General features: G+C 39.1%; 1 protein-coding gene and 3 pseudogenes across 3 annotated transcripts; 2 read left to right on the top strand and 2 right to left on the bottom strand.

Annotated features, from left to right (window-relative positions):
- Window positions 1-29,372: 29,372 nt before the first annotated feature.
- On the top strand, window positions 29,373-32,810 carry LOC118837233 (annotated as a pseudogene).
- Window positions 32,811-49,304: 16,494 nt separating this feature from the next.
- On the bottom strand, window positions 49,305-191,454 carry CRACDL (CRACD like). Of its 3 annotated transcripts, none has more exons than XM_036747950.1 (10): window positions 191,349-191,454; window positions 108,367-108,446; window positions 97,315-97,486; window positions 91,682-91,817; window positions 90,662-90,823; window positions 81,394-81,621; window positions 75,108-76,755; window positions 52,429-52,622; window positions 50,396-50,543; window positions 49,305-50,074 (listed from the first exon to the last, which is right to left on the bottom strand). In XM_036747950.1, the coding sequence occupies exons 2-10, from the start codon at window positions 108,434-108,436 to the stop codon at window positions 49,932-49,934; spliced, it is 2,901 nt and encodes a 966-aa protein (XP_036603845.1). In that variant the 5' UTR covers window positions 108,437-108,446; window positions 191,349-191,454; the 3' UTR covers window positions 49,305-49,931. The 3 variants fall into 3 exon arrangements, with proteins under 3 accessions (XP_036603845.1, XP_036603847.1, XP_036603848.1); XM_036747952.1 differs by having other exon boundaries at window positions 191,357-191,454; XM_036747953.1 differs by lacking the exon at window positions 191,349-191,454 and adding an exon at window positions 132,391-132,440.
- Window positions 148,084-148,675, top strand: LOC118840442 (annotated as a pseudogene).
- A 6,132-nt stretch (window positions 191,455-197,586) lies between the features above and the next one.
- Window positions 197,587-198,886, bottom strand: LOC118838107 (annotated as a pseudogene).
- Between the last annotated feature and the right edge of the window lie 6,929 nt (window positions 198,887-205,815).

Below are 205,815 nucleotides of genomic sequence, written 5' to 3'. Positions count from 1 at the left end.
TTGTATAAATTGTTCTCTTAGTTGCACTGACTTCACTCCACATCAATTCAGACCAGTCTTTCTAGAAGTCTGAATCCATCACTTTCATTTTTTATCACATCATAATTGTATTCCATTAATTCATATAGGATTGAGTGATCATGAAGATGAATCTATATGTGTGTGCATGTGTATGGAAGAACCTCCAATCTTGTGTGTGTGTGTGTGTGTGTGTGTGTGTATGTGTGTGAGTGTGGAGCCACTGCCCAGACCCCTACTTGGGGTGCTCAAAAATCATCATTTTGTGATGACCCTCATTTAACTGAGGTAAGTAGGTGGCTCAGTAAATAGAGCCCAAGGCCTGGAGTCAGGAACACCCACATTCAAATTTGACCTCAGACACTTACAAGCTGTAGCAAATGGCTTAACCCCCTTTTGCCTTAATTCACTGGAGAAGTAAATGGCAAGCCACTCCACTAACCTTGCCAAGAAAACCCCACAGACAGGATTGGTATGCTACAGTACACAGGGTTGCAAAGAGGCAGACACGACTGAACAACAAGGGATGGCTGATGAGCAAATAAATATTGGTCCTATTCTGTCCCCTTACACAGTATTCCCCCATCACTGCTTAATTTAAATTAATTTTTTTTAAAAAAGTTTTACTCATGTCTTTAGTTTTTAATATCACGGCAATTTCTCAATCGTATGAAATAAGCAGGTCCTCCTCTAGTGAGTCCTCTCTTATAAGAAAAAATTAAGCAAACTAATAGTTTGGGGGAGGAGTGGAGTCAAGAAAGACTTAATGCAGAAGATAGCAATTTTTCTGTGCTCAAAGGAAACAACAAATTCCAAGATGCTGACACATAATAGCACCCACTTCCCAGGGTTGTTGTGAGAATAAATGAGATAATACTTTTAAACTGCTTTGTAAGCCTTAAAACACTATAAAGGCTAGCTATGATGATGATGACGATGCTGTCATTAGACTTGTGCTTTAGGAAAATCCCTTTGATATTTGTATGGAGAACGGATTGAAGTGGGAGAGATGAGTCAGGGTAACAAAATAAGAAGTTCATTTTATAGATGAGTGAAGTGAGATTGTAAATCAGATTGGAGAATTCCAACCTGGAAGAATCCTAAGAGAACATCTAGCTTGAACACCTCATTTTAGAGATGATAAAAGTAAAGCTAGAGCAGCTAGGTAGTGCAGTGGATAGAGCCCTGGCCAGGCCCTGGAGTCAGGAGTACCCGAGTTGAAATCTGACCTCAGCCATTTACTAGCTGTGTGACCCTGAGCAAGTCACTTAATCCCAATTGCCTTAAAAAAATTAATTAAAAAAAAAAAACCAAAGCTGTAAAAAAAAAAAATACCCCAAGGGAGAAAGCAGATAGCACTCCTCATTCCTGTTGTAAAGTATTTTCTTTATAGAGGCTAACGGATGTGCCCAAGGGTACAGAGCTGTTTAGTTGCAATATCTAGTCTATAACCTAGTTCTGTGATGCTAAGATGGAATTTTTTCCATATTTGTCGAAATAGTTCCATAAAAGGTCAACTTTCTTAAATTCAGGCTTGCCAATTGTATTATCTACTTTAGGAAAAGAAAATGTCAATTTTGAAAAATAGATTGAAGGAAAATCTGGTTATGTTGAAGTTTTTATAAATGCCTTTTCCCTTTAAATATAAAGGACTGCATTCTCCTTTCTTACAATAGTGCTGAGGGGTAAAGAGAATTACTTATCTTCAAAAAGGGGAACAAATGTTGTCTACAACTATGGAGTATAGCCAGAGGCAAAAGATGACTGGGTATGACCTGCAGCACCCATTTTATGACCTCAAAGCTTATACTTAAAGTCAATATTTTATGGCTGGGGACACACCTATGAACTCCTACATTTTCTGATTTGTGTGTTTTACTCATCTTTATTTCATGCAAGAATTTCCATGTTTTCCTAAAATCAACCTGTTTGTCATTTCTTTTTTTTGTATTTTATTTTTTTTTAATAAATTTCTTTATTTATTTTTAGTTTACCACGCACGGTTCTACATAGTTTTGAGTTCCAGTTTTTCTCCCCTCCCTCCCCCCTCCCTCGCCAAGACGGCATGAAGTCTCATATAACTGTCATGTATAACTTCACATTGAATTAATTTATGCACTAGTCAAGTCGTGGAGAAGAATTTTGACCAATGGAATGAATCATGAGAAAGAAGAAACAGAACCAAAAAAAAAAAAAACAAAAAAAAAACCCCAAAAACAAAAACAAAAGAGAAGCAGAAAAGGCGAGCATGTAGTGTGCCTCAGTCTGTATTCAAACTTCGCAGTTCTTTGTCTCGATGAAGATAGCATTCTCCATCGTGAGTCCCCTGGAGTTGTCCTTGCCCCTTAGGTTGCTGAGAAAAGCACAGTTTGTCAGGGTTGGTCCTCACGGAATCCATATATCTGTGGCTGTGCACAACGTTCTCCTGGCTCTGCTCCGCTCACTCAGCATTATGTCGTGTAGGTTTTTCCAGGTTGTTATGAAGTCTGCATCATCCCCATTTCTTATGGCACAATAGTATTCCATTACCTTCATGTACCACAGTTTGTTCAGCCATTCCCCAATTGATGGGCATCCCTTTGCTTTCCAATTCTTGGCTACCACAAAGAGAGCCGCTATAAATATTCTTGTAAATAATTAAAAATTATTTAATTTTTCCCCAGTTACATGTAAAAACAATTTTTAACATTCATTTTAAAAACTTTGAGTTCCAAATTCTCTCCCTTCCTCCCTCCCCACCTTCCACTCACTGAGAAGGTAAGCAATTAGATATAGGTTATACATGTGTAGTCAGGTAAAACATTTCCACAATAGTCATGTTGTGAAAGAAAACATAGACAAAAAAAAACAAAGAAAAATAAAGTAAACAAAAGTATGTTTCAATCTGTATTCAGACATTATCAGTTCTTGGTCTGGGAATGGAGATATCTTTCATCATAGGTCCTTCAGAGTTGTCTTGGATTGTTGTATGGATAAGAATAGCTAAGTCATTCACAGCTGATCGTCCTACAGTATTGCTGTTACTTTGTACATAGTACATTTCACTTTATATGCCCTCATATAAGTCTTTCCAGGATTTTCTAAGATCTCATCATCTGCTCATCACCTCTTATAGCACAACAGCATCCCATCATAATCACATACCACATACCAGACATTCCCCAGTTGATGGGCATCCCCTCAATTTCTAACTCTTTGACCCCAGGAAAAAGCTGTTATACATATCCTTGTACATATAGATCCCTTTCCTCTTCATTTTTTATCTCTTTTGGGATACACACCTAGCAGTGGTACAGTTTTATAGCCCTTTGGGCATAGTTCCAAATTACTCTACTGAATGGTTGAATCAGTTTACAACTCCACCAGCAGTGCATTACTGTCTCATTTTTCCCACATCCCCTCCAACATTTGTCATTTACCCTTGCTGTCCTATTAGCCAATCTAATAGGTATCAGGTAATACCTTAGAATTATTTTAATTTGCATTTCCCCAATCAATATTGAGTTAGAATACTTTTTCATATGGCTATAGATGGCTTTGATTACCTCATCTGAAAACTGATCATAGCTATTGATCATTTATCAATTGGGGAATGGCTCTTATTTTTATAAATTTGACTCGGTTCTCTATATGTTCAAGAAATGAGGCCTTTATCAGAGAAACTTGCTTCAAAATTTTTTCACAGTAATTATTGCTAACTATATTTCCCTCTATCCTATTCCACCCCTTGTTTATTCTGTTCTCTCTCTCCTTTCACTCTGTCCCTCCTCAGAAATGTTTTGCTTCTGACTATTCCCTCTCCCAATCTGCTCTCCCTTTTATCAACCCTCCCCTCTTATCCCCTGTCCCTCCTACTTTCTTTTAGGGTAAGATAGATTTCTATGCCCAATTGAGTGTGTATGTTGAGCCAATTCTGATGAGAGTAAGATTTACTCACTCTCCCTCACCTTCCCACTCTTCCCCTCCACTATAAAAGCTTCTTCTTGCCTATTTTATGTGAGATAATTTACCCCATTCTACCACTCCCTTTCTCTTTCATCCAGAACATTCCTCTCTCACCCCTTAATTTTATTTTTCAGATAACATCCCTTTATATTCAACTCACACCTGTGTCCTTTTTCTATATATATTACTTCAAACTACCCTAATAATGAGAAATGTCTTATGAATTATAGATACCATCTTCCCATGTAGGAATGTAAACAATTTAACTTTAATAAGTCCCTTTTGATTTCTCTTTCCTGTTTATCTTTTTATGCTTCTCTTGAGTCTTGTACTTGAAAGTCAAATTTACTATTCAGCTCTGGACTTTTCTTTGGGAATGCTTGAAAGTTCTCTATCTCATTGAATATCCATTTTTTCCCCTGAAGGATTATAGTCAGTTTTGCTGGGTAGGTGATTATTGGCTGTAATCCTAGTTCCTTGGCCTTCTCGAATATCATATTCCATGCCCTCTAATCCTTTAACACAGAAGCTGCTAAATCTTGTGTTATCTTGACTGTGACTCCATGATACTTGAATTATTTCTTTCTGGCTATTTGCAATATTTTCCCCTTGACCTGGGAACTCTGGAATTTGGCTATAATATTCCTGGCAGTTTTGATTTTGGAATCTCTTTCAGGGAGTGATCAGTGATCTCTCCTGGATCTATTTTCCAGGTCAGTTTTTTTTTCCAATGAGATATTTCATATTGTCTTCTATTTTTTCATGCTTTTGGTTTTGTTTTATTGCTTCTTGATTTTTCACAAAATCATCAGCTTCCATTTGCTCCATTCTAATTTTTAAGGAATTATTTTCTTCAGTGAGCTTTTGGACCTCCTTTTCAATTTACCCAATTCTTCTTTTTAAGGCATTCTTCTCCTCATTGGCTTTTTGAATGTCTTTTACCATTTTGAATACTCTGTTTTGTAAGGTGTTATTTTCTTCAGTATTTTTTTGTGTCTCCTTTACCAAGCTGTTGACTCATTTTTCATGATTTTCTTGCATCATTCTCATTTCTCTTCCCAATTTTTATTCTACCTCTCTTACTTGATTTTCAAAATCCTTTTTGAGCTCTCCCATGGCCTGAGACCAATTCATATTTTTCTTGGAGGCTTTGGATGTAGGAGCTTTGACTTTGTTGTCTTCTTCTGAGTGTGTGTTTTGATCTTCCTTATCACCATAGTAACTTTCTATAGTCAGAGTTTTTTCTGTTATTTGCTCATTTTCTTAGCCTATTACTTGACTTCCAACTCTTTGTTAAAGTAGGGCTCTGCTTCCTGTGTTGAGGGTGCACTGTCCCAAGCTTCAGGGGTTTTGTGTAGCTGTTTTCAGAAATACTTCCAGAGACCTGTAAGTTTTCAGTTCTTCCAGGGTGGTATGATCTAAGGAGATCTCCTGACCTGTGCTTTGGTTAGTGAGTGACAACAAGTACTCTTTTCTGCCCTGGAACTGTGAGGTGGGTCCCCCCTCCACTGCGGCTGCAAGATCTGCTATGCTAGTGCTTCTCGTCTCCCTAGGACTGCCATACTAGACTATGACCTGGATCCAAGTATGGGCAAAGCCATGGCATCTGGCCTCAGTGCTAGCAAAAAGACCCCCGTAATCTCCTTCTGACCAGTTGTTCAACTCCCTTACTGTCTGTGGGCTGAGAGTTCCAGAAGCAGCCACTGCCACTACTGCTGATTCAGTTACCCCTAAGGCCTGCTCCTGGTTTCCTGGGCCTGGGTCTGTGCTGGTACAGCCTGTGCTAGACTGTGCTCTACTCTCATCCAGGTATGACAGACCCTTCCTGCTGACCTTCGAAGTTATCTTTGGCATCTGTGGGCTGAGATGTCTGGAAACTGCCACTGTTGCCAGTGATTCAGTTGCCATGAGACCTGCTCTGGGTTTGCTTGCCCAGACTGTGCTGGCGTGGCTTGTGCTGAACTGGGCTCCTCTCTCACCCTGGTGCAACAGACTTTTCCTGCTGACATTCCAAATTGTTTTGGGCTGGAAATTTGTTTCACTCCATCATGTTGTGGGTTCTGCTCCTCTAGAATTTGTTTAGAGTCATTTTTAAAAGTATTTGGAGGGATTTGGGGGTGAGCTGAAGCAAGTCCCAGCCTTTATGCCACCATCTTGGCTCCACCCCCAGAACCTCAATCCTGCTCATCATTTCTTACAGCACAGTGGTGATCCATCACAGTCATATACCATAACTTATTCAGCCATTCCTCAATTGATTGGCTTCCCCTCGATTTCCAGTTCTTTGATACCACAAAGAGAGCTGCTATAAATATCTTAGAACATATAGGCTCTTTTCCTTTTCCCCTGATCACCATGGGAAACAGACCTAATAGTATTGCTGGATCAAAGGGTATACACAGTTTTATAACTCTTTGGGCATAATTCCAGATTGCTCTCCAAAGTAATTGGATCAATTCATAGTTACACCAACAGTGTATGTGTGCCAATTTTTCCACATTACATCAGGTACTTCAAAACATACATTTCACTCTAACTCCACTATCAACAGGGAAAAATGCTAAAAGGAGCATTGTATTCCAGGATATATTGTAAGATTGTGCTGTTTAAAATAGCTAACTAGAATCGCACAATATATGTACCCCTTATGTACCATGTTGTATCCCTAAACATAAAGGATTAATAGGAGTGTACTCTCATAGCATACTTATGGAATACAAAGGTGAACCCCCAAGTATATTATATGAGGCATGTAATATACCCTAAAATAATTCACCAGAGAGGACTGGATAAATTAGAAATTACAAACTATGAGGGTACCATGGTATGCTGTAAAACAAAATCTGTGTAATATAGGATGAATTTCCAAAATACGAAATATGTTCACTGAAAATGTCAAACGTAAGACTGAAAGACTATATAATCTCTAATACGAAATGTGAGAAACAAAGGAAGGCTCCAACCAACAAAACACTGAGTATCTAAGTACATCCCCAAAATATGTAAGCCAAAGGTATGACGTATTTAAATTTTGAGCCTTATTAAGTGTCTTTGCATTACTAAATGTGGAATAACCAGGGCAGATTCATGTCAGCTTTCAATCATTCCGAAGAAAAGGGTGGGTGGGTGGTCTTACTCTGTATTACTATGTACTTAGTAGATGCTGTGAAGCTGATGAGCCTTCCACAGCAATAATCCACAAGGGAGATCATTTTCTTTTGCTTCCAGCAATGGAAGAAAAGCAGAGTCAAGAGTGCAACAAAGAGAGATTCATCTTTTCAAAATAAAACAACCTTTCCCGAATGCTTGGGCCAGAGGCGACTAGACACTTAAGACTACAAATCCAATAAATGTGGCTGGATATCTCAAAAACACTAATTAAAAAAAATCCACTTTTCATCTTAGGGCTTTGAAGCATTTTATAGGAATTATATTCTCTTTATATTGTTTCTAGTGAAGTAGATCATTGTAATTGTGGCAGAAAATTGTCTAGCTCTAGTCAACTACAATGATAAATCTTTTGCCCTGCCGGAGTAAGAAGGCAAACAAGCTTGACTTTCTGCCGTGATTGTGGAGGAAAGTTGTTGTTGTTTAGTCATTTCAGACTCTTTCATGATCCCTTTTTTGGGTGTCCTTGTCAGAGATACTGGATTGATTTGCCATTTCCTTCTCCAGCTCATTTTACAGATGATGAAACTGAGATAAACAGGGTTAAGTGCCTTGCCCAGGGTCACACAGCTAGTAAGTGTCTGAGGCTGGAATTGAACTCAAATCCTGCTGCCTCCAGGCCTGGTACCCTACCTACTGCATCACCTAGCTGCCCAGAAAAGTTAGATAAAAGTAATGCAGCTTCACCCCTGTTTCTCAATCTGTTTTCATGAGAATGCAGAACTTTCAATTTGTGGGAGGGTAAAATTTTCTGCAAGAGCATCAACAGGAAAGGGGTTTGGTTCTCTTTCCTGACTACAGTAACCAACCTATGGCTGCAATACACCACTAAACAAAGATAAATGTGGGTGGATAAAAAAAAATGTCTAACAGGCTATTTGGAAAGAAGAGAGGCAGAAGATGGTGAGTCTCTGAGGTATCAACCTCACATCTATTGGACTGGTTAACATTACAAAAAACGGAAAATGATAAATGTTGAAGGGGATGTGGGAAAACTGGGACACTAATACACTAGTGGTGGAGCTTGAACTGATCCAACCATTCTGGAGAGCAACTTGGAGCTATGCCCAAAGGGCTATAAAACTGTGTGTACCCTCTGGTCTAGCAATACCACTGCTAGGTTTATATCCCAAAGACATAAAAAAAGAAAGACCTACTTGTACAAAAATATTTATAGCAGCTCTTTTTTTGGTAGCTAAGAACTGGAAATCAAAAAGATGTCCATTAAATGGGGAATGACCAAATAAGCTGTCATCTATGATGGTGATGGAATATTATTGTGCCATAAGAAATGTCAAGTAGGATGATTTCAGAAAAACCTGGAAAGACTTACATGAACTGATGCAAAGTGAAGTGAGCTGAACCAGGAGAACATTGTACACCATAACAGCAATATTTTTCAATGAAGAACTGTGAATGACTAAGCTATTCTCAGCAATGCAATGATTCAAGACTATCTCGAAGGACTAATGATGAAGCATACTATCCCCTTCTAGAGAAACAACTGATATTGTCTGAATGCTATTTTTCACTTTCATTCTTTTTTTATCTGTCTTCTTGTACAAAATGACTAATATGGAAATGTTTTACACGATTGCATATGTATAACCTCTATCTGATTGCTTATCATCTCAAGGAGGGCTGAAGCAAGGGAGAGAGGGATAGAATTTGGAATTCAAAACTTCTTTTAAAATGCTAAAAAACATTTTAACATGTAATTGGGAAAAAACATTATGTATATAATGATGATGAATCTGAGCCCTCGCTCCAACTAAGATTAGTTAAGTCATTAGCTAATTAATTAAGTCATTACCATCTCTGAGCCTGCTTCTTCATCTTTAAAATGTTGATAATAATACCTACACTGTCTACTCCCATAGGATTAAGTGGAAAGTAATTGGCACTCATAAAAATGGGAGCTAAAATTTAAATCAAAAATAACCACTTACTTAACTGAATTCAACTGTATTTAACACTGATTACCATTCTGTAACATATAAAAATCAAAACATATAAGATAAATGCAGTGTAGATGCTTCAAAGGTAACCTTAGATAGATTAGCACCAGCAGCTGGGGAGATGAGGAAAGGCCTCCGGGATGGTACTTGATGCGAGTCTTAGGAAAGTCAAGGATTCTAAGAGTCAGAATTTGGAAGAGAGAATAGTCCAAGCCTGGGGAACATTGCCAATGCAAAGGCACAAAGATGGGAAATAAGTGTTTTGTGAAAGGAGCTTAGAAAATAAGTCAATATATAGCTGGATCTTATAGTATAGACAGTAGAATGTAAGAAGATTGGAAAGGTAAGAAGGAGCTATGTTATTAAGAGCTTTAAATGACAATGAAGTTTGTATTTTATTCTCTATTTAATAGGAAGCCAATGGAGTTTATTGAGTAGGAAAGTCCCCTTCACTTTGGCAACCCAGTGGAGGAGGCTTAAGGAAGGAGGAACGATTAGATTGTGCTTACAATAGCCTAGGTGAGAAATGATGGAGGGGCCAGAACTAGGGTGGTGACTCTGTGTATGGAGAGGAGGGGATGCATGCAAAAAATGTTGCAGGGAAATAAATTACAGGATTGGCAAAAACTGATTAGATATGTGCTGTGAGTGAGAGAGAGGAATCCAAGATGACAGAATAATAGAGAAGTTCAAAAAGGGGGGGATTTGGGGGGAAAAGATAATGACAGGTTTTTTGGGACAAGTTGAGTTTGAATTGCTATATTTGTTGAACTGAAAATTTGGTTAAAAGAGGCAAACAGGCTAGGTGATATATAAATTCATATTGTTTATTCCCTTAAAGCTAGCCAAAGCTAGCTAACATGTACAGACAAGGATCCAGAATGTGAATTCTGATGGTCTGATAAAAGAATGACCAGCCTTAAATATGTTTTAGAACAATCCCAACTCAGGGTTTCTATGACACTCGAATTTATTATGTCCATATGTGTTTAACCGTATTATGAGCAAGAAATTTTCTTAATTGAATAGGTGGTAAATACAATAAGATAAGAGAGTTGACAAAGTGTCAATTGAAATTATGACCCAGGATACCTGAGTTTTCTTTACCATTAACATGCCATAACATAGTATATATCCATAAAATATTAAGATAAGAAAAAGTCCCATTATTCAAGGTAGTGTCTGCTTAAGGCACCTTGTCTTTGGTAGTTCTCAACAGAAGAATGCTCTGGTCAGCTCATTCTGGCCTTGTTGAGACAGGAGGTATTCTCTGAGTTTACTCAGAGAAGTAAGTATTTGTTAGGCTGAGGATCTGATTAGTTCAGGCTCTGGCCCTTACTGAGGTTCAAATGTTCTGAAACGATAATCACATTCATCCACATTCAGTTTGAAATGTCCAATAAGAAGGAAGTTTGGATAATGACTGGTCTCAGGAGAAAGACAAATAGAAAGATAAATACATCTGAGACTCATCTACATAGAGATGACACAATAACTCATGGGACCTGGTGAGATCGCCAAGTAAGATAGTATGGAGAAAGAATCTTAGAGACTGTAAGAGAGAATATTACTCTGACCCTATCCCCATATCCAGGCCAACTATATCTTTACTCTGAGGTTCTAGGGTGGTTTGGAGTATTTCTTTTTTCTACTGCCATCATATTGAGCCCGCTAAAACCCAATTCACCCTCACCATTGTTAAATGCAAATAATTAGCACCTCAGTTCCATTTAACCAGTTGACATCTTAACACTGAGAAAATCAAATTGATTCAGATTCCATTTTGTAATTGATTCTATTCTATATCTCACCTCCAATATGTTGTAAAATTGCCTAAGCCATGTTTCTTTGTCTCTGACTTAAGTTCGGAAGTTCAACTTCCTTCTCTGAGTTAAGTTGTCTCATAAATCACCTTAATTCAAAGAAACACATTGTCTCGACACATTTTACTACCCATGTACAATTAAGAGAGGACTGTTATCTCACTAACAAGCCTTGTAAGATGCAGGTGGGTGCCAGGAAGTCTGTTATTTCTGCAACCCTGGCTGTCCTTCAAGAACATCAAGATATCACTGTGACTCTAGCTAACCATGCAGGTAGATACCACCTATGAGCTTTCCCTAGCAACAGGATGAAAGGAGGGGTTGCTGCTGGCTCTGCATTCCTGAATTCCATCCAATCATATTGTTTTCTATCATCTATGTTACTCAGACTTTATAACTAATTATTTTGTTCTTCCGTCTGTGATTGTTCCTATGTGTTCTCTTATACTTCCCTAAATCATATGAAGGCTAAGAAGCCATACCTTATGGTCTTTTGACTGACTGAGTCCTCTAGAGTCCCCTTTTATTAGCAATTGCCAGCCTTACCAATAAATTGAATGTACTTGGAACTTTGTGCCTCAGTTTACCTTAATTTCAATCATGATAACACAACATCAATTCTACTTATCAGCTTTTAGAAAGGGATATTTATTTCAAAACTATAGGAATAACAAAATTGTAAACATTTTCCCCCCCCAATACCTTGGGGACATACTCCTCTATACCATTTTGGTCTCTGGAGAAAGTGGGCTCAAAATTAGCTCAGTTTCTACATAGAGAGCACGAGTCCTATCAAGTTTATGTATAAATGCTGCATTACCACTAACACAGAATTCTTGTTTCAGCTGTCAAATGAGATTATCTGTAAAACCACTTAGCACAGTGCAGGCACACTCAATAAATAAATTCCTTTTCTGCCTCCCATCCCTGGTCTGGGTCCTGAAAATGACTCCAAAAGATCACCCCTAGGTCTCCATGGGATATCAATACTGAGTATCTTGCAAAATCCGGTTCTTAGGATGCTGGGACACTTGTCTTCCTTTCATTTAAAAATGAAAGAGCAAATGCCCAGACAGGAAACAAACTCAGACCTATTCACATAGGTTGTGCAGTATATAGAGCACTTGACCTAGAGTCAGGAAGACTCATCTTCTGTGAGTTCAAATCTGGCCTCAGACACTTACTAGCTGGGTGACCCTGGGTAAGTCACTTAACCCTGTTTGCCATAGTTCCTCAACTGTAAAATGAGCTGGAGAAGGAAGTGGTAAACCACTCTGGTATCTCTGCCAAGAAAACCCCAAATGAGGTCACAGAGAGTAGGACACAACTGAATGACTTAACAACAACACATCTGGGCGTCCACCAGTCCCTCTTATGGGAGAAAAGAGAGCAGAGCCCCAGGACAGAGCTGTGGGGGATACTCACAGTTAGTGGGTATGATGTGGGCAAAGATTCAGCAAGAGATTGATGAAGGAAGAGTCAGACAAGAAAGAGGAGATCTAAAGCAGATATGCAAACCCAGGGAAAAGAGGATATTAAGGAAAGGTGACCAACGGAAACACACAGTACCAGATATTTCGGAGAGGTCAAGAGAAGAGGCCGTTAAATTTGGCAAATAAAAGATTGTTAACTTTTGGAGAGAGCTGTTTTCAGTGGAATAATGGGATCAGAAGCCAGACTGCAAAGGCTTAGATGAGAGTGAGAGGAAGTGGAGGAGGTGATGCAGGTGCTTCCTTGAAGTCAGGGACTATACTGTCTTTGATTTCCACCTTTGAAGTCAGAGACCGTTGTTTGACTTTCATCTTTGTAGCACCATTACCTAGCCCAAGGTGTCTTTCACAGAGAATGGGATTTTTAAGGGTGTGTAGACAATTAGCTTCCATTTATATAACAACTTATAGGTTACAAAACCACTCTCTCCTTAACAACAATTCTGATAAAGTGGGATTATTTCTGAGTAGTAACTATTTACCCCATTTTATAGGTAATACAAAATACCCAGAGACTTTAATGACACTTGTCAAGTTAGTAAGCATTTATTAATGGAACATGGGGGCAGCGAGGTGGCGCAGTGAGTAGAGCACCGGCCCTGGAGTCAGGAGGACCTGAATTCAAATCTGCCCTCAGACACTTGACACACTTACCAGCTGTGTGACTTTGGGCAAGTCACTTAACCCCAATTGCCCTGCTTTCCTCCCCTCCAAAAAAAATTAAGACATGTATTAATGGAACATGTGTATCAAACACTGTGCCTGAAGTACTAGAGTTACAAAGAAGGGTAAAAGATACTCCTTGTCCTCACTGGTCACACCACTGATGGGATCTGTTACTAGAACCCAAATCTTCTTGGCTATTTCAATGTTTGTTCCATACATTACTAAAGTAGCTGCACCAGGTGGAGTTTGGGGGCATACCCCCTCTGGTCTTTATCTGGTGTTTAACTGTGTGGAAAGAGCACTGAACTTTTTTTAAAAAATTTTTTAACCTTTTTATTTAGAGTTTTGAGTTCCAAATTCTTTCCCTCTCTCCCTCCCTCTCTCCTTTCCCCCCTCCCTGAGACAGTAAGCAATCAAACATAGGTTATACATGTGCAATTATGTAAAACATTTCCATATTAGACATTTTGTACAAGAAGACTCAAATCAAAGAAAAAAATGAAAGAATGGAAGTGAAAAATAGCATGATTCAGTCTGTATTCAATGAATATCAGTTCTTTCTCTGGAGGTAGATAGCATGCTTCATCATTAGTCCTTTGGGATTGCCTTGGATCATTGTATTGTTGAGAATAGCTAAGTCATTCACAGTTCTTTGTTGAACAATGTTGCCGTTGCTTTGTACAATGTTCTCCTGGTTCTGCTCACTTCACTATATATCAGTTCATGTAAATCTTTTCAGGTTTTTCTGAAATCACCCTGCATGTCATTTTTTATAGCACAAGAATATTCCATTACAATCATATGCCACAGCTTGTTTAGTCATGCCTCAATTGATGGGCAGCCCTTTGATTTCCAGTTCTTAGCCACCACAAAAAGAGCTACTATAAATATTTTTGTACAAATAGGTTCTTTTCCCTTATACCAAGATAAAGTCAAAATGGGTACATGATTTAGATATAAAGATTGATACTGTAAGTAAACTAGGAGGGCAAGCAATAGTTTATCTGTCAGATCTATGGAGAATGGAAGAATTTATGACCAAACAAGAAATAGAAAACATTCTGAAATGCAAAATGGATGATTTTGATTACATTAAATTGAAAAGGTTTTGCACAAACAAAGGCAATACACCAAAATTAGAAGGGAAGCAGAAAGCTGGGAAACAATCTTTACGGCCTGTGTCTCTGATAAAGGCCTCATTTCTAAAATATATAGAGAACTGAGTCGAATTTATAAAAATACTAGTCGTTCCTCAATTGATAAATGGTCAAAGGATATGAACAGTCATTTTTGGAAATTAAAGCCATCTATAGTCATATAAAAATGCTCTAAATCACTATTGATTAGAGAAATGAAAGTCAAAACAACAACACATCACACCTATCAGATTGGCTAATGTGAAAAAACAGAAAAATGATAAAATGTTGGAGAAAATGTGGGAAAGTTGGGACACTAATGCATTGACAATGAAGCTGTTGAGCTGATCTAATCATTCTGGAGAGCAATTTGGAACTATGCCCAAAGGGCTATAAAATTGTGCATACCCTTTGACCCAGCAATATCACTTCTAGGGCTATATCCCAAAGAGATCATAAAAATGGGAAAAGGACCCACATGTACAAAAATATTTATAGTAGCTCTCTTTGTGGTGGCCAAGAACTGGAAATTGAGGGGATATCCATCAATTGGGAATGGCTGAACAAGTTGTGGCATATGACTGTAATGGAATACTATTGTGCTATAAGAAATGATAAGCAGGCAGACCCCAGAAAAACCTGGACTTATATGAACTGATGCTGAGTGAAATGAGCAGAACCAGGAGAACATTGTACACAGTAACAGCCACATTATGCTATGGCTGACTTTGATAGACTTAGCTCTTCTCAGCAATGCAAAGATCAAAGGCAACTCTAAAAGACTCATAATGGAACACGCTATCCAAATCCAGAGAAAGAACTTTGGAGTCTGAATGCAGATGGAAGCATACGATTTGCTTTCCTTTTCTTTTGTTGTTTTGTTTCTTTTTTCTCATGGTCCCTTCTGTTAGTTCTAATTCTTCTTTATGCCATGAGTGATGTGAAAATACATTTAATATGAATGTATAAGCAGAGCCTATATCAGATTGTGTGCCATCTTGGGGAGGGGGGAAGTGAAGGAGGGGAAAAATATAAACTCAAAATTTTATAAAAGTGAATGTTGAAAACTAAAAATTAATTAATTAATTATTAAAAAAACATGTCTTTGGGATATAGACCTAGCAGTGGTATTAAGAGCATTAGAACTTTTAAAGTCACAGGCCCAGTTGACAATAACTACATGTGAGACACTTTCCAAAGTTCCTCTTCTTTCCTCTCCTCTCCTTTTCTTTCCTTTCCTGCATCTCAGTTTCCTCATGTTAATGGAGGGGGGTTTGACTAAATAGCCTCTGAAATCCCTTTTCAGCTTTCTATTTCAATGATATTCCATGAACAAATACTCCAATGTTCCCAAATTTATCTGTTAGCCATTGCTAGAGTTTATGTGTTTCTGGGGTATGGTTAATACAGGGATATAGATCCTGGGATCATGCTTTTAAGAGGTGAAAGAGCCCTTTTATAAAGATCATCTAGTTGCCTTATTTGATAGATGAGAAAACTGAGGCACAGAGAGGTATGTATTTATTAAACACACAGGTTGAAATGCTGCAAATCCAGGATCTGAACCCAGTTCCTATTATCCTAGGTCATAATAATGGCTTTTTATATAGGGGGGTTTAGCATTGGCAAGACATACATTTATTTCGTTATTGTAGAATCCCCTCCACCATATGCACCAACTTGTATTGCTGTCTCCCTGCCTCTCTCTCTTAATATGATGAAGATTTCTTAGATACACATCAACAAAAACTATTTAGGTCAGGCATTAATATTTGATTTTTAATTTGATTTTAATTGTTTACTCTAGCAAGTAAATGTCCTTACAAGGCATTTATTTTCAAATATAATGGAATCCTTTTAAAAAGAATGAAATCTTGTCAGAGTACACAATTGTTAAATGTTTCACTGAAATAGGAAAAACTCCTTGTGTTTGCATGTTAGGAATATATCACAATTGGAGCCGCATTGATGGGAGTGTATTTGATCCTTATTAAGTTCAATCATGCCCCCGCCAAATAGCTAGCTATTTGGTGAAGACAGATAATAATGCCAGAGGGGTCTGTTCTTCTTCTGTGCAATCTAGATAGAATTAGATGTGTCTGCTAAAATATCAAAAGGCACTGGAGGGTCCACCCAAATAGATATTTGGCAAGAATTATTGAACTTAAAGATATTCACATAAGATTTCCATAAAAAATATATCCCTAATCATGCATGATGATGCTATAACAACTCACATTTTTCTTTAAGGTTCATTACAACAGACTTTCCTCACAATGGCCCTTGTAAGAAATAGTGTAAATATATTTATCTCCATTTTAATTCAAAAATTTTCCCATATGTTCAAACACATCCTATTTCCATGCAATCTTGTCCTAAGTTTTTTATATGTACATATATAGCTTGAAGATTTTGGAAAACTCTTATGCCATTATTTTGAATATATAACATCTCTGCTCCATCTGTGCCCAGTTTGTATGTATGGGGAGCTGGTTCTTTGGGAGGAATCCAGGTCCCTACTGGAAGCTGTAAAGAAAAGGAATGAACCAAGTCCTACTAAGAGAGGAGATGGGATGGTGTAATGTTAATGGAATAGGAAGATCTTCCACTTCCATTAATAGGCCTATGTGACCACATGTATTCAATCAGGGATGTCTTGCTGCTTTGAATTCCAGCCCAGCTGTAAAACATTCTGAGTCATGCAGAGCCCATTGGGGGAGGAACTTGCCTAAGGAGGAACTTGCTTAAGGGGAGGCTTGCTTGTAGGAAGGCTTTCACACATTTTGATACTAAGCTAATTAGGCAGAGTCAAGGGGGTTGTGATGCCTTCTGGCTCTGAACCTATTAGCTGAAAGTATGTGTGTATGTGTGTGTGTGTGTATGTGTATGTATATATGTATATATATGTATATACACACATATACATACATACACACACACATATACACACATGTATATTCTGAGGTGAGATTTTGCTTTGGGGCTTCACTCATGAGAAGGACCTTTTGATTCCCTGGACAGGACTCGGAGTAGCCATTTATTAAGAGCCCGCCGATGACTCAGATATTGGTGCTCTCCCGATTTGGTGGTCTATGTAGGTGGTTGCATTACTTTGTTCAGACAGTTGATACTGTGTCTGTTGAATCTCTGTGCTAATTTCTCTGCTTGTATTTTCTAATTATCTGTAAGATTGTTGATCCCTTTAAAAGCTGTCTTTCCTTTAGAAAAGCAGATCAAAGAACATGTGCTAGCAGCCCTCCTGTGTCCTGGTGTTATTGGTCTTACACCTCCACAGTAGCTGCAAGTAGCATTAATGCTACAGATGGTGGCAGGGTCCACAGGTCAGGTGGCAGTGATGATGATCAGACATTGATGGGATACTTCTGGGAGGCAAGGGACTTGAGTTGTAAAAGGCCAAAAAATAGCATAGATGTGACAAAAAAGGGAGATAAGGAAGAGAGGAACAAAAAAAGATAGCTTCAGCTCAAGAAAAGAATAGTACTGCCAAAGGGGAAGACCCTGAAAGAGTTTTTGTTGGAGTTGTGTCCAACTCTTTGTAACTTCATTTGGGGTTTTCTTGGCAAGGATATTGAAATTGTTTACCATGTACTTCTCCAGCTCATTTTACAGATGAGGAACTGGGGCAAACAGGGTTAAATGACTTGCCCAAGGTCACACAGCTACTAAGTGTCTGAGGCTGAATTCGAATTCAGGTCTTCCTGACTCTGGGGCTGGTGCTTTATCCACTGCCTCACTTAGCTGCCTCAAGTCTGAAAGAGGATAGTTTCCAAACATGAAATTTCTTCTCCTCCTTGCACCATCCTATCTTTTAGATTTAAAAAAAGACATGATTTTTAAAATTAAATATTTCAGGAATTATATTGCTGGAACAGATTAACTCTCTCTAAAAAGTTTTTTTTCCTTTAAAGAATTCAAGAGAGTTGAGTTGAGAGAAGCTTGGAAGTGCTGATGAACAAGAAAAGGAGCTTCTTCCTAGACTCCTCCAAGGACCTAGAGAGCTAGATGTGTCCTCAAAGGTTCTCTTCTCGCTCATGATGATCCCATTAAGGGTGAAGGCAATATTTTCATTCTCTGCTTACATGAAAAACAGTGGAGATAGGGAATCAAATAACTTTGGAAACAACCAAGAAAGTATGAGGGAATCATAGAACCCAAAATTTGGGGGAAGCTCAAAAATGTTTTTTAAAATTTAGTTTAATTTAACTTTTTTTGGTTACATTTTAAATTCCAAAATGTCTCTCTCCCTACCCTGCAAGTAGAGAAAGCCACCTTTGACACAGATATGTGTATGTATATGTGTGAGTGTGTGTATAAAACCATACTTTGCAGACTTCTATTTATCAGTTCTTCTCTGAAGGTGTAATAGCATCTTTTTTCATAGGTTCTTTGTAGTTGATCTGAATATTTATAATACTCAGAAAAACTTAGTTATCCACAGTTATTCTTCAAATAATATTGCTGTTACTAAATACAACATTCTCTTGGTTCTGCTCACTTCGCTCTTCATCAAAGTCTTTTTTCCATATTTTTCTAAATCAGCCTGCTCATCACTTCTTGCAGCATCATAATAACATACCACAACTTGTTTAGATGCACATCCCCTCAATTTCCAGTTCTTTATTACTATACATGGACTCTCTTGCTGAATAATTGTCTCCACTCAGTTTTTCTTCCCTGTTGACTTATTGATGCAACTCTTCTCTTATATTGACTGACCACCAAGTGCCACCTTAGATATTTGGTAGGTGCCTCTTGCCTTGATCTCCATTTTGCCCACGTGCTAGTCCTGTTGATTCTGGGCTTCCCCTTCAAAGAAACCCCTCTCTGATTCTCTATCTGTCTCTGGCTGTCTGTCTCTGTCTCTCTCTCTCTCTGTCTCTCCTTTTTCTCTCTCTCTGTCTTTCTCTTTCTCTCTCTCATCTCTCTCTGTCTCTGTCTCTTTCTCTGTCTCATCTCTGTTCTTCTGTTTCATTTGCTCCATTTCTACATTTGAAAATTCAAGATAGACACATATCCATTGATCTCGGTAAGGTCAAATAGAGAGAGCTGATATGTTCCCAGAGAGACTTCTCTATAATATAGTTTTTCCTTTAATATTATATCAAGGCTAATTATTCCTATCAAAAATATTTTAAAAGGATAGCCTAGTTTGGGGGAAAGGGAGAATTGTAGATTACCAATAAAATGATAGAGATTCGTCTGGTTTGAAGGAATATCTTTATTTAGTAATTTCATTTACAATTTCTCTTGAGAGCAAAGATTACAGTACTGTATATATGCGAGATCCCACCCACTTAGAAAACAGGGAGATGTGGCCCACCATCCCCCTTCATCCTGAATTATGTCTTCACTCAAAGCTGAAGATAGAGACCGAGGGGCAGATACTTAGTTGTCTCCTTTTTTCCTGCTTCTTATTCTTCTGTCTTTCAATGAACCCCTATACTCTTGCCTGAGGGTGACTTAAACACATTTCTTTCCCACATATGGCACTGGCTGAGGTCATAGTGCCAGCTACGATTGACTTAGTAATGCAACTCTGCCCTCCCTGGTGGGGGGGGTCTCAGGACCAGCCAGTTTCTTACCATATGTGTGGCTGAAGTCATAGATCCTGCTAGGATTGTCGTGGTAATGAAGCCCTCCCCTGTCAGCATAGGATCTAATCAAATTCAGTGATGCTACCTTCCCTATATTCCCTTCCAAGGGATCACTAAAATCTTGTAGTTCTCAGTGAGGATATTTTCAATGCTATTATTTCCTTTCCTAGGGTTTGGAGGGGCAGGTAGGTGGCACAGTGAGTAGAGCACCAGCCCTGGAGTTAGGAGGACCTGAGATCAAATCCAGCCTCAGACACTTGACACACTTACTAGCTGTGTGACCTTGGGCAAGTCACTTAACCCCAATTGCCCTGCCTTCCCCCCTGCAAAAAAATTAAAAAAAAAAAGAATAGAGTTTGGTGGAGGTAGAGACATGGATTGTTAGAATCCTGGGGCTTCTATTTTTCTAAACAAAAAGGGGCAGCCACTAAAGGCAAAAAAAATAATGCAGACACATGGATTAGTCATAAGACCAGGTCAAAGATTTAACGAGAGATGACCCTGCAATCAAGTAAAGATATATAAATGTCCCCTCCCCCATCCCCTTCCCTCCTTTATTGCCTTTCTTCTTTAACTGCAAAAAAAAAAAGAAATTATTTTCTTATTAATATGATAGGGGTTCAGATTCCTTAAGAATCTGGCCAATAGCAAGGATTCTTAAAATCTTGCCCACTCCAACCAGTGTTTTAATAAACCTTATCTCTGACAGGGAAAAAATATGATAGAAATTACCTAGTATGTTTTCAGTGACCCAAAGTTTCTACCTAAAACAAAAGTTCATCTTTTAAATATCAAATGTTTCTAGGGATATTATATGCTCTAGAATAGATCATGGAATACCATAGCCTTTGAAGAATTAATGTTGAAGGTCGTCCAAAGGGCAATGGAGAATACATGGTGGGGATAATTAGGTTATAACATTTTGCCAACAAAGATTACAAAGAAGTAGCATTAAAGATATCATCAAAGAGATGAGCCTGTTATATAGCAAAAGTGATGAATAATGTGATGAATGATAAATCCACAGCATGTTTGATAGATCTCCTGGGTATGGGAAGACATGAAACAGAACTGCACAGGAACAAAAGTCATTAATGAGTTGAAACTGGCACCATCACAGGGAGCACCCATATTGACATGGGATCATAGATCCACTGACATATTAAAGTAATATTATTAGACTGAGTGAACAAAAAAGGTATATTCTCTACGGTCTGTTTAATAAGGCAGGAAAGTATATGATTTTAAAAGTATTTTATTACCATAAAATTTTTTAAGTAAAAAAGAGGCTCTGACATTTAAAGTGTTAAGTTTCTAGAACATTCACTTAGATGGAAACACTCATTCATTAAGACATGATAGCTATATTCAAATATATGAATGACTGTTATAAAGTATTCTGTTTGGTATTAGTGGACAAAAGAAGGGTGAGGGGAAGTTGTCAGGGGAGATTTTTAGTTAGATGTAAGGAAAAATTTCCTAACCAATGAGAACTGTCCAAAAGTGAAATGGGATGTCTCAGAGGCGGTGGGAGTATCTGACAGATGCTTCATCGTAGACTGGAAGTCTTTAGAACATTTTTATCAAATATTGTAAGAGGGGATCCTTCTTCAGGTATAGATTGGCTAAAGTTTTTTCTAACTGAAATTCTCTGATTCCTTTTCTGAACTTCAGTTTTCTCCTTTATAACATGGAGATAATGCTTTGTAGGGTTATTGTGGGGGAAAACTCTTCATAGATGTCAAAGTGCTGTGCAATTGTGGGTTATTACTGGACTTTATTTAGTCAAAAAGATTTGCTGTTCTGTAATCAGGAACACCCTATAAATGGAGTAAAATTTGGAAAGTAGGAAGATATAATTACATAAGAAAAACTGATGGTATTCAAAATGGATTCAGACTGTTGTGCTTTTAGAGTTGTGTCTGATTTTATTCTTGCTCTCTTGTGCTGTGTGATTATGAAGAGATTTGAAGAAGGAAATGTTCCAATTCTCTTGAAATCATGTCCTGTAGGTTATAAAACTGCATGTCCTGTGACCCAGCAATGCTACCATTAGGTCTGCTTCCCAAGGTAATCAAAGAAAACAGAAAATGACCTGTATGCACAAAAATATTAACATTTCTTTTTGTGGCAGCAAAGAATTGGAAATTGCGGGGATCTCCATCAACTGGGGAATGGCTGAACAAGCTGCAGTACATGATTGTGATGGAATATTATTGTATTATAAGAAATAATAGGGGCAACTAGGTGGCGCAGTGAGTAGAGCACCAGCCCTGGAGTCAGCAGTACCTAGGTTCAAATCCGGCCTCAGACACTTGACACACTTACCAGCTGTGTGACCTTGGGCAAGTCACTTAACCCCAATTGCCCTGACTTCCCCTCTGCAAAAAAAAAAAAGAAAGAATAAGAAATAATAAGCAGTATTCTTTCAGAAAAATCTGGGAAGTCTTATATGAACTGATGCAAAGTGAAATGAGCAGAACCAGAACAGTGTACACAAGAACAGCAATATTGTTTGAAGAATAACTGTGAATGACTTAGCTATTTCCAGCAATACAATGATTCAAGACAATTTTCAAAGGACTTATAATGAAAATGCTGTTCACTTTCAGAGAAAGAACTGAATATAGATCGATGCATACTTTTTAAACTTTATTATTATTATTATTTGGTCTGCAATTTCTTTTGAACATGGCTGACATGGAAATGTTTTGCATGACGGCATATGTATAATCTATATCAAATTGTTTGCTTTCTTAAGGAAGGGGAGGGGAGGAAGGAAGGGAGAGAATATGGAACTCAAAATTTTTTTAAAATGAATGTTAAAAATTTTTGTTTACATGTAATTGAGAAAAATAAAATTAAAAATTAAATGTAAAAAATGTTAATCATTATGTATTTTTAAAAATCACACTCTGTAGTTAATTACTCCATTTAATTGTAAAACAAACCTTGAATATAGCAGGCTAATGATAGATTACCTTGCCATTTCTATATTTTACACAATCTTATTTCACCCCAGCATCAACAGTCACTGCCTCAGTCTATATCTTCTTTATTACTCTGCTGACTCTTAGTGTGGGTCATTTTGCGCCTGAGTGCTTTGTCTTTTTTTTCAGTGTTTTCAGGACTAAGCTACTTGATAATCTCTCCTATATGAAGGAGAGGTGTAGTGGTTAGAGACCTGACTTCAGAACCAAGAAGACCAAGGTTCAAGTTTTGTACTGGCTTCTGCTTGGGGTAGCACTTCCTCTACACTACTCTCCCAACTCCAGTTTGTTCTAGAAAAAGGGTCTCCTCTTTCACAACATGAGTATTGTGGAAGGGTTATACATAATGATACACATGTGGCCTATGTTGAATTGCTTGACTTCTTAGGGAGGGTGGGGGGGGGAAGGGAAGAGGGGAGAGAATTTGGAACTCAAAGTTTTAAAAACAGATGTTCAAAAACAAAAAAAAAAGTTTTTGCATGCAACTAGAAAATAAGATACACAGGCAATGGGGTGTAGAAATTTATCTTGCCCTACAAGAAAGGAAGGGAAAAGGGGATGGGAGGGGAATGGGGTGATGGAGGGGAGGGCTGACTGGGGAACAGGGCAACCAGAATGTACGCCATCTTGGAGTGGGGGGGAGGGTAGAAATGGGGAGAAAATTTGTAATTAAAACTCTTGTGAAAATCAATGCTGAAAACTAAAAATGTTAAATAAATAAATTTTAAAAAAAAAGAAAAGAAAAAGGGTCTCCACAGTGAGCCTGACAGTAAACTGCTCTCTTCAGAGTTCTAGAATAATAATATCACTTATAATGATAATTGCTAGCATTTATAAAGAGTTTTAAGGTTTGTAATGCAATTTTTCATGTGTTACCCTGACAACAGTCCTGCGAATAGATCCTATCATCATCCCCACTTTACAGATGAGGAAACTGAGCCATATGGCTGTTAAGTGACTTGCCCAGTTTAATAAGCATGTAAGGCAGGATCTGAACTCAGGTGTTCTTGACTCCAACTCTAGCACTTTATCTACTTTGCAACCTAGAACAAAATGAATGGCCTCCATAAGCTACAGCAGAAGGAATTTATTCTTGATAGTAAAACATTTTGGGCTCCTTTCAGATGTTGTAAGCATTCCCTTTGAGGCTCTTTTCTCTTCCTTCCTTGTTGTCTGGATTCCATGATATTGCCTACATCACTCAAAAATGATCATTTTTCTTTCTAAGCAGTTTTAGGTGGGTTCATTTTTTTTTAAAATGTGTAAACCATATATGGTTTTTATGCTATGTAATTATAGAGATTATGTAGCGTAACAGATGTCTTCAGAGAAATTTGCAAAAAGAAAACAAAGATGGACGTAGCAAAATCAAGGATTAATCAATGGTCAGCCCATTGGTAACCACTGCAGTGTCAAGAAAATTACAGGTCTTAAGGCCTCCAGCATATTAGGCACCCTAACCCCACCTCCAGGACTGATGTACAGGACTGATGGATAAGTGTTGTAATAGGGTGGGCAGTAATTGTGATTTGCATTATTAGAGGGAGTTTTCCTATAACACTGCAAACTGGGACCATACATTCAAAAAAGTATTAAAACAAAATAAAGAGGTACTTTTTGGCTTTCTTTTGGATGTTTTTATTTTTTCCACCAGTATGGGTGTTGCCAACTTCCTCCAGGGGAAGTGTAAATCAGGGGTGTTGATCTATAACAGACACCCTGCTGGCCACATATTGACTTAGAAAACCACAAATTAGCATTATCTATGTTGTATTGTGCTTTTATTTTTAAAAATGTTTCCCAATTACATTGTAATCTAGTTAAGTGCACTCAGGAGTCTTGCTGCCCACAGGGGCATAAAGTATTCAGAACTGCCTTGAAGGTAGGAAGATCTGGGTTCCTCTTGGCAACTGTGTCTATCATCCTAGCAAGCCACTTAACCTCCCAAGGTTGACCTCTACTTGTGGGAGGAGTTTCCTCAATGCAGGACTTTATGCCCATTTTTCCAACTTGTGTTCATAGGTCCAGTTTGCCTCCCTCTGACTATTATACACAGATATGGGCAAATTACAGTCTGCTAACCAAATCCAGTCAGTCATCTCTTTTTGTAGGGCCATGAATTAAGAATGAGTTTTACTTTTTTTTAAACATGAAAGCATCTATTTTGATTTTTAACAGAGGCAAGGGAGGTGCAACTTGGGTTATCATGTAGTAGCAAGTGCTGGGATACCCTTGTTTTAAAATTTTTAAATAAAGTTTTATTGTATTTGAAAATATAAAATTCATTCTTAGCTCCACTAGATTTGACTGCTGTTGCAGGGGTCAGTAAACTTCAGTAGGGGAAGGGATTCTCCACCATCCGTCTCCTGGGGGCCCCTGTCTATGCTCCAGGCAAGCATATACACATAACGGTAACATCATTACCCAAATTCCTCCCCTGAAGCCTCACTGTGGTATAGGGGTTCTCCAAGGCTCTGCCAATGGTAGCTGGGTGGTGTAGTAGATAAGAGCACTGGGCCTGGAGTCAGGAAGACCTGAGTTCAAATCCTTCCTTAGACACTTTCCAGCTGTGTTACCTCTAATTTGCCTCAACTGGAAAAAACTGGAAAGTGGGGATAACAACAGCACTTACTTTACAGGATTGTTGTAAGGATCAAATGGGATAATATTTGTAAAGTGCTTAGCACACAGTAAGCGTTATATAAATGCTTTCCAGTGGAGCACAAGGTCAAGCCAGTCACCTGCCTCATTGAAAAGGCTTCGAGTACAGTACCTGTGATAGAAATAACACCCATTTGTGACCAATGGTTGATCTTATAGATTAAACTCAGAGTGACCAATCCCCAGAGGACTTGCCTGATTCTTGTGGTTAATGTTGTCGGCCACAGAAACTCATTAAGCCTGTCTTCTGACAGCTATGAAGGCACAGAAGGGTGGTGATCTCTGAAGAGGTGCAAGGTCACCCAACTGTTGGGGTGCAAATTGCATATGTGTCATTTTGTCATCTCGAAAGAATTTGCTTAGTTTGTCTCCAAATCAAGTAAAGGCCTTTATTCCAAATGGCACACCAAGAAGACACCTCCTTAAGGGAGATAGCATCCCAGCCAGGATAAGCTAGGGATTTTATGGAAGAAAACCTACGGTGGGCAGATGAGGTAATCAGGGACACATAGACAAGGGGGTGGTAGGTCAGAGTCTTGCACATATCTAGGCACATCACGATTCCATCATTCAGCTCAACTGCCCACGGCAGAGGGGCCCCTGTTAGTTTTGATATTTCATTGACCAGCCTATTTGAATCTCATTATCTCACTGACCAGTTCATGTACCTAGGGCAGAAAGGCACCTGTTTTTCTCATCAATCTCTGTCAGTGAAACTTAAGGCCTTTTCGTGGTGTATGGGGATCATCTATGGGGAAGGATCCTGGATTTGGAGACTGAAGACCTGGGTTCAGATCTCCTTACTAGCTGTGTGGTAAGTCACTTAAATCTTCCCAAATTTCTAAATTTTCTAGTCTATATTATTATTACAATAAATGAAGGAAGGGTTTTTAGTAGGGTATTAATGGTAAGTGTTTTCTGGTCTCTTCTAGCTCTAGATTCTATAGTAAGTTAATGAAAATAATAATTCATGTTATTAATAATAGAATCTTCCACTTTTATAGCATTTTTAAAGTTTCCCAGAGTCCTTTCATCACAACCACAGAATCATATGCTTAGAGCTGGAAAGGAATCTTCAAAATTACCTAACCCAACCCCCACTCTGTTAATTTTACAAAGGAGGAAATTAAGATCCAGGGAAGCTAAATGACTTAGTGCTCAAGATCAAAGTCACATAATTTAAGTGGAAGAACAAAGATCTGAACCCAATTCCTCTGATATAAAAACCAGTGTTCTTCTTTCCACTACAAATCAAGGTATCAGTCACCAGAGTGGAAAAGACAACCAGGCTTCAAGTATGATGACAAGGAGGAAGAAATGAGTTCACAATGGTCCTAAATGAGTCCACCCTCAGGATTCTTTTCATTCCTCCTAACTGGATTCAATGAAGCTCATATTCCATTTGCCGCCCCCTGCCCCCCACCTTCCTCCACCATTCAGCAACAAGAGTGGGAGCTATCAGCTTTCTATAGAAGGGTAGATTCTCATAGGCACATCTGATTGGTTTCTCGTCTCTGATATCACAGGCAGGAAGCTAGTAGTGAGGGTGGGTTGAGTAATTATGAGGCATTATGAGCATGAAAGATTTCAGTAGAAATCTTTTCAGAAAAGGCATAGGATATGGGAGGGCAGGTGCCAGGCGGGAGGAGCATACCTGGAACAGAAGCATCCTCTCCAACATGAACTGTGGATCTCAAAGTCCACCTCCACCAAATCTAGACTTTTTGGGGGGGATAGCACAGAGGACTATGTGTACCTTCCCAAGAATTTTCTAGGAAAATGGAACAGTGGAGTTCTCACTGTTTCATACATCCTGTCTCTGAGTACTTTTTGAAAATACCCAGGAGTACTAGAAGCCAGAAGCACTTGCAGCCAAGAACCACAAATTGAGCCACTGGCTCCAATCAATGATTCTCTCTGTCTTGCATCAAGTTTACGCTCCGTCTTAGCAAAGAGAAATGTAGCATCAGAGAATTTTTTCTCTGTAGCTGAGGAATAGGCTTGGGGTGGGGGTGGTGGGCATGGGAAGTAAAGGAAGTCTAATTCAATCTGTTCATTTAATGATTGTTGTCAATTATTCATCATTGGTAATACAAAAACCACGAGGGTTGTGGCTTTCATGGTGCTTAGAGGCTCAAGAACAAAGAACAACACTGGAATGTGAAGTGGTGAAACTTGTTTATGAGTTTCTCTGCCTCTACTGAACATCTTCCTGGGCATAACATTAATCTAAAGCTGCAAAATGCAAAAAAGTCCCACATAATAGTCTCCCTTGTGTAACTTTAAAATCTAATATAAGAATAAACCATGGAGAAATATTAATGAATTAAATTATAACTAATTTAATCTATGATGAATAAATAATTATATTAATAAACAGGGACAAACCAAGACTATCCTTGTGTCAAAGGGAAACTGGAGAAAGAAAAAACATGTCCAATGTACTCTGACATCCATTGCATTTATTAATAAAATAATCTATGCTAGTGCAAGCAAAGGGAATATATAGACACTGGAAGGAGGTAGGGGTAAGACTACTGACACTGAGAATTAATCAATCAATCAATTAACATTTATCAAGTACTTACTGTGTTTTAGACACTGCTGAGAATGGAGCAGAAAAAACACTAGCCTAGGAGTTAGGAATCTTGGGATCTAGTTGTTTGGCTCTGCTGATAACTAGCTGTGTGATGCTGGTCAAGTCATTTAACTTTCTTTATGGACCCTGTTGAATATAGTCATCAGATGGAGCTACCTGACCCTCACACTATGGTTAGTGCAGGTTCAAACCAGTTGGAGCCAGTCTGGTGATATCTATGGAAATTCCCTGTTGCTACACCTGGAGCCTCCTGTTATGACCCAAGTTGGACTTTTGGTTGTTAGGCAAAACAACTTATGTAACAGATTCACCAAGCTGGGCCTCCTGAGAGATTCCCTCCCTGTTGAAGTATATTTAAACCCTGCCCCTTCTGCCGCTCCTAAGCCCTCCAGCACTTTGGTGCTGCATGGTGTCTACAATTGCAATTCCTTTTCCTTGATTAGACTCTCTTGTTGTTGCTCCTTTGGAAGTCCTCTTCGCTTCAGATTGACATTTCTGGTGTCATAAATGGTATTTGAAGACTCCTGCCTGTCCAGCCACCATTTTAGGCCTTAGATGTGCAATACCAGCACGGACTCAGCAGTTCAGCCTGGATAAGTGATCTCTCGAATCTCTGAACTCCCTCTCTTTCGGATAGGTTCCTGGTTCACTGAGAGTTTGTTAAAAGATCTATGGATGCTTTTGGGGTCCACTCTGACAAGTCCCTTTAAGGGTACATGTTCTCAAAGTGTGGAACATGTACTTGCTGGATAATTGGCAACATTTAATGAGAGGGGACTGGAGACAGTGAAGTGAAGGGCGTGAGGGGTGAGAGTAAGGCATGGGAGGATGAACATGGAAGTGTGAGTGGCTGCTTCTTTCTCAGTGCTGTTTCTTTGGGTGTCTCACCAGGTTTGTGCAGCTTGGTATATGTGTGTGTGTGTGTGTGTGTGTGTGTGTATGTGTGTGTGTGTGTGTGCGTGTGCGAGTGTGTGTGTGTACACATGTTTCCCCTCACCTACCTCTTTCCTTCTCATCCCTGGGGCAATGCTGAGCCCCCATTGAGGACCTGCCAAGTCTAAGAAGACCCATTCCATCTCCCACAACTGCCTGGGGCTGCTGCTTCCCACCAATGGGCTGAAAGGGATTGGTTTGAAGAAAAATGCATGAAAGTCTTACATCATGACAACTGTTAGGTAAAGGACAGAAGGAAAAGTCACAGAAGTTTAAGATGATAATTTATCACAAGGGGAAGAGGAGGAATTTGGAAAGACTATTGTTAACTGTTTACAGCAGGAGAGGGTTATGGAAAATTCTGTCATATATGGTTAGTGGAACCATTGGATTTCTTACTTCTATCTACTTCCCTATGTTACATGAAAATGATTTATGGTTTTCTAACATTAAGGAAATGGAGTGAGAAATATCATTCAGAACAAGGTATGGATTATATTACTCTTATTACAAACAAATGCTATAGGCTCCAACTATCAGGAAAGGTTTCCATGGATTGATACATGATAATAAAACTGAGTCAATGAGAACGATTAACATCCTTGAATGAATGAATATTTACCAAGAGGTTTTTCTCAGCATTTTATATAAAGTTCCACCAATACAGATATATTTAGAGTCTGTTTATTTTTATATTTACACTTTATTTGGACCCCAAGCAATGAATGTCACAGTGCTTTATGTAACTAGCTGGTTTCTGCAGAGGTTCCCAAAGTGGGTAATACCACCCCCTGGGGGGCACTGGGACAATCCAGGGGAACAGTAGTAGCCTTAAGTGTAATTATGGGGCATTGAATAAAAATAAGGAGGAGGTGGAAGCATAAAGAAAGAAGAGAAGAAAATTTTGAAAAATCATTTGAATATGTTTCATCTATTGTGTAACAGAGTTAAAGTCATAGTGATTACATTATTTTCCAAATAAACACACAAAATGCATGTTACAACTGATTGGTGGTCAAGTTCACTGACAGGTCTTAACAAACAAGTGTTGGCAGGTGAATGTGTCATGCATTGTAGGGAAGTCCAGCATGTATTGGCAGGAATATGTGCATGCAATGACTTGTTTGCAATATGCTACTATATGGTTACATGAAACAATATCATGTCATCAAAATTTCAATGCAGGAAAACCCCACAAATTTACAGTAAATTATTAAATTTAATATGTGTCAATTTTTAAAAATATATTTTTGAAATATATATATGTATATATATATTTGAAAATATATTTTTGAAATGATGCAAATTTCAAATTTTGAGGGTTAAAGTAGATTTCCAGGGGGGCACTGAGTAATTTTTTTTGAAAAGAGGTAGGTAGGCCAAATAAGTTTGGGAACGTCTGCCTTAGTGGAGCATGGTTGTCAGGGATGTTAGCAGTTTTTTGGTATGTTATTAAATAGAACAGCCACCACAAGAGTAGAGTTCACTATTTCTTTGAGAGAGAACTGGATGCTGCCATTCTTTGTAAGTCAGATAGCAGCAATTACATATCTACTCAGAACACACTTGTTGATTGGTTGGTTGTTGTCCTTCACTCTTGAAGGGAACCAAAATGACATCCCTATGCTTGAGTAAAGATTCAATGTGTCTGACTGTGACTGGTCAGGCCAATAAGAGCTTGGAATGCTCTATGACAGGTTGTGCACAAACAGGCCATGTGAACATTTGGTGTGAATATTCCAAACTTGCACATCCTGCATTTCCTTTGAGCTGTTTCAATTCTGCTTTGCTCATAGAGCACAGCACCTTCTCTGATGCAGGAACGCCATGCTGAGCAGTCCTGTGCCAATATCTCCCACGTCACACAATCAATTCCAAAGTTCTTGAGAGAGACCTTGATAGTGTCCTTGTGTTCCTTCTTCTGACCACCATGTAAACGCTTGCCCTGTGTGAGTTCTCCATAAAACAGTCTTTTTGGCAAGTGCATTTGAACAATGCGGCCAGCCCATTGGAGTTGTGCTCTCTGAAGCAGAGTTTGAATGCTTGGCAGTTTAGTTCAAGTAATAGTGTCTGGCACCTTATCTTGCCAGGTGATCTTCAGAATCTTCCTAAGACAATGGAAGAGATTCAGTTTCCTGGCATGGTGCTGGTAGACTGTCCAGGTTTCACAGGCATCTAACAATGAGGTCAACACAGTGGCTCTATGGACCTTCAGTTTGATAGTCAGTCTCATACCTCTTCTCTCCCATACTTTCCTTTGGAGCCTCCCAAACACTGAGCTAGCTCTGGTAATGCATGCTTCAGCCTCATTATCAATGTGTACATCCCTGGAAAGTACACTACCAAGGTAAATGAACTTATCCACAGCATTCGAAACTTCTCCATTTGCTGTAAACTGATGGTTCCATGTATGGATGGTGTGGTGGTGGCTGATGGAGCACCTGTGTTTTCTTGGTGTTAATTGTTGGGCCAAAATTATGCTTCCATTCTTTGCGAGTCAGATAGTAGCAATTATCTATTTAGTCTGAGTAGACCACATTTGTAATCTCTTTGTGAAAGTCTGACTCTTTGCAGTGTTCTGACATGGCGATTTAATCGATTTATGATGCTGATGCAAGCATTAGTTTTTATATTCATACTGTCTGAACATGTTTCCTACAACAAAGGTTACATAGCCATATGCTATATAGGTGGCAAGTTTATTCTTGGTCTATATTCTTCAGTTCTTTAATTGCATGATCTTTGTGTCATTGCTTATAAGTTTTAACCTCTCAGTGTTAATAGCAAGAAAATTTCAGAAAATCTGAAAACTGGAGGCTTCCTTAATGGGCCTGGGAACTTTCGTTTCACTTAGCCCAATGCTATGTTTGACAGTTTTTCTCAATAGCTTTATTAAGCAATTTCTTAAAATCAGATGGACACATATTTAAATTTCTGTAGGCAAAATTTGAGTTTGGAGCAACAGGGGATTTTGTTGCAAATTTGTATCTATGTGAAGAAGCTTTTAGTCTCCTACCCTTTAATACACTTGAAAAAGTGTCACAAACTTTACTCTTTTTTGCGCATACATGTTTGTTGTTTCCATTATGGTGATAGTGGCTGTTGCTGCTCTTTGGAACTCATTGATTCTACTAATGCGCAGTCCATGGATAATAAGGGAAAATGCACAGTTGTACTGAAGCCCGGAACAGCCTACAACTTGACGCACTCTATTATATAATATATGACATAATATACAAATTATATAATATATAAATTAATATCACATATAATGCATTGTATATAATTATTGTATATCATATAACATAAATATTATATATAATATACACTATATATTGGGTCTTTGGCATCTGGTACCACAAGAATGGAGTATCTTTGAACATCACTTATGTGTGTGTTTGCATCATTTGACTTATGCAGCAGTAACATTTGGGAGTTTGCTTTTAAAATTGGTACATCTCTACACACCAACGAGGAGGAAAATGAGGAGGTATTCAATGCCAATATTAATACTCATCTATCTTTGCTTTGGCAATTCCTGGCATTCTGGCCAGGAATGATGGCGGAGCTACCAGAGTTAAGAGAATTCTATAACCCAGACATAGTGGAGCTGATTAACCAGATTAAGTCAAATACTCCCTGTATTTGCTGGAAGCATGCAGCTGTTAACCAGTCAAACTGTACAGGGAGTACCTTTACCAATCACCCATGCCATGAAGATAAGGGACTGAGAGTGGAAACAAAAGAGCTTTATCAAATATATACAAAGAGATTACCTAAAGAAATCAACAAACTGGGTTCACAGTAAAAGAATTTCACTTACAGTTGATTGCTGCGAGGTTAATAAATATTCCAGAAGTTTCCATGAGTGCTGACATTTTCGAAGGTGTTTTACATAAACTTTTTCTTTTTCTCTAACTTTTCCCACTGGTGTTCATCATCTGAAGTGTAAACAACTTTCTAATAATCCTCTGGAACTTTGCTGTTTGAGCTGTTTTCAATTGAGTGGGAATACTGAGTTGGTTTAGGATTGGAAACATTTTAAAGCATACTCTGAATTTTATTGAACTGAATCAAGTGCCTTTTTAACAAAATTAGTGAATAATATCTTTTCAACTTAATTATTACATGCTGTTGAAGTATTACACACACTAATAATGGTGTGGTAGTTAAAAACAAAGTTTACTGCTGTCCTCTTTTTTGGTAAACTTTACAAACATTTCAAGTTTTCATACTCTTAGCTTTCAAATATTATCATGGCTGTATTTGACACTTTTTATTGATACCAATTTGATCAAGCACTTTGGTTAAATATAATATCTTTTATTAAAAACACATCTCTGAAGTAATAGACACAGGAATATTACAAATTAAGTATCCTGGGTTCTTAGAATGGTAGAAAAGTGTGTGTAGGAAGACTGCTTTGTTTCATAATAGGATACTCAACTAGAATTTGTTTTGTTTCTATCTGACGTTTTTGTTTTAAAGCATGTTTATACTATTTTAACCTTTTCCCCTTTCGTTAATATTATTTTGTTTTATTTCTAGGTCTACAGACTGGTAATCTGTGCTCTGTTTTTAGCTTTAGCTTTTTTTTTTTTTTTACAAATTAATATCTATCTATCTTTTTAAATGTTGTCTCAACTATGTCGCTATTATTGTATTTTTAGGCAAATTGCATTTTCTCACCAAGTGTGACATGTCAGCTCCAACCTTATTTGGGTGTTGTTTTAGGTTATCCTCTGCCTTCAGGACCAAAGGTCAGCAGCACAATGCTTCCCCTGGTCAGTGGTTTTTTACCAAAAGGGGGGAATGTTGAATGCAATCATCAGAAGGGTCTACTTGACCCAGACCCCACTGACACCATGGTTGGAGCAGATTTAAACCAGTTGGAGCCAGGCTGGTGATAGATATCTCTGGAAACTTCTTGTTACTACACCTGGAGCATGATGTTCTGACCAGATGTCCCAACTCCCCAAATCACCCCCCCCCTTTTGACTTTTGGTTGTTATGCAAAATAACTCATGTAACAGATTTACCAAGAGGTGCCTTCCATGAGATTCCCTCCCTGTTGAAGAACCTTTAAACCCTGCCTCTTCTGCCCCATCTGGGTCCTCCAGTACTTTGGTGCTCTGTGGTATCTTTTCCTTGATTAAAGACCTTTGTTGGGGGCAGCTAGGTGACACAGTGAGTAGAGCACTGGTCCTGGAGTCAGGAGTCTCTGAGTTCAAATCTGACCTCAGACACTTGACATACTTACTAGCTGTGTGACTTTGGACAAGTCACTTAACCCCAATTGCCCTGCTTCCCTCTCTCTGAAAAAAAAAAAAGATTATAAAGACCTTTGTTTATTGCTCCTTCAGTAGTCCTCTTTATTTCAGGTTGACAACCCAAATTTCCTTGTCTATAAAATGAGGGGTTTGAATTAGAAGATCCCTAAGTTTTCTTCCTACTGTAGCATACTAAAATTCTATTCTAACACTCCTTTCATTTTTCTCTTAAAAAAATTATTCTACAGAAGCCAGAAAATCCCTTCTCATAAGGGAGGAAGACTGCAAAATTGTAAAGATCTTTTTGTTTTGCTATATTTTTAAACCACTGAAAGCTTTCCTCATTCTTAATGACTGGTAATCATTGACAGCTGCTGTATGTCCTAAGCCATTCAACAGTCAGGTCATATACCTTGATATACTTCAAAAGGACATAATTTCTTCAAAAGATCCATGATTTTGTATGTGTGCGTACTCTCTCCCCCACAGAGATTTCAGTCCTTCCATTTGTAAGCTCACCTATTTCATTTTTGTCTGTGTTTCTAGTACCTAGGACAATACAAGGCACGTAGAAAATTCTTGATTTATTGATTCAGTAGTGAGTGGTCTTCATGATTTGTGATTTTAAAAAAATCATTTGGTGGTCGGCATTCTAAAGGTTGTGACTCTGCTAAGCTGTCCACCCCATTCCCCTCTAACACCCTACGGCCATCTGTTCCTTTCCATCTACCCTGCAGCAGAATTTTCTTTTACTTATTATCTCCCCAACTTTAAGTTCTGCTTGGGTAGGGATTGTATTGCCTTTTCAACTTGTATCCTCAGAGCATTCTGCTCCAAAGTAAATGTTTTAAAAAAATGCTCCCTTCCTTCCTCAGCAGCCACAACCATCAGTCCCATATTCAAAAGCTTTCCAGTTTAGTAGGAGCTATGGTTTTCAGAGTTTGCAGTCTGTGGGCATGCACTTTGAGAACATATGGGCATCAGAGTAAGATTTTAATGAAGGGGACTTGAAATAAAATAAGAAAATGAGATTTTGCTGAAAAACCAACCAACCAGAAGGCATGATTTTAAAGCATGGGCTAGCATCTGGGCCAGTTCATTTGCATATCCCTGTCTGATTGGCTGCAGGGTTTAAATAGTGACAAGATTTAAATGTTTCAGTGTCAATTGAAGATTTCATATCAAAAAATGTTGATCTGTCTAGAACATTAGTTTTTGTTTTTTTTTGATTTGTAGTTCTTTTGGGGTCCCAGAACCATGAGGATTTCTCTGGCATGGGGTTTTCTTTATCTGACATTGAGACCAAAGATTGTACTCATTTAAACAAAGACTGACTTCGGTGGCAGGTAAATCTCGGAGCCAGTTTGACCTCTAGAAAAAGAAAAGGGCCACTTGATTGCCATGGCCAATCTAAAAGTCACCCCCTCATTTTTCTCCCCACTTTGACTCTGCTACCTCAAAGATGCATTTTTTCAAATTGCTGTTTTCTGAAGTCTACAATCTCATTGACACTGTATCACAGAATTTCAGATTTGGGAAAATCTCAGAGGTTATATGGCCCAGATCAAATCCCTGTACCCTTAATATCTCCAACAAACGGCTTTATGTACAGAGGCTAAAAATAGATTATATTGGATCCTTTGTCCTACCTAGCTAAATTTCTCCCTTATTACTCCTGGATAGTATGAACTTAGGTGCTCAGAGAGGCACAATAAGGCTTTCAAGGGCTTGCCAGGGTATCATTCATGCCTGGAACAGTCTCTGCTGCCTACAGCTGTCCAACCTCCTTTCCTGCCATCACTCAAGCAGCCCGTGAAATCCTATCACCTTCCAACTCCACCTTGTGTAAACACGCAGCTCCCAGTTTCCTTTTCTATTCCCACCATGCTAAATACATTTTCCTCTTGTGCATTTCAGTATTTTTTTAATGCTTATTTGTTCAGGATTTGGTGACTTCCCTATGTACGTTTAATACATCTATCTGTCCATTGTCAGCACTGTCAATTTTTGATTATGTCTTCTAAAGACATAACAGGACAGGAACAGTGATTGGATCACTTTGCACTATACATAGTACATGAAAAAGACGCAATAAATGAACCTGATGATTATAACAGTAAAAGGCCTGGTTCTCCAGGGGCAAGAAAGAGCCTCCTTTTATCCCTAATTTACTACCAAGGCTTAAATTAAATTGGGAGGACAACAGAAACTTTCAGTTTGAGGATCAATAGCAATAAGATTTATTGGAAACAGACATCCTCAGAGAAGTCCTGTTTGATGAAAATAACTCATTTTCCTCTTTTATTTCTGCTTCACTCCAAGACAATCATATACCATCTCCAACAAGGAGGTAAGAAAAACTTTTTGCCCCTCTCCTAAATTCATTCCTTGAGACAAGCAGCTCCTGTAGCTATGACAAACTGATCTCAGGACCCCATTGCAACGGTCACACAAGGACAGTCAAACCTGAATGGAAGGATTTCTGGTTATATGCATTATCCTTTCCACTATCCTCTGATGTTGGGAGACTGCAGGGTTGGGAAGAGGCTAGTGCACAGCTGGGAAGTGGACCAGCTTAAACACCACGTTGCCTCTTCCTGTTCAGGCCTGCAAGGAAGGATACAATTATTTTCTTCTCATTTCTATGTAAACAGCTGACTCCCTCCAGCTTCCCTGTGTATTTTTGGCCTGCTTTTAATGAAAGCACTATTAAAATACAGGCATATCTCGTTAGAAACCTGGCTCATTGTTTTATGGATTTGTGTATGGTGTGGGTTAAATCAGACCCCTGGAAACATAATTCAATATAGCTTTATCCAGATATAATATGCATGACCTAAAATGTAGGTATTAGTCCTATCCCCCAATACCAGCATTGCAAAAAGTGCCCCACAGGATGTACTGCAATGTTTCCCTCCGATAGGCAAATGGGAGCTTTTATCATCTTTCTTCACTTCAAGGCTCTCCTTGAACAAATGGAAATTATTTCTAGGTCAAAACATGAAGACAAGTTTGTCTGTGCAACTGCTTTATAAAGTGGAAGTCATTGCATCAGACCCCCAGAGTCTGTCCGGTTTGCACACCCAACCATAGCACCTGCCCTGAGAACATTTGTTATTGTCACCTGCATTTCATAAACCTGACTCTGAAATGGTGGGAAAGGATCACCCAATGGAACACTCAACACAGCGTCATTTCTGAATAAAACTTGTGAACAAGGTGCAGGAAACATTTATTATGTTCTTCTGTACAACAGTAAAAATCATTGAGTTGTGGGCTTGTTCTTTTCAGAGAATCCAAAGTAGAGATGAAGGAGCTATTTTACAATCTTACAAATATGTATGCAAAATAGTGAATACTGCATCTCAACCACTCACACGCTTTAGCACCCTAAAAACATATTTCACAATCTGCCACTTACATAAGTTAGCACTAAAGAGTGAGCTCAGTTTCAGAACTTTAACTTTGTCATTAAACAGAAAGCAAAGGAGAGGCAATTTAGCCAAGACATAGAAGCTATGCTTTGTAGAAAAAGAATGAAATGCCCCATTACCTATTTATTTTCTCCTCTCCTATAATTTAAGTAACATTCTCAGTGACATCTTTATGCTGTATGTACAGAGGCCACAAATAAACACTGGGGTGAAATATCCATCTTTACAACAATAACTGCTGCAGCCAGATGAGACTGAAAGGGGCCATTTAATGAATTATGTTGCTTGAGAAATGGCATAATAAATCTACAGTCAGGCTTCTCCTACAGGAAATGTGAAATGCAAATCAAAGGCCTTAGGTGATTCATATCTTTAATTTACCTCTGGATTTATGAAGGAATTCAATTAATCGAAGGAAGCTTTCCATTAGACTGCATTAAGGTGTTCATAGGGAATGTGATTTCGAATGGAAGTCTTGGAACAGAGGGATCGTAGCTTGTGTATTTTTGCAGAGAGGAGACTTTGCCAAACTAATTTAGCCATTGGAAACTTTTGAATGCCTTATTTCAAGGTGTTCTGTTGCCAGAAGCTGTGTTAAGCACTGGGGATACAAAGACAAGAAAGAGAAAGAAAAGGAAAGAATGAATGGAAGAAAGGAGGGAGAGAGGGAAGAGGGAGAGAAGGAAGAATGGAGGGAAGGAAGAAAGAAAAAGGAAGGAGGGAAGGAGGAGAGAAGGAAGGAAGGAAAGAAGAGAGAAAGGAAGAACTCTTTGCTCTCAATTTGAAATATATTGCAAGACATCAAGGACCTAGGAACCTAGGAGCAAAGAAGACCTACCCTGAGGGGAACGTGTGCGCGCGCCAAAGAAACTGGGAGAAAATTAGAATTGATTCCATTTTCATAAAATAAATGCTGTTCAGTCACATCTGACTTTCTTGGCAAAGATACTAGAGTAGTTTGCCATTTCCTTCTCCAGTTCATTTTATAAAAGAGGAGACTTAGGCAAAGTTAAGTGACTTGCCCAGGGTCACACAGCTATTACGTATCTGAGGCAGGATTTGAACTCAAGAGGAGTCTTCCTGACTCCAGGTCCACCTAGCTGTTCAGAGCCTTGTCTCAGGTAACAGGTAACAAGTAAATACAGCAAATACAGCAAACATGCAGTATTTTGGATACATTTTCATATTTTAGAAGGGAAACATTGTTAACATAGGAATTTTCTCACAGTACCCACCATGAAGACACCAAAGATGCTCAGAGCACAGTTTGAGAAGTGTTGGCATAGAGCCTAAAGGAAGGGTTAGGAGCCTTCATCATTAGGGCGGTTTTTGTATTCTCTTCTAAGCAAACACAAACAGGAATGGGGTTTTGGAGAACAATGAACAAACACAGGCAGATGATGGAGGGAGATAGCTCCAATTTATTCATCTTTTTCTTCTGAGATTTTATAAATTCACTCATGTGGTTTCTCTACCACCACAGTAGTGCTACAATGTAAATTACAAAAAATTTCAACAAAACTCCATGGCTTAAAGTGAGACTCACGGGGCACTGGGAATCAGACCAAAAACACGGCGATGACCACAAAATTTGGAACACTAAGAGAAGCTGCAGGTGCCAAGAGAGAAATTCTTAGCACACAAAGAATACAAAAAAGACAAAATTTTGCTGTTTTTTTTTCACAATTAAAAAATTGTTAGTGGAAAGAAACTTTGTTGCTTCCGCCTTTATCTAAGCATGGGTGATCGTTGGAGGCTGTAAAATCATCTTTTGCGTCATGCATACAATTTCTACTTCTGGGTCTTCTAATGATTTGGATTTAGAAAGGCCTGGGTTCTCAGAACTCAAAATTTTAGAAACAAATGTTAAAAATTGTTTTTACATGTAATTGGGGAAAAATAAAATACTAAAAAATTTTTTTTACGAAGACCTGGGTTCAAATCTTATTGCGGTCACTTACTGTCTATATGACCTTGGGGATATCATTAAACCTCCCCGGGGCAAAATATAGAGAGACCTCTATAGTCAGGAAGACTAGAACTCAAATTTGATCTCAGACCCGTACTAGCTGCGTAACCCTGGGCAAGTCATTTAAACCCTGTTTGCTTCAGTTTCCTCAGCTGTAAAATGGGGGACAACAATAGCACCTACCCCTCAGGATTAGTGTGAGGCTCATCAAAGGAGATAATATTTATAAAGTGCTTAGCACAGTGCCTAGCACACAGAAGGCACTTAAAAATGCTTATTTCCTTCATTCCTTTCCCCCTGGGTCTCAGTTTCGTCATCCATAAAATGAAAAAGTTGGATTAAATGGATTCTAAGGTTTCTTTGAGTACTAAATCAATACCTTTATGAGCATATTATATTTAGCTTAGCCCCCTGTGACAGTCAGCCAGATTTTCCCAGTTCAGCAAGTACACCGCTAACTCCTTCATGTACTAAATGGACAGCTAGTAAAAGATAAAAGGATTTTTCAAACTTTGCCTTGCTCCCAAGAGAGGAAGTCAGGAAAATCTGGCTCAGAAAATGCCCAATCAAGCAATCAAAATCTGTTGTCTCGAAACTGGAGACTGTTCTATCAGCTTGGTCTAAACTATAGAGCTTAAAATTAGATACGAGGTAATGTGACCTAATAGTGTCTTTGAACACAAAGGCACTCTCTAGAGTGATTACACTTATTCCTTATAGAGTGAAACATTATATTTTCATGTCTCCTTTTTTTGCTTCCTTAGCATAAAAAGTAATCTATTATACAAATTCACAAAGAAGGAGAAAAAATCCATTGAGACTAAGTTAACAATATTCCTTTGAATCTAGGGTATGAACAATTAAGTTTAAGAACCAAGTGGGGAAACTCTCTAAAGCTGTAAGTTGTAGAAAGGATGCCAATCTGTATTGAAAGAGGTAATTTCCTCACCAAGGGTCCTTGACACCGTTGAAACACAGGTAGAACTTTAAAAAAAAAAAGCAACCAAAAATACCTGTAAGCGAATGGGAAGGTGTAGTTGAGAAGAGACCCAATTTTTAAAAGTCATAGTCCTTTGTTGACTCTACTTTCTTTGACTGTCTTAAAAAGATGAGCTCTCTTTAAAAACAAAAGGAAACAAAATAACATACAATACACTGCTTGCATGCACGAGTGCGCACGTGCACACACGCACAGGGGCGCGCACACACACACACACACACACACACACCCCTGCTATGGAGAACAGTTCTAAAGCTAGAACAGCACTTAGAGGCCGTCTACTCCAACCTTTCCACTTTATAAGTGAACAAAATGCCTTGTCTCAGGTAACACAGGTAATGTCAGTGAAGAGATTTCCACACAAGACTCCAAATGCAGCATTCTTTCCATTGCATCAATATAGAAGTAAGGAGTGGGATTAGGTAGCATTTGGGTTTTTCTCTGCCCTTTTTCTACTTCTGCTCCATCCATTTTATGGGCTACAGGAGAGTTTATGTGTGCAAACCAGAGCTAGTGCTCACATGTTAACATCCTAGGTTATTTGTTCTAGGTTTGAGTGGAAGCATTTGTTTTGGCTTAGGGCTACATTACAGTCAAAATCAGCTTCTGGATCTACAGCAATGGGCAAAAATACACTTACCCTGAAGCTTAGGGAATCTGATTGTGTCAACTATTGATCATTAGTTCAATATGCACAGAAAAAGAAACAAAAACAAGTCCAGACTTTTGTACACCTCAATATGTACTCCAAATGGCTTTAACCTTGAACTCTGGGCTAAGGACATATCTACATACCAGAGACCTTTCATTCTTGTAAATCTCAGCTCACATTGTTTTTTTTTTTTTTTGCTACTAAAGTGATTTTCTCTCATATTTCCACATGAGAGTTAGAGAAAGAGGATCTCCTGGTTTGTCTTTTGGATCATAGTGTCTCCAAAGTGATTTTTTTCAACCTAAAGCCCAGTCTTCCTTGACATGAAAGAATGATAATCAAGTTTTTATTTTATATCTTGCACGATAAATATCAGAAAAATATCTTAAAATAAAAGAACTGAGACGGGCCTGAGAAAATAGAAATTGTAAATAACAGTTCTACAATCAAATAATAAAATAGTGACTATGAGAAATGGTAGAATTTAAAGACCAAAACACTCCAAACTGGGAATGAGGGAAAGTATGGAATATAAATAATGTTTATTGACTGGAGTTTAAATTTACTATGAAAAAATGACCCTAGTGGTTGAGATAAGAATGCTTAAGGGTACGGTCATGAGGCATTAATATACCTTGGAGAAGGACCTTTTAATTGTCAAAGCCATTTTTGAAGTTTTTAAGCTGAAAGATTTTGTAAAAGCTATGGAGCGTACTGTGTTCCTGGCTACACGTTAGGGAGGACAGAATCACCTCATCAACTCTGAGGTCTGAATTTTGTTTTAGTCCTTTCTGGTTGAAAGGCATTTTGGTGTAGTAAAGAGAGTTGGTCTCAAATTCAAGAAGACCTAATTTCAAATCCTGCCTTGAACACATACTGGCTGTGTGACCCTGGCAAGTCACTTAGTATCTCAGTGTCCAAGACAATTTTTCATTGAAAGAGGAACCTTCCCCTATACCAGCAAAATCATGGGTTTGAACCATTGCAGGTGCTTAAACATTAAGCAATAAATGGCTCAATTTCCTCTACTATAAGGTAGAAGACTTGAACTAGATGACTTTTAAACCTTCAAACTCTAAATCTATTATCTTCTTTAGTAATAGAAATACAACATTCCAGGTACCAGAAAGTTGCTGCGACTTTAAACAAGTCTGTACACAACGTGCCATTTGACTTATGTCCTAGGTGAATATCAATCAATCAATAAACATTTATTAAGCGCCTACTATGTGCCAGGCACTGTGCTAAGCGCAGAGGACACAAAAAGAGGCAAAAAACAGTCCCTGCCCTCAAGGACCTTATAGTTTAATGGGAGTGACAACATGCAGTGGAATATATGTGAAGAAAGCTATAGACAGGATAAACAGGAAATAATTTAAAAATAATTAAAAGAGGGAAAGCACTGGAATTAAGAGGGGTTAAGAGGAATTAAGAGGGGTTAATTCCTATAGGAATTAAGGCTTCCTGTAGGAGAAGTGGGAATGTTATATGGGACCTAAAGGAAGCCAGGATGCTCAGTAGTCAAATCAGAGGAGGGAGAGTGTTCCAGGGATGGGGGACAGCCAGAGAAAATGCCCAGGGTAGAGAGATAGAGTATCGTTTGTGGAACAGCCAGGAGATCAGTGTCACAGGATCAAAGAGCACATATTTGGAAGTGAGGTGTAAAAAGATTAGAAAAGTAGAAGGGGGCTAGATTATGAAGGGCTTTGAATGCCAAACAGAGAATTCTGTATTTTCTTGTGGAGGCAATAGAGAGCCACTGGAAATTATTGAGTAAACGACGTGACATGATTAGACCTGCATTTTAGAAAAATCACGTTAGTGGCTGAATGGAAGATGGATTGGATCAGGGAGAGACTTGTAGCAGGCAGACCCACCAGCAGGCTATGGCGATAATTCTCTCTATTCATTCCTCCCTAGCTATCTCTCTGAATAATAGATCTTAGTCCTTCTGTACAATAAAAGCCTGGGAGGAAAAAAATACCAAGGTAGGACCACAGCAAATAGGCAAAGGGTGGGAGTGTAAGGGGGTTATGATTTAACTGGAAAGACTGCTTTTTTTTTTCTTTTAAAGCTCTGTTTGAAGACTTATGCACAGAATGTGCCCAGTCCTGAAGAATTCTCAAAGCAACCAATAAAAGAAGACTGCATCAATGCTGGTAGAAGTCTTCATGGCTACAAGTCTGCTGACCCCCATGGATTTAAATCATGCAATATCACCAGAACAAGATACCAAGTAATTACCCGGGAGGTAAACAAGCTATTTGAAACCAAAGAGGAAAAGTAGAAATGCTCAGGGAATCAGCAATTTGGGAATTTTTTTAAACAATCCCCCAAATTGCAAAAGCCAAAGCTTAGAAAGGCCAAATCCAAGCAGTCCATTCCACTTCTGAAGAAGTCTCATTGCTAGCAAATGTTTCCTTACATTAAGTCAACATTTCCCTTTCAACACCTTTGACCCACATTGCTCCTAGTTCTGCTCAAGGAGAGTTAGTCTAAAAATACACTGGAACTTTTTAACATGAAAGCCCTTTTATATATTTGAAGGCAGCTCTCTTCCTTCCCCCAATTTCCTGTGTCACATCTTCTTTTCTCAGGCTAGACATCTCCAGTTCTTCCAGTTGCTTCATCTAGTTCATGATGTTAAATCTCATTGTTATTCTGATTGGTCTCCATTGGATGAGGGATTCCAGTTTGTGAATTTCCCTCCAAAAATGTGATACCTAGAACCGACCAGGGCAGACATCATCCCCAAAAGGCAGACTCTAGAGAGGTTACCATCTGCCTCACTGGACAGGATACTTTTTGGGACATCACGTCATACTGTGATGACTCATATTGAACTTATGGCCCGTTGGCGTATTTCGTGTGAACTGCTTTCCAGTTACATTTAAAAAAAAATTGACCTTTGATTTTGTTGCAACAGGGAAGTCCCCAGTGAGAAAACTCCCTCTACTCATGCAGATTACTACCTTTTTGTCTCAAGAAATAAAAAAAATGTCTAAGGATAGTATCTGCCTGGGACAGTAAGAGATTAGGGGGCTTCCCCAGGGTCAGGCTGCCAGTATGTGTGAGAAGCAGGACTTGAACCCACATCTTGCTGACTTTGGTTCCGATTAGCTATCAATTATGCCACACCAACTCTTCTAAACTTTTGTACTATTCTTTTTTTTTTTACATCCAGGTAAAGAAAATGAAATCTATTTTTCTTCAATTTCATTTTATTAGCTTCAGCCTACTATTTCTTTCAAGTTTAGTGTTCTTTCAAGATCTCTTTGGATGATAATCATGCCATTGGACATATTAGCAAGCCCTTCTAGCTTTAATCAGCAAAGCTGAAACATGTGCTATCACAAAAAGGACTTTATCTAGGTCACACCACAGAAAAAAAATTGTTGAACTCACCAGATCCCACTCTACCAGTCTCCACAAGGTCTCCACTGACAACCCTATTCCTGAGCAATGTGCTAATTATAAAGCTCTTCGAATCATGTTGTTCAACTAGTTCAGAAAGCATTTTCCAAGCTCATTTTAGAATGATTTGCTTAAGTCCACACCGCATCCATGCTGTCCTTGTTCTTTTATTGTTGTTCAGTTGTTTTAGTGGTGTCCAACTCTTCCTGACCCCATTTAGGGTTTTCTTGGCAGAGATGGTCTAGTGGTTTGCCATATCCACAACGATCCCACAAGTTAGATGCTATTATTATCTCCATTTTACAGATGAGGAAACTGAGGCAAACAGAGTTAAGTGACTTGCTCATGGTCACACAGCTAGTGCTTCTGACTGGTTTGGAACTCAGGTCTTCCTGACTCCAGGGCTATCCTCTATCCACTGAGTCACCTAGTTGCCTGTTCCCTGTTCTACCTATCCATTAACACACTCAAGAATGTAAACTCCTTGAGGGCAGAGAGGCTTTCATTTTTGCCCTTGTATCACCAGCACAGTTCCTTGAACACAGCTGCTCCTTAATGAAATGCTTGTTGCTTAATTGAGAATGAAATGAGGCTAGACATAAATTGTTACTGAAAAACCCACTGGCTCTTGGTGTTTACTGCTTTCCTTTCTAGGTGGCACAATGAATAGTGCTAGATCTGGAGTCAGGAAAACCTGAGTTCAAATCTAACCTCAGACACTTACTAGAGGAGTGACCCTGGGCAAGTCATTCGACCTATCTCAGCCTCAGTTTCCTCACCTGTAAAGTGGGGATAATAATAGCATCTAACTTGTGGGAGAGTTGTGAGGACCAAACATCTGCAGGACATTTTGCAAACCTCCAAGTGCTATATAAATGCTAGCTATCGCCATGAACAGACATTGAATGAAATTACCTACAGTTCAATATTCTCCATCCTTTGCTCTTTTGATGCTTTAGTCTACATAGCATAGCCATCGCACATTCAAACTTGGAATGTGATTGGTTTGGGATTGATGGCTCAAACTGATACAATTCAAAATTCTCTTACTATCTCTTCATTTATCTGGATTTTCAATTCCCTCTTAACTTTTTTTCCCCCTCCCATTCTCTAGTTTGAGAATCATTCTTCCTTATGGAGGGCAGGATGGTGGTGCAATTGATAGAATGCTGAGCCTAGAGTCAGGGCCATCTTTCTGAGTTTAAATCTGGCCTCAGACACTCACTAGCTGTGTGACCCTGGGTGAGTCACTTAACCCTGTTTGCCTATGTTTCTTTATCTGGAAACTGAGCTAGAGGAGGAAATGGCAAACCACTTCAGTATCCTTGTCAAGAAAACCCTAAATGGCGTTACAAAGAGTCAGAAATGACTAAACAACAACTTCTTTATAAAGAAAGAAGCAGAAGTTTAATTTTTTTTTCTTTATCTGTTTCAATCTTCCTCTTTACCTTAGATCACTGGCCTATCTTTCTCGTTTCTTTTTTCCCCTGTCTCCAACTTACACATTTTTTCAAAGCCCTTTTTGTTAGCCTATAGCATTTTTGGATAGCCACAGTTCACAAATGGGCTTTAGTTTTCTGGACACTATTTCTGCAGGCAAGCCTATGATGCTTTCATATTCATCCTTGGCTACGTGCCCTCTGTACCATCCTTTGAACATGACCCTTTAAAATCTGGCCTCAGCTGAGAGCTCCCTGAACATCCACATCAATGAGACCTCCTCTTTCTGAAAGCATAAAGCACTTATGAAGTACTTTACAATCATCCTGATTACTCAGCTCCTCTCATGAAGTAGGTCACCAATATGAGACAGATGAGGAAAGTGAAAGCCCTCAGGGTCACTATCCAGCAAAATTATGGCTAAGGAGAAGTACAGGCCGGAGCCTGGATCCAATGCCAGCTGCTTTTTCCGATATTCAAGTGCTAGTAAAAGGGGGTGGGGAGAGAGGGAAAGAACAGTTGAATAGTTATTCCAATTTCCATTTTCATTAATAGAATCCCTTGGAAAAAGTTCTTCAATGAGGTGAGATACTGTGACTGCTTGGTGCAGTTAAGATGGGGAGCCACGGGCCATGCTGGCAAGAGCTGCAGATGTAAATTAAAGGAGATGCTAGACACTTACTTGATGTCATGCAGACTGCATTGGTATTTTGAGAGAGATCTGGACTGCCACAAAATAATACCACATATAGTGTCACCTCCTAATACAAAACAACAATAATAATATACAAACCAAGCTAAAGAAAAACCATGTACAGCATTCACACTTGACTAAGGCATGCATGAGAAGGTAAAACCACTTAGCAGTGATTCAGATGTGATGTGACCTTAGCAACTGCAGCCCAAGTCCACGACGTTAGGTCTTTGAATCAATGGGTCCTCTACACAGGGGTGAGCATTTCAAGTGAGAGTGGGCAGGATCATCAAAACCACATGCAATACTCCAGGTGCTCAGAAGTCTGACATCAGCTCTCTACACACTACTGAATGTTTCTAAGAAGTCCCGATGCAGGCAAAACTGGCCAAAGCAAACATTATTAAGCAACTAATTTCTCCAAGTTACTCACATATGCTCGTGGTCAGTAGGGTATCATCCTGGCCAATGGCTGGGGACCACAGTAGTGCACTGAGGCAGTCATGTTATAAAATAGGCATTTCGGCCACTCTGTGACTTCATATTCAGGATTTAGTTCACTAAATTCCCAGGACTTTTTTCTTTCTTTTCACATAAACTGCTGCTTCCTAGCCATATCCCCCCTCACACTGAACTTATACAACTGATTTCTTCAACCCAAGTATTGGACTTTATCTTCGTCCCTGTTAAATTTTATCTTATGAGCGATCTTTGGTTTACTAACTGTTCCAGCCTGTTAAGACTCTGTTAAGACTCAGCTCTGTCATTTAATGTACTACCTGTCATCTTCCAGTTGGAGGAACATAACTTTTGTGTCATTCATAAGTGTCACACTCAGGTGGCTGCTACTACCTTAGATCTTCTACTACTCTCTCCAAATACTAGGCAAGATCCTAGGCTTCTCACAAGTAGGCAGAAGGGCTTTTGAAGCTGGAAGGGACTTTAGTGAACCTCTAATTTAACTCACTTATTTATAGATAATGAAACAGACACAGAGATGCCCTGGTTAAATGATTTTTCTAAGATCTTACAGGTAGTAAAAGAAACAGAGCCATGATTTGAACCCAGGAGCTCTGTCTCCACATTCTGGCCTCTATCCATTATGTAACACTGTCATCTCACTATATACCTTGCAACCACTGACATACTGCTACAATAGCAGGGGCCACCACGCCACAGTGACTCTTGCCCAAACTTAGCCTGGTATATTAACTAAAATGAAAAGGTACCAGCATTTAATTCTTCCAGTAGCCTGAAGGGTTAATGCACCTTCCCTAACCTCCCAATTCAGGCTCAGGAAAGGATTTAGACAACAGGGAGAATGAAGTTCAGTACTGATACCCAGAGATTATTAGCAACCGCAGAATAAGGCATGTTCTACCTTTTACATTGCCAATAACTTGATGTTCTGCTGATAGGAGGAATCCTGGATGCAAGTGTTAATGGACAATGGTTTTCTCAGCTCAAAAAAAAAAAAGTGTGTATCTTAGGGCTTTGCATAATCATTTGTGAAGCATTCCCAAAAGAGTCACACCTCATTACAATATCAGGTATTTCTTATTTTGAGCTTATTTAAGGCAGACCTGCTTAATTTTACTTTGTAATCTCAGGGGCTGGGGGAGAAAAAAGAATTATTCATGAGGATTCAAATACAATAAATGTAGTCAGCCTTAGGGCACAAATAAATTCAAACTGTAATACATGAAGAGATTGTTCTGATCCCAATGGCAGGGTGTCCCTGGCTGGCTATATACACATATCCCCATGAAGATCTTCCTGTTCAAAGGAAAGGCTTTGGAAATGTTCCTTGAAAAACTGACATATATGCATTTAGATCATAATACATAGACACAATTCTGAGACTAATGCTATTTGTCCTCTCTTTCTTTGGCTCATGATGTATTCTATTAACCAAATGAAGTAGCAATAGCTATAGCTCATCCTGGGCATTGTATTTATGACCTGGGTTTTGATGGGAATGTTTACGTATAATGATGAATTAGAGGAGCGCACTCTCGCGCGCTCTCGCTATCGCTGTCTTAGAAAAAGCATCTCTTTTCAATATGTCAACCTAAACTGATTAGGTTACTTTTCTGATTGTCCCTGCCCCTCCAAAAAAAAAAATCAGGATCTGTTTTGTAGATTAAATTGACCTGTATTTATAGTTATCCCAGCCATTACTGAAAACCAGAACATTTACCATTTAACAGAGGCTATGTTTTTATTCGTTTATTAAACAGACTGCTTTTTAGTCCTGCAGTAGCTAAGGACACTGATGTCAGGTGAAAAACATCTTTAAAAATTCTTTTTTCTGAATAGATGACATTATCTGGGTGGCTCACTCGCTTTCTCTCTCTCTCTCTCTCTCTGTCTTTCTCTCTCTCTCTCTCTCTCTCTCTGTCTCTCTCTCTCTGTCTTTCTGTCTCTCTCTCACTCTCCCTCTCCCCCTTTAATCTCCATATGGATTTATCTTCATGAAAATAAATTAGTTCACATCCTTTGCTTTTGAAAAGAACACTCTTGGTTCCAAAGTCAATGTCAGTCTTGGTCATAAACATGAATAGAGAAAATATGACCCATGGATCAGGGGGTATCCAAAGGCAATGGCTTGTTCTCAGATGGAAGGACATATTCATGATATTCATGAAACTATTTCTATTCTAGCCTTGCAAAGAAGTCTAATTTCCTAGCCCACATTTCACTTGAGACAGCCTGCCCTCCCCTCAAGCAGCAGCATCTATATTACAAAAGGAATTTAAGGGGAAAAAAATCCACATTTGTTCCTACTGGCCCATAAGAAATGGAATCTGGATGACTTCCCAGGTGTCCTATTCCAAGCATTTATCACTTCAAAGTTTTTGGTAAACTCTGGCCCAAGAATAGAGTCGTTTCATTGACCATCCTTTTACTGCACATTTCCCCCACTCCTAACTTGATGATAAAATCACTCTCAAGTTTCACAGATCCTGTGCCATGGCTAACTAGCAGTTTCATTAAGTGGGTTATTAACTTGTCAAAGAGGTGATTTTTTTTTTTAAAATCAGCTATGAGTCACCCTATTTTATAATCTGGGGCATGTCACTCCAGGCTTGAGACTTCTTTTTGGCAAGTTCCATCCAGGATGGCTGATCTGCGCTGGAATAACTGGCCCTCTTTAGCTGGTTCAGTTCTTTCTCAGTCATCACCTGAGATTGAGCTGCTGGGAAAGAAAAAAAAAATACTTGAATGGGGAGCTTGCCAATCCACTGCAAACCACTTCTATTACTTTAACAATGGCCAGTGAGGTCCTTGATAGGACACGTATTCCTTCCGAGAAATTTTATTTTTATCGAGCAATAATTGTGAAGAGCATCAAACAGGATCACATAAACAATTTATTTTGTTTGGGGGTGGGGGAGGGGGAAGCATGTGTGAATGCCTGAATGCACATCAGTGTGCTAAGATGACAGAACTGCTTGAAATAAAATTGCCAGAACTAGACCACAGCCCTTTCTCATAATGTTAGAGAGATTTTTCATACCCAGGTTCTGATGGGAAAGTGAAATGCCTCGATGAAGTCCTTCTTTGAGGTTCAGCTTTGCTCTTGGCTTCTGTTCTTCAGCAGTTTTAGTTGGCTGCACCAGGAAAGATTTGCTACGGACAAAGTCAGCTTGTTGCTTAATGCGCTCCTATGGAGAGATTTAAAAAGGGCGAATATTAATAATGTCACTTGTGATCCAGAGATGGGGCAACTAAACATACACGCAAATATGGCCCAATATACAAGGACCCTGTGATTTCCTCTTCGTGGAGGACTCCTATTTTTAGGAACCCTTTCTACTTTACATGAATGGCAACCTGTCTATTTCTTCAGAGATAAATTTCAGGGCTCTGCCTTAGGCACAGAGAGGTTAAATAATTCTCCTGTCTGTCTCTTCCTCTTTTCCACCCTCCCCCATACCACCGAAGCAAATCTGACAGGATCATTGTAGGAAACATGCTGTTCCTCTCCTCAGAATAAAATAAGCCATCTATAGCTTTCCTTAGATAGCTGGTACTTTAAAGTCAGCTCTTCAGACCTTAGAGATCACTTACCTAATTCAATCCCTTCATTTTAGAGGTGAAGTGACTTTCCCAAGGTCACACAGCCAGTGAGGGGTGACAAAGTCTTGTTTGTTCTGACTTTTCTTCCATTTCACTGACCTTCAGAACTTAATGCCTAGGTTAATGTCTTACACCTTTTTCATGACATTCTATCATTATTCATTGACTTTTTGCCACATCATGCCCTACTCGGGTGGCAGATACTTCATTTTAAAGTCAGAATTATTGGAAGAAATACATGATACTTAGTATCATAGATTTAAAGCAGGAAGGGATTTTAGAGGTCATGTAATCAATCTCTCTCATTTTAAAGATGGGAAACTAAAGCCCCAAGAAGGTAAGTGATTTGTCTAAGGTAACACAGATGATAAGGAACAGAATCTAGGAGATTCTGATCTCAAATCCTGTACTTCTTCTACCACACTCTACTGAATGGACTACTGGCTACAACCCCAGGTATTACAAAAGTAGGCTAAGAAATCACAGATGTATGTCTATATAGTCTACATGTTTATTTTTGAAACACCCTTATAACTGTGCCCCTGGTTTACATGCAACTTCTCAATCTGAGATTTTAAGTGGAAATATAAAACTAGGTCCTCCTCAATCTGTCAACCTCATCATTAATACACAATTTCAAATGCTTCTTATCTTAACATGTCAGCCCAGAAATGAATTTGAGACTATTAGGGGAAAATCTGCCCTTACCAACCCAGCTGCTTGGGTTGGAAAGAACAGCTTCCATTCCGGAATGCAAAGATGAACCTCTAATTCCCAACCCAGGAGCCGAGTGTGAGGAATAATCAGCAGCCAATCAGAAGCTCTTCTCAGCGGAGGCCCCAGCATGAAGCCCGTGCCACCAGGAGCATTCGGGTCTCATTTATCACCGTGCAAGGAGCCAGAATGGAGCTGTTGACATTGTCACCAGGCGTCAAACTGAGAAGTTATTTTTAACCTTGTTTCATTTCTCCAGATGCCAAGCGTCGTTGCCTAGGCAACAGGGAGGCAGTGAGAGATTTGACTCCTCTTTGCCTAAGTGAATCACTCTCAGATCTCTGACTCATTGAGAGAAAGGGGGCAGGTTTGTGGGTTTTCCCCCCAAATGAATGCAAATCATGCATTCAGTGAACACTTTACCACACAGGCACTGAGTTGGTTTTGGTTTTGTGTTATTTTTTTTTAATCAATATGGTTGCTACAATTCAGTAACTTGGTGGCCAAATTAGTTTCCGTGTCCATCTCCCACAGAACCAGGGAGTTGAGGTTTTTTTTTTTAATCATAATGGGTGCTATAATTTGGTAACTCAGTTACCACATTATGCTTTGAGTGCCCACAGAGTCACGGGACACCTGTCATTTCAGGCACCAGAAGTGATCACACCTTATATGCCTTTACTACGGTGCTGCTGGTGTATACATTGCTTTTCTATAGTACTGAAAGAAAAGGATAACAGTTATAGCTATAAGCACCTCTTTTCTGTCCAGGTCTTCACTTGGCTTTTCTGTGTCTGACTTTGTGGCTGGTGTTGCAGGCTTTTCCTCCTTGCTCGGCTGCTGTTGTTCCCGGGACCCCCGACGCCTCTGCCTGGCTAGAGTAATCCAGGGTGGCAGTGAATGGCCCTCTGAGACACCAGTGGCTGATGCTGGGGGTGGCATATTTTTCTCTGTGGGCAGATTCATAAGGTTATTTGATAAAGTCCTCTACCCTTTTCGATGTGACTTTTTGTAGTGAGCTGCATTGTTCCATCTATACCCTCTATATCATTATACATATTGCTTTGGGAAGATTTGAGAGACTTTGGAGTGAGACCCTTATGAATTTATTTTAGGTAGCTTTTAGTTTTATTGTAAGATGCAAAGGTATCAAAGACATAAAGTACAATGAAGATATCAAGCTAGCCTATTTGGAATGGCCAGAAATGGGGGGGGGGGAAGGGGAGAGAGACAGAGAGACAGAGACAGAGAGAGCAGAGGGGAGAGAGAGAGAGAGCAGAGGGGAGAGAGGTAGGAGAGAGAGAGACAGAGGAGAGAGAGAGAGAGAGAGAGAGAGAGAGAGAGAGAGAGAGAAGATGATTACCTCTATGATCAGCACAAAAATTTAAATCTGTCTGGCTTTTTTGGGGAGGGTATTTTTTTCTTGGCTTGGATCTGTGATTTTGTTAGGAAGGGAGGGAGAGAGGAAGGAAAAAAAGAAAGGACAAAAAGGCAGGAGGGAGGGAAGGAAGGAGGAAACAAACATTTTCTTTACAAATATATTATGTCATTTGAGCCTCATGACAACCCTTGGAAGTAAGCACTATTGTCTTCATTTTACAGTTGAGGAAACTGAGGCATAATGATCATGTGACTTTCTCAGGGTCACACAGCTAGCAAATTTCTGGGACTGGATTTGAACTTAGGTCTCCTGATTCTTTCCATCATGCCATGGTTTGTAAACTTCCTCTACTGACACAGACTGTCAACCTCTCAGTAATTTACAGTCTTAGAGGATTGTCTAGGGTTTGAGAGTTTAGTGACTTGTCCATGGTCACACAGTAAATCTCAGAGGCAGATTCTGAACCTAGATCTTCTTGACTTCAAAGTGCCTTTTGATCCACTACACCAGGGGTGGGGAACCTGCATTATTGAGGTCACATATGGCCTTCTAGGTCCTCAAGTGCAGCCCTCTGACTGAATCCAAATTTCACAGACCAAGTCCCCTTAATAAAAGGATTTGTTCTGTAAAACTTTGACTCAGTCAAAAGGCCTCACCTGAGGACTTGGAAGGCCATAGGTTCCCTACCCCTGCTGACTATGCCATACTGTTTCTCTGGAGATGGTAAATCTTTATTGCACACTCAACATTTTTTTGCTCAGAACATACCACTTGGTTCCTGGTTTGCTTTTTAGCATTTAACAGACCATTCATTCATTAAATAAGTATTTTAAGTACCTACTACCTTTCCCTTCTAAAATTAATAGGCAGGCATACCTTTTAAGAAAAGTGTTTCTTAATGACAATGTTTACATATCTAGTTTCCTTAACTAAGTAGCAAGGAAATAATAGCTTGAAAAAATAACCTGTGACTTGAAATATGGCTTTGTGGACCATACATTTGCTTCAACATGTTATTGTTCAGTGGTTTTCCTTTGTGACCCCATTTGGGGTTTCCTTGCCAGAGATAGTGGAGAGGTTTGCCATTTCCTTCTCCAGCTCATTTCACAGATGAGGAAACTGAGACAGAGGTTAAGCGACCTGCCCAGGTCACACAGCTAGTAAATGTCTGAGGCCAGATTTGAACTCATATCTTGCTGATTCCAGGCCTAGTGCTCTAACCACTGTTCACCTAGCTGACCTGTCCAATCAGGATTTAAGAAAAATCACTTCGGCAGCACCACGGAGGATGAATCAGAATGGGGAAAGACTTGAGGCAGGGAGATCAATTAAGCCTTTGAAATAATCTAGGAGACAGGTGATGAAGGTCAGGATGAAGGTAGTACTTGACAGCTTGTGTTATTCCTTCTTTACAACATTCACATTTTGATTATTCCATAGAGAAGGCAACACAGAAACCATAGGAGAAGAGGCATTGGTTTCAGGAAGTAAGAAAAGAAGAAAACCATGCCAGTATCTTTGCCAAGGAAACCCCAAAATGTGGTCACAAAGAGTTGAACACAATTGAAAAAATGAGTTGATAACAACAACATATAGAGACATATAGGTATCCTAGTGAAAGAAGATCTTTGGATAGATTTTGGATATAATATTGTAAAGTACTTAGCACAGTACCTGACACATAGCTGTTGTTGTTTGGTCATTTCAGTCGTGTACAACTCTTCATGACCCTACTTGGGGTTTTCTTGGCAAAGATACTGGAGTGGTTTGCCATTTCCTTCTCCAGCTCATTTTACAGATGAGAACGCTGAGGCAAACAAGATTAAGGGACTTGCCCAAGGTCATATAGCTATTAAGTGTCTGAGGCCAGATTTGAACTCAGGCAGATGAGTCTTTCTGATTTCAGGCCTAGTACCCTATCCACTGCCAAAACAGATTCATGAACCGTAGGTTAAGAGCTCTTGTTGTGGTTGTTCAGTTGTTTCAATTGTGTCCAACTCTTTATGACCCCGTTTGGGGTTTTCTTGGCAAAGATACTGGAGTGATTTGTCATTTCCTCCTCCAGTTGATTTTACAGATGAGGAACTGGGTTCAAATTCTATTTGTGGCACTTACTACCTATGAAACCTAAGGCAAGCAATTTAAACTCCTCGGGCCTTGGTTTTGTCATTTGTAAAATGAAGGAGTTGGACTACATGACCTTTAAGAGGTCCCTTCCAGTTCCAAATCTGCAATCCTATCATTTATTTAAGCTTTTTGGATCTGTCTCCTCATCTGTAAAACAAAGGGGTTACAGTAAATGACCTTTAAGGTTTCTTCCATCTGTGACATCTATAGTACAGGGGACAGAAAATGAGGAAAAGGTGCAAATTGGTAGCTGCCCTACAACTTGTAGTGTCTAGGAGTTCAACACGTAAGGCATTGAAAAGTTCAGTTATAGGGGCAGCTAGGTGGTGCAGTGAGTAGAGCACTGGCCCTGGAGTCAGGAGAACCAGAGTTAAAATCCGGCTTCAGACACTTGACACATTTCCTAGCTGTGTGACCTTGGGCAAGTCACTTAACCCCAATTGCCCTGTCAAAAAGAAAAAAAAGAAAAAAGTTCAGTGATTTACTTGTATATGGTGGCACAGCATATGTCAGAAATGGGATTTGAACTCAGATCTTCTTGACATAAAGGCAATACTGCCTCTCATCAACATGAATAAGTTTATAAGAATCTCTCCTGAGAGCAGAGGAAAGGAGGGAAGAGCATTAGGAGTGTGGTGGGTGAAAGAGAGGAGAAGGGAGCAGAAACAGGAGTCTGAGAGAACCAGGGATCAACCATTCATGTTGTAATATTTTTCTAGGTTTAGCTCAGATAGTTTTTCCTTGGATCATGTCCTCCTCTAGGGATAGAAAAGTAGAAGGGGAAAAGTACTGGATTTGGGGGTTATAAGACCCAGGTTTCCTACTCAGCTGTGGGATTTGTAGGAAGAAGTTGGTATAGGGTGGGATGTGCTCTAGAAACCTAAAAACATCAATGAGTTTTCTGAAGAAAACAAGGGAGAACGGTCTAAAGAAATCAGAACAGGTACACAGAATTTGTTCAATTTCCCCAGAGGTAGTTTTGTTTGTCCTTTGTTTTCAAAGAGTTCCAATGACATCACGGGCGATGTCTTGATTTGCCCGTGAACTGGATTTAAGAGAAGCAGAACTGCACAAAGTTGTCCACCTTACTCTTTCTTCCAGAGTTATTGAAGTCCAGGACAAACTGGAGGTGGGGCCTACTGAATAGAGCACTGGGCCTAGAATAAAGAAGATATGAGTTCAAATTCAGCCTCAGACATTTGCTAGCTGTATGTGACTACCTGAGTTTCCTCACCTATAAGATGGGGAAAATAACAGTATCTACCAACCAGAGTTGTTGTGTGGATCAAATGAGATTATACTTGCATGGTGCTCAGTGCATAGTAGTCATGTAATAAATGCTTGTTTCCTCCCCTCAGATTAAGGAGAGACATGTATAGAAGATGGAAGCAAGAGCAGATCACTGAAGACAGATACAAAAACCTGGCATGGTTCTATGAGAATGTCAAGAGGTCTATAGCCCAGAATGAGCTAGGCAAAATGAGCTGAGGATGGCAGTCAGTGAGAACAAGGACAACAAGAAGGTCTTAGCTATATTGGACTGAGAGAAAGATAATACAAAGGATAAGATCAATGCTGGAGAGAAAAGGCAAACATTGCCTTGATTTTCCAACCATGGGAAGAGAAGCTTGATCCTGATTCCTGGTAAAATTTTAAAATGCATAATTATGGGGGATGACTTGTAAGTCCTTAAAAAAAAAAGGAAGTACTAATCACTAGGAACTAGCATGGGCTTATCAAGAACAAATTATGGTAGTGGTAGACTAACCTCCTTTGGGGGGGCAGGGTGCGGTATGTCTACTAGACTGGTAAATCAGAGGAATTTCAAAGACAAAGTATACCTGAATTTCATCAAGGAATTTGAGAAAAGCCTCTTTGATATTCTTTTAGACAGAATGGAGAATTGTTTGTTGCATGTACAACTAAGTGAATTCTGCACTGATTGACCAACCAGACCCAAAGAGTATCAATTAATGGCTCAAGGTCAATCTGGGGGAAAGTTGCTAGCAGAATACAGTGTTTGCTCTCTCCTTGGCCTTGTGATGTTTTAACATTTTTATTGATGACTGGATGAAGGATTAGATGGCTTATTTACTGCATTTGCAGATGATGTGAAGCTGGGACAGATAGACAGCTAATATATTAGATGGAAGGGTTGGCATCTAAAAAGATCAGTAAGGCAGAACAACAGGTCAGATCTAATATAATTAAGAAGAAATAAATTGAAAGTCCTATTTGTTGTTGTTCGGTCATTTCTGACTCTTTGTGACCCCATGGGCCATTCTGCCCAGGGAGTTTTCTTGGCAAAGACACTAGAGTGGTTTGTCATTTTCTTCTCTGGTTCATTTTACAAATGAGGAAAGTGAGGCAAACAGAGGTTAAGTGGCTTGCCCGGGGTCACACAGCTAGTAGGTGCCTGAGACCAAATTTGAACTCAGGTCTTCCTGACTCCAGGCCTAGCACTCTAACCACTGAGCCACTTAGCTGCCTCCTTGAAACTCCTATATTTAGGTTAGAAATAATCAGCTGTGGAAGTACAGAATAAGGAAGATATGGCAGTACACCATATGAAGCGAAGAAAATCTGGGGGTTTTAATTAGATTGCTATCTTAGTATAAGTCAACAAGTGTGATATAGCAGACAAGAGAGGCAATGCAATCTTTGGCTCCATTAGTTGAGGCACAGTGTATAGAAGGGAAAAAGTGATACTGTCCTGCCCTCATCTGCCCTAGGTGGGTCATATCTGAAATATGTTCTTATTGCCACATTTTTGGGAAAACATTGATGAACTTGTCCAGAAAAGGTGTTTAGAAGGGTCAGAGGTCTTGAAATACATGAAGATTAATTGAAGAAAGTGGCAGTTTTAAGCCTAGCTTGGATAGGTTTCAGGGGAATGCATTAATTTATACAATGCCATTTTTTTTACAGGTAGAAAATATTTTATTTTCTACCTATTGTTGCCTAGAAACCCTCACTAAAACTACCTTCAGTTTCCTGTGGATTTATGTGATGACATATATTTCTCAAACTTAAAAAAAACCAAACAAACAGATTGACACAAGGTGTCAGATGTAGCTGTACAAGGCAAGAGAGTTTATTCCTGAATGGGAAACTGACAGTGTATTTGCTACATTTGAACAAATGCCTTCACTGGAAGAAAATTCTAACAGAGCAGTGAAGATTCATATAGCCTAAAATAGTCCTGCTGAAACGAAAAGAAGTATCTGGATACGTGTATGTGTGTTACTTTCTCTTATTCTGTGTGTGTGTCTAAAAATGAAGATACACACATATGTATTAGCATCTATCTCAGAGGGCTGTGGGGAACCAATGAGAAAACATATGTTCAGTGCTTTGCAACTTTAAAGATCTAATTGTGCACATGTACTCTTTCAGCCCATATATCTATATGTGCATATGTGTATATGCACCTATATATATGTGTATAGAAATATATAGATAGAAATGTCTATATATGTCTACATTTCGCTCTCCACATATAATATATATTCTATAATACACATATGTAATATAGATTTCTTTCTTCATATATGTTTATATATGGAGAGAGAAAGCAAGCATACTTACCAAAGTGTTTTTAAAGTTGCCCCTGTGACATAGATGCTATCATCTGTTTTATAGATGAGGAAACTGAGGCCGAAAGATATTAAGTGACTTGTTCAGGGTCTATGGTTAGTAAAGTTTCTGAGGTAGGATTTGAAAACAGATCTTGCTGACTCCAAGTCCAGTGTTCTTACCCACTGTACCACCTAGCTGGTATGTACACATGTAAAGTGATATACATACATATATGTGCGTATATACATATTATTACATATTAATACATTTATTACAACAGTGTTGTCAAACTCAGATAGAAATTGATTCCTGCAGACATGTAGAAAACCACAAATTAATATGATCTATATTGTATTGTACTTTTATTTATTTTGGGAAACATTTCCTAATTATTCTTTAATTTGGTTTGGGCCTTCAGGCTGTAAGTTTGTCACTTCTGGTGTACAATATGCATTCTGTATAGATACACTATATATTCTTATGTATTGTTGCTTCATTGATATGAGGATGATTTTATGTGTATTGGTGGTGCTGTGGAGAGAGTGCCAGGCCTGGAGTCAGGAAGACTTCTTGAATTCAAATCAGGCTGTGTGACCCTGGGCAAATCACTTAGTCCTGTTTGTCTCAGTTTCCTCATCTGTAAAATGAGCTGGAAAAGGAAATGACAAACCACTCTAGGATCTTTGCCAAGAAAACCTCAAATGGGGTCACAAAGAGTCACACCCAACTGAACAACAACAGCATTTAGCAAGTGTTCCAGGCTGAAATGCGTATTTTGGGTTAGATGAGTCTCCCTTCTATCCTGCTGCCTCACAGACCCATGGAACTAGGTACAAGGTAGGTCAAAATCTCACCTCTCCTCAATTTGGCCCTGAATACATTTATAGAAGGTCTTTTCCTTTTTCTGCCTTTCCAAACTGATGCCTATTTTGGAAGATATGCCAAAGCTGTTAACAAGCACAGACATTTTGTACCTCACAAGTATGTAAAAACTGCAGAGCTTTAGGTACACATTTTTTTTTCAAGAAGCAGCTTCCATCTAATCCATTTTGCATGTAATTAAAAAAACACACAAGTAAAACTTTGTCTACAGACACAAAGTCCAACATTAAGTCTACAGACTCAGATTCTCAATGGCACCATTTTCATTCTGACCAAGCTAGTTTCCTCACAAGAGCTAAAGATAATCAGTGCGGGCAGTCCTCAGGGAGAAATATTTTTAAAGACATTCAGTTGTCTTCCTGCAGTCTGAATCCAGCTAACTGTGCAGTTTCGACCTTTTGGTAGATGACAGTTATTTCAGATTTCAATCTTCTTGGCACCCCTACGAATTCATTCTCAAGCTGTGGCTTCTTCTTTCACAATGAATAACTGAGAAAACTAGGTTTCATTACTTTGTAAGACAAAGATCTTTCAGTGGAAAATACCCATTACTCGGTAAGCAAGACAGTGCTATGATTCTGATTGAATGGTAATCTACTTTCCCTTATAAATCACTATTGTTTCCTTTGCCGTAGCTAAGAAAATAGGGCTTTTAAGAAGCGCTCTTTTCTCTAAGTTGGTACAGGAGAGAAATCCATTAATAATGTGGTGACTATTGCCACTGTCACCAATTAGGAGCACATTCTTAATATGTCAACATTTTTGGGGGGAGAAGATAACTTTTTATCTAACTTCAATTAACGGTATCTCAAAATTCATTTTTCAGATAACTTCCATTGGTAGAGAGAGTTTTCTCATCCAGAAATTAACTATATCATTGAAAACACAGATCTAGTGACTATCCTTATTCCTTGTGGGGTAAACTTGGTCACATGACAAGTTGATGGTTAAAAATGGATAAATGATAACAGACTTTTTTGTTTCAGTTTTCATAAATGGAATTACATAAAACACAGTTTGTGAAGTTATTACAGACTAGACTGTAATTTTAAAATCTAGGCTGTATTTAGGAAAAATATCTTTAAATTTCTTGTGTAAGTTTTTTTAAACCATCTTTGGATTAATTCAAGGACGGTTCTCTTAATGCTGTAAAGTACTATGATGAAGTATAAAGTATTTGTGATTTCTCTTGTGTGATGCATCTCTTAAAAGGATGAAAAAGCTATGTCCTAGGTCTTTGGGTAGTTCAGTTCCTAAGTTGTTATTTAGTCATTTTGAATCGTGTCCAACTCTTCATGATGCCATTTGGGTTTTCTTGGCAAAGATACTGGCATAGTTTGCCATTTCCTTCTCCAGCTCATTTTACAGATGAGGAAACTGAGGCAAACTGAGTGAAGGGATTTGCCCAGGGTCACACAGCTAGAAAGTGTCTGAGGCCAAATTTGAACTCAGGAAATCTTCCTGACTTGAGGCCCAGCACTCTAGCACTGTGCCAACTAGCCACCCCTTTATTAGGAATACTTTTATACAATAAAGCCATAGTGCTTTGGTGCTGTAGTTTGCCAGTAGAAAATTCAGTCTAGCTACATGTCAATCACAAAAGTCCACTATGATAACATTGTATTAGTATACCACACCTAAGTCATACAGGTTTTAAAATATTGCTGAAGACCCAGAGATTTGGATTTGCCTTGATTTTAAGTCCCTTATCCTTTTGAAATTTAGGTCTAATTTAGTGTTCTGCCTCCTGGTAAGTCCTAGTATGATGTCTCATTGTGGTGTTCAGTTGATTTTAAGCTCTTGAAGGCTACGTTAAAGGCATATGAATTTTGCTGTCCTACTATGTTGGAAAGGCTTTGAGAATAGACCTGGTAGCAATCTGTGTGTGTGTCTGTTATCTAAAGACCAGGCCATCATTTATTTCAGCTAGGTGGCACAGTGAATAGAGTGCCAGGTCTAGAGTCAGGAAAACTCATCTTCCTGAGTTCAAATTTGGCCTCAGACACTTGCTAGCTGTGTGACCCTGGGCAAGTCATCTAACCCTGTTTGACTCAGTTTTTTCACATCTAAAATGAGCTAGAGAAGTAAATGGTAAACCACTCCAATATCTTTGCCAAGAAAACCCAAAATAAAGTCATGAAGAGTATGACATGACTGAAAAGGACTGAACAATAATTTATTTCAAAAGAAATAAAAAGGAGTTGAGGTCTGTGCCCATGAAAACTGCCCCCAAAGATGAAACCATGGATCATTCAGAATATCAAGTTAGAACTTTGATGCCAGTGAAGAAGATCCTTTCTGTTCCATTTAGAAATGACAGGTTATGTTTCAAGGAACCACATTTTCCACATTATATTTTTGAACAAGGTTGTTGCCAGTGGGGGAGTGAACACCAACGGAAGGGAGTCCATTTCTTTGATTATCAGCCTCTCTTTCTCATCTGTTTCACTTCCCCCTCAGTAATGGAATAAGCTCTAGTATCCCTTGACCTACTTGTCTTTTCTAATTACTGTTCTCCCTCCCATGTCTCAACCCAATTTATCTTCTCACTCGTACCTCTGAAGCTCTACAACTTCCTGTGTTCCCCTGCTGTGTCTATTTCCCATCTTAAAGAGTTCCTCAAACCAGTATGGACAGTGATTGCCTTACTCGACAATGAGCCATTTTAATAAGCTCTATTACCAAGCTGTGCTGCGGATTGTAATTAATCTTTCTTTTTTTAATAAGGGATACATATAAAATGATTTCTTTTTCTAATCATAAACCAGAAATAATTTATACCTGTTTTCTTCATACTTCTTTCTCTACCCCAACTCAGACTCCTAAGATTATAGTATTGGAAGGGACCTAAGAGGCCATCTAACTGCATCCTTTGTTTTCCAGATGGGGAAACTGAGACCCAGAGAGTTTAGGTGATATTTCCTAGGTCCCACAGGTGGCACAGGCAGGATTGATTCCTGGTCTGTAGGATAGTTTGAGATTTAGTACTTCTAGATTTCCTTCTTTCTCACTCTCATTTCCCCTGAGATTCTTGACTGTTAGTTTCTCCAGATAAATTTTAATAATTTTTCCCCTGCTCTATAATGTTTTGGTAGTAAGTTAATTTAGGCAGTATTATGATTAGTATTATATTTACTTGTATTACACATGAGCAATTAATATTTCTCCAATTTAAGTCTAATTCTTTAAAGAGTGCTTTGTACTTGTACTTATTTAACTTCCATGTGGGGTGGATACGGGGTGCAGCAAGTAGAGTATCGGGCATGGAATCAGGAAGATTCATCTTCTTGAGTTCAAATCTGACCTCCAACACTTACTAGCTATGTGACCCTGGACAAGTCATTTCACACACTTCACAGGAAAAAATGCTTTGTGATCAAACAAAATTAAAAGCCATCCACATGAATAGGTGGGTTATACTCAGAAGCTGAAGGGCAACTAGGTGGTACAGTGGATAGAGTGCCAGGCCTGTAGTCAGGAAGATCTGAGTTCAAATCTAGCCGCAGACATTTAGTAGCTATGTGACTCTGGGCAAGTCACTTCATCCTGTTTGCCTCAGTTTCCTTATCTGTAAAATGATCTGGAGGAAAAAATGGCAAATCATTCCAGTATCTTTGCCAAGAAAACCCCAAATGGGGTCAGGAAGAGTTGGACAAGACTGAAAAACAACTGAACTGAAGGTCCATGTGTATCTTGGTAGACTAAATTCCTTTAGAATTTGTCATTATGTGTTTTTGTGTGTATTTATCTGGTGTTTTTTTATTCAATTGAAAATCTAAAATGAACCAGAAGAAAAAGATATTTTAATCAATTTCTCATTTAGAAAAATTATCACAAAATATGACTCATTATGGCATAATTTATGAAAAGTCAAAGTTTTTTTTTAATTTTTAGAGGAGATGAAATTTAATTATTTTTTTGTTGTTGATTAAAGTCTAAAAATGTATGTTTTACTTTGATGAATATGTAAAGTAAAGGAGAATGCTTTAAGCTTATCAAAGCTGATTAGCTCAACTTCTGCCAGTAATGGTTTCCACCAGTGAAAGTAATTTAGTGTAGAAATGTCAAAGAAATGCTATGAGAAAGGTTGATATAATGTGTATGTATGAATAGGTATGCATATATACATACACATATAAACACACATATACACATATTATGTACATATCATATAATATTTTATATATATACATGTATATATATTAAAAATGTGTGTATGCATGTGAAGATAGGTGGCTCACTGGATAGCATGCTAGGTCTGGACTCAGGAAGCCTCATCTTCCTGAGTTCAAATCCAGCTTTGGACACGTCCTACCTGTGTGACCCTAGGCAAGTCACTTAACCCTGTTTCCCTCAGTTTCCTCATCCATAAAATGAGCTGGACAAGGAAAGGGCAAACCACTCTAGTATCTTTGCCATGAAGACCCCAAATGGGGTCAGGAAGTGTCAGACATGACTGAAACAACAGAACACCACCAAAAACGACAATAACAATCAAGTATCACCTAGGCTTCATGCTAGACCGCCCCACCCCCAACCCAGACCCATGAAAAAGCACTAGGGTGCTTTCTCCAGGTGTCTAAAGACCCTGGGACCTTGGGCAAGTCACATGGAAAAAAGAAGAAACAGTGGAACATTTTCAAATGGAAGGATTTATCTGTGTGCTTCTGGGCAAGTCACTTAACCTCTGTTTCCACATCTGTAAAATGAAGTTAATAATAGCTCCTATTGTTATGAGGACCAAGAGAGATAATATTTTAAAATTGCTTAGCATAGTGCCTAGCACACAGAAGGTGCTTAATCAATGCTTATTTCCTTCTGATTTTGTTCTTTCCCTACTATGTCTACACTATTCTGGTTGTTCCACCTCCTCCAGTACCTCTTGGCAATTTAATCCATTTTCAGAGTCAGAAGATCATGGGATCATGAATCTAGAACTCAAAGGTACCTCAGAGACCATTCTGTTCAATATCTTTATTTTACGTATCACTATACTTAGACCCCTGAACGTAAAGCGAGTCACCCAAGCTCATAGGGGTAGTGTCAGAGGTGGGAGCCAGTGCTTTTCCCACAGTACCATGTTACCCACCATGTTGCCATCTGGATCTTGTCATGCCTACCACTGAAATACATAAAAAAAGTCCTAGCATTATTCCTTCCTTTCCCTTTTTGTCCCTATCTACTTTGCCCTCTTCTTGCTCCCTTATCCTTCCTAGAGGGAGGAGGCTGAGAGAGTGAAGGGTGCTATTTAGTGTAAACTATGGGACTACTAGTTAACGGTCCTAAAGCAAAGCAGCTTGGGAAGGTGTTTCCTGTCGAAGGCTCTCCCAGAACATGAGATTTCAAGAGATAGCCGCTGTCTTCAAATCTAGACAACTGAACTGGTCACCCTGGTCTTTAAATTAGCGCTGGCACGTTGACCTTTTTATTAGCCAGCTCTGTCCTCTATTTCACATTCATTTCTGCAAGACTCCCATCTGGCCAGGCTTTCCCAGAACTGACGGCTGCATACTCTATCCCCCATTGCTCAGCCCCTGATAAAATCTCCAGCTTGTTGCCAGTTCTAGAATTAGAATTAGGACTGGGGCAAGTGGGGTCTTGTCCCAATTACTGAAATTTATAGGAGCCCGTTATCACTATTACTAACTAGCTAGTAATCAGAGATAATTTAGATACTGGCATCAGATGCAAAAAACAGCAAGATCTCAAAGGGGATAATCGTTTTGTTTCTCAAATACTATGGCTGGAGTTTCTCCCTGCCAGGCCCTAAGGTTTACTCTTAAATAGTATTAAAGTTGCTTTTCTCCATTTCTCTTCAAGCTGCACGATTCAAAGAATATTCCCTTTTTTACACACATATCTCACCAGGTGCAGTTTTTTTGGAGCCAAAATCTCAGTAAAGTTTATTTTCTGGTAATAGTAATTCACAACAGTAATTCGTTTTTATATTGCAGGTAATTCACTGCCCTAAAGTTTACAGTCTATTAAACCTTATCAGCTAGGTTTCTGCAAGTGAATGGGACTGTTAAGGCACCAAAGAAAGGTGTAAGAACCGTTATCATCATAAAGTAGTCTCTGCTTTAGCTCCCAGCATGCCCTAGGCAAAGGCACTGGCTTCTGCAGCAAAATCCGTTCCTTCTAGTTACCCACCTCCCAGCATTGAAGTCAAGTGGAAGAGAGGTCCAGAATTGTTTCAAGAGCTTCAGTAACATCTATCTGCCTAAGATACCTCAGCAAGAGAGGGGTTGCCATAGCAACCAGAGGGAGGTCAGAAGAGTCTGAAAAAAGGAAAGGGGGTGGTGATGGTGGTCAGGATTTAGAGAACAAACAGGGAAGAAGCTATCTTCCTAGCTGCAGGAACAACACACTCATTCATGGCAACTACCCCAGTAACTCCAGTCTCTTCTTCAGGCTTGGCCCCCATCCCTAAAGTTTGGACACTTCCTGGTTCCTCAGGTCTATGGCTTGTAGTACACCTGCATATCCAGATGCAGACTGGGAATGGGGCAGCTAGGCAGCACAGTGGACAGAACACTGAGCTTGAAATTGGGAAGATGCATCTTCATGAATTTACATCTGGCTGTGTGACCTTGGGCAAGTCACTTAACCCTATTTGCCTCAATTTCTTCATTTGTAAAATGAACTGAAGAAGAAAATGGCAACCTCCTCCAGTATCTTTGCCAAGAAAACCCCAAATGGAGTCACAAATAGTAGGACAAAACTGAAAAGAACTAACAACAGGAGTGGGAACAGATGAAATAGCTTGTGACATTACCAACTTCCCTATCTGAGGCACTCTGGCTGAGCTTAGACATCTATCTAACTTTAAAATGCAGAGCCATCTTGCTTCCAACCCCCCCAAGAGTGCAGAACCCACTCCCCCACCAGAGGAGGGATAAGGGGACTGAGACCATTGTGTCTTGTGTAACACCTGCAAGGGATCAACACTATACAGTATAATAAACACCAATAATTAGAACTTTCTGGAAAACAAACAAAAATGAATAATGCAGTTATTAAACTTTTACTATCTGAATTGTCCCCAGCTACCATGACTAATCCTGTCTCTAGGGAAGGTGCTATGTATGAATTACCATCACTTTAAGGGGAGGGGGAGGAGAATGACTGCTGGGTCCCTTATGTTGAACTGAGTTACCCAGAGTTCAACTGGTCCAAATCCATTTGCTCAGGTTTGTGGGCAGTGGGTTGCAAGAGGGCCAGAAACAGCAGATACCACACAGGGAGTGACCATCTGTCCTAGCTCCTAAGTTGGTATGCCTGGGCAGTAAGAACAACAGGGAAAGAAGGGAGATTTCCTATATGCAGGTTTAGTGATTTTCATATCAAAATGAAAATCACCCTGAATGTCCAAAGCTCTGGATTTAGCCAAGAGCTTTATCTTGCGATTCTTCTTAATCCTCTTCTTTTCTCTGGTCTCACTGCTACCAATGAACTGATAGAAAAGGTGCCTTTTTTCTGTGTTTCTTAGCTAAGCTGTTCATTATCCACAGTTCTTCCATCAATATTTAAATATAGCTGTTGGTCTATCACACAACAAGGGGTATTTGGTCCACAAATCGACCACTCTAGTTATCATAATGATTGGAGCCTTATAAAGAGAAGGTCATGGATAAAGAAATAAAGGTCAAATATCTTAGGGTTCTGCAAAATCTCTTTCTTGGTGTCGCAGTCAAAGCAAGGATATCCTCATATGGGTACATTCCAGATGTCTAAGAGGCCGCTTTCAATTTTAGTTCATGCAGAGATGAATGCCAATGCTAAGATTATATTCATACTGAGTGATCACCCTTTCCCCACCCCATCCTGCTCTTAGAATTACTCACTATAACCGCTATGAAATGCTGCAGAGAATTTCATTAGCTACTGCTTATGCATCCCTAAAAGCAAAGCTTATTAATTTCAGTCTAGCCACACACAAAAAGGCATCATGGCACTGAACGGACAGTGGTTTTGAGCCTAGCTTGCGGTGTGCCGTTGTCTTTAGAAAACCTCAGGTGTTTGTGCTTATGAAAAGAAGACTGTCCTCTAGGCAGCATCTCAGAAGCTCACAATGTTTTAAAAATGTTAACTCATTCATTCCCACAACCACCCTGTGGGATGAAAAAAGACAAGACTCTTTAGGTAGAGATGAAAACAGCCAGTACAGGATATTTGGTCTGGGCATTGAGAAAATCTGTAATGGAAACCTTCTACATAGGATTTAGAAGTAGAGAGAGCCTAGCAAATCTTGTCCAACTCCTTCATTTTATACATGAAGAAACTGAGCTCCAGAGGACTGAGGGAGGTCATTTGCCAAAGGTCACCTAGGTACTAAGCAGCAAAGCAAGGACTTGAACCCCAGAGGTAGCGAGCTGGCGAAGCTGATACAAGGCTAGACCCGAAGTCAAGAACTGATACTGGACAAGAAGACATTTACCATCTGTCTGCCTCAGTTTCCTCAATGGTAAAATGAGAATAATATTAACACCTACCTTCCAGGGTTGATGTGAAGATCAAATGAAATACCATTTGTAAAGTGCTTAGCACAGTGCCTAGCGCATAATAGGTGCTTAATAAATGCTCATTTCCTTCCTTCTTTCTTAATTCAAATCAAGTGTTCTTCATTACTCTAAGCTGCTGTCCCTACATTGTGCCAAGTAATGACAGATGCAAATGAGTGATCAGTTAATCAGACTTAGGGTGAAATTGCTTTGCCCAAGTACAGTCAGTGCCCTATTAAGAGCAGATTCCAATGGCAATGGACAAGCCCAAGGAGAAATAAGATAATTCAGTGATCAGCAATGCTTTGTGGGAGCTTGGGGGAGGGGGGAGAGTTAGGATTAGAGTAAGGAACAGAATAACAGGGAAGGGAGCCTTACTGAACTCTGCCTCTACTCTAAACCAGAGTCACAACAGAATGTCACAGGATGGAAAGGAACATGAAGATCATTTATCTAACCCCTTTCAGAGATAATAATAATAATAATAGCTAACACTTATATAGCATTTACTATGAGCCAGGCACTGTGCTAAATGCTTTACATATGTCAAGACATCTCATCTTCATAAAAACCCTGGGAGATAGGTACTATTATTAACCCCACTTTACAGAGGAGGAAACTGAGGGCCAGAGAGATGAAATGTCTTGCCCATGTCAGTGGCAGACCTGGGACACCTATCTCAGACCCCCATAGCTCCTTCTATTATGCTAAATTGTTATCTCTAGGGGCAGGGTAGCTAGGTGGGCCAGTGAGTAGAGAACCCACCCTGGAGTCAGGAGGACCTGAGTTCAAATCCAGCCTCAGACACTTGACACACTTCTTCATAGCTGTGTGACCTTGGGCAGGTCACTTAACCCCAATTGCCCTGCCTTCCTCCCTCCAAAAAAAAAAATTGTTATCCCTAGCTGCACAATCATACGGATGAAACATCTCTATTTCCAGAAATTTTCCCCTATGAGTAAGGAATTAACAGGCAAATATCTACTGGGGGTCTACTACAAACCAAGAACTCTATCACTAGAAGTTCCCACCTAATGACCTATCATAAGGGGTATTTCTAGAAGTGCCCAGGGGAGCCCTAAGTCAGACATCAGGCTCACAAGGTTATACTGCCTGCCTTCATGTACTATGTAAGGTTCAGTCAATTCAGCCATGTCCTACTCTTTGGGACCCCATGGACCATACTGTTCTTGGGGTTTTCTTGCCGAAGATACTGGAGTGGTTTGCCACTTCCTTCTCCAGCTCATTTTATAGCTTAGGAAACCAAGGCAAGCAGGGTTAAGTGACTCGCCCAGGGTCGCACAGCTAGTAAGTGTCTGAGGCCAGACTTCAACTTGAGAAGATGAATCTTCCTGATTCCAAGCCCAGTGCTCTATCCACTGAACCACTTAGTTGCCCCACTATTTAAAGTACTACCCCTGTAAAGTACTGTTCTTTTATATGAATAAGTTTGGCTCTGAAGGGGTCAGGAAAATTAATTTTTTGCAAAAACAAAGTTATGTCAACTGAGGTATATAACTGAAAGACCAAAGGGTCTTTTTATGCCTCTTACTACCATATAGATAAGGGCAAATATGATTATGATGTGCCTCCACCTCAAGCTTGACATCAGTGGGTTCCACTGGGTAAGCTGCACAGATGCACTGCCATTTTTCCTGCACCCAGGTCCAATCTTAGGCCCCTAGGTTTTGGCCTATGCTTAGTGTTCTCTCTCTCTGTCTCTCTCTGAATCTCTCAGAAAAGTTTACCACAGGTCTGCAGGCTCCCATTTATGGACTCCATGCAAAAGGTCAGCTGTGACACACAAGTCTTCATGAAATGCAAATGGGCTAACAAATAAATACCCTGCAGGTGTCCTCCAATCCCTTTAGCGAAGCTGTCAAAGGGCACCCTCTAGAGAAAGATACAAAGTCCCTAACAAAAACTCACTTCCCTGTAAACCATCATGTTGTTCAGGTTCCCTCTGATCAACTCCCAATTCTCTTTTCCTAGGATAGGGAGACTATTTCAGGCAAAGACAACAGCCAGTGGAAATTCAGAGCTGGGAGATGGATTGTCTTGTGTGAGGAATGACAGGGAGGCCAGTGTCACTAAACCATACAATATGTGAAGGGGATAAAAGTGTGAGAAGACTTGGAATGGAAGAAGGAGCTAAGTTACAAGGGGCTTTAAAAGCCAAACAGAGGATTTTATATTTCATCTTGGATAGAAGAGAGTTTGTGGAACGGGGAAATGATGATGATCAGATCTACACTTCAGGGAGATCACTTTGACAGCTGAGTGGACTGGAGAATGGAGCAGAGACCAACCAGAAGACTTTTCAAATAGGTCAGGCATGGGGGCAGCTAGGTGGCACAGTGAGTAGAGCACTGGCCCTGGAGTCAGGAGGACCTGAGTTCAAATCTGGCCTCAGACACTTGACATACTTCCTAGCTGTGTGACCTTGGGCAAGTCATGTAACCCTAATTGCCTGGCCTTCCCCCACTAAAATTTTTTTTAATTAAAAAAAAAGTAGGCCAGGCACAGAGAGATGAAAATCTGACCCTGGGTGGTACCAGCGTCAGAAGAAGATGGCATCTACAAGAGATGTTGCAGAGGTGGAATGTGCAGTTTTTGGCAATAGATCGGATTGGGGGGGTGGGATAAAAGAGTTTGAGGAGTCAAGGCTGACACCTAAGCTTTGACCTGGAGTGACTAGGAGGATAGTGGTGCCATCAATAATATTAGGGAAGTTAGGCAGAGGAGAGGTTTAGGGGGAAAAGATGATGTGTTCAGTTTTGGACATGCCTGAAAGGTAGTTGGAGATACAAGACTGGAGATCAGGAGAGAGACTGTTCTTGTTACTGCTCTTCGGTCATGTCTGACTCCCCATGACACCATTTGGGGTTTTCTTGGCAAAGATCCTAGAGTGGTTTGCCACTTCCTTTTCCAACTCGTTTTATAGACGAGGAAACTGAGCCAAACAGAGTTAAATGACTTGCCCAGGGTCATACAGCTAGCAAGTGTCTGAGGCCAGATTGAACTCAGGGAGATGAGTCTTCCTGATTCCAAGCCCAGTGCTTTACCCACTGCACCACCTAGCTGCCCCTCAGGAGAGAGGTTAGGACTAAATAAATCAATCTGAGAATCATTTGCCTACAGATGATAACTAAATTCACCAAGTGAATAGTATGGACGGCTTAGGGCAGGACCTGGGGAATATCTAAGGTTGGTGGGCATGATCTAAGATAAAAAACCAAGAAAGGAGACTGAGAAGGCACAGTCAACATAAGTAGGAGGAGAATCAGGATAGAATATTATCACGGAAAGAAAGAAGCATTTGATCAGCAGTGTCACAGGCTCCATAGAGGTTGAGGAGGATAAGGATTGAGGATCAATGGAGAGGTCACTGGTAAATTTCCAGAGGCAGTTTCAGCTGGAGGAAAGATAGACTACAGAGAGAAGAGAGTGAGAGGAGAGGAAGTGGAGATAGTAGAAGTCTTTCTCCAAGGAGTTTAGCCAATAGTTACCTGCCTTCCTGGTTGCCTTCCCCAGTGCAGTGCCCATGATGCACAATTCTGAGATGCTCATCAATTTTATGTGTCCGGACCTTCCGTAGCTGCACGGGCCTAACCTTATCCTTATTCCCAACATATAAAGTTCCTCTAGGCTCTCATCTGCCTTGCTGCTTTTAAAAGTCTACCCCAAGCCCCCAAAAACAAATGGAACAAAAAAGTTTAAAAACAAAACAAAAAACTACCTACAACAATAAAAACAAAAGAAAAAGAAAACAAATCAAGCTTCCCTCATCCCCAGTGGGAAAGCATACAGGTTTGCTAGGTAATGAAGCATCATCTATACATATATACACACACGTATATGTGTGTGTGTGTGTGTGTGTGTATATGTTACACATACACACATATATTGTTCTGCAGTCTGTAGTCATCTCTAAGATGTAACCTGGCCCACGAAATTCACAGGTTGCAATTATAGGTCATACATTATATCTTGGGAATTCAGAGATATTGGAGATTTGCTTTTTTTAGAAATCTCATGTTCGTTTCCTTCCAAGGGGAGTCTACACCACAAAATGGTACCATGAGCCTGGAGAACTATGTGGGTCCTTGGGAGAAAAGTAGGAATCATTAGAGAAGAAATGTATATATGTATATATAATATTTATATATGTATTTGTTGTTTATGTTTATGTTTGCTGTATTGAGGCAGTTAGGTGATACGATAGATAGCCTGCTGGGCCTGAAGTCATGAAGATCTCAGTTCAAATCTGGCATTGGACGCTATCTGTGTGACCCTGGGCAAGTCACTTAACTGCTGCCTGCCTCAGTTTCCTCCACTATAAAATGGGAATCTACAATAGCACCTACCTCCCAGGTTTGTTGTGAGGATCTAATGAGATATTTATAAAACTTCTTAGCACAGTGTCTGTTACACAGTAAGTGTGTAAAACGCTTATTCCCCTTCCCTGTATTGTGTGTGGGAATACAAGAAGGCTGTCTTATACATACTCACATCCATGGAGATCTGGACATGAGCTACATTTTGAAGTTGAGAGGAGGAATTCTTTTTGAGGGCAAAACCAGACAAAGAGAAAAGATTTGGGGCAAAAGCCCCTCCCCAAATGAACCTGGTTTTTGAAACCCAGAGCTTTGGGGTATTAGTCTGAGAGTTACATATTAGCAACTCCTCTGGGATGCTGGGGCATTGTCTCTCTAGCAACCCTAAGTTCATTTCCTTTGATGGGGGTATTCAAGCCCTTTGAGTAGTTATTATAAAGCTAGAAGCTTATGAGGATCCTGGGGTTAAGGATGCAGTGCTCTGTGTGTGTGTGTGTTGGGGAGGGTTGTTTCATTAGTAATACCACATGGTAGGCACTTAATAAATTTTTATTGATTGTTTCTGTCTCTCTGTTACACCACAGACATCATCTCATCTCTTACACAAAAACACACAAACACCATTCACACAGTCCTTTGGCAATGATGAACTGAAAAGACTATAATTTTACTCTCTGGCATCTTTGCTCCTAATAAGAAGCTAGCAGTGGCAGAATCAAACGCACATATCCAACAGAATACTTTGTTCATCTGGATCACTGCAAATAAAACTTAATCAGCCTTGTCAAACACATACAATCCAATTTGAGAAATACTTATTCAGCACCTCCTTTGAAGCAACATGTTGTGCTAGGCACAAAGATAAAGAAAACACAGACCTCAAGAAGCTTATAATTGAGGAGAGGAAAGAAAGTAAAAAAGAATGCAAATAACTATAAAGTGAGGCAGAAAAAGAATAAATTCCATGAGAGAGGTTGAACAGAACACTCCTCGAATTCAGAGATGGAGTAGATCACATCTGATTGAGTATAATCAGGGAAGGCTAGATGATAGAATTGGCATTTGAGTTTGGCCTAGAAGGATGGGTAGGGTTTCAACAGGTGTGTGTCAGTGAGATCATGAACCCCAAGGCAGGATATCATGTGGTATATTTAGGAAACATCAAAGAATTCAGTATTTGAAATGGAATGGTAGGTATAGTGGAAGATGGGGCTGGAAAGATAGTTGGGACCAGAACATGGAAGACCTTGAAAATGCTTAGTTAAGTAGTTCTGGTTTAATCCCATAGACAATAAGGAAGCCTTTGAAGGGCTTTGAGTAGGAGAATGGCACAAGAAGAGTTATGAAAAAGGCAAGAAGGTAGGTACAGCATCATGAGAAATTTGAAGAGAGAAAAACTTTTTATTTGGGAGAGATCTTCGTGAAGGATATAACACCTGAATTGGACCCTGAAGGCAGAGAAAGTTTTTAATAAGCAGAGGTATGGGGAAGGGAAGCAGGAGGAAGTCCCTTCCAGGTATGGATTATAAAATCAGAACCATAACTAGGAATCTTTTGCTGAGTGATGGTATGTGTGTGTGTGCATGTACACACATGTGTGTGCATGTGCATACTCAGAGAAAGAGAGAGGCAAGCAGAGAGAAAGAAAGAGAGAAAGAGAAGTGTAAACTACTTCCCAGAGAATCCTCTGATGCCTCTGAAATGGTTTTGGTGGGGAGAAGTGCCACAACTATGGGACCTCTAGGATTAGTGGCCCTGACACCAGTAAAGTAAAAGGGCTTGCATCAATGCAAGGATGATGAAGAGGATGTGAGGGGTAAATGGCACGCCTTTGGGGGAGGAAGCACCCAAGGGAAAAGTCTCAATTGCAGATCCCTAAATTTGGTTTTAGACAGAATGAACCAAGGTATGGAAACCAGACAAGTCACGATTAGAATAGTAACTTGTGAGTAGTACCATTTGGATGAAATGAGGGGCAATAGTATTGGGTAAGACTGAAAGGTAAGTCTCAGAGAAGCTGTGAAAGACTTTGGATGGGGATCAGATTATACTTCATTAGAAAAGGCGATGGAGAGCTATTGAAGTTTTTTGAGGAGAAAGGTATGATGTGAAAAGATATACAACAAGAAGATGAATCTGGATCATTGAGTGTAAATAATTTTACAGGAAATCATTTATCTAGGGAACCTAGACCTTGCTGACATCTTAAAAGGTGCTAAACTGGAAGTTGTGGACTGACACATAGCAGAAAATTCACTTACTAGTGCCCTGTCTCCTGTCAAGGAATTCGTTTTTTTCCTAAGTTTTTACATTTTCATTGCCGTCTTCTTTCTATATACCTGAATCTTCTATACTTGGGACAAATACAGTATGAATTTTTTTTCTACTTTTACTTCCTTGACCTTTTTCTTTCCCTACTTCCCCGTCTCCCAGCTCCCTTAAGCCAACAAACATTTCTCTGTGAAGTTGAAAAGAATTTTTTTATTTACTCTTCAAATATTCCTGAAATGTTCCTGTTTGCACACGTGTATGCTCTAACTCAAAGAAGAAATTTCAAAGGGCTCACACTGGAAGACTTCAGAATCACCTCCATCCTAAAGCAGACTCACACATGATCAGCATCCTTACCAGCTACTTTGTGAAGAGACAACTTTTTCTCCAAGGCCTTAGTTTCATTTCTGGATTCTGGAGACTTGCTTAATTTGTCCAGTTTTTCAAGGTTTCCAGGAGGGAGTGTATGAGAGTGGGGAGTAGTTATAGTTTGCAAAACAGGTTTCTTGGGTAATGGAGGCTTGTGACTAAGCTGTTCTGAGGACTTGGCTTTACCCTTCACTTTATCATTTAAAGGACTACTCGCACTTATATCCGATAGTCTTTTGATTTGAGTTTTTTCATCTTTTGAAAGCAAAGTCAACCCTCCCTTCTCCACCCTGATCTCTGCACTGTATCGCTTCATTCCTTTTGATTCTGGGAAAGATCCATCTCTATATTTGAAAGACAGCGAGGTGGACCGGAGTTTGACTTGAAAGGGGTTTTTGTCTTCAATGACAGGCTGACTCGGTAACTGTGGACAAGGATCTGCCTTTGCCGGTACGGCACTAGATGCCGGGGATACACAGCTCAGCCCAGTGTGGTCACCCTCTCTGCCTACAGAGTTCTGAGAGTCACTCTCGACTGGGAGTGCCTGTTTCATAATGCCCAATTTCCCTTCCTGGTGTTCAGCGTTCATCTGAAGATTATCCCTGGTCACCTCATTTCTTGAGGCCAGGTTCATCTTCAGCAAGGACAATTTTGTGTTTGATGGAGTTTCGCTGCCTGAATGTTCTTTCAGATAGAGGCTGCTAGCCTTTGGTCTCTCCCAGGAGGAAGACACAGAGAATTTTCTCGAGCTCCTCACTTCACTGGCTCCCCTTTCCAGTTTACCTTCTGACAGCCCTCCCTTGGGAGTTGTGGGAGGAGAGCCTTGCTGCTCAGACTTGGGGACCTCTTCAGGGGTGGTCTTTTTCTCCAGGTGCCAGGCGGCAGGTCCCAGCTGTGGTGACATGGGACCTGGAGGAATGGGAGAAACACTGGGACTTGAGGTGATTGAAGAGCTTTTGTTTTTCAAACAACTCTTTGGTAACTGGGTGCCCAGGCCAGGCGTTATTGTGGATTCTTTCATTGATTCCCCACCATCGGCCATGTCCAGGCTGTCTTTTGATCCCTGTATATTCTCTTCTGAACAATCTAAACTGGATGAAATTGCAGTAGTGTTGGAAATAGCCTTTGGAGAGGGCATATCTAGAGGGCTGGCAGAAGACTGATTTTGGACTTCACTAAGTGTACAAACCAACTCCTCACAAATGCTCCTTGTAGGAGAAGACACCGGTGTGGGAGATGCTACTTTGCTTTGTTCTTCATCTAGAGCAGGAGGTGTGGAGTTTTCTGGAAGAGAAGGGGGATCTAAAGAAAGTAAATGGTCTGACTCTGAGCCACTGACTTCCATTGTGGTCTCAGGGTTATTTACTAGTGATGACAACTCCTGTGTGCTGGCAGATAAATCAGGAGCCTGGAGTACCGCAGGCTTTTCATCTTGGTTCTCTTGGCTCTGAGAAGGCTCCTCAGGCTTCTCTGGTCTCAAAATCTCTGGGCTATTTGCTACAGTCTCCTTGTCCATCATCTCCTCCTGGCTGTAACTGGAATTCTCATCTTTATGGTCTCTGGTCATTTGTTTCCCATCTTCCTCCTCTTCCTCTGGGGTACAAGTCAGATCGCTTAGAGACTCTGACTGTGCACGCTGCAAGAAATACAGGATATGTTAGATTTTATCACTACTTTAAACATTTATGGAGTTATTTTTTTTTAATTTGGATTTCCTCCTCTAGTTCTGAGATCTCTTCAAAAAACCCTCCTCTCACTACTCATGATATTTTAGAAAATAGTACCCTCATGCAGACATAATTGTAAATGAAAATGCTAAACAAAGAAATTAAAGCATCTTTTTTCAATCTCCTATACAATTTACCTATTTGGAGTCTCAAACAAGTGCAACTGTATAACTGCACCCTAGAAACCTCTGTGAATTTTTTTTTAAAGGTGAATCACAGGACTGGCTCCTAACTGTTCTCCCTATCTCTAGTGATCTCTCTCCCTACTATGATCTCTTCCTATAAGTCAGGCCATGCTCTTTGCTACCTTACACATTTTTGTGCCCAGAATACCCATCTCTTGATCTATCCAAGTCCTACAAATCTCAGTTTAAGTTCTATCTACTTGGTGAAAGATTCCTAGTTGAGGATCATGACCCTTTTCTCTTCTGAATTCACTTGTTCATTCATTTGTTCAACAATCATTGATTAGGCACCTAATATGCGCAAAGCACTGGGCTAGGTAATGGGGGAGATAGGAAAATAGTTAACACATGGTCCCTGTTCTCAAGGACTTTACATTCTGGAAGTAATTACATATGTAAAACCATGTAATATAAAGTAATTGTAATAAATACTGTAAGAATATAAATGTTTATTTATATTACATTATATAGCTCCAAAATGCTACTCAATGGTTGAGGAAAGAAAGATAATTCAATAATCTCTTTAGGAGATCTTCTTGTTTGATTCAAGATAATTCCAAAGGACTCCTGATGGAAAATACTATCCACATCCAGAGGAAAAAACTGATGGAGTCTGAATGTAAATTGAAGAATATTATTTTCACTTTCTTTTTTTATGTTTTTTTTCTTTTAGTTTGTTTCTTCTTTTACAACATGACTAATATGGAGATATGCTTTACATGATTGCACATATATAAATAACCTATATCAAATTGCTTAGTCTCTTAGGGAGAGGAAAGGGAGGAAGGGAGGGAGAAAATCTGGAACTCAAAATTTTTTGAAAAATGAATGTTAAAGATTGTCTATACATGTGTTAGAAAAAATAAAATTCTATTAAAAAAGAGATCTTATTGTTTATGCCACTCACTAGATACACCAACTCCTGCCTTATATTGTTAGTATTATTTTTATATCATGGAATCAGAGAATATAATAAAAATAGAGGACTTCAGTGAACATCTAGTCTGACTTTTTCTACTTCTACTGATGAGGAAACTGAGGCTCAAGAAGGTTGAAAAAAAACACACCTTCTCCAAGATCACATGGCTAAAAGAATTCGAACCAAATGTGATCAAAAGCTTGAAAATTTCTGCTTGAGCAGCTTTCATTCTAATAATTTTCTGGTACTTAAAAGATAATGCTTTTCTTCTGTAGTAGCATCAAGAGTGTCCTTTTTTCTTTTCTTCCCTCCTTTCTCTTTCTTTTTTTAAGTCTTTTTAAAAGACTGGGTCTCCCTATCTTGCCCGGGCTGAAGGTGCAGGGGCTATTTATAAGACTGATGCCACTAATGAGCTTTTGATCTGCTCTGTTTCTAACTTGGGCTAAATGGTCCCTATTTAGGCAACTTAGTGAATTCCCTCTCCGCAGGGGAAGGGGTTGGTCCCATATTGATGCTGAACCTAGTGTGGATGCCTAGTTGGCGCAGTGCGCAGCAGCTCACAATTCCTGAACTCATGAGAAGTGCCAGCTTCAGCCTCACTGATATCTGAGATTAAAGGAGTGCATCACCATGCCCGGCTAGTACAGTCTTTTCTCTAAGACATTCAGACTACTTCTTATGTTCTGGCCTTAGTTTTTTCCTCTTCTCATGCATTTAGACTTTTCATTTCATTACTTCTGGATTTTTCACCTCATTATTCAATAGATACATCATGATTAAGAAACAAATCACGAAATAGAATAAAGTATATAAGCAAAAACTAATTCATAAGGGTCTTCTCCTTTGGGTCAGACAATGTTATCCTGCTAAAATCATACTACAAGGATATGTAATTTTGTTGATGTGGATACTCCCTCTGCCAACACAGATCACAATCATTCTACATTTTAGGAAACAGTCTCTGAGATTTGCCATGGCCCAAACCCCCAAATCGCTCAGCTGTCAACATGGGGATGAATCTCTCTGAATTAAGCAAGGCTTGTTTGCAGATAACAGGCACACGGTCCATTGCCTGGTCTGTATTTGAAATCTTTTCTAAGTTGCCAAGTTCTGGCATAGCTTGTATTCCGCTGGCATAGTCTTTGAAAATTCAGGATCACCTTGAAACCATGAGACATCACTTACATCGTGATTACTTTAGTGGAAGGCTGAAATAATATTAGAGGGATCTATATTAGCTCACTATTCATTTGTCCTCTCTAGAGCTACACTATAAACTCCCTGAAGGCAGGAACGATATCTTATATGTTTTGCTATTCTCTATACTACCTTGCACAGAGCTGGCACTTACTACATATTTGTAGATTGGCATTGATTGCTATGAGACAGTTCCCATATTTTCTGGTCTCCTAGAACATCTCAGATCCAGAGGTCTAAATCATAGTATTGTGAAAATCCCAGCCCTGCTGCTTACTACCTTCTGTGACCCTGTGATGAATCATTTCTTTTTGGGCATCTGTTTTCTCATCTGTAAAATGAGAGTATTGGATAAAATGATCCTAAGGTTTCTTTCAGCTCTGAAGCTATATTAGTAATATCCTAAGAGGAGAAGCTGGCAGAAGAAGCAAGAATGTAGACTTTTCAAAACAGTCCCATATTCTTAATTACTTGGATAGAAATATCAAATAATAAACGCATTTTGACCTGAGTCTGGTTTTATCGGATAAGTAGCTATCTAATGCACAAGAATATGTATACAGTGCTTCAGGGTTACATCCAGAAATCTCCAAACTCAAGAAATCTGTAGTCAAAAGTGACAAAATACATTTAAGGAGAGAAATAAATATTCTACTAACAGTTTTTGCCTACCACAAAAATGACCCAGCATTTGATTCAAGACAGTACAGGAATTCAGTTGTACAAAGGCTGCCCAGTGTCTGAGCAGTGGAGGGGCTGGGATGAACATTTCCAAAGATGGCTTCTAAAGCTGAATACCAGCCTTCAAAGTGGCAAAAGAAGGGAAAATTAGCCACGGTCCTCCACCATATACTAGAGAAAGGAACTCAGTTCTTGGAAACTCCAGGGTCCCTGCCTCCACTCCTTAAGGGGGCAGTTGATGGTACAAGGGATAATAGCGCTGGGTGTAGAGTCAGGAAGATATGAGTTCAAATCTGGCCTCAAGACACTAGCTGTGACCCTGGGCTAGTCATTTAACTTGTTTGCCTCAACTGTAAAATGGGGATAATAACAGTACTTACCGCTCAGATTTATTTTGAGGATCAAATGAGATAATGATTGTTAAAAAAAGGTACTTAGCGCTGTGTGTAGCACACAGTAGGCAGTACATAAAGCCTTATTCCTTTCCTTTCCTTTTCCTTCCCCTACTCCACCCCAAAGCATTCTTATTTGCTACTAGCCTCTCCAGCCCTTGACAATGCCACATCTGGAAGAGCTATTCTGTCCCTAGTTACTAAGTCAAATCCTTTTCATCCTTGGAGGTATACTTCCAAGTGACACAAAAACTTCCCAGATAAAGAACGGGGAGGAAAGAGCTGACACTTTCTATCTTCCTCCTCTACCCCTAACCACCCCAAGAGAGGTACATATGCTGCCCTCTTCATCAATCCAATCTTGCTTTTTTTTCTAAGATTGTAAACTATTCAAGAGTAAGGGAACAGGAGCAACAGTATCAACTGGATGCTTTGTAAAGTCCTTAAAACGTCTCATGTTTGCTCAGTAAACATATGTCTGTGGCAATGAATAAGAAGTGTGAATAAATTTTTTTCTTGTCTCCACGTTGCACAGGGCTACATTTACTAGAAGAAGACTTAGGTTGACATTAGTCCATGAAAAAGCATACTACCTCATAGGTAGTTTATCACACTTTTAAGGGGGGAAAAAAACTACTTTGTCCTTTAAAAAGAATGCCTACAGCACTGAAACGTCTTGGCCCCCCAACTCTCCTGAAAGTTGACATTGCTGGACCTAAAGCACTGTGGGAGTTTAATCTATATCCAACAACAGTGACATGAAATTGATGTAAAGAAAGGAGTCTGTTTTCCCTTAAGTTAGGGAAAAACAAACAACTTTCCACCCAGGAGAACTAAACTGGCTAGAAACTCACTAACCAAAGGTCAGCTCAGTCAAAGCATCATAAAGCACCCTCATTGTTTTCTGCCAACATCCATTCTTTTTCCTGGCACCATCATCTCCACAGCCAGAAAGGACTAGGTTCCTCCTTCAAGGGAGACAATCACTCTAACATCAGCACCTCAGCTCTTCTTAAGGCCAATCAAGTCACCCAGGCAATGTGGTCACATCCAGTAGTAGGCATGCTGAAAACGAGCAGAGACATCTGACCCTGCTCCAGTGATCAAAGAACCAGCCCTGGAAGCATACGGAGAGTACCAAGCCCCACTTCTATTTGGTGAGACATGACTTACCGAACACAACCTTCTCATTTTGCTGGACCGCTGGTTTCGAGGTTTAACCAGGAGTTTGTGCTTTGCTGCAGAGTTATCAAGGCAGGAAGAGAACTCAGGAGGATAATCAAAATCTGCTAGAGGCGACAGGCTACTGTCAGATGTCCGTGGAGAGGTCATGGTATCACTGGCATGTCTGGAGAAAAACTGGTCTGGAGAGAGGGGTCTGGAAGAAGAACTTAAAGGGACCTTTGAAAAACAAAGGAAAGACATTCAGGGCATTAGCCTAAAAAAGCAAAAGAATCAGATTCCAAATATTTAATTCTCTTCTCTTAATGTGCTTAGTTTTCATACTGTCCCATGGTCTTTTTTATAAGGAATTCTAAATTTTCTAAATATTTATTTATTCTATTTGTTTATCACATCCAAAAAGTCTTTACGTTATTATTTTTATTTCCTATATCTAAATATTAATTCTAAATATTCTAAATTTGGCATTTGATGGGGAGAATTCTGTGATACCTTAATAGAAAATAATAACAAATAAGGGATGAAATTCATATCATTCTTTAGTGTTTACCAACTGCTTTACCTAAATTCTCTTTTTTGAGTCTCTCAACAGGGCCAGGAGGTAAGTAGGTCAGATCTTACCCTATTTTATAGATGAGAATTATCTATAATAGATATATCTATAAAAATAACTAATAAGTAAGACAATAATTTTGTTTCTGCACAGCAAAGCCTGGGTGACAATATTCTCCTGAATGTGAGACCTGAGAGACTGGCTTGGGGCCTGCTGTTCCCTGCAGGCAAATTACTTCATTCATTTTTCATATTAGTAATAATAGCTAATGGGCAATATTTAGTGTAGAACGCTTCACATATTTTATTTCACTTTATCTTTGCAGATAACTGCTGCTATTATTCTCATTTTTACAAAGGAGGGAATGGAGGCTGAAAGAATTTAAGTAACTTGCCCAGACTAACGCTGTTGGCAAGCGTCTGAGGCAAGATTAGAACTCAGGTCCTCCTGACTCCAAGTACAGCATTCAATACACTATGCCACCTAGCTGCCTAAAGGAGATAAAGCAACTTGTCCAAAGTCAAACAATTTGGCCTGGGAATGGAACCCACATCTCTTGGCTTCAAATCTTGTGACTATGTTAAATGGAAGTCAAAATGCTGGATAAAACACATGAAAATAGGTCATGTATTTCTAAGAAAATCTCAAGTGATAAATTAAGGAGACCACTTCTATCCTGGCTTCCAGTGAACTGGAAAGGCTTTAGGGCCAGGAATTGTGCCAACTCTTTGTTCCAAAACCCTTGCATGAGGGGGCTTGCCTACTTGTAATAATTAGAGGTGATAGATAAAGCTTCTCCTTGTATATGGAGCAATAAGGCTGGACCAGTGCTTGACAGTCCAAGTGGTTCCTCTATGTAGTGTACCAGTCAAAGAACATCTATGTCATCACATATGATTCCATGTCAATGGCTTCATTCTCTCAGCTTTTGAAGGCCAAAATCTTCTTGTGCTCACTTAAGTTCTTATTAAGGTCTTAATTATTCTTTAATTCTTTACCAGGGACAAATACCTTACCAGGGTACGGAAGGTTTAAAGTCACCAAAGACAAATTCTGGGCACTAATTTCTTAAGTTTGTCTAGGTATGACTCTGGCTAAGCACAGTAAATTCAAATGATAACTACTCAGTTTCTCAGCTTTAAACCTGTTGATGGTTTTGATGGTACCAGGCTTGGTTGACGTGTTTTCTAAACAAATATTTTGATTCAAACATTCCCTGACTTGGGTGTGTCTATCTGACAGAGGACACTTTGTTCAGAGAAGGGATGTTATTTCAGTTTTGAACTTCCTTTGGAAGTTTTTTTCTTTCTCAACCTTATGAAATATCTTATTTCGCAGGGCTCCTTAATTGAATGACGTCTAGATGGTTTCTCTAGCAGAGATATTCATCAATATAAAGTAATGTGGGCAAAGAGAAAGACAGTAATTTTTACCAAAATTCAGACCACAGTGTATTTAGTGGAAAATTGTGGTATAGAGAAAAAAATCTGTTTACTGACAGCCCTGGATCCAAAACCCCCTCAAAAAATCCCAGCACCAAATTTTAGTCTGTGCAATGTTGAAAATCAACAAAGTTCAAATTTGTGATTGACCTAATAAGAAAATAATTTCATTTCTGCACAGCAAAGCCTGGGTGACAATATTCTCCTGAATGTAAGACCTGAGAGACTGGCTTGGGGCCTGCTGTCCCCTGCAGGCAAATTACTTCATTCATTTATCATATTAGTCTATGAGATGCTGCTCTTGTCTAATGAAAACAAATTTTAGTTGCATCAGCTAGAGAGAGAAAATGATTAAAAATTGCAGAAAAGAGGACTCAAACGCATCTAGGTCCTGTTTTTTGCTTTCTCATCTACGAGCTTATGGGGGAATAAAATAAAAAAATGAAACTCTGAAAACAAAACCAAAATAAGGGCAAAAAATCTCAATAACTGCTGGCTAGTCTCACGAGTACCTATGATCTAGATTCAGGAAATTGATGATGTGGTTAATCGTACACAGAGGCAAAATCAGCCTTTCTGGAACAAGGCTGCTATCTGACTTGAAATAATAAAAATGGTTTAAAAAAAAAAATTCTGTCTTGACTATCAGTCAGTCAATAAGCATTTTACTGTATTACAGACAGAATGCAGGCACCTCACAATGAGACTATCAAGTATATACTTATTTAAAAAAAAAAAAAAAAGGAAAAAAGGACTGTTGCTCACTAAAGGGAGTAGCATCTTTTTCTCATTGATTAGAAACTGAGAATTGTGTGATACAAACAACCCAAACACGATGGATCCTCAGAAGGGCCTGGTAAGCCTGCATGAGCTCACTGAGACATTTCAATCTTTTTTTTTTCCCTTCTTAAAAAAAAGAAACATGGAAGCACAATACCAAGAGGTCTCGGGAAGCATGAATAGTTCCTGCTCCCCACCCCTTTTCTCTGCTTAACTCCTCTGGGAAAGTATATAAAGAAATTGGAAGGAAACCAATTTCTCTTTTCACCTAAATCTCAGTCTTGGCTTTGTTTTCTAACTAAGTTATTATGACAGTTTTTGAGGCCTGAGGCAATCAAGATACCCATCTGTGTACAGTTTTAGGCAGGACTGGGCAGCCCCAGAGGGCAATTCCCCATATTAATCCTGTAGTTTTTTTTTGAGAAGTGAGCTGTAGGTAGACAGAGAGAGAGGAAGCTTTTTTCCGGATATCTCTAAAACTCCACCTTCTGGCCTCGGTTTGGTTATTGTGACTCAAAAGGGTCTCAGTGGAGTCAAGGGTAAAGCAACCCACACCCCCAGCATAGAGTTCTGAAGTCCTACCTTTGTAAATTCAAGTGGGGTCATCTGGATTTAAAAGGGCGTGGGGAGGGCCAGATTAGGGGGCACTAAACATAACCCAATTAGTCACTAGAATGAAGAAGTAGGCCTATATCGGATTGCATGCTGTCTTTTGGGGAGGGGGAACATTTAGAACTCAAAATCCTATAAAAGGGAATACTGAAAACTAAAAATAAATAAATTAAATAATAATTAATTAAAATTTTTTTTGAAAACATACCAATTTATTGCTTGACACCTCCCCCCCCCAAAAAAAGGAATGAAGAAATAGTAAGCAGCTATAGTTTAGGGACCTTCCTCATTTCCTCCATATCTAGGGAGGATCTCTAAACAGGGATTTTTTAAGCTTTTGCGTCCTGGAAGAAAGAAAGCCTCCACTTTTTAGCTACAAAGGTTGCTGCTTACTGTGAATACTCTGGTAAGCACAGCAGGCTGTAGCTGCTAGTGAACACAGGTGTGTTAACACTGTCTGAAATCTCTAATTGTTATCAGGGCCCAGGCGCTATTTTTCAATATTCCTCTAGGGGGTCTCTCTTTCTCACAGTGCTGCAAAAAATGCAGTCGATGGTACAGCAGCCCATTACAGATATCTCTTCCACATTGAGGGAGAGGGGTGTGGAAGGGTGGGGGCAGGGATATTAGGGGCACAGTCGAACACCCCTTTCCCCCTCCCCCCCCATGACCTAGAAGATCCAAGTAAAATTGTGTATATGCTATTAAAAGATAAAATATGTTGATATTATACAATACATATATTTTATGCATTTCTGAGTTTCTAAACATTTTCTGCTGAGTATGATCTGTGGCTTCTGCAAAACCCAAAATTTCCATTTAATTTCTTATCCCCTCTTTTCACTCTTTTTGGTGGTTTTTTTTTCTACTTTTTTCCCCCTTTTGCTCTGTTTCTTCTTTCACAACGTGACTAGTACAGAATTGTATTTGGTATAATTGCACATGCATGAATCATATTGGAAGCCTTGCTTGTCTTGGGGAAGGAGGAGGAAGGAAGAAAAAAATCTGGAACTCAAAATGTTATAAAAAAAATGAATGTTGAAAATTATCTTTACATGTAATTGGAAGAAATAAAATACTACTTACAAAAAATAAAATTCAAAGGCTGACTTCAGTGTTGAGCTTTGCGCATATTTGTTATTTCATAAATGCTTGTTGAACTGAATCAAATTGTCATCTGGCTTCATGTCCTAAGATCTAAAACCAGATGAGGCCTCAGATGCCATCTAGTCCAACCTTCTCACTTTACAGATGAGGAGGAGACTAAGGCCTAGGGATGTTCAGCAATTTACCCAAGGGCACACAAGTAGTAAGCTATCAATCAGAAGTTGGATTTGAACCCAGATCCTCTGACTCCACAGCCAGGATTCTATCCACTGTACCAAATTGTTGTTCTTTAGTCATTTTGCAGTTGAATCTGATTCTTCATGATACCTTTGTGGCTTTCTTGGCAAAGATACTGAAATGGTTTGCCATTTCCTTCTCCAGCTCATTTTACAGATGAGGAAACTGAGGCAAACAGAGTTAAGTGACTTGCCCAGGGCCACACAGCTAGTGAGCGTCTGAGATTCGATTTGAACTCAGGTCTTCCTGACTCTAAGCTTAGCATGCTATCCACTGCACCACCTACCGGCCCTTGTCCTGAATAACCTCCTTTGAAAATTCCATAAATAATCATCTCCTAAACATTGGTCATTGCATGTAGTAATTAATAACATTTTAAAATAAAATTTGTTTACAAAATAACCTATTCAATGTTTTACATGATGACACATATATAACCTGTATTAATTGTTTACCATCTTAGGGAGGGAGAAAATTTGGAACTCAAAATTAAAAAAAAAAATGAACGTTAAAATTGTCTTTACATGTAATTGGGAAAAAATAAAATATTATTTAAAAAAAGAAAAAAACAAAATAATCTATTCAAGCAGGAAATGACACCGTGGAATTATCTTCAGATAATGGATTTTTTAAAAAAAATCACAACACCCCTTTGATAACATGATACCATAATAGTCACACTTTGAAGTACTCACAGTGTCATATAGCATAAACTAAGAATACAACCCCATCCCTCTGGGATTTAAAGCACAATTAAATCAACTAGAGTCTGTTTTTATCACATGTTTGAACAGCTGAATTGATTTTGTTCTTCGAGCTTAGTTCTGTATGTAGAGAATCCTTTCAGTGACCAGAATTTGGTCCTCATAACTAAAGGGAAAAGAGGATGCTGTCCCCTCCCCTTCATTACCCTGAACGACACTATCGTTTATTGTTACTTTATAATATTTATTTTATATATTTTTATTTATTCTATCTAATGCCATAAAGTTTGGCATTGTGCCTTGCCGTGTGGATTGTCAAATAACTCTAGGAGTGTTTTTTAAAACGTGGCATTTAAATACAGACGTCTGTACCATATTGTTAAAGTTCAACCACACATCCTTCCTTTCTGTTATCTGCGGGCAAACTACAGAAGTGAAAGGTGAAGTACACGATCAGGTGGTTTTGCTGAACTGTTTCAGGGAAATATAATTGGGGGGGGGGGGGTAGGGGACGTTGCTCAGGTGTTTCTGGGAAGTTTCTATAATGTTGAAAAGAGATATATTTACAAAAACAAAAGAACTGACAAGAGAGGACTGTGAATACAGGGAGAAGGGTACGAATTATAAATCAATGCAGTCTATGGAAAGGTTAATTCTGGCATAAATCTTGCTGCTGCTTGGCAAAATCCTGATTTTGCTCATCGTGATATTTATGTCTAAAGCTTTTGTGGGTCTAGATTTTTGTATTCCTCTTAATGAATAGAGTTAGAAATTACCTGTTCTTCTTCTTCACTGCCTGTTCCAGCTAAACTCAAAGAGCTAAGATGCCTGTGAGGGTCAGAGAACTGTGGAATGGAATGAGGGAGAGATTCAGTCAAAGATGAACAATGAGGTGGATTACAGACAGATAACACACCTAGGGACAATACAAAAATAACATGAAATACTCACAGCATTTGATATTAAGAAGCCAAACTTGAACATAGAAAAAAAATAAAAGGTACAGAAAAGGAATGAAGGTTTAATCTAAATACTATGCTATTCAAGTAACATGCTGTTATTATTTTGATATTATTCAGATTACAATTGAAGTACTAACAGTATTCCTTCTGTATCATAAAGAATCATGGCATTTAAGAAGGAAGGTTTGCTATGGATATGGGAACCAGGAAAAATTAGACCAACTCTATGCAAATCACAGGATGGGAAAGCTGGAAAGGAGAGTTCAGAAGTTATCTAATTCAATTACTACAGTTCACAGATGAGGTAATTGAGGACCATAGAGGTTAAGTGATTTTCAAAAAGTCACCAAACCTAGTTAGTGCCAGAGCTGGGACTTGAACCTGGGTCTCCCAGGCCAGAATTTTCTCAACACTCTGTTGTTTGTTTTCTTTCTCTTTCCCTTTTCCCTTAAAAGAAGAGAAATGAGATGATGGGACTTAAACTAAAAAGAGAACTGAAACAATAAACTAGAAATCGATATCCTGGACCTAGTTTCAGTGCAATATAGTCTTCTGTCTCCTCTTGCTTAGTCACAACAAAAGCCCAAAGATACAGTGGGGAATGCCACCATTAGTCATTACTAGGACTTCCTTCCCCCTCTTTACTTCACCGTACGGGAGTGTTCTAAATTTCAGTTTCTGTTGCATACATTATCCAGCACAACATGGAAGTTGGATTTTTTCCCCCTTAACTTGTAGTCACATCATTTTGTCTGTGTCACAAAGTGAGAGGAGAAATTTTTTTTTATTCCTTTTACCAAAGCAGATCTGCAGCTTTCTGTAATTTATTACTGTAGAGATTTGTCTGGGGCACTATCGTTAGCATGTATAGGAAGTCTGGCTTCAAGACTGGCCCTCAAGCCATTATACTTGGCTGCTTTTCTGTAAGCAAACTGTAGGACAATAAATAGCAGACTGAGTTGAAACCAACTCCCTCCCTAAAACTACATTTACCTAATGCTGTATGGATGCAAATAACATCCACTCAATGTATAACAGTAAAAGAAAGACTTACCAGATTATATATTCCAGTATCTTAAAAAAAAACCTTTAACATATCATTCATGTTTATATCTTTAACTACAAGGCTTTTCTGACTTACATATAGTTTTAAGTAATAATCCTACCCATACCAATCATGTGAGCACTGGAAAACTTGCATATACAAAAAGCTGTAGGAATAAATTTGAATGTTATCTTGGAAAGCTGGGCTATTAAGTGAATGAACTGTATCATTTGGACCTAGGAATTTAGTTACTTATCGAGATTATTTCATCTAGCTCCAATGGACAACACTAAAGGTAAATTCTCCCATCCGCATATCAAAATATAGTTGTCTATCATGAAAGGAAGGAAGCAGCATTTATTAAGCACCTACTATGGAGCAGGAATTGTACTAAGTGCTTTACAAATATCATCACATTAAATTCATTTAACAGCCCTGAGAGACAGGTGCTATTATTACCCCTGAGAAAGATAAGTTAACACAGCTGGTATCTGAGGTCTTCTTAACTTCAGATCCTTTTTTCTACCTGATGAGCCTCCTAGCTGCCTCTAGAAACATATATTGTTTGTTCAGTGCTGTCCGACTCTTCATGACCCCATGGACTTGTCCATGGAATTTTTTTGGCAAAGATACTGGAGTGGTTTGCCATTTCCTTCTTCAGTGTGTCTCCGTTTTACAGATGAGGAAGTGGGGCAAATAGGGGTTAAGTAAGTGTCTGAGGCCAGATTTGAAGTCAGATCTTTCTGACTCCAGGCCTGGTGCTCTGTCTACTACACCACCTAGCTGTCCCATAAACATATATAGGTACTAGTGTATGTGTGGGTACATAATGAGCCCATAAAAACTCTTAAAAATCTGTTGTTAGATGTTAAATGGTCCTATCCATTTTTATCTACGCCAGTTTTTGACCTTCTGGCATCCTGACCTTATCATATTTCTATTCCAGAACCCTAAAACTCTCTTGTCCTAAACAGGAACTTACAGCCATGTACATACAATGCTTACCCAGAAACACAAATTATTCACAAACCTCACAGACACATACTAGAAAAAAGAGGCAGAATTTGTTTCATTTCACTGAAACTAGCCACCTAGTCTGACCGATTTATGACAAGATCGATCACATAATCATAGATTTAGAGCTGGAAGATTTCAGAGGCCATCTAGATTAAACCCCCTTCTTTTACAGTTGAGTCAATCCAGGCTGCTTAAAGTGATTTGCCCATTGTCACAGAAGAACTAATTAATAGAGACAGAAACTGATGCAAAATGAAGAAAGAACCAAGAAAAAAATACACAATGGCTACAACAAAGCCAAATAAAAGAACAACAGGACAAAGCTGAAAGCTATGTAATTATAATGACCAGAGTTAGCCCTAGGGTAGAGATGAGGAAAAGTGCTTCCCTCTCTTCACTGGAGAGTGGGAGGACTAGGAAGATGGATTGTTGCATACACTGGCCAAGGAGGTGGCTGCTGTCAGGGTGTTTTTCTTAAATGTGCTTCAAGGAATATTGTGACACCCAACCCCTACATGTTAACACCATCCTATATCATGGTTTCTGAGTCATATCTCTAAAAAAAGGACCAACTTTCAGCTCAAAGGATAAACATCAAGTATAGTCAATGGCCCCCCTACCTCCAATCCATCGAAGGATTGATCTAATCAATGAAATCTGCTGGTACTTCCCTACCGTAGATACATATACCCTATGAAATTTATCTGAAAAGGAAGAAGAGCAGGTGTCCCAAGAAACATCTAGCTGCCCTTTGTGACAGAAATGGGTCAAAAGCACAGGATGTTGATGGTAATACTTGCCTTTGCTGTTGTGCTGGCATTTATATCATGTAACAAAGATATTTCTGGAGGACTCCTGGGTAACCCATCATCTTCAGAACTCATGCCAGCATCATCTCCCCGTTTAGTGGGAATCCCAGATGGAGGAGGGGGTCCCAGTTTCACATTATACTGGATTTTCATCTGAATTTTTTTAAAAAAAGAGATATTCTTTTAAGTTGATACATGACATTTATTAACAGGAATTTGGGGGGGGGGGCTGATATAACTGATTTTCAAAAAATAACCTATCCAATCAATAATGTTACTAAATGTATTCTCTGTGCTAAGGCACCATGCTAAGCACTAAAGACTGAACTAAGAAACCCATTCTGCAAAGTCTATGCCCTTTCATCATAGTGTCTCAGAAATGAATAATTCTGTAACTGTAATTTAGAATGGACAAGGATACAATTTTTTGAGAATGAATTATTTTACTAACAATGAATGGAAAGGCATTCATAGTAGAGAAACTTCCAATGAAGTCCTGCTCTGTTGTATTGGCTTGGCATGGGTCCTCAAAGACTATGGCAGTGGTATCCCGATTACTCATGAGTCCAACCCCAGGTGGAAAGGCTTCAGGTATGAGCTGGGCAATGGATAACACTTGTAAACTAGGCACCAGATGACCTAAATTTGGAGAGTCCAGTAGAATGTAAACCCCTTGAAGCAGGGACCATTTTTCACTTTTTTCTTTATAGCCCTTGAACTTTACACAGAGCAGAGAATCAACAAACATCGATTAGATTGAACTGAATTCCTAGAGTATCAGCCACCCAACAAAAGAAAAATTTTAGGGGGCTACGACAACTCTTGAAATCATATACTAAGAAGTGGAGAGGCTCTGATCTGTGCTGATAAAAAAGCAGACCAGCCCCCGAGATGAAATCATGATCTTCTTACTGATAGCGTAGCATCCAAATGGTGACCCGAATCATCATAGTAAAATATAAAGAAATACCTCAAATTCCACATTTCATATGTCACTGTTTGGAGTATTACCTGTAAGGCTCTGATCCTCTCAGATACATTTTCCTGAGAAAACACCCGAGCTGGTCTGGGGGGGTCTTGACCTGTCTCGGGAATGAAAATGCTGTCGTGTGAAAGGGCTCGGCTCCCCAGGGTACCTTTGTGATCTCTAGGACAGAAGAGATAGGGTCACATTAAACATGCTTTCATTCTTTCTCAATCACTCTATGCCTTAGTGATAAGAACCACAGAAAATGTAATTGTGGCCTGACAACATAAAAAGAACAATATTGGGACTGTTGTTCCCAACACCATCTTTGTACTGTCAAAGACCAATCCTCGGGACCACTAGGAGCACGGCAGTCAGTCAAACAGTCTTTAAGAAACACTTTCTACATGTCAGGTACTTCAGAGACTCGAATTCTCATAGTAGAGATGAGATATGTGATGGGAAAAATGTAACTTTTATTTTATTAAAAAAATAAAAAAGTAGGACAGAAATGATGACCCCAAGGAAGCAGAGTGAATAAGAACAGTTCATAACCAAGCTCAGTTCTGACCCTTCACTCTGTAAGTTATATGGAAAATCTGGAGAGAATGAAGTCATTTCTTGTGTGTAAGCAAGCAGACGCTCTGGCTCCCAAGTAAAGAGGCTATTCTGGAGACTGTGTTTGCACAGCAGGCTGGGCGAACTGGCTGGCTGATAGTCTGGTCACAAGATTATACAAAATATCCACCCATGTCTTGGCTTATTTGAACGGAAATTTCAAATTTGTAAATCCATGGCCCCTTTTTATAATTTTATGTAATACAGGAACATGAGGTACACTCTGAAATGCATTATGGGAATATTACCAATTTTTTTAGATCATTCTTTCCTTGCTATCCTGGCATCTAATCTATACTCCCCTTCCCCGCCAACTAGATAATCAAGGCATTAGTTTGGAACAGGATTTCATGAGGAATAAATGGGGTATGTATTTTCAATAAAGGATGTAGAAATTAATAGTCATATTTTCCTAGCAATGATGGCCAGTCAAACAATAGGTGGAAAAGGGTCTATTTTAGACACCTGACAATGAAGAAAGGAAAGCTTGTCTCATTACACTGAACTGAAGATGTTGCCAATTTGTTGTATTTGTGCATGTGAAAATTTGACCTTAGTAACCAGCCAACAGCCTCGAAGGCTATTTTGTGAAGTACTGCTTGCAAAATGAATACCACCCTGAGGAAGTCCGTGCAGTTCTATGAATTCACATTCTCCCAGACTTCAAGTAGCACTCAAATGGTAAACAACCCCTAGGCACGGAGTCACAGAATCTCCAAATCAGAAGGAAGCTTGGAGGTTATCTAATCCAACCTTTACCCTAAGTGTGAATTCCCTCTACAACATCTTCAATAGATGGTCTGTATATGTGAGTGTATGTATATACAAGGGTATGGGTGTATATATATGTGTGTGTGTATATATATATATACATCTATATACAGACACATATACCATATATACAGACACACATACATATATACATACATGTATATATGAAATATGTAGCACATAGAAGGTTCAGCTTTAGTGTGAGGTTCTTTAGTGTTGGAAGCCACATGATCCACTGACGTGGTCTGTTACTTTTGCCCAGCTCCAATTGTTAGGCAATATTTCCTCATTTGAACTAATATCTGCCTCCCTGCATTTGTCCTAGTTTTGCTTGTTAGGGCCATACAGAACAAACCTTAATTAAATCACTTCCTCACATCAAGCTTCAGATACTTGAATCTTATTATGGCCTAATGTGGCCATCCTTACTACGGCAGGAAGGCTGAGGCTGGTGGATTACTTGAGCTCAGGAGTTCTGAGCTACAGTACACTATGCTGATTGGTTTTTTGCCCTGACTGGAGCACCAATAAGGTGAGACCCTGGGAGCAGAGGGCCACCAGACTGCCTAAGGATGGGTGAACAGGCTTAAGTAAGAATCAGAGTAGGTCAAAGCTTCCATGTCTGTCAGCAGTGGGATCTGGTTTGTGAATGGCTATTGAACTTTCAGCCTGGGTGAGATAGGAAGACCAAATCTCAAAAAAAAAAAAATTAGAAAAAAAAGAAAAGAAAAAAATGAATATAGAGATCATATTCCTTTTGAAGTCTTCTCTTCTTCCTGGTAAACATATACAGCTTGTTCAGTGAATCCTCACAAGGCATGGTTTAGTTATTAGGGCTCTTAACTTTCTTTGTGTGTGTTGAGGACCCTTTAGAAGGATGGGATAGAATAGATAAAATAGGATAGGAAAGGAAACCAATTATATTGAAATACAGTCATCAACATTTTTTCCTTAAAAAACAAACTCATAGATTCCCCTCTTTAGAATATCCTCAGCATCTTAGTTGCCTTCTTCTGGACATGATCTTATTCCTCAGGCATTTTATCCTTAACTGAACATGACATTCCAGATGTGACTCAACTAGAGCAGAGCACAGTGGGACCAATACCTTTTTTGTGTTAGACACTATGCTTCTATTCATGCAGCCCAAGGTAAAGCAGAGGGGAAACTTGAACCCATATCTTGGGTTGGAGTTGGAGGTCTGCTGTCTGCTGTCTATCTGCTATGTAGGACTAGCTCTTTGGTACTGCGGAAAGAACCAGACTTTGGAGTGTGAGGACCAAGATTCAAATCCCACCTCTGATTGCCTACTACCTGTGTGACTGACCTCCCTGGGCCTCATTTCCTAATTTGTAAAATTAGGAGACTTTTCCAGTTCTAAATTTATGATTCTACATAAATATATGTAACATATTTATATATATATATATATATATATTTATAATATATTATATTATAATATAATATAAATTATATTTATAATGGAACTACATTTAGTTTTATTGCTAGGGTTTGCTAGATAAATAATGAAATAAGAAAGTTTATATTCCCCGACAATCTAAAATAAGCATAACAAGAATTGGTATTAGTCAAATACGATACTTTTGATCAAACTGGATGCACATTATTGCATTGTTTGGGCAACAACTTCAGGTTTGTTTTTTTTTACTTATATACCAGTTGCCCTAATATCCAGTAGGCACAGCCTCAGCCAGCTTCTTTGAGGTGGGACAGCAATATCCTTATGGGTTTCTCCAATAAGGAAGTGCACAATTAATAGCATTCTATTTCCAAAATGCTGACAGAAGGCAAAAGGTTTGAATGCTAATTGTGGATTCTAGATCTCAAAATACTGGATGATGGTGCTACTCGATAAAACACACATAAAAGAAAGAATGAGAAGGAAGGAAATAAAGGAAGGAAGGAAGGAAAGGAGGAAGAGAAGAAGGGAGGAAGGGAAGAAGGAAGGAAGGAATGGAGGGAGGGAGGAAGGAAAGGAGGAAGGGAGGGGAAAAGGAGGGAATGAGGGAAGAAGGAAGGAAATAAGGAAGGAAGGAAAGAAGGAAGGAAGGAAAGAATTAAAGAAGGAAGAATGGAAGGAAGGGAGGGAGAAAGGAAGGAAGGAATGAAAGAAGGAAGAACAGAAGGCAGGGAGGGAGGAAGGAAGAGAGAAGGGAAGAAAGGAAGGAAGGAAGGGGAGGAAGGGAGGGAGGGAGGGAGGGAGGGAGGAAGGGAGGGAAGAAATAAAAAAAATGAAAAAAAAAATTCAAATTCCCACAAAGATATTTTAGTTGTTTGCTGCCACCAAGTGGTCATTCTTAGGTAAGTGAAACAGATTTTGGTAAACAGTTCTATTGGGCATTTATTGGAGTGTCAATTCATCCAGCATTGGCAAAATTAACATGAATGGGGAACAATGAAGTTTACTTGGCTTCCATTAACTTTCAAATCCTGGGAAACTGCTATCCTTCTTGAAAATTGTTGGCTAAATTTAAGAATATTTTTTTTAAAGCCATTTTAAAAGTTGTTTCAGGTCATAGTTATTTGGGGGAATGTTATTTTGGTGGGTTTTTTTTTTTTAACAGCAAGAGAATCAGCATGGTATAGTGGATAAAGAGCTGACCCTGGATCTGGGAAGACACAATATCAATCCCAGCTCTGACACATATTGTCTATGTGACTCTGGACAATTCCTTTAACTTCTGAGTGCTCTGGTCAACACTTTAAGACTATGTAAGTAGCTCACTTTCATTGACAGAGAAAGTTTCCTGATCTGGGAGTTCCCTACACCAATGAAATCATAGGACTACTACCTATCTCTATCTTATTCTAAGAGCTATACACATAGTAATTACTTAATAAATGCTTTTAATTTATTCAAGAACTCTCTTTTAAATAAATTGCTTCCCCCAATTGGCTTCTATCTTTCTAAGAGTTCAAAGTTTGACAAGATCTAAGAAGACTTTCAGGTAAAAATTCTCACCACGGGAGAATTCATAAAGACAGAAACACGATTCTATGGAAGAACAGAATTATTCAGGAGACTCTTCAGACCATAAAAAGGTTAGCAGTGGAAGGGATCTTAGAAACAAACTAGTAAAACAATAAGAAAAAAAAGACTTAAAAAAGTAAGAAAAAAGAAAGCAGCTAATCTAAAAAAATAAAAGAAAGCAATTAACCCAACTCTAACTTACAGGGGGAGATTCTGAATTCCAGAGGGAGAAGTGAGTAACTTCACCAAAGTCACACAAATAGTAAATAAAGTATTCCCTCCTAGGCTTCTTGATTCCCAAATCAGGAAAGGTCAGGGAGACAAAGTAAGAGGAAAACTTGGGTTACATGTCTAGAAATTCCCTCCAGATCATGGGGTCCCAATAATAACAATTACAACTCTAACAGAATTTATATAGTCCTTTAAGGTTTGCAAAGCATTTTCAACTGACCCTCACAAAAACCCTAACTCCTAGGTATAGGCTGTTACTATCCTCATTTTATAGATGAGAAAATTGAGGCAGACAGGTTAAATGACTTGCCTATGGTCACACAGCTAATCAGTATCAGATCGTCTTGATTACGGGTGCAGTGATCTTGAGTAAGTTATAGGGACTTTTGTTCTTCAGGCATTTTAGTCATTCCTGACTCTTTGTGACCCCATGTGATTTTCTTGGCAAAGATACTGGAGTGGTTTTGCCATTTCCTTCTCCAGCTCATTTTCCAGATGAGGAAACTGAGGCAAACAGGGTTAAGTGACTTGCCCAGGGTCATTCTGCTAGTAAGTGTCTAAGGTCGCATTTGAACTCAGGTCCTCATGACTCCAGAGCTGGTTCTCTATCCACTGTGTCACCTAAATGCCCACCTTGTATTTTTAATAGCTTTATAGTTATTCTATATAGACATATACATGTACATGCATAAAAATATACTATACACAAATAATGCATGCATGTATATATATTATGGACATAAATACCAAAGACTTTTACAGGACCCTACATATAATAGGTATTATGTGCATATAGGCATATACACATATGTGACTTACCCAGGGTCACATAGCTAGTAAATGTCTGAGACCAGATTTGAACTCAGGAAGATGAGTCTTCCTGATCCCAGGCCCAGGGCTCTAGACACTATGGAGCCACCTAGCAGCCGACTGTACTATCTAGCTGCCTAACGTACAATAATCCATGCCCAGCCTTAGCACAGTCCCTGACATATAGTAAATGCTTAATAAATATTTATGAGCCGACTCTCCAATTAGAGGCAGAATCTAGTCCCAATAACTTACTCAAGTTCATCCTCTGAGTCATAGCCAACAGGCAAAGATACTGGAGCAATGACATCATCCTCTGATGGGCTCGGCTTCCAGCTGCTGCTACTTGCAGATGTTGAGGTGTCTTTTCTCTTCTTCTTCCCCCCAAAGAATTTTTTTAGAGTTTTGAACTTGGACTTCTTCTTTCCTAAATAAATGAGAAAGACCAACAGATAAATGTGTGCGTGTAGAAAAAGTGAGCATCCCTTTGCTGCAATATGCTCCAATACAGAGGCAGCTAGGTGGCGCAGTGAGTAGAGCACTGGCGCTGGAGTCAGGAGGACCTGAGTTCAAAATTGGCTTTAGACGCTTGACACATTTAGTAGCTATGTGACCCCGGGCAAGTCATTTTACCCTAATTTCCTTGCCTTCCCCCCTCCAAAAAAAAAATTTGTTTCAGCACACCTAAGGGACAACTGAAAAACAGAAAACAAGCACAGCATGAACAGAATTTTGGGGCCACCTTTCTTATTTTCCTTTTGTCTACCACTAAATTATATTTTGGTACTCTAAATGTGGGCTCTTTATCCAATGACTAAAAAGAAGGACTACTAGATGAACTGAACCATTTCCAATAAACAAACATTCTCATTATAAATGAAATCAGAAAGAAGACAAAACAAGGTGCAGGCAGAATGGTTCATAATTTTTTTTTTCAGAGAAACAAATAAAGGAACCGGTAGAGTGGATTTCATCCTGCTCGCAAGGGTCACTTCTAAGAAATATGATTTCATGTAACACTTGATCATATGATCTGGAGATGATCTTTATGAGTGTAAACAAATAGATTACCATAATTTCAGTCTATGTCCTCTATATGTACCATATGCTGGCAGAGGAGGACGGAGAGAAATTATATGAAGAACTTGACAAAATTATCCAAACCAGGTCAACATATACTTGGTGACTTCAATGGGAAGATGATTAAAGGGCGAAAAGTATATTGGACAATATGATTCTAGATTATGAAATGAAAGAGTCTAAAGGTTTATAGATTATTTGGAAATCTCATGATTTCACATTATGAGATATTCTTACTTTAAGTAGAAAGTGGTAAGGTACTAATATAACAAGTGGCAAACATCTACCCTCAAAATGAAATAAATTCTATCGTAACAGGCAAGAAATTACTCATTACCAATGTGGGATTCATTTCTGAATCTGCTGTCTGTAGATCATTAGCTGTTTAGAAGTTAAAACTAACTGTTGTTGTTGAGTTGTTTTTTTAGTCATGTCTAACTCTTTGTGACCCCATTTAGGTTTTTCTTGACAAAGATACTGAAGTGGTTTGTCATTTCCTTCTCTAGCTCATTTTCCAGATGAAGAAACTGAGGCAAACAGGGTTAAGTGACTTGCCCAGGGTCACACAGGTAGTAAGTATTTGAGGCAAGATTTGAACTCAGGGAGATGAGTCTTTCTGGCTTCAGGGCTGCCACTCTATCCACTGTGCCACCTAGATAGCAAATTAGAAATTAGTTAAGACAATAAGTATTTCTTAGGCATATATCAAGTTGAAGGCACTGGTGCTAGGCACTGGCGATACAAAGAGAGAAAAAAATGACAAAACAAAACACAACAAAAAAAAATCTCTGCTCTCAAAGAGCTCACAGAAAGATTGAGAAGACAGAGCAAATTACCTAATGTAGCTCCAACCTAACCTGTGCAAATCAGCTGTTGTTTCCAATAAATGGAAAAAAGACTTCAAAGTCAAAGAAAAAAAAGTAAAGAAACAACTTTAAAGACATCAGCTCTAATAACTGCCATTTCTTAAAGAGTTTGACAATTACTACAAAGAAGAGACAAAGAGACTAGAAATTGTTTCAGCCAACAAACGTAATCTCTTTGCCAAGAAAAAAGATGTGACTGCTAAGGATAATACCAACTCAGAATATGGGCTCATTTGCAAAACAACAGGGAAGATGAATATGCATTAAGGGCAGTGTTGTTTTTTAGAACATGGAAAAGCAGTGGTAGAAATTAAGTTATACCATCATAAAAACGCTAAGTTGGAACTGGAAGGAGGAGAGCAAATATATGTGAAATGGAACAGTTCTGCCATCATTCCCATAATGGTCTGTTTTCATCATCAGTGTCAGTGGAATTGTCACATTTGGATTCTAACACCTGTAATACCCGATATGTTAGAATACTAAGAAAAAATGGAATTGAAGAAAATGAAGTCAGGAAGAATAATCAGACCTAACTACATACCTTACATACATACAAAGGAAACTATAACAGAAGTGATACAATTAAAGGTACCTGGGGGTCAATTTTCAATATAACCCAAAGAGAAGATTCTAATAGAATACACAAAATTATGGATAACATCTCTTCTGTTCTGCTTTGCACATGGAAACGTTTGTTTGTTGATGCTTGTCAACTTTATAATATAAAACCAAAATTTGGAAGTTAAAGATTATGTGGCATAACTATACCAAAAAGTGACCACTGAGAAGACCAGCAATTACCAGCCCATATGCTTCCTTTTTCATCTCTCTAAAAACTTTAAGAGAATAGTCCACATACATATGTATCAAGGGTTTCCTTGATGAAAGTATCAAAAGGGGGTAGGTAGCCTTTCCCAAGTGACTCACTATAGCAGACCACACAACTGACTCAGATGTATAGAGAATATAAGATCCCACTATTTCTATAATTTGCTCAGTAGAGTAAAACAACCCCAGAGGTGAGACAAGGAGGCTCCCATGTTATGTTAAGTTCACACAAGGTTTCTTGATAAATAGAGCCACAGAAATTTAGTTCAAATTTGGGAGACATATACTTGCTAAAGGTATTTGATACTGTTATAAAAGATATTTAAAATTCAAATTAAAAAGGAATTCCCTACAGGTTCTTAACCTGGGGTCCATGAACTTATTTCTTTAAAAAGCATTTTGCTAGGTGTATTTCAAAATGATGGAGTTCTTTTGTAATCCAATGAATTTTATGTATTTAAAAACATTATTCTGGAGGCAGCTAGGTGGCACAATGGATTGAATATGAGGCCTACAGTCAGGAAGACCCAAGTTCAAATCCAGCATCAGACACTTACTAGCTATGTGACTGTGGACAAATCATTTAACCTCTGTTTGCTTCCGCCTCCTTAACTGTAAAATGGGTTCAATTACAGAACCTATCTCCCAGGGTTGTTGTAAGGATCATATGAGATAATATTCGTAAAGTAGAACCAGTGCCTGGAACAGAGTAAATGCTATATAAATGCTAGCCATTAAAACATTATCCTGAGAAAGGGTCCATAGGCTTCCCCAGACTGCCATGTGTGTGCCATGACACAGGAAAGAGGTTAAGAACTGCAGCTACAAAAGGTGAGATGCTTACACTTGCAGGCAATATTGTGCTGTTTGCATCAAGCTCAGAACGTAGTCACTCAATAATAATCATCCACACAGGATGTAACTCAAGGGGATGAAGAACCTGCCCAGATTGTGACATGATAGGATGGGCAGCCCACATTTATCTGGCAGCTGTAGTACAGCTAGAATAGCACCTATTAGAAGTATCCAAGTACTTTCTGATAAAACCTTCTTTTCCTTTATTTTTTTGTTATTTTTATCATTGGCACTACCATTCACACAGCTTTTCCTGCTCAAAAACTTTGTATTCTTCTGCCTCGCTAATCTCTCATACCAAAGTGGATAACAATTTCTGTACATTCTACCTTCACAGTATGTCTGACATCTAATCCTATCCTCACTTCCATTTCCATGACTCCTCCTAATACGACACTCATTACAACCCACTTAGACTGCTACAATAACTTGCTAACAAGTTTTCCCACCTCCTCTCTTCACCTTCCAGTCCATCCTTCACACTTCTGCCACATTTGTCTTTCTTCTACAAAGATCTGGTCTCCTCCTCTACTTACGCTCTTTAGTGACTTCCCAGTCCCCTGGCTTTAAAATAAAATTGATATGATTTAAGGCCCCCCAATTGTGGTAACAGAGAGTTTTAGAAAGTCTAGAAGCTTTATCTCAGACTAAGCCAACTTCATGTTCCAGCCAAATGGAATTATTCCCATATTCCTATACTTCTCTGCTTTTGCTTATGTCGTTTCCCATGACATCCCCCCCCCCCCCACAACTCCAAATTCCTGCTCATCTTTTAAAGCTCAATTCATGTGTTAGCTTCCAAAGGGAGCCTTCTCTGGTTAAGTTAAAACTTTCCTCAAACCTCACATGGCAGTTTGCTTAACATATGTCTTTTGCACTTAATTGTATATCATTCTGTAATATAAATTTAGCCGGGTACTTGTCAAAACTACTTAACGGATTGTAAGTGCCATAGGGCAAGAGAACTTGTCTTATTTGAACCTACTTAAACTATTTATCTTCAATAGTGCTGAGGGCTGGGCTCTGCATGTGCCAGTTAAACGCTGAATTGAAGCAGGCTACATTAAAATACTGTTAATTGGTGTTATATGAATTATTTACTAAAGGATGAAAATTTTTTAAGTTCAAAGGCTCCAGTAATATAGGATGATTTTTTTCCTACCTTATTCATTCTGTAACTTTTAAATTCTTTAAAATCAATTCCCTATTATTGTGCTATAAGAAATGATGAGCAGGTGGATTTCAGAAAAACCTGGAAAGGTTTACATGAATTGATGCAAAATGAAGTGGGCAGAACCAGGAGAACATTGTACACAATAACAGCAACACTGTGTGATGATCAACTACAACAGACTTAGCTCTTCTTAGCAACACAATGATGCAAGATATTCCAAAAGACTCACGATGGAAAATGCTATCCATGTCCAGAGAAAGAACTGATGGTGTCTGAATGCAGATCAAGGCACACTATTTTCACTTTTTTTTGGGCACTTTCTTTCTTTTGTTCTGTTTTTTCACAACATGACTAATATGGAAATGTTTTACATGATTGCACATATATAACCTACATCAGATTGCTTAACATCTTGGGGAGGAAGGAGGGAGAAAATTTGGAATTCAAAATTTTATTAAAAAATGAATGTTAAAAATTGTCTTTACATGTAATTGGAAAAAAAATACTACTGAAAAAATAAAATTAATTCCCTCAGTTAATTAAGGGAATCCTTCTCTCTATAAAACAAAGGCTACCTACAATTATATGGGAAATATCATCCTGCCCATTGAAGGACATTCAAAACTATTGAGGTTATTTTTACCTTAAACAAAACTCTGCCAACCACAGGAAAACCACTTCGTTTACCTTTTACTGATATTCAAAGTTATCAAATAAGGTTTTCAAAACCAAGCCATCTTGTCTCACAAATATCCAATTGATTGCTTTACCTACTTTCCTGATCATACTTTTCTGATCATAAAGTAATAACTCAGTATTTCTACTACTGATAGCCCCTTCTCACCTCTTTCTTGGAGCACATAAAATAGATTTTGGCTCATAACCCTTCAATAAGGCAGCATATCCTAATAATGAGAGATGTCCAAAAATGAAAATACGGCCTTACGGGGTAAAGGATGCATCCTAAGGGGTACTCAAGTGACTGTTGGATAACACTATGTCTAGGATACTAAAGAAGGGTTTCATGTTTCAAGTAGGGATTGGTCTGGATGAGTTGAGGTTCTTTCCAACTCCGAGATTCTAGGATTTGAAAAAGGTGTCAGCTATTTTAAAATTATTTTTAGTTTGATTATAGAATTAGGCTCCCTTCTTTAGGAAGAGCTAGCCCTAAGTTAAGCCAGAATATAGATGGTCTCTTAAGTCTAAGTTAACTGTAGATTTAGTGAACAGATAGATTAGAAGACATTATCATCAACTAGCAGATAATTTAGAAGAATAAAATAATTACAAGTTTATAAGGTTTTTCAAAAGGCTAAATTTCCCTTTCTAGCAGAAAGGAGGGTTGACCAAAGGCTAAGTTTCCCTTTCTGGCAGCTGGAAAAAGGTTATCCAGAGATTAAATTAAGCCCCTTTTTTTCTTGAGCTAGAGTAAAGCTGAGTAATAGACTACTCTAAGGAAGTTGGGAGGTGGGGGGGACTGCTAACCATCGACCACAAGTTCTTTCCCAGTATACTTCCTGGTTACAAAAGGTTCCACGTGGAGGAAAGGGTTTCTGCCAAAGAGTTAAGAAAGCATGGGAGAAGCTAACTAGTCAGATGACTTGCTTTGTCCAATTGAATTCTGTTCAACACAAGTTTCAGTCATTTTTCCAACTTTTCTTTTTTGTTACAAAAACCATCTCTGTAAACTATCTCTTTGTCTCTGACCTCTGAGGAGTTTGGTGACCTAGTTTGATATGCAAATGTTAGTTTTGCAGATTAAGTCATAGATGGCTGGGTAACGTTGTCCTCAGTTTCCTTTTTACTTCAGATAATCAATTTGAACAGTTTCTACTTTATATGGCTTTGAATGGCCCTAAGTGGATCCACTTTTGAATAGGGCCATATCTAGTTACACTTTATGGATTGAATATGTTTCCATTTCAAAGATGTCACTCCTGACTAGCTTATCTTGTTATCTATGCTGGTCAGAGATGACCCCAGAGATTAATGCAGCTCAACTCTTTCAACATTTAGCCATTCCTTTTGGGGCATGTTGATGTTTATACAACATCCTCTCTTTGGCCTTCAAAATCCTTTATAACCCAGGTGCCCCTTTCCAGGCCTTTTTACACCTCATTTCCTGCCATGTTATCTTCATTCCAGTGATACAGGCCTCCTAGCTATTCTGAGAACAAGGCAACGCTCCTGGCTCTGAACATTTTCTCTGGCTGTTCTTCATGTCTGGAATGCCCTCTCTCCTTATATCTGCATCCTCGCTTCCCTCGGTTCCTTTGTTGTTGTTCAGCCATTTTTTGTTTTTTATTCCCCCAAATCTTCATAACCCCATTTGGGGTTTTCTTGGCAAAGAAACTTGCCATTGCTACTCCAGCTTATTTTATAGATGAGGAACAGAGGCCAACAGGGTTAAGTGACTTGACCATGGTCACACAGCTAGTAAGTGTCTGGGGCCAGATTTGAATTTAGGAAGGCTCCAGGTGGAGCACACTATCACCTGCACCACCTAGCTGCACTACATTTTTCCTTGAAGTCACAACTAAAATGTCACTTTCTATATGAAGTCTTTCCCAACCCCTCTTAATCCTAGTGTCTTCCCTCTGTTAATTACTGCCTATTTATCTGGTATATAGCTTGTGTGTTCACATCTGCTTGTTGTCTCTCCCACTAGATTGTAGTTGCCTTGAGGGAAGGGGCTATTTTTTGCTTCTTTTTGTATTCCTAGCCCTTAGCACAGTGCCTGGCCAGCGGGATGGAAAATAAGCCACGGCAATGACCCAGAGGATAAACTTAGCAAACAACACGGCAAAATGGACAGAGCCGGCTTCGAAGCCAAAAAGACCCGGGTACAGCTCCCACCTCTGACACACAGCGGCTGTGGGAAGTCACCACGCAAGTCACTGAAACTCCCAGAGCTCTCAGTCTTAAAGTGAGGCAATACCTTAAGACTCTTCGGTGGTAGAGAAGGTGCCATCCTACATTGATAGAGGTAGCTTCCTCACCTGAGAGTTCCTTATACCGATGAAATCAGGGGCCTAAGCCTCTATCTCTATGCCCTGTGAGCCAGACACTGCACAGGCAATGGGGATACAAAACACAAAAATGAGGCGATGCCTGTCTTCAGAGAGCTCACGTAGAAGGCGACATGGATCGTATAACTCCAGAATTGGAAGGGAGCTTAGAGGTCATCTGGTTCACATCCCTCATTTTACAGGCAAGTTAAGTAAGTGACTTTACTTTTCTCCCTATTTGACCTGTTTTTATTGTTGTCGTTGAGTCATTTCAGTTGTGTCTGACTCTTCCTCACGGCATTTGGGGTTTTCTTCATGGAGATACTAAAGTGGTTTGCCATTTTCTTCTTCAGCTCATTTTACAGATGAAGAAACTGAAGCAAACAGGGTTAAGTGACTTGCCCAGGGTCATTCTGCTAGTAAGTGTCTAAGGTCGCATTTGAACTCAGGTCCTCATGACTCCAGAGCTGGTTCTCTATCCACTGTGTCACCTAAATGCCCACCTTGTATTTTTAATTATTCTATATAGACATATACATGTACATGCATAAAAATATACTATACACAAATAATGCATGCATGCATATATGTATTATGGACATAAATACCAAAGACTTTTACAGGACCCTACATATAACAGGTATTATGTGCATATAGGCATATACACATATGTATATGCAACCATGAAATTAAAAGATGCTTGCTCCTTGGAAGGAAAGCTATGGCAAATCTGAGCAGCATACTAAAAAGTAGAGATGTCACCTTGTCAACAAAGGTTCATACTGTCAAAGCTACAGTTTTTCCAATAGTAGTAATGTGAGTCTGTAAGAGTTGGATTGTAAGGAAAGCTGAGCATTGCAGAATCGATGTTTTCGAATTATGGCACTAGAAAAGACTTCTGAGAGTTGGACAGGAAGGAGATCAAATCAGTCAATGCTTAAAGAAATTAATTCAGGCTATTCACTAGAAGTTCTATTCGCTAAAGCTGAAGTTTAAATACTTTGGCCATGTAACGAGAAGACTGGACTCGTTGGAAAAAGACCCTGATGTTGGGAAAGATTGAAGGCAAAAGGAAAAGAGGATGGTAAAGGATGAGATGGATAGACAGTGACATGGAAGAATGAAATGAGCTTGGACAGATCTCAGCAGATAGAGGATAGAAGGGCCTGGTGTGTTATGGTTCACAGGATCATGACAGTCGGACACGACTGAATGCTGAACAACAGCAATATATACACGTGCATGTGTATGTCCACACAATTATGCAGAAGACTTTTATATCATCCTATTATATAATATGCACATGCGTATACACTCAGCGCACGTATGTAACAAACACATGTATACATGCATATATACACATGGTGTTATAAAACTCGTAGTGTAGTTTTAAGCCATTAAAGATTGAAACCTCACCAAGGCTTTTGGATTACCACAGATATACACATATGCATGCATATATGTGTGTATGTGTGTGTGTGTGTGTATGTATCATGATATAGGCATGGAGTCATGACCTACAGCTTAAGAAGTGCTAAAGGGATCACGAGTAGGAAAAGTTTAAGAAACCCTGATATAGTATATAGAGAAAAATAAGGAGGTTGAGCTACTAGGTCTATAGATACTCCAAAGAGATCACAGAAAGAGGAAAAGGCCTCATATGTACAAACGTATTTATATAAGGTCTTTTTTTTTTTAGTAATAAAGAACTGAAAACTAAGGGGATGACCATCAATTGGGGAATTTCTGAACAAATTATGGTATATAAACATAAGGGAATGCTGTTATCATGTAAAAAGGATGAAGGTGATGGATTCAGAGAAGCTTTGGAGGAACTGTATGAACTGATGTAGAGTGGAGGCCAACAGAAGCAGTAGAACAATTTATTTAGTTATAACAATAGTATAAAAACAAATAACTCTGAAACACTTAAGAGTTCTGATCAATATAGTGACCAACAATGATTCCAGAAGACTAATGATGAAGCCTGCTATTCACCCCGAGAAGGTAATCTATTTGGGATGTAGAACAAGACATTTTTCAGATGTGGCTGATGTGAGAATTTATTTTGCTTGACTATATACGGGAAGGAGAAAAAAAGATAGATTTTTGTTCACTGAAAAAAATAAAATTTAAGGAATAAAATGAAGGGGTTGTACTGGATGACTTTCTATTTTCAAATCTATAAACCCACACTGCCCTATGCTCTAAAGTTGACTGTGTCATTGAGTAGGCAGTTCAAAAGAATTCTGGCCAGTACAGTGGCAAGAAATGTCTCCTAAATGATTGTAGCAGTCTTTTTCAATGTAAGGAAGTATCCTATGTGGTCATGGACATTTTTCTAATTGTGAATAAGTATAATCTTTCAAACAATAAAAAAAGCAATGAGTAAATCTTTCTGCTGCTTTCCTTCCAACTTTTCCCTTATAACTCTTGCTTTATAAACCTTTCTTCACCACAGAAATACTTCCATCAAGGAAAACACTGAAAGTAAATCTCAGAAACATATCCTGTAGTAATATTCCCAAACCATTATTATATCATTTACCGATTATGATCTAGTAATGTTTGCCAGAGGAAGCAGCAGTCGTGTTAATGATGTATCAAGGAGGAAAATGCCTATAATCTATGAAATGCAATCCCTACTGAAATGAGTATCTGAACTTTAAGCTCAGGCTTAATGCAATTAGTGATTTTTCTTCCTGAATGGAAAATGCATTTGATGCAGAGGCTGTATTTGGGAAACTCACCTTCTGTGCCCAACACATTAAACGCTAAAGATAAGAACAGCTTTGTTACCAAATGTAAGGCAAGTTTCCTTGGAGAAAAGGCTAATTGGGTCACAAGGTATGTTGTAGGGAAAGGAACTGCTTTCTAATGTCAAGTTTATAACTTAATTACAGAAAACCAAGATACAGATATCTGGATAAAGCACAAAGCAATCATATTCACTGAAAATTTTTGAATAGTGAGATAAAAATTTTGTTAACTTTGAGTTCCATTTAACAAATAAAAAGTATGACAAAAGGTTCCTGAAAAGGAAAGAGCAATGAAAAGAGAAGTGAGAAGCTCTTGCTAAGAAAGAATGATTTCTTCTGAGGAATTCTGACTTTCTTAGACAAGGACCAGTTACTATAACCCGTGGTTAATCTGGGATGCTAAATGCACCTATGTGTCCTTCTCTCCCTTTTCAGGCCACTTAAAGACAGAGGAATGTTTATACAAAAGAACATGAAAAAACTCTCTCAAAAAATGCTACCTGTTTTACAATGAAGTAAAAAGATGTTGCTAAGAGCAACAGAAATTACCTGAAATCCTCTCCCCTCCCCCCATCAAATCACCTGTGTGAGGTATACCCATTTACTTGAAGCAGGTCTGAGCTATAACTCTGGGCAGCTGACTGCTTTCTCTTCACATACAGAAATGACCCTGTGACCCACGGCCTGCCTGCCAACAAAGTGCCTTTATGAGGCAGGAGGAGCAAAGACTTTACCTGAACTATCTTCACCAAGCCCTTCTGCCGCTTCCCGCATTTTAATATCCATTATTCTTGTAGAGCTCATGTCTGGTTCCCTAGAAACCAAAGAGAAACAAATTTTAGTTAAGGGAACATCTTCGGTTAAAGATACAAGTCAATCAGGTTGCTGCTTTTTGCTGGTAACCCTAGTTGCCGGTACACACCTACCTAGGCATAGATAAGATCACAGGGCAAAGTTCTAAAGAAGAAAATGTGCCTACACCCCTAATCTTGGCAACCATTTAAAAATTCATCTGATCACTGACCACAAACAATAGCAGTAGCCGAGGTGAAAAATAGTCAGCCATACCACCAACGATACAAGTCGGATCTGGTCCCCCCCACCCCTTTTTTTTAATGAAAGAATCCTTTGTACCTTCATGGAAGTCATTTACATGGTTACTGGTTGACATTTATGATGCAAACACACCCTAAAGTAGGTAGTGTGCCAACCTGGCAGCAGCTTATATCCTTCAGTACTAAACTTTAAATAACTCTCTCTCTCTCTCTGTCTCTCTCTCTCTCTCCCTCTCTCAAAAACAGTTCCTCAATGAGAGCTGCTTTAAATGGAGTACTTCCTCCATAAAGGATAGATTAAAAAGAGTTGAGACAAATTAACAGATTGATCAATAATATTCATCTGGTGGCCACTTGTAGAAAACACTTAAGTGTTATGGGGAGATGGATAGATAAGAAATAGGACTCTTGCTCTGAAGAAGCTTCTAAGTTAATTTAATCAATTCTATGAAGTAAGTTTGCAGGAAACATCATTCCCATCTCACAGGGGCAGGTCAGATGGGAATAAAATGATACAGCTAGTGACAGAGGTCGGTTTGATGTGCAGGTCTTCTAGATATTTTTCAAATAACAATTTCAAATAATATGTCCTGACCACCAGTTATCTTATTTCCTCTAAGAGAAACTTTCATTCATCAGCCTTAGTAATCACCTTTTCCTCTTTCTTTCCTTCTTTCTTCCCTTCCTTTCTTCATTTCCTCTTTCCCTCCCTCTCTCCCTTTCTTTTTTTTTAATTATAAATTTATTTTTTATTTTTAATTTACAACACTGAGTTCCACAATTTTGGGGGTTCCAATTTTTTCTCTCCCTCCTTCCCCTCCCCCCTCCCTCCCAAGATGGCATGTAATCCAATGTAGGTTCCATATATACCTTTGCATTGAACTTATTTACATAATAGTCCAGTTGTAAAGAAGAATTATAACCAATGGAATGAATCACGAGAAAGAAGAAACGAACCCAAAAAAGAAGGAAAAAAAGAGAGCAAATAGTTTGCCTCAATCTGCATTCAGACTCCACAATTCTTTCTCTGGATGTGTGTAGCTTTTTCCATCATGAGTCTTTTGGAGCTGTCTTTGAACCTTGCATTGATGAGAGGAGCCAAGTTTATCAAAGTTAGTCCTTACAGATACTGTGTGTCTGTAATCGTGTATAATGACCTCCTGGTTCTGTTCCCCTCACTCAGGATCAGTTCATATATTCTTTCCAGGTTATAATGAAGTCCATATCTTCCCCATTTCTTATAGCACAATACTATTACATTACATTCATATACTACAATTTGTTTAGCCATTCCGCAATTGATGGGCATCCCCTTGATTTCTAATTCTTTGCCACCACAAAAAGAGCTGCTATAGATAAGTTCTGTACATACTGGTCCTCTCTCCCTTTCTTCCTCCCTTTATCCTCTCCCTCCTTTCCTTCTTTTCTCTTCCTCTCAAAAAACAAAGTTTTACTGATGCCTTTTCATCACAGTCATTTCCATGTATAATCTTTCCCAGCCATCTTAAGACTGAACTTTAAAGGACAGGGAGGAATCTGCAGGAGAAAGGACACACAGAAATCTATAATATCTTGAAGACTGTTAAGTGAAGAACAGCTTAACTGCTCTCTTCCATTCATTCATTCTAATGATTCTATTCATTCCCAAAATGGAAAGACTTCATACAGGTTATAACATAAAATCTTGTTTGCTTAGTTACATAAGCTTTCCTGTTCTTCATCCAGACCCTTCCCAATTCTACCAATTGAAATCAATGATCAGTCAGAAAGGACGATAGATTACAAACACCTCAGAAAGCACCCCAACTTTTTTCTAGCACCCTCCTACCATAATTTCTTTCACACTGGCATGGGATATATTTAAACGAGGGCAGATATTAGATGTTTTCCATCTTTGTATGTCTCATTTTGGGGACAGCTTCAGCTCCTCAGCACTATGGCATTCCAGTCCTATTCTTTGTACCTAAACAGATCCCTGATCTGGCATGTGAGTATACATGTAAGCATTTCTCTCCAGGGCTTCAAGGGGAATAGCAAGCAGGGCGGTGGACCTGGGAGTCAAGAGACCTGGGTTTGAATCTCTCCTTAGATGCTTAGTAGCTATGTGAAACCTGAGCAAGTGCCTTAACTTCACTCAGTATCAGTTTCCTTTTCCGTAAAATGGGCATTAATATAGTTAATTCTAGTTAGTACATAAAGGCTAAAATTGGATGGGGGTGGCATTGACCTCTCCCCCGAAGTATAGTTTTCTCAATTATACTTACAAATGCATATACAAAATAAATAAAAGGTAGTTTGGGAATACTGGACACTAGTCACTGGGGAGTCTCAGGAAGGACGTCATGTAGAAGAAGGCATTGGAGCCAAGTTTTGAAGGAAATCAAGTATTCAAAAAGAAAGAAATTAAATGGAAGACTGAGTGCCATGTTCACAGGATTGGTATGAGGATCAAATGAGATAATGTATTTTTTCAAACCTTAAAATGTTATATAAATGTCTGTTTATTTTTACTATTGTTATTAGTCCAAGTAGCTTTTTAGGGTCCTGAACCTCTCAAACATTCTGGAAGATAAAAGTGTGGTGGCTAAATACCTACAACAGTCTAAAGCTATCTGAGGTCCTGAGAATACCTGGGGGTGCCTGTATGGTAAGGCATTCTCAGGGACAGATGAACCCACAATTTCTTCTAGCCTTAATGTCATTTTTCCAGCACTGCTTTTTTTTTTTAAATTTGTTTTTCTTTTAAAAATGGCCTGCCAAACAAACCTCTACTTATGGGTTCTTTCACAGTAATTCACACTGAATCTCTCCCTTTAAGTGCTGATTCCTTTCTACATATAGATCTATAACAAATTTACTCACAAAAAATGCAAAATTGATTCTAGGTATTTGTTTTATGGTATGGGTTACTTTAAGGGCCAAGATGATATTTGTTCCTACACATTTGGAAATTTCTGATTTTATTTTATGCATATAATATAGCATAGTGAGACCCTGCAAAGTTCACCCCTGCTGGTGAGTAGCAATTAGTCGCAGGGGGAGGCTAGAACAGGGATCTATAATGGAAAAGACTGATGTGGTATCTGTTTTCTCAAGATGACTTCACACCCTACAGCTACTATCCAACCAACTTTCCTCAAAAGACTGTGAACACATGATCTTGTTTCTATATTTTTCTAAACGAAATCATGTATAAGTCATTACATCCTGCTTCCTTTTGTTTCTCTCAATTCCAGGACAATTAACCACACCCCCAAAATTCAGTTCCTGGACTTCTTGCCAAGATGATTCCTTGAAGCATATGTGTGGATGGGTGGGGATGAGGGGAAGAGGTCACTCAGCTCCTACATACCTACTCCACTGAAATTCAGTTCCTAATTATCCAGTCATAGGAAAGGGCTGGAAAAATGAAGTCGAGATGACGGAATCCCGGCAGTCACACAATTAAACTCTCCTAACAACTTTAAAATAACTCCCCAAATAAAATTTTGAGTGGCAAAGCCAACAAAAGGTTGAGGTGACATATTTTTCCAGCCTATGACAACTTACGAGGTCTACAGGAGAGGTCTGTGTCACTGGAGGGGGAGCCAGCCTGGAGTTCAGTAGCATTATCAGCAGTGGGCCTTGGTGGTGGCTATGGCGGCAGCAGCATCGGGAGTCCTCAGCCCAGAGACAGTAAAAGGGTTGGATACCTGGTCAGAAAGAGATTACAGGGGACCTTTTGCTTGTAGCTGGCACTGACTGACAACTCCACTGCCCGTAAGCAGTTCTGGGTCACAGTTCCAAGGCACAGAAGAGCATTTATGATCAGTCACAAGGGAGCAGAGGCCCTGGTGGCAGTCAAAGCAGAACTAGCACTTGTGGCTTCAGGAGAGAAGGGGACCTGGTCCCAGTTCCAGGGCCAAGAGGAGTGCTAATGTGCAGAGGCCTTTCCTGAGCAAAGACCAGAGGGCAGACATAGAGAGCAGTAACTTCACACCTCTTCCAAGATCATGCCACCTTGGAAGCACTGACCTCTGAACTAGTTCTGAAAATCATAGCAGGAAAAAGCCTGAAGCTTGGGACAGTGCATCCCTACCTCCAGGTAGGCAAAATACAACTTTAACAAGGTTCAAAGGAAAAAAAAAAAGATAGGCAGGAAAAATGAGCAAATAACAACAAGAAGAACTTGACCATAAAAACCTACTACAGTGGCTGGGAAGACAAAGAAGCAAACTCAGAAGAAGATAACAATGTGAAAACAGCCACAAGCAAAGCCTCAAGCAAAAGAAAAATACTCATTGGACCCAAGCTCAACAAAAATTTCTGGAATGTTAAAGAAAGAAATAAGAGTGGTAGAGAAATTGAGAAAAAAAATGAGTTGATATAAGGGAATTAACTTGGTGGAGGGGGAGGAAGCACAAAAAATACTTAAGAAAAAATACCTTAAAAAAAGAGAATCAGCTTAATGTTAAAAGTGCCACAAAAATTCACTGAGTTTCTTCCAACTCCTTAAAAAGTGGAATTGGCCAAATGGAAAAAGAAGTACAAAAGCTCACTAAAGAAAATAATTCCTTGAAAATTATTTTTGGGCAAGTGGAAGCTAATGACTCCATGAGACATCAAGAAACAATAAAACAAAGTCAAAAGAATGAAAAAATAGAAGAACATGTAAAATATCTTATTGGAAAAACTGACCTGAAAAACAGATCAAGGAGAGATAATTTTAGAGTTATTGGACTATCTGAAAGCCATGATCAAAAAAAAAACCCCCAGACATCACATTTCAAGAAATCGTAAAGGGAAACTGCCCCCATAATTCAGCTTGAGGGTAAAACAGAAATCCACTGGTTACCTCCAGAAAAAGATCTCAAAATGAAAACTGCCCAAAAACATTATAGACAAATTCTAGAGCTCCTAGGTCAAGGAAAAAATATTGCAAACAACCAGAAAGAAACAATTCGAATAAAGTGTAGCCATAGTCAGGATCCCACAAGATTTAGCAACTTTCCACATTAGAGTAGTGGAGAACCTGGAATATGATATTTTGGAAGGCAAGAGTTAAGATAAAAATCAAGAATCAATTACCTACCCAGCAAAATTAAGTATAATCCTTTGGTGGGGAAATGGATATTTAATAAAATAGAGGACTTTCAAGCATTCCTGATGAAAAGACCAGAGCTGAATGGAAAAGTTGACATTCAAACACAATACTCAAGAGATACATAAAAAGGTAAATATGAAAGAGACTCAATAAAGTTAAATGTTTACACTCTTCTACAGGAAGATGATACATGTAACTCCTAAGGACTTTATCATTATTGGGATGGTTAGAAGAAGTCTACATAGACAAAGGGCATGAATATGATGCGATGATCTCCAAAAAAAAAAAAATGAAAGGGTAAGAAAGGGGGATGCACTGGGAGAAGAAGAAAGGGAGATACTGTATTATGGGAGAAAATTTTCACCATACAAGAGGTGTGCAAAAAAGAGAGCAGAGAGGGAAATGTGGGTGGTGGTACAGGCAATGCTTTAACCCTACTCTCACTGGAATTGGTTCAAAGAGGGGAGAAATAAATAAATGAATGAATAAATAAATAAATGTGGGGGCAGGGGGGGTATAGAAATCTATCTTACCCAATAGGGTAATAGGAGGGGAAAGGGATAAGAGACATTGGAGTAGGGGAGGATGATAAAAGGGAAGACAGATTAAGAAAGGCAGTGGTCAGAAGTAAAAAAACTTGAGGAACAGGAGACAGACAGAGACAGAGACAGAGAGAAGAAGCGGAAGATAATGGGATGGAAGAAAATACAGTTAGTAATCACAACTGTGAATGGGAATGAGATGAACTCACCCATAAAACAGAAGCTTATAGCAGAATGGATTAGAAACTAGACCCCAACAATATGTTGTTTATGAGAGACGCACTTGAAACAGAAACACACACACAAAGTTAAAATAAAGAGTTAAAGTAAACTGTATTATGCTTCAGCTGAAGTAAATCATTATCTCAAACAAAGCAGAAGCAGAAAGAGATCTAATTAAAACAGATAATCTAGATTACCAAAATAATTTAGGACAGCTAGATGGCGCAGTGGATAGAGTGTTGGGCCTAGAGTCAGGAAGACTCAGCTTCCTGAGTTCAAATTTGGCCTCACTAGTGGTGTGACCCTGGGCAAATCACTTAATCCTATTTGCCTCAGTTCCCTCATTTGTAAAAATAAGCTGGAGAAGGAAATGGCAAAGCACTCCAGTATCTGTGCCAAGAAAATCCCAAATGGAATCACAAAGAATCAGACACAACTGAACAACTAACCCAAAACAATGAAGTAATATTGAAAAATTATACAGCAAATTTCTCTGATAAAGGCCTCATTTCTCATATAGGGTACTGACTCAAATTTATAAAAATAAGAGCCATTCCCTAATTAACAAATGGTCTAAGGATACAAATAGGCAGTTTTATTTTTATTAATATTTATTTTATTTTTTGGTTATATTTTTAGTACTAAGCTGTTTCCCTTGCTCCCTCCCAACCCCACACTAGAGAAGGCCAAGCTTTAACACGGACATTATATATGTACTTCTGTATATCAGTTTGTTCTGTGGAGGTGGATAGCATCCTCCTTCATAAGTCCTTGGTAGTTGATTTGAATATTCATATAACTCAAAGTAGCCTGATGATTCACATGCAAATTAATATTGCTGTTATTGTATACAATATTCTCTCAGTTCTATTCATTTCACTCTTCATTATTTCATGCAAGTCTTTCCACATTTTCCTAACATCAACCTGATTATCATTTCTTATAGCACAATAGTATTCCATGACAATCATATGCCAACACTTATTCAGCCATTCCCCAATTGATGGGCATCCCCTCAATTTCCAGTTCTTTGCCACCACAAAGAGACCTGCTATATATATTTTAAAATACATAGGTTCTTTTCCTTTTTCCCTAATCACCTTGGGAGACAGACCTAATAGTGGTATTGCTGGATCAAAGGGTATACAGTTTTTCCTCATGCCCTCCAAGATTTGTCATTTTCCCCTTATATCATTTTAGTTAATCTGACAGGTGTGAGATGGCACCTCAGAGTTGTTTTAATTTGTGTTCCTCTAATCAAGTGATTTAGAACATTTTTTTCCTACAGCTATATATAACTTTGATTTCTTCTTCCAAAAATTGGTAGTTTAAATTAAACTGCAAAACTCTGAGATACCACCTCACATCTACAGAAATGACAAATGCTGGGGGGAGAGAATGAGGAAAAATAAGTATACTAACAAACTTTTGGCGGAGTTGTGAACTGGCCCAACCACTCTGGAGAACAATTTGCAAGTGTGTCCAAAGGGCTATCAAACGGTACATACCTTTTGATCCAGAAATACTATGACTAGGTCAGTAGCCCAGAGAGATCAAAGAAAAAGGAAAAAGACCTATCTGTACAAAACTGTTTGTAGAAGCTCTTTTGTGGTGGCAAAGAATTGGAAATTAAGGGGATGCTCATCAATTGGAAATGGCCAAACAATTTGCGGTAGATGAGTGTGGCGGAGTACTACTGTGCTGTAAGAAATATGGGCGATGGATTCAGAAAAGAGATCACAACATCTAGATGAACTGATGCAAAGTGAAGTGAGAACTGAGAGATCACTATACATAGTAACAGCAATGTTGTAATGGTGATCAATACAATGATCTAAGACAACTCTAAAGGATTCACGATGGAAATGCTATCCCCAGAGAGAGAGCTGGTGAACTCTGAGTGCAAATTAAAGTATCACTTTCTTTCCTTCCTCCCTTCCTTCCTTCCACTATGTGGCTATGGAAATATGTTTTGCATGATTTCACATGTATAATTGATGTAATTTTGTTTGCCTCCTCAGTGAGTAGATGGGAGAAGAGGTAAGAGGGGAAGAGAGAATTTGCAACTCAAAATCCAAAAAGAAAGTTTAAAATAAATAAATAATATTTTTCAAAAAAAAGAAAAAGGCTACATTATCTGTCAAAATGCTAATAAGCTCCTCCCACAACCTGGCATCCAGTCTTGAGCCCAGCTCACTTTTTGCAGTCACTGCTCCCACTCAAGCCAGAAGTAACTAAGGTAGCTGCCAAGATGCCATGTTTGGGCCATTTATCTTATTAGTCTCGTTGGCTTCATGTGTCTGGAGGCTTGTGCTGTCTACATACATTTTGAAACCAGGTCTCTGTTCTATTCTCTGCTGCCTTTTAGGAAGAAGGAAAACTCAATTAGCACCCAGGACCAGCTTTCTAACCCTTCTGACATTATACCCTATAGCCACAAGGAAAGCTTATTAACCATGTTCCCCTAGGAGCAGCTTTTGGGACTTCTAACAGTATACTCATAGAACTTAGGCCACATTTGCTCTCTAATGTGCCCTTATGTTTTTAATTTATTTTCATGACAGGCCATTTAAAGTATGAATTGTTATATCAAGCGTAAGTATTATGCTCAAGTTTTAGTTTCTATTAGTTTCTTTAGCTTGATGAATAAAAACAGTGTCCTAAATAAATGATCTCCTTTTAAAAAAACTGTTTGGATGAATACTCTGACAAATGAGCTGCCTGCCTTTATGAGTATACCATTTGGTTGCTGCACTCCAGGTCCAGCTCATAGGCACATTAACTTATAGATTTAGAGTGGAGAGAGAGGGACCCTGGAGGTCCTAAAACTCAAACCCTTAGGAAACTAGAGCTCACAGAGGTTAGGTGACTTGACCAAGGTCATACTAAGTAGTAGATAGTATAGTCAGGATTTGAACCCAGGTCCTCTGTCTCCAGACCAAGGATATTTTCCACAGTACCTTGCCATCCCCCCCACCCCATAATAATGCCTTATAGCTAGAAAGTTTATAAGCCCTGTACTGCTAGGGCTAGCTTGTGAGCTCTCCACCCCATGAACCATTATCCCTCTGCTTTCCTCCCCTCCCACACGTTTTCCAGATTTCCACACTACCCATGCACTAAGTTGAGTTTCGGTAGGAGATACTTGAGACAAGGGTCTCCCTTCCTTGCTTACAAGTACCGTTTCAAAACTATGTCTGAGACTAGGAGAAAAGATTCTGAGACTGCCACGTTTGGCACTTCCACTGGAAAAAAGCCTAGCCCTGGTCACTTTGAAGGAACTTTATGTATTGAGGACTTTCTCCCACAAGTACCATGGGGGTGTATGTCGCTTGAAGGGAGGTAAAACAGACATGTCTAGCCTCTGCTACCCTCACCCTTCTCCAAGTGACACTATATTTCTTGCCAGCAGGGGAAGCAGAAGGTTAGGGCCAGGAGCTTGGCCACTCTGCTCTCCTTGTATAAAGGGGGTGACAGCCTAGAATTATATCTATCTGCTCCCTTAAATTATGGTTAGTCTAAGGCATGTGAGGGATATAGTTTTCAGGTTCAAGCTAAACTTCCAACTATTTCTTTAATGGGGGAAGCAGGATCCCAAACTTTATATCCAAGGCTTGATTCCCCACCAAATACCAGTTCTACAATGAACATACATAACGGGTCGCAAAGAAACCCATTTATCCAAGTCAATAGTAGAACAGAAATCAGAGAAAGAAGAAATGCTTGCCCACTATTTGCCAGGCACATGAGAGTCCCTGTCCTCAAGAAGCTTACAATCTAATGTTGGAAGACAACACAAAAAGAAGTTGAAAAGGGTTGGGGAAGGTACCTGACAGGACGGGAAATGGTGGAGAAGTCAAATATCCCAGAGCAGAGCAGCCAGGTGACAAATAAAATTCTGAGCTGAGTTCCCACCTTAAATGGAGGTTTTAGAGTTAATGGCTCCACCCTCCAATCAGAGAGGCCCCAGGTTAGTGATGGAGTAGGTGGAGTAGCACTAAGGCAGATGAGATCTTACAGGATAATGAGTTTTTCCCAATAACGAGCTGGGGGAGGGGGTGGGGAGAGAGAGAGAGAGAGAGAAGGAATGGTGATAAAGTGAAGCACCAAGACTGACTATTGTCAATGAAGACAATTGTATTAGTTTTGCTCTGGCTCCGTGATGATGGTAAGGACAGCTAAGTGGTTTTGCCAAGCCTGGAGTTGAAATCTGAACTCAGGTATTTACTAGCTGCGTGACCCTGGGTATTTAACTCTGTTTGCCTCAATTTCCTCATCTGTAAAATGAGTTGGAGAAGGAAATGGCAAATCACTCCAGTATCTTTGCCAAGAAAATCTCAAATGGGGTCTTGAAGAGTCAGACGTGACCTAAATGACTGAATAACAACAAAAAAGCCACATATAGAGGGAGGAGTTTCTTGCTCCAACCCTCCAGCCCTCCAAACAAAAGGGGAGAGGCAACTGAGGAAGTAGAGAAGTGGCTAAGTATCAAAAGCTGACTCAATCTGCATGGTTGATGAGATTTCAGGTGATCAGCTTATCCTGGGAGAGAAGTGATGTTTCTTGGAGACCAAGCAGAGCAGCTGAGGAAAAACGCAAATTTCTGAGCCCTCTATAAAGGAAGGGATAGAAGGCTCAAAGGAAAAATGCATTTGCATATTCAATTACATACAAATTGAACTAAGGTTTTGTTTTTGCATCTCCATTGCTTAGTTCAATGCCTAGAACAGACCAAGTGCTTAATAAATGCTTGTTGATTGTTGGCTGATAGATAATTACAAACTGATATGTTATAATTCCAACCAATTGATCAATAGGTATTCAGTAAGCCAAACCCCTGGGGTTTGTCAAGAGGAAATGACCAAGAGAAATAAAGAATACCTTTAGCTCCTATGTCTGTCTGGGTAATATTTGTCACTCATCCACAGCAGAAATAGTTTTTAGAAAACCTGTAATTGACCCAAGCATTTTAGATAAGTGGAGGGCAAACAGTACAGCAACACCTACATATGATTAAGGAAGGGAGACTTAGAGGAAGAAACTTGGCATTACCATGACTCATATGGCTAGGCAGATTATTGAAGAACATTTCCTCACCTTTTATTATATACACTGTACTGATGAAAGCAATCTGAAGAGAGCTGAATAGAAAAGTTAAAACTGCAAAGGTAAATGGAATTTCTTGGAAGCTATGATCCACAGAAACAACTTATTATTTAAGATTTATATTAGAGAAACAACTCCAATTTTGAGCAATGTATTAGCTACTGCAAAGCATTTTTGGAAAATCTCATTAAGGCTCACATCCATTTGCTGCTAAAGGCCAACAAAGACTGACATCAATTTAAAAACTATATATGTGTATCAGTTGATGGAAAAACCAAGCAGAGTTATTAAAGTGTAATAATGTACTGCCAAAAAAAAAAAGAACACCTATAATCAAATTTTCCAAATGTAGCCAAGAAAGCTAACAAAAACACTTTAAAAAAATAGAGAACAACATGATTTATGAAAAGGTCAAAATCAGAGGCAATATTCTGTTTTAGTTATGAGGTCTCAGTGTAGTCAAATATAAATGTACTTCTTTCACTGAAACATAGTTTTTCATTAACCATGTGAATCATAGGAGACTGGATGGAAAGGACACCTTGTACCCCTCCTTTACTTTATAGATGAGGAAACTGAGTCCCCCCAAAATGAAGTGATTGGTAAAGGTCACAGAGTCAGGTAAAAGCAAAACTAGAAATAAGATGAAGGCAGCTAGGTGGCTCTGTGGATAGAGCAGTGGGCTTAGAGTTAGGAAGACCTGAGTTCAAATGTGGTTTCAGATGCTTGCTAACTGCATGACCCTGGGCAAGTCACTTAACCTCTGTTTGCCTTAATCCACTGGAGGAGGAAAAGCCACTCTGGGATCTTTGCCAAGAAAACCCCAAATGGGGTCATGGAGAGTTGGACATGACTGAGAAATAACTCAACAACAACAGAAATAAGATATGGGTCTCCTGACTACTAAATCCAATGTCCTATCCATTCTACTAGCTTGACCTGTGTTGCTCTGCCTGAAATTATATTATTTCAGGATGACAATTAAGTATCTTAGTATAGAAGCACTATGGCAGAGTGGGTGGAAGGCTGGCCTCCAAGCCAAGAAGATGGGTTCAAGTTCCACTTCTGATAAGTAGCGGCTGTGTGACCCTGGACAAGTCACCTCCCTTCTCAGTGGAAGAAACAAATTTCTAAGTCTAAAAATTTCAGAATGGTTAGCCATCTTCACCAGTAGTGGGAGCTTCATCATGTAGTCCCTACACCAATGAAGCCACAGTTTTGAACCAGAAAAAAAAAATCATAACATTCAGCAATATCTATACGAAGTTTTCTTCACTTGAAAAAAAAATCATCTACCATATCAGTAGAATATAGAAGAGGGTTATTGTCTGTATCGTTAATGTATTTTTTGCTTGATAGGAAGATCTTTCCTATCCATTAATAGGCCCATGTGACCTGATTAAGTCACATGGAAGCCTAAGTCACAGAGCCTGGATCACAAGAGCCTTCTGACCCTGAAGAAGTATATATATAAACCCAGATGTTGGTGTTTCTCTCTCTGGTAACTATGTACGTATTACTATGGTCAGACAGTTAGAAGCCCTGTCTGTTGATTTGTGTTATTTGCCCTTATATGAATTTCTGCTTGTAATTTCTGTTTCTATTTGCTCTGAAGTTCAGGGTGGTAACATTTCCCCTGAACTAAATGAATCATACATATATATATTATATGTGTGTGTGTGTATATATATATATATATATATATATATATATATATATATATATATATATATATAAAATATGTGTGTGTATGTATATATATATATGTATACATACTCACACACACACACACATATTTGATTAAAGTAAGATTGCTGACCCTTTAAAGTTGCTTTCCTCTAGAAAAGCAAATCAAAGAATCTGTGCAAGCAACCCACCTGTGAGCTAGTGTTATTGGTCTTACACCCCCACAGCAGCTGCAAGTAACACTGTTGTTACATTGTCTCCTATAGAACAGCAGAAAACATTAACCTACTGTATTGCTTAATCTCTAGGCTGTCTGCCTCTTTCTGAGCCCAAGTCTCAGGAATAAGTGGTGGAGAAAAGAGAAGAAATTTAAATTGTCAAATAAAAGGATCTCAGAGCTAGTCTCTCTTCTTTGGTAAAGGGGCCACAGTCTTTGATCGATCGTTTGGGCTTATAATCACATCTTTGAGTTCAAGGAAGCATCTCAGAGACTTTGACTAACTTGTCACAATAAGTAAGACTGGTTATCTGCATTCTGTAGATTTCTGAAAATAACATATATGAATACCTTTCACTTCAAAAACCCCTAAGTTTATTGGTGGGTGGAGTCTTCACATTTTATTGCTGGCAAAGTTTAATTATTAACCCGTACTAAACCTACCACAGCCTTGCGCACAGTTCACACCCAATAAAACTTTGTCGAGCAACATAATTTGCCAGAGGGAGCATTAATGCCAACTGTGTCTTCCAAGAGTCCAGATCACATCTTTTTAGAAGAAATGAAGGCTGTACTTCACAGCCTAAGTCAGAGAAAATGGCAGAAACTACCCAAAAAGGCAGAAGAATGAAGGCGCCAAGTGGGAAAAGAAAAAAAATGCAATAATTCGATTACTTTTCCAAATAGACACAGACTGAACTAAAGTCGCTTTAGGTCAATGTTCTCCTTTCCACTCAAAAGGGTATCCCACTGCTCCTAGCTCTGATGTCCGTGTGACAAGTCACAGAGGAGTCCACCTCTACCACAAGTACTTCAGCAAAGATTAAAAAAGCAGCATCAGACCAAGAAATCCAAAGTGAAATTACACTAAGTACCTTCCTCTGTCCAGGACTTCCAAAACTGGGGCAGCTAGGTGGTGCAGTGGATAGAGTGCCGGGCCTAGAGTCAAGAAGACTCATCCTCCTGAGTTCAAATCTGTGTGATGCTCGGCAAGGTCACTTAAGCCTGTTTGCCTCAGTTTCCTCACCTGTAAAATGAGCTGCAGTAGGAAACGGCAAACCACTGCAGTGTCTTTGCCAAGAAAACCCTGAATGGGGTCAACAAAGAGTTAGACATGACTGAAATGACTAAACAACAAGCTTATAGGAGTCCTCTACCCGGGGAAGCCAGTGTGAGCACATGTAAATAAATTGGAAACCTGCCAGAGATATTTCAGGGTTACCTGAGCCCTGGCATGCTCTGCACCTGGTGAATAGGAGGCCCAAAATTAGCAGACAGAGGAATTTTAGGAGGTTCAGAAACCTATAGCACTCTGACCACAGACATTTGGGAAGCAGCTGGCAGTGCTCTTGAGTGTGAGGCTCCAGGAAGCATCAAGGCTGCAGCACTCTGAGCTGAGATGTTCCAGGTGGCCTGGAAGCCTGTAGGACCCTGTGCCAAGAGGCAGGAAGCCCAGGGTTCTTAAACAGGGAGGGGGAGGGTTAGAAACCCCTATGGTCTAAAAAAGGATTTGGTTCCATCAGTGCTGTGATCAGGAAATCCCAGGGCAGCCAAAGTCCACGACAATCTGACCTGAAATGCTCCAGAGGTCCCTCGACACTTAAGTACTTTGAACCCAGACAATCCAGGAGGCCTGACACCTGGAGCAAAGAGCACCAGAGGAGGAAGTTAATGGCAATAGTCGAAGTAATTGAGGGAAGGACCAAAAAGGGCTTTGTTATTCCATCTCCTTTAGTCCTGCCTCCTGTGAAGAGGTGACCTTACTCCTTGCCAAGGTAAACCCATCCACCCGTACAAGTGGTCTCAATCTGTCTTATCTCTTCTAATAGTCTGCAACTCCTGTCATTCTCAATCTCTAACTTATCTTCAATACTTACCTACTAATTTCTTTTCTATTTCCTACAAACATGTTCATATCTCCCCATTCTCAAAAAAAACCCTCAATTGATTCTTCCATCTCTAACTCTTTCTTTCCTCCCTCCCTTCCTTCTTTCCTTTCTTCCGTCCTCCCCCGCTGCCTTCCTTCACTTCCTCTCCCTCCCTCCTCTCCCTCTGTCCACATAAGGTATCACACCCTTACCTGTGGGTGCTGTGCCCAAAGGAAAATAAATTTTGATCGCTGAAAACTTGCAAGATATCTTGGGGTTTACCAGCTAGATTTTTTTCTTAAGGACCATGCCTTAAACCCAAATCACTCTGGCTTTCATTGATTAGTCAACCATCGGTCCCAGGCCAAGCTCTGCTTGGTCATTGTTTGAGCCCTCTATCACATCTCCAACTGCCTTTCAGACATCTCCAAATGGATGTCCAAGAAGACATCTTAAATTCAACGTGTACGAAACTGAACTAATTATCTTTCCTCCTAAATTCTCCCCACTTCCAAACTTCCCTATTACTGTCCTCTCAATCACCAGGACTTGCTAACTGGGCAACATCCTGAACTCCTCACTATCTCTCCCCCTTCCCATATCCAATCTGTTGCCAAGGCCTGTTGATTCCATCTCAGCAATATTTCTATTCCCACCACTTTGGTGTGGGCTCTCATCACCTCACATCTGTACTATTTAAATAACTTGGTGGTTGGTATGCTTGCTACAACTCTTTGCCTGCTCCAGTCTATCCTCTATTCAGCTTCCAAAGTAATTTGCCTAAAATGCAAGTGTGAACATGTTACCCCTCTACTCAATAAACTCCAGTGGTGCCCTATCACTCTCAGGATCAAATACACAATCCTCTGTTGGGTATTCAAAACCCTTTATAACCTAACGCCACTACTCTATCTTTCTACTCTTCTTAACCTTACACTAATAGAAGAAGATAACTAAACACTATGAAGAAATATTATGGATCAAGAGGTGCCCAAGGGGCACACTCAGGAGAATAAAAAAACTCTACAACAAGTACAAGCAGAGCCACAAAGAAAAAATGTCTTAAACACAAGGACTCCAAGATTCTCTGGAAGAAATGAGGCAAGAGATTAATAAATGAAATAAGAGCTTTGGAGGATTAAGTTTGGCTTTGGACATGTTGAGTTTAACGTATCTTCTTGGACATCCAGTTGGAGATGTCTGAAAGGCAACTGGAAGGAGAGTAAGTTTACAACAGAAGGGAGAAAATCTTACCCAAGTAACAGACTCCCTGAATATTCGAATGGAGCAAACAGATCCCAATGACTTCAGGAGACAAAAAGACATTTTAGAGTGAAATAAAAGGATTTTTTAAAAATATCAAAATCAATTATCTATTGAGTCTTAAATTATCCCTCCTTGACTTGTCAAAAACCTGTAAAGCATGTTAAGGAGAGAAAATTGTGGACTCCATGAAAACCATGTCTTCCCTCTATCCATGAAGAGGAGTAGCACTTGGTATAGTAGAGTACTGTAATGGACAGATAGCCAGCATCAATGTAAGAAAGATCTACCTGGGTTCAAGTAGTCATTCTAACACATACTAGTTTTATATCCCTGGGAAAATCAATTAACTTCTCAGTGCCCCAGGCAACTGTCTAAGGCAGTAAGGTGTAGAGGGGTTATCAATCTGCATTAGTAGAGAGAGTTTCTTCATAAGGAGTTTCTTACAAGAAAAGAAACATTTTCTCCCTACACTTTTACCTGCATACAAGTGCATGTACAGAACTCCAAAAAACCTGGGCTACTCAGCTCAAGACAACCTGAGTGCCAGCAGTTATTCTTTGAATACATTCTTTAATTATACTCATCCCATTCCACTCACTTGGAATACCATGGAATCATTCATTTAGATCTAATAGTGATCTCAGAGGATAGAAGAAACAGATGGGTGATGACATGGTGTCTGGGCCTGGAGACAAGAAGGTCTGAATTCAAATCTAGCCTCACACATTTACTAGCTGTGTGACTGTGGGCAAGTCATGTAACTTGCCTGCCTTAGTTCCGTCAATGATAAAATAGGGATGACAACAGCCCCTACCTCCCAGGGTTGTTGTAAGGATCAAATGAGATAATGTTTGTAAAGCCCAGTGTCTGGCATTTAGTTGGGCACTATATAAGCAAGGGAAGTGGAGTCACGAAGACCTGAGTTCAAATCTGGCCTCAGACATACACTATCTGTGTGACCCTGGGCAAGTCACTTAACTTCTGCTTGCCTTTATCCATTGGAGAAGGAAATGGCAAACCATTCAAATATCTTTGCCAAGACAACCCCACATCGGGTCAAGAAGAGCTAAACAGGACTAAATGACTGAACCACAAGCTAATACTCGAAGGCACTGGGCTAAGACCTGCAGATACAAATATAAGAAAGCGTATATAAGTCCTTGCCCTCAAGGAGCTTACATTCTAATGGGAGAAGACAACAAAAGGAAACTGGAAAGAATAGGGGGGAAAAGAATATCCTCTCAGTGGCACTCCAATAGTGGTTGGGGCAATGATTAATCATGTAATCTTTCTACCATACAACATCGCTTCTCTGTTAGTTTTGTTCTGTCTAGCTTATTGGGTTCTTTCTGAACCTTGATCCTACCTATTTTTTGTAGATTTTTTTTTAATCTAACCTTGCCATTTTTCCCCTAGCCTACGTCATCTGCATATTTGGTAATTATGCCTTTTATGGCTTTAAGTCATTGATAAAAATTTTTGAACAGAATAGGGGTGAGGACAGAGTTCTGGACTATGGCACTATAAATCTTCCCCTGAACTGCCTTTGATCCATTAATCATAAAGTTATGAGAGGCTATGTTTGCAGCCTTATTTAATTACAAATATCTGTAGCATTCTGCTGTTACACCAGTATAACTGAAATTAGTTTGCACTGATTTATTCTTAATGAACCCACATGGTCTTCTAGTGATCAATGATTATCTTTCTGTAATTGCCAGAATTTAGGGAGTATGCCTCCATGACACCACACTTTTTAACAGCCTCAGCTGGATGAATAGCTGTTTACATATACCTAATTAACAGATTTTAAAGGGTTTTATTCACTATTTATTTATTGAGCACTTGTTACACACTTAACACTGCTTTAATTTTTTTTTTTTAGAGAAACAAAGAAGTATAAAATGTGAACTCAAAAGTTTATAATCTAGCTTGGCAGACAAGGTCTGAACATATGAAAAGTCAACAATTAACTCTTTTTACATATTCCCTTTCACACACTCTGTGTTCCAGCCAAATTGGACTCTCCCCCCCAAATTCAGCATTCCATGTCCCTTTTTTGTGGCTTATATTTTGGCATAGCTCTAATTGCCAGGAAGTTCTTTCTTGCATCAAACTAACACACTGGTCTCTTTGCAACCTTTACATATTGCTCTTGACAAAACTGAGATTGTATGACTCAATTCCCACAAGCCATGTGCCCTGCCTGGAAAACACTCCTTACTCATCTCTGCCTTTCTGAGTCCCTAGGCTCAGCACAGGTGCCACTGCTTCTGACTTCTTCCCAGCAGTTACTATTCTTACTCTCTTAACTCATTCCTAGGGGCTTGGATCTCTCTGTTATCTCTTCACTCCCTCTCTGTGTATGTACCATATTTCTCACCTTGTCAAATCTGCCTATCTAAGTAGAATTATGAACTTTTTGACAACTTGTTTTCAGAAAAAAATTTTTTTTGCCTACATTTTTACAAACCTCCAGGTAAATGTCCCCTTTCTTCTCTGTTCTTAGACCATGACCACACTGATTATACCTTTAACAAGGTGTGGCCATCCATGCCAATGCCCCATCTTGATTAAATATCAGGCCACATTGAAGACTCAGTGAAAAGCTTCCTTTTGCCTCTATGGAGAAGGCAGTTTTGTTTCATGTAGAAAAAAACCTTCCTAGTTAGTGCTCAGTCCTTACCATTTCTGACCCACCTGACCTGAAAAACAAACAGGTAAAATCTGTTTTTTCTTTCAGAGATGATCCTGGCCTGTACTCAAGAGAGCAGAGCTGATCTTTGTGTAGAAAAAGAGTCCTGTAGATGTTTCTGTATTGTTACCTGTAGTTGGTAGCTAGAATAATGGCAAATATTCAAAGCTTGCACCAGCCTTCTCTGCCAGCAGTGAACTTACTTTGTATCTGAGACTCAAAGACTGCCATAATATTATTACTTCTCCAGAAGATGACAGAGACACACACACACACACACACACACACACACACACACACACACACACACACAAATAATACAGTGGACTAGATTTCTATAAAGTTCTGTAGAAATTATATATTGTCCTTTTTAAGTGAAGCAGAAAGAAGATGTTAGATGATGGTGAAAACAAAAATAAAATTCTTTTCAAATAATTTCAGCTGCCCATAAAATAAACTTTAAAGGCAGGCAGTGCTGTGGAATTATTGCTGGCTTTCTTTTAATTAGAAGGCCTGGATTCGAATTCCAGCTCTGCCACATATTCTCTTTGTGACCTTCATTGGGTAACACACCTTCTCTAGGTCTCCATTGTTCCCCATCTTTCAAATGAGACAGTTGAACTCTAGAGATGACTTCGAGGTCTCTTCCAATTCCAAATCTATTGATCCTATAATTTCCTTAAAATTACTCTGAAGAGGTCACACCCAAATTCAATTCAATTCACTGATTAAACAGTCTTTTATGTGCGGGAGAGATGGAATGACTGGAAAGTTTAGATGAGACCTTGTGCCTTGAGCTCCTAGAATTTATCATCCTGGGGAGGATCTCATGTGCACAGAAATAACCATAATATATAGATTACATGATAAGCGTTTGATAGAAAATCTGAGCAAAGTGCTATGGAAAACCTGAAGGAGGAAAAGGTCATTGCTGACAGTGGTGGGAAGGAAGAAAGAAAGAGAAGGGGAAAGTTTCTTGGAGAAGTAGCTTTTGAGTTTTACTTTAAAGGATGGGCAGGAATTGCAAAGGCAGGAAGAGGGGGCCTTCAAAGCAGCGGGAACCAAATGAGAAAGGTACAAATTTGGGGAAGTGGAGGGTGTGAGCTTGTAATGGTGAAGAGTTCAGTTTTCCAAGACCATAGCTGTGTCCCTAAAGAAATTTCTTTGAAAAGAAAAACAAATATGTTAGTATTTAGTTTAAAAATATTATAAAAACCACGTGTGGTTTGTCTACATTTGGAATGAAAACATGCAGCCTCTCCTTGGACCAATTTAGTCCAAACGAAAGCCAGCTTGGCACAGTGCATAGACAGCTGGCTTTAGAATACAGACTAGGGTTCAGATCTAGACTGACACATACCACATGTGTAGCTTAAGCTCTTAGAGCTCTAAGACTATAAATTACAGGTAAATTTGAAAGCTGTGTCAGTGGAGAGATTTTCCATAATAGGGGTTTCCTATAAGTCAAATGACAGGTTTGTCCCCTTTTTCCTTCATCCCTAAGATATTTACTCAAGAACCACATTAACATGTTTTGTGGATCATATACATAAACAAGGGTGTGCAAATTAGTATGATATGAACAAATACACTGATAATTTCATAGCCACCTCACATTAAGGTTGAAATACAACCTTTTTTAAAAATTTGCACATCAAATTTTACTCACTCAAGGATTGTTTATTTTATCTTTAAGTTTTTGCTTTGGTTTTACAGTGTATCTGACATTTGAGAAGCATTGATTCAGACATTTGCAAATTACTGGAGTGGGGAAAGATTAGTGAAGAAATCTGTTATAGACATATAGAATTATTAAGTCAAAATAAACACAAAAGCCTGAAACATTGGAGAACTAATTTGGGAGTAGAATTTACATAATCATTTTTTTTAAATGAGCTTCATTATAATTCTTTCATGGGGTAACAAAGATAACAAACACTTTAGAGCCAATCTCACTATAAGACTATGTGTTTATTTAAATTATTATGTACATGAGGGTACTGTATGATGTGTAGTGCAACTGAATTTGTGTACTGGTGGCGCTTTTAACAATTTTTTTCTCCTGATATAAATGATAAGGTAATAAACTATCATTAAAAATAGGTTCTGTATGCATGTCCTAAAAATGACTTCAAATCCTGGAGGCTTAATTTATCTGGATGCTACACAATTTGACATTTCCACATCACACCAGATGCAAATTTTGTTCTCTTCAGTAGGTTGATGGCATACTCCAAAATCTATTAATAAAAATACATAACATGGCCAGTCTGTACACTCAGATTCAAAATATATCTGAGATTTAGACAACGAACTCTTCTTTTTGCGCCCCCCACCCCAAATTCCTCTCTTAGATGATTGAGATTCTATTCAACCAGGTAGAATAGTCCAATCCATGTACACCCATGTAGTCCTTCTGCGATCCTCTTCAAGGATTTTCTCCCAGCACCTGTCACCATCAGCATAAGGTTGGTAGCATAAGTAATATTGTCCCCATTGTACAGACAGGGAAACTGAGACTCAGAGGGGTGAAATGGCTTTCCCAGAGGCACACAGCTAGCAAATAACAGAGCCAGGAATTGAACACAGGTTTCCTGATTACACAGTTCATAGCCTTCTACTTCACTATACATCATTCCATTGCTAGAATATATTTTAAAACTCTATAAGGACAGGAGCTCTTTCTTATTTGTATTTTCCTCAGCTCTACACACAGTACATTCTTAGAAAATGTCCATTCTTACGGGGTAGCTGGGTGGCACCGTGTATAGACTATTAGCACGGGAATCTGGAGGACCTGAGTTCGAATGTGGCCTTGGACACTTACTAGCTGTAGTGACCTTGGTAATTCACTTAATCCCAACTGCCTCCAGAGAAAAAAAAAATGGAAAATGCGCATCCTCTGAGAAGAGTAATATTTTGTATGACTTGAAATAGATTTTTTCTACTTTGATTTTTTGCATGTGTCTATACTCCCATAGCAAAAGAACCTCTAAGACCAGGTCTACCAAACATAAACTCTCCTCATTTGTTAAATAAAGAGGTTAGATTAGATAATCTCTAATGGTTAATTGTATCTCTAAATCTACATATGATATTATGATCCTAAGAAACTGACATGGGCCATGGTACAGTAGGAAGAGTAATGAACTTGGAGCCCTGGGGTCAAGTCCTGATTCTATGTGACTTCGGGCAAATTGCTTGACCTCCCTGTACCTCGGTTTTCTCATCTGCACAATGCACTTACACTTCTGACCTTGCAATGACGTCTTAAGGAAAGGTCTTTGTAAAGCAATTAGAGCTACAGAAATAAGATAAACTTTTACATTAACAAATAATTAAACAAAAAATTGTTGTTAATACATAGAAAAAATCATTCATCTTATCTTATTTGATAGAGTTCAGATAGAAAAGATCCTGGACAAATCCTGCTCTTATTCTTTTATATCTGATGTTCTGCGGACTCTTGCCCAGATGAATAAAATAACTACTTTTATAGCTGAATTAAAGAATTGAGATTATAAGCTCATCTCTTATGAGTTCACTAAAAGCATTCCTGGTACAACTCTAGTAGCAGACAGTAGGATGAGGATGATACACACCTTGTCTTATTAACCAGGTGATTTTGATTTCTTCTGCTTGGCATCTGATTTTTAAAGTTTTTCATTCCACCCAACTTGCAGATGGTGAGTATCTGATGCAGTAACATCAATTAAAATCTATTACCATAGATACTAGAGCAGCTAGGCAGAGCCATGAATAGAATGCTGAGCCTGTAATAAGGAAGACTCATCTTTGTGAGTTCAAATCTGCCCTCAGACACTTACTAGCTGTGTGACCCTAGGGGGCAAAGTCACTTAATCTTGCTCACTTCAGTTTCCTCGTTCATAAAATGAGCTGGAGAAGGAAATGGCTAGGTTAATGTTCAAAGTGGACAGCTAGGTGGCACAGTGGATAGAGTGCCAGGGCTGGAGACAGGAAGACTCATCTTCCTGAGTTCAAACACTAGCTCTGTGACCTTAGGCATTGGCTTAATTCTATTTACCTCAGTTTCCTCACCAGTGAAACATGCTGGAGAAGGACATGGCAAATCACTTCAGTATCTTTGCCAAGAAAACCCCAAATGGAGTCATGAAGAGTTGGACACAACTGAAAAGGATTGAACAACAAAACATAGCTACTGTATTTAATACTATAATTCATTATCACCACAATAATGACTATATAATCATCTTGCCAAGCTAAATATCTTCCACTTTGGGGGCTGAAATGCTTTTTGGCTGTCTGCATTAATCAAGTTCGCTGAAGATCTGCATTTCACTTTATGTTGGGTACACACAGCCAAAGTGAACAAAGGTAAAGAACTCACATCAGGTTGAAATAGCCCTACATTGGGACACGTGACCTTGTGTGCGTTACACATAACCTTTCATTCTAAAGATTATAAGCTCATGTACTTCAAACAAACAGAACATATTAGAGCTATGAATCATTATGTGCAGAAAAGATCTTTGTATCCAAGCTACTGTAAAACAGATTCCATTCTGGAAACAGCTGAATGATCAGCCAACATATCTGTCCTATAAAAAAAAGGTAACAAAGTGAAAAAAAAAGGTAAAAAGGTAAAAATTTCACTACTTTTTGTCCAGAATTTCACCACAGCAAGGGATTAAATCCACAGAGGGTATATGTAAGGGAATGCACCTAGAGACCACCAAGGCTTAGATTGGGCTTCTGTAGTGTGGTCAGCCATACCTGAAACACAAACAGCAGGGAATGCCTGAAGCTAGTTACTTAACAAATCACTGGGTCTGCTTGTGTGACAAGGCAAACCTTCTATAGCTACTTGCTCAGAGTCCTGAGGTATCTCTCTTTCTTTCAGTCTGGCTCTCCCTCTTCCCCCTTCTCTGTCTCTGTCTCTCCTATACCACCTCTTCAGCCCTTCCCTCTCCACAAACTCTTTTTTTTTTTTGACAAGGTCACCCCAGAGGCTCCCAAGTGCCAGCTCAAGCTCTAACCTGGAATCAGCCCGGATGCACTGGTAAAAAGTAGCCATCTTTCTGACTGCAGACCAACTTCAACTCTTTCATCCTTCTAGAGACCAGCAGCAGGGAGAAGAGGGTACCTCTTTATGTCTTTCCCCAGAGCAGTCAAGGAAGGCTCCTGGTGTAACGCAGGCCATGCTTACTGACAGCCCTCCTTCCGTGTTGCTCCTCCAGAAAGCTCAGCAGCCAGGCCCAGCATCGCCCACAGGTTGCAAGCACTATCGAGGAAGTGTGGACTCTGCCAAACCCAGCCAAGCCCAGCCCATGGGGCTTTTGACCAGCCCAGTGAGATCTCCTGGGGAAGGAGTGTTGGCAACAGTATCTACCTAGTAAACATACTCCCTACTTCCTGATTTCACTCAAAGCCCCAAAGAGAGGCCAAAGAGAAAAAGGCTCTCCAGGCAGCTGGTTCCTTGCTTTAAGCATCGGGCTCGTCTGATTGGCATTCATGAAATATAACAAACGTGGGCTTTGTTTTATTGTACTCACTGCAGGTAAGGGTAAAAGGTAGTGATGGGTGAGGTCACATTCCAGGTCTGATCTAGGGCTAATCCCAATAAGAAATAAGAACTAGTGTCTATGGAGATCAAAAGAGAAAAAAGGCACACACCCCAAAGCCTATTCTACTCACTCCTTCTGCCTCCTCATTCATATTTATTGGAAAGAACACAGATTCCCACCTCTCTTCACTATAAACTTCAATCTTGGTCTAATTAGGTGGGTGAAAATATGGAATAAAAAAAATATTTTTTTCCCCAATTCTGTTACAGCAATTTCCCTCTCTAACTTTGATTTGTTAGTCATTTTGATTGTGTCCGACTCTTCGTGATCCCATTTGGGGTGTTCTTGGTAAAGATACTGGAGTGCTGCCATTTCCTTCTCCAGCTCATTTTACATAAGAAGAAACACAGGCAAACAGGGTGAAGTGACTTGCCCAGGATCACACAGCTACTAAGTGTCTGAGGTCAGATTTGAACTCAGGAAGATGAGTCTTCCTGACCCCAGGCCTGGCATGCTATTCACTCTATGTCATTACTTAGCTGCCCCCATATCCTATCCCTAGCCTTCCATAATAATCCCATGAACATTATCAGGCTTTCTGTCAATGCTTCCTAAAACCTTCCAATTACTCCTCTTAGTTGGACACCAGTTTATTCCAGTCATTGGGCAGTAGTTTCATCTCACACTCTTACTCCTAGAGACAGGGCTTTGCTCCAACAAGCTAATTACTCCCACCTTAGCCTGACGTTTCATATAGTAGATAGAGAATTCCAGTTCAAAGCAGAGATAACCATTTTTAGTCTGATTCACTTATGTATCCCACATTCTCCATAACAGCAGGATTAGTTCAAATTTAAGAGGCTCCTATGGTGAGAAGCCTCTATGTGTTAACTGCATCTGTCATTTCAAAAGAATAAAACTTCTATGGCCATCATCCTGAATGCCACATCACTCCAGCCCCAAAGTCTAGTGTCTGTCGGTAGGGTACAGTCATTGAGTTTCTAGGGAACATGTGTAGTGCTGAAAGGAAGCTTCAGGCAATCAGTTTTTAACAATTATTACAATCAAGGAGTGAAGCAGTAAGGTTTTTCTTTTTTTAATTTAGGGTTAGAAAACAAGTTTTGATTTTCTATTTCCATGCCAAATGTTTTCATTTTTATGGATAAATGTGCGGTTTTAATTAAATAGGTAATTACTAATATCGTAAAAACATAATGGTGACTCACTCTCTACTGGACTTTTTCAGCTATAAGGTGCTTCAGATACATCTTATCACATGGGTTCCTTTCCAATGTTTCCATTTTAATTTTACAGGTGAGAAAACTGAGGAAAAGGACAATCATAATTAGAACTTGGGTCTTTTTGACTCAAGTGAAGTGTTTTGTTGTTTTTTTTTTGTTTGTTTCTGATTATCCTGGGAAGAGACAGAAAAACAAAAATAGGATGAAAAGTTAGACCAGACCAAGTATTCACAGAGGAGATAGATCTATACAAGAGTTAACACAGATGAATTAATTCTCATGGCATTTGAAAGAGGGAAAAATATAAAAGATTTTTGGGGGGTGGACTAGGAAAATCTTTAAACTTATTAGTATCAAAAACAAAAAAGGTGACCGATTAAATATTAATAACTACTAGCCTCAAGATATTTTAATAAGAAAAGGAAACAGGTCAGATGTGTACATTAGGAAGGTTATTTTGGCAATTAGTTGAAGGAAGAGAGAGAAAGCAGTGAGATGTGCTACAAGGCTGACAGCGGGCTACAACAGTCCAAGAATAAATCAGGAAGGGCTTGAACCAGAGTAGCAGCAGTGAGCAGATAAAAGCAGAGAGATGTAACAGCTATTGTATGGGCTTGACAAGTGATAAGATACAGGGCTGCTGAAGAGGGAGAAAGAGTCAAAGATAATTTTAATATTTTAAACCTGCTTCTGTCCAGTCATTTCAGTCGTGTCTGACTCTTCATGACTCCATTTGGTGTTTTCTTTGCAAAGATACTGGAGTGGATTGCCATTTCCATCTCCAGATTAGTTTAAAGATGAGGAACCGAGGCAAACAGGGTTAAGTGACTTCAATTTCACAACTAGTAAGTGTCTGAGGCCAGATTTGAACTCAGGAAGATGAGTCTTTCTGACTTCAGGTCCAGCTGTGCTACCTAGCTGTACTGACTAGTACAAAATTATATTTTAATGGGAGTAATTTTATCCTTTCATAGGGGGAATAAGTTATAAATTGTCGTCGTTCAGGCGTTCTCAGTCATGTTCAACTCTTCGTTAGCCGAGTTAAGCAGGACACTCCCTCCCAGTGGACATGTTGAGCACAAAGTTGGTGATATAGAAGAACTGAGAGGAGGAATCCTGATAGATATAGAGAGGGAAAGTCATGTATACAGAGGTGCTAAGTGGACTACCAGCAACAGATGAAGTCACCAAGAGAAAGTATACAGAAAGAAAGAAGCAAAGAAGGCCGTGGACAGTCTTAGGCAAATCCAACCTGTCTGTGCCTCAAGGGTCCCATCTGTAGACTGCAGATAGCAATCACTGGTTCCACCTCACAGGGACAGGATATTTTAAGGATAAAAGATGATGTTGGCCATTTGCCCTGGAACTTATAGAGTAGATTACACTTTTTAAGAGGCCAGGAAGGAAGAGAGCACTATTTAGATGAGCTGTCACCTTGTTTATAATTACACACCCTTAGTGATTCCATGTCAGGCAGATAGATGATATAATGGATAGAATACTGAAGGAGGGCAGCTACCAGGTAGTGCACTGAATAGAGCGCCAGGGCTCGAGTCAGGAAGAACTGAGTTCAAAACCTGCCTCAGACACTTACTAGTGTATTACTTACTAGTGTATGACTAGAGTCATAATACCCATTGACCCCATTGGTTAAAGGATCAACATATGTGATCAGAGAAATTTTCAAGGAGGAAGGTGATATCACCGAAAAATTATTTATTTGGACCAAATATCAGAGAAACATAAATAATAATTTTGAGGTACCTCATGAAATCCATTAAATTGGCAAAAAAGAGCTTAAAATGAAAGAATTAATTTTCTGGTATTGGGATACAAGCATACTATTATTACATTATTGGTGGAACTATAAATTGGTGCAATCTTTCTGTAGAACAACCCTGAAAAATAAAATGGGAGTTATACAACTGATCATTCTCTTTGACTCTGAGATCCACTACTATAACTATATCCTAAGAAAGTTTCTAAAAGGATAATGAGGTTTATCTCTTTCACATGAAAGTATGCATTGTTGCCTTACTTGTAATGATATGAAACTGGAAAAAGTGGAAAAAGTCATTTAAGACTGAATGGTTGAGGGGGCAGCTAACTGGCACAGTGAGTAGAGCACCAGCCCTGAAGTCAGGAGGACCTGAGTTCAAATCTGGCCTCAGACACTTGACACACTTACTAGCTGTGTGACCTTGGGCAAGTCACTTAACCCCAATTGAACAGCCTTCCCCCCTCCAAAAAAAAAAACAAGAATGAATGGCTGAAAAACAAACCCAGGAACTATATGAACACAATTATAAAACATTTTTCACACAAATAAAATCAGATCGAAATAACTAGAAAAACATCAATTGCTCATAGGTAGGCTGAGCTAATATAATAAAAATGGCAAGTCTACCTAAATTAATTCACTTATTCAGTGAAAATTATTTTATAGAGCTAGAAAAAAATAATAACAAAATTCATCTGGAAGAACAAGAGGTCCAGAGTATCAAGGGAATTAATGAAAAGAAATGTTAGGGAAGGTGGCCTAGCCATAACAGATATTAAACTGCATTACAAAGCAGCAATCATCGAAACTACTTGGTACTGGCTAAGAAATAGAGGGGTAGATCAGTGGAATAGGTTAGGTACATAAGACAAAGTAGTCAATGACTACAGTAATCTACTGTTTGATAAACCCAAAGACCCCAGCTTCTAGGACAAGAACTCACTATTTGACAAAAACTTCTGGGAAAACTGGAAAGTAGTATGGCAGAAACTGGACACAGACCAATGTTTGACACCATATACTAAAATAAAGTCCAAATGAGTACACAATTTAGATATAAAGGCTGATACTATAAACAAATTAGGGGAGAAAGGAATAGTTTATCTGTCAGATTTATGGAGAATGGAGAAATTTATGACCAAACAAAAGAAAGAGAACATTATGAAATGCAAAATGGATAATTTTGATTACATTGAATTGAAAAGTTTTCCACAAACAAAGCCAATGCAACCAAGATTAGGAGGGAAGCAGAAAACTGGGAAAGAATTTTTACAACTAGTGTCTCTGATAAAGGCTTCATTTCTAAAATATATAGAAAACTGAGTCAAATTTACAAGATTACAAGTCATTCCCCAATTGACAAACGATCGATGAACAGGCAGTTTTCAGAGGAAGAAATTAAAGATATCTATAGGTATATTAAAAAATGCTCTAAATAACTATTAAAACCTATCAGATTGGCTAACATGACAAAACAGGAAAATGATAAATGTTGGAGAAGATGTGGGAAAACTAGAATGCTAATTCATTATTGGTGGAGTTGTGAACTGACACAACCATTCTGGAGAGCAATTTGGAGCTATGCCCAAAGGCATACCCTTTGACCCAGCAATACTGCTTCTAGGGCTGTATCCCAAAGAGATCATAAAAATGGGAAAAGGACCCACAAGTACAAAAATATTTATAGCAGCTCTTTTTGTAGTGGCCAAGAACTGGAAATTGAGGGGATGCCCATCAATTGGGGAATGGCTGAACAAGTTGCGGTATATGAATGTAATGAAATACTATTGTGCTATAAGAAATGATGAACAACAGGTGGACTTCAGAAAAACCTGGAAAGACTTATATGAACTGATGCTGAATGAAGTGAGCAGAACCAAGAGAACATTGTACACTGTAACCCGACTTTGATAGACTTAGCTCTTCTCAGCAATGCAAAGATCAAAGACAACTGCAAAAGACTCATGATGGAAAATGCCATCCATATAAGGAAATATGGAGTCTGAATGCAGAGGGAAGCGGACTATTTTCTTTGTTTTGTTTTGTTTTATGTTTTTCTTTCTCATGGTACTCCCATTTGTTCTAATTCTTCTATACAACATGACTAATCTGAAAATATGTTTAACAGGAATGTATATGTAGAGCCAGTATTGGATTGCATGCTGTCTTGGTGAGGGGGAAGGGTGGGAGAGAAAATTTAAAACTTATGGAAGTGAATGTTGAAAACTGTGAGAAACATGGTTTTAGGAATCACTGGACTTCCCCAAATTGTGAGAAAACGCGGCTTTGGGGATCACTGGACTTCCTAGGCAGGGCCAAAGTCCTGAGGAAGAACCCTGTGATAATCCCTAGGGAAGGCTGTACAGACCACAGGACTCCCAGAGGAGGACCAAGTGGTAGCCACCCCTTAATCTGTGGGGATTACAGGGTCTCCTAGGGGTCAGTTCTAAGGAGGACCTAAGTGACGGCCCCTTAGGATGGCGGTAAGATCACAAGGCTCCCGACACAGGGCCGGAAGTCCCAAGTGATGTCCCTTTAAGAAGGCTGTGCAGAACACAGAGTTCCCCAAGGGAATCAGGAGTGGTAGTCTTCTTAACACCACAGTGGGGATCACAGGACACCTCAAGCAAGATCCGGGAGTAAGCCCGAGACGGGTTTCCGCTGCTCATTGCTTCCCTTCATTTGACCTTAGGAAGATCCATGTGCTTTGCCCATTCTCACCCAAAGAACTCAGGACCAGAGTGGGCAGAGGAAGGCATTTTTTTACGCTCCTCAAGAGAGTGGGTGTAGTGCTCACTGCAACACTCACACTGATACAGCTGCAGGAGCAGGGGTAACCATTCCCTCCACTCCTGCTAGAATTACAGTTAGTTTACAATCTTTATATTTTACATAATTTTCCTAGGTTATACAGTTTATACAGGCAGGATAATAAGGATACAGAAGCAAAAGTGAAGTTAATTAGATTTTCCTTGTCTTAGTTTAGGATTAAACTACATTCTTTTACTTCCCCTACTTTCCCTCTTTAACATATGCAAATTATACAAATCAGTAGGCCTGGATTCTTGACCAAGACCAGACCCTGAACTGGTTCAACCTGGTTTGACCTCTCTAATTCCCCAGACTGCCTTCTCAAAAAGCATGCACATGGGTACAAGCCTCTGACCTCTCACCTGACCCACCTTGAGGCCTGGTCTCTGCTAAAGCTGGGGTGGGGAAGCAGGAAGTACACCTTTAGTTCTGTGGAAACAAAACTCCTCCTCCCATTTCTTACAAAAACTAAAAATAAATTAACTTATTAAAAAATAATAGCAACAAAATCTTCTAAGTGTACTGATGCAACTGAGATCAGAGGGGATGTCTCAGTAAATAAAATGGTATTGATAGGTAGACTGATAAATATTGTTGTTGTTCGTCCTTTGTTTTTGAAGAGGATCAATGGAGCCACAGGTGAGAGTTGGGTAACAGGTGGACACCAAAAAGATAAGCAACTCTGAAAACTGGTGCTAGTTTTCCCTTTAATCCCATATACCCCAGATGATAGATAGAGCATTTATTAAGCTCTTATCTACAGAGCCAGTGCTAAGTGCTGGGCATACAAATACATGCAAAAAAAAAAAAAATAAAGACAGTCCCTGCCCTCCAGGAGCTTATATTCTATTGGAGGAGGACAACAAATAAAAGGAAGCTGCAAAGTGGGGAGTTGGAAGATGGAAGGGAGGAGAGAAGTTACCAAAAAAGATCTGAAACAAAAAACCTACCCATTCACAGAGGCTGAACTACTATTTAGCACATCTTCCCGTAATGTTTAGTAGCTAAGCAACTAACAGTCTTTAGAGCATTTCATTAGCATTGGCTAAAAAAGGCCTCAGAGTTCACATTTATCACTCATCATAGTTTTAAAATTGAATAGGAGCTTAGTAGGGGTTTGCTGGTGAATGCTTAACAACCAACTCCCTGGGGAAAACATACATGACACATTTTTAAACTTCATTATTAATATTTTCTCCATCCCTTTCTTAAGTCTAAACAGTCTTAAGCCCTATCTGTAACATCTGAAGATTTTTAACTTGTAAATACTCACACTGAGATTGTTTAGTTCTATCCCCTTACTTTTCACATAAATCTTAGTGAAATAAAGCGAACACTGTACGTTTGGGTATTTTAAGGTTAATACTCAAAATTTTCCAGTCCATGCCTCTTGGTTAATCCTGGTCTCAAAAGCCAATTGAATTCAACAAACATTTGCTTATGTCTAGAGGTCTTAGGAACCCCGAAATGCAAGGGTAACAGGTGCAGGTCTGCCTTGAAAGAATTCGACCATTCAAGCCTTCTTTCAATCCGAGTAGTTGATTAAAACACTGGTTGGGGTGGGAGAGATTCCTAGTGAGTCTTCACTATTTGTGGCGCCAAGACAAGAGGTCCAGATTTTAAGAATCTGAGCAACTTAATGGGGGCAAGATTGATACTTTATACAGAAAGACTGTGGTAAGACCTGGATGGCATTTAAGAGTGGCAAGTAGCCTGGGGTAGGGCAGACTATGGAAGGAGTTAAGTGGCAGAAGAGCCCTAGTGAAAGTGAAAGGGCAGTTGAAAAGATTATTGACTGGGAGGTGCCTCAGGCAAAGGCCGGAGATCTGGTTTCAGAGGCTTTGGGATCCAGGTCCCAAAGACACCATTTTTTCTATTTTGGGGGTCCGGTGTGAATCCCATCCCCCTTCACATTTATTATGTGGGCCATGTACAAATCATTGACAATAATCTCCTCTGGATTCTGAGCTCTGTGAAAGGAGTAGAACCTGCCATTACTAGTCTTTTAAAAGGTATGATCACACCAATAAGGAAAACAGTACAAGCCCCATGTCACAGATAGAGTGCTGGATTTGAAGTCAGAGTGGGTTCAAATCTTCATCCTGACCCTACCTGTGTGAAGCTGGACAAGTTACTTAGGCTTTCTGGGAGCTGAAATGTTTAGAGCAGGAAAGGAACAACAAAGAACAAGTATTAAATATGTTTAAAAATAAACAGCACAAACCAGTCACTAGGGAGTAATCCACTTTGGTAAGAAAGAAGTCTGATTACATGAGGAAGTACAAGTAGCCAATCATCTGCCTTTTGAAAGGGGGTAGAAAGGGTGTGTGCCCAGGGATGCCTTTTGTTTCTTCTACACAAATTCCATTGTGGAACAAAGCTGCCTTACACCACCTTTGCTTAAGGGCAGCTCGGTGGTACAGTAGATAGAGTGCCAAGCCTGAAATCAGGAAGACAAGTTCAAATCTAACCACAGATAATTGCTAGCTGTGTGACCCTGGGCAAATCATTTAACCTTGTTTGCCTCAGTTTCCTCATCAATAAAATGAGCTGGAAGAAGAAAATGGCAAACCATTCCAGTATCTCTGCCAAGAAAGCCCCAAATGGGGTCATGAAAAGTCAGACACAGCTTAACAACAATAACACCTTTGCTCACCAGCTTTCCCAAGAAATGTATAAATTTCTCATTAGTTGTTTTTTTACAACAGATTAACCTGTAGGGAAGAAAGGATTTTTATAAATGCAAGGAGTAAAAAGAAACTGTTTCTTACAATTTTTCACCTCATTTTTAGATACCTCCCCTTTATAGCACCCTTATCTTCAAATCAGGGAAACCTGAGTGATTTTAACAGGACCCATTGAATAATTCAGGATATGGCCTTGCACAGACAGGGAAACCCTGGACAGGTCAAAGAGAACCTTTCAGCTTGTTGATCTATGGGCAGATCTGGCAAAACAAGCACCAACCTAGCAGAGAGTTCCAGTGGTTTTCAAAGGTTCATCCCATACCTACAGGGAAAGTCCACCAGAGGAAACACCATGTCAAATAAATGAAATTCTTTCAGGTCAGTTTTAAGTCTCTCAGAAAGAACCGTGTAACAGCTCTGACCTCACTCTTACAACAACCCTCCACCACCACCATCATTCCAGGATCAGTCTCTTCAAATGAAAGTTATTAACATTCCCCTGATTCTGATACCAAATGATCCTGGATCTTTCACTGAACAATTCAATAGGAGGAGAAAGCACCACTATCCTTGAGTTGCTAGGAAACAAGGAGGGAGATCCTGACCTGAATTCTTATCTCAGTTTGATGTTACTGGAAAAGCCTAGGTTCTCCACAGGGATATAAGAGGCAGAGAGGTATGCAAAGCACCTTAAGAACACAGACTTGCAGTCAGTTTGAAGAGGAAAACATCAATACAAGTATAATTCACTTTATCATGCCGGGTAGGCTCCCGCAAAAAAAAAAAAAACAAACTGTACACTAAATTGAAGATTTTCAATACACTAGAGGAATTGAGGGAAAGAAATCTGTAGTGGAAAATTCAGGAGACTCAAAATCATTTTATAATATGACTATTTCCTAATTTATATTATTTTTCCAACTAGAATTTTTCTAAAGCGGTATAGTGGAACGAGTACTAGCTCTGGAGACTGAAGTTCTGGGTTCAGATCCTACTTCTGATGTTTACTGCTTGTATAACTTTGAGCAAGTCACTTAACTTCCCTGGGCCTCAGCTTTCTCATCTATAAAATGGGAAGATTAACTAGTTGGCCTCTGAGATTCCTATGCTCTTCTGCTTCCATGAAATGAGGTACACATGTATATGTGTATGTGTGTAGTATAAAGAAGCACAAATAACCCTGTTAACACAAGTATTAACAAATATTTGTTGACTATCTACTGTGTGTGTTTAACACTGTTTAATAAGGGTATTGCAGCCTCTTTAATAAAGCAGTTAAAATGTGGCTGGGGTGATTTAAAAATGTTTTATTTCCAGAAAACCTAAGGTAATGGAATGGGTGTGGTAGTGGAATATGGATGCTTGTGTATTCTTTTAAAAATGGAAAATGTTGGAAAATTTGAACTATAACCCAATGAATGAAACTAACAAGATGCTCTATGTCTTAATGATGGGGTACAGTCTCTGGGAACCCCCTTGAACCCACCTTGAATCTTCCCACTTGATGAGGAGTTTGCCTGAGCCATAAGGCTTCCATTATCACTAGGCCCAAATCTCTAGGTTGCTCTTAACATAGCCTAGCCCTCCATGGTCTGGCTACTTCCCACCCTAGATCCTATCAAAATATCTATGCCCAAATCTGTTACCCTAGCCCTCCATTGTCTGTCATCTCCAGGTAGCCTTCAACTATTTCCCACCCTTAATCCCATTCCTGGAGTCTGACCTCTAGTCACACCAGTCCCATTAAGATCCTCCTTAGACTCCTCCTCAAGACCCTCCCTAAGTCCCTCCTCCCATCTCCCCAGAACCACCCCTAGATCCCTCCCATAGTCTTTCTGTATATAAGATCCATTTTGCCTCCAGGAAGGGGCCCTGCTTGTTAAAACAAGTGTCACAAATGGTGAGATTTCTTAATACTCTACCCAATTTGTTTTTCTTTGGCTGAGAAAGCTTGAGTCAAATTCATTTGAGCAGGTCCTGGCGTGTCAGTATTTGGGGTCTGGAGCACCCCTAAATCTCATCATATGGTTATCAGGAAGGAATGCCTCTTTGATGGATTCCATTTGAATCAAAGGTTTAAACCAGGTGTAAATTAGCCATCTCAATTTAATTCAATTAATCAGTCAAAAGTATGAGCTAGGTGTGAACAAATCCTTAGTTTGGGAGGAAAGAAGTTTACAGAGACAATGGATAAAAACAGATGATGATACAAAGGAAATATGTTGGGATTTTGGGGAAAGATTTGGACAACTCTTGGCCTACAGTGTATCAGACAAGGGATTCCAGGGGACGTCCAGTTGAGCTTAGGGGAAACTTTTAAGAAGTAGATACTTGTGAGTATAATGAGAGGGCATGAAGTTGAGGGGAGGGGAATGAGAAATTTGAGTATTCTTCCTCCTCAGCCCCTCCACTATGACCAGTGTGTTATCAGGAAGACCTGATGAATTTGTGAGCTGTGAAAGTTCAGGAGACTTGGACTTTCCCTCAGTATTGACAACGGCACCCCTAGAGAAGCACTGTCTGAGGAGGAACACAGCATGTACAAACTAGATATACTGAAGAGAGGCAGTTTCAGGCCTTCCCAAGGTCACCAACTTTGAGAGCTCAGTAGGAAGCTACCCTTAAAGAGAACTTGACGAGGGAAAGAGAGAAATGGATTTCCATCCAATCAGGAGCTATCAGTTACCTTTTGCCACATGATCTTTTAAAGCTTGAGCCTACTTTCCCCTGGACTCTACAAGTACTTGGAAGAGTGCATCCCACACTTATTTGGCAGGGGGGTGGGGAGGAATGTGTCTATAACAATTGTCTTTGCTGTATTTCTTCAGTAAATACCCCTTTCTAAAACCCAATTTATCCTGGCTAGTTATTTTATAACAAGGAGCATATCAGATAGAAATTCATGAACAATAGTACTAGGAAATCCCTGTCTCAGAGTTACTCCTAGAAATCTGAGGTAAGAAGTAATCAGGATCCAAGCTTCCAGTCTGAATGGTAACTGGAAAGAAGCCCCAGAGGAGATGGTACATATACAATACTTTTTCTTTCAGGGCCTTTTACAAACATAAAACCACTACTATTTCAGGAAGATAAAAAGAGCATATACGGTTAACCATGTTTTTAAAAAAAACTATGTTTTTAGTATATTACATTTGAAAGCACAGTTTATCTAGGCAATGATTATAAATATATTAACTTTCATAATTTAACAAATAGCTAATAATTTAAGTATCATATGCTATACTTAATTAATAATTTATTAATTAATAGGTTCGTATTTTTAAAAAATTTGTTCCAAATGGAGTTACAAGTTATTGCATTTTAAAAAACCTCAGAGCTCCTTCTCTGAGCCCACTTGTGAGTAGGCAAAAACTTGAGAACTGAAAAAACCCTCAAAATTGTAGTGGAGTTTCTCTACACTTAGTTTACTTCAGGGAATCATGGAAATGGAGAAAGCAGAGGTTTTCAGAAAAAGGGATAAGGTTAAAAAAAAAAAAAGATTGAGAAACTCCCAAAGCCTTAGCCACATGGCATTTTATCTAATCAGTTTTATTTTCTGGGTTGTCACTGTTAGCAACTTCTGTTCTCCCTGGTGGTTCACTTTTACTGTGCTCAGTAAACAGAAACTTTGCCTCATTTGAGAGTAGTTTCCCCTGTGTATTTTTTTTAATTCTTGATTTGGCCACATTGGACACTGTTTCTAAACACCCACCAAAGTCTTTCAAAAGATGTAGATGGAGGAATCCAATACAGTCAGAAAGCACAAAGAGTCAAAATCATTCCGTACCAAACACCTAAAGATGTTGTATATTTTATATCCTAAAGTACCTTTCCAACATTAAGTCCTAAACATGCCATTCATTTGGGGAGCCAGTAAAATGTAGTAGTATTGCTATTAGTGCTATGTCCCTACCTTTTAAACTTGTAGCTAAGGGATTTGTAAAAATATTGGCAGGAGATAAAGTGCCTTCTGTTTCTTAAAAAAAGAAAAAAAAAGCCTTTCACAAGACTTCATTTTGTACACATAAGCAAAACAACACTTAGATTCTCCAAAGTCAGCTGATTTTTATCTAGGTAACTTGGTAAGGAATTTTTGACAAATCACTAATTCAGATTTACTCATTGTGGGAGGTTAACATAGAACATCTTCCTAATGCATAATCTTTAGAAGTTATTTTGCAAGAACAAAGACTGAATAGCAACAGAGGAACACCTCACCTCAAACATTTTATTCAGCATTTTAAAACAAATATAAAGTACTGTAGCGAATAGAGAGTTGGCTTTGGGGCTGGGAAGACCTGGGTTCAAGTCCCACTTTTTCCTGGACAACAGTGGCTCATTCCAATTCACAATCAAGTCAAGAAGACATCACCATGTGATGTCACTGGTCATCTTTGAAAATGATGAACCACAACCTAATTTCTCAGTGCCCTGGGTAAACTCTCTAAGATTTTAAGTTGCAGAGAAAGTGCTGACTTTCATTGGTAGGAGGATCTGGGAGTTCCCTAAATCAATGAAATCATATGTTCACTCCGTAAGTTATTCTAAAATTAGTATCATAATCTAAAGGTTTCCAAACTTCTAATAATATTAATTTTTGGCAGGAGGGTAATGTAAAAATGTCCCCTACACCTTTTTAATTTCTTGGAAACTCAGTTTCCTAAACTTAAAATAGATATAGATATATAAGATCTGGAGTAACTATTTTGAAGGATTCTTAGAAGGCGCAAATGAGATGTTAGGCTATTTGCAAATTTTTACTAACTCAACTACGTAACATAGCACTTAAATATACACTGTCTTGCAACTGGCATTGTTTAATGTACTTGTTTCTCTTCTTCCTAGCTAAACTGTAAACTTCTTGATGCAGAGCCTATATTTTGTTTCCCAAAAGAATTTACCATAGCAATGAGTAAAGACCAAGTGTTACATAAATACTTGCTGGCCGACACTATAGGAGAACAACTGGGATCAGAGGCTCTAAGATTTAGATCTTATTGCCATTTTATAAGTCAGGAAACTGAGGATCAGAGAGGAGAAAGAACTTTGCTACTCTGGTGACACTCAAAGTACCATATCAACCACCTACTGTATTTTCTTTTCAGGAAAAGACACTGTCCCTGTTCTACTTCTGTCAGAGGCTTAAGTCCCAAAGAACTGGTAATACACAAGCCAGAGAATAGCTAAACAAGCCACGGGCTGGGTGGAAGCCAGTGCCATCAGGCAATCATAAAGACTAAATGTTTTTGTCAAATACAAAGAGACATAAACAACACAAGCCAAGGAAGCAAGTACTCAGGTAGAACAGTTGGAACATCTTCTCCCTGGTCTCTCTTTATGGAAGCCATTCACAAGCTGTCTATAAAAGTCATCAAGGATGCTTTAGCGTGGGTGAACTGAACTGACTGATCTGTTTGTATGTGTCTCAGTATAGCTAGGGAAAATGACTGAAATATGAAAGTTACATAATTTTACAGGCACGAAGCTCCAGTAAAGCCATGGGAATTTTTTTTTTTTTTACGGGCTGATCAAGGATCTGGCCCTTTGTTAGGTAGCTGTATGAATCTGTTTGCTTCTCTCAGGTTCTAGTCAGGTCTAATGAGTGTGCTGTGTGTTTCTGGAAGATCAGACATCCCCTGGGTAGGGGCTCCACTCTGCTCCTTTGCCAGTCTATAAGCAGTGGGAAAGCACCAAGAACTATACTAAGTAGGTCATATTGCTTGAGGAGGTAAATTCTGATGAGTTTGTCTCAGATATAATTAAATGACCTAGAAAAGTTTATGAGGTTCAAATGTGAAAATATATGTAAAATGTTTTGCAAACCTCCAAGTGTTAATTCATTATTATGTTACAGAGTACATTTCTGAAGCTCTCTGTGTCCATTCTCAAGAAACATTTTGGGAATAGTGTTATAACAACTGTTAAGTGGTTTTGCGTACCGGAGGTAGAGTCTAGCAAGGTACTAGACAAATAGAAAACTTTTTTTTTAAAAAGCTATTCATTTATTTACAAGAAAAGGAAAATAAGTTTAAGTAATTTGGTTTGACAATAATCAAGAAGTCATGTTTGATCACAATTTCTTTTCCTAATAAAGTATTTTACAGTTAGAAAAGTCCATTTATAACACAAAATATCCACTAAACCAACTCTAAAGCATTAAATTATGACAAATTATAAGGCTGATAAATAAAATTATATTGTATTATAAAGATTATTTTTTCCTTTTGTTTCTATACTTTACATATATGTTATAAGCCTAGGAAGAGCTGAACCACTTGGCTCTTCACTTCCTGGACTCATGTGTCTTCACCTACAGCTGAATAAAGTGTACCACTAGCTGCCATGCCTAGGACAAGTTAAACCTCCTGAGTCAGCACTCCATGGGCCCATGCCTCTTTAGCCTCTTCATCCACCCTTACATCATTTATCTCTTTGCCCATACCCTCTTTTTTTTCCTCACGCTCATAGAGTCAACATTATCATTGCCTCCAGAAAGGTAAAAAAGAACTGCCCTATTGTTCTATTCAAGAATATACAGAAGAACTATACAAGAAAGATTTTGGGCCCATGGCCACCAGGGTTCTGGGTTCCATGAAGACTTGAGGAAGCAGGGCTGGCCAGGCAGAGCCCGAGCTCCACGGCCACCATGGGCAACCTGTTCAGCCACAAGAAGCAAAGCTGGATCACGGAGCAGGACAAGGCCATCCTGCGACTGAAACAACAGGATAAGTTGACGTAGTACCACCCAGCAACTGGAGAGGGAAAGGGAATTTGCCAGACAACTTCTTCGTGATGGAAAGAAAGAAAGAGCAAAGTTACTGCTTAAGAAGAAGAGCTACCAGGAATAGCTCTTGGATAAAACAGAAAACCAAATCACGAATCTGGAAGCTATGGTTCAGAATACTGAGTTTACCCAGATTGAAATGAAAGTGATTGGAGGCCTGAAGTTTGGAAATGAGTGTCTGACTAAAATGCATCAGGTCATGTCCACAGAAGAAATGGAAAGGATAATGGATGAAACCCAGGATGCTGTGGAGTACCAGAAGCAAATTGATGATCTCTTGGCTGGCAGTTTTACTCAAGAAGATGAAGATGCTATCTTAGAGGAACTGGAAGCAATCACTCAGGAACAAGCAGAGTTTCCAGAAGTTCCTTCAGAACCCCCATCAGAGAAGATTCCAGAGAAAGAACCCATCAAGACAAGGCCAAAACAGCCAGGACTGGGGGCAGCATCTTAACCTTCTTTCCTCCCCCACTGGGGTCTTGGAGGGACTTCCTAACTATGACCCTCGGAGGGTTTGGGTTCTCAGGCCAAGAATGGGCATGCCCTGGAACTATCCTGGACTGGACAGGGCAGAGCAAAGCCAAGTGGACAGGGGAATGCTGACTGATCAGCAGCACGTTTATTGATCTTGTATTAAGATTTTTTTTCTAGAGCATTTTTTCCCTGGTACTTTAAAGTCTGAATGCGCTTTAGTAGTGCTGTCTTTCTCTCACCTCTGGATTAAATGGTGACCTGCAAACTTTTCAAGCCAAATGCTGTTGCTAAAGGTTGTGACTTCCATAATGGTTAAGTCCCAATCACAACACTCTTAGTGCTGTATTTACACTACCTACCCCAGGCCCTGTGATGTTCTTGAAGGACTCCCTTCTCCATAGACTGTTTCTGGGGGTTTGGCTACATTGGGAAGGAGCAGAGGACTCTTCCTTTAGTTGTCCCACCACCGAGAGGAGAGGCCATTTGATCTGGGTTCCTGTTGGATTCTGTGTGGGATGAGAGGAAGGAAGGACAGAGGAAGTCCCTGTAAACAGAGCCTTTCTGTGCTGCTCTTCTTCGGCACTCCATCCCCTCCCTACCTGCTGGCATAGGACAACAGCATGTTCAAATCTGGGTCAGCTTATCCACACTGAACCAAAAGGTAAAGAAGCTCTAGGAGGGAGAACATAGACTTTAGCTTCATTCCTCTCATCATTTTCATTATGTTGTTAAAACTGGGAGTGCCCTGGGGAAACGATCACTGGTCTTTCTATAGGATTTCCGATAATGTTTCTGAAAGGTTCAAAAGTGTGGTTGAAAGGACTGTTCTTGCAGGGAAGTTCTTACTCATGAAAACCCAGGACGTTGTGTCTGTGCTGGCCATTTTTAAGTCCTAAGATTCCCCTGAAACTTTCATTTCCTTAAATTTGGCTGCTACATTCTCTTTGCCATAGCACTCATCGGCTTCTGAAGCAGGATGGGAATTCCTTCATACTATTTACTTAGTTTCTGTGGAGCTGACATTTGACTTTATTCTCCATTTGAAATAAGCAGGAAAAGAGATTCTAGCAGAGGAACCTTCTAACAATGGTTCTCAACAGATTTCCCCTATAGTCTCTCCTCCCTCCAAAAAAAAATAGAAAATAATATCTGGCATTGTTCTAGTTCAGTCTCTACAGTCAGTTCTGACAAGGGTAGGATGAGGTTGGACTTTTGCCTCTATAGAATTGGGGCAGAATGTGCCTTGTGGCCCGAAGTTTCGTTTTAGGCAGCTATGTGGATAAGACAGGTGGGGCCTGGCAGCAGATATTTGGAGGTGGATTCTAATAAAAATATTATTCTTATTTTGGCTATAATCACCTTGGTACAATCATGAATTTGAGTGTTTTTCTCCATGAGTACATTGCCCTGTGATCCCCAGAACTAGTGATCCTTGAGACACCACCTTGTTGAAATAAGGGAGGCAGTTCATATCATCCCATGGATGCTTGATTTTGAACCAAGGATGTCTTGTCATGTGTAAAGTAGCCAGTAGGGGGAGGCTCGTTCTGTACTCTGCAAAGTTAATCTTTGCAGGAAGCATCAGGCCTCCTCTAACTTTAAACTGACTACTTCTACCTCCCCACCTCCTGCTTAGGAACAAAACCACAGATCTAGAGCTGGAAAGGACCTCAGAGGCTAGCTAGTCCAACTCCTTCATTTCACAGGTGAGGAAACCGAGGCCTAATGATGTTAAGTGATGTGCCCAAGGTCACGGAACTTAGTATCAGACAAGATTTGAACCTAGGATCTCTGACTGCAGAGAGCAGTTGTGACCGCTGTACCACAGAATTGTAATAAAGTCCTTGAGAAAGCCATGGTTTTCTTTGAGCTGAGGGATCAGATGACTGGTTGGATTTTATAGAACAGAAAGGCAGAGAATCACAGAATTTTAGAGTCGCAAGGGACCTTTGGTGATCATCTAATTCATCCCTTACCTGAAAAACAATCTCTATTTCAACATATCCAGTTAAGTAGCCAGCCAGCCTGCCTCTGCTTGGAGACCTTCAGCGAAGGCTAACTCGCTACCGTCTAGGGCAACTCATTCTATTTATGGTCAGCTCTAATTGTTAAACAGTTTTTCCTGATGTGGAGCCTAAATTGGTCTCCTTGCAACCTTGTGCTCCTGGTTCTACCCTCTGGGGCCAAGACCAAGTCTAATCACTGTTCCACATGATAGTCCTCAAGGCATCTATCATGCTACCGTCTCCCAAACCCTAAGGCTTTTCCTCTTCAGGCTAAACATGGCTGACTGCTTTAACTAATCCATATATGTCACAGATTAAAGTCCTTCAACAACCTGGTGGTCCTCTAGATACTCTCCAGATTATTTGTGTCCTTAAACTGTGTTTTTCCTATAGTAAGTATCCTTATGGTGGTAGAATGGGGCTATGTTTTGGTCTTTTGGTTCAGGAAAATGAATTCTTGGGGATTATCATCTCACCCCCTGGGGCCCCAGTTCCCTCACATGTAAAATGACCTTGGGTGTCTCTCCAGCTCTATGATCAAACCTCAGTTATTAATTCAATTAGCCAGAGTTGTTGGGAAGAGTGTCCCTGGATCATGAGATCCATATGTGATCATAACCAAATTCCTAACAGAACTTTTAATGGGTGCACATAGAATGGAACAGAACAGACATGAATTATCTTTTCCCTCTCTGTCCTGTCACCTGAACAAACAGGGGATCACAGGATACTAGAACTAGAGCTGGAGGAACGCTAGGAGTCATCTCATCCAACCAAACCCCCTTGTTTCACAAAAGAGGAAACTGAATTGCAGAGGTTTAAGTGAGTTCTATGGTTCCACAACTATTAAGTGGCAGGGTCAGGATTTGAACCCAGGTCCTGCACTCTTTCCACTCCACTGCACAATGTTGCTTCAGGGAGACTTCAGAGGGGTAGGGAAAGGAACTAAAAGATGACAAGCCAGGAGTCTGAATAATCCATATACTAGATAACAGCCAGTCCCTGAACTATTGAAAACTGCCTGCATCTCTCCAAGAGAGCAGTAGATCATTTGGACTTCAGGCTTGGAGATTTGATCATTAGGGATCATCTCCTACTGTTGAGAAGGGAATGGTGTAAGGAAGTGGTTAATGGAGCCATCCACCACATCCTACCTGCTGTCGCTGAAACACTAACAAATCCCATTTGCCTGAGACTCCCAGCAGCCAGTTTTCAAGGGCTTGCCTACAGTTTCCTGTTCTAACCTCTGTACCAAACATCGTACTGTGTATATCCTTGAGAGAAAAAGCCAAATGTGTTGTGATCTTCATTATATGCTGTAACAATACAGCATTTTTAATGGTTTCATCACCAAAAAAAAAAGAAAGAAAAGAAAGATTTTAACATCGCCAATAACCACACTGATCTAGAGCCAGATATCCTGGAGAATGAAGTCAAGTGGCCTTAAGAAGCATTACTTACAAGTAAATTAGTGGAAGTGATGGAATTCCAGCTGAGCTCAAATAGAAAGTTCTTAACAAATTTTTCTTTAGTTGTTGAATGGCACAGTATAGAACAAATTGAATATGTAAGTATTGAGGACAGAAGCATTCTGAATGGGATTTAATCTGAAATTTAATGCTGAAATGGATGTCCTAAAATAAAGAGAATGTACGTTCACAATCATTTTCAGTTATGTCCAACTCTTCATGACCCTATTTGAGGTTTTCTGGGAAAAGAGTGATTTGCCATTTGCTTCTCCAGGTCATTTCACAGATGAGGAAACTGAGGCAAACAAGGTTAAGTGACTTGTTCAGGGTCACATAGTTAGTAAGTGTCTGAGGCTAGATTTGAACTCAGGTCCTCCTGACTCCAGGGCTAGCACTGACATCTTAAACACCTTGAAAGCAAGGATTGTTTCATCATTGTATTCCTAACCTAGCACAAAACCTCACACCTAGTACTCATTTAATAAATGTTTGTTAAACTGAACTGAATTACAACAAGCCAAATGAAGACACAAGAAAGGATATCTAGAAACTTCAGCATCCTTAGCACCTAACTGTATATTTTATTAATCCAGGCACCACAGAATTTGTTCCAACTTTGCCTCCCCTAACAATCTTTGCCTTTTTTTTTTGAGTTTGCTACCTAAAGCAGACCATAATGATGCAAATATAAAGGATGTCAATATGATAATATACTGGTTAATACATGTTTAAAAAAGAACTGTATGCCCCCAAAATCATTATTCATACTCTTTGACACAGCAATACCACTACTACATCTATACCCCAAAGTTATTAAAAAAAGAAAAAGAGAGGGGGAGCGAAAGGACCCATATATATTAAAATGTTTATAGCAGTTCTTTTCCAAGTAGAAAAAAATTGGAAAATGAGGGGATATGCAGCTATTTGGGAGGAGCTAACCAAATTAAGGCATACTAATAAAATGGAATATATTATTGTGCTGTAAGAAATAACCAAATAGAAACTTTCAGAGTAAACTAGGAAGACCTTTGAATTGATACAGAATAAAGTCAGCAGAATTAGGAGAACAATTTATACAATGGCAACATTGTTATAAGAAAAACAACTTTGAGAGACTTTAGAACTGATTAATGCAATGAGGAAACACAACTCAGAGGGCCAAAGATGAAACACTCTATTCACCTCCTTCTAGAGGGGTGATAGGCTCAAGGTGCAGAATGAGACATACATTTTATACATGGTCAGTGTAGGAATTTGCTTTCCTGGGCTATGCATATTTGTTATGAAGGTATTCTTTTTTACTGTTTATTTGGGCAGGGGAAGAGAAATTGGGAAGGAGAGCTAAAGGCTGATCTTTAAAAAATAAATTTTCATATGAAATGATATACTAAAATTAAAATTTAAGAATAGTATTAATTTTTTATAATAGCAAGAATTCTTAGTAGAAAGGTTGAAAACAAGAAGTAGCTTATTGGTATTTCATAAAATGCAATAAGCAATCCATCCATATGCCTCAATTATTAGTGAAGCCTGATCCCCTGGGTGATAAAGCAATCTCCAGTCCTCTAGGATGCGAGACAGGTGGCAGTATTACACAGCACAGATCAACATGACAAGCCTGCAAGGGAGTAGGAGTTTCTTTTCCATATCTCTGTTCCAGTCTAATTTCTGTCTGGGTGCCAAGGGACTGCAGAGAAAGACGACACAGAATTGCCAGGATAAATGATTGATAGACACCAAGTCACTCTATCTTCTGAAAGAAGACAGATAGGTTGGAGAGAGTCTTCCAAGTACCAAAGTCTTTCTGACTGTTGTGACAGTTAACCATTTAAGCAAGCTGAACTCAATAAATAGTAATACAATTCAAAAGGAATGCAGTGTATTCCTGATTTTGCGGCTGTCAGTATTCTCGCTTGAAAGGAGACATCCTGAGTAGAGTTCTTATTGACAACAGACTGATCCAAGTATTGAGCAGAGTTCACACTGCTATCTATGTACTATGAGAAGAGGCTAGACCCAAAGCAGCTGACTGATTGTTTTAGCCGAATGGTAAAGAGGACTGACAAAGTAGAATGTGGTCATTATGCTGGGCAAATCAAATAAAAAGTGAGAGTCTAGATACTAAAAAATTCAGTCTCTAGTTATGGAGGTGGCTATGAAGTCTACCAACAAGGAAGCTGTCTATCAATATTTTGTACAAGTCAAAAAGCAATCAATCCATAAGCCTTGGTTATCAGTGCAGCTCAATCACCTGAGCGATAAAGCAATTTCCAGTATTCTAGTATGTGTCAGGTGGCAATATCATAATAGAGAGAATACAAATTCTACCTTCAGTCAATCAACAAGCATTTATGAAGTGCTTACTGTGTTCCAGACACTGATAAGTACACCAAGAAAAAGCAACAACAGTTCCTACCCTAAAGGAGCTTACATTCTAATGGGTGAGCCAACATATACATCAATGGGCACAGACCAGATAAATACAGAGCAGATGGAAGCCAGCTTTAGTGATGAAAGCACTAGCACCTTGGGTGATCACAAAAGGCTTCTTTGCCAGGGATGGCCATTTATCTGAGTCTTAAAGGAAGCCTACATTTATTAATCACCTACTATATGACAGGCACTGTGGTAGACCCTAGGGCTATAATTACGCAAGTGAGCCAGAACTCAAGTAGCTCATAATTCCACTAGCAGTAAGCCCCTATTGGGATATCCAACACCCTAAATCACGACCAGGCCACTTATATCAGGGCCACTTAAAATGTGCCAAATTATTCCAAATCCCTTGAAGTTGTCTGATCATGGGTGTCTCTTGAGAGAAATGATTATTAATAACCAATGATTTGGAGAGATCCAGAGGTCCCCTCTTTTTCTAAAGTTATGATTTTGAAAGTTTAGAAGGACAGTATTGATAATGAGACTGGACTAACTTTCTTAACATTCTTGTTCACACCCCACCCCATTGGGGAAGGCATTGTACTCTACTCAGATTTGAGTAGGAATAAATTCTTTGCATAGATTACCCAAAGCTGGGGGGTAACTCGAAAGTAAATGACATAATCATAAATGACATAATCAAAGTTCATCCTCTCATTGTAATATTCATCCTTTCATTAATTGTTAACCAACCAGAATTGATCGCCTCTCGGGAACACCCCTCTTCCAACGGGCATATAAGCCATGAGCTTGCCACCATGATTATCTTTGGTCTAAGAGACAGATAGCCAAATGATCATCCTTTTATTGAAATGCTGGCATTATTAATAAAATTATTCAATTACCTAGAAATTATGTCTCTCAAACTTTTAAAATGTCATACTCTATGGCAAAAGAGTTTGTTGTATAAACGTACATGTATAATTATACCCAGAGTGAGCAGGAGTCAAAATCATGGAGGTCACTCGTCTGTGTAATAGAAGAGGGAGTTGTGGGGAGGAAGGCAGGGGACAACCATTTACTCAAACCTACTGTGTGCTGGGTACTGTGCTAAGTGTCTTACAAATATTGTCTCATTTGATCTCACTATCACATTAGAAAACTAGCCATGGAAGTTCAGACAGGGTAGGGAGACCGATCCCCTACAGCACCAATCTAAATTCAAGAACAGTGCAATATTCCACTTCATCCTCCACCCCTTTTGCTTTCTTGGCATTACTTTGATGTCATTGCCCCCAGGCAACAAACCTGGCAGTGCAAGGCTCTAGAGCTACCCTTAGAGCTACTGCCTCTGAGAAGCTCCTGCCTCCCCCACCTTGGGAGAAGACGTACCAGTTACAGAACAAACTTAACATACCTAGGATTGCAAAGGAGGCTCCGGTCAGGAGGAGAGGGAGGGTTGCTAAGTTACTGTGGAAAGGGGGAGCTCACAAGGTGGAAAATTAAAGATTTATATTGACAACTGGGGAGATAAAGGAGAAGCTGAGTAAAAGTCAGGAGGAGGAACTCAGTCCAAGGCCAGCTCTGTGCCTAAGAGGGGAGGAGGGACACTTTCCTGTGACCAACAGGGAACCACAAAGCCTCTGTGCTTGCTCTATCAGCAAAGGAGCACAGGGAGAATTGAGGTGTGGGTAGGAAGAGATATGGGCAAAAGTCTGGCCATGCTGGAGGCATAACTGATAAGAAGGCAGTGTGATGTAGTGAATCTGAGTACTTGCTACTTCTGTGACGTTTGGCAAATTACTTAAACTTTCTTGGCCTGTTGCCTCATCTGTAAAATGAGGAGGTTGGACTAGCTAACCTCTGAGTGTCTTCAAGTTCTAAATCCATGATCTATGATCTCTTTTTCTATTTCTGCATATTATGTGAATCAAATGTTAATTGCATAAAAAGCAATTCATTCACCATTTGATTAGTGTTTCTTAGCACAGAGAAATAAGGATAGGAAAAAACCAAATATGAAAACTATATGATCCCTGCTCTTCTGGATTGTATAGAAGAAGAGAGAACAATGATATAAAACAGAATATTGTGTATAGTAGAAGTACAAAGTTCTATATGTAAAAGACGGAATGTTGTTTTCTGACTAGGTGTAGGGAAAGACAACCAAAAGAGATTTGTGACAGAAGTAGTGTGTTGTTGTTGGTCCTCTGTTCTCAAAGAGGACCAATGACATCAGGAAGGCGATGTCTTGGCTTGCGTCAATTGGATTTAAGTGAGGCAGGGCTGTGCCAAGTCATTAGCCTTACTCTCTCCTCCAGAGTCATCTGAATCCAGTGGCAAGACATAGGTCAGGATGACTCCTGATGGCAGTGGGAGACCGTGGCCCTTTTGAGCTAAGGTCTTTCCCAGGTCCCAGTTTGACTGAGGCAACACCCATTCAGTGATTTAAGGCTAGATAAGAAATGACAGAAAATGGCCTAGTTTACCTTCGCTAAAGAATCAACTTGGAAGGGGAAGACCCTCAGAGTTTCTGGTCAGAGACAATGGTAGTAGTGTTTTGAGCTGGGTCTTGAAAGATCAGTAAATTTTAAAAGGCAGAAAAAAGGTCAGAGGAGGGTATTCTAGCCATGGGGAATTGTGGTAGTAACAGTGTGGAGGTAAGAAAGTGACTATAGGGTAATATTTACAAGCTAAAGTGAGCACCTCTGTATGGCTCTAGAGAAGGGGAACTACCTCATCTGATGCCTTGGACCACAACCTTTTTCATCTAGGTATATTCCCTCTTGTTTTTTAATAGCCTATTAATTACCATTAGAAAGGGATTTTATTGTTTTACTCACACCAGAAAAGTGAAACGAATCTCCCAACTCTGGCTTAGATGATGTTGTAGCTACGTGATGCATTACCAACTCACTAGCAACAGTCAGACCAGACTTTCACAAAAGGTCTGACTGACTATATTCTAGGAGTTTTCCGGCTTTGTGGAAAGCAAAGAAGCAATTAGTTTTGGAAGCAGGTGTAGTCAGCTTCTCCATCTCCCAGCAACAGTGTTTTTTTTCATTTCTTTTTTCAAAAGGCAGCTGTAGTGTAATGGACAGAGGGCTGAAGAGAGGAATTAGGAGATATGGGTTCAAATCCTTGCTCTAATGCTGTGTGACCTACAGAAAGACACCCCTCTGACCTTTAGCTTCTTTATAAAATGTAGTTAATAATACCTTATAGAGGTCACTTGCCTGTGCTACTTATTTTTTTAAGTGACTGTAATCAAGTCACTGTCTTTTCTTTGGGTCTCCTAGAATCATACATCTAGACCTGGAAGGGACCATAGAAGCCACAAGCCAGTCCCTTCATATTACAGACAAGGAAACTCAAGCCAAGAGATGTTAGGTATCTTGTTGAAGGTCACACAAGTATGAAGGTGAAAAGCTGTTTCTGATTTAAAAATCCAGTGTTCTTTCCAAGAGATCACACTGCCTCCTTCCATTTCTTTACCTATAAAATGATTAAGTTGTACAACATGAACTCTGGGCTTCCTTTCAGTTCTGAATCCTGAGATCCCATGGCACTGTGATAAGGAAGGTGCATTAGATAAACATTTTAAAGATTAAATCTTATTTTTTTCATCAGCAAAATGGCCTTTGCTTCCTTCCAGCTTTCCCTCCTGCTTTATATACATTACAGTGCTTTATTAAATTGTGTTATTACTACTTCATTAGGTGCAGAGATCTCAACGAAAACTGTTTACAGAGAAGGACTCAATTGGCCTAGACGGTGGGCTGTGTTTGGCGTGAAAGACTTACCACTGGAAAGACATGGGAAACAGCCCCATAATAGATAACAGAAGTGGTGGCATCAGGAGCTTCTCCTTCGATCTAAAATTGCCAGCCTCTGGATCTCCCATTTCAGATAGCAAAAAAAAAGGAGGGGGGGGGGTTATTAAATTCACTCCAGCAAATATATATCTTAAACACCTGCTAAAGGCTAGGTACTACACTGTGTACTGGAGAATTCCAAGATAAAAATGAAACAGCCCCCACCTTTAAGGAGCATGCATTCTCATGTACATGCCACGTATGCAAATATGTATAATTGAGGAGAGAGCCTCTAATAACTGGGTGGATCAAGGAACGCTTAGAGGAGGTGACATCTGAGTGGAGTTCCGAAGAATTTATTAGAACAGACCTACCATCAAAGTATTATTAGAGTGATTTATATAGGAATCCTCCCATTGTCAACACTCCAGTTCTGTCTAAAGAGCTACATGTAATGGCCTGATTCTGGTCTAAAATGGTCTGAAAGATCTGAGTTCTAAAGCAAAAATGTCCTAAGTCATCCAGCAGGGGGCTCTCTTCCATTATAATGATCAAAACCATTTACATTTGTACAATGCTTTACAATTTATAGAGAGCTTTCCTCAAAATTCTATCAAGTAGATACTGTACAACCTACAGTGATAGCCAGCCATGGGGCTTTCCTCCAACACAACCATACCTAACCCTATCATCCTTCCTGAATTTACTCTACCCTGTCCCTCCAGCTATGTAAACTTCCAACCATCTGGCTTCTGACCCAAGCATAAATCCCTCAGGATGGTTATAATCTAACCATTACTGGAGACAAGGACTCATTGGAAAAGACCGTGAGGTGGGGAAAGATTGAAGGCAAAAGGAGAAGAGGATGGCATGGCAGAGGATGAGATGGATAGTGTCATATGAACATGAACTTGGACAGATTTCAAGAGAGAGCAGGATCTGGTATGCTACAATCCATAGGGTTGTGAAGAGTTGGACATGACTAAATGACTGAACAACAACAATATTTGTATATGTTTGTCTAAATATATGTGTATGTATAAATTTATATGTATAAATATGTATTTGTGAATAAACATGTTTGTGTGTGCGTAAATATATATGTTTATATAAATACGTATGTATGCATGGGTGTGTATAAATATATGTGTCTGTATGTATACACTATATAGAGCACTTGACCTAGAGTCAGGAAGACTTTTGTGAGTTCAAATCTGGCCTTAGACATTTACTAGCTGTGTGACCCTGGGCAAGTTACTTAACCTTGTTTGCCTCAGTTTCTTCATCTGTAAAATGAGCTGGAGAAGGAAATGGCAAACCACTCCAGTATCTTTGCCCAGAAGAACTCAAATAGGGTCACAAAGAGTCACATACAACTGAAACAACTGAACAACAACAAAAAGAAATGACAGTTTTGTGCTGAGAGAAAAATTAAGTGGTGCAACTCCACTTCCAACCAAGGTGGAGAAAGTGGAGGACTGGAAAGATGATGGTGCTCGTGACAGTAACAGGGAAGTTTAGAAGAGGACTTTGGAGGAAGAGGGAATGTAATGAGATCTACAAGGCAGACCATAACCCATTCATGCTGCTCATTCTGTGTGAACTACTTACTGTTCCACCAAAACAAAAAAAGTGGGGCATTGGTTTGATCAGCCATCATACCAGAGCATAGAACCTGCTGTAAGGGCACTTACAGCAACCATAAAGTGATTCCTTTCAGTTATTCCTTTCACATAGTGACTTTCTCCTTTGTGATTTCACTATATTATGGGATGGCATGAGAGATTAAATGGAAATTTGGGGGGAGTTTTGATGAAGTTGCAGAGGACACACAAAGGCCACCAGATGACACAAAAAGAGTATTTTTACTTAACACTCACCTGCATATAGCCTATGACCGATAACTTAATCCAAATTTTACAGTAAGGTACTATAAACACCCCATAAAAGAAAAAAAAAAACTTAGACTTCTTCTCTGGTACGAAGGAAGGGCCAAAAATTTTCACATGGATTTTCCAGATTGTGGGGGCACTGTGCCCCTAAACCATGCAATATGGAAGGGATAACTGTATATGCTACAGGGAGTGGGTAATTTTTCCTGCAGTACTTGTGAGCACTGTTCTGGTTCAATCCTCTAGATTAGGGAACAGACTCAAGAGAGATTAAATTAAACTATGTTAACCACAGTTACATAGCTGGTTAAGTGTTGGAGAGGACTCTTAGATCTAAGCCCAGTTCTCTTTCAGCTACATCATGCTGCCTCTGATTATTCAAAGAAGAGACCACCTCAATATGTGGGATATAACCAGAGAAACTTCTAACTGGCTGTGGCTCTCTATGGAGATTTCCTGATTTTTCATTGGGGCTAGTCCCAAAAAGGGAATTACAGGGACTGTAATCAATTGGGAATAGGCAAGACTTTGTTGGTTGCTGTAAGCAGAACCCTGAAGGGTCTATCAAGTAGGTACAAGGTATTTTTAGAGTTTTGCACCATACTGAGAAACTCGTCCAGTGGGAAAGGCAGATGTGGGGGATGGGTACGTTCAATGGGGATAATCTAAAAGGCAGGGAATGGAAATCTACATGTTATCCTACAGTAAGAAAGAATACTGGAATAAGAGTTAGAAATTGGTTTTAAACCCTAATTGTGATTCTTTCTACCTACATGGATGAGTTCAGATAAACACAACCTTGTTGGGCCTCATCTTTTCATCTATAAAATTAGAATGCTGGACTAAACGATCTTAAAGGTGCCGCTCGGCTTGAAATCTTATGAGCCTCTGAGTTGTAACTAAGGAACACAGGATTGGTGGAGGGAGTAACAGTGAGTAACAGTGGAAGATGGGCTGATGTCTGATAATGGAGAACCAGAGAACAGCAAACCAGAGTTGACAGATCAAAACCCAGGCCCTGACAGAAGGGGTTCCGAATGTATGGGGTCAGTAGAGTAACTGGCATGTCCAGCACTTTGCAGCCTGTGGGTCATTCTTCTGCCCTCATGCTTCCTTTGCTGATGCCTCTGCCAACCTCTGGAAAAGCTGGCTAAGTGGCCTGCAGAGAGGAATAATGAACAGAGGGGACACACTACACCTGCACCTGCAAGCACTGGGTTATGAAGTAAGCAATATTGATTTCATAAGCATTTATTGAGTACTAACTATGGGCAAACAACTGTGCTAAGTACTGGGGAAACAAAGAGGAAAGCAAGACACTCCCAGCCCTCCAAGAGTTTAAAAGAAGAAAGAAGGCTAAAGGGGAATAAAGATGCTTTGGACAAGAGCTAACCTCCATCTCCAATATAATTATCCTGACCCCCATCTATTCATCCTCCATCCCTAGCACTTAACCGAGTCCCTTAAAGTGACTTGCAGATCAGAGAACATGGGGGAAGAATGAGAAAAGAAATCCCTTTTCCTCCTGTTTCAACAACAGAAAGCACTTTCTTTGTAAATCTTAAAAGACTCTTCAGGATATTCCAAAAACCTTTGTGTAGTTTTAGGCTTTAATTGCTGCACTAAGACTTTTGGGACACATTGAATAAATATGAGCTCTTATTAGCACACTAACATAAGGTAGGATAATTTTAGGTTTCAAAAAAATAAGTGGCATCCAACTTCATCCTCCATTCTTCCTAATTTGGATCTTAGAAACAAGTGAGAGATTGTTGCTTCTGCTTCATCTCACCAGAAAACAAAGCAAAGGTTACATATAGAAAAGGTTAGGAAAGTTGGGAAAGCTGCGGCTTCTACTTATGATACAGGAAGTAAACAAACTATGACTCAATCAATAAGCATTTATTAGTTGACTATATGTCAACTACTGACACAGTAATTGCTTGTAATTCATAGTAAATGACAGTAATGCTGACTGTGTCAGTCACTCCTCTAGGTGATGGGGATACAAATGCAATGAATGAAAACATCTTGACTTGTAAGTAGGCTAATCAGCACAGATACTTATTATTAAATCCTTTTCTCACTTTTGCTGTGTATTTCAAGTCTATTCTTCAAAAATACACTCTCAATTTGTTGTTCCATCAGCAATGAATGAATGTACTTGGTTCTCCATAATCCTATAAGCATGAAATTTTGTGATTTTAAATTATTTCTGTCAATATCGTGGGGGTGAGGCGGTTCCTCAAAGTTGTGTTAATTGTCCTTCTTAATTATCCATGCAGTTAGCTTTTTTTTCCCTTCAAGTAATTAACCCCCACTTATGTCAAAGAAACTAAGGCTCAGAGAGATAAAGTTATTTGGCAAAGGTCACACAGGGTGTTAGTGGCAGAATCATTATTGGAAATCTAGGTTTTCTGATTCAGTCTACTGCCATTTTCAGTATATTGACTATTTCTAATATATGACAAAGTAAGTGATTGTCATTATAAAACAACAAAAATTTATAAAACCTTCTACGTGCCAGGCACTGTTGCTGTTTAATTGTTCACTTGTGTCTGACTTTTTGAGACCCCATGGACCATAGCACACCAGGCCCTTCTATCCTCCATTATCTCTTGAAGTCTGTCCATGTTCATGTTCATTGCTTTCATGACACTATCTATCCCATCCTCTGATGTCTTCTTTTCCTTTTGCCTTCAATCTTTCCCAACATTAGGAACTTTTCTAATGAGTCCTATCTTCTTATCATGTGGACGAAGAATTTAAGCTTCAACACCTGACCTTCCAGTGAATACTGTGAACTAATTCCTTTAAGTATTGACTGACTTGATCTCCTTGCTGTTGAAAGGACTCTCAAAAGTCTTCTCCAGCACCACAATTCATAAACATTAATTCTGCAGAGCTCAGCTTTCCTTATAGTCCAACTCTCACAGCCATACATTGCTACTGGAATAACTATAGCTATGATTGTCAGGCAAGGTGACATCTCTGCTTTTTAGTATGATGTCCCTATTTGCCCTAGCTTTCCTTCCAAGGAGCAAGGGTCTTGCCATCTGAAAGATCTTTGAGCCCAAGGATAATATAAAGGTGCTTAAGATATAAAGACAAAAAGGAAACACTGCCTGCCCTCAAAGACTGTACATTCTATTGAGAGAAATAACAGGTAGCACCGAAAATTAAGCACAGAGTATTTACTTAGGGAAAGCCACCGACAATATGTGTGGTGGATGAGGCATCAGAACAGGCTTCTCATAGGAAGTATCACTTTAGCATGGCCGGATATGGGGTGAAACCTTAAAGTTGCTTTAATTTGTATTTCTTCTACTTGGAACTTGGAACATATTTTTATATAATTGTTAATGGTTTATAATGATTGTTTTGAAAACTGCTTATATCCTTTGAGCATTTATCTACTGGAGAATAGGTCTTGGTTCAATATATTTTTTTCAATTCTTTCTATATCTTATAAATCAGATTTGTTTTTCCTATTCTTTACTATTATGAACTTAATCCTCAACAAATGCAGATATTTCAATATAAAATGACCAAAAAAAGGATTGTATGTGAAATTATCAACTTTTGTTATATAGTTGTTCTTTTAAAAAGTATATGCTAATCTGAACAAAAGTTGTAACAAAATCGCTACTTTTTGTTATGTGGGCTGTTACACATAATCTGTTATTTTAAGTACATATTAAATGCAACAATGCAGTTACCAAATCACTATGTTTTTATTACATATGGTTTGTGCTATTTTAAGTGGATGATAAATTTAACAAGGTATTAATGAAATCGTCCTGTTTATGTCCCCACTATTCTGAAGAAGTAGATGGAAGCAAAGGAAGTAGAAAGGACAGTAGAGATGTAGAACCGGGCAGTCTTTTCTACCACGCAGAAAAGGTTTCTCATGCAGGCTCAGGTGAAGCATGCTCTTGCCATACAATGACCAACATGCCTAAGTGTAGAGAGATGTTTAATACCAGACTAGTCCATCAGATGATAGATTTTTTTTTTGGCCATGGCAACCTAAGAAACTGTCTAGGCTAAAGCTGGGAGAGGTGGCTCTCTGAATCAGGTGAAAAAAATGTTGCTGCATTGACAAAATCTCAGATGTTTTGAAACACTGAATAACTTTCTTTGCAGAAACCAAGGGTTTTTAAAGTGGGAATCAGAGAATGTCAAGGAGTCCATATACATACATATACACACACACACATATGTCTATATATACATAAATACACATATGTATAGATGTACACATATGTATGTGTTTCTATGTACACATATACATATATGCACATGTATATATACACATATATATATGTAATATATATACATATGCTAGAGACAGAGAGAGAGAGAGAGAGAGAGAGAGAGAGAGAGAGAGACAGAATTAGTTAGTTAGTTCATGGGTCCCGGGTTAAAAATCTCTGACCTAATCCAATCCTCTTATTTTGCCAGTGAGGAAACTGAGACCTATGGAAAGTGACTTGACTGATGTAACACACATAGTGAGCATCTGAGGTAGTATTTGTATCACCTATGTGGCACAGTGGGTAGATTTCTGGGCCTTAGAGTCAGGAAGACTCATCTTTCTGAGTGCTAATCCAGCCATAGAGAGCCTTATTAGCTGTGTGACCCTGGGCTAGTCACTTAACTCTGCCTGCCTCAGTTTCTTCATCTGTAAAATGAGCTGGAGAAGGAAATGGCAAACCGCTCTGGTATCTTTGCCAAGAAAACCCCAAACTGGGTCATGAAGAGTCAGACATGACTGAAAAGACTGAACAACAACAACCTATACATGAGTCAGGCCTTTTTCCACTATACCATAATTCCTCACCTAGTTCATCCCCATAGCTGAATAATAATCCTTCCAGGAACATCCCAGACCAGTGGTCCTTAAGATTCCATTGGAACACCTCCAGTGACAAACTATCTCCTAATGAATTTCATTCTACTTTTCAATAGCTCTTTGTTAGGAAGATTTTCTTTACAGCAAAGCTAAATCTGAAATTTCTACCATTGTTACTAGTTTATCCTCTAAGGACAAGCTGAACAAGGTATTCTTTCATGTGACACTGTTTAAGATCATAAGGCTAGAGTTAGAAGGGAGATCATGTCTTCTATCCCCCTCATCCAGCCCCTTATGTGACTTGCCCATAGACAAACAGTTTGGGGCAGGGCCAAGATCAGAGTTCAAGTCCAGTGCTTTCCGTTAATCTAGTATTATACTGAGACCAAAACTTCCAATGAGATTATAAACTTCAAAGCAAATTTTACTGCAAAAACATAAGCCAAAACTAATCCAGGAGATGTAGCAGCTCCTAGTTATTCCTAGGCTATTTTTAATTATGAGCTGTAAGGAGGTCTTATGTTTTATTACGTATTATATGCTGCCACAATCACTGTCTCTCAATTTTTAGAAAAACAAACTTAAAAAAATAAAGACAGACACCGTAAAAATAGAGTTTACGTACCAAGCAACAGAACACCAGACCCATTGTTCAGGGGTTGTAAGTATCACAAATGGTTCTAATGTCTAGTGGCTTAATTAAAAACTTTCTCATTTATTCATTATATTTATTCATTCATTAATGTGACAAACATTTACATGTGTCTACTGTGTTCAGAGCAATGTATTAGATGCTAAGGAGATTAAAGTTTATCTAAAACATGCCATCTACCTCAGGAGTCAATAAATAAGCTAGAGAAGCAATGGTTAGAATGGTTAAAGGAGGAAGGGAAGGGTGTGTGTACTATGAAGTCAAGGGTCAACTATGTCAAACAACAAAGATCAATGATGATGAGGACTAGAAAAAAAAGCACACAATGGATCTGTTGAATGAAAGGTCATTGGTGTGACCCTTGATAGACCAGTTTATCAGAAATCATTCTTTACATTACTTCTCATGGCACAATAATATTCCATTATATCCATATACCATAATTTGTTCAGCCATTCCCCAAATAATGAGCACACTTAGTTTCCAGGGTTTTGCTACTATGGAAAGAGTTGCTTCAATATTTGGTAGAAATGAGTCTTTTTCCTCTTTCTTTTATTTCCTCGGGGAAAAGGCCTAGTAGTGATACTTTATGTCTTTTGGGCATAGTAAGAAATTGCTTTCCTGGGTGTTTCAGGAAAGGTCTAGAAATGGTGGTTGAGCTAAGTTCTAAAAGAAGCCAGGAGTTTTAAGAGTTGGAGGTGAGGAGGAAGTACAATCCAAATATGGAGGGACAGCTTGTGCAAACACACAGAGATAAGAGATGGGATGTTGTCTCTGAGGAACAATGAGGCTAGGTTGGCCGGACCATGGAGTACATCAAAGACAGTAATGTATCATAAGCCTGGAAAAGTATATTGATACTTAAAATACTTTTAAGTAGCGAGATAGTACGAAAATTTAACAATAGTGTTATTCGAGTTGCATTCAAAGGGGCACAAGTTAGAGAGAGAGGATGGGCTTTCCTAGAGGGACCAGAAGGAGTAATGCTTTCAGTATGAGAAGGAAGGTAAAAAGAGAAAGCAGGGAGAGGAGTTTAATATATTCTAGGCAACGTGTTAGCTAACTGGAGGAGAGACAACTTTCAAGTATTTCAATTAGATGGAAAAAAATTAATTGGTGGAAGAAAGAATTAGCTGGAAAAGCTTTCTGTGAAAAATGCCTTAAAGATCATTATTAATGTAATTTAGCATTTGAGTTCCTTTACATAGTTAACATGCCCTAAAATTACTTTCATTTGTTAAAGTCACAATCTGTTATATAACTTCACTGCCTCCTACCTAGCCATCCTCAAACTAGGCATCTCAAATGAGGAAACATGAAGTAATATGGTGAAACAGTAAGAACGCTGAATTTGAAGTCTGAAAACCTGGGTTCAAATCCTAGTTCTTTGCCCTTGCAACACTGGATAATTCACTTCATCACTTCAATAACAAGTTTCCTTATCTTTAAGACGAGAATGTTAAACTAGAGTTCCTTTCAGCTCTAGATTATGTGATACTATCATCCCTCATCTTGGTTCGTAAAATACCAAAAGGGAAAAAGAAAAAGGAAGTTTGCTTCTCTGTCATCTTCTATATACCAGCTGTCATCACCTTTCCAAATACCTCTAAGATTTGCTTCTCCTGAGCAATTTCTCCTGCTGTAGTCTATATTCATGACTCAATTAAAGCAGAAGCCTCCTAGCTATTATCCCCGGATATTTTAATCTATCCTACATACCACTGCCAGACTAATCTTCCCCAAACACCATCTTTGTCTGTAATATATAACAGGGTTATGGGGGTGAATTTATGTACTGATCCCAAGGGGTAAGTGATCAACCAATCAGGAGGTGGGAGGATAGGTTACATTCCACTCTTGCTGAGACAGTCATTTGTGGGCTTGTCTCTAACACAACCACACTTACTCTTATCCCTCAATCCTACTCCCCAGATCTGCAACCTCCCTCTCCTGTGAGAGCTCCCAACCTACCGTCTTATGAGCCAGGTGTCAGCTCAACGCTCTCAGGCACCCACAACAGCTGCTCAGGTGTGAAAATTCTGCCTCTACCCTTTTCTCAGTCCCCCCAGATCACCTCAAGGGCACTGAGGGCACCACTAGTTTTATCTGTAACGTAGATTCTCACAATGCAATCAATGTGACCTTTGACTCTTCATTCTACCTAATTCACATATCCAATTAGTTGCCAAACTTCTAATTTATCCTTATCTCACTTTTGTCTGCCTTTCCCTATATAGCTTCCACCCAAATTCTGGTCCTCATCACTTCTCATCTAGACTACTGCAATAGCCCCACAACTGGTCTTCTTGTCTCAGGTCTCTCCCCTTTTCAATTTATCCTCCAGTTACACAACAAAGTATTTTTCGTAAAGCACAGGTCTGACCATATCAGTTCCCTACTCCATAAACTCCAGTGGTTCTCTATTGCTTCTCAATGAAATATTATCCAACCTTTATCTCATCCTTTTTCATTTATTATTGTATAAGTTTCATAATGTACATAATTAATAGCATAGCAATACATGTATATAATTTATAACTAAGTAAAACTACATATGCTGGGGGTACTTGTTCAAAAAATTTCTTTTAACTGACAGAGGTAATAAAGATAAAAAAAATCACTAATGCAAAGGATGATGTACCAGATTTGGATTCAGAAAAAAAAAATTTGTGTTCAAATCCTGCCTTAGACATTCATTCCCAGTGTGATTCTGGAAAAATCATTAGCCTCTCTGATCTATTTCTTCATCTATAAAACCAGAGAAAATAACAGCATCTACCCGACCAGGCTTCTGTAAGGATTAAATCTAATAGCATATGTAAAGTAAATTTTACAATGCTATATAAATGCCAATTCTTCTTCTCCTGATCAAGAACCCACAGCACCTCCATAATGTCATCAATGAGTGGAATGTAGCATGGACCTTCTGGCTCTCTTTCCCAGAGCCAAACAGGCTACACATCCCCCCCTCAGTGTTCCAGCGTACCCCAAAGGATCTGGTACTAGCCATGTTCCCTCCTCCCCCATGTTAGGGGGCCATAGACTAGCACCTCAGCTCAATTTAACCACTTGCCATTGACTAGCTCTTACAAAGGAATATTTACTTAAAAATCACAGAAAGAACAAACATCCAAACATTTCCCCCTCCTTTATCAACACTAGGTTCATAACTCTGCCCTTTAGTCTCTGGGGGAGTATGCTCAAAATGTAGCTCAGTTCCTTTATAGTACTGGTCCATTTCCACCCAGAGGCATCACTGTGAATAAGCTCTTGTCTCAGCCACCCCTGGGCTAGAGATCCAAAGGTCACTCCTGGGGGCTGATCCTTGTCCCTCAAGGTACAGAGGCTGAGATGGCTGTGGAACTCTGGAAGTCTGGAATGATGACACATCATGGAAGCCTCTGGACCTTTCACGTTCACAAGGTAAAAGGCTCTACGCCTTTTACCTATTTTCAAGCTTTCCCAAGAAGACAGACAAAAATAGGAAGCTGCAGCAGATGGGCCTTTTGAATGCCTGCAGAGCTGTTCAATAAGTCTCCTTTTTACATGGTCAGATAACTAAGACTAGTTACAAAATGTCTAAGCATGCCCCAGTCTTTCCAAGATACTTTCCTCACATATCATCTCACTTCTCCCAGAAGTAGTTACGTAGTATCCTCCATGTGGAAAAAAGCCATCTCAGACAGTTTGGGCATGCACCAGACTCTCATTACAGAGTGAATGAATTAAAAAGCATTTATTGTTTGCTGTGAAAAATAAAAAACACCATGTTAAGTACTAGAGACACAAATATAAAAGCAGACATGGTCCCTGTCCTCTAAGATCTTGCATCTTAATGGGAGAGACACACATATAGGAGAATGGTGGCCAAGGAGTTTTATTTTGAAAGTTTACAAAGAATTATAAAATTGTAGATCGACATGTTTTCTAGTAGCCCTGGTGGTATTGATTAGATTTTGGTTCCAGAACTGGAAAATGGGGGTTACAGGATGAGATATTAGGGGATATATGCAGTATCAATGGGTAAATTAAAACAAAGCTGGGGCCACCTAGATATAGTTCCCACAGAAAGCATTCACCAGAGAGGGCAGGATTTCTAGAAACGAAAGGGTTAAGTCTTCCTGAGCATGGTCTTTGATCTGTTGACATAAAGGAAGATGAGTAGAAAGCTCTTTGATGCAGTGCATATACTTGGGAGGAGCCATCATTTGATTGGGAGATTTCTGAGCCCTTCTGTTTAAGGGATTTCAGAGACCTGGGCATTGAGGGGAGAAGAAAAGAGGCATAAACTTTTTTGCCCTGGGTAATTAATCATTTTATTAATAATGCTAGCATATTATTTTTCCCACTTAATAGTGCTTTTATTTTTTCCAATTACATGTAAAATAGTTTTCAACATTCACTTTTATAAAATTTTTGAGTACCAAATTTTTTCTCCCTCCCTCCATTCCCCCTCCCCAAGACAGGAAGCAATCTGGTAAGTTATACATGTACAATCATATCAAACATATTTCTATATTAGTCATGTAGTGAAAGGAGAATCAGAACAAAAGAGAAAAACAAGAAGAAACAAAAAACAAAAAGAAGTGAAAACAGCATGCTTTGACCTGCATTCAGACTCCATAGTTCTTTCTCTGGATATAGTAAGCATTTTCCATCATGAGTGTTTTGGAATCTTCTTAGATCACTGTATTGCTGAAAAGAGCCAAGTCTACCAAAGCGGATCATCATACAATGTTGCTCTTACTGTGTACGGTGTTGTCCTGGTTTTGCTCACTTCACTCAGCATCTGTTCATGTAAGTCTTTCCAAGATTTCCTGAAATCTACCTGATTATCATTTCTTACAGCACAATAGTATTATACTATATTCATATTCCACAACTTGTTCAGCCATTCCCCAATTGATGGGCATCTTCTCAGTTTCCAATTTTTGGCCACCATAAAAAGAGGTGCTACAAATATTTTTGTACATGTAGATCCTTCTTCCTTTTTATGATCTCTTTGGGATACAGACCTAGTAGTGGTATTGCTGGGACAAAAGGTATGTACAGTTTTATAGCCCTTTGGCATAGTTCCAAATTGCTCTCCAGAATGGTTGGATCAGTTTACAACTTCACCAATAAAAGGTATAAACTTTTGAATAGTGGATGGGAGATCTTCCCTAAGCTTCATTCATGTGCCTAAGTTGTCCATCTAATAAGTTTTTTGATTTATAGAGACTACTCAGAGCAGATTTTCCAGATGAGATGGTTCCCTCTTTGATTGAGATGAGAGTTTATCTAGCTCCTGATACTAAAAGCTCATTTACTTCTGTGAATTCTATTATCTACTCTAATCTGTATAACTTTTCTGGGGGTGTAGTGGGAGGGAATTAAGCTGGCAAATTAACTGTTACTCTCTCTTTCAGAGTAATCAGGGAAAAATGACTTTTATTCCAGAACCCTTAAAGAGAGTAATATATCACTGGATTACAAATATTTAAAGTGTGGTAAATAGGAGAGAGTTAGTGTTCACCAAAACTGTCCTGTCTCTTACCTGCCCACCTTCCATAGGCTACTTTGGTACAACCAAGACCTCTTTCTACTCTCTACAATGGTGGAAATTAGAGTCCTCAGTGACAGTGACAGACTTCATATCTATCCATGATACAGTATGGCCAATTACTCTATATTGGGTATATAATCCACATCTATATTATATACTCTTTCAAGGCCACGTTCAAACCCTACTTTCTCAACGAAGCCTTCTCCAAGTAGACTAAGCCTAACTATTCTTTTGTGAATGTTTACTGCATTTGCAATCAGTATCAAAATTTAACTTTTTTTTTTCCTGTGTGTCAGTTTGATCTCCCCACCTAGACTATAAAGTCCATGAGGGCAGGGACCATTCTATCTCTGCATCTCCTGTGCAAAGGACATGGGAGATAAGAGTCTCCTTGAATGATCTGGAGCTTTTCAGGGATGCATGTCATATATCCTTAGGGATATAAATATTTTAGAGACATAAGTCTAAATTATTAAAAATATATGAATGTTCTAAATTTGTCATTTATGGACAAAATGTTTTCTTTAAGCACTGAGCATATAAACAGTGGAAAAGGCAAAAAAAGATTCAGACTCACTAAAAACCATTGCCCTACTTTTCAAGGGTCAATACATTCAGACATTCAACTTAGGGGATATATTTAAAACAATCAAGCAAATCAATCATAGTCCTACATACACCATAAAAATAGTAATTCCTCCCTCCCTGCCCCTCCAGTGGGCACACTCTGCTCACACTGACTCCCAATGCCAGCCTCCTCCGCCCCCAGTCTGCTCAGACCTAGAAGGAACTAAGTAAAACACTGATTCACAGTGATGAATCACAGTAACTAAGCAACCCTGCCATTTTCATTTCAGTCAATTGTTATTCAGATTTCACAAAAATAACTTCTCAAAGGCACCAGAAGAACAGTTCAGAAAGACTGTCAGAGGTGGTGGAACCTAATTAAAGAATTCCACCACTCTGGTGCTACAAAAAGACTACCACCGAACCCCAAATTTAGCCATATTTGATGACTGTCCACTTTAAAAAAAAGAATCCTAAATTTGGTTGGCAGGAAATACTTTCTTTTGCTTGTTGAAAAATGTTCTGCAAAACTAAATTGGTTAATATCTTAACTTAAACTGTCCCACAATAAATTATTCATTTGACCAATGGAAAGGGAAGGCAAAGGAAAATAGAATTACTAGTGTTGGTTAGTCCAATTCCTGCATGGTAAGAACAACTAAGACTCACGTATTCGGAGTGCCCTGAAAATTACCAGCTATTCCATGACTTTGAAAGAAATTAAGCTCAAGACAAAACAGGATATTCCTGGGCTTTGGCATATAAAGTTAGCTGCTTCCAATGTATAAGGTCCTCAGCCCATTTTCCAGTGATTACCTAATTTAGTCCTTAAGTCGGCCACCTTCCTGGTATCAATCATCACAAAACAACAGACAATATTAATTAAATTTATATTTTCCTTGCTCTTTCAAAATCTGAATTTCTCCTTGCATAGCAGCCAAAGCTGTCCCTCTGTGTCACAAATAATGAATGCATGGGTCCTGCATTCCAGATCATTAAGTACAGAGGGCAACAAGTCCCTCATATCTAGAATGTGCTTCCTTCTTACTTTAGCCGCACAGAAACACCAGCTTCCTGTAAAGCACAGCTCCGATGCCACTTCCTAAGAGAGACCTATCCTGAGACCCCCTAATTATTGGATCTCTCTATCTCTCAATTACTTTGCTAAAGTAAATATGAATATACAAAAAATTACTTCCATTTCACAAGTTTTTGAGTTCCAAATTTTCTCCCCTTCCTTCTCCTCCAAGATGGCACGGAATCCGATATAGGTTCTACATATACATTAAACTTATTTACACAATAGTCAAGTTGTAAAGAAGAATTATAAACAATAGAATGAATCATGAGAAAGAAGAAAAAAGAAAAAAGAGAGAGCAAATAGTTTGCCTCAATCTGCATTCAGACTCCATAATTCTTTCTCTGGATGTGGATAGCTTTTTCTATCATGAGTCTTTTGGAGCTGTCTTTTAACTTTGTATTGCTGAGAAAAGCCAAGTCCATCAATGTTGGGACTATTTCATTTTTGCCTCTGTAATTCTAGCATCCAACAAGGATCTACAAGTGTGGGGAGGTGACTACATCTCTCTCAGCCCCAAACACTTCTGTAATATAAGAAGGCTGAACAAGGGAATTTCTCAGGGCTCTTTCGGCTATGTAATTTGGGGTCACCACCATGTCCTCCTCTCCCTCTTCAGCTCCCTTTTAAGAGTTACCTTCCCCTGTAGAATATAAGCTCCCTGAAAACAGGGGCTATCTTTCTTTTAGCTAGTATTCGTATCCATAGCATTTAGCACATGTATGGCATGTAATAAATATTTTTAAAATGCTTATTAACTGATTATGAAAATTATTTACTCTAAAAGTGCTGCTCATTCACAAAGGTGTAGAATTATTAATTAATAAGAGAAGGAAGCATTAACTCTTGGATTAATTATCTGGAAATTAGGGGATATAACCAAGCTTCAGTTATTTCTACTTTATTTTCCATCCAAATCTGACCAAGCAGAACCAGGGTACAAATTCATTTATTAAAACAATCATGGACCATTAGAGCCAAAAGAACATATTACAGAAGCTGGGTAATAGAAGGCATCTCAGGGGTCACCTAGCCTAACTCATACTCATATGAAGAATTCTCACTATGGCACATGCAGCAGGTAGTTATACAGGCTTGGTCTGAAGATCTCCAATGAAAGTCTTCTACCTCAGAGGCAGACCATTCTAGTTTTGTTGTTGTTCAGTCATGTCTGGTTCTTCGTGACCTTATTTGGGGTTTTCTTGGCAAAGATACTGGAATGGTTTGCTATTTCCTTCTCCAGTTCATTTTACAGATGAGAAAACTAAGGCAAACAGGGTTAAGTGACTTTCCCAGGATCACACAGATAAGTAAGTGTCTGAGAACGGATTTGAACTCAGGAAGATGAGCCCCTGTTGCCTCAGATTCTAGTTTTGGACCCCTTTAATTATAAGGAAAGTTTACCTTATAGCTAGCCTATTTAAAAGGAAAGTTTTCCTTATAGCTAGCCTAAATTTACTTCTTTGAAACTTCTGCCCACTGATCCTAGTTCTCACCTCCAGGGCTGTTGGGCCAGTGCTTGCTTAGTTCAGTTTCCACGTTGGGACAAAACAAGGCACTCACAAGTCACTTAATAGTTAACAAAACCAGTTTACTTTCTGTTTATGCAATAAGGATATGTAACAGGGGTTGAGGGAATTGTGGGAACTGAGTGAACCACTCTGATCCATCTTGTGACTCAATTCAGTTCCCTTTCTATTCAATTATGGGTCTAATCCAATTTCTGTCTTGTGAGAAATTTTTAGTCAATTATGGAAATTGTGAGAAAACTTTATTGCATTGTTTAAACCTAGCCCTGCTTGGCTAGGAAGCTGGACTACCTCCACCTGTTGCTTAGAGATCTTTACTAAGGACCTAGGTTATGCTGACCAGAAACGCGGTCAGAGGCAAAGACTGATGGAAGCAGTTTCCTCACAATTATACATCTCAAGCAACCCTTATTGTCTTCTCTGAAAACTGGCCCCGTAGTGGTCATTTAGTTACTATTTCTTTGTTCCTTTGATTTGAATACAGACACTTGTGGGGAGTAGGACACCTCTTTCTTTTTGGAGTGGAGAAGGCTGGACAATTGAGGTTAACAGTGACTTGCCCAAGGTCACACAGCTAGTAAGTATGTCAAGTGTCTGAGGCTGGATTTGAACTTGGGTCCTCCTGACTCCAGAGCTGGTGCTTTCTACTCATTGCCCCAACTAGCTGCCCCTGACACCTCATTTTTTTATTTCAGGAACTGTACTTGTTTGCTCTTCCCCTCCCAACTTGCAAAGTCCCTAATCTTTCCTCCAATTACTTGTATCCCAGTTTATATCCTGTTAATTGTTTTCTTTTAATATATAAAAATCTTTCTCCTCCTGTATTCAGGGTCCAATGCCAACCTGAAGAGATCTGGTCCCGATTTGTTATGTAATTGGCATAATCAGGTGTTAAACTTTATTTAAATTTATTAAATTGCTTAATAAGTCAATTTGCTTAGAAGCTCGAGCCTTTGTTTCCTCAGTCATTTCAATCAATCCATCTGCCACAGAACACAGTGACACTTAGCTCTTCTAGATTTGGCCCAGCCATGAAATCTCAGAAGCCCTGAAGCTCATAGCTAGGACTTTTTATGATTTGGGATCACCAAGAAGTTGCATAAGGGAAGTCACAGACAATCAATTAATTGATATAGTAAATACAGTACTGAATCTCAGGTCAAGAAGACCTGAGTTCAAATATACCGTATTTCCCCATGTACAAGACACACTCTTTTCTGAAAAATTTGGGGTCTAAAAACTGGGTGCATCTTATACAGTGGTTGTAGATTTGTTTTATTTGAATTTCCTGCTTTTTTGCGCTTGTTGTCTTTGCGCTCATTGTTTCACATTGGTTACCGGTATATTAGGTTACGTTTTGTCACATTCTGTCCAGAAATGGCTCAGAAAAGATTTTCATAGAGTGCTGAATTCAGGTTAAAAGTGATCCAGTTTGCAAAAGTGAATGGAAATTGTGCTGCTGAATGTAAGTTTGGTCCTTCTCCAACTGAGAAAACAATATGAGACTGGCTAAGGGAAGAAGAAACCCTACTGAAAACGCCATGGCAGAAGAAGGCCATGAAAGGCAAGTCAGCAAAATGGCCTGATTTAGAGAGCAGACTGAAGATATGGATTGAAGAGCAAAGGGAAATTGGAATTCCTGTGTCCACAAAGATGGTTCAGCACAAAGCAAGGGGAATTGCTGATGAAGAAGAAGTTACTGCTTTCAAAGGAGGACACAATTGGTGCTTCAGGTTCATGAAACAGAATGGACTAAGCATGCATACACGCACCAGACTTGCCCGAAAGATGCCTGAAACCTATGAGCAGAAGGTCCTTGAATTTCATTGTATTATTGTATGAATTTTATGACGAATAAAACTTGAGTTCAATAACTTTATGTAATACATTTTTTTTTTCAAATTTCGGCACCCAAAATTAATGTGCGTCTTATACATAGGGAAATACGGTAGCCTCAGACACCTACAATTGTTTGACCCTGGCAAGTCACATAAACTCTGCCTCAGTTTCCTCACCTGTAAAACAGGAATAGCAATAGCACCTACCTCCCAAGGTGGTTGTAAGGCTCAAACGAGATCACTGTAAAGCATTTAGCACAATACCCGGCACACAGCAAGCGCTATATAAATGTTAGTATTATTATTAATGTTGTTATCCACCAAATCTCAAAGGATCTTTATGCCCATTCTTAGGACTTTTTATTATATATATATATATATTTTTTTTTTTAAATGATTTTAGGTTGCCAAAAAGATGCATCAGGGAAGCCAGGGACAATAAATTAAGTGACACAAGGGATAGAGCACTGGACCTGGGGTCAAGAAAACCTGAGTTCAAATCTGGCCTCAGGCACACTTACTAGCTATGTGCCTTAGGAGAGTCACTTAATCTCTGCCTCAGTCTCCTCATTCTATTATGTGATAATAACAGCACATTCCTTCCAGGGTTGTTATGGCGATAAAAAGAGATGATATTTGTAAAAGGAGGAGAGGGAATAAACATTTATATAACACCTGTTGTGTACCAAGAACTGTGCCGAGCCCATCTTATGAATATCATTTCATTTGATCCTGACAACCACACTACAATGACTCCCATTTTGCAGTTAAGGAAACTAAGGAAAACAGAGGTTGAAGATTATACAGCTATTAAGGGTCTGCAAACCCTAAAGCACTTTATAAATTACCTATTATTCTTGTTATTGCTGTTATTAATCAGGACCCAGAGACCATTTCATCTCCTTTTAGGGAAAGCTAATTCCCAGGGATTGTGGAAGGAGGAGGAATCTAGATTGAGTTATGCCGAAGGGAAGGAAGGAAACAAGCATTTATTAAGCACCTACTGTGTGCTAGGCACCATGCTAAGTACTTTACAAATAGGATCTTATGAGATCCTCACAACAATCCTATGAGGTAGGTGCTATTGTTGTTCCCATTTATAATCAAGGAAACTGAGGCAGACTTGCCTAGAATCAGACAGCTAGTAGTGTCTGAGGCTAGATTTGAGCTCAGGTCTCCCTAACTCTGGGTCCAGTACTCAATTCAACATACCACCCAGCTGTTAGTGGAAACTAACATATTAGATGACAGTCAGGATCTATAAACATATTGACAGAACATTTGGATGAACTGCATAAAATTCAATTTAATAGAGATAAATGTCAAGTCTTACATTTGTGTCCTGAAAAATTAATTTCACAAGAATGATAAGTTAAGTTAGATAGAAGGATCAGAGGAAACTGAGGCAAATAGCAATTAAATGATTTACCCACAGTCACCCCACAAATCACTGTCTGAAGTTGGATATATAATTTGGTCTTTCTAACTCGGGGTCAAATGCTCTTATCTACTGAGCCACCAAACTGTGTCAGGGAAACACTGGTAAATATTGATCCTATCACAGAAGCCAAAGGGAAAAAAATCTCATCACTCCTTCCACAGGACAGCCCTTCAAATACCATGTCCAACCCAGGTGTGCTCTGTCTCTCTCTCTCTCTGTCTCTCTGTCTCTGTCTCTCTTTTGCTCTTCCCGCCCCCCCCGCCCTTTCCCTTCCCTTCTCTTGTCTCTCTTTCTCCATTCTCTTCCCCAGGCTATACATCCACAGTTCCTCTCAACTGATTCTTATGTGGCACAGACCCAAGGCCTGGACTCTCTTCCGACCCTCCCCTACTTAACTATGTCTTTGCTAAACTGTGGTGTCCAGAAATAAAAACAATACTCCAGACAAGGTCAGACATGGATGGAGCATTATCACCTTTCTTTTAGGAAGTCGTCCAACTTCTTTGATTATAATGTCTCTATTAACTCATATTGAATTTGCATTCTACAAAATCCCCAAGATATTTCTCAGACAAACTGCTATCTAACCACATGCCATTTAGTGTAAGACTTGACATTTATCCCTATTAAATTGCATCTTAGGTGGTTCATCCAAATGTTCTAGTCCTGTCAATATACTTATAGATTCTGTCATCTAGGATGTTAGTTATCTACTAACAGCTAAGCCGTACAGTGAGTAGAGTACTGGGACAGGGGTCAGGAAGACCTGAGTTCAAATCTAGCCTCAGACACTATGCGATCTTGGGCAAGACACAACCTCTGTCTGCCTCAGTTTCCTTGACTGTAAAATGAAGGTAATTATAGCACCTCCTTCACAGGGCTGTAGTGAGGTTCAAATGAGATAATGTCTGTAAAGGACAGTTCCTGGGATATAGTAGGCACTTAATAACTCTTGTTCTCTTCCCTCTTTCTATTAACCCATCAGCTCTCTGGGTGGACCAGGTACCATGAAAGGGGTGGGTCTCTGAGACCCTTTCAGGGTATCTGCAAGATACTTTCAAAGGGTGCATGAAGTCAAAACTATTTTCATGATAATACTAAGACATTTTAAATTTCTAACATGGTAAATATTATACATATAACCCACATAAATGAGAGCCCTTTGTGGTGATCCTCAATAATTTTTAAGTGTGTAAAGGAGTTCTGACACCAAAAAGTTAGAGAGCTGATGCGCTAACCCAAAGGGATCAGTTTCAGTACTCATCTGGCCCAATATCTTCATCCTTCAATTCATTCAATAAACATTTATTGGGAATTTATGTGTGTAGTTCTACATTAGGTATTATAGGGATCAGAAAGAATGAGAAACAATTTCTGCCATCAAGGCAAATAAACCATGATAATGGAAAAATCTACAAATCATTTCTATTTGGTTTTTTCATGTATTTTGTTATTCTTTTGCAGCACATTTAGATTTCCTAATTTTGGTCTTGCTTAGGTTCATATTAAAATTAGTTTTTGTTCCCTGATCATACACCAGCTGTCAATAGAGGCAGGCAGCCCAGAAGCATGCTGGGCTGTAGGAGGAAACCAACCAGGGGTTTTAAATACAACACATATACTCAGCAAAATAGATAATCAACACATATAATTGAGAATTGCAGATACTGTTTAGATTTCCCAACAAAAGCTGAGATGCCCACATAGATCCTCAGCTCTAATTAAACTCATTTTGGGTCAGCTGAGAGTCATTACCTATATAGGAGATGTTTTGTTTCATTTAGTCTGTTACCAACAAGCATTTATTAAGTGCATATTATATGCCAGGCAGCGTACTAAACTATGGGAATACAAAGAAAAGCACAAGCAGTCCTAACCTCAAGCTCACATCCTAATGGAGGAAACAACATGTAAGTAACTATATATATATATATGAGTTACATAGAGTGCAAATGGAAGGTAATGTCAGAGAGAAAGTAACTAGCAGCTGGTGGGACCAGAAAAAGACCTCCTGCAGAAGGTGGGATGTACAAATTGAGTCTCAAAAGAAGCCAGGAAGAGTTGGAGGGAATGACAGAGAGTCCTGGGCATGGGGGTGGAGACATCCAGTGCAAAGCCACCCAAATGGGAGATGGGGTATCATTTGGGACATGGCAAGTAAGATCAGTTTTAGACAAATTACAAAATGTGTGTAGTGGAGTACAATGTCTGGAAAGGCAGGAAAAAGAAGAGCTTTAGCCAATCAGAGAACTTTATATTTGATCCTGAGGGCAATAGTAAGCCACTAAAATTTACAAAGTGGAGGTTTAACGTGGTCCAACCCGTACTTTAGAAAAATCACTGGCATCTTGGCAGAGCATAGATTCCAGTGGGGACAGATTAAAAGCAAGGAGACCAATTAGTTGCTGTTTTTCAATTGTTTCAGTCATATCTGACTCTTTGTGACCCCATTTGGAATTTTCTTGGCAAAGATGCCGGAGTGGTTCACCATTTCCTTCTCTAGCTCATTTCACAGATAAGGAAACTGAGGCAAACATGGTTAGGAGACTTGCCCAGGGTCACAAAGCTAGTAAGTGTGTGAGGCCACATTTGAACTCATGAAGATGAGTCTTCCTGACATCAGGCCCTACACTCTATGCACTACGGCATCACCTAGCTGCCCCAGACCAATTCTTAGGCTACTGTAATGGTCCAGGCAAGAAGTCAGTCTCATCACCTGAACTAGGATAGATGCTATATGAGTGGAGAGAAGGCACATCTGACAGATGTGATACAGAAACAATACTTGGCAATGGATTAGATATGTAGAGTAAGAGGAGTTTAGAATGAAACTAAGGTTGTGAGCCTGGGTGACTCGGAAGATAGTAGTACTTTTTAACAATAGCAGGGAAGTTTTGAAGAGGGAAGGAAATATAATGAGTCCTCTTTTAAATATGGTTGAATTTGAGAGGCTACTTTGAGACATCCAAAAGGCAATTGGTGACACAGGATCAGAGGTAAAGGATGGATATAGAGATCTAGCAATCATTTGCATGGAGATGAAAATTGAACCATGTAGGGTGAGAAGAAAAGAGGGCCAAGGACTCTTGGGACACCCATTGTTAATGGAAATGACAAAGAGCCAGCAAAGGAGACTGAGAAGGAAAAATCAGACAGATTGGAGAACCAGAATACAACAACATCATGAAAATCTAGAAAGGCAAAGATATCCAGGAGGAGACAATGATCAACAGTCTCAAGAGCTACACAGTGGTCAGGAAGAATGAATATTGAAAAAGTCATTAGAATTGGCAATTAAGAACTCATTGGTAACTGTGGAAAAAGTAGTTTCAGTTGAATGATGAGATCAGAAGTCAAATTGTAAGGGTTTACAAGAGAGTAGAGATACCTAGTTTAGTCTGCTTTCTCCATAAATTTAGCCAAGAAAGGCAGAGAAGATGTAAGATGATGGTCAAGGTGGTAGGATTAAGAGAGAATTTTTTAAGGTTGTTGAAGACATTGGCATTTGAAATGTACATCATGAGAACATGTACACAAAACTGATCTCTGATAACATCCTTCCTCTGCTCAAAAATCTTCCATGGTTACCTACTGTTTATAGAATAGTGTTTATAGGATCATGCAATTTATATAAGCAAAAGCCATAAAAGATCATTTAGTCCAACCTCCCATTTAAACAACTTAGCTTGGAAGTCAAGGCCTCTTCCATCTCTTACTACCCTATATTTCCAGCTCTATGTCATCTCCAGGTACTTCATGCTCCAGTCAAACTATATATGATTTAAACATTCCTTGTATAGAATGGATGATATATATACATATACACACATAAATAAAACTATTTTAAGTGTTTATATGCTATTTTGAAAAAAATAATTCTTTTATTAAATTACTTATTTTTAGCTTACAACATTCAGTTCCACAAGCTTTTGAGTTCCAAATTTTCTTACCTTCCCTTCACTCCCCTCTCCCCAAGATGGCATGCAATCTGATATAGGTTCTGCATATACATTCACATTGAACATATTTTCACATTAGTCATGTTGCAAAGAAGAATTGTAACCAATGGAATGAACCACGAGAAAGAAGAAACAAAACAAAAGAGAGAGAGCAAATACATATTTTCCTGCACTAATAGACACTAATAATATAAATAATACAAATGTGTCTAAGAACTTTTTTTGACATTAAAAATGAATTCCATCCCAAGTATGTTAATACTTATTTTTTTGTGGCTGAGGTAGCATTTCTTGACCCTTCTAGCCAGAAGTGTGCTGGTAGTAAATATTTAGCAATTGTCACTCTGGGAAAAAAAATGTACACAAGGCACATTTTGAAGCTTAATCTGCATTATTAATATTTTCTCCCTCACATCTTTGAGTCTAGACAATCAACAAAACAATCAAACAATCCGTAATTTGCAGGATTTGCAATTTCTGTAGTGTGAATGCTCACATAAAAATTTATAGTGGTGCCTTTAAGGGAAATTGAGAAGCTAGGAAGATACATTTTTGGAGGGGCAGAGGGGAGGGTAGGAAATTAATTCTGTTTTGAACATGTTGAGTTTGAGATATCAATGGGACATTCAGTTTTAAACATCCATTAGACAGTAATGCTTGGGAGATTTATGGGAGTAGGTGGGACTGGATATATAGATCTGGAAGCCATACTTCTTGTCTTCCATATAATACCTAGGACAGTGCCATGCACATGGTATGTACTGACTGTATTACTGACTTTGTCCCTAGACTTGAAACCTGTGCTCCCCTACTTGCTTACTCCCTCATCGCAGAGGACAATGCAAGAGATGTAAGGTCACATTTCTCAATTCTACAGTAGGGTAGAGTAGGCCATGGCTTATGGGCTGAGCTGGTGGAACTACTTTTTTCACAAGCAACTTCAGAGATATTAAACTGTTATAAGAGCATAAAATTCTGCCTGGGAACTTGCCTTTTGTATGCTTTCTGGCTGGCAGACAAATCTGCACAAATTTGAATGTTTGCTAGGGTATGTATAGAGTGTGTATATGTGCATATGTATACACATATATATGTACAGACACACATATATGTAAATACTAAATACATATAGTATGTGCATGTAGGGTATATATACTCATGCTGCAACTGAAATAAGTAACCCAACCTTTTATCACTAGTGAAACTATGAAAAGGTTATATGGTAAATATCAATTGTATAATTTAGTCTATTTTTTGTCTAAATTATTTGGTTTGGATGTCTTCACTGATGTAGTTTTGCATGGGGGAGACCAAGATTAGAGGGTGTTAAAGTCCAGATTTGGGATTTCACTGGTATAGGGAATTCGTAGCATGGAAACTCTCTCCACTGATGTAGACCCACTGATGCAGTTTACAATCTTAGAGAATTGCTTGGGGCACTGACATTTATGTCACATGAGTCAGATAACTTTTTAAAAATTTCGTTTCTTTTATGCTTTGTAAACAGTCTGAGCGTGTTGGCTAGAGCAGAACTTAATCTTCATTCTCACAGCGCACACTGTGTTTGGTGCCCTGATATGTTTATTAGACATAATCCTCACCACAGTAATCTGAGAGAGGAATTTAAGTTGATGGAGCACCTGGGCTATCATCTTACCTTTATCACTGGTTATATTTCCATATAGTCTAGAGCAGTGAAGATATTTAAGAGGTACAGAATAAGTGTGTGGGGGGGGGGGCCACTTACATTCTTGCCTTTGTTTGCAAACTTAGGAACACTGAGTATTTATGTAAAGGAAGCTAAGATTCATTGAGAACAGAAGGGCCTTATGCTACTTAGTATCTTAACTGTGCGTAAAACTTTCCTTTGTGCAGACTTATTTGGACTTGGATGAAGCATTTTTATAAACAGTGTAACAATGCTTAGGCTTTGAGGAAAGAGGGCACTCCTGATTACACTACCACTCCACTGTACTAAAGGATTCTTCAGTTGGTCAAACAAAAACTTTTGAGTACTGCTAAGCACATATCATTGTGCTGACCCCTCTGGGGGGACTACAAAATGATCCCTGCCACTGAGGAGCCTAAAATCTACTTGGAGAGGGAAAAAAGGAAGCAAGCAAGAAAGAAGTGTTTCCATGAAACATTTAAAAAAAAAATAAACAGAAGAAAGCAGGAGGAAGTTCAGAGAGACACAAATAAACAAGAGTGGTTTTGTTTTTCTTTTCTTTCTTTTTTTTTTACTACAAGGTTAAATTTAATATGCTCTTAAAAAAACAAAAACTATGTCAAAGTACATAATTTAATATACAATTATCTTCTCTATTTTTTCGCATGATGAAATGTTCATATTTGTTGATGTTTATTCAGTTCATAAGAAAAAAGAAAAAAAAATTCCTTGCCGGGACTCCACAGACTAGTAAAGGGTCCCTGGATAAATTTCAGAGAATCCATGAACCTGAGTGGGAAAAATATTACGTATTTATATCCAATAACCTCTATGGAATTTAGCATTTCCTTCAATTATTTTAAAATAATATTTGGAGAAGGGATCCATAGATTTTCTCAGGCTGCCATAAAGAAACAAGGCACAAAAAAGCTTAAGACTTCAGGACAAAAGACAGGAACTCCTGAAATGTTAGTAAACCAACTAAAATAGTATTTGAACAAATGTCTTAAGAGTAGTATAGTAGTACAGGAAATAAGTACTAACGGACTGTTTGTGCTCAGTCCTGGGCATCATACTCTAGGAAGGGCATTTATAAGCTTCAGTACATTTAGAGGGGGTTGTCTGGGATGGTGGGACTAGAAGCAATGCCATGTGAAGCTGGAGGTGTTTAGCCTGGAGTAGATGAGGCTTTGTGTATCTAGAACTAGCAAAATGATTGACATGTAGTAGGCGCTTAAATGCTTATTCACTAGACTTAAGACAGGACAAAGACAGAATAAGTTGTATTCAAGAAAATGAAGGGTTTCATGGGGAAGAGAGATAAGATTGTTACGACTTCAGAGCAAAGGGAGGAGGTTACAATCACATGATTCAACTTCCTCCATCCCAATATGTTCCTCTTCCATCCCATTTCAGCTACCTACAGATACAGTTATCCCTTACCTTAGGTCTTGCCATCTCACAGAATTGACCTGGCTTACTTATTATGCTGAGTCATATCATATATTTTGTTGGATCTAAAGAAATATAAAAATGGCAAAGGCTTCATGTGCCTATGGATATGCAGTAACTTCAAGGGACCTCAGCACTCAGCACTCCACTGATCTATAGGAATCTTTCCCAAAAGCAGCCTGTTCTAGAATGTAAATTTGATATCACTTTATTGATTCAGATCAAGGTATAGTTCATTTGTAGTCAATGAGAAGTGAATTGTAACAGAGATTAAGTTAAGACAAATTCAGAAACAGGAGAAGACATCTTGAAGTCTAGAAAAACGAGAATGTATTGGGGCAAGGGAAGAATTGGTTGGTTTATTTCCATCACTGTCTGAGAAAGAAGTTTCTTAGAGCTGGAGACTCTTTGAGACTATCCCTCTCTGTGTGGTAGCTCCATTCCAGTTGTGGAGGTGGGTGACTCATCAGGCTGGGACAGCTTGATGAAAATATCCCTTCTAGACTTCCCACTCCTTTTGCATTTGGAGTTATTGCTCACCAAACAACATGCTGATTACCAGTTAGACTTGCCAGATCCCTAGTTACTGAGAAAAGGAGGGCACCCTAGCCAGTGGGAATAAGTGTGCCGATGTGTCCTGTTGCATCTAAAATATGGGGTTAAAGAGAGGCTCGCTGGTTGCTTGGCCTCTTCGGGTTGAAGGATGTCAGTAACTAAAACCATCACAGGCTCAGGATCTGGTTCTGAGCTTTGCCAGTTCAGGAGCTCAGTTTTGCCAATGATCTATCTAGAGGAAGCCTGATACATACTAATTAAAATCACAACTGTATCACCATCCCAGAACTCTTTGGGGGTCTTTGCAATCTTCTTATGGCACTCTTCTCTCCATGCTGTCTTCCTATAGACCTCAACTTTCCTAACCTCAGGATTAGTCTCAGGATTGTTCATCACCTCCATCTACCATTATCCCTGAGGACTATGATACACATGTTAACAAGCCCTTTAGTACTAATCACAAAATTCCTTTAACTCTTCAACTCCGATATCTTTCTTTTTCATTCTACTGAAAACACACTATTACCTCAAGCCTTGCCCCTTCACTAAAGTGCACTACCTCCAAGATCTGGAACTTTTAAATTCTACCCTCAGACCACTACCTCTTGCCCTTCAGCCCTCTCATTCACACTCTATGTATTCTTTACCCTCATTATGTTCTCTGGTCCTTGGATCCATCCCTAATTACATCCCATCTCTTACTAATTTGGCTTTATTTGCCTCTATACTTGGCTCATGATGTATCCCTTTAATATCTGACTAGCTACTATTGTATAATCTCTGACCTTCTACCATTTGCGACCTACAGATCTCATCTTTAGGGGACCTTTACCATTGCTTATTCCATTCCTGCTCAGGAGTTGCTGAGCCCAACTGGAGAGTCATGAAATTGAGTAGATTTCACCCAATAAACAAACTACCATGGGCCCCTGTTGCTGCTTAAGAATTCATCTCCCCTACATTTACTGATTCCCTAGTCTCATTCCTCAGGACAACTGTTCAAAACTTTTTCTCTCTCTCCTCTTTCAAATCACCCACATCCCTTCTCATACTTTCCGCAGATGACCTAATCCAAGGGTGGGGTACCTGCGACCTCAAGGCCACATATGGCCTTCTAGGTGCTTGGTCTTTTGACTGAGTCCAAGTTTTACAGAACAAATCCTTTTATTAAGGAGATTTGTTCTGTGAACTTTAGATTCAGTCAAAGGGTCACATTTGAGGACCCTCTCTAGGCCACAGGTAGCCTCAAGCCCACAGGTTCCCCACCTCTGACTAATCCTTTCCAATATAAGAAAATCCAACAAACATTTATTATACACATTATTTGCTATGTGCTGGGGCTACAGATACAACATAAAAAATATCCTCCTCTTCGAATGAGAAGGCTGAAGTCATCTGAATTGAGCTCCCCTTCTCTATTTCTTCTTAATGTTCCAGCATCATCACTTAAATTCCAGTACTTCTTCCTAGCAAGAAAAATATCCCTACTCCTCAGTAATGATGATCTTTTTGCTTCTGCTTTTTCTAGGAACTCATTCCAGAAATAATCCACTTCCTCTTATGCATCTTCAGTCTCTCCTATCACTTGGCTATTTGCAGTTTTCCTACAAACACGCTTAAGGTTCCCCATACCTAAAACAAACAAAGAAAAAAGGCTTCCCTGGATCCTTCTAGTCTATGTAATTCCTATTCCTTCTCTCTCCCCTCCCATTTACTCCTAAAATATCTTGAGAGTTCTTTATGTCTACACTACATTAATGAAACTGCTCTCTCAAGAGTTACTAATGACCTGCCAACCTATAGTTTTTGATGCTATTGGAACATATTCACTCCTCCAGGATACTCTTTCCTCTCTTGGCTTTAGATACACTAAAATCTCCTGCTTCTCCACGAAATCTTGTTTTCTTTGCTGATTCATCTTCTTCCCTCCCTTCCCTTGTTCCATCAGCACCTAGCAAAGTACCATATATAAAATAAGTGCTTAATATTTGTTGTTGTTGAAAAACCCAAGATGGTAATTTATTAATTCACAACGAAAAAAACACAATTGGTGAGAAGACTAGATCAGTGATGTTGAACTCAGATGGAAAGGATCCCTGTGGGCTTCATACTGACTTATAAAACCACATATCAACATTATGTTTCACTGTATTTTATTTATTTTAGTAAGTATTTCCCAATTACATTTTAATCTAGCTTGAGCTGCACTTGGGAGTATTACAGGCCATATGTGTTTGATACCTCTGGGCTAAACAATGGAGTTTGCCAGTCAGTATCTTCTCTTCCCAGTGGAAAAGTCTACACAGGAGAACAAACTAATAACAGAAAGTTGCTTGGGTTCCCAGTGTCTAAGTAAGGAAAGCTAGATGGTCTAAATTGCTAATCCTAACAAGCCATGGTGATCTGATATCCCATCACCACATCAAGGATGTTTAACAAGCAGATGAGATACTCATTGCAACATCTCCTATGAATAGTACTGAATAAACTGACAGAATCTTATTCACTGATTTATTGTAGGACCCTACATCATACCTCCTGGTCTGCAGTGTAGCATTTACTTCCTAATAATACAATTAACTTTCTCCATTGGCTACATGCTTATTAACTGATCTTCTCTGTATTAATGACAGCCTCAACAAGTCTATCTCAGGATATTCAACAACTTCAAGAACTGCCTTGAAGGGTGAATTGAACTTTCTGTTCTTGCAACCCAATCACAAATATTACTTGGGATGTAGATATAATTGCTGCAAACATCTGTGTTTGCATTTTCTCTCTCTCTACTAACAAAGAGCTCCATAAGAGCAAGAACTATTGTTTAATCTTTGTATTTTCCTGAATATCTAGCACATAGAGGACACTACAAGTGTTTGTTGAATGAATGACTGTAACAACCATTCTAGGTTCCTTGTTTTTATTGGATTGAAAAGTGGTACTTAATTGCAACCTCACCTACCCAAAAAAATCTCAGAGGATAATGATACCCACAAGGTGCCATGAGCAGGGGCCAACTGTCTTTTACCTGGGGAATGTCATCCTAATAATTCTGGGACTACAGGCTACTTGTTCTGTTCCCTGCTAACTTGCCCACAATGGCCAGGAATATAAAAATAAATTAGGTACAGGCTGCAGAGATACAATAAAACATCCCTAGGTTATAAGGAGATTATTGTCACATCTCCCTTTCTGTGCTTTGTGGACTTGGTCAATTGGCTATGAGGCACAAAAAGGAGGAGCAAAGGCGGTCTGATTAGAAATCATCTCTGAGGAGCAAAAGGCAAGAAAAGATTGGGGAAACCCAAAAGTCTTTCAATGGTCTTTTTTTTTTTTAGGTCCCTTTAGGTTTTGCTATCCAGGAAGAACTGGCTTTTAGAAGTCCTACTGATTGTGTGGATCAGTTCTGTTGAAAAACTGATTGTTTTCCTTGAACTTGCTTTCAATGCTGTAACTCCTGGAAGAGTCTTCTATTTCATTTTGAGAAATAAAAATACATTTTATTGATGTCCTATGTCTTTATGTCACCCTCTTTTTAGTCTCTCCCTCTCCAGATTGAACCCTCCCTTGCAGCAAAACATAACAACAGTAACCAGAAACATGGAACAGCTAAGTGGTGCAGTGGATAGAGTTCCAAGCATGCAGTCAAGAAGACTCATCTTCCCGAGTTCAAATCTGGCCTCACACACTCAATAACTGGGTGCCCCTGGGGACGTCACTTACCCCTGTTTGGCTCATCTGGAAAATGACCTAAAGAAGAAAATGACAAACCACTCCGGTATCTTTGCCAAGAAAACCCCAAATAGGGTCACAAAGAGTCAGACACAACTATAACGACTGAACAATAGCAAACCGGGGACTACATCTCACAACCTGTACAATATTCTTTTCCAGTAGTTGTCCACCTCTTTGCCATGAGGATCAAAATGTTCCCTTATCAATTCTCCAGGACCTTCATTAGTCTCTCAATTACTTGGAGTTTGACTTAGAGATTTAGAGACAAAAAGGATCTTTGAGGTCACCTAGTCCAATTCCCCCAGTTTAGTTAAGGAACTTGAACTTACAAGTAAGGTGAAATAACTTGTTCAAGGTCACACAGGTAGTTGATGAGTGGTTGATTTAGGATTTTAAACACAGAACCTCTGACTCTAAATTCAACATTCTTTCCACTGCACTGCTTTTGGCTATCTTTTAATTTACATTACTTTATATCTATACCTATATCTATAATTCTGTTCTCTGACACTTATCAGCCGTGTATCTCTGGAAAAGTCACTTAATTGTTGCCTATCTCAGTTTCCTCACCTTTAAAATGGGTATAATAATAGTGCCTACCTCCCACAGTTACTATGAGGATACAGTGAGAAAATATTTATGAGGCATTTTGCAAACCTTAAAGTGCTATATAAATCCTAGCTGATGTTCATCAGACTGTAAGCTTCTTGAAAGACGGGACTGTCACTTGCTTTTCTTTGTATTTCCAGCATTTGGCACAGTGTACATGGTAGGTACTTAATAAATGTTAGTTAACTATTCAAAACTGACACAACAGAACTGACTTCGCTTGGTTCTGCTTATTTTGTTTTGCATCAATTCATAAAGGCTTTCCCAGGTTTCTCTAAACTGCTCATTTTTGTCATTTCTTAATGCACTATAACATCCCATTATATTCACATATCATAGTATTTTCAGACATTCCCTAACTAACGGGGTGGGAAAAGGGCTCTAGGTCCATCATATTTGGTGGCACTTCTAATAATAATAAGAACTAGTGTGCATATAACACTTTATGGTTTCTAAAACAATTTACAAATATAATCTCATTTTATTCTCATAAGAACCCTGAGAGGTAGATGCTACTATTATCCTATTTCATAGATGAAGAAACTGAGACAGAAGTTAGAAGACTTGCCCAGAGTCACCTAGCCAATAGGTGTCTGAGTTCAGATTTGAACTCAAGTCTCCTTGACTCCAGTTCAAGACCTTGCTTCCTCTAAAGAGCTTGACATTGCTGTGAGTTGCTCTGGGTAGATAAGACATTGCCCCCATGATGGAATGACGAAATCTTGCAGCTTCTAGTCAGAAAAATGGAAAGTACCTACTCAACTTACTGTACTCAATTATCCATTGATATGTATTTTTTTCTCAGAATATTTTAGTAACCTCTCTTAGCTGCTAAGCATCAATGACTATTTTGTATGCTTTCATTCATATTCCTACTTCATTTATATTCATCAATCACCTAATTTTGTACCTCTCTGTCCTAGATAACTACCCTCATTTGATTTTTTTTAATATTCTCAAAAAGTTCTAGAATTCAGCCTTGCTCTAACTCAAAGAAAGGCTCATTTATGGTGCTAGGACTTCATGAAATGCTTTCTCCTTTACAGCTACAAGCAATCAAGAATGTCTTGGTTAAATCTCCAGATCAGAGTACTGAGTTAATTCTTCAAAAAATTTTGTTTACAGGTGATTGCTTCTACAAAGACTTCTGCTACAAATATTTTGGACCTTTGTTTCTGTCTTTGATTTCCTTGGCTATTCTCCAATTATTTCTTGCTATGAAACACAAGCCATGTGAATGACAGAAATCCTAGACCCCTCTGTCTTTGAGTCTCTGTTTTTCTGGTCTAAAACTTCACAAAATGATTTCATACGAGGAAAAGGTATCAGATCAGTAATTTTACTGAGTCTACCAAAGGAGCTACAACTATTTTAAAAAGGCAAATAAAAGCTGATTTTTAAAGAGTAGAAATTATTAATATTTAAAACTTTTTTTATCATATTCAGTCATAAATGATTCAGTTTAACTTTGAGAGCCCTCTAAACATTCAGAATACGTCCTTTTCTATAATTACTTGTATATTAGTTTCATATCAGTCCTAATTTCTCCTTCAGATATGCTACCAACTATTAGAAAGCAATAATTTTTCCAACAATATCCCCCAATGTGCATACCTTTATACCTTATATGGGCTGAGAGATGTCTTGCTGTTTAAGGAGGTGGTCTGGGGATCAAAAGTCTTGATTCTTCTGATTTTGATTCAGATAATGAACTTTTTTTTTTAATCTTTGGCAAGTTTTAACCACAATGCACCTCAACTGACATCTGCAAAAGAAAAAAAAATGCCAACTCAAGTAAAACAACATTTATGATCTTCCCATTAAAAGGTATTGATAACTCTTCGTGTTTCTCTTCTTCTTTCTGTGGCCTGCTCTGTGCAACGGCACTAGTTTTTAATGCATTTTAGAAATGCTTATGGGTGGAAAGTCAAAGGATGTGTTTAAAAAACGGTGAAGATAGAGAAGCATATTTTAAGACAATCGGGGCTGAATGCAAAGCTAAATGTATTGCTATCCCCCTTTTCCTTGCATTCTTGAAAAGGGTGCTCTCAGTTCCCTTACTCTATTTTCTCCTCTTGACACAATATTTAGCATCTGTTGTACGCCAGGAACTGTTATGTGGAGTTTGGGGTAAACAAATGGTGTAACACAGAGATCTATCTTCAGGGAGCTTACAGTCTAGTAGAGAAGATAAAGCTTCTATCCAAATTAGAGTTCCATGTATGCTGTGGATAGATTTGAAATAAGCAGTGCAAAGTTTTAGGAGAGTTCCAAGGAAAAGACTGATTACTTCTGGTTTAGGGAATATTGGGAGGCTTTATTCTATGGAGAAAGTGGCATTGAAGTACCCTCAATGTTCTCATTGTCTAAAATGGTAATTTTCCTAGTGGGATCCAAGGACTGTGGCCTGACTCCAAGGAGAAGGGTGTGTGTGTGTGTGAGTGTGTGCGCATGTGAGAAATAGAGAGAGATTGAGCCACGAGAGTAGAAAGACAGGAAGACTTCTACCCTCCCAATATAGCCAATCATTATCTCCAACATAACCATATCTACCCTTCAGATTACAGCCCAGTATTCTCCCTGCTACAGCTGAACTAGCTCCTAACCATTGTCCTTCTGGGCTAGGCATTGGCCCACTCAAGGGTCTAACTCCCACTGAAATGCTGTGTGTATATCATTGAGAAAAATCACCTTTCACACCCAGAATATCCACTAGGAAAGAGAACTGTTTTTAATTGATAAGGGTTCATAGATAAGCGTTCAAGATAAACTCTGAGAAGGTTATTTTCAAAACTTATTATAGTATCATCTCCTTCCCTCCCACTCCATCTCCTTCCCTGGTGATTTATTCAAAATGCTAATAACCATCTGTTTGACTGCCTATGCATGCATACGTACACAAGCATTCTGAAATCTTGCTTTTGGCACTTCTAAGTTCTTATTAAACACATTTTAAAATTATCTTCTAGTTTTTTAATTACTACTGGCAAGAGTTGAAGGGGTATGAAGAATAATAAGCCAGTTGAACTAACATTTCTTTAATAAGGGACACAGAGATCATTTAGTTTCAATTCCCAATTTTACATATGAGAAAAGTTAAGTTGACTTGCTTAATACCATATAAGTCATGGATAATGGGAAGATTAGAACTCAGGTCTCTGGACTGCCAGCCCAGTAATTCCCCCCACCCTTTTTTTAAATTGTGAATTCAACATGCATCAAGAAGACCATATAAGAAACTATGAACTTTTACCATATATAGTATTTTCTAAACACACACACCACACACTCTTAACTATGTAGTAAGAAATTCCTCAATTTTTGGCCCCTTCTGCAATTCCAGTCCCTTTTCTCTGTGCAAGTTTTAAAACGCTTTAGTGACCCAGATTCAGAATCAGATTTTGGAATCTTTCTTTGGTGACAAAGAAGACCAAAACATACAGCCAGAAGAAGTCAACAAAGTCAAAGAGCCTACATCAAAAGTCTCCAAGAAAAACATGAACTGGTCTCAGGCCATGGAAGAGCTCAAAAAGGATTTGGAAAAGCAAGTTAGAGAAGTAGAGGAAAAATTGGGAAGAGAAATGAGAAGGATGCAAAAAAACCATGAAAAACAAGTCAATGACTTGCTACAGGAGACCCAAAAAATACTGAAAAAAATATTGAAGAAAACAACACCTTAAAAAATAGACTAACTCAAATGGCAAAAGAGCTCCAAAAAGTCAATGAGGAGAAGAATATCTTGAAAGGAAGAATTAGCCAAAAGGAAAAGGAGGTCCAAAAGACCACTGAAGAAAATACTACCTCAAAAATTAGATTGGAGCAAGTGGAAGCTAGTGACTTGATGAGAAATCAAGATATAAAACAGAACCAAAGGAATGAAAAAGTGGAAGACAATGTGAAATATCTCATTGGAAAAACCACTGACCTGGAAAATAGATCCAGGAGAAATAATTTAAAAATTCTTGGACTACCTGAAAGCCATGATCAAAAAAAAAGCCTAGATATCATCTTTCAAGAAATTATCAAGGAGAACTGCCCTGATATTCTAGAGCCAGAGGGTAAAATAGAAATTGAAAGAATCCACAGATTGCCTCCTGAAAAAGATCCCAAAAAGAAAACTCCTAGGAATATTGTTGCTAAATTCCAGAGCTCCCAGATCAAGGAGAAAATACTGCAAGCAGCCAGAAATAAACAATTTGAGTATTGTGGAAACACAATCAGGATAACACAGGATCTAGCAGCTTCTACATTAAGGGATCGAAGGGCTTGGAAGATGATATTCCGGAGGTCAATGGAGCTAGGATTAAAACCAAGAATCACCTACCCAGCAAAACTGAGTATCATGCTCCAAGGCAAAATATGGACTTTCAAGCTTTCTCAGTGAAAAGACCAGAGCTGAATAGAAAATTTGACTTTCAAACACAAGAATCAAGAGAAGCATGAAAAGGTAAACAAGAAAGAGAAATCACAAGGGACTTACTAAAGCTGAACTGTTTTGTTTACATTCCTACATGGAAAGATGAGGTGTATGATTCATGAGACTTCAGTATTAGGGTAGCTGAAGGGAATATGCATATATATATATATGTATAGACAGAGGGTGAGGGCACAGGGTGAGTTGAATATGAAGGAATGATATCTAAAAAAAATAAAATCAAATTAAGGGATGAGAGAAGAATATATTGAGAGAGGGAGAAAGGGAGAGATAGAATGGGGTAAATTATCTCGCATAAAAGTGGCAAGAAAAAGCAGTTCTGTAGGAAGGGAAGAGGGAGCAGATGAGAGGAAATGAGTGAATCCTGCTCTCATCAGATTTGACCTGAGGAGGGAATAACATACACACTCAATTGGGCAACTTACCCCACAGGAAAGAAGGAGGAAGAAGATAAAAAAGGGGGTTCGATATAAGGGAGGGCAGATAGGGGGAGGAGGTAATCAAAAACAAACACTTTTGAAAAGGGACAGGGTCAAGGGAGAAAATTCGATAAAGGGGGATGGGTTAGGAAGGAGCAAAATATAGTTAGTCTTTCACAACATGAGTAACGTGGAAGAGTTTTACATAATGATATGCATGTGGCCTATGTTGAATTGCTTTCCTTCTTAGGAAGGGTGGGTGGGGAGGGAAGAGTGGAGAGAATTTGGAACTCAAAATTTTAAAAACAGATGTTCAAAAAAAAAAGTTTTTGCATGTAACTAGGAAATAAGACATACAGGCAATGGGGCATAGAAATTTATCTTGCCCTACAAGAAAGTAAGGGAAAAGGGGATGGGAGGGGAGTGGGGTGACAGAAGGGAGGGCTGACTGGGGAACGGGGCAACTGGAATATATGCCATCTTGGAGTGGGAGGGAGGATAGAAATGGGGAGAAAATTTGTAATTCAAACTCTTGTGAAAATCAATGCTGAAAACTAAATATATTAAATAAATATTTTTTTTAAAAAGCGAACAAAAAGAAAAAAATAAAATGCTTTAGTGACATTTTACCTCTATATCTATCACTGTTCACCAAACCACCTCCCCTTTACCCAAGTAGAATTGCTTTCTTGTAACAAATATGTATATTTGAGCAAACAAAATCAAGATATTGTCCATGTTATACAAATAATCTTTACATTATACCAGTCTTCCCGCATTTTCTTCCAACCAATTCTTTTTTTTTCCCATGGGTTCCTTTGGTAGTCTGGTGAAACCTATAGCCTATAAGCTCCTTCTCAAAATAATGTTTTTAAATGCATAAAATGTAATATATAGGTTATGATGGAAGCCAATTATGCTGAAATACAATTATCAAAATTATTTTAAAAACAAGATCACAAGTTAAGAACCCCTGAACTAGAAAAACAAACCCTGCATTCTTATATTTTCGGAGGGTAACTTCAGCCATAGAAGAATAAGAATCTTTATTACTTTGACTATCTTTCCAAGGTCAAAAACTTGAACATAATCCAAAATAATAGAGATGGCTAGATGGCTCAGTGGGTAGAACACTGGGTCTGGAGTCAGGAAGACCTGAGTTCAAATCTGACCTTAGCCTTTACTAGGTGTGTGACACCTGTCAAGTCACTTAACTGTGTTTACCTCAGTTTCCTCATCTGTAAAATGAGCTGGAGAAGGAAATGGCAAATCACTCCAGGATCTTGGCCAAGAAAACCCCAGAATGGGATTAGCCTTAGTCCACTGGAAAATGGAATGGCAAACCCTTCAATATCTTCAATAGCTTGGTCAAGAACTGAGTGACTAAACAACAATAATGTTGATAGAGTGCTGGATTTGGAGTCAGGAAGACTTGGGTTCAAATTCTGCTTCAGGCACTTAGATTCTTGGTAAGCCATATGACTTCTCATGTACAAAATGAAGATAACAGTACCATCTACCTTACAGGGCTGTTATAAAGATAAAATATTATAACATTTAAGCACTTTGCAAACCTTAAAGTGCTACATAAAAGATAGCTATCATTATTACTCTTTTAGGCGGACTCTAACAAGAGACTTTCTTGCTAATGGGCAAGTATCATAACTTGTAAGAAATCTACACAAAGTTTTAATAGTCTTTTTCAAACTACTACAAGTACGATCCATTTTTACCATAATGCCCCAAATTTCTTCTGACAGTGTTGCTAAATAGCTATTTCCACAAAGTGGCAGGCTCCGCACTCATCTGGCCACTCCTAAGTCCTCTCATAGTGCCTTGTATCTAGAGCAGGTATCATGAGTCCTTTTACTCATTAGAATAAATTTTTCTCATTTTTTCCATAATGAGTACATCTGCTATCTGATAACTCAGCTGGCTCAGGATCTCTATTGATGATACAATGTTCTGCTTCAGGAAGCATGAACTGGTTGCGCTTTCTGGACAGGGATAAGCTAGCTTCTCCTCTGACAAGGATGTTAATTATTTTCTCTCCTCTCCTAATATGAATATGAAAGTGTCTGGAAATAGGGAGAACAGAACTGAGCTTTTACCTGATGTGAAACAGTTACCTTTCTGTCTATTCAAATATGTTGCACCGGGCAGCTAAGTGACACAGTGAGTAGAACACCAGCCTTGGAGTCAGGAGGACCTGAGTTCAGATCCGGCCTCAGACACTTGGCACACTTACTTAGCTGTGAGACCTTGGGCAAGTCACTTAACCCCAATTGCCCTGCCTTTCCCTCCCCTAATAATTTCATTCCCCTCTCCCCCACAAATAAAAGCCTTCCCTTGTAACAAATTAGTATAGGCAAGTAAGACCAAACTCATACACTAGCCATGACTGAAAATGCATGTTTCACTTTGTAACTATAGTCCTACATCTCTGCCAAGAGGGGGTGGTATATGCTTCAGCATCAGTCTTTTTACATTGTTACTTCCCCTAACTGGCAATTACTGTATCAATTGTTCTTCTGGTTTTGCTCCCTTCACTTCGTATCAGTTCACACAAGTCTTTTGCTGAATCTATCCTTTCATCATTTCTTTTTTCTTTATCTTTTCCAGTGGGTTACTGAATACTTTTATTCTGCACATAGAAGCCACTAAGGATCTGGCTTGTGGGCTCCTCAGGGCTGCATCACAAATACATGGCTCCACACATCAACACCAGGGTTGGGGGTGAGAACAGGTCATTTTATCCTAATCACAAGATGATACGGGTCTTCTGACAGAGAGCCAGATGATCAGATAGTCTCTGGTATAAGACAGTTCTAACGAAGCAGTGAGAACATCACAGAAAGGTGGAAGGGAGAGGGAAGTTAAGCAGCAAAGGCCCCTGCCCCCAAAATAAAACTCATCTAGTACTTAGCACTGCCCATTCTTAGGACAGGAACAGAGGTAACTGGCACCTGCAAACTCTTAGGCCTCCTGGCCACAGAGCTTACTTGGCCCCAGGTTTTCTGAAGTTCCTTCCAGCAAATTTAGCCCTGCTGCCCAGCTCTTCCTCAATTCTGAGAAGCTGATTATACTTGGCCAGATGCTCAGATCAGCAAGGGGCACAAGTCTTGATCTGCCCAATGCAGAGGCCCACCACCAGGTCTGCAATGAAGGTATCTTCAGTCTCCCCAGAACAATGGGAAACCATTACTCCCCACCCACTGGACTGGACCAGCTTGCACGCCTGGAGACATTCAGTTACGGAGCCAATCTGGTTCACTTTGAATACGAGGCAGTTGCAGGCTTTCTCATTCACAGCCTTTCCAATGCACTTGAGATTTGTCATAGTGAGATCATCCCCTACCACCTGAATGTATGCAGTAGCGGTGAAATTCCTCCAAGCTTCCCAATCATCCTGGTCAAAGGGGTCTTCAATAGACACCACTGGATAGTCCTTGATGAAGCTCTTGTAGAGGTCCCCAAGAAGGGGAAGTGTATCTGCTGGAATCATCAGGAGACTTGAAATCCAAGTCATATTTCCCAGATAGGAAGAATTTCGAGGTAGCAACGTCCATGCCAATTGGGACCTTATCAGTATAGCCAGCCTTACTAATAACATTCTTCAGCAGGTCCAGAGCTTCTTTATTCTCTAGGATGTTAGGAGCAAAGCCACCCTCATCCCCTATGTTGGTGGTGTCCTGTCCATATTCCTGTTTAATCATGTTCTTCAGGTTGTGGTAGACCTCAGCTCCAATGCACATGGCCTCCTTAAAGTTTGCTGCTCCAACAAGGAGGATCATGAACTCCTGCACGGTCAGCTTGTTACCAGCATGGGAGACAACCATCGATCACATTGAAGGCTGGCACTAGCAGGATGACTTCATCATTGCCTGCAACCTCAGCAACATGGTGGTACAGGGAGAAACCTTTATCAGTAGCTCCAGCCTTACAAAAAGCCAGAGACACTCCCAGTACGGCATTTGCACCAAATTTAGATTTATTCTCAGTGCTGTCTGCCTCTATCATTAATTGTCAATCTTCTCCTGCAGCATAACGTTCACTTTCTTGCTAATCAGGGTCAGGGCAATAGTTTTATTGATATGCTTAACTGCTTTTGAGACACGCTTCCCCGTGAAGCAGGTCATATCATTGTCTCGGAGCTCCAAGTCTTCATGGATACCAGTAGAAGCACCACTGGGCACAGCAGTTTGGAACTGACCTTTTTCAGGGTAGAGATCAAATTCAACAGTGGAGTTTCCACGAGAGTCGAAGATCTCTCTTGCCTGGATCCTGTAAGTAAACATGCTGAGTTTCTGGATGGGCCTTCCTCTGCTGGGCTCAGAGAACAGAGGCCAAGGGGCCTTTTCATCATTTCTTACAGCACAATAATACTCCCTTATATTCTCCTACCATACTTTGTTCATCCATTAACAAGCAACTCCCTTGATTTCTGTGGAAATTCCCTATGTCAATGAAATCACAGGTCTAGACTCCTTCCTGTGCTTACCTCAAACTAATACCTATGAGAAGGGTACAAACCTGGGGAGGAATCAACAGAATGTAGAGGGGAAAGGGAACTATTACTCTAGTTCTGACCAATAAGGAAGAACTTAGTCTCAAAATTGATACTAGATAATATCAAATAGTATCAGTATCAAAACAGATACTGATAAAATCTAATAGACAGTATCAAAATAGACACCTTTGTGGGGGCAGGACAGGGTTGGCGGGGGGAGTGACCACACCATTACAGATTGTCACAGATAACATAGTCTGACGTGTACTTCAAAACTTCAAAAGTTTAGAGAAAGAATAAGAAAGATTCCCATAGCCTAAGACTTCATGGAATGACCATTAACAAGTAAATTCTAAAGACATGGATGCAAATGATTATGATAAAGAAGAAAAAGGAGGCTGTCTAAAAAGACTGATGTAGTTACACAGGGAAATTATTGAGTGACTGAGATTTTTTAACAATTAATTTATTATTAGTTTTCAACATTCACTTTTATAAGATTTTGAGCTCTAAATTTCCCCCCTCCCCTCTCTCCTTCCCAAGATGGCATGCAATCTGATATAGGGTATTATAGCAACAATTTGGCTAGCAGCAGCTGTTGAAGTGTAAGACCCAAGAGGACCAGCAACAAGAGCAGCCAGCACAGGTTCTTTTGATCTGCTTTACTAAGGAAGTAACTTTAAGGGGTTAACAATCTCACTTTAATCACACATACATATATAACTCACTTAGTTCAGGAGGAACAGCCAACAACCTGCACTTCTGAACAAATACAAATAAGAATTACAAACATCAACAGACAGACCTTGTCTGATCAAATCACAATTCATAGTTACCAGGAAAGCATCAACATCTGGGTGTATAAGCCCGGGGGAGTCTTAACAGTGGCTGCCCAGAGTTTCAAGTCACACAACACTCTTCCAGTGAGTAAGAGCCCCCAAAAGTCAAACACCAAGCTCCCCTCATTTATATCCAGTTTGGAGCCCTGAGGGCTCCAACCTCACCCAGGCTGGGTGTGTGAAAGTTCCCCATCCCCAGCATCACATCATATACAAGTCAATGACTCTTGATTGCCTCAGTGCTGAGAAATACTTCTAAACAAAGACAGCAAAAAGGTTTCCCACCCATTCAAATAAAGGGGAGACTTGATTGTCTTAGCATCCCAAAAGGGAAGAACAGGAAAAAGCCTGATTGCCTTAACAGCTATACATATACAGTCATATTAAACATATTTCCACTTTAGTCATGTTGTAAAAGAAGAATCAGAACAAAAGGGAAAAACCACAAGAAAGAAAAAAAAAAAGGAGAAAATAGTACGCTTCCATCTGCATTCAGACTCCATAGTTCTTTCTCTGGATGCGGAAAGCATTTTCCATCATGAGTGACTGAGATTTTTAAAAGGCTGATGGAAGATGGCAATTTGGGTAGGTAATTAGAAATAAATAAAAAACAATGGCATGATATTCTTATGAATGGCATTTGGAACACTGAAGCCCAGAAGAAATTGAGAACATAGGAATGAATGTAAGCTCCTGGAGGGTATGGACTGTTACTCTTTATCCTCTGAGCTTAAGTACAATGCCTAGCATATTGGTTTTTTGTTGTTTCTCAGTCATTTTCAGTTGTGTCCAACTCTTTGTGACCCCATTTGGGCTTTCCTTGGTAAAGATACTGAAGTGGCATAGCAACAATCTGGCTAATAGCTACTGTGGCTGTCAAAAACCAATGGTAACCAGCACACAGAAGGCTGCTAACACAGGTTCTTTTAATCTGCTTTACTAAGGAAAGTAACTTTATGGGGTTAACAATCTCAGTTTAATCAAACATATAAATATCATTCACTTAGTTCAGGAGGAAAAGCCAGCACTTCAGAGCAAATACAAACAAATTACAAACATACAAAATATAAACAGACCAAATGACAATTCATAGTTACCAAGAAGGCATCAAAATCAAGCCGGGGGCTCTTAAAATGGCTGCCCAGAGTCCCATGCCACTCTTCCAGTGACTGAGAGATCCAAGGAAAGACACCAACCTCTTGAGTTTATATATTCTGTTCAGGGTCAAAGGGCATCACAACATGCAGTCTTAAAACCACCCACATGGCCTACGCTTTGCCTTGAGGCAAGGAGGTCAAAGACTCCTTATTTAATCAAAGAAACAAAGGTCAGACTCTTCAATGGCACTTGATTAAATAAATGCTAAAAGAGAAAACAGTAAAAGAAAGTCCCACCTTAATTACCAATACAAGTTGTTTGCCATTTCCTTCTCCAGTTCATTTTACAGATGAGGAACTTAGGCAAACAGGGTTTGCCCAGGATCATGCAGCTACTAAGTGTCTGAGGCCATATCTGAACTCAGGAAGATGAGTCTTATTGACCCCCGGCATAGCATTCTATCCATTACACCCCCGAGCTGTCTGCTTAGCACATACTAGGTACTTAATAAGTGCTTCCTTGATTGTGATGGAAGCTAAGGACAAAACTTTTTAAAAAGGTTTTTAAAAAACCATTTTGGGGATAAGAAGATCAAGATGATAGGTACACTGCTTGAGGTAGATGGAATGGTAATAACAAATGAAGAAACAAAGGCAAAACTATTCAAATCAAAGACACTGATATAAATATCTACAATACAAGAGAGAATGTTTTAAGTATAAGGGAAAATTCCAAGCAAAGCACTTTTCTGAAAAGAAAAATATCATTCCTGGCTGGTAGGAGGGGTTAGGGAAAGTTTTGTGGAGAAGGTGGTACCAGAATTAGAATGCTATGGAAAAATAGGGACTTCAAGAAACATTGATATGGTAGGTATTTGGCAGCAGGAAAAAAAAAAGTTAAGGTCTAAGGGATGGGGAATGGTGTCAACAAAATGGAAGAGAGAAGGGAACAGGGCAAAAACTGGGGATTAAGAATGTCTGACTAGAGCGTACATTCCATCCAAAAAGGCTGGAAAGGGATGATGGAGACATGGAGTCCCCTAAATACTTACTTTATTCAATGAAGAACCAATGAAGCTTTTTGTAAAGATCAGCAGTTTTCAAATATTGTTGTCTCAGGAAACTTTTACACTTAAAAATTATTAAGAATCCCCCAAAGAGTTTTTGTCTGTCTGTCTGTCTGTCTATCTATGAAAACAGTTTTGACCTCATGGACCCTCTGAAAAAATCTCAGGGACCTTCAGAGGTTCCCCAACCATACACACTTTGAGAACTGTAGATAAAGAGGAAGGACACATGGGGTGCCTTGAACCGCCTACTTTGTTCATTAGGCAGGGGGGCACTTTTGATTTTTTTTAAAACACAGAACTGATATGATTGTAATAATATTAGACTACAGGAGATTAGGAAGGCAGCAATGTACATTAGAAGACCTGGAATCTAAGAATACCTTGAAGGACCAAGTTGCAGTCAATTGATGAAGCACATTCCTTTTATTTAATAAGGCTAAGAAAACAGAGGCAAAAATTATTTCAAAGAAAAATAATAACATCTGTAATTAATTCAATCTACAATGTATTTACATTGATAGAAATTATAGTAAAATCATTTTAAAAAAATTCTTGCATTAATTGGCCTACCTAGTCTTAAGGGTGCATCAGAGAAAAGATGGACTAGGAGAAAGTAAGTCATCAAGATTATTATAACAGTCTTTGGAAAGGGACCAGAAAACTATTGTCTGTGGCCAAGCAAGAAATGGCTTTTACATTTTTTGGAGGAGGGGGGAAGGCAGGGCAATTGCGGTTAAGTGAATTGCCCAAGGTCCCACGGCTAGTATATGTGTCAAGTGTCTGAGGTCGCATTTGAATTCAGGTCCTCCTGACTCCGGGGCTGGTACTCTACTCACTGCACCACCTAGCTGCCCCACTTTTACATTTTTAAATAAAGTTTTATTGTATTTAAAAATGTAAAAACCATTCTTATCTCTCAGATCAGCCATCAGACTAGATTTGACATTCAGGCTAAAGTCTGCCTACTCCTGGTTTAAGAGAAACAAGTGAGAACTTGAACTAGGGGAATTATACTCGAAATGGAACTGAGAAAGATACTTTCCAGGAGATCTGGCCATTGGAGACCTCTGTAACATACTTGGGACAATCCTGTTTTATGACCCAATCTACTTCTCCTCCCACTCCCACCTCATGGACAGCAGCTCTGCCACTTCCTGGAGTTGTTCCTTTACTATGTTTGTATTCTATATCTGGTCAAGATAAGATCCCCCCACCCCAATGCAGCTGGTGCTTAACAGTGCTTAACGGAGGTGTGCTTTAGGCCCAAAGTGGCTTGTATGTAATGTTGTTGCAAGTACATATCCTTATTTGACAGGTCCCATGGGAAAATTCTTTCATATTTGTTGCTGCTCAATTGTGTCAGACTCTTCATGACCACCATGGACCATTTCCTTCTTCAATGGATTAAAGTGAACAGAGGTTAAGTCCCTTGTCCATTGTCATATAGATAGTAAGTATCTGGGGCTGGATTTGTACTCAGGTTTTCCTGACTCCAGGCCCAACGCTCTATCCGTGAGCCAACTAGCTGCCTTAATGTATATACCTTTATTGAAATGTTCTATAATACTTTGCTTAGGAAGAGGATTGTAATGGGAAGGGCAATTGATTCAAGGCTATAACTTTGGCTACCACATGCTGCTACAAACTTTATCAAAACCTCACACTCAGCTAGCCTACAAAGCTTTGGACAAGTAGGTTTCCAAAACAGATCAAGGCCAGACAAGAATTCCCAAACTGTCTGGCTTCTAAGATAAAATACCAACTTCTCTGTTGAGCTTTTAGAGTCTTCTACAATCTGACAAGGAATACTAGACTGAGCTGTGACACTGTGTAGAGTTACAAGCTGTAATGCTGTTTGGCGGCTATAAACCCCCAGAATTACAACAGTGCCTAGCCCTATTAACACCACACTAGCCAGCCACTCAATTGAGCGTTTTGTCACATCATGGAAGACTGATGATGACCCTCGGCAAGTTAGTTAACCTTGAAAGCAGACCCTTTTTTTTTTGGCATTTCTTTTATCTTTAGCAACTAGCATACTGCCTGGCACATAATTGGTGCTTAATAAATGCTTGTTGACTTGATTTGTAGATTCAACTCTCAATACTCCAAGCAACTTAAGTTACAAAGGGTGACCTGCACTGGTCACCTCAGCAGTTGCCTATGCCACTTCAATCAAAGGTCCTGTTTCATATCCCTATGCTTATCAATATATAGCCTTGAGATCAACTGAGTGGTAAATGGGGATTCCTTCTTTGACTCAAAATCCACACTTTGAATAAACATCCTATCAGACTGTCCTGAAAACACAAATGAGAAATATATGCCAGATGTAGAATCAATAATCCTTGACAATTGAATCTGATTTCTTCCATATTGTAATCTGATTTTCCCAATTTTCATCAAATAGTCCTTATCTAGTAAATAACGTCTTTTGGTTTACCAAATACTAGGATATGAGATACATTTGTTTATGTTGTGTATCTAATCAGATCTATTCATTGACCCATCTCTCTCTTCTTTAATTAGTACCAAATCGTTTAATAATTACTGTTTTCTATTATAGTTTGAGATATCTGGCACTGCTAAGTTCTCCCTGATTCCCATTTTTGTTACTTTTCTTGAGATACTTGACCTTTTTTTCCCCCTTTCATATTAATTTCATTATTGTTTTTTCTACTTCTAAAAAGTAATCCTTTAATGGTTTGGTTAGTATGGCATTGAAAAAGTAAATTATTTAGGAAGTATTGTCATTTTGTTACATTGGCTAGTTCTGCCTATGAGCTAAATTAGTATTTTTTTTCCAATTTTCAGGTCTGTCTTTATTTCTGTAAATAGTCATCTGTATTTGTATTTATAGAGTTTTTGAGTGTGCATGGAAATTAGACTCCCAAATATTTTATACATTTTGCAGTAATTTTAAATGGAATTTCTCTTTCTATCACTTCCTGCTGGGTTTTACTGGTATTATACAGAAATGCTGATGATTTTTGTGGGATTACTTTATATTCTGTAAGCTTGCTGAAGTATTGTTCAGATTCTTTTTTATTTGACTCTTTAGGGTTCTCTAAGTATATCATCATGTCCTTTGCAAAAAAGTGATAATTTTGATTATTCTTCATCTCTGGCTTTTCTCTCAAGTTCTTTTTCTCGTCTTATTGTTATAGCCAGCATTTCTAATGCTATGTTAAAAGAAGTGATGACAATGGCCACTTTTGTTTCACCTCCGATTTCATTGGAAGGGATTCCGGTTTATGTTTCTTGCCCTTTCAGATGAATTCACTGGATTATTTAACTATTTATTTATTATTTAGTTTTATTTAACTATTCTACTTTGTTACAAGAGAACTCTCATGAAGTTGGTGTAACCCATAAATGTTTGTAATGTAAAAACAAGAGGCCAAGTACAAAGACTGATCCAAAAGAGCATAACCAAAGGCAAAGACAGATTGGGAATCTTCAGAGCACCAAAATCCAAGGAGTTGAGATGGAAGCAGGAAACTAGGTGCCTGAACAAGGTTTCAAGTCAGATTGGGGAGGGCAGGGATGACTAAGAGGCTCCACACTACGTCATGAGGCAAGATACAGCCAGTGTTTGTAGGCCATCTGTCTGATCTGACCTGCCTTCCCAAAGTTTCAGCCACTGATGCCCCACATCATTAGTGTGTATGCGTGTGTATCTGATTTCTTCCATGTGCTGATATGTAGCCA

The sequence above is a fragment of the Trichosurus vulpecula genome, chromosome 2 (assembly GCF_011100635.1).
Source record: "Trichosurus vulpecula isolate mTriVul1 chromosome 2, mTriVul1.pri, whole genome shotgun sequence".
NCBI lineage: Eukaryota > Metazoa > Chordata > Mammalia > Diprotodontia > Phalangeridae > Trichosurus > Trichosurus vulpecula.
This window is presented reverse-complemented; position numbering and strand designations above follow the sequence as displayed.

Coding starts and splice junctions, on each gene's coding strand:
- CRACDL (XM_036747953.1), bottom strand. CDS start 132,428: ATGGCTACTTTTTACCAGTGCATCCGGGCTGATTCCAG. Junction 90,824..91,681: donor AGAGGATCAGAGCCTTACAG/GTAATACTCCAA, acceptor AAAAAAATTCAG/ATGAAAATCCAGTATAATGT. Junction 52,623..75,107: donor GTCTCTTCACAAAGTAGCTG/GTAAGGATGCTG, acceptor ATCTGCCCACAG/AGAAAAATATGCCACCCCCA.